General features: G+C 41.5%; 5 protein-coding genes across 11 annotated transcripts; 3 read left to right on the plus strand and 2 right to left on the minus strand.

The window, feature by feature from the left end:
• Positions 1–2,901: 2,901 nt before the first annotated feature.
• On the plus strand, positions 2,902–48,366 carry KPNA3 (karyopherin subunit alpha 3). Of its 3 annotated transcripts, none has more exons than XM_053934434.1 (17): positions 2,902–3,099; positions 20,728–20,772; positions 28,710–28,799; positions 28,993–29,022; positions 29,109–29,161; positions 29,246–29,341; positions 31,405–31,490; positions 34,450–34,536; positions 34,940–35,109; positions 36,238–36,282; positions 38,806–38,937; positions 40,071–40,199; positions 41,853–41,957; positions 42,090–42,161; positions 42,273–42,435; positions 43,338–43,432; positions 45,800–48,366. In XM_053934434.1, the coding sequence occupies exons 1-17, from the start codon at positions 3,022–3,024 to the stop codon at positions 45,896–45,898; spliced, it is 1,575 nt and encodes a 524-aa protein (XP_053790409.1). In that variant the 5' UTR covers positions 2,902–3,021; the 3' UTR covers positions 45,899–48,366. The 3 variants fall into 3 exon arrangements, with proteins under 3 accessions (XP_053790409.1, XP_053790411.1, XP_053790410.1); XM_053934436.1 differs by lacking the exon at positions 2,902–3,099 and adding an exon at positions 9,482–9,502; XM_053934435.1 differs by lacking the exon at positions 2,902–3,099 and adding an exon at positions 17,991–18,044.
• A 9,036-nt stretch (positions 48,367–57,402) lies between these two features.
• On the minus strand, positions 57,403–59,419 carry ARL11 (ADP ribosylation factor like GTPase 11). Its single transcript, XM_053936347.1, has one exon. It carries the CDS (start codon positions 59,395–59,397, stop codon positions 58,792–58,794), a length of 606 nt encoding a protein of 201 aa, XP_053792322.1. The 5' UTR covers positions 59,398–59,419; the 3' UTR covers positions 57,403–58,791.
• Positions 59,420–68,519: 9,100 nt separating this feature from the next.
• Positions 68,520–92,818, plus strand: RCBTB1 (RCC1 and BTB domain containing protein 1). 5 transcript variants are annotated; one of them, XM_053936344.1, is made up of 12 exons: positions 68,520–68,596; positions 74,635–74,805; positions 75,692–75,842; positions 76,297–76,463; positions 79,120–79,278; positions 80,304–80,411; positions 81,356–81,498; positions 84,234–84,424; positions 87,342–87,468; positions 87,939–88,090; positions 88,716–88,846; positions 91,742–92,818. In XM_053936344.1, exons 2-12 carry the CDS (start codon positions 74,662–74,664, stop codon positions 91,880–91,882), a joined length of 1,614 nt encoding a protein of 537 aa, XP_053792319.1. In that variant the 5' UTR covers positions 68,520–68,596; positions 74,635–74,661; the 3' UTR covers positions 91,883–92,818. The 5 variants fall into 5 exon arrangements, with proteins under 5 accessions (XP_053792319.1, XP_053792321.1, XP_053792318.1 ...); XM_053936346.1 differs by lacking the exon at positions 68,520–68,596 and adding an exon at positions 68,620–68,825 and having other exon boundaries at positions 74,655–74,805; XM_053936343.1 differs by lacking the exon at positions 68,520–68,596 and adding an exon at positions 68,621–68,825.
• Positions 92,819–93,466: 648 nt separating this feature from the next.
• SETDB2 (SET domain bifurcated histone lysine methyltransferase 2) lies at positions 93,467–138,818 on the minus strand. The gene is made up of 23 exons (XM_053934778.1): positions 138,562–138,818; positions 137,557–137,616; positions 135,158–135,280; positions 133,660–133,725; positions 132,981–133,083; positions 131,796–132,362; positions 130,176–130,295; positions 129,013–129,182; positions 128,053–128,275; positions 127,095–127,173; positions 126,038–126,131; positions 125,051–125,379; positions 124,345–124,433; positions 122,207–122,320; positions 111,229–111,364; positions 109,445–109,552; positions 108,563–108,696; positions 105,571–105,617; positions 101,995–102,053; positions 101,524–101,590; positions 99,575–99,697; positions 98,282–98,353; positions 93,467–94,422 (listed from the first exon to the last, which is right to left on the minus strand). Exons 1-23 carry the CDS (start codon positions 138,575–138,577, stop codon positions 94,283–94,285), a joined length of 3,039 nt encoding a protein of 1,012 aa, XP_053790753.1. The 5' UTR covers positions 138,578–138,818; the 3' UTR covers positions 93,467–94,282.
• A 278-nt stretch (positions 138,819–139,096) lies between these two features.
• CAB39L (calcium binding protein 39 like) lies at positions 139,097–200,408 on the plus strand. The gene is given in 13 exon segments (XM_053934899.1): positions 139,097–139,123; positions 140,482–140,608; positions 156,752–156,964; positions 161,118–161,182; positions 165,945–165,983; positions 165,985–166,093; positions 176,380–176,544; positions 180,685–180,803; positions 185,209–185,377; positions 188,871–188,930; positions 190,607–190,672; positions 191,348–191,491; positions 198,561–200,408. Coding segments are annotated over 10 exon segments (1,095 nt in total). The 5' UTR covers positions 139,097–139,123; positions 140,482–140,608; positions 156,752–156,964; positions 161,118–161,138; the 3' UTR covers positions 198,741–200,408.
• Positions 200,409–206,624: the final 6,216 nt, after the last annotated feature.

Here is a 206,624-nt window from a genome sequence, read left to right on the forward strand (position 1 = left end):
TGGGGAGGCTGCTCAGGGTCAGTGAATCCTTTAGATGTGCTCATGGCCCTGACACATATCTTGCAGGTCTTGGCAACATGAACACATTGATATGAAACTCATGGTGATAAGCTTCTACCCAGCAACGACCACCCAGATCCACATGGCTTGTTCTGTTTTTAAAGTAGCAAAGTAGTCATTCCTTATATTTTAGTAGTGTCTGTTAATTACAGTGCCAAAAAGTATGATTTGGTTAACTGCATCAAAATGTTTTCTCTGATGCAACTTCAATTACCAAATCAAGAGCTTCATCACAAAGCTTTATTCAGGCAGTAAAGCCATGCAAACTTCCATGTAGCTCTGTCTAAGAGGTGTTCAATTCCTGAGTGTCTACCAGGACTAATGAAATGCACTATAGAAACTCTGAAGGGCTTGTATCAAGGAAGACATGGGAAAGAAAAAAACAATGAATTTATAAATCCTATCTAGTGGAATGAGTATAGATTTATGGATTGGTAAATTGAGTTATCCCAACCTGGAGACATTTGATATTTAGTTGCAAGTTTTCCTTTTACCTCTCAGTTTACGCTGAGTGGTGCTGAACAGTAATCTTTTGTTCAGGGTAAATGTGACCAGTTCCTCCAGAGGAGAACAGATCCTGCCTAGCAGGGATCATATCAGCATTGCTCCGCTGTCCTACCAGGCCTGAGACAGCCACAGCTGGCAGCTACAGCCACCTTCCTCGGAGGGGTAAAACAAAGTTCTCAGCTGCTGAATCTGCTTTAGGAGCTCTCCTGAAGAGAGCTGGAGCCAGTTTTCATTCAAAAGTGCAAGTGACAGAGCCTAGAAGCCATCTCTGCCAAAAGCCAGCCACATTGGTTGTGCCTTTTTGGCTTTGCCTGCTTCACACTCCTTCTCTTCCACTCCTAGCAACAATGGTGCAGCACGCTCAGATAAAACTCCTGGGAAAAGGCACGGAGGAAAGTGTATTGGGAGTCGAAACTACTTGGAAACGAGAGAGATGGAAATGCTATATTGATCTGTCAGATAAGAACATTTGGCACGCAGCTCAATGACAGTGAGGAAGAGCATTCGTCCTCCAGATTTTTACTCATCTCCTTCAGGCTGCAAGCCTTGTTTTGCCAGAGCTGTGAGGTGCAAGTTACAGTCACTTGAATGATCCAAAGAGGGGTTGGGAGAAGGCAAATAAAAAGCTGAGCTGTCAATTAGAGACCTCTGAATGAGGTCTGTGAAAATTTATATATAGCTATAAGGATCTGTTGCAGAACCTGATGTGGTGTAGGATGAGCTAGATGCGAACGTTACATGTTTGCATTATTTCAGGGTTTTGGTTTTCTTGGATAATACTCTGCTTTATGAAAGGTGTTAGATATTGCTTGCCACTGTCTACAACTACATCACCCACATACGTCCTCTTTTCTACCATGAAAATTCCAGGTGTGACTTCAGGGCACTGTATTTGACCCAAACTGCTGTGCCCAGGCTACCATCAATCTGGAGGTGCTGAGTCTGACTGCAGTCTGTCCAAACTCTCCCAGAGCTGCATGTGGGGAGTCGTGCTGCAATAATTTTGACAGTTTGGGGACAATTTTTTGGGCTGGCACAATCCCCTTTGTGCTCTGCATTACAGCTGGTATGTAGCTCCAGCTGCCATGTACAAGTGTGGTATGAAGGGCATGTTGGCAAAGCGTTGGATTTGCTTTTTCCAGGCAGGGCTTGCTTTCTTGGCAGACTCACCAAAGGGGACTCAAAGCTTCCCAAAACACCTGGATTTCTTAGGTGCTTGCTGTGCAGCATTTCCCAGGCTGCATGCAGTGATGTTACTGCAGTCATGAGGAGCAGAGGGAGGTGCAGAGCAGACTCACAACACAGCCTTGGCTGGCAGAGCTGCCTGAGGCCACTGTGTGCATGAGCCGTGCCAGTGGGGTCACTCCAGAGTGCATTTGGGGGGAAAATCCCACAGCTATCAAGACCAGTGGAATCCTGGAATGCATTAGGAAAAGCGTTGCCAGCAGGTCAAAGGAGGTGATCCTGCCCATCTACTCAGCCCTGCTGAGGCCACATCTGGAGTGCTGTGTCCAGTTCTGGGCTCCTCAGCACAAGAGAGACACGGAGCTCCTGGAGCAGGTCCAGTGAAGAGCTACGGAGATGAGTAAGGGATTGGAGCATCTCTCTTGTGAGGAAAGGCTGAGGGAGCTGGCCCTGTTCAGCCTTGAGAAGAGATGACTGAGAGATCTCATCAATGCCTATGAGTAAGTGAAGAGAGGGTGCCAAGAGGATGGAGCCAGGCTCTGCTTGGTGGTGCTGAGCAATAGGAAAAGAGGAAATGGGCAGAAACTGATGCACAGTAAGTTCCACCTGAACATGAGAAAAAACTTCTTTACCGTGTGAGTGACCACACACTGGAACAGTTTGCCCAGAGAGAAGACTGTGGAGTCTCCTTTACTGGAGATACCAAGAACCATTTGGACACGATCCTGCGTCCAAACAGGGCTCGCCCTGTTTTAGCAGGGAGATCGGACCAGATGTCCCACTGTAGTGCCTTCCAACCTGACCTGTTCTGCGATTCTGTATGCACAGTATCGTTAGGCCCTCGGCTCTCCCGGAGCCCCAGAGCGCCCGGCGTCGAGCGGGAGCCCCGCGGCCGGGCCGCCGCTGCACGTGCAGAGCCGCGGCCCGCTGGAACTACACGCCCCAGAATGCCACGCGGGGCGGGGGCGGGACCGGCGCGGCGATTGGGCGTGCCCGGAGCCGCGAGCCCGCGCCGCGATTGGGCGGCGTCCGCCCGCCCTTCGCGTCACGTGCGCTCGCGCCGCCCGTTCTCCGCCCCCCCAGCCCTCTCCCAGTCACTCAGCAACGGCGCGCGCGCGCGCCAGCGGCCCCCCCCCCCCCCTTCCCCCTCCCCGCCCGTTTTCCCCCCTTCGCGCTCGTCACGGAGCGCGTCCCGCTTCCCTCCGCCCCTCGCGCGAGCCGCCGCCGGGAGCCGCCGGAGCCGCCTCGCAGGAGCCGCCGGGAGCCGCCATGGCCGAGAACGCCGCCGCCACCGGCCTGGAGAGCCACCGCATCAAGAGCTTCAAGAACAAGGGCCGCGACGCGGAGGTGCGTGTGGGGCCGGCGGGGCCCCGGCCGGGCCCGGCCTCCGCCGGTGGCCGCCAGAGGAGGGGCCGGGCCGGGCCGGGCCGCGCTCGCGGCGGGAGGAGGCGGCGGGGGGAACGCCTGAGGGGTTTTTTTCCTTCGCCGTCATGCGGGCGGGCGCGGCCGGCGGGGGGCGGAGGCGGCGGCGGGGGGAAGGGTTGGCGCGGCCGGGCCGCCCGCGGGCCCCTCCGCCGCCTGCCCGGCTCGCCGGGCCCCGGGCAGGGCCGGCGGGATGCGGCACCTTCTCTTCCCGCGGCGCTCCCCGCTCCCATCCCGGCGGCCTCCCCGTCTTGCCGCCTTCCCCCTGCCCGGGGCTAGGATGGGGCCTCGGACAATGGTGCCGGCCGCCTTTTGTGCCGCCCCCCGGGGCGGTGGCGGCCCTTCCGCCGGAGCTCGGGGCTGCCCTGCCCTCGCCCCGCGGTGCCGCTGCCGCGCACGGAGGCCTTTGCTGGTGCCGGGGACCGCTCCCACGCTCTGGTGAGCCTGGTTACAGTGTGCTGTGCTGGCCCGTTTTGTTTCTTGTCCTACCGTGTATCAGCCCCTTTTTTCCTTTCAGTTTTTATATTTTATTTTCAAATGCTGGTAGGCATATCAGTAATGGTTTTTTGGGCATCTGCGTCTAAATGGAGAAGGAGTGCGGTGCTCGGTAAGGCTAATGGGGTAGTAGCTTAATCCCCTGAATTTGAGAGTTTAAGGGTTATTGGAAGCTTATTCCCTAGAGATGTTCCAGAGGTCTTCGTATCTGCGTGTCATTATCGGACACATCTTCAGTTCTACTCGCAACTGAAAGAGGAAATCCCAAATCTCGTATTTAAGTTTCTGTAATAGGAAAGGAGGGGGGAGGGAGCTCTGAAATCAGGCTAGAATTAAAATCGGCTTAGGATTCGCTAGAGTGAAAACCTAAATATGTGTCAGAATACTTTGACTTCACCTGAGGGTGTTTTCCATGGTTCTGTTTATTTTATCACTTAACTTTTATAATCAGTAGACTGGAATTTTAGTGCTCTGAAAGCACATTCTGTGTTTTAGCAGAATTCACACTTCTGCTGCTATTGTTTGGGTGGAGACAATTTTATGCAGGTCAGGCTTAGCAGCAGCAGTGTCTTTAAGATGACATTCACAGTGTAAAGTAATCTTTAATTTTTATTTAAGTCTACATCAGTGAATCTTTCTTACAGAAAATCTTGCATGTAAAGAGTATGGTAACTTCAACACTTCGGGCTAACATTAGTAAATGTTAGAAAGTAACTAAAAATTACCCATCCTTCTGTTTAGCAGTAGCTTCTCAGGGTAAGGAGGGGGCGTGGTGCATTTCTTTTTCCTTTTCTCATCCAGTGAGGCTCTTCCTGCTGCTCCTCATTCATTTTGTCCTTGTCTCATCTCTCCGTATTGGTTACTGGCTTTGTTGCTGCTTTCTCAGTAACTGGCCTGAATCCATCAGAGCTCTAAACAGGGAAAGGTTAGGTATGTTCATGCCTAGTGTGAGCTGATCTGTCATCCACGCTTGCTTATATTATAGCATGCTCAAGACGAGGGGAATTGAATATCTGCCTGCATGGGGAGGAAGGAGGGAATGGACCGCGTAAGCTTTGCTGAGGTTACTTCTGCCAGACCAGCTAAGGTAGCTTAGCTCTCATTTTCCCCTGAAGAGGAGTAATTATTGTGGAGTAGTGTATTTGCTCTTACAGAGAAGTATATCCCTGGAGTTGTCTTCCAGTGTGCTGACTGATTTCCTTTCTGTGGCTGAGCCTAAGACTGATGCAGAGCTCCAATAATGGTAACGTAGTTAAAGCTGTCATATGTGCTTTTGAAAAAGGGTTAAAATCTAGGTAACATATTTCTTTTTATCTACTAACAAGTAGATAAAATGCAGAGGTATTTTAAAGTTGTATAGCCATGGAGATATGCTAAAATGAAATTTAGGTTCATTTAAAGGACTATTAAAGATTGGAAATGTTTCAGTGTCTTTCGAAACAGCTTAATTTGTATTAAATGTCTGAGATTTTCTACTAAACCTCCTTTTTGACTCTTTTCTGATCTGGGTATTTAAAAGTTTGTGTTAGAAGTACCCTTCTGGAGTAAACTTTATATAACTTAAGCCTCTAAAAGTAAAACAATGTAAATTAAGTTTAGAGTGGAGAATGAATGAGCACAGCAGAGCGATATAATTGCCATTAATTACTGTGCCTCTCTTGAGGAACTGGTACACAGACTGACCTGCTGATTTTGCAGATGTAGTGAAAGTTATTGGCTCTACACAAAGTATTTGTTTTCTTAATCGAATATACCTAATTCCCGACTGTCAGCAATTAAATACACTTGCTTTGCTCCCTGTACTGCAATAAAGAGTTTGACATAGAGATCCTGCCTCCAGTTTTCTGTACTCAGCTTTGGACATCAGGAGGCATCAGTGCTTTCATTGGCATTGATCTGCATCTTCTCATTTTGTCAAATTCAACCAAAGAGAAATGAAGTATTTAGAATGATGACATAATAAATCATGATCTGATATATAGATTATATCCTCTGGAAAATTTAAAATATTCAAAGCTGTACAGTCTCAGCTTCAGTTTGAAAACAGTGGCAATTGAGTCACCTTCTGCCTGGAAACAGTCATTGCCTTTGAAGACATCAGGCTTGAACACATTCTTTAGTAATCTTCCTTTGACTGCTATTAAATACTTAAGAATTACTATTGATCCCCTCTGGGTACAGACTATTCTGGCAGACCAAAATACTTACTCCTTTAATTTGTACTTAACTCATATTTTATTACTGGGTTTGCTGGGACATATAATTGTCTTTGCTTTTTCTTAATGCTACTTTAAGTGAAACAAAAGATGTGTAAGTACTTTTGGATTTTGCTATGGATCCCATACAGCTTCTCATTGTGATTTTCTAAGAGCAGAGGAACAGATCTGTTCAGCAGAAATCAAAGGTTCTGAATCTTTGACCTGTACAGGTTCATTCTCCTTTTTCTAGTTTCAAGTTTGGGTGGAAGTTCCATACCTCTTTGTTGTCTTCCTCTTTTAGGGAGGTAAAGTTGTTGATACTGAACTGGAATTTTGATTTTGGGGTACTTACATTCAAAAAAATACTTAGCCCTCAAAAGGGCAGCATCAAATGCCAAAAAGTAAGTGTTCTTCACTTAATGTGAGTTTCTGTTCTTTCTTTAATTAGTGAGATTTTTCTATTTTTATAGGTAATAATGTGATTAGCAGCAGACAGAGTTAACCTGAACCTTCAGAGCTGATCAATAAGGAGCCAAGACACTCATGGCTTCATCTGGACAAGCAACTGCCAGCTCTCTCCTCACAACCTTCTGAATTCTGTGTTCTCCTGAGATGTGAAAGAGGTTTTTTCAATTGTTACACATAAAATGAGAAGGCTTTTCCTGTGTTAATTATGGACATGAGTCTTAAGTCTCAGTGATGTTTTTTCCCTAAATATCCAGCACTAATTGTTGCAGTACAGTTGAGGCTTCACAGGACAAAATTAAACAGTTGCAATCACTTAAGTTGTGACACTCATTGTAACTGTGTTTATTTGTTTATATTGATGTCTAAGCTAGCTTAGATTTTAGAAAACCTAATTTGAACCTTCTGATTTTTGCAGTTCTTCAGCTTCATTCTTTGGTTAGTAACATCCTTCCTAGCATTATTTACTCCTTCAGTGTTTTGGATTAGAAATGTTGCTTATTCTTTATTACAGTAGCAGGCACCCATTTGTTGACTCACAGTTCTGATGTTTAAGGTGATGGATCAAACAATCAGCCCGTTTCTTTCTGTCAGGATTAGTCAGCATCCCTGACTAAAACTGAGGAAAAAGTCTTGATAAGCAGAGGTGTTATAATTTGTAGGGATGTCTGCATGACTTGTTGGTGTTTTTGTGTGTGATATAATGAGACTGTGTGGTCATGAAATAAGCGAAGCGCATACTAAATTAAAACTCTATGTGCACTCATTTAAAAGAAAATCAACCAATGAGAGAAAGAAACCCAAAACCTAGAAAGGAATTAGTGTGTTAAAAACTGAATAACTTTATGTAAAAACACTTCAGTGACTGGGGTTAAATTTTCCTTTTTGTATACTTGTCATACTCCTAGTCATAAGTCAAAAGAAGACAAGTCCTTGATCTTCTGTTGGTTAGGCTGGGGGGTTATCCTTCTGTGATTTGTTGAGGGCCATTTACCAAAAGGAAATACAGCCACTCTGTCATCTTTCACCATACTCCTGCTCTGTTTGATTTTTAGTTTCTGAACTCCTGGTCACTGATGTCTTTTTCCCACTTACAGGCAGTTGTGTGATCTTTAAGTCTGTATCACCTTTGGGATCAGGAACTTTGACAGATACATTTTTATTCTGTACCTTCAGCATTCTCACCCCAAATGAGAAAGAAAGAAAGCAGGTTTAGCCCAGATCTCAGTCATCAGCTCTGGCAGATTCAGTGTATTTACTGCTCCTGTGTTGGTAACAGTGAGGATCTAGTTTTTGAGGATGCTTGAATTCAGTCCCATTTTTCTATCATGCTGCCATCCATTTTTTGTAAGCAGAGGAACATTGTTCTGGGGAGGCCAAATCTGTGCAGTCTCTGGGCATCTGGAAAAAGGCTGGCTTAAAGCTGTGTTCCTGTCAAGTGTCAAAGGCTTTTTGCAATGGGGGTTCCATACCTGCACAGTGTTAGCGAATGAATGGACATGGCTACTGCCAGCTCAGTTCTGGGTGCTGTTCTGTGCACTAAGCGGAGTTTTTGCTGTCTCCCCATATTCCCCTCCAAGGCTTCACAAAACAAATAAGTGTTGTAGCAGTCCCAGAAATCCTGTTACTCCTAGCAACTTTGTACCAATGCAGTTTCTTTCAAAATTTCACAGTACAGGTTGGTCAGCTCCCTGCATTTCACTTTGGCACAGGAAAGGATACCAGAAGGGAGTAGGGATTTAACAGCTGGTTTTAGTGGGTTTAAGGTACTATGGACCTGCTGTAAGGTTCACTGACTTGGTGAGTTTCAGTAGGTAAAGTGAAAACACAAGTGGCAGGTAACTTCCTGTTGGGAACTAGATGTAATACAAGATCCAGTGCTCTCATGCAGAGTTGTTTTTTTTTAACTCCAGCTGCTTCTTTATTACCCTTTAAACCCAGTATATATACTCTTGGGAGAATAAAAGTGTACATGTTTGTACCTTGGAAAGAATTACATAGGTAGGAAGTAAGGTACAGATGTGAGAAGCCTCTTTGGTTGCTATTGCTGCAGAATTTTTCAAGCTTTAGTCTGCAAGTAAATAGTTCAACACTGTGAAATGTTCGTGACTCTTGGCAGAAAGCAAACACCTAATAAGTCCATTTAGATGTAGTGTAGTGTTTTCTGTGAGGTTCAAAATCACTTGAATGCATTACATTTTAAAAGATTTAAATACACAGATATATTGGGAAATCAGTGTTTATTACCAAAATACCTGTGGAAATGCAGTTTGGAGATGGTATCTTGTGATGAACATAATCTTCATAAGCTGATTGGGATCTGTGCTTGCTGTATTGAGGCCCAATTATTGCTGTTTGCTGTTGTGATATACCAAGCCTCTGGTAATCTTCCTGTAATTACAGAATTTGTTTTTCTTCATTCTTGTGTATTTCTAACACTATAGCAGTGGCACTGGTATCTCTAAAGCTTCGGTTATGAAAGGATTGATTTTTAATTTGTAGAATATTGAAGTCTGGTCACAGCTGGTAGCAGTGTAACAGTCAGACTAGTTTTAAAGGGCCCTTTAATTATTTTTTACATAAGTTTTTTGAGGCTTTTATAATTGTACAGTTCCAGCACATATCTAAGCAGAATGTTTTGTCCTTTAAAACTGCATTATATGGAAAGACAGCAATTAAGAAGATGCAGCAGCTACAAGTAACCGATCAGATTTGTGTTTGTTGTGGGATTAGAAGTGGAATGAGGCATCTAATTTATAACAGGCTAGAGGAGGTAATGAACCTAGTAGATAATGGGTTGTGTCATCAAGTAGTAAAGACAAATTATCAACTGACCTGATTTGAAAAAGAAGTCCAAAACCTGTATCTTTTCCAATAATGGAGTCTGTCAGTTGTTTCCAAAATACCTGCTGTGGGAAACTCTGATACTGAATTGACATTACTGCTTACTAATATAATAGCAGAAACTGAGCTTTGTATTCCATTTCACAAAATTTGATGTGGGTAGTCAAAAGCACTGGTATCTTCCAAAAAGTTAGTCCTGCATCAGAACTGTCTGTGCCTTGGAGTGAACTAGTTGCAAAGCTCTTCATATTTCTTTAATTTTCTGCTCCCTTAGCTTCCTGAGCCAGCCCTTCACATCTGGAGAAGACCAGTGGTGGCTCAAAGAGGTCAGTGTGAAGGGGAGAAGGTATATCTTGTCTAGTGGTATTTAACTGTTGGATTGTTATCCCTTCACAATCAGATTAACACCATTAAATCTGCTGGGGAGGCTCCTCTGGGTCACCTGACACTTGTCTCCTTTCTCAGGCTAAGCAAATGTTGCAGTCAGCTTTGAACTTGATTTTGTGTGTATTTAAAAAGTACAGCAAGTACAAAATAGGAATATATCATGTACTAGTGTCTGCAGAACAGGAGACAAATTTGTATCTTCTTCATTCAAACACCTGTTACTGAATTACTCATTTCCCTCATACTCTGTCATGTCTCATCAGCTGAGGACCTCTTCTTGAGCATTTTTAACCTTTGTTATTGTCCAGTTCAGTAACAGGTGGACTTTGGAGGTGGTGGTAGAGTAAGTGATTCTCAAAATCAGTTTGGAGACTTGTTTCAGTTTCAAGACTTGTAAGCGTAATGGAGATGTGTTTTATTGAGTGTTTAAGCCTCACTGCAAACTTGCTGGTGTGGGACATAGAGCTCACCTGTACAAGGAGAAGGTGGTCAGTCACACAGGGTACTAGTGTGGCTTGTGCCCAGGTTTTCAGACATGCAGTAGGGGATTCCTGACCAGGTACAGTGTCAGATTTCAGGTTTGCAGTTCTTGGAGTTCCAGTCCTTGCCTCCTCTTAATCAGCTACAATGTAAGTCAGAAGGCTGATGAAATGCTGCGGAGAGATGTTGTGTCTTGCTGAGGTAACTGAAGTCACCCTAACCAGCAAATACTCTTTGTATGCAGCTTTTTGGCATCAAGGCCTCTCACTTCTTTTTGTGCACATGTAATAAATGTTAGGTGCAAAGTCAGTGGTAGTGATTTCTCTGCAATAAAAATCTGACTTTCAGCCAGATACAGAAGGCTTTCCACTTCAGGAGGGAGCCCTGCTGCGATTCATCAGGATCCTGTTAACCACTGTTTGCCAAGTGTGCAAGAAGAATCTGTAGTGTTCATAGCACTCATCAAACAGCACTGAGGAGCAACCTTCCAGACAAGAAGAGGCATTAAAGGAGCACTGACATGTGCAATCAATGTGACAGCACCTTTTTTTTTTAATGGAAGGATGTATAAATTGGAATTTTAAGAAACTGAAGGAATCCTCAAGGAGAGCAGTATGATACCCAAAATGTTCAAGTAATGTAAACACATTGATTCTATGTTTCTGTCACATTAAAAGTGAGGTAGAAGCATCTAGAATTCAGGTACTGAAATGATTAAATCCAAAGGGCAGCTGACAAGGTTCATAAGATTGTGGGATGTTGCCAGAGTGCATTTTCTAATTCCTAATGCTCTATCTTCTTCCTGTGTTGTCAGCTGGGTTTGTTGTTTTCTCTTGCATCTTGAGCAGAATGATCTCTTCATAGATTTAATTAGGCAGCTAGCACATGTTTAATATTTTTTTGCCTTTTGATTATATCTTTCAAAAAACAGCAAAGAAAATCTGATTTCATTTGAACCATGTAATATTATACCAAAAAAGTCTGCTGTAGTTGAATATAGCCTAGCTCTCTAGGGACTTGATTTATTGTTTTTTTTTCATGGCACCCTGTGAATGTATGCAAATTGCAATTATTTTCCCATTTTATAGATGGAATTACAAAGCTTTTTTCCCCACTTCACAGGAAGGTGTTTATAAATATATCATTGCATTCACAGAATGATCATCTGAGGTACTTTGGTATTACAGTTGAAGACTTTTTTCCTTTAAGAAAAGGGAGTGTCTTTCTTCAAACACAGATTGCACAAGAAGGTACCTGGCTAGTATTTAGCCTTGTATGATTTTTTTTTTTCTTTCTAAGGGACACTAGTGTAAATATTTGGCATGTTTAAGAATCTCTGGTCTTCTGGTGTTTGCCCCAGAAATCTGTGAAGCCTTTCTGACCAAACTTAATTTTGTAATGAATTTCTTGAAAGTGGTTATCTACAATTTCATATAAGTTTTTACATTTGAAAGTATTTAAATCTTCATGTTGATCTGAAGATCAAAATTTTAGTCAGTTGTTTGCACCTAGTTACCATGAAAGGTCCTAATTTTGCTTTGCTGCTTTGATGTCCTGTACACAGGTGAATATGGTATTTTGTCTGTGAAATGTGGCATTAGGTGGTAGGTTTGGTTTCTGGTAACATCTATTAGTAAAAAAATTGTTGGTCTTTTAGACTCTTCTTCAGACTCTTCTAGTCTTCTGGACTGTGGAAGGGAAAAGGGCTTCCTTGTCTTTTGTGCAGGCAGTCAGGTTTTTCCGCTTGACTAGACAGGTCTGCTGCTTTCCCTGCTCAAAAGGGATGGGAGGGATTCTTGCCTAGAAACTTTGGGAGAGGATAAAAGGGGTGTAATGTCTTAGGCAAGACCAAGGAGTTGTGTAGGTATTTCATTTGTTCTCCCTCAAGGACAGGTTAATCTTCTCTTTCCAGGAAGCTCTAAAGAATTTACTATACTGCTCATGCAATAAAGCGAAATAACTAATTACCTTTTTAGAAGTTTGTGTACTGGCAAAAGCATATTCCTGTAACATAAAAGTACCAAATCTCAAATCCTTGTACCTATTTAAAGTGTCAAGAAGTCTTAATCTGTTGCCACATTATATCACAGTACAAGCTGGCTTGTTCTGGGCATTAATCCACTTATAAATAAGAAACCCAGCCCAGTTCCATAAACTGGCTTCTGGGTTGACACAGGGGCTCCACCCAATCACCATCCTTTCTAAGCTGCAAGCATATCACTAATCCAGGAGCTGGGGGGCATAAAGATGAGACCAACGAGCTGTCTATACCAGGGAGTTTTGAACTACCTATAAAAGCTCATAACAATAAAACACAATAAATGCTTGTATACAAGCATTTTGATGAGCTTTTTTTCTGCCCCAAACCAGCCTGGCTCCTGAGGCTTCTGCACTTTCATGTGCAGAATTGCAATATTTCATACTTTTGAAGAGGTGTCAGGGAAGGAATAGGGGAAAAAGGCCAGTAAAGCAATTTCTAGGAAAGATCAGTGTTTACTTCATCTATACAAACATCACCTTTTACTGTCTTGCACCCGCACCTGTGTTGTGAAGTATAAAAATTGTACTCAAGGATATTCTTGTATGCAAGAGGGAAGGCATTAGTTAAATCCAATCCAGCTGTTGGAACTGGGCCAGATTTTTCAGTTGGGCAGGTGGAAGTAGTCTAGAATTGACTTGCAAATGCTGAGCTAGTTGGGCTCCCTGTATGTTTAATCAAGCTGCTTTACTAACCCAGCTATGTGTTCAGGGTAGCTCTTTCCTCTAAGCATGTAACTTCTGATTTTTTGAGACCTGTTTCTGTGATGTTGAGAGACAAAAGCATAAATAAAGAATTTAATGTTGTTTGTAGATTCAGAGAACTTAGAATTGGTCAGTGAATTTGTTCTCTCCATTTAATAGCTGATTTTTCAAAGGCATTAAATGAACATCATACTAAAGTTCCCAGAAACATAACTTGTGTATCCACAGGATAGCCAAAGCTGACATTGGGCTGTTGTGTTTGTCTTGATGCCTTGAGAGGCTACCTAGAAGAAAGGCTAGACAGTGTTAAAGGAATAAAGTAGGTATTTATTAAAAGGCCTTCAAAGGATACACCTTGGGCAGTGCAAGAGCCCGGCCGTGGCTCCACCCAAGATGGATGACAGGTCCAATATGTACTTGGACCAAAACTTATAAAAGTGTGAAAAGAGTTTTCACACGTTTATAAGTTTTCATCCAATTACATATTGGGGTTAATTGTCCAATTACAGCTTCAGGTTATGAAGTCCCATCCTCCCAGATTGCTCTCCTCAATTCGCTGTTGTTTACACTTTTTGGGCCTGAAGCTGCAATGTTGTCCTTGGTTCTCAGGCTGGAAAAGGATTGTTTTGTCTAACTAAACTGTGAAGAGAGCTTGCTAACACTTTATATGAAGTTCGGAGTTATGTACTAATGCAGTACAGAATGTGAAAAATATGAAAGCTGAAACTTAACGGCATCAGTCTTGTCAAGATGATGCTGGCTTTCCCACTTCTGTGGGCTAGCTCGAGGCTGATATTGCTAGCTGGCCTGCAGAAGAGTGGGGGTAGGCAGCTAGCTGGTTGTGGGGCAGCTGGCAGTATTGATGTGCTGCCTGGATGAAAACATCTGTTTCCTGCCTCTTCATTTCTGATTGTGGACTTGCTTGCTCAAGTTGTAATGGAAGTGGTCTAAATGTGTTGATTAAAAGTTGACACTGCTGAGGTATCCCACTTAATGAGGTGGATGCTCAGGATGAGCACCACACTGAGCTCCCTATGTTGTTGCAATGGTGGATAGATTTTTAGTTGTTAAATGCTGGTTATGCTTTAATCTTCTTTCTGACACAACTGGTATAGCTAAAAGTAGTTAAAATTATTAAAATTCATACCACTTACTGCTGCAGCATTTGATTATTTTTTCTGTGCAGCAAATCTACATTATTAAGCACCCTGTACATGAAACTTAATTTTTAATTTTGTTTAAGGATTCTGTATCCCAGCATACAAAATGTAATGTAATGACCCGACCTTCTGACTAGTTGTATCACCCATATATTTAAATAGTTTTGGGTTGCTGATTTGTACTGAAACTGGAGATGAAGTAATCTTACCAAGTGTCCAGAATTCTGTGATTCCAAAAGTTATATACTTAAGGAACTTCAAAGTGTTTATAATCAATTAAGATTGATTTTTAGATATGATGTTGATGACTATTCTGACTGCTTTGTCTAAGGTGTGGTTTTTATCCTTTTGGATTAGCTTGATTTTTTTTCCTGCAGCCCTGTATAACTATAGTAGGGTTTGGGGATTTGGCCCTCCTCCCACTCCCCTTCCTGGTACAACACTTTACTACAGAGGATTTTGAAAATTGTTATCTTGTTCTCATGTACAAGTACAGCTGACTTGTTTTGGGGTTCCTTGAATTTTGTTTTTTTTTTTTTACTACAGAAACTATATGGGTTGCCTTTTCATGTAGTTTCATGTACTATGCTGTTATATATTTTTTATGTTAAGCAAAGGCTAGAAAAGCTTGTTAGACTTACCGCCATAGAACCTCAATGTTACTCAACACTTGAAAGCAATCCTTCTTTTCTAGAAAGGTCTGCATGGCTCGTGGTAAGGCACCAAGTGGCAGTGGGACAGGAGTGGAAGTGGCTCTTCGACACATAATGAGCATATACATCCTGTGCACCCTCATATGCAGTTTCACGAATGTTACTTGTGTGGCACGTGTGGTTTGGTGAAAGGTTTCCAAATATTTGGTCACTGAGAAGTAATTCTTTGAATTGCTGGTGGTATGGCTTATGCTGATAATTTAGAATTCCAGAGGCCACTGATTTTTGATATCAAGAGTTTGATGCAGTTTTGTGTTCTGTCATAAAAGAAGTATCAATTGAAAAATAAGGAAGACATTTCCCTTCGCCTCAGGTGGCTGAACCTGAACTTTTGAGTTTCTTGTCATCTTGTTGAGAGAGATGCCACACTTGTTGAGAGATCTGAAACACTGATCTGATGTGGACAGCCGTATTCTGTGTTCCTTCTGCCCACTGAGTGTGTCAAAGGCAGTTTTACAGGGACCATGGCAGTCTTTTCCTTTTTCTTTTCTCTAAGCTTTAGTGTCTCTTAAATCTCTTGTCTTTTGTCAGCTTAACATTTTTGTGTTTTGTATCACAGTGAAACAAAGTTCCTTTCCAGCCCTTAACACAGCAACCCTAATGTGTGCAGTGATTTTCTTCTTTGGTATATGAAATTAATTTCAGATTTGAGGGAACTAGGAATTATTTTTCCTTCAAGTGGAAGGTGATATGGAGTGATTATTCATAGGTAACTGTTTGTGTCTGACTTTGGAAGAATATTCAGAAATTCAGGATAGAAGCGAAACACTAATTTATCCAACAACATGTAGCAGATCTTTTGGGGGTTTTCATGCTTTATTTTATAAAATAACAAAATGCTGAGGAACTTGAAATTAGAAATACTGCTCAACATCTACTTTTGACTTGTAACAAAACTTAAAATACTTGGTGCATTACTGTGGTCATATCAGCCTGTCAAACATAGTGGTAAATAATTGTTCCTTACATGTGGTGAACTGGGGAGAAGAAATCTCATGTTACAAAAGCCTTATGAACTTAAGTCTGCCTTGAGTCATGTATAACAATTAAGATGTAATGTCGTAGCACAGCTTGATAAGTGTTGTGTTCTTATTTCTTAATGCTGACTGGCAGTTACTCATTTTTACGGTTTGCACTTAATGCACAGTACATTAATACCTTGTGTTTAGGAGTGTCCTCATGGTTCAGATGCTGCAGCTGTCATCGTTTTGTGATTTGTAGGATTTTGCCTGTGCTGTGTTTTCCCTGTCTGAGATTTGGAGACTGTTTTTGTTTATCCAGTGAAACAGTTCAGCCTTGGCTTGGGGGTTAGTGTTGAGATGTGCTGTTGCAGTGTTCCATCAAGTCACTTGTTGGAGCACATTATGGGGAGATGTGATCATAGTCAGAAGCTGTGGATGTCAAACCCTGTATTAGATCCATTGGTAACCTCTTGCTAGGCTTTAGCTGGTATCTATAGACTTCAGCAGATGTCCTCCCAGCCTGGAACCTGGGAATGAATCCTAGGTTAAGTTGCAGAATAATTTTGTCTCTTCTCTTTGTCTTAACTGACCTGTGTTAGCTGGGGAAAATGTTTAGCTTTTCTACTGGATTATAAATCCATCGTAAATACCTATCAGTTCCCTACATGCTGGGTCTTGCAGGTGTTGTAAAAGTGTTATTCTGCTTACAGTGGTAATGGTTCCTTGAAGGGAAGCTAGCAGTTGTACTTAGGACTGTTTCTTTTATACCCTGTTGCATTATATATGTGTCTCTTCTGAGGCTGTAGGAAGGTGCTGATGACCTGCTGTATTTCTAAAATGGTTCATCTGAAACACAAGCTTTAAGTACTGCAAAGAAATGGCAAATCAGGACAGAAGATCATCTGAATCATTTAGGTCTGTTTTTTTGGGGAGTAAAATCTGGGCTTTGTCAATCTTCCTGTCATATCCTGTCCCACTCTCCCCACCTCACCCTACCACGTAAGATTGGAAATTGTGCCTTTTGGTCTGCAAGTTTTAAAATAAATCTTCCAAAAGTCTAGCAAGAGTATGCAGAATATGGTGCTATATGTATACCTGCATTTCTTGTAATTGGATGAAGTTGAAATATGCTTTAGGTCTTTCAAGGCGAGGATGACTAAATTATGGACATTCAGAGTGTTACAATAGAGCAGTCTGTCACTAGGGTATCAGCTCCAATGGTAAAGAGGAGAAAATCAAGCTGGGCAGCAGTCTGGAGAAATCCTCAGTAAGAAGCATGAATAAAATTAGGTGGTCAAGCCAATGTAAAGTGCATTCATGTGTTTTTCATGTACAGTCTGTAATTGCCACAATTGACAAGTATGAATTAAACACATTGATATGCAGTGGTCATCTCATGTGTCAGGGACACAAAGTGTTGGGTTAGAAATAGTGTCAGCAGACTTCAAGCAAGGAGCACTGATCATGATCCAGCCATGGCAACCAAGTTTGGCTGCCAGAATGCACCACAGGATCCTTGGGAACTTCATGTGCTCCTAGCAAGCCTCTGTCCCCAACATTGTATCACTGATTCTTGGTGATCCTGATGACCCTGACAAACTGATTTTTTTAAAAACTGCTGTGCCAGTAGGAGGCTCTGTAAGACTGGGAGCCCTTAGTTTAGTGGGGGGGCACTAAACTGTTCACTAACAGTCATTGGTTCCATGGAGTTAAAACTGATATCCCAGTTATCAACCTGTACTGTTTTTAAAGGAGGATGGTAAAAAGAAAATGTACCAGAGCTGCTTTAAAAGAGAAAACACTTGTACTAAGTTTAAAATGAAATACAAAAGAACAGTTAAAAGGATAAAACCCAGGTAATATGGAGATTGCCTAAAGAGTATTAGAGCTCAAAAAATCTGTGGTACTGGACAGCAAAAATTTCTGCAGAGGTGATAACCTTTTTTATGAATATTTCTAAAGAGTGGTAGCTCTCTAAATGAGGAAAAGATGGGAGATTTTTGTACACTAAATGTGAAAACCGTAATGGAATAGTGAAATATTTTGAAGATCAGCTTGATAAAAAGCAAGAAAAAGAGTAAAAAAATATTGAGACAGATTTGTAATAGGGTACGATCAGACGGCTGAAGTAATGGAAGTATGAAACAAAGATAAAACCCTAATGGAAAATCTGAGCAAATTATTTGCCCTTAGAGAGAAGCTTGGAGTCCTCCCAGTAGAGACTTTATGAATGGCTAACTCTGAAAAACTATCTTTAGTCAAAGTATTGTTAGAGGTTTTAGAGTAAATTGATTAAATGAGTAGTAATGTCTTGCCTGGGACTTCTCTGTATTTGGGTTTTTTCCAAACCAGGAATATCAAGCTGCTGAACTGTTGAGCACAGCATATAGTGTTCCTTAAATCTGCCCTGCTTCCAGAAGAGTGGTAGGTGATAAATATTATCATTGTCTTCTAAAGAACTTCAGATTTAGTCTGATTTTTCAGTATAAGTGTTCTAGAGTATTCTTGCATAGATAAATGAGTAAATTGCCAATAGGGAGCAAATCTAAAAGTAAATTTTGCCTTGCATCAGTTAAATCACTGAGACTTCAATTTTAGCACGTACAGTATTGGATTTTGGAGAGGAAAATTCTAGTGGACACTCAAGTTGACTGATTATGATAGGGTACACCTCAAAATCTAAGATAAGTAGGAATAAAATACGAGATTTTGGAGAAGGTGGGATGGTGTTGCTAGTGAAAAGTTCAGTAAAGAGTTTTGGTGTCTAGAACACAGAATGATCAAGAAAAGAAGACTTTACAGCATTGTTTAGTTACATTTTTTTACTGAAATGCAGAGTTACAGAATCATAGAATGATGTGAGTGGAAAGGAGCCTTGGAGATCCAGTTCCAGCCCTCCTGCCATGGGCAAGGATACCTTCCACAAGACCAGGTTGTTCAAAGCCTCATTCAACTTGGTCTTAAACAATTCCAGGGCTGGAACATGCACAACTTTTCTGGGAAGCCTGTGCCAGTGCCTTACCCCCTCATAGGAAAGAATTTCTCCTAATCTCTAGTCTAAACCTGCCCTCTTTCAGTTGAAAGCCATTCCCCCTTGTCCTATGACTCCATACTCTGGTAAAAAGTCCCTTTCCAGCTCTCTTGTATCCCACTTTAGTACTGGAAGGCAGCTGTCATAGGGAAGAAGTGTTGAAAAACTTAAGACTTTATGATGTCCTTAAATTTGACACAGTTATTAAGATTATTCAAATATAAAGTTCTAATAGAACAATAAATTTGTATGACTGGTCTTGCTAGTTGCATATGATGACTTCTTGGGTTCTTCATTTGTTCAAACAAATGAACCCATCCGATACCCTCCCATTCCCCAGCTATCCAGTCCCTATCATACTGAGCTGTTGCAGCAGGCTCAGATGGTCACAAGTACAAATGATTTACCAAAATGATGGGGGGGGGGGGAAATAACATGCAGTTCTGGTGGATGCTGTAGTGCTGGTGTCCTCTTACAGTAATGAGGACTTATTTTGTTTAAAGTAGTAGAGTTCAACCCTGTAGATGTAAAAGGAGAATTTTGTCCGTGTTTACATGAGTGAGCTGGTTAATCAAGCAGTGGGCAGGAAGACAAGCCTTCCTAACTCTCAAGTGAACCCAGTGTAATGAATTTCATAATGGAGATGAGACAGCTTCAGGGAGACCTCATTGCAGCCTTCCGGTACCTTAAAGAAGCTTACAAAAAGGAGGGAGAGAGGGTGCTTATAGGGGCAGATAGTGAGAGGGCAAGGGACAATGTTTTTAAACTGAAAAAGAGTAGGTTTAGATTAGATTTCAGGAAGCAATTCTTTTCTGAGGGAGTGGTGAGGTACAGGCACAGGTTGTCCAGAGAAGTTGCCAATGCCCCATCCTTGGCAGTGTTCAAGGCCAGGCTGAATGGGGCTCTGAGCAACTTGTTTTAGTGAGTGACACCCCTGCCCATGGCACTGCTGTGCAAACTGGCTGAGAACAGTGAAGCTCTTGTAGTTGTCTTGTACATATATTCATGGTGTGAAATCTGCTCAATTTTTCTACCTGTGTTTCATCTTCAGCATGTTTGGTGTTTTCTTAGATGGCTGATGGGGATGCTGGTGTTTACTGTATATTGCTGGTCTTCACTGGTAACTTTTTTGCTCAGGGAGTTATTTGCCCTAACTCAAAAGGAACGTGATAGTGGCAGTGAAGGTCAGTAGCAAGGATAGGACATAGAAAGTATTTTAAAAGGCTAATTTTAGTTAGTGTGGGTGATCTTGCTGGACTGCCAGCAGTCATCCAGTTCTGTTCTCCTTTGAATTGCATTCTGATGGTACATGTCTTTTCCACTAATAGTTGAATGAGAGAGTTGAATGGGAGATTGCCTTCAGTAGGCTCAAATTCTTTTTCAGTCTTCTGGTCTCTCTTATCTGGGAGGTGCAGCAGTATTGTCAGGAATGCATTCTGAGTGTCCAGTATCTTTAAGGAGCTGAGATGCTTATGTGCTGGTTTTCCTTTGCAGTGTTTAGGTTGTAGATCCTAAGGAGACTCAGTACCACTGTAGTACTTTGTTTCCTTTTTCTGCAAGCCCGATTGGTCTTGTTGCATTGAGCTCAGTCATCTTCTGTCAGTCATGATTGATTTTGGCCACAGAACTGTTATAGGTTATGTGTTTCGGTTGTGAATGTAATTATATGGGAATGTGAGATTGTCTAACCTGGATTTACTGCTGCCTATGGTCTGCACATAAGACTGTGGAGAGTCATTTCAATGAAAACACCTGGAGAATCATTCTAGTGAAAGTCCATGGGGAAGTTGATATTTTGTACCTTTGGGGTACTTCTTGTGGCTTATGACAAAGCTATCTGTAAAGGTGTATGATAAATAAAAAAAGAGAAGAAACCAACCAAAAAAAAGAAACCCAGCTGAAACGAAACATCACAAAAAACACGTGCATCCTCCTAGGAAAGATTGAGTTATAAATTATGCACATTTTTACATGTCTTTTGATGAATAGATTGAATGCACTTTTTTTACCTAGAAACAGCTGATTCCAAAACAGAATACTACTTTCTTGACGTACATTTTTTTTTTTTTTTAACAGACTATGAGAAGACACAGAAATGAAGTTACAATTGAATTGCGGAAGGTGAGTCTGCTTTTGTTTATCAACTGTGTTACTTTGCTAAAAGTGCTCTGGTGTCTTAACTAAATATTTTTTCCATAAGCTTTGCTTTATAGCCCCAAATGTACATAGAAAAGGTGTAAATTTGTTAAATACTAACTGTGGATTCTAATTTATTTTCCTTCTCCAATTTGTGAAGCTCAGTACAACAGAACAATACTGCTTTACTCCAGTGTATCACTTGGAAATAATCCATATTTGGTTTCTGTACCAGTTATTACAGTGGAGGTCTCAGCTGTTCAAATGTTTGAAATCTTTGAATGGGAAAAGGGAGAGTCTTAGCATTTAGAAAGTGAGGTTGTTCATTTATCTTGTTTTCTGAAAATTATTGCTTCTGTGCTGTAAAGGGAGTTAGTTTGGGGGTCAGATTTTGGCTGTATTGGGTAAATGTCCGTATGGCTGGGAAGATCATGAGTATGAGAGTTGATCTAGTTTACTGCTCTGCCTAACTAGAGCATTCATTACACCCTCATCTTTCATAACTCTTCCAACTGCTATTTCTTGGCACCTTAAAGAGAAAGGGTAAACTTTTATTTGCTTTTGGGTACCTTCAGTGTATTTGAGGACTTCATACTGGCTCCTTTACCTTTATCCTGTTGAGGCAGCTTCAGTTCTTCACCCTTTTCTTGAACCTTCTCTTTCCTAGATTTGACTTGTTGCTGCTTCTCAGATCCAAATTGCCTGTGTTTTCCTGGAAGTGTGGAGATCTGAAAGGATGCAGGCTGCAGTTGAGTTTTAAATGGAAAAGTGAAAATCAGTTCTTGATACAGTATTCCTCTTTATTCTAAGTATGTTGTTGACAGGCACACAGTCTGTGTATGCTTTGTACACTTCTTAGAGTACAACAAAGCTAATGTAGTTGTTTGTTTTGTTTGCATAGTTGAATAAACTATGCAAGGTTTGCAAGGTTTTTTTTTTTTTTACAATTGACTTCTGTCTTCTGAATTATATCTGCTTTTTCCAGGCTTCCCCATTCTGTTCCCTAGTATGTTTCCAGGCTTCTCCAGCTTGGTATAACCTGTCTTTTCTATTATTTTCCTTAATGACCTGATAAGTCTTTGGTTTGAATATTCTCAGTATAGCCCAAGCTCTTTTTGGTCTCCCATTTGATGCTTCTCTCCAGTTTGCCACTTGAATCCTTGACAGTTTAAGTGGTGCTTGCTTAGAAGTGTATACCCACCAAATTCTGTCTTCTTTTTCATTATTTGCAAACTGAGAAGACAAAATCCTTGCTAAAATCAAAGTGAAGGGTTTGTAAATAGGAATTATGTTGATAGAAATCAGCTTGACTCGTTTTTGAGAATTTTTTTCTGCACTTACCACCTGATTGTGTAGGAGCAACCAAAAAATCTTGTACTACTATTTTCCTGGGATCCTTCTGTTCCTCTTGGAAAAAGGGACTTTGCTTTTTTCAGGTCTTACAGAAAAACTTCTCTATCTCATTACAATATAAACTGTAAATATTTCTAAGATTCATCCTGAGATTATAATAATTAGTCAAAGAAATCTAATTTGACCGAAATGACTGGAAAATGATCAGCAGTGGAAGTTTATGCTGACATGTTAGAGGCCCTCTCTAACATGTAAAAGATGCTGTGTAACTGTGAAATCTGTACTAGGAAGAGTCATTCATAGCACTTGGGCAGCATGTGCCTGCAAGCAAAGCAAACCAGTAAAAGATGGCTTAACTAATGGAGCACATCCTTATACATCTTGTTAAATTGAGATGCAATGTGAACATTCCAGTGCAATCTTTGGAGAGAACTTTGCAGTGCAAAGTGAGAATTTTAATTTTAAATTCTTATAATTGTTTTTTGTAACAGGTCACACTTTCAAGGCCAGTTTATTACAGAAGTGTGGTGGGGGGGAGCAAGTCAGACACTTAAGGCAAGATATTATCCTGTGTGGAAGGAATCCAGCATGTGCCAGTAATATGTGAGTGAAAATGAGGAAGCCTATGAGCTGCCAGTGACTTCTCACTGAAAACTGCACATGCAAAGATCAGTTACACATTTAGAGGAGAAGCCTGAGCACTGGATGTAGGTCAGACTGTAAATCAAGAGTGAACAGCAGCTGCAGCACTCTTAAATGCAGGAGTTGGTGTTCTTGAGTGTTGGTAAAACATCTTCACTGCAGAGACCAGAAAAAATCTGCTTTAATAATAAATTCAGCATGTGTCAACTCAGCTCGTCGTGGTGGGCAACTGGTTTGCAGTGGGAACTCTGTGGCAGATGAGATTCTGTATCATTGCTTCTGGTACAGAATTGAGACTGAAATGTTAAGGGATGTGTTTTATCAAGTTCCAGCAGTGGAAAGGATAAGTTATAATATCATTGCTTCAGTCTTTAGAGTTAACACTGCTGCTCTAGCATGAATATGCCAAATTCAAGAAATTTTTGGCATGACCTTAGTAATCCACTGGTGCCCCTTCAAAGGAAAGGGACGTCTTCTCTTCATACCAGCTACCGAGATGCTGCATGTACACCTGGCTTTGAAGAAAAGAGACAAATTGAGTGTGTTCTTGATCTGTACGGTTGAAGCACTATGTAGTCGTGGGTTTGTGTTTTGAATCAATGTGAATATAAATATTAAATGAATGAATCTGATGAAATTGCTCACATCTCTGTTTAGTAAGATGGAATAAATAAAAAATCATGGCTTTGAACGGTAGTAAACAATTTCTGCATGCATCAGTGTGAAGTGTTTATTCTCTTGAAATTACAGACATCAAGGTGCCATTTGCAAGACATTCTGTGTTTCAAGAATATATTATCTCTATTCACTATCTTCACACCACAGCTCTTATTCAGGAAGAAACTACTTTTTCCCTGTTTTTTATTTCTCAATCACTTATTATTTGTTTAGGAATTTAATTAACAAAGATTAACAAAGCTATCTGATACGAAAAGGTAGCAGTAGTCTGGCGGATTCCAGGTTGAGGCATGGGTCGGCATCATGAGCCAGTCAGATGACACTCCTCATGGTCAGGTGCCCTTTACTGATTCCATATTGGCTTTGTGTTCTGTGCATTTTGAGAATGGACCTACTACATTTCTGGAAAGATAGTCTTGGTCTCTGATTATATTGTTTGTACAAGAACAAGAGAGCTTAAACAATAGCCATCTCCCTTTCCTGACAGATAACAGTGTCAGTTTTGACACTGTCAGTGTCGGGTGATGGAGACTGCATCAGGATTTAGAATACAAAGCTCTTCGGTGCAATGTCTTGGTGAAGTCTGATTTGGAGTGTTTATCACTTGGTTTCAGCATCCCAGAAACCTGAAGGCTGCTCTGTTAGTAACAGGGACCCTGGAATTAATTGGCTTAGTCTGTTACTCTCAAGCTGAAGGGGCATGGTGGATGAGCAATGGTTAGGGTTCAGTTTAAGGTTCTATATCTAAATGAATCCTGTAACTCCATTGCTCTGAGACATCCTTTGATTCTGGGTGCTTGGCTTTCTCTGAAGATTAAGTTTGACTTGGGCCACTTGTGTACCTAAAGAAAGGTAGTCCTTAGCTAGGTCAGTGATATAGTCATTGAGTTAGATGTCACCCTTCAAAGGAAGCCTTAGCACTCCTAACTTCAGCAGAAACACAGGATACTGTCCCGCTAACTGGAATCCTAAGAACTTCCATGATCTCTCACAAGGTTTATTTTTGTCTTTCTGTGCAAACTCAGCTGACCCTGAGAGCTCACAGACATGTGCACATGAAAGCTCTAATTGCCAATTAAAGTTTGGTGCAAGGCAAAGCAATTATTTGCTAAATAAGTGGGGGATTAAAGAGTCATGGGCATATGTCTTTTTTTACCACTCTCCCTGGCATACTGTCCTTTTTTCTACTCTGATCTTTCTTAAATAAGATTACTTATGTCCATGATAGCTCCTAAATAAAGTAGAATACTCCTTGAAGAAAGGAGTCTGTTTTTCATGTTGCTGGGACTGCTAGGGTGGGAAAAAAAATCTGATTCTTAGTAAGTCTGAAAATCCAAAAGAAAAAGAAAATTCTTAGTTTCAAGATATTAAAACTTGTATCAGTTAAGTGTCTCTTCCAGTTCAGTGTGTATATATAGCTTTTCATTCACTGTAAAGAACATATTTTAATACATAAATCTACCAGTTTGAAGAATGGCTACAATGGCAGGGACACTGAAGCACTATTAGTATGTTCTTCTGGAGGCTTCCTTATCAAGTGTTAGTAGCACAAATTCTTGGAAAAGAATTTGCATTTACCCTGCCTCAATTGATTAATTAAAAAAAATACCCTAAGAGGAAAATTACATTCCTAATAGATTCTTTTAGAGGCTTAGTTGAAAGGGGCTAAGAAATTCTTTGGAGACTTGCTTGAATCCATTTGGGTGAGATCTTGCTGTTCCCTGACTAAAGAGATCTCAATCTTTGCAGTCCATGCTTAGGCCATACACTGATACCTACTTCTTTTTAGTCAATTTGCTCCTCTTCTGAGACACATGAGCACTGACCAAACAGGAACATTATGATTGTTCTCTGTTGTCACAAAGGTAAATTAACAGAACTCAAATGTAGGAAAGTTGCCTACGTCTTCTAACTGTGTATCTGTAGCTAAGTCTTTATCTGAAGAAGAGTCTTGGAATCAGTGGTAGCATAAAATGGATGTCCAGAAAACCTGAATCTACCTCCATCACTGGCTTGAACCCTTAGTCTTTCCTTGGGTGTAATTGTAGGGGCAAGAGATGCTTGTTGTCATCTGTGAGTGTATCTAATACTAGCTAGCATTAGGAACTCCAGTTTCTAATGTTGAAAGTTCTGCTTTTTGTCCTCAGGAGACTCAAACGTAAATATCTTAACTTCCGTGCCTCAAGAACTTCTACTGGCTACTGAGCTCCTAAACTTTCCCCTGACCTGAAGAAACATTTTGTAATGGTATTTGTTATCTGCAGGCAAAGATTTTCTTGTTAATTTCTTTCCCTTTTAATCTTGAAACCTCACAATAGCTGGCATTCTTCACAGAGCTTTCCTGTCCAGTGCTAAAAAATATGTAGAAATTCATATTTGGCATTTTTCACAGTTCCGTTAGAGCATCCCATTGGCAATGTCCCCTAGTACTAAGTGCAGTGCAGCACAGAGCTTTTAGGATGTTCCCTTCACCCACAAGGAGTCTTCTGTTAAATAATGTTTTTGAACATTTGAAACTTACTTGCATTAGTCTATATATTTTTTAATCCTGTGGCCATCTTCCAAGAAGACAAACAAAAGTACCAGGATCTGCAGGACTTGAATACTTACTGTTCATATAGCTTGACCATCCCACTGTCAGTGAAACAAATGATGGGCATCTGTCATAAAAACTGGACAAGAAAGTGCACTCCTGGTATCATGACTATTATCTATTCATTTGGCACGTTTACCAGTGCCTTTTGTTTGTAGGCTGCTGTAGTAGGACCTCTACCAGAATGCTGGCAATACTTATAACCAGCAGTCAGCACCTGTTCATGAACTTCTATACTTACTGTACATAGTACACATGGTTCAGGCACTGTTGAGGATCTTCCCTTTAGAAGGAGACCTGCTGAATTTTGTTTGTGACAAGGTTTTACCCTTCATCAGATATTCCACTTTGATGCCTCTGCCTTTGAAAGGGCTCTCTCGCTAGGCTTTGAACAGGACAGCAGTATCCAGGTATGTTCATTTGCCTTTGTTTTCACCGCAGGAGCCTCCAGAAGAGGCCAGTGCTTTGAATTAGGCAAAACCTTTTTGAGTTTGATATATATGTCAAAATACAAGCATTTTAAAGCCATGGCAGGCTGCAAATCGTCTTTGCCTTCTGGAGGAGAGTGATTAGCCTGTCAAATTACTGGAGAGAACAGTTTAGCTGTCCAGGGGTTGGACACTTTTGCAGAGGGACAATGATACTTCAAATAGCCTTAGAGACACTGTTTAGGACTGAAAGGTTTCATGAGCACTTCGACCTTATAAGAAGTGCTAATTAGAATAGAAACTTTTAGTACTTCTTAGTAATAGCTTCTCTGCCTCAGGCTGCTGTTTTGGTTCTGTTAGTTGTTTTTCAACTCAGCCACCTGCAAACAGCGAGTAGCTACAGAAACACTGTTGCTCCTTCTTTCTTTCCTTGACTGAGCTAATTTTTTCTGGAGCCCATCACACCATATGACTGATGACCTGAACACATTGCCTGCACTCACAGAAATTGCAGCATCATTCTGTGGTCAGTTATGTCTCTCTCTTAAGGGGGTGTAATATCTTGGCCTTAGAGTATGGACTGTTACTCGTACTTGTTTTGGTTAAGGTTAACAGTAGGAGGCGTTCTCGGAGGATTGGATAGTTGTGTGTGCAGGTATAGAAGGCTTACTGGTACAGGAGAGGCTCTTGTTCAGCTCAGTGTCTGGTGTGGGAAAATCAGATAAATACATTACAGGTCTTTATGGTGAATCCATCAGTTAATGCATTCTTGCCTGATGCTACTTTCTCAGTGTTTAACTGCCTGCTCCTTTCCATCTTCCTTCTCTCCAGATCCGCTTGCCAACAAACTGCCTGTGGTGCTTGTCTTTATTGATGTGCTCCATATATGCAGCCATTACTGCACGGCTCTGGAGCCAGTCTAGGTGGTCTTGTGCACTCTTTGAGGATCTAGTTTCTGTACTTAAAACTTGACTAAAATTAAACTATGCTATGTCTGTGGATTGTTTTCTGCATTAAAGGGTTATTCTTGTGTTTGTTTGTAGTTCTAGCATTGTTATATCGGAAAAAAAAAAAAAAAAAAGAGAGGATTTCAAATTTGTTTTAAGTTATTTCTAAGATGTCTGAAAGGTAAGCAAGTCCCAGAAATTTTGGACCTAGAATTGCTGTTTTTTATAATATAAAATAAAATACTGGGGACCCTTCAACACATCATTCTGTTTAGAGGCTTTTTTAGATATTACAAACCAGGTGTGGTATAATAAAATTTCTTCAAGGAGTGCTGTGGTTATCAGATAATTGGAGACTGAAGAGCCTGCCTTTCCTTGGTAGTATACTAGATTTCTTCTAGATGTTAGAGCTAGCTCTTACTCTTTTTCAACATTTTGCATCATTAAATAATTAAATCTTAATTAACTTACAAAAAAAACCAAAACCAAACATAAAAAGGTGTTCAGATATATATGTACTGCATCATCCTCCATTGCCCCTTCTGTCTTTGTACCTCCAGACATACCAAACAAAACATAAAGTCTAAAATTTAGAAGAGACCATTTCATGGTTTTGGTGTAATACTTTTAATAAATTTTAAATTTGTAAAAAAAGTGTAAACAATTGATGATTTGTTTTCTTTCTTTTTAAATTACTGTTTTATGTCTTCAAATTCATTAAATTAGGAATGTTAAAATTAAATGTTAAATGGGTATTTTACCACTGAAAAGATAATTTTATTCTTTTGTAATTCCTTAAAGGAACTAAGACGAGAAGGTGTCTTGTTTTTTGTCAGAAATTAGGCTAACAGCATGAGTAGGAAATACTGCAAGTGCCAGTGTGCATGGAGCATGCTACTTTACACAGAAAATGCAAATAGATGTGACCAGGGAGCTTCAAAACAGGTTTAGCTGAAAAATAATCTTATTTTGAAAAAGAATTTCTGTGTGGCTAAATGTTAATATCATGCAGAGCTATGAGTATTGTGGATGCCTGTTAGAAAACTGATCCCCAGACTGTGAGTTTTAATTAATTCAAATGTCATGGATTGTTGTAGATCTGTCTGATTAGCAAGCTGCCAGATTATTACAGCTAAAATACTGCAAATTCTATTTGCAGTTACAAATGCCTTTAAAAATGGCAACCTTATCTATACTTAAATGTTGAAAGGGTCCATTGTGCATCACCACCCTGTACTAATAAGCATTAAAAGTGGCTTTATTTTTGTCATTTCTTTACAGAACAAAAGAGATGAGCATCTTTTGAAAAAAAGGAATGTTCCTCAAGAGGAAAGCTTAGAAGATTCTGATGTTGATGCTGACTTCAAAGCAGTAAGTTCCTTGATTCTGGAATTATTTTTAAAACTTTGGTGATGTCTCTAAACAATATATTTTGTTATCTTGCAGTTCTTTGAAAGTAAATTTATGAACTGATACACTGTTAAAATAAGTTTTCTTGTATTAAATGTTTAAGAAGGTTATAATTTATCAGCAAAATTACTAAAACTTTTTTTTTCTTTTCAAGCAAAATGTAACACTAGAAGCTATACTGCAGGTATGTTACATTTAACTTTTTTTAACTAGAAGGGTGTGTTCTGTGCATTTTTAATTTTTACCGTGTTTTTAATTTTTTTTTTTTAGAATGCCACAAGTGACAACCCAGTGATCCAACTGAGTGCTGTCCAAGCTGCAAGGTAAAAATAAATAAAGATACAGAAACATAATGTATACACATTTTTTGTTATAAAAGTTACTTACTTTTACTTTCCATTTCACAGAAAACTCCTATCCAGTGACAGAAATCCACCTATTGATGACTTAATAAAATCTGGAATTTTACCAATTCTGGTAAAATGCCTAGAAAGGGATGATAAGTAAGTATTCTTTTAAAAATCTTCACTGTTGCTGGAAATTTGCATTAGAAAGAAAATAATTATTTGAAACAAAACTGAGGATTCCACCACCATATAATCTGACACAGTGGATCACATTCCATGATGGTAAATCACAAATTCTCCAGGAATATTTACTCTGCCACTGAAATATCATTTAATTTTTTTAGAGCATGTTTGAGCATATCCAGCTAATGGATAAAACCTTACTACATGTCTCACTGGTTTTGAATATTTCAGCCTTTTACCAGCTTTTTTTAAGAAATCTGCACAGACTTGTTGTGTATATTTCCATGAAGGCAGAGAACATTGTCGGGTTGTGAACACGGTTTTTTTTCAGAATACATTTGTCTTTTCCATTAAGATTATTAGCTGAAGTTTCTGGTTTCTTCTCACTGTAAGATGTGTTTCCTTCTGGCTCTCTCTTATGTGATGGTAGAACACGGTGAGCATGCTCTCTGAGTCTTTATTGGAAAACAAAGAGCTTCAGTAAAGAACATAGGGAACACTGAGCATATAGCTGCAAGCATTTAATGACATGTAAGAAACAAAACACACCATATTCAACAAATCTTGAGCCCCTGATTCAGATAGATAGGGATTTACACAATTGAGGTAAATATTTTAGCCTGTCTTTGATCTCAGGCAGATATTAATGTATTTCAAGTATTTCCATTTTCAATGTTATTTCTGCAGCTATGAGAGCTAGGAACTTCAAAAATATGTAGTGGTATTTTTGGTATATTGTGATAGCTGCAAAACTATGAACTGCAAGTAGGGTTTTTTCCTAGCTTGTTTAACAAAACAGTGGCTTAGAAGGCAGCTGACAATAACATTCAAATCAGGAAAGAATTTTAAAATCGGTCATGAACGCTTGTCTGCTCTAGAAGTAGATGGTTCATTGCTTTGAAAATTCTTTCAAATTTGAATCTTTTGCTAGTTTTTGTTTGATTTACCCTTGTAAATGTTTACTAAGTCTTTCAAAATTGAACTCAACGGTTTTTTTAAGCAGTCCTTTTAATTGTGATTGCTATATAATATTTAGCAGAGTTCAACTCTGAAAAGACTTTGCATAACAAATCATTAAAGCTGTTGTTCATGTTATACTTGAAAGCTTAACATGAGAGAAAGAAAAAAGGGACTAACCTAAAACTAGAGTTATAATACACTTGATCCTCAAATTTAAAGGTTCATAGGTAGCTGCTGACAGGTGTGATTTGTTTTTATCTCCTGTTTAATTATTTTGCAATCCCGTCGCCAATAAAACCTCAAATTGCTTTAGAAATTAATACACAAAAAAGTTTAAAAGAAGCAGGTACTTACAACTATGTATAAAACATGACTGATAAAGATACAAAACCCATGGAAATGAAACAGTCACCTAACAGTAAATATTCTCTGTTCTTCCTAAATCCAGACACTTATAGTGGTGTTAATGACCATGGGCTGTAAACTCTTTTGTAGCTTGTAGAACTCTTAACTTTTAGTATTTGCTTGAACAGCAGTTTTCATGCAAACTGTTTTACTAAACTGCTGTTGGCATAGACAACAGTTGAAGACATCTTGGAGATGTTCTCCCAGGTTTCATGACATTTGCAACTAATTTTATCTGTATTTAGACAGGTGTGATACTGTCTTTTCTTACTGATTCTAGATATTTCACCTGTCAGTGATGGTGCAGAAAAATGTCTGTGTCCAAGTATACCAGCTTGCACTTGATCTGGAATGTAATGTTGGAAGAATCAAGTTTAACTGGTTGTTTGGTTGGCTTTTTTTTTTGTTACTAATATTAATTCAGAGTGATGGATGGTCACAGAAGGTGACCGTCATTTACAGAAGGTCACAGAATGCAAGATCTCTTTTTTCTTACAGCTTTTCCCCTGAAAAGTGCAGGCTTAGATGTTGGAGTTTTTTAAATTTTAGCCCAGTGGTACTGCCTAAATGTAGAGTATTTCTTATGGATATGGCTAGCAATATTGAAATGAACCATAAAATAGTCTTCAGATCATGTTTCAACTTAGTAGTATAAAATTCTTTCATTACAGTCCTTCATTACAATTTGAAGCTGCATGGGCATTGACTAACATAGCATCAGGCACTTCTGCACAGACTCAAGCTGTTGTACAGTCGAGTAAGTATTACAGCTTTGGTTTTTTTTGGGGGAGGAGGCAGTGGGGGTGGATATTGTGGGAAAAAGAAAGTATTTGGATAACGACTGCCATTTCTTATCAATACCGTTAAAGTAATAAATACATGCTTGTCCTAAAGATTTAGCGAAGATTTCTGAAAGATTTCTACATTTGCTCTTAAACATAAATCTGCTTGTTACTAACAATTGATGTTAAGGATTCCAGACAGGGTTTCCCATAAAGAAGATAGAGAATGACAGATGATACAATAACTATCACAAAAATCTAAGTTCTTTCTCGTTCTTGGTTTGATTTCTGAAATCATGTACCATTAATTGCTCTGTGGCTAACACGTAAGTTAGGAATTAATTCTTTCTGCCTCAAAGGTGTGTTCATAAATCTTATTAAAGTTGTTAAATACATACAGTTATGTAAGGTTGCACATTAAATACATTGTTAAGAAAATTACCATCCTTTCCTTGTCTGTATGATTCATATCTCCTGTACACACAAGTTTGTTGAGCTGCTTTCATTTCTTGTTTAACCAGACCGTGAGAAAGGAAAGAAACTCTAAAGTCAAATGAAGCTGAATTAATCAAATAATGTTTTCATCATTATATCTGTCGCTTTTATGGATCATCATACTTATCTTAAAACAATCACCGTTATGCTAAATACAATATGTTGTCATTAAACAGTAGATTATAGATAAGCAAATATATAATAAGCTGTCTTGACTTACTCATATTCTCATTTTTATATGGGAAAATTATGACTTAGTTATTTGAATCTTTTTTTTAGTGTATGAACCTGCATTTCAAATTAAAATGCTGATTTGTATGTTTTCATGGCTAATAAAATAACTGAATAATTATTAGATTCTGTATATTTAAGATATTGGATTATGATGATGATTATTATTATTATTATCCAAAATAATATTTAGATAAAATGAGCTTTGGATAAAAATCCAAAGGCTTTAAAACAAAAAAAAAAAATTAATATCTTGACTTTGTTTCAAAAACTTCTGATGTGATTTGGGCACCTCTGTTTTTAGATTGCTTTTTTGGTGTCTAAGTACCTTTGAAAATCTACTCCCAAGTTTTTTCTTCTTTCTCAACTTGTTCATTGGTTAGTCATTGTTTTCTTTCTTTTTTGTGTCACACAATGTAGTCCTGTTTGAATGAAGTGAACAGAAAGGATGTTTATAGTATTAGCTTTGCAGGAAAAAATCTGGAAAAAATCTCAAAGTAAAAATTAAAAGTGGAATAAAAGTATGTATAGCACAACTAAAAGCATTATTGTTACCTGAACAATTACTAGAAGTTCAAGCTGGGACATGTTTCTCCCAAAATCTGTTTAGTTAATGCTTGAAAAGAAGAAAATGTGCTAAATGACTTCAGAGAATCAAAAAGCATTTTACTCATGAAGAGAAAACGGATGAAGTTTAGCCCAGTCATGCTGCTTTGACTGGGAGATGACCAAGGGAAAACAGTCTCCCTGCTCTTCTCCCTTTAGATAAGAAAGGGTTTGAGGAAACAAAGCAATAGACCCTTGCAGCTACAGAAGAGGCTGATGCAGCCTTAATACAAAAGAAGGCAGCCTCCTGCAATCAGAAGGGACAGATGGTACTTGGAAGGTCCAGCAAAAGAGAAGTACTAAATGCACAGAATAGCTCTTGGCAGGAGCCAGTTTGGAGCAGGAATAATTAATTTTTTGAGAGTGGTAGGTCAGTTAACCTCACCTCATGCTCTCTCAGGTTGTCCTCCTGCCTGAGTGCTCTTATGAAATAACTTCATTCCTGGTTTTGAAAGCATACCAGGATTGCAGTGTAATATAAACTACATAGTTGACCCTCTTCTCCAAAAAATGTTGAATGCATGTATGGCTGAATTGTAATCTCAGTAATTGCTGAGAAGGAAACTAAAATATTCCACTTGAGCTAATGGAAGTGGGATGATTTTATTACAATAGTGAGTGTTCTTAAGCAACAGTGTGTTGCTGTCCCTGCTTATCATTTATAGGCAGTGGCTGAATCACTCCTTTGGGGTGGGGAAGGAATTTTATGCTGTCTTTGTTCTTCATAGCTCTGTATTTTCCAGGACAATACATCTGAGTTTTTTTGGCTTATTATCACTTTACATTATCAACACAATATTGATTCAGAGTTGCTCACAAACTGTGTTGTACTTTTAAAAAAATTGTGAAGCTATTTCTGCAAGAAAAATACTCTTTAATAGTATATATAACAGTATATAAAAGTATATAGTTTATTCAGACTATAGGATTACTATGATCATATATAGATTTTTAAAATTGCTGCAAGAGTTACTGTCTTTCAAACAGTATGGGTTGTCTGAAGGAAAACAGTGCATGGGCATAGTAGTGGGATAGTTCCTTAGCTCTATCAAATATATTTAATTCCAGAGAGAATGATATCTAAAATAAGTACCACTTCCTTAATTTGGAATGTTGCTGGCATTATATAAGAGCAAATTAAAACGTGTCTTGGGACTGGCAGATGGATGTAAATCTTCACTGCATATGGAAACTAACTATAGCCATCTCTTGGGAGGAAGCTATTTTCTTAAAGTCAGGACATGAAGCATGTTTGCACAAGAAGGCATGTCATTCTGCTTGGTATGTGTTGTGATCTGAGATAACTGGAAAATCTGAATTACTGGGACGTGAAATCTCACGCCTGCATACTTGAGGGTCTACCTATCATTTTGAGAAATAGGGGGAAATGTTTAAATGTGGGGCACCGATGATTAATAATTCTGTTCTCAAGTCTATTTTTCCCTTCTCTAGATATATATAGAAATGTCCAACTCAGGTTTTGTGCACCCTTCATAATAGAAACATTTATAAGGCATGGTGGAGAATGTGTTTTGTGTAAATCAGTGAACATGCTGCTCATATACCAAGATCCAGCATTAAACAAATCTTTGCATTCTGCAGATGCAGTACCCCTCTTCTTGAGACTACTTCATTCACCACACCAGAATGTTTGTGAGCAAGCTGTCTGGGCTCTCGGAAATATTATAGGTAACTTGTTGTTTTAATGATTTGAATTCAGGGAACGTTTCATTTTAGAACTTGACTTTTTGAACATTGGCATTATCATAAGAGACTATGTTTCCTCTGAATTCTGTGTCTTGATACAGTTTTTTTAAAGTGTATAATATGGCCAGAATTACATATGTACCTCCTCTTTTTTTTCTAAATAATATTATCACTTGCTATGCAAAGTATTAACAGGATAAATTTTGTGTTTCCTAAAATATGCATACATAATTTTATGTATGTATATTGAATTAAATATGACCTTTTAGTAGTAGACTATTGGTGAGGAAACATAGAATTTCAGTATCCCAACATGTCATTGCATACATTTCAAGATTTTCCATTTTTAATGTAATTTCTTTTGCAACAATTTTCATTTCTGTAGGTGATGGTCCTCAGTGTAGAGATTATGTCATATCACTGGGAGTTGTCAAACCTCTTCTGTCCTTCATCAATCCCTCCATTCCCATCACCTTCCTTCGGAACGTCACATGGGTCATTGTAAATCTCTGCAGGAATAAGGACCCCCCACCGCCTATGGAGACAGTTCAGGAGGTAAATAAAGAATTATGAGACAGATAATGTTTTATTCTCTGGGCTGGAGGCCAAATGTTTTACATTGTCATACTATGAATTTTTGCATGTTTTTTGTCGCTGCACATGTGTTGTGCCACTCTATCATATGTTAGATGAAATAATTTGACCAATTTGATGGTTCTTGCTACAGCTGTAATAAAGATATTTGTAACGTCTGAAACTGAGTTAAGACTAAAGTGATGAGCTATACAACAAAATAATTAAAACACTAGAAACATTAAAATACTCAGCATTACATGTTTTCAATAAAAAAAAATAAAAGCTACAATGTGATTTTGTACGTAGAAGAATTCAGATGTGATTATTTTCAGCAAGAGGAAGTGTAAGTAAACTGTGGTATGTAGTGTGGTTTGTGTTTCGAGTCTGTGTGCACATGCAGTCAATGACAAGTCCCAGCCTGAGCAGAAATCCTGAAAATCCTTTTAAACTGGTGAACCAAGCAGTTTCATAGCATCAGCACAGTTAGTAAAATGGAGCTATTTGACTAGAATTGTAATTCTAAGTAAAGTTCTTGATTTTAAGATAAATTCAAAAGTGTAGGTACAGTTTTTGAAGCCATGTGAAGTATGTTACTGTTAACAGCTAAACCTTTATGAAATTTTAAAAATGAAGCAGAGAAACAGGGAAACTTTTGCAAGTAATGCTTTACAAAATAAAACACTCTGTTCAAAGCAGTTTTATCACAGCCCAGTTTTATATTTTCTCCATTTGTGATTATAAAAAAATTAAACTTTAATCCAAGAGGTTAATATATTGATATTAGGCTAATAATTTTTATTGTGTGTGATAATAAAGCTTTTAAAGTAGCAGCATGGTATCTTATCTCTGTTATTTGCTTGTTTTCCCTCAAAATACAGTCTACATTCTGTGTCTGGAATCTCGTACTGTCTCATATTTACACAAAATTGAAATACAGATAATACAGATATTTTTATACATACTTTGAAGGAATGACCAGCTGCTGGGAAGTGTGTGATTACAATATGCTAAAGCAGACTAAAGCTAAGTTTTGTGATTGCAATACTTGGATTCATAATTTTACCACCAATGTTGTTCTACTGTAATGACTGATTAACTTCTTTTCAGATTTTGCCGGCATTGTGTGTTCTCATTTACCATACAGATATAAACGTAAGTAATTTCTAAAGTTTTAGATATTTAGATTCTTTGTTTTCTCTAGAAAGATAATGCTGCAGGATTTTGTTAGAGTAGTAAATTTGGGTTTGTGTGTTAATTTATGTATAATTAAGTCATAAATGCATAATTAAATATGTGATTGTAGCCATTCAGAGCATGAAAAAGAAACTGCAAATACCATTTCTGAAATACCTTTTGTAGAAGATGGCATTTTTTATCCTGTACATTTGAAATAGCTTTAAAAGATCCTATCTTGAATTGAGCACTAGAAAATTAAAGTGTCAGCTTTACCATCAGCTGCACTTTAATTCTGCCCCAGTTTATAGTTTTGCATAGATATGTAATATGTGTAAAAAAATTACATGTAATTCTGTATATCAGTCCAGTAAAATATTGTGATCATAAGGGTAAACCTGGCTTCTGTAACCTGTTGGGTGCCTGACTTTGCAACGTTTAATTCAAGAAATCGCATATGAAAATATATTTAAACAAACAACAATAAACTATTGTTTTGTGGCACCTTTGACAACCTTCAATTTTTTAATACTAAACCATCAGTACTTCCCACATTCCTGAATCATGAGTTCACCTGTGTTTTTCCAAGTAATGTCTTAGGGAGTAGATTTACCTCATGAAGCCTTATACATTGGGACTTCAGAAAAAGATGTGTGTAAGTGAGGGATATTGAGCTGTTTTTCTCCTCCTTCTATCAGTACTTTGTAATCCCTGTAGTGATCCTTTAGTTTAGGGAAGAAGGAATTGAACCCTTGTGTTGGGTTTGGGGATAAAATAAAGCCTGAGATCAGTGGGACTGTCATTTGTTAGTTCAACACTGTAGTAGCAGTGTTTCTGCTGCTTTTTTAATGGTGAAGTGGGCTTGTCTCCACAAAATATTTGTACAGTTTAAGCTGGGATTTTGCCAGAGTTTTCCCAGTGTAATGTGAGTGGGAGACAGCACATGGTGACTTTTCAATGAGTAATTCGGACAAAGCTGAACGGAATTCATTGCAAAACCAAATACTCTTCTAACCTGTAGGCGCTTTTTCTCTGCAAAATTTTAAAGCTTTTTGCAAGCAATGATTGTATGAGAGCTTATTGATGTAGGTATGAGACTGTGATGCCAGGTTTTGACTGATCTCAATTAGGGTGTCTGTCATTTTGATCCTGAGAGTCAGGTGCTAGTTTGGAGGTACCAGTCTGGTCCCAGCCTCTCCATACTGGAGCAGCAAACCTATCTTTGGAGATGAGTCAGTGATGCAGGTAGGTCAGCCCACAGTCCTGTGAGCGCTTCTGGCGGCTGCTGCTCTCGTCACCAGCAGAGCTGTGGGGCAGCAAACTGGTGAGGCACCATCTCTCACTGCTTCTGCTGCCATAGTGGCTCCACTGCAGCACGTTCTGCTGTCCCTGCGGCACAGGAGGTGAGGGCAGCAGCAGGCTGTGGCAGGAAAGCCTTTGGGCTGTGCTGGCTGGCATCCGGAGCTGGGTGGCTGCAGCCTGTGGGTCAGGGCTGTAAAGTCCTTCCTGCGTTCTAGTACTGCAGTATTCAGCTGTTCTCATAACTGGAAATTTTAAATGGCTATCTGTTTTAAAAGTAGGCTAGATTTAGGTATCTCAACAGATTATGTCCTTAGTGGGGTCCAGACTTCTTTTCCTGCAGTTCCTAACATCATCTCTATGTGATGTGATATCCCTCTCTGCTGGCTTTGTTTCTGCTTCAGGTACTACCTTTCAATGACTAACTTTTGTACCTGTCTATTTTTGAAGGCTTTCTAATTATCCTTATCAAGTAATCAGTGATTTTTTTTTTTCTTTTAAGATTCTCAGATGGCCCTGCATGATAGGCATTTCTCTGTGGGTTTTGCTTTGCTTGAACACTTCAACAGTTGCCACATTACAATAGTTGCCAGTCCTTAAGTTGGTATAAGAACTCCTTTCCTTTGCTGTGTTTTTTATTCTTAATATGAAGGCAGGAAAAGGCATATAACCAGACTTGTTTGCAGTTTCACTTCAGAACTGCACTATGGATCAGAAATGCGAAGGTGTCAGATGGATTAGAGACTTAAGGGAATTTATGTATTCCATAATCATAAGATAGCACATTTAACAAATTACAGCTATGCTAAGGAAGCTGTATTGGTATTTTCTGCAGCACATCTACTTACCTGAGTTGGTTGTCTATATTGGAAATGCAAATTAAGCCCAACAGTTTACCTTTGTGAAATGATATATGCTGTCACTTTATGCACCAAATTGTGGTATTAATTGAAAAGGAAATTGAGAGGACATACAGAAATTACTCTGATGGAACAAATGGCCCTGGTTTTCATACTTGTGCATGATAATCTAACATATTACTGATTAGGTCTCATCACAATAATGTTTAAGTTTTTCCTATAACTAAATTGCATGTTTTCCCCTCTCCACCCCCAGATAAGTAGAATGTTGTTCACTAAATTAAGCCTTCATTATATGAATTTTTCTGTTCAACGTGTAAACCATGTTCTCTCCAATTTGTAGATTCTTGTGGACACTGTTTGGGCTTTGTCCTACTTAACAGATGGTGGAAATGAACAGATACAAATGGTGATTGATTCGGGAGTTGTACCTTTTCTAGTTCCCCTTTTGAGTCATCAGGAGGTTAAAGTTCAAGTAAGTCTGATTCAGTTCTGTTTGAATAGTCCTTTGTATGCTGTTTACTAAAAAAAAATGTGCCTTACAGTATTTATTAGTGGAGTTAGTGAGATGAACATTTATGGCTACGTTTTGTGCAGGTAAAACTGAAGAAAAAATATTACCCACACTGGGGAAAAACATATTAAAAAGAAAGAAAACTCAAGCAAAACAGTACTAACACAGTTTTAAGTAGTGACAGGTTAAACATTAACTTCTGTTATGTGATTACCAGGGATGCCTTCCTTTTGTAGTCCTAAAATATTTAATGACAGCAGATTTTATGTTTTCCAGAATTCAAGTAATATTCACTCTTTCTGGTGCTGCATACATGGTTGTGCATGTTCTATCTAGTTCATGGAAATCAATATTTTGGAACCTTTAGAGTATGGAAATATTTGCAAATGCTGGGTCCTTTTAGTATAGTAAATTTCTAATTAGCTGTTAATTGGGCTTACTTGATTAATTTTAAAGACAATATGAAACTAAAAGCTAGATAATGTGTACTGGGGTTTTTATGGCCCATCTGCTGTAATACGGAGCTTTTCTGTGTATCTGTGCATTTGACATGTTTGTTTAGTTTGCACGCTGGATGAGATTTGGCTGTCTTGAAATTTGTCAGACTAGTTCACTTGATGAAAGAAGTCTCTCCAGTATTCTGTCACTTGTAAAGCATTTTCTGACCAGTACATAAAGATGTAAAGTCCATTTCTGAAATCACCTGAGACTCAGTAAGTAGTTGTGAGGTTTTGAATGCCGTAGTGGGGAGCTGAATGGAGAAGTGAGCAGACATAGAGATAAAAGCAGACATAAAAGCTGTTGTTGGAATTTTAACACAGATCAGGTACATGATGAATTAATCTTCTAAGGTTTTAATATTATTGTAATTTCTAATCTTTGCGCTTTCTGAGTTGAGCTGCAGTGCATTTATTCTGTGATGTGCTGTGTTTTTTGATTCCATTTTTCTGATGTAGCTCAGAGGATGAAGTGCTAAATTGTATTTTGCAATGTGTTTTTATACAGAGATATCTTAAAATGCTCTTTGTTATAGTGTAAGTAACAGCAATGTCTTTAACATGCAATTTTTTTTCCTTCCCACTTTGGATATTCAGACAGCAGCACTGAGAGCAGTAGGCAACATAGTAACTGGTACAGATGAGCAGACACAAGTTGTTCTCAATTGTGATGTTTTGTCTTATTTCCCACATCTCCTGACGCATCCAAAAGAGAAGATAAACAAGGTATGATTTGCTTCTTCCTAACTTAGTATTTTTTAAAAAAAATATAACAGTAGCCTGTGGAATGTTACAGAAGAATTTCCTACAGCTGTTATTTCCGGCATGTGAGCAACTTTATATAAAGATACAGCCTTTGAGGCTGGTGCTTAATTAGGACTGAAACCAAACAGCCATAGTGAGTCTCCATGCATTGGTGTTGATGCCTAGTGCTTTCTGGGAGGACTGAAGGGTTTTGCTTTGGAGTGAGATACTTTTTGTTTGCAAAGTGAGTAACTGGCTAACTTCGGTTACTGTTTTTCATAATTTTAGTTGAGTCCAGTGAGTTGCATAAGACTGATCCAGCTTTCCCACTTCACCTTTTCATAATGAAGTTTCTTCACTTGTTCATCTTCACCTTCAAGGAAGAAGGATGTATCACTGTTCTTTCCTGAAAATTGTCTCTGCAATCTCCTTCCTTTTGGCAGAAATAATTTCACTGCTGCAAGGATTGGGTGGAACAGGGAGATGAAAATGATCAGTGCCTCATTTTCCAGAGCTGTATTTCATGTTATTTGGGTTTTTTTAGTCATTGTGCCATCTTCCATTGCAGAGATGGTCTGGCAGAGGAGAAGGCTTTTTTATTTAGATTATGTAATTCCCCCATATAGTGTATCATTGAGGAGAAATCTATTTGTGAGGAATCTCTGTTTCTTCAGGCCCTGTCAGCTGTAAAGATCTCTGAAGAAGTTATCTTTGACAGTCAAACTGATGTAATTTATTTTTGCCTGCCCTCTTAACTCTTACAAAAGAGTGATGAAGAGCTCTTTTGAAGGCCAAGGAATTATTTTTGTACAAAAAAAAAAAAAAAGATGTCCAGAAATGCTTTGAGTTTTGTTTCAAGTTTATATTGTGAGAGGCAAATAGTAACAAAAGCAAGATACGAGTCCCTAAAATAGGAGAAACCTATTTGTTCCTGCAGACCTTCATAATTGCCTACTTGCCACATCTTTTACTTAAGATTGGAGCTTTTTTAAGATGTTCTGAATTGTCATGACAAATATCCCCCTTTGTAACTGGGAATTTATAACTGCCATGAGATAGGTGGTAGCTATGTAGATGAACCTCCTGAAGGAGTAACTTCTGAGCAAAGTCAAAGGGCAGAATATCATGTGTGATACTTGAATGAGATTTGTGGACACCACTTCATGTTACACAAAGAAAATGGAAATGGTCTTTCTTTTATCATAGCAGAAAGGTACTACTGAGCTGTCAGTAGTAGGATTACAGGACAAGTCCTTTTTTTTCTGATGCTTTACCAGTTTTTCCTATTTTGCTCATAAAATTGATTGAAAGTTTAAAGCCTGTCTGTGACTCCAGCAGTGCAAAGTGGATATAAGGCTTACATCAGTATTACTCCTGATGTATGGAGACAATCCTTGTGTGAGAGAGAATCTGGCCCTGTGAATCAAGCATATTAATTTTACATTGATTCCCTGTTGTCTTTCGTAGTGCAATAAAAGTTTGTGTGCTAGAAGTGCTAAGGAGGAGGAGGCCTGTTTAGTAATTGCTCATCGTATGATTTTAGGTTTTGAGGTGGTCAGGTTTGGTTGAGTTCTTTTTTTCATCTGCTGACTAGTTTTTGAAAGTGCTTTGCTTTTTTGCTTTATTCCATTATAGGAAGCAGTTTGGTTCCTTTCCAATATCACAGCAGGAAACCAGCAACAAGTTCAGGCTGTAATAGATGCTGGGCTAATCCCCATGATCATACACCAGCTGGCTAAGGTCAGTCAAGCTATCAGCTATGCAAGTTGTCATCCTCTTTTTATAAATCTGACATGAGGAGTTTGTGATTTTTAATAAGTTTGACAGATGTTTCCATGCTGATTTTAATGAGCTATTAATTTTATTTTTCAGGGGGACTTCGGGACACAAAAGGAAGCTGCTTGGGCAATTAGCAATTTGACAATAAGTGGGAGAAAAGATCAGGTATGTGTAGCGGGATTTCAAGCTGTCACTAAAATGTTGCATATGCAGTCATTTATGTAAGAAGCATAATGTTGAAAGCATTTTTTTGTTTGTTTGTTTTTAATTATTTAGGTTGAATACCTTGTTCAACAAAATGTAATCCCACCGTTCTGCAATCTACTGTCAGTAAAGGATTCTCAAGTGGTGCAGGTGGTGCTGGATGGCCTGAAAAACATCCTGATAATGGCTGGTGATGAGGCTAGCACAATAGCTGAAATTATAGAAGAGTGCGGAGGTAAGAGCTTACTAGGCTTTTAAAAAATTTAATTGGCTGGATGTTATTCTGTCTTCCCCTTGCTGCTGTTGATTTTTACTGTAGTGTTATTTAACATGGGCTATTTGAGTAAACAAGGGAGACTTCTTAATGAGAGATGTTACCTTTTTTTTTCTGTTTATTTCAGTTTGGAGATGGCTGTGTAGAGGCAATTGTTGAGGGAGCTTTCTGTAGCATAGGTATTTTTTACGTTTCAATGAGAATTGTAGTTCTTTTCATTTGATAATTGCACATACTTTGTCCTGTGGTAAAACACACAATTCTTGCTCTAGTTCATTGCCTTGGAAGCAGTTATAGGATCATAATTTCATTACAGAGCAAAGCAGGATGAAGAGTCTTTTCAATATCACAATCCAAGTTGTAATGTATGCTAATTAATGTATTATAATAAAGAGATACTAGAGGACATAATGCACTGGAAGCTTTTCCCTTGTGTTATTATATATCCATTTTGGAAATGGGATTAGTTTTTAGCTGCTTTGTCACTTTGCTATTTTAAACTTACAGGCAACACACAAATGTAGCCACTTCTTTTTGGGGTTACACAGAAAGCACAACGACTAACCCAAAAATTACGTAGTAGACAGAAGTTTTAAAAAATAAAGAGTTTTATCTAAACGAAGACAAGACTCCACAATCCATTGTTCATAAAATGGCATGTTCTCTGGCATATAGAGTTCACAAACTACTTCTCTTTCCTCTTGGAGACAAAGATAACTGCTGTGTAGATCATATTTTCAAACTGAGCTACATCTTTTCTAGCATGTTTCAGTAGTAATGTTTAATTTTTTTTCTTATTTTTTTAAGTAGTCAGTAACTCTGGCTTAATCTTACAAAACTCTTTTCCATTTTCTTTTATTCAGGATTAGAGAAAATTGAAGCCTTGCAACAGCACGAGAATGAAGACATTTATAAACTAGCATTTGAAATTATAGATCAATATTTCTCTGGTGATGATGTAAGTATGCTAAAGATGGAAAAGTATATGCATTGTGCTCTTAGCTTATTAAGTACATTGTCTCTGTTCCTCAGGTCCAGTGGTCATGAACATACATTATCTCCAAAGTCAGTTTTCCTGATCCTTGTTCAGTAGAGTTTCCCTCAATTTAAAGTCTTTGAAGAGTTTCTCAATACCAGGACTTTTCTTCAGCAAAATCTAGAGGACTACTCTAGTTTTGCCTAACAAATGCTCACTTAATGTTGTCAGATTGATGTGTAATTACTTGTGATTAGAATCTGAACAGTTCTCTGGCTCTCCTTTTTATTTTCTCTCCTTTTTCTTTTGTCATACATCAGTCTTTGAAAGGGGCAGTGGATCCTTACTTTCAGATAAATTCTTGTATTTCAATTCTGTATTTGCTCACTCTGGATTCTGCAGTGAAAAGAGTCATCAAAACTATTAACACTTTCTGTAGCTGTTTGATCTAGACCATCCAATATTTTGTTGCACCCAGGTTAGGTATTTTGATGCTCTGATTCTAGCTCCTCCTGCTAGTGGCTGCTTGTGAGTTCCTGAGGAGCACTTCAACATGCAGTTCAAAGACAAATCGAAGACAAATTACCTTTTCTAGGCTTTCCAGGGTGTCTGTAGTTCTACAGCCTAGTAGAACTATGTTTTCAGTTCTTCTCTTAAATTGAACTCTCTAAATGCCAGCTCTAACTTCAGGACTCAGTAATTTTCAATTCATGGGTCCATCATGTGATTGGGAAGTTAGTTACCAGAGGTTAAGATAAGTGAAAAGTTAAGGTGAAAAGTTCCCTATGCCCGTGATTCTGTGAGCAGTGTCTTAAGAGTCTTCATAGAGACTCTAAAACTTTTCTGTCTAACTGAAGAGCACAGTCAGGTTGATGTGGTTGGAAAAATATCCCTGTTGAGGTTAGTACTTGCTTTTGTGCATTTACTTTTTACATTAACACAATTTAATCTATACCTGATGGGCTGAGTATGCCTGCTTTACTCAAGAGCAGGACTTTCTTTCAGATTATTATATTGTTACTATGTTTTCTGGAGCTTCTGAAACTCAAAATTGTAAGAATTCCATAATTGCTCCAGGGAGACAAGAGATTGGTTATGGTAGCCTGACTGGCAGTGTTATGATGGACTGTCCAGGAGTGTTCTTGCCTTCTGTCACTTCAGGATCTTCTGTATTCTCATGAGATGTTGCTGGCTGCTTGATGTCCATTCATTGCGAATCCCGTCTGTTCCGTTGCTGAACCCTGTAAAGTGCACAGCCTGTACTTTAGGACCAGCACTAACAGCTTCCTGACTTCAGTTTTTTATGTTAAAGGCAGGTGATCTTAGGTGGGGTTACTTTGTAGTATCCCTGCAGAAGGCAGAAGTGCTAATTTATCAAAACAAAAGCATTTTGCGAAACATTCTGAAACCAGACTCAGTCATCATGTGGGCATGATGTGCAGATTGTTGTGGTCACAAAAGGCCTCAGTCTCTTCCCCCTGCTTTAGATAGTGTCACCCAAAGTAAAGAGAAAGATGAGTCAGTTCTGATGTGTGCACTACTGCAAGGCCAGGTCTCAGAAAGCTGTTCAGACCCCTCACACAAGGGCTCTTTCCTGCTTCAGAATGACATATGATCTCAAATGAGGCTCAGAGAACAGTGCAGCTGGTGATTTGCAGGAGAACGGGTAGGGTTTGAAGTGGTGCATTTTGTTGTTTACTGACCATGTTATTTGCTATTCCTTGAGGCTGTAAATATCAAATTCTAAAAGCTCTGAGGAAGCTGGATGATGTTGGCTGCTGATTCCTTTCACTCTGTATCCATAGAGCAATGAAGTACTGTCGATGTAAAACCAAATTCAAATTGTGCTTATGCGACCTATATAAAACTGTGCTTAAATGAGTTCTAAATCCTTCAGATTTTGATAGGAGATACTAAGAAGTCTTTTAAGCTTTATATAAGTATTTCTATCAGCTGCTGATGAAAATATATTTTCATGTTGAAAGAAAATGGGAGAAAGTACAAAACTAATTTTGGAATCCACAACTAGTGATTAGCCAAGTCCAGAAGTACTAAAAATTGGCACTGAAAATTAAACTGCACAGCTAAAATAGCAACTGCTTTGACCAAACAGCAACACTGTCCCTAACCATAACAATTTTCTGTTTCCCTAATGGTATTAGAACAGAGTTGATGTGTTGTTCTTTTTAAATATATTTGGGGAATTTAATTGGAAAAATGGATCTAATTTTACTGCGATAATATTAAAAAAAAAAAAAAGAAAACATGAACATTTGTGAATTTCTTCTCTGTGTACCCAATCATGCAGGAAATCAGCTTCTCATGTGTTTCTGCTGTTGTGTTTTGTAGATCGATGAAGACCCCAGTCTCATTCCTGAAGCCACTCAAGGAGGTACTTACAACTTCGACCCAACGGCCAACCTTCAAACAAAAGAATTTAATTTTTAAGTTCAAAAAAAGTGCAGCTTCTCTTGTCCCACACCAGTACGAAGCACCACCAGATGGCTACCAAGTGAAGAAACAAAAGGCTCCAAGACACACATGCCTCTTCGTTTTGATGCTTCTAAAGCAAGCCATGTATTGGTCACTTTGCAGTTGCCAAACATCACTATCACATGGACTGTAAATGCATATGCATGATCTCTTAAACTGTTTCAGAATTCTTTTTAACAGTCCCATCTACCTTTTTTTGCCTTTTTCCTGGTGCCACATGCTGATGACCGCAACCTGCAGTTTTGTTAAGAATATTCCATAGTGGTGGCACACTGGCTTTCCACGGAAAAGTAGCTTCTTTGGAAAAATGGTGCACTGTGGATCAAGACACTTTGGTATGATGCATACATTTTGGAAGACTTTACAGGGGCCCAGTTTGCTCTGAGCCTTCACCATCATCCTCCACAAACATATTTTCATAAACTTTATGTGGAAGAATAGATTCAAAAATGCAAGCCAAATGAGTTTCATTGGTGAAACTGAAATAAAAGTAACTTATAGAAACACAACACTTGGCAATTGATTAAACACTTCAGTTTAAAACAAACAAAAAAAACTACTTCAGCTATCAATAATTGATGTGTGTTCATTAACTGCCTCAGAAACCAGGGTTGGAGAATGAACTGTAGATTTGGACTGGTAAAGCTTTTGCCATTATACCTAATTTTTGAGAACAGCGAGCCCTATTTGACCACTCACTTCAGCCTGTGTGTTCCTGCTGTTTTGAAGTAATCAAATGCTGTGCATGGTATTTTACCTGAGCTACAACCTGTTATGGACTTGAACTCTGTTTAAGCTGAAAGCAAGAGTCCCAGACTGTAGAAAAAAAATTCTGTCCAAAAATGTATTAGTTAAAAAGAATCTTGCTTTCAACTTTCAGTAGTCAATATCTTCTGTTTTAAATTGATAATTGGATATGGTTGATTTATATTGGGTTTAAACTGTGGAGCTTTCATGTTTACTGTAATTTAGTCTTAAACTATTTTTTACTTAGTAACCAGTGCTTATGATGATGTGGTTGGCAACAAACCAGCAACTACTTAGAAGCGTCATAAAAGCTTCATTCTTGGAGTATTGGAAGAATAATTCACAAGTTAGTCTCAAATCTTATTCATGTGATTAAAAACATACAAACTGGTTGATATGTGAGGCTGTATCGAAGCTGCCATTACTCAGCATAAACCTGATGTGCAGCGCACATTAAATAACTTTCTCTAAGGTATGTGAAGTCATTGCTTTTGGAAGATCGCCTGACCCAGTCACTTTCAAAGGGATTTTGGTATTGCTGGGGCGAAGATCGGTAATTTTGAAATTCTGTAAGCTATCACACAAACTGGTTTTGTTGCTCTTGTTTACTGGGTGTAATTTCCCAATGCATTGATGTGAAGGGATAGAAAAATCTAAACTAATTTAGTTATTGGATGTGGGTTGTATTTACTGTGATGAAGATAAGGACAGATGCCATCAGAGCTTTGTGGATCAGCTGTTTTTCCACTGATGAACAACACATAGCAGGTGTGCATTCATTAAATATATATCTGCCAAGGTGGAGCCACTTTAAAGAGTGAGTTGTCTTGTATCTCAGCTGGATACAAGTGTATGTTTAAACTGCAAGATTTTTACTTGCTAGATAATCTGTTTTAATATAGTGGTTTGGCCTCTGATTATTTATAGGTTTTATAAATTTTAGAATCAATTTCTCTTTAAGGTGGCTCAGATTTTTCAACTCTTGTGCACATAAAATTGAGTTGAAGTTCATTGTGCCTTTTTTCTTTTCCCAGAAGTTGAGTTGAAGCTTCATATGGTAACTGCATCCTATTCACACACTATAGTCTAAAATCTTGAAACTGTGTGGTGTTCGCTAAAAAACTAAACAATAAAAAGTCAAAGTTAGGTAAGGTCACAAAGTTTTTGTGAAATTAGAGTTCCAGCAGATGTTATTGTGAACAAATATTTCTCCCCTTCTAATTCAGTCTAGTCTCCTGAACGCCATATAGACTGATGTATACCCAATTCAGCCTACACTCACTGTTGTTCTAGAGATTACATTCAAATTGATGCTGAAACAACAGTTTTCCTCTACTGTCAAGATTTGATCATTTTCTTGCACTCAATGCATTACAATAAAAGTGAACATCAGAGAACTGGGTAAGGCAGGTCAAAGTGCTTGCTCAGTTCCTTCTGCTGTGACCTTATCAGCTTTTGATTGGGATTGCACCATTTCATAGTTAATAAAGGAAACAAAGTATATTGCTGCACTTTTACGTTTTCAAAACAGTGTTTTAAATTGCATTGTTTTTATTATTTTTTTAAACTATCAGTTAAAATAGACTAAAACGTTCTTTCAAAGAGGCATCTAAATGTGTTCCTAATTTTGTATATGGGCTTAGGTTTTGTAACCAATAAAAAGCTGCTATCAAATACTATAAAACATTCAAGAACTTATTTTGAAGGTTATGGAACTGCGTAGTCTTCATGGATCGATTTAGGGGTTTTTGTCTTTGACTAGATATTAGTTAGCAGAACTCCGCATCAAAGTTTGAAGTATGTTACAAGTATGAATAAAGTAAGCTAATGCAGTCATCTCTGAAACTTTGGATACGGAGTTTTATACTTTGTATGGAGATGTTTCCCAAGTGTGTACAGGGGGCTGTGGTAAGTGGGCTGCAGCTGTTCCATGTAATTATTGTAATAGTGACTTCTGTTCAAAGGCTTGAAGGTGGACCAAGAGTGTCAAGGAACTTCCACAGTCGTCTTCTACCTCCAGAAACATCCTTTGAGGCTCTTGGTGCAAGGCTGATTGCTGATTCATTGTTAATTTAAACTCAGAATGCTGCACAAGGGAGGCCAACTCCTGCCCAGTGTGGGTTGGGAGGGAGTGTGCACCAAAACTGGCCTTGGGCTGGACAGCCCTTCAGCCAGTATCCCTCCCCCTGGCACAAGTGACCCTATTGGGCTGCTACTTGGGAGCAACTTGGAAGTGTCAGAGACTTACATTGTCCAGCAGCCTCCTAATTAATACAGTCCTGCTTTAGTTACAGGACAGCACCAGTGGAAGGAGACCACTTGAACTGTTTGAAAGGTGCCTGTGACTGCAGCTGTGGCTTTACCATCTTTTCTCTGTCTCAGTTGGCTGAGCCACCTGGAGAAACCCCCATCTCCACGGGTGGGAGATAGCGATGAGCTTCCAGTGCTGCATTTAAGTCTTTACAAATGTTTGTTCATGGGGATATAAAGGACAAATATTTCATAAGGCCCTAATTCCTATTTCCAAAAGCTGTTTAATCCTTTGGTTCCTTCAGCTTTCAGTTGACAAACTGAACTGTGTTGGGTTTTTGCAACCTGATAATCATCCTCTAGATCCTACCTGAAAGACTTGAAAAACACTACATTGGAATAAGTAATCCATTATTTTAAGACATGTCTTATTTAGAAAGAGTAAAATGTAGATGATATCTTAATGATCCCCATACTTGTAGAAGTACAGACACTTCCATTTTGTTTGCTTGATCTGCTAAACAGAGAAATGAGTAAGAAGAGCCATCGACAGGCAGACATTTAATTGATTTTTTTTTAAATCTCAGTGTGCTCAGTGATAGTTGAGGCCCACTTTGTTATTTTCCTCTTCTCTAATGCCCTCTAGATTCTGAATGTCATTCAAACTAGTCCTTTCCACCAAATGCAGTGTGTTGTGTTCCTTCCTATTTTGTTGCATAAAAAGTATTCCTTTTTGTGGCATAATTATGCTTCTATTCAAACATATGTAGGACAACAAATTATGCCAAGCCATTAGGATGCCCTTTGCAGGAAGAAAAGGATAAAAACCCGATCAGTAGAAAACTGTGGGCTCCAGGAGGCAAAGCCTTGGGAGATTTTGCTGCAGGGGTTTGTTATGATTGTCACTGTCACCTTGACCGCAGCATGAGCTGGAGCTGCCTGAGATGCACAGGTCTGTTTCAGATTGGGACGTTACTTGGGGCTGCTCAGGAAAACTGCCTCGAGTCAAGATGCAGAGTTTGGAGCTAGAGCAACTTTCTGCTTCCCAGATCCTGGTTTGTGTGTGCATCATCCTGCCACAGAAATGGTAATGGGCAGGTCTGCTCCGTGCTGCTGGCTTGGCCTGGAGCTCTCCAGCTGCTGCTGCAGGCACACGAGCAGCTTTGTGTTCAAATGTACTCATGATACAGCTTTCTTGACCAGCATCCCAGTTTGTAAAGGAACCTAAAAGCTGATTTTTTTCCAACCTTAGTTGTAAGGTTTTAACGTTGGAGAGATTGCAACCTTGTGTATCACAACTAAGAATGTGAAGATGATTTCTTTGTTTTAAAATGAAGGTTGGAGCCTTTAGGCCTTTGCCTTCATCTGTAGCAGTAGAATAGGTGAATGTCACCACACACCCTCAGAGGAAGAATGGCAAGTTCTGTGAAGGATTTAGATACCCTGCAGGGAGGCTCTTCCCTGGATGCGGTGGGGGAGCTGTGGGAGGAAGTTGGTTGTCCATTTGCTCCATACACTAAATAGGCTCCAGGGACACACAAAGGTGTGGAACATGGATTAACCATCCTCTTTAATAAATAGGGTCCTGTGGAAAACTGGTGGTTGGATTTTTTTAATGTGCTGAAATGAAGTGTAAGGGAGCTCATGTCTGCACCTGCTATTTGCAGACTGATCATCTTTAGTAGCTTTATTTTCTTGTTTTTAACCCTAATTCATGGAGCCAGATGATCACCCATACAAAATTGTACATGAAGAGGGAGGATGAAATTGAAATATTTTGCCAGTGGGCTTCAGCAAGTTCAGTTCTAGGTTTGTGCAGAGAGATGCTCAAGGGAAGCTGCAGCTCTTGCCCTGAGATTAGACTCATCACTGTTCTATCTGTTTGATGCAGTTCACAGCTAGTTTCCCCTGCATTTTGTACTTTTATATCCCGGGAGAGCTCCCTGAAATCTGCATACTGCCTGCATCTTATAACATTGAAAATAAGGGATAAATTCCTTCTGTTCTTGCCATGATGATCCCAGCTTGCAGGAGGTCTGGCCCAGTAATTATAAGAGTGTTTATTTGACATTGGTTCTCTAGGGGTGGTTTGCCTGGTCATAGGTTTTGTCTTGTTAAGCACAGCAGCACATAAATCTCAGGAGGTGATGGGTGTAGAGGGAGCATCAGGACTTGTCAAATTCTAATGTTTTAAATCACATAGGTAGAAAAATATGTTGCTTTTTCAAAAGAAAAGTGCTCTTTCCGATCTCTCAGTCACTGCCTTTACCAGTTTAGAACAAATATTAAAAATTTTAGAAAAAAAGAGGCTAAAGCCCCCACCTTTTTAATGTGTGTTTGTTTCAATTGCTGCTAAAATGTTGCATCTCACATGGAAAAATTTCTGTCCAAAGGGCTCATTTGTGAACACTTACAGGGAGCTGGATGTGCTGGATACTTAGCAATAATACTTCCAGCTCTGTAATCTCAGTCTCAAATTCTCAAATTTCAGGGCTCTTGGCTGAAATATTTAACCCTTTGGTGAGAAAAGGGCCCAGTCCAAGGGGAATAATTAACAAGGTGGCACCTTGCTCCTGCAGCCAGCAGCAGTGTGTTCCTTTCTCCGTGCCATCGAACTGCTGGGGTTTTATGCAACCTCATTGTCAGCAGCATAGAGCCAAGAGTTTGAACTGAGTTTTGTGTGGTTATTGTTATCCAGGGTGGTGTTTTTATGTGAACTCAACCAGAGGTCTGTTCTTGAAATATTAATAACTGATGGAAAAGGAAAAAATCACTTCTTGTAAAGGTCACCATTTTCTCTGTATGTGATATTTTAGTCAACATCTAAACTGAATTTTTCCAGGAGTTTTACTCACCTCAGTTGTGTATTAGTTTAAATTTAATAGAAGAAAGACTTGTCCCCTAAAGATGGGAAAGGAAATTTGCAAATGTGAGTCCTGCATGCTTAGAAATGGAAGTTTACTGAGGTCCATGTTTTTTCTTGATGTAACATGGGGGCTGCTTCTCCTGCTTCCAGTTGCAAAAACATAAAATGTATTCCTCAGGGCCTTTCTTTGCTGTTACCACAGTCCCAGTCACCTACTCCAAGAGAAGCACTGCAAGCACTAAAGTGTTTCCACTGAAGACTTTGGGGCTCTCTTCTCCCCCCTTGGAAATAATCAGACAACAGGGTGCTGAACTGCTTCCATATTCCTTCCAGCCTAAGATTGTGTGAGAGCTAAAAGCGGTGGTGGAGAAGCAAAAGCTCCTTGTGAGGTGGTGTCAGTGCCAGCTGCAGGCTCCGTGCCTGGGGACTGACTGCCCAAGTCTGGCTGTCCCCCTCCATTACACCAGAGAAAGTTGGTGTGGACATAATTGGCTCCTTACTCAGTGTGTAGTTGCTCAGGGTTATAAAGGAGATGGCTGGAATTGAACCACTGACTTGAGGCTGCCTAGCTTTTGTTTTGCAGCTGAAATTTCCTGCATTGTCCCTGGTTTTTAGGGTTTGGGTATTTGTTTTGGTGTGGGTTTTCTGTTTGTTTGTTTGGGGTTTTTTTAACTGCTGTATTATTTATATTGATATTCTATCATGGGTACAACCTGCAGTCTCAAAACTCACAGCAGGCATGTCATCTAAAGCTCTTTCCTGGGGCATTACCTTCAAGAAAATGGCAAGAAGATCCATTAACTTCCAGCACCAAAGAGACTGAAATAATTCGATGAGGATGCATCTCCTGGGAGGAAGATGGCAGAGACTGAGATGCTCCTGCGTGGCCGTGGACCGGGCGGTCACATTTCCACAGGCTGCTGCTCCAAGTGACAGGCAAGAGCAGGGGGAGCCAGGGCCAGCCCTGAGGGCACAGGAAGGCACAGCCTGTCAAAAGCCATTCTGTGGCATTTTCAGCCTCTCTCTCTCTGGTCGAGGCCCTCATCTTTCCCAGAGAATTAATCCTCTAAGGATATGTTTTCAGCGATTTTTCTGCCTCCAGCAGCACATGAACTCCTATGCAGCAGTGGAGGTGGCCAATGGGGTCTTCAGCTCTGCCGGGGAGGGTACAATAAAGTCATTTGTACCTCTGCTGATGGTGCTGGGGAACAGATAGCAATGTGAGTGTTTTTGTGGTGTGGAAGAAAGGTAGGGTGCAGAAAAGAACAACAAAATTATAGAGTCTGGATTTTTTATTTAAGATAGAGTGGCATCTCATTTAAGTAAATCACGAGTGCTTCTTCTCAGGGTGCAAATACAGGAAAATAAAGGTCTCTCCAAGGGGGAAAGCCTGGGGAAACCAAGGGGTTAAATCAGCACTTTCCTGCCAGGCTAAGGTGCCTGTATCACCCGAAGGCCTGTGGTTGCCTGCAGCCATCTCCAGCAGGACATGTCCCCCACCCTCCCAGTCATTCCCAGGCATGGTCTTTGCAGAGCTACTTTTTCTCAGAAGCACGGTGAACATCATGCCCATTCTTCCCAGGGCAGTTCTGGAGACTCAGGATTATTTTCCATGTTTGCAGTCCAAAATCTGCTCTTCCTGGCTGAGCTTCCCTTGCTTTGCTAGTGATGAGTGCACCCCATCATGCAGAAATGGAGCATCCTCAGGAATGATCTATCATGTTTTGCCTCTGTAATGGCCTTCCCCAAGGAACAGGGAGAAGCTACTTCTCCATCCTTGTGCAAGCTCCACCCTGAGGCACGTTGTGCAGACACCTTACTGCTGAACCCCTGCTCCAGCCCTGTACTGGAGCAAATGGGAGCCCAAACCTCACATCTCTGAAAATACTGCCTGTATTGAAGGGTGGGCTTTTAGCACTGGTCTTCATTTACACCATTATTAAACATAAGGACTACTGTTAGGTGCTGTCAAAAGCCAGAAAATCATGAGGTGTAAATTTTGTGTCATTATAAGTAGAACAGATTGTGTCCTGATCCTCCAGGAAATGAGGGCCACAACTCTCCTCCCAGCTGGTATATTTCTTCCCCAGGAAACCCTCAGTTTAGTCTTTCCAAAGTCCTTTCCCACCATTATCAAACCTCACATGGTTTGCTAATGTGACTCTGTTGTCTCTCTGCAGAAACCAGTAGCTTTGTAACCCTACCACTGTTTGATTCAAAAGCAAATATTTCTCTTATGCCCAAAGCAAAGTGTTGCTGCAGAGCCACTGTTCACCAAGCAGGGCTTTTTTTTTTCTGCAAGTGGTTGTGGCCTGTTGGAAAAAAAAAAAAAAAAAACCCTCATTGCCACATCCAAATGTGTTTAGCCAGCACAAGCCAAAAAAAAACCTAAAAAAAATCTGAGGTGTAAGGGAGAATTAAAGAACAGTTTGTCAGCTCTAGGAGCTCCAAGGAGATTGTTTCTCACAGCAATTAGCAGACAAGACATTGATGGTGCTGGTCTGGCTTAAAGCATTAGAACTTTGGAGAACCCTGGCTGGGTTGGAGCAGAGGTCTGTACTTCTGCTCGGGCCACAGAGAGGCAGGTGGAGCACAGGCAGATGGGGACACACTTGTCAGGTCTGGGTCACAGCAGTTGGTTAAATGATCTTTTTTTTTTCCTTTTGGCAGGAATTTTATGCAAGTCACACTGTGTGAAGTATGAGATGTGGGGATGATGCACTCCTGGCTATGGATGCATTGCTGAGTTCCTAACCCAAATCCCAGCCTTCACCTGGCATTTTTAATAATATCCAGATGGCAGGCTCAGGGCTTCGACTCAAGCAAATGCATCATGAAAAAAATCCAGTGTGGGAAAGCTTAGATGAAGGCCACTTAATGAACCCTTTGAAGCCTGTGATGTACTGAACAATAGTTTGTCATTTGTCTTAATCATTATTGCATGACTGGCTTTTAATACCATTTGGCACCAGTTTTGATTTTTTTTAAGAGATGGCATCACGCGTGGTTTTGCTTCTTGTTTTTTGTTGGTAAATTACCTGTGGAGAATCTTCATAGGTGTTATTTCAGGGTTTCTTCAAGAGGAAGAAATTACTTTACAACTGTTAGGTGTATTAAGCAAAAATTAAGACATTTCACTGCATTATACAGACTGTTTCAAAACAAAAAAGGGGGATTGGAATATTTTTTTCCATATTGTATTTGAAAAAAAAGCTCATGTTAACCTTTAAAAAATTCTTATTGACCTTTCCTTCCCGAACATTTTCCAGTTCTCTGGCTGCTGCCCAAACACTTTCTTCCCTATGTTACATCCGGTCACAGATCCCTCTCATGCACTCTGTGCCTGCCTGTTCCCTCTACATACTTTTGGCAACTGTCCATGCCCTCACCCTGTGGCCCTGGGATCTCATGGTTCCCCTCGAATCTCAGGCCCTTCAGCAATACTGAAACCCATCAGGGAAGCTCCACCAGAAACTGCAGGACAAATGGCACATAGCTCCATCTGAAAAGAAAGCAACAATGCCAGCAGCAGAAATCAGCTACTGTGCAAGTAGAAACTGTTTTGTGTCATGGACTGGCTGAAAAATGGAAGTTGTGAAGAGAGCAGGGAAAAGGTGAGTCATCCTTCCTGTGCTGGTGAAAAGGGAAAGATGAATCGTCCATCCTGGTTTTAATGTTGGTTGTTTGGGGTTTTTTTGTTTGCTGCTTTTCTGCTCTCTGGAGTAGGATAGAAAACTTCTTGATAAGAATTAAAAAATAAATCTCTACTGGGTTCATATCAGGAAGTGGCTTTAAAAACCAGTCCCACAGAAAAGTTAGTAAATCAGTGAGAATAAGCGATGTCCTTTCATAAACAGTGTGAAAGAGCAATGAAGTGTCTTGGTGTCCTTGAAAAAACAGCAAGACATGGTGGTAACTCGAACTGCAGTGATCCCTGCAAAACAGAGACGGGATGGGAGGCCCAGGGGCTGGAATTGCTAATAGACCTGGGCAGGGAGGCTGCTGTGACAGCTCCAAGCAAGAGTAAATGATTGTATGGCTCATCTCGGTGGAGGGGTGGCTGGGAAGATTAATGCACAATTTTGGATTCTGGCTATGTCACTGTAAAGGTTAATACACACCAGAGTGCATCCAGCAAAGTTTCTAAAAGGGTCTTGGGCAACCAGGCTGGGCTCTGGGACAAATAACCTGAAGGATGCTTCAAATTTGTGAGGAGCCTGAAACAAAGTTCTAAGGATTTTTCTTTCACCTGCTATTCAGAGAGAAGGTGTGTTATTTTCAGAAATCAGTGAAGAGACTGTGACATTTATCACATACCTGGGAAGATGGAAACTACGTTTGAGGGTGCTCTCCTGGCTGAAATCAATAAGGATAGATGTTTTAGGGATTAACATCACTCCATGTGGCAGGGGCTCTCCTGCAGAATTGCCAGGAAAGAGGTAACAAACTTCCCTGCCTAGAGCTGACTGCTTCTTGCAGACTGCCATGCTGCTCCCTTTGAACCAGGCAGGAGTTTTGACACCGAAACATTTAAGTGCTGTTGGGTGAGCATCCTGCAAGCCTTTAATTAGAGCAGTGCAGTGCTCATTAGACTGACTTGTTTTAGCAGCTGTCTGACACGGGAGAAAAGAGAAATCATCAGAAGTAAACTCCGTGTTGCTATTTCAAATATTACGACCCATCATTGCTCTGACAGTCTCTGAACAATGGCTGAGTAATGTGGCCAAGGGTCCAGAAAAGCCTTCTTCCAGAAAACAAGGATGGTAAATCACATGATGCCCCACGAGATGGGGTGTTTTGCCAAATTACTGCTTCAGGGGAAGTGACAACAATTTCAGCAACTGGAATGTTGCTTCATCAGTTTCAGACCCTCAGGATTCCCATCGCCCTTTCTTCCCACCTCCCACCTTGCTGTTTTCATTTTTAATTCATGATGTCTGCCAAAGGCTGTTGGTTACCTCTATTTGCTGCCAGAGAAGCCTCTTTTTTATCTTTTAAAAGAGCTTAAAAAACACTCAGAGGAAATTAGGAAGGTTTCAGTGCCTCTTTTAACTACCAGCAAACAATCCTGTAGAGTCAAATGCAGGTATCAAGGGGCACTTAGGAGTAAGACATCACCACAATAGCCTTTTAGTCTCTGTTGAATTTACCTCGATGCACAATTCTCTGGTTTGTGCCATGTGAGACACAAGACCAAATTACCAGCAAACTCAACAAGGACAATTTTTTTTTTGGCAATGTAGCACAGAGCCTTTCATGTTGTGCCTCTAGAACTCGTGTCCAAAATGGCCAACAGATGTGTGGGAGCCTTGTGTACTAGAGACAAAAATGACCACCTGTAACAAGCTGGAGGTAGATCAACCAGCTAATGTCACCTGCAAAGATCTGAAGATGTGATTTTGTCCTCCTCACCATGCACACAGATCCTGGAATTAATTATATGGTTCAGTGCTGTTTAAATACACTCATAACTGTGATTTCTTAGGCCACATCAATGCTGCAGCACTGTTTTATAACACGTAGTAATTCTACATTAATGCAGCTAGAACAATTGGGAAGGATTCTTTTATTGAGACTTTCCTATAAATGTCTGAATCTGTTTCTTCATGACTGTTTGAGCTCTCTATTCCAGCTGCTGCCTTCTATTAAGTATGGCTAATAACAGCACCAGGACCAGTTGGACAATTAATTCCTTAACAATTGTAAAATGCTCTGGGTATGAACAGAGGAGGATTTTGCTGTGTATTTCTCATTGGTGTTTCTAGACTGAGCATGCCATTCCTTGAAAGCAGCTGATTTCTGAATAGAAACAGATATGGAAAATAGAAATAAAAATGTTGTATCCTATCCCTCCCCTTCCCCCATTCATTTCATAATGAAGCAGGGACTACTATGAAATATTTTAATTTTAACTCTGGATAACAGAAGCTTGGATACACATTTTATAGGTCTTTCCAGTGGTAGGTTGAGCAGGGTTGGACAAAGACCATCCCTGCCACATGGGACCTGGTCCTGTTGTGAGCTGCCAGGGGCGTTTTCATCTGCCCTGGACACAGCTGAGTGTGGAGAGACCTTTGGTCACCAACCTGCCTGTGTCCATAGGTGCCCACAGTTACCAACAAATGCATGTGGAATGGTCGCATGCAGTTTCAAAAGTTGACAGGGTTTTGTTTTGGCTGTTCAGGCCACCATGAGAATATTTAGAGGTTGACTGGCCATGGAGATGTATTTCCAAACATCTTAAAGTCACATCTGATTTCTTTATATTTAGACATAGTCCAAGGAAAATGAGGGACCATTTTCTTTAACTAATTCTTTGATAAAAATGATGGAGAAATAAAGAACCATTTCAAAAAATGCATAAATTAATATACACACATCCTCAAACTGCATTACACCATCAAATCCCAGCTTGCTTCCATGGTTTGAAGATTATTATACCTGGAGATGCCACACTAAAACCAATTAGTCTCTTGGCCATTTGATGTCCTAAGCTTACACTGCTCCCATTCAGCCATTATTTTCAGCGCTTTCCTGCGTTCCCAGACAATGAATATGCGATCTCTGCTGAGGGACAAGCAGAATGGGGAACATCCAAACTCCCCCCATGTGGGGATCATCCCATCTGGATAGATGTATCTGGGCTGAGAGCTGCAGAATGAAGAAAACTTCTATTCTTTGCACACATCTCTGTTATAATTCTTAAATGTTAAAAAGCATCCCTGCTGAACCTCTGGACACACGAGCACAGTGGATGAGTGGAACATGGTGACAGTGGGACAAGCTGCAGCCAGAGATGAGAGTCCAAGAGATGCCAAAACTGCTCCATGATGGGAGTTTGCTGAGAGATCCTCCTGGTGGGTTTTGGTGGTGAGGAGCTGGGTGTTTCACAGAGTGTGCCAGCTGCAGTTCTGCTCCTTGTAGGGGTGTCTGGAGGCTGGAATCCTCCGTGACAAACCTGCTGGCAGCCATGAGAGGGAGGGGTTCAGGTTTGCTCTGGAGCTTGTCTCCTTTCTGCCAGCCCCATGATGGGCTGCTCCTGGGATAGGGAGCTCTGCTCTGAGCCCCGCAGCAGCATTCCCAGGATGGCCAGGACTTCTTGCAGGCCCTGGCCAGTGTGGGCACTGCACCCCTGGAGCACCCAGTGGTGCCTTGCCAGCCCCCCCAGCCGCAGCATCTCCCCCAGCTCGGCTGGAGCCAGCGCTCCCGGCACGTCCTGCTTGTTGGCCAGGAGGAGCACAGGGATGCCGGCCATGCCGGGGTGGCTCAGGGCCTCCTCCAGTGCTGCCACTGCTTCAGCCAGCCGGGCCGTGTCTGTGCTGTCAAGCACGAAGATGAGGCTGTTGATATCCTCCAGGTAGTTAGGCCAGCTGGCCCGCAGGCTGTCTTGGCCGCCAACATCCCAAAGGGTGAAGGATATGCCACAGGGTGTTTTCAGAGACTCCACGTTGAATCCCACCGTGGGGCAGGTCTCCACAGCCTGGCCGCTCTTCAGTTTGTACAGAAGGGTGGATTTGCCAGCAAAGTCGAGCCCCAGCATGATAACTCGTGCATCTCTTTTCCTCCAGCCTTTGGAGATCAGCTTCCCCATCAAGATACTGCCGGTGGGGGGGGGGGGGGGGGGGGAAATGCAGCAAAAAAAAAAAAAAAAAAAAAAAATAGCCAGCAGGCGTATTTCGTCGGTGATGTCAGTCATTAACAGAGGGCTCAGCCCTGCCTCTCCGAAAGAGCACCCTCGGTTTGCTCAAGAAAGATGCGGACAGCCGGCTTTTGCTTCTCTCCGTAGCTCAAATGAGGTGAGAGCGATTATGCATGAGGTGTGCAGCAGAGCCAGGCAGTGATGTTCACAGCAGCAGTTTCTATACCCCAGCTCCGCTGCCGCTCCTTTTCATTCAGGACCCGAAGTGATTGGTGCAAAAGAGAGCTAACATTTTGCAGGAAGAGGTGGGGAAACTGTGGAGTAAGTTTCCTCCTCACCACATACATAAATAAATAAGCTTCTGTTCATTGGCTTGTCTAGGAGAAATCCACCCCCAGCAGGACAGGACAAGGAGGAACCCGGGCTTCAGACCAGGGTTACTCCAGGAATGTGCTGAATCACAGCTCAAGGGTGGGGATTTAAAGCCTCTTGAGCAACAAGACTATTTTTCTGCCAGTCTTACATTAAAAAGTACAAAACAAATCACTGTATCATCAGCTTTTACTACTTTTTGTGCAAATGGTAACAACAGCAATTTAAAAAAATGCACACAAGCATGTTTTTTTTAATGTCTCACTGAAATACAATGAGTCAAAATGCCATTCCTGGGGCAAAAATCCATAAAATTCTTTACATCAAAGTATTTACGACATTTTAACTTTTTAAAGTGAAGCAAAGTCAGTCCTCTGTGGCTGCGGGGGTACAAAAATCCCTTAAAAGAACAGAAAACTGTTTAATAAGACAGCACCCCTTGCACTTTACCTGCCAGAGGCAAAAGTGTGCTGCTGCAACAACTCCCAGACTCGCTTGTGCAAGAGCAGCTGATGACAGCCACCAGATTCCCAGCGAAGGCAGTATTTATTTCCCTTTTTTATTGGTTGGGTTTTGCTCCTAAGAGGCTGCTCAGTGGTGTGCAGAGCTCACATCACAGCAGTAAGGCAGAGCTGCTCTCTAGCCACCTTTATCTGAGAAAGAAATGGGATTCACCCCTGCTTCCCTGGGCCCACAGGTGAATTTTTAACACATCTGTGGGAGATGCAGTTTCCTCAGCAATAATCTCCACATGACAGCTCCACGTCACAAGCATTGCTGGGGATGAAGTTCAGCACAGCACGTGGAAGGGACTGTCTGGTCAGTTGGTCACTGAGAGGTATATTTCTTCCTCTGGGGGCAAGATACTTGAGTTTTCCATCTTTGACAGAAAGGAAGATGCATGAGAAAAGGATTCCAGCCCACTTAGGCTGCATGGGATTGCAAGGGGTGTAAAACAGACCACGTTTTGCAAGACACCTCTGTGATAAACGTCCCTCCCATTTTTAACCCACAGAGCTGGTTGGCACCAAGATCCTCCACAAGATTTATGCAGCTTGTGGATGTATAAGAAGGGTTTTAACAATTGTGGAATACTGGGTTGGCAGGACCTCGAGGATCATCTGGTCCAACCAACCTTTCAAGGCAAAAGCATGGTCTAAAAGAAGCTCAGCACCCTCTCTAGCCTCTCTAGTCACTGGGTGCTGGGGAATACACCACTTCCCTGGGGAGATTATTCCACTGGTGGATTGTTCTCATTGTGAAAAGTTATCCCCTTGTGCACAATCAGAATCTCCCCAGGAGTAAATTGTACCCATTAATGCTCATTTTTTTCCATAGACTCCTTGTAAAAAGGGATTCTCTATCTTCTTTGTAACCACCCTTTCAATATTGGAACACAGTGATCAGGACTTTCATAAGCCTTTTTTTCTCAAGATTCAACAATAGAATTGTGCAGCGCATGTTCACATGTGATCTTTTCTAAAACCAGTCTGTAAGCGCAAAATTGGCAGAAAGCTCCCTAGATGTGGATAAGAAAAGAGAACTGTAATGTGCAGTGGATTCTGGCCCTTCAAGGCATTGCTTGCACACCCAAAGTGTGTGTTGTTGCCTGAGGGTTATCCTTTCGTCCATCTTCTTCACTTTTTAAAATAAATCCTTGATCTGCTTGTTCACCATTTTGGAATAACCTTCCCATATTTCATTGGCCTTTAAGATCGGCATAGTCGGTATTTTTAGACATAACAGTGAGTCAAGTAAATTGTGTCTTGATCTTTTCATGTTTCTCCTGCCTTTGCTGCTGCTCATCCTCTCTGAGACTTGGCAAGCAGTGGTGACACACATCTGTTTCATCTGACCAGACATTTATAGTACCATAATTCCTTTAAAGTAAATTAAAATATAGGTACAGGAAGCAGCGATGGAGACTCCACCATTCAGTGAATAACTGAGCATTTGAAATATGATGTGATGGAGTCTTTGATTGCCACTCCCTCACATGCAACAAAAGAAGGCTGCTTCTAAAAAAAAAAAAAAAAAAAAAAAAAGAAAAAAAAAAGGGGGAAAGGGAAAAAGGAAAAGGAAGAACCAGAATAAAGGATGAAACTAAGCATAGTTTTATTGATGATTCCCTTCAGGTTTTCGATGGCACAGAATACAGTAATTCATGGCCAAATACAGGAAACTCTATGTTATTTTTCTTTTTTTACATGCTCATACCCTATGTATTGAACCAATGTTCTTTCTTCCTGACAATTATTCCAAATACAGGGTGCAAACTGTGCCTACAGAGCCTGTTCCACCCACAGCTATGTTACAAAAGCATAGTATTTCCAATAAATAATACATAGGAGCAATTACAAGTCTGTTTAAGATAGAATGAAAGAAAAGAAAGTAAAAGCAGACAAGATGAGTTCTGAGTGCATCTATTGCTGGAACAGAAATGCCAGGTACTAAATAATTCAGACATTGTGTTGAGACAAGGACAGCCCCTATTCAAGCTGCATCTTCTGTGGACAGAATAAATGTTCTTTTCTTCTGTGTCATGTCCCCGAATTCTCAGAAGCAATGCTAATTCCATTTATAGTTTCACAGAATTTCAGTCCATTTATTTGTTTGCTGTTTTTATAGGCATGCATTTTTCTGCTTCCTAGATATTCATCCCAAAAAAAGCAGTAATCAGTACTAGTAATATAGGAGAGAATCCTCCTTCCTTCTCATGCCCCAGATATTCCAATTACCGGGATTTTGTCCTGGTCACTATATTAACTCACATTTGTTCCAACCTGTGCCACCTCTTTGGAAGGCAGCTCCAGGGAGACAACCCTTCACAGAGCCAGGAATAACAGCTGTAGTTCTGGTCCTTTTTGTGAGTGTGCATCCAAATGGCATCTGCTCGGGACAACAAGCACATCTCAGTCCAGCGAAGGCAGAGTGTGCTTGTGTCCCTGAGAAAGGCCACCATAGCCACCGTGCACCCAGCCCTGCCTGTGTTTCCTGCAGGATCTCCTCACTAAATCATGCATGAAAGGACCACCCATGGAGGGCATGTTCAGGCCAGCAGCTGGTGAGAAAGCCTGCTGGGAGCTGAAGGAGGCCCTGGACACAGGCAGATGTCCTGACCTGCAGAGCCCACTTGTTCACTGCTGGCAGTCACCTTAAAGGGGACTTCTCTGTGTTAGGCCTGTGACAGTTCCTTGTGGTCATGCCGGGATCATTAGATTTGACCTAGCCGGGGCCCCAGGCTAAAATCACAGCAAAGCCACATGCAATGGTTCAGACTTAGAGAAGTTTGGCCTTTTTATTTCCTGCATCCTGCTCCATTCCTCCTGCTCTGCCCCTGATTTCTGGCGTGCCCACAGGAAACTCACTCCTGCTAACAGACTCGTGCCAGTTCACTTGGCACATGCCCAGGAAGCTGCCTGTTCCATCAGGGTCAGTTGGTAGCTGTGAGAGCTGGCAGCTGAAGGCAAGCTGCTTCCTCCAGAGACGAATTCCCAGAGGCTTGAAACATGGCTTAGCATAGTCTGAAAGTTACACAAGAGAGCCACAGGCTACCACATGCCCTAGAAAAGCCTGCCCGCAGTGACGTCTCTTGACAAGATATGATCAACACCCTAAAGTTCAGAATGACCAGAGGCACACAACAAAAGACACAGCAGATGTTAAGCACTTGTCCTTCAGGTGCCCATCAAGCACTCTGAGAGGTGTTGGTATCTCCAGGGCATTCCTAGTGGGGTTGGAAATAGGATATAATTGTCAAGGCCCAGCTCATCCTGTGGTCCTTGTTTATCCCTCATTTCCTGGGACAAACATTTGGTGAAGGAAAATGGTTTTTGGTAGCATAACTGGCAGCAGACAGGCTATCAGCTTCCTGCTTTCCAAAGTTAACTCTTTCCCATAGGAAAATGACTCTAGCTGGAAAGCACAAAAACTCACCTGCTACACCCTCGCTGTGCTGACCCTCACAGTTCCCAAGAGAGGAAACTTGGTCTTTGTCTCTTCTCAGTCCCTGCCTGTCTGGCCTGCTGGGGCCCATCCCTGTGTTGGAGGATGGCAGCCACTAGGACACAACCATGCCCACGGGTGTGAGATGCTGCTCAACACAGATGCCTGATGGCCAGGGCTGGTGGTGTCCCTGCAAGTGCCCCAAGCCTGCCTGCTCCCTGGCTGGGGACAGTGGGACAGGTCCTGACCATCAGATCCTGCCATAACTCCCTGCATTGCACCCTGACAACAAGGTGAATGTGGAGAAGTATGGCACAGAGCAAAGACTTTTTCCCTCATGTTCTCATCCCTTAGCTGGCAGGTGCTTCAACAGCAGGATGACATAGAAAGGAAAATTATTTGCCTTGCTTTGATTTCTGTTTGAATTACTATGTCCTTTGTATATGACTGTAGAATATTTTACATAAATATTATTACTCTAGTCTCTGAAATTATAATTTCTGAAGCTGTTTGGAATTTTATCAGGATGCAAGTCCTCTCTAGACATACTTATTCAAATGCTACCCAAACTGTTTTAGTTTTTCCCACATTGGCAGTGCTCTGTGTTCTTCCATGTTGCTGAAACTCTCATTCCAGGTCCTTCTTTGTATGTCTTAAATTCACAGACCTCTTCCTCCTTGACTCCTAACATCTTAGCTTTGTCTCCTCAGGACAACTTAAAACTAAGCTTCTTTGGCATCTTTACCTATCCTGACATCATCATCATTCAATTTCCTGATGCTATTCATTAACTCTTCCTCTTACAGTTGGTCTGTATCCCAGCTTAGGTCATACATTCATCTACTGCCCACAAGCCATTTTCACCTTAGAAACTAATTAAAATACAGCTCTGACTATTGTGAGAGTCCTTAAGCTCAATCCTTCATTATTGTTAATGTTTCTAGTTGGAAAAAAAAAAAGATAAAAAAATGTCTATGCTTACAAAAACATCAGTGTTATGTGTGCCAAAAAAAGGCTCCAGTATCCTAGTATTTGCTTCTCCATCTGTTGAATGTAAAAGCCATGAAACAAGGACTGGCTTTTTGGGGGCTTTTTTTAGCATTCCTTTGGTTCCTATCGAGAGGAAGCCCTAAAGAGATTATCTAATGATGCTTAACCCTACTCCCTACCTGCACTAAATATAATATAGCTAATATCTTACCTGTTACTTCTATGGGAAGTAAAAATTTATACAGTAGAGGTATGCTGATGAAATTCATCTCTCCAGATAAGTCTGGAGGAAATCCTGCTTTGCAATATAGAAATCCGGTTCCCTTTAAGGTGGCCTTCCCTTGTTCCAGTTCCAGAGGAAGAAAATGGGATTAAATGACAATGCAAGCATGGACCTGAAAATGTGCATTGTGCAACTTGGTAGGCTGCAGAGCAACAGCAGGGTCTCACTCTCAGTGCTCCTAGATTCAGGAGGTTTGGATACAAAGTTTTGTTTAATAGTTTGTTTTTAATATTTGTCTTAGCTTGCCTGTTTAGGACATTTTATACCAATAAACAAAATTCACTGAAAAGATACTGGAAATTATCAGCAAGGAAAAAAGCTACAAACTGTTCTTTACCACATTTCTGTTCGGTAAAATAGAAGAAAGTGACAAAACCCCGTGAAATTTCACAAGCTGCATTTTATCTGTCTGGCCACAGTGTGTCAATGTTTTCCCACACATTTCTCAATGGAGAGCTTACCTCTAGTGAAATCAGCTCCTGACAAACAGCAGATGTCAGCGTTCATGCTCTGATTTAGGGGGAGGCCCTCGACACCCTTTTGCAGGTGGATCACTTTGGAATAGGTTTTGCTGAACAGCAGCTGTAGGTTTGTTTTGTATGCCACAGGAAGCTGATGGTGAGCACTGCAGAACAGAACTGGAGTGAGACGTCAGCTCTGTGCAGGTCCCATTTAGCTCCAGATTGTTTTCACATCAGATTTATCTGGCATCATATCCTAGGACTCCACAGTTCGAGTAAAAACAGTTAACCTACTGATGGAAAAATATGATGCTTAATGAGGAGAAAAACAAGAAACACTTTGAAGAATTTTCTTCCTTTAATATCCTTTAACAGGTCACTAACAGTTGCCATCACAACTCTTCACTGTTTGTGGTCACTTACAGAGCTGCAGATACAGAATAAGCATTTAAATCCACAATTAACAAGATCATAAATTCCTGGAAACTTGGGTTTATCTGTGAATATGCACACCTTTGTGATCTCTGGGTTTGACAACACACCATTAGGGATGAGATTACAGAATCAGGTTGCAGTAGGGTTTGGGGTATAATTCCATGCCAAGCTATTCTCCATTTTGAATTTCTAGTGTCCCCACTTTGGTCAGTTGAGGAGTCACCTGCTACTGCTATCAAGAGATGCAAACTGAGCCTGTTGGTGTAAGAGAGAAGCATCAGCACCTGAGCTGACCCACCAAGGCCAGCAACACACATTATCTGTGTGGTGTCTTGGGAAGCAATTCCTTTTGTTCTAAAAAACTTGTCTCTGAATAGCACTGCTTTGCCTGGTTGGCCTATTTAATGCTTTCATAACACTTCCAGTCGGTCATAACTTTTCCAAGACAGATATCAGGTTTCATAACCCTTTTCCTCGTAGAAAAAGAAATGGCAGAGGAAGGTTGCTTTTTGTTATTGCTGGCTTTTACAAAAAGCCACACTGAGAGAAAAAGAACTTAAACTAGTTATTTGCAAGATAATAAAACTATTTCTGCTCCACACAGATTACTTCTGTAGCTGTTTCAGCTGCTCGTAAAGCTCAGACACAATATAAACTGCCTGCAACTACTGTTTAAGGACTTATTGCATGATAAAGTTAGTGTAAAAACTAACTAGTGATAACTAATAATAAGAAAAATAAACCCATGTGAATAAAAAAAAAAACATGACTTGGAGCTTGTGTGTTCTGGTGCTTGTTAAAACAACTGGGTTTCTGCATATGGTAACTAAGCAGGGCTGTCCTGCAGAACTGAAATCCCAGTTTTGTTTATGCAGCTCCACCTTTGCACCATTTCCCAGCAATGTCAGGAAAGGCAGCTGTTCTTGACAGACAACTCCTTTGCGAAGCCACAAACACAACCTGAAAACAAATGCTGTGTATGTTCCCTTCCTGGCTCTTTTGGACCTCCCATGGAGGCACTGATGACACTTTTCCATGTATCTTATTTATGCCTTTTTTTGCTGTTGCTCCAGAATTCCCACAATGTATTCAGCAGTACTTTCCTGATGTCGGCAGTGCAGCAAGCAGCAACTTGGCAGGAAAATTCTCTTTCTACCCTGGACCTGCCACTGCGTTTTCCTTGCTTCATATTCCAGAGCAGAATTTCTTCAGCATCACTGATTCCCTCTCAGAACAACCCATCCACATTTGATCCCTGGGTTACTAATTTCTTCTTTGAATTTAGCCTTTTCTTAAATTGACCACTCTCAAAAAGAGATTGATACCTCCAGGGGGCTTGACCTTACTGCTTTATGTTTCAGATCCATTAGCTCTCCACTCCCTGCAACCCCCAGCTGCTTTCTGACCCACTGTCAGGAAAAAAAAAAGTAAATTTTGAGAAAGAAGGAAGCTATTTCTTGGTGACAGCTTTGTGTTTACAAAAGACTTCTCTTGGGAATGCCGGTTTCCAGTCTTCCCTTTCCTGGATCCTCCCTACTTCATCTGCAGAAACGGAACAGTGAAGGGACAAGACTGTGCCAGTGCTAAGGTCTGCCGGGGTTTATAGGCTGCTTAAATACTTTTGAGTGAAGAGAAGTCGCTGACTGTGTCAGAAGACCCTTAGCCCTGCCTCTGGGATCCATCTGGACTCAGGCCTTACTGGCAGCAGCCTGCAGCAGAACCTGCAGCGATCCTGCCGCAGGCGGGCTCCTTCCCCCGCCCCAGGGCAGGAGCCTGGGCTGAGCCACCTCGCTGCGCCCTCGGCTCCGCGCCCTGAGGATGCGGGCGCTGACGGCGCCATCAGCTCAGGAAGGGCACTGAGGTGCTGGAGTGGCTCCAGAGAAGGGCAACGGAGCTGGGGAAGGGTTTGGAGCAAAGTCTTACGAAGAGCGTCTGAGGGAGATTAGTGTTAAGGGCATCGTTCAGCCTGGAGAAAAGGCGGCTACGGGGAGAACCTCGTAGATCCCCGAGGCTCCCGGACAGGAGGGTGGAGCCACGTGGGGGTGGGCCTCTTCTGGGTAATTTGGTGGCAGGAGAGCAGGACAAAGCCTCAGGCTGTGCCAGGGAACTTCTTCACAGAAAGAGTGATTGGGCATCGGAATGGGGTGCCCAGGGAGGTGGTGGAGTCACTGTCCCTGGAGGTGCGTAAGGAAGGGCTGGACGTGGCGCTCAGTGCCAGGGCCTGGTTGACACGGCGGTGCTCGGCCGGAGGTTGGGCTCTGGATGATGCCGGGCTCATTTCCCCCGCCCGTCCCCGCCGCCGGGCTGAGGGGGAATGGCGGAGGAGGGGGCGTGTCACGCGCCCGGCACACCCGCGGCGCCCAATGGGGAGCGAGGAGCCGCCCACGTGACGGAGCGCGCGCGAACGGTCAAGAGGGAGGGGGGCGCTCCCCCTCCCCCAACCCGCGTCCCTCCGGCGAGTCACGTGATGCGGCGCCGCTCCGCCGCCCCCGCTCCCTCCCCTCCCCGGTCACGTGCGCGGTCGCCGGCGGCGCGCGCGGCCCCGACGGCCGTGGCGGGGGGCAGCGCGAGCGGCGGCGCCGGGCGGGGCGCGCGGGGGCCGCGGCGGGCGGAGCGGCCGCGAGGAGCCCGCGGGGAGCCCGCCGGGAGCCGCCGCGGGCACCGGGTGAGCAGCGCCCGCCCCGCGCCGGCCCGACAGGGCGCCGCGGGCGGGCACCGCGGCCGTGCGGGGCTGCGAGGGTGGCGGTGCCCGTGCGGGGCGGGAGAGCGGGAGGGAGAGGGTCCTCGTCGCCGCAGCAGGGCTGGGGCGGGGACCCTCACCCGCGCTCTGTCTCGCCGCCGGCCAATTTCCCCCACGGCCCTCTGGAAGGCTCCTACTGCACGTACTTGACCCTGTGCGTTCTTACTGATTTTTTCTTTTTTTTGTTTTCCTGGTTTGTGCTGTTGCGGTTTATCCTTCCCTTTTGTCGCCGGCTTCTTGGAGCCTGACTGAGGTACCTGGCTGGTCGGAAAAAAAAAAGGGGGGGGGCCAGGAAAAACTCAGCGCTTTTTGTTTTTCCTCGCCCGGCTTTCTATGAACACGTAATAGCGTTTGTTTGGCTTTTTAACGCGCTTCTTCTAAGTTGAAGGGGTATTTTTATTTTTTTTTTAAAGGCACTTGCAGCGTTCCAATTTAGAAAATTCTTAAAAATTAACGCTAAAGGAATATTTACCTGTTTTTATAAGGAGCTTGCAGGGTTCTGATTTAGAAAGTTCAAGTGACCCATTTGTGCTGTCCTTCGCTGACGGAAGGTAAAATGGGCTTTAGCCGTTCCGACAAGGGTGGGATTAAGCGAAAAGGGTACAAAGCATCATAAATGGAAATGTGTTTGGGGCACAGAGTATTTTAGGAAAAACTTTAGAAACTGGAAGATGCATTCATTCTTTAGTTCCTTAATATGAATGTTTGCCCATGAATGCTTATCTCTCTATGCATCAGATTGGAAGACAGGCATTGCTTTAGAAGACGTCTTGTCCTCAGTGAATGGATTTGATAAATTGCACTAATGGCTTGGTGTAAGGAAAAAAAAAAAAAAGAAAATAAGGCAAAGTTGTGGTTGTAATTACAGTTTTGTAATTGGAGGTTTGTTCTGGTGGGTGGATGGCTGTCATCCTCATAAGGGTGGTTTCCTGTGGCTAAGCCAGTCATGATCAGTAGCGTTCACGTGCATGACCGTGCTTTTTACTTGCTTATCTTTCTCAGGTGGTTGCTCAAAGCAAAAAGGAGGTCTGGTTGAGCAGCTGTTCTTTCCTCCCTTGTATGGCACATTAAAGGCATCTGAAAATAAATTGTGTAGAGGTTTGGAACACGTGAGTTTTGACATAGAAATTTTGCTTTCTTAACCAAGGGACGTAAGTTAAGGCACATGTTTTCAGGGAGTGCAGTCTTTTCGTTGGCAAGGGAGAATGCCTCAGTAACATCCCTCGGTTCGTGTATCTACTTAATATCAGTAGTATTGTTAACATAACGAGAGTATATGGTTTCCGTATTTCTTCTTTATGCCAAAATAGGGAATCAAAAAGTGTGATTAAGTGTGCCAGTCAGTCTGTGTTGTTCTAAAGGCAGATAGCCCAGCTTTTGTGCTCTCACTGCTGTTCCTATTTCCCAAAGACAAGTAGAAGAAATGAAGGCCTGATCTTGCAGTTTTTCTGTGCAGGAGTAGGTCTGCCTAGCTGGAATAAACTGCAGCATTGGAGCCTATGGAGGGAGTGAAACAAACAAACATGCGATTGTGTTCCAACAGCCTTTGCAAATAAGGGGATAATCTTTGAGGAGTTAAATGTAGGTTTTTTTTTGCTGCGAGGACAATTGCTACTGTTTTCCTGGTAGGATGTTGTGTTAGGCTATTGTTCTATCTAGCGTGGATTTATTTAGCTGAACTATAAACTCTGTAGAACAGTATCTAAAATCATTTTAACAAAACATTTTGTAAATGCTGGCTTTTTTTTTAAGGCAGGCTTTCATGTTTGTCTTTCATGTGCCACTGTGAATCAGCTTGCAGGCTTTTTATTTAGTAAGCAAATTACTGAGGAGGTGAATGTGTAGGCAGCAGATTAACACAGAATTTTTGAGGGGCCTATGTCTCCAAAAGTGTGTGGCTTTTTAAAATTGTGAGCAGATGTAGATGTTTTTCCCCTAATGTTGGTGCCTAGCCTGAGGTCCGTTTCTTTTTCATCACAATTTGTGGCCAGTTTATTTTCCTTTCTTTTACAAGTTGCCTTTTCCTGCCTATTCTTAGCCTACGTGAAATGCAAGGAGTGATCTCTGTTTCTGTTCCAGTTTGGTTACTGAGGTTGTTGGATCACTTTGGAGATGTCAGAGCCGTGAGAAGAGGTGTTGATGTAAACTCCCTCTGTTGGTTCATTTTGCAGCAGAAATAAAGTTTTGTGTTGTAGAATTGTTTATCTCTGCATCATGCAGCAGAAATTAACAGTTGAGAGGTGGCATGCAGTGTTTCTAAAACCAACTTGAGCAACCAGTTTAAGCTCTGGGGTTTTATACTCATAAGGTTTTTAATTGCAATTAACTTAAGAGATGTGTGTTGAGGTACGACAGCTACTCCTCAGAGCCACTGCTGCCTTGTTGCACAGACAATCTGAGCAATAGCTTGAAGCTAATATATTGAGAGAGCTATTAGCATGCAGATTAAAATACCTTGACTGCTTGGGGCTCCATCTGCTACATTTGCTCTTACAAACTTCTCAGCTGAGGTGCAGCCCTTGTGCAGTGTGTGATGTAGCAGGGTCCTATCAGGTAAAGTAAATAACCTTAGGTGTGGGACTGACACGCTGCAGGAAGGGCGAGTGAAGGACACTGGGTCTCTTTGTGCTACTGCTTGCAGTGCCATGTCTGGAGTCTCTTGGATCATCAGCCTTTTGTGGCAAGGATTTGCCCAGAAGAATTTTCCCACAAGCCTGTCCCCTTCAGATTCAGGCGAATGTCAGGCAGGGATGAAGCGTGAGTGTGGTTGGTGTGAGGCGTCAGTCACAGTACCACAGAGCATCTGCTCTTTTGGGAAGTGTGCAGTGTATCTTACATGATCCTAAAATCAATTTGGTTTCAGTTTTGGTAACACTGAGTTACTTTACTGACACCTCCATTTACAGTCCTACATTTAAAAATAGATTTCTCGAATACTTTTTTTCCTCACTGTAGACTTTTATTTTTTCCTTCCTGTGGCTGCCAGAACTTTTATTGGATATCTGGGAAATTGGCTGGGGTTGTTAAGGAATGTATTTTTAGAGAGAAAAAGGTGGTGCTTCTACCTAGGTGGAGCATTTCTTTTCTGTGGAAAATGAAGAATAAATCAGCTTTATAGTTGAATCAGTTGAATTGTGCTTTCTATACACAATTACAGTTAAGAAACAGTAGTCAGTGTATAAGGCCCGGAACTTACAGGTTTGTGTTAATTTCTCTCTTGGACAAAAGGATAAAGGAAAACACCTGCTGTTGCTGCCACAGAAATGTTGAAAGCCAGTGATGATAGATACTCCAGCAAACAGCAAGAATCTAAGGACAGTAATTAATATTTCAGGAGTAGGAAAAAGTCTGTCTTTGAGGAGAAACAGTACACATTGCATAAAAGGCAAGAGAGTGTTTTTTGTTGTTAGTTGGGTTTAAGGATTTTTGTGCACCTTCACTGGTTGCTAAATCCTGGATAGAGTTTAGGATTGAGATTTATTAAAGCAACAGACTTGCCAGTGGCAGATGAGTTGTCCTTAAGAACCTTTTGAGGAAAACCCCTGAAATAAGTGTAGAATTGTAGTAACAGCTGAAGTGGCTGAAAATACACAGCATGGTTTTGGGTAAAGCAATGTTAACACCTGTTAACAATTGTAAGGATCTCCACTTGTGGATGCAGCTAATTGCTCATATCTCCAATTTGGGAAGTCTCATGTGCTTGAAAGCTTTTATCTAGTCTGTCTGACAAGATGTCAGGTGGAGCTGTGAGGTGTGTGGGAAGTGCAGCATAACTTGCATAAGTTTTGCAAGTGCTTGGAAAGGTTTTGTCAAAGAGCAGTGATTAACCGAGTCATAAAGAGCAGAAGAGAAGTCAAATGGATTAGACATGTAGTGCATAGATCAGGAAGGGAGAGAAAAGGTAGCACATATTGCACTTAGATACTTTTAGAGTAGAATGGGTTCTCTGAGTGCTGTAAAACTTGTCAATTGGCTAGGATATTCTCTAGCAAAATAACATGTTGTCTTCCTGTCTTCACAGGTTATGTTGAAAATTACTTCAGTGAAGAAAATAGTTTTCCTAATATCCAGGTTGACACGTTTGTGCTTTGGCAGTTGTATATTATATGAGGCAAGTGAAATAGGTGAAGTCAGAAGGGACACTTCCTTGGTCTGCTCAAAAGAACAAGTAATTGCTGCCTTGTTTTAATTAATTGATAGTGTCATATGTTAAAAGATTTGCCAAGGTGAGGTGACAAATCTTAGCAGCTAACTAGCCTGTGCTTGTAACTGGACTAGAAATTAAGAAGGCTTAAATGCATCCAAACCTGTTTAGCTGTGTAGAATCTGCTGTGCCTTGGCATCAGGTAGACTTAAAAAAAAAAAAAAAAAAGCCTGTTCTACAAATAAATCTATTATGAATTTGCTGTCTGGAGATTTCACGTGTTTTCAAGACCTGCTTCAAATGTGAAATGGAGAGTTAAGTCAGGCTCTTAGAGGTACCTGTAGAACAGAGCTGGGTTTATCGGATCAAATTATGAAATCTGATCAGGAAGCAACCCTGCCTAGGTTTTGTGTTAGGATTTTTTTTTTTTATGGCCATAATTCCACAGTGACCTCAGTGTTTCTCAAACTTCGCTTTTTTATTGTTGTTATTGCTACTTTTTTTAAACTCCCTTCAACCAAGAAACATCTGCACTGAATAACAGTTGACTGCTGTTGTTAAATGGCTTTCTGAAGCCAAGTCTTGGTTGTCAGCACAGTTTTGAGAGCCAAGCATCAGAAGAAGAGCAGAGAGGCTGTCTTGTATTCTCACTGTTATCCATATCTGGTACCCAGGCATCATCAAGAGGTAGCCTGACTGGAAAGCAGCACAGCAAAAAATAGGGGGATTGGGTTGCACTGAAGCAAACAAATGAAAAGGAAAGAACTGAGCATTGATGAGAGAGGAGAGGATGGCGTGTGGGTAGGGACTGTAATTCTTACCCATGAAATGATTCCCTGCCTTCTTTAGTGTTTTATAATGATTTGTCTTGTCACTGACATTCTGTGGAATTCTTCACCTAATGCTCTCCACATTTCACAGAAGTTGCTGATAGCCCTGGGCATGGATCATAGATTGTAAGTGGCAGAGTCCCTTCAGGGTGTGAGTGATGTTATGTGCAGGGTTGAATGCCTGGATAAGCTCTGGATGTTTGTGCCCTCAGCTTTGCTCCTGAGCTGCTGCAGTCCTGAGAAAATGGGGAAGAGGGAGCACTGGAGAAGAATGGGTTCTATACATTTGTGTTCACTGGCAAACATCTCTCTACCCTGTCATGTTTCCAGCTGTTAATGTGATCCACCTGGTTTCTAAGTAACAGATTATGGCAATTTTACTTAATTGCTGTTCTCTGATGTGTTTCACTGCCTAATTGCACAAGCTCATGCTTTCCTGCTCTCACAAATAGCTTTTGACCATAACAGCTTTTGATTACACAAGAGATGGCAGATTTGGGTCATGTTCACAACAGCTCCAGCCTAATTTTTATTTGCATGTTTCACATATATATCAACTGCTTGCTTACATGACATATGTAACTTGTAAGACTACAAAAAAAATTCACAAGTGAAAATTTTATAAATTGGAATTGCAGCTGAAATCCCCTTTAAAAATTCCCTCAGAATTCCACTCTGCCACCAGTGGATATTTGCTAGATCACAAATTTTTAATAAGTTTGCTTGTTAAAGAGCAGATGTTTAGCTGTATTGGATATAGTTTACTTAAATACCCTGTTAGGAAAATAATCTGTTTTGCCAGTGACTAGCTTTTTGTTCACCTAAATACATGGAAATACAATTACATATTTCATACAGAATAGAATATTTCCTTTCAGAGCTACATATCTTTTTTTCTCCACGTAAAGGAATTTACCTTACTGTCTGTTAATGAATGCACAAATAACTCTTTTTAATAAGCTTTTTGTCCTATTTTTTTTTGGTTACAGCAATGTCCTCTTGCTTGTAGAGGTGTCATGACACACAGCAGCATCATGGTGGACGTAGGCAAGTGGCCAATATTTACCTTACTTTCCCCCCAAGAAATTGCTTCCATTCGGAAAGCGTGTGTGTTCGGAACATCGGCCAATGAAGCCATTTACATCACGCACAACAATGAGGTGAGCTGGCATCGAGCTGGGCAGCTGCTCCACAATTAGCTAGTTTCAGAATGTTTATATATTCATAGCTTCTCAAAAGCATTATGTGATATTTGTGTTTTCCAAAATGTGGATATAATGTTTTGGGTTTTTTTTTTTTTTTTTTTTTTTTTTTTTTTTTTTTTTTTTTTTTTAAGTTTTGTGTGGGGACAATATAAATGGACTGTTTAGAAAAATTTCACATGGCAAAGGCCAGGATGGATTATATGCACTTTTGAAGACAGGCAGAATTTCAAAGAAGGTGTGGTAGCTTGAAGTTAAGTGCTAACAGGTATGAAGATAGAAAATGAGGTTATGGCTTGCTAAGTGAAAAATGCCATGAAAGATTATCTGTAGATTTTAATGATTCAGAAACTCATAATGAGTTAGCATAGTGCTGCTGAAAGAAAATGAGGCAGGTGTTCTGGGATATATTAATGGGAAGGTTTCCTGTAAGACTGGGTAGAGAAGGATTTTTTTTCCCCAAAGTCCTATCAATAGTGCTTGTAGGATGAATCTCCCATGGTATAGCTTTTTACATGCTTATGCTCTATTTGCTGTTTACAAATTACTTTTAAAAGAAGGTGGCGTCTTCCACTCTTCAGTTTCAGACTTTTTATGGTGCAGTTCCTGAAAATAAAAAGCCTAACTTCCAGGACTGTACGAATCTGAATAATTCAGACTCATCAGTTAATATCCAAAGTGCCCTTGTGCAGACCCTTGAGGTTGTTAATTTTCATGCAGGATGTCTCTGGCCCCTGGAGGTCCAAGATTAAACTCTGATCCCAGTTAATGAAGACCTGGGTATTACCCATCTGTGCATACCTGAGTATAAAACATTTGAAGTGAGTATTCTTTTGTTTTTCAGGTATTTGTTTTTGGACTGAATTGCAGTAATTGTTTGGGAACTGGAGATAACCAGAGCACAATAGTACCAAAGAAATTAGAAGCCTTATGTGGAAAGAAGATCTCCAGTCTCAGTTATGGAAGCGGACCCCATGTTGTTCTTTGTACTGAAGGTAGAAAATTAACATTTAGTATAGAAACATAAGTTAGAGATTTTAAGTTAAACTTGCATTTAACAGGAATGGATTATAGTGTAATTGTATTAACTTGTTAACTGGCTAACGTACACTAAGAGGTTCTCGTTGGTCTTAAGTGGAAGTAAATGGATTTTGTAATTGCTAAAGTTTCCATTTCCACTATGTTGAGGTTGTAGCGTTTTACGCTGTCACTTATGATGTACTTTGTCTTACCTGTGCACTTCCATGTATTTCCACAATCTAGTGGATATGCTGTGATAGATGAATATAAAACAAACTATATAATTTTCTAGCATACAGATGAGTCCTGTAATAGTTTCACTTTTTGTTAATATCCTTTCAATTTCCTGTTGGTATTTACTAATTTCTTAAAATTCTGTCTTAACCTCCCTGGAATTTTTAGTGTTTTTTATCACAAATCTTTTTGCAGATGGTGAAGTGTATGCTTGGGGACATAATGGTTACAGCCAACTTGGAAATGGCACAACCAATCAAGGCATTACTCCTGTTCAAGTTTGCACAAATCTGTTAATGAAGAAAGTGGTGGAAGTAGCTTGTGGCTCTCATCATTCCATGGCCCTCTCATTGGATGGGGATGTAAGCTGAAACCTGTTCAAATCTCTTAATCCCCTTGTTGAAGTGAATAGTGGAGATGACCTTGCAGTTTGAATTTCTGTCTGTTTCTACAGTGTAATTACAAATATAACCTTTTCTCTTGCTGTCTCAAAGTAGGGTGTCCTTGTCTTAGGAGCAGACTTGAAAACAACAACAACAACAAAAAACAAACCCCAAAACCTACCAAACAAACAAAAAAAAAAACCTGCAAAAAAAACCCCCAGAAATCAAATTACTAACCCCTCTGCCAAAAAAATAGCAATCCCAAAACCAAGGGAAATACAGCTTAGTAAACTTTTGTGTCTCTCCCAAGGGTGAGACTAGAAAGATGTACCACTTAGAGGTGCGGTAATGGTTTGTGAGGTGCAAAATGTAATTTATTTGCTTGCAGTTCTGTTAGAGGGCGTGTTGAATTTGAATTTACTGTGTTAGAATTTAGTCTTTTTCTTGTAGAAATGTCTTGCATTTCCACACTGGTACTGCACAAGAATGTTGCTCTGCACACCTCTGAATACCTTGTTGTGTAGCTAATGAAAGAGCACTTGGTTTATATCCAAGTCTGCTTCATGCTGTTTGTTTACGTGGCTTCAGGCTATGTGTCGTGGGAAACACATGCAATTAGTTTCCAGTTATGCAGATTTGACCAATGTATGCACAGTGGAAAATCTGGTTTCAGCTGTGCACTAACAAAAGAAAAGCTCTAATTTTAAAACCTTTTAACAATGAAAAGGGAAACTACAGCTCTTCTCATCCTGGTAATATGAGCATGTCCGTGTTGTGGTCCAGTATGGAATAATAGTGCGACAGAAATACCAAGTATTTTAAGGGTAGGAAAGAGAGATTGGGTAAAGTGATGTGTGTTTTAGCTGAAAGAAGAGACTACACTTAGGAAAGATTTTGTGCTGTCATGTTTGACTTGGTTAAGCTATAAAACTTGGTGAGCATGCAGGAAGGAGAGGACATTCAAGCATTACTTACACTAGAGGTGCCAGCTGCTGTGTGGTAGCTGCCTGTGAAGGCCATGCTGTTTCTTGTCATAAATGTGACATGCTTGAAATCTCAGTGGAAGCAGGGAAATTTCTTTGTGTTGACCATGGAGTTGGTATTTGCAGCTGGCTCACCAGTGTGGCTTGTTAATGTACTTTAAATCCATCCCTGGTGTACCTTGCAGTAACTTGGTCTGTTTGTACTCTGAGCTTTTACCAGAACTGAGTGTACTGAAAGCAGCAAAATGTGTTAGGCAGTGTTAGAGAAAGATTTGACTGCCGGCCCCCTTGTGTCCTAATGCACCTGAAGCCTCAGGGAGACATTGAAGTTGGAAGTATTTGTAGAAATACCTGGCATAATTGGTTGGTATGGTTCAGTGCAGTTTCAGTGCAGTGCAAATTTCAAAAAGAAATATTTTCATGGTAGAATTAAAGGAATGCAAACATTCATGCTTCTCTGGCACATCCTTTGGCATTTTGATCTACCTTCTGAGATTCTCTACCTTAATATTTGCTGTTATTGAAATGAAAGTATTTTATAAGGCATCTTCAAATATTCAGTAGGAATCAAAGATCTAGCAGTTAGAAGTAACAAAAAGCAACTGACTGATTCTTTTGCTCATGTTATTCATTGTAAATGTGTTGTGTGGGTGGGGGGTGTTTTGTTCTTGTCTTTGGTGGGTTGGGGCTTGTTTGGTGCTGATGGAGGTGCTCGTTTTTAATTACTTTTAATGACTCTTGGTTTGGTGTTGCAGTAAACAACACCAGCTTCTGGGACCAGAGGATGTGTAGGCTTTTCATGAGGGTACCTGTCAGTGTGCTTGTACTGCTAAGCATGTCTGTGGAAGGTATTTCCATGAGGGCAAACTTTTGAACTGGATCAAGCACCAGAGAGAGAACCATCAGAAACAGTTTTATGCCAAGCTGTGGGCATGTATACCTGTAATAAAAATTGGAGGCACCAAAACCACAGAGTTAGAATTTTTTTTTATACCAAACAACTTCCCTGTCTTCCTGACTTTCAGATAAAAGGAACTCATATTTTTGCTTGTATTAGTGCTAGTTTGCCACAAGAAACTTTAAACGGACAAAATTTGTGGATTTTTTTGTTAATGCCACTGTGTGAGAGAATTTAGCTACTGTGAAATGTGAACTGACAAAACCCTGCTCTTTCACAGCTCTTGGAAGATGTAGAAGAGGTATGATGAGTGTCCAGCAATAAACCTGGTTTAGAGTTCTTTGAAGAAAATGACATAGCTCTAAACCGGGGAGTTAGTGTGTCTGGGAAACAAATGATGTTCTGGCTTGCATTCCTTTTTCCAACATAATGAAATTATAAAGACAATCACTGTGCTCTTTGTCTTACAGTCTGACTTGTATTTAATATGGAAATATGTTCCTTTTGTTTTCTGTTTTAGTCAGATGCTATCATTCTTTTGCAATAAGCTGGAAAAAGTGCTATAGTCCTATTTGCTAAATGAGTCCTATTGCTGTTTATAGTTTTCTTCTATTGAAAATGAACTTTAAGCATTTTAGTTTAAGTAGGATAGTTTACCCAATCTGGTGCTGCCTACAGGAAGATTATCTATTGCTATCATTACTGTTATTAAGCTTTAAACTGTGTGGCTTTGTTTGTTTGCTTTTATGGACAGCTGTATGCTTGGGGCTACAATAACTGTGGTCAAGTTGGATCTGGATCTACAGCCAACCAGCCAACTCCTCGCAGAGTTTCCAACTGCTTGCAGGGTAAAATTGTAGTTGGCATCGCTTGTGGCCAGACCTCGTCCATGGCTGTAGTAAACAATGGTGAGGTAAGCGCTGCTGCTGTGTTCCCTCATTCTCTGTTCCCTGAATCTACCAAGTTGGTGTCTGAATATGCAGAAATGCTGGCAGGGAGTGCTAGGTTAGGGCTGTTATTGACAGAGTTATCCTGACAACTTCAGTGAGCCAGCTGCTGGAAAACACTGCAAGTAACTGGAGATGCAGTCTTTTTCTTATTGCAAAGACTGTATTAGAACACAATTGTTACTGAGTCTGCAACTGCAAGAATTTGAACACTTGTATTAACCATGTCTGTCTTCATGTTGCAATAGATTACTTAACATAAATTATGTTAAATTATTTTAATTCATTAAGTTAGTCTCAGCTTATTTCTTTAAAGTGTGCACAATTAAACAATTTTTCTGCAAGGATACATTGGCTGATCCTGTTTTTTAAACACATTGCTTAATTACTAGCAACAAACCCAAAGCATTCTTTTGAAAATTGCCGTTCCATTGTGCAACTGTTCCATTTGACATAAGTTTATGGTTCTGTCTTGCTTTTAGGTATGAACTGTAACCTCAGTTTTACTTCATTTCACCAAACAGAGGGTTGTATGTCCTTATGAATGGAAGGACTGCAAAGTCCCAGAGGCTGAGATGGGTTTTCATTGTACTTACATACATCATGGTGTAACAAAACTAAAGGAAGAATTAGAGATAAACTGGGGACTTCCATTTAAACTGATCAGCAGAATAACTGATTTAATGTTCTCCTTAAAAAACAAAAAGGGAAAGTAATAAGGAGAAAGGATGGCATAAAAGTCAAAGTGTTGATGCTATGGGAGAGATTTTGGTGTAGTGTAAGTTTATTCCTAGTACTTCAAAGACATGTTTTTTAGCTTCTTTAAAAGGTAAATGCAGGGTGGAGAAGTTGAGTGCAGTAAGTCATTGCAGGAATAGCACACAATTTTGTAATAATAAGTACTTTTCTTGGCTTGTGCTTGATACTAAGTCTTAAGTGCTCCGTACTACTGGTGAAGAGTGGCTTAATTTTGTTTTCCTTGTGCACTCAGGTTTATGGCTGGGGTTACAATGGCAATGGTCAGCTCGGCCTGGGGAACAACGGGAACCAGCTGACGCCGTGCAGAGTGGCAGCGCTGCACAGTGTCTGTGTGCTCCAGGTATGCCTAGCATGGAAGTGAAAGTGCATTCCTGCTGTTAGCTTCTGCTGGAAACCTCTCTTTGCAGTATTATACCTGCTTCTAGATTTCACTAGTTCCAATGCTGAATTTTTTTAGCTTACAATGAATTATATTTTGCTTATACAACATGCAAGTAAGCTGTGAAATACTTGCTTTGGTAATTGCTTGGAAAGGTTTAAAGTTAGCTACTGTAACTACTAGTAAATTATGCTGTGGATACAAATTGCATTTTTGTTACAAAGTTGAATGAAATGTGCTAGTCAAAGACAAGGCTCATCAGATGTTCAAATTTGTTCTGCGTATTCTAATTCTAGTGTTCTAATTAGTCCTTTAGAAGCAAGGGGAGAGGAAAGACAAGAGACATCGGGGTGGATTTTATTGTTTGGTGATTGGGTTTAGTTTGGTTTGTTTGGATTTGGGTTGGGTTTTTTTTCTAGCTAGAGAATCAAACTAAAATTTGGGATTTCCTGGGTTTTTGGGAAGGTTCTGTGGAGTTGACTGTGATAAGTTGGGTTGAAGGGTTGCTGGCTGTTGAACTGCAGCTCTCTTCATTACACAGTACTCATACTATATGGTATTCAAAATAATCCAGCTCTGAAGTACTTTCAGAGCATTGCAAGATGTGATGAAGAAGTTCAGTGTTCCTCACTGAAAAGAAAGTGGGTAGCATCTATGGACACGTGTCTTGTGTGCGGGGTAAGTTACTTGGGAGCAGCCAATCAAATTAGTGAAGCTGGGCCTTGAGCAGTACCTACAGCCAGCATACCTTGTGTTAACTGCAAGTACTGAGGAGCATCACATTGTGGTGCTGAGTGCAGAATGCCTGAGATACTTACCGTGAGCTAGCCGAAGGTAATGTGTGCGGTATTTTGTTTCTCATCTGTGTTTGGTTCAGGAGTAACGCTGTATACATTTACTTACAGATTGCCTGTGGCTATGCACACACTCTAGCACTAACAGATGAGGGCTTGCTCTATGCCTGGGGAGCTAACACTTACGGGCAGCTGGGGACTGGCAATAAAAGTAACCAGCTCAGCCCTGTGCAGATCATGATGGACAAAGAAAGGTAATCTTGCTCAAGCTTTTTCTGGATTGATGAAGTCTGAGCATGTGTTATGCTGACTCTGGCACTGGAAGCATGCATTTGTAGGGCTTGGTGGATTGTTTTTCTCTTCTAATGTTAAAAATATGGGAAAGGATGGTAACTTACTGTTTACAATGAGTACTGGGTGCTTTTTGCCGTCTGTTATGGTTATTGAACACAAACACACTTTGCATTTACCTGATACTGAAAGATAATGAATGAAAAAGTGTTATGCTATTCTGTATATGGTTCCATTGCTTAAAACTGGAGCTATGAAATCAATAAGCCAAGCCATAAGTTGGGGCCTACATTAAAAAAAAAAAAAGGTGGGAAGAAAGAAAACACCACCTTTGCAAGAAGTGACATGTGAAGAAAAACAATTTTTGAAAGGTTTAAAATGGTCCACCATGAAAAGAGAACTCAATTTGCAAGGTTGCTTGAGCTAAGGACAGTTAGTACCCATTTTATTACTTGTACCAGTTAGTAGTTTGTAGTTTTTTAGTTTCCTGGACTCATAAAAGAATGAAATTAACCCTTGTCAATCCTCTTTCATCACCCTTTCATCATCATCATATTTGGGGCTAGCTCTTTTGCTGTTCACTTAAAAATGTGAGCCTCGGTCTCATTCTCCGGGCCCTTGTGTATACCTACACATTAATGTGCCTCGTCTGGGTCTATAGATCTCTTAATTTGCAATCTCCTGTTAACTAGGAAACAGTCCGCTTTGTTTTTCTCCTCCATTTGGGAAGTAATTCCTATTTTTTGTTGTTTCTCCCACTTAGCATTAAGTTAAAAGCTTCACAGTATTGAGAATGTTTAAGAGCTTAAAAAATGGGGGGTGGGGAAAGATGAAAGGAACTATCACAATAAAAACCACTGAAGTGGGGCTGGTTTGTCTGCGAAGGAACTGACACTAGTGAAGGAAAATGAAATATTCTTTAAAAAGCAGTGAAAGAGAAATGTGTATGTTTGCAGATCAGCTTTGTTTTGTTAGTGATTTGTTTCCTGAGTGAACTAAGGGGAACTATTGCATTTAGAACTGTATGTGAACTCAAGCATGGGGTTATAATAAAACAGGCATTTGTTCAATGGATGAAGGAGGGGGAAATACCATAGAACTTCTGCTTGGGATCTAAGGTAGAGATAAGTCACTTGAACTTATTCATCTTGCTTGACTTGGCTCCCTTGGAAACGGTGCTAAAAGCGGGTGAGCTGTCATTTCCAATGAAGCACATTACTGCTGCTCCTGATCTTTTAGTTTATGTGATTCTTTTGTCATTTATATTTAATGCTGGCAGCAGTTACTTAGGAGGTTTCATTTGGTGCTGTCTTGAAAAATACTGTGCATACAGCTTGTAAGAAATGTTTAGACTTTATTTTGTGTTAGCTCATAGGAACAGCTGTGAGGGTCGGCTTCCTGAATTTTGGTGTTAAATGCATGTTTAACATGTTACCCTGTGCAAGTACCATATGTGTGTTATAGTACATGTTCTGCTGTACTGCTGAAGTGTAGTGTAGTCTAAAAAGAAGAATCTATTCTGCTAAGAAAAGGAGGTTTGGAGCTATCAAGTAGTTTAGCTTGATAGCTGTGATAAAAAGTTGTCCCTAAAATAAATACTCTGTGTCTTGCAGAGATGTTGCATAGAGGTTCATAAGCTGATAGTAGTGTAAAACAACCAATCAGTTTTCTATCTGCCAGAAATTATTGATGCATATACTGAAAGTGATATGGATTCTTTGAGTTTTGTCTTGAAACAATTTTTGCACTTAAAATATGAACATTGTGCTAAAACTTTTTTTTTTTGCCTAAAAATCTAACTCTTTGTGGACATTGTTCTGTAAAGGAACACACATTTTTGTGTGTATATTCTTAGATTCCTTGGAAATATATTTGTTTGTCCTGGCTGATGCATTTCTGGCACAAAACCATGAAATCCTCTGATGTGTTTTACCACAGAGAAAAAACAGGAACACGGGAACACAGTTATTTTGAACAGGGGAACCCTCCCTGTTTTGCTTATCACATGCCCAGAAACTCTGGCAATGTCTTTGTGGTGTTTTAATTGGAATTGTGTTCCTTCTCCGTTCTTGCAATGTTTCAGATGAGAATCTAGGGATTGCCTGGGCAACGGGAAAACAGGGTAGATAAGTGAGCATCAGCAGCTTTAGTATTTTAAAAAACTGTGTGAGGTGGGTGAAAGGACTATGTAGGCTTTATTTCAAAACAACCATAGCTCTTAAAGGATTCATTCCTCTCAAATGAAGCACTGTGTTTCATGTTGAATTTCAGTGTTGAGAAAAGTAAGCTTAACAGCAAAATAAGAAGTCTAAAGTACAAGCAGTGGGTCAGATCTGTCAACCTACAAAAATCAAATTAAATGGAGGTAGGGGAAATTTCTTCTTGAAAATAAGTTTCTGATGTGTGTTGGTTTTAAGGGGGAAGAACAAAACTTGTTTTTTCTTCTTCCCCTTTTCCATGGTTATGAAAAAATAGGAGGAAAGTCAGTTGATAAGAATGACATAGTTAAAGCAATATCTGATTACAATAAAATCTACAATCTGAAAATGTAATTGTGGGATTCAAGCAGTATCACATTTTGGCAGGACAAAAACCCAAGTACAGGAATGCTGCTGCCTAGTTTGATTGGCTGTTATTTTGGTGAGGCCTTTGGGAAGTCCCTCCATTCCGTGCCTCACCGTGTTTCTCGTGCCCGCAGGGTTGTGGAGATCGCCGCCTGCCACTCTGCGCACACGTCGGCGGCCAAGACGCAGAGTGGCCAGGTGTACATGTGGGGCCAGTGCCGGGGGCAGTCCGTCACCTTCCCCCACCTCACCCACTTTGCCTGCACGGACGATGTGTTCGCCTGCTTCGCCACCCCTGCTGTCATGTGGCGCCTGCTCTCCGTAGGTGAGCTCCAGCTCCCGCAGTCCCTGTGTCCCTTCGTGATTAGTACAGCACACTGCTTCCCTGGCAGGCTCCTGTTTTAAGGAGGGAAGCTTGGCAACTCAGTGGCTAGTTGTGTCTTCCTTCTGAAGGCAACAGTCTATTTCAGCAGCTGGGGACCCAGGGTAGGGTTAACAAGATTGTTTGCCAGTGCACATCCAAAGCAAACCCTGTTTTACCATTGCACAATGAATATTGTGTATTTCTTACGTTCGTGTTGTTTGAACTCCAGCTCAGGTCCAGAAAGGAATCCTGTAAGTCATTTAACAAAACTTTGGGGATTTTTTCCTCTTAAAACTATTTCTGCTTGGAAGACTACTCTTGAGGCTTGTTGTTTTGGTATCTAACAACTTTGGTTTTTAAGTGTTGTCTGTAGCTTTCCCCTCATTAGTATTTGCCCTTCTAGGAGTGAATCTCTCCCCTCTGTTTTCTTGTTTTGAAAGTTACAGAATTCGAAGTTTTCATTTCATGTGATGATTTGTCTCAAGTTTATTTAGTTTGACTTTCCTTAAAGATGGAAACTATTACATGTAATAGTCCCTGTGAAACAAGACTCTTATATAATTGCTTTTTCTGTTGGAACTCTCTTATACTGCCTTGGATTACTCTGTGGGATGCAGTCTCTGTGTCCAACAAATAAGCTCCAACTTTTTTTTTTAATTTTCTTTGATCCACATGCTGCTAATTCTTATTTGAATCCAAATAGGATATCAAGAGCTTAGCTTGCACTTCCTGGAAAACATGAAGGTGTTTTCATGTTCAAAAAAATAAGGATGCTTCATCTTACATCTGCTGCCTTAGTTCTCAAGATGTCTTAGGGCACCTGATCTATTTTCACATTGACAACAGACTCTAATTTTGTTAGTCCCTGTATGGAATTGTTTTTGGGGAGTAACCAGGTAACCTCTCTCCAGTTAAGTCTCTCAGACTTTACTGTTGCATTTGGCTTGTCCTAACCCAGCTTCTCTGTGATAACTTCTCATTTAGCATGTTACCACATTTGTAGAGGTCCAGGTAACAGCATCTCACCTGTAAGGGAGAACTGAGTAGAGTTACTAAAGAGAGATTAACTTTGAGCAGTCTGCTCCTGAGTAAATCTAAGTCTGCTTTTATCTCATTTGTTACTTTCTCCATTCTCTAATCCTCTGCAATATGTGCTGGTCTTGCTCTCTCTTGCCTTCACACTTGTGGAGGTCTGATGGTTGTCCAATCTGCTGCCTTTTGCTAATAGTGGAGCTGTTTAGATGATACCACTTCCTGGTGTCAAGTCCCTTGTTTTTATGAGGTATTCCAGACTGAGTATAGCCAGGTGTTTGACCTCTATTACCTGCATTTTAATTCCTCTTAGCCATAGGGGATTCTTCCCCACTTACTCTGGTGATCTTACGGAATATTTAAAGCAAAAAAATTAATTCTGTAAGCATTTTTAAATCTCCATTTTTCATATGCATGTTTTCCTTTCCCACCTGTTTTGATCACATAGGAGTAAACCCTTCTTTTTTTTTAAGTTTTGTTTTCTTAGGGAGAGCTAATTCTGTGTAAAGGTTATTGTTCTTCTTTCAGTTATGATGTCTCTGCCAAAAAATGAATCAGCCACTCGGGATTGGCTGTGGTGAAATACAAATTTGCAGGACTGAAAGTATTTGGAGTGAAAGTTGATCTGCATAGCTTAAGCTAAGCTCATGACCTAGCAAAAAAGATCACATGAGCAAATGGAGAGGGATTGGAGCATGGTTTAGTTAGGCCAGAGGCGATGCAGTTTCTGTGGGTGATTTGTGTCAGTCAGAGGAGTGCAAGGTCTTCTGTGGCACAGGTGTGACTTGCCAGTCCTGAGAAGTTTGTTCCAGCAGTATTTCTTCTTAAGTATGAAATAACTTAGTGTCCCTAATGGTGAAGAGTGGTGTGCAGATTGTATATGAATGAACACTATACAGTCCTGTGGGACACAGGAGACAGATTGCGTCCCATTTAGTAGCAATCCACTTCTTTTTATTTTCCATGCTTCTTAGAAGCCACATGCTTTGAAGCATGCTTTTAAGATGCATCAAAATAATGGGTTAAATTAGGTTTTCTAAAACTGCAGAGGCCTTGCTTTACCAAAAGCCTCAGACAACTTGTGCTGCAGCTCCTGTATGATTTCTAGAGACACAGAGTGGGACCTCTGTGGTATCTCTGCTTTAATCCACTTCCAGAGCTGCTGAGGTTCTGTGTCCTTGGTTGTACCTTCAACAGCACTGCTGCTGGATCTTGTGTTGTTATATCTGACTCATAAACTGAGTAATTGGTGTCAGTGATAGCTCATGTTAATGAGCCCTGGCAAAGACCTCATCAGCCTGCAGGCTGTATCCAATCTGCCAGCACAGAAAGGTGACCATGTGGTGGTGACCTGTTTTCTTTTTAGGCCCAGCCTACACCGAGTCAAGTCAGTGTGGCTGGCATACTGCAGGCCACGTCCCCAGGGAGTTCAGGGGTGTTGCAGACTCCCATTAGCAGCACTGTGCAGGTCAGAGGGCTGAGCTGAGCCAGCACAAGCACTGAGCTGCCCAGAGGCTGGGAATCTCATGGGTAGTGCCCACATGGAGACAGAGTTCTCCAGGTACTTCCCTTAGTGCTGTGCTACTTCTGTGCAATGGGATGGAATGGGAACTGCTGACTACTGCTGCCTGTAGCTGTTGTGGAGCAGCCCTTTCCAACAGGAAATGCTATTGGATTAATTAGTCCTTCCCATTTTGCTACTTAAGCCAATGGATCCCTGACACAGACCTGTTTTCCTTGATACACTCTTAGTTGAGTTGCAAGCTTTAGTTAGTGATGTGTATGTTCCATTTAAGATGCTTTTAACATCTTGTTTTGTTTGTTTATTTTGAAATTGTTTCTGTAGGGCATGAAGATTTTTTAACAGTAGCAGAGTCTCTGAAGAAAGAGTTTGACAGCCCAGAAACCTCAGACCTGAAGTTCCGTGTGGATGGAAAATACATCCATGTCCACAAAGCCGTTCTGAAAATCAGGTAGTGGTCGTGTTTCACAGCTCTTATTTGTACAGAACAAACTTAGGATGTCATCAAAGGGGCAAAAAAAAAAAAAAAAAAAAAAGAGGGAAGGAGGGACCCCTAAACCTGTAGTAGGTAGCATCTGTGTATCCATAATAGCTTTAAATGAAGTGATTGTAAAAGGGGTGGTCCACATTAATTTTTCACTGAGCCTGCTTTTCCTGGGATAATAAATTCTGTTAAGTTGGTCTGACTGCAGTGTATACACAGGTGTTTCTGTAGTATGGACAAAATAAGAGTTTTATTTAAAAGCATGATGAAGTCTACAGTGTTAGGAACCGAAATGTGGACTGCTGGCCCTGATGGGGCATGGTAAAATATTTGTGAGTATTGCGGAGTGCCCCAAATATGTGTTTCAGGGGGACTGTAATGTACATTCTTGTGTGTGTGTGTATAATAGTGTTCCAGATGATGTCTCTGTCTCCTAGGTGTGAACACTTCAGAACCATGTTCCAGTCATACTGGAATGAGGATATGAAGGAGGTGATAGAAATAGACCAGTTTTCCTACCCTGTGTATCGTGCCTTTCTTGAGTACTTGTACACGGACAGTGTTGACCTCCCGCCTGAAGATGCAATAGGTACTGCTGATGGGTCAGAAAGCAACATCCAGAAGAACTGGGGCAGGGCATGCAGTATAAGTGACTAAATACAGGCTTCTAGTCTGGCATATAATGTGTTTTACTGCTGATTAATTAAGCTGTCTTTAAAATGCTGTTGTAGCAAACTTAACTACTGCAAAAATGGCATGTATTTAGAAGTAAACTATGAGCAGTTTGGTTAAGGTTGGGAGAGAAACTCTTTCTCTGGGTGAAAATACTTGCATATTTTACTAAATTGAGTCAGTTACTGTTTGGCATGCTAGCAAAGAATTTCAGTAGATCTAACGGGGAGGAAACTTGGACAGCAGAGCAATTGTAGCAAGCTGTAATTCAAGCCCATTTCTTGATAATAGTAGTTTTTTACTCATATTGTGGTGCCTGCCACTAGGTATGCAAGTCAGTAGAACAGCATTCATATTTACAGAGATTAACAGGAGTGCAGAATGAGGTAGTAAAAAGCCTTTCTTTGCCTTTAAGCTGCATTTTCTGAATAGTAACCTGCTTCTACATTATAGAGATACATAGCTTTGCAGGAGCAGAAAGAGATGTTGAAAGAGCAGAGATCATTTTACAGCTGACTGATACGATGATGTTTTAATTGCAGGGCTTTTGGATTTGGCTACTTCGTACTGTGAGAACAGACTGAAAAAACTGTGTCAGCACATTATCAAGAGAGGAATTACTGTGGAAAATGCATTTTCATTGCTCTCTGCTGCTGTCAGATATGATGCAGAGGTAAACTTCTAAAGTTCAATCTCTTAAATGGGTGGCTGCTTCCTGACTTAAACTACAGAGAAAAGCAGCTGGTTACATTTTCATATAAGCTCTCTCTTACTTTCATTTAATACTATTTGCCATTTTCAGAATTTGAGAATCTTGGACTTGCTGCATCTCATGGCAAATACAGTTTTCATATATCATTTTTTAATTTTAGTTTTTCCTTCTAAACCAGTACTGGAAAGATGAACTAGTATGCAGATATTTCTGAGGATGGAAACACTAACTCTGAAACAAGGAGAGGGTGTAAACAGAAAAAAAGTAACAGAATGAAAAGCAGGCTTTTAAGCCTTAAGTTACTTATTTGTGCGGCTGTTTGTTGTGTGTGATGACATGGTGGTAGGTTGGTGTTTGAGTGCATTTGGGATTTCTTTTTTTGGTTGGTGGGGTGGGGTTTTTCTGGCTTTTTTTGTTTTGTTAGGTACAAATACGCTTCCATTTTTCAGCATATGCTAATGAAGTGTCAGGCTAGGAACTGCTTCATGGGCCTTAAAAACCTTGAAGACAGAGCAACAGTGTGTGAAGAGGGGAGTGAAACCTCCTCACTGTGGAATGTCTAATTTCACTACTCGATCCCTAACATGCTGCTTTAGGAACTAATCAGGAATTATTCCTGGGCTTGCTTTGGCTGTTTGTGTTCAGCAGTATCTGTGCATTGTGTTGGCAACTTTGCAATTGGTTGGTTTTGAACTTGCTAGTTATGCTTATAAAGCAATTTTTTGGTGCTCAATAAATCCATTTACTTCTTTTTCTTGTACTTAATTTCCAGCAGCTGGCATGCAGCCTGCCCTAACTTATTTCAGAACCTTGAAGCCTTGATGCTTGTTTGATAGATCTTACCCAAAGGTTGTGTTACTGTCTGTGTTGTGGCTTCTGATCTACTGTGAATAGTGATGTCTTTCATAGAAGTTCATCAAAAATAGGAAGATTGCCAAATTTGAGCCCCCAAAGATGGTTTGCAGGATGGGTCTTTGGTGTGTGATTGGTTCTGCCTGTGAGGGCTGTAAGAAATCCAGTTGCTCTGCCTCACCTGTGCCTCCCTAGCTAAGTGAAGTTATAACCACAGGCTTCAATGCTGCTTCCAGGAGAGAATGGATGATGCTGAGGGGTTGGAATTGCTTGGCTGATGTAGTTCATTCAGGGGAGTGTGTGCCTGGAAGACAACACTTAAAAAAAGCTGCTTCACTAATTTAAAATACCTCCATGACTCCTGCAGTTTCTTTTGGTGACTGACTGAAGTGGCTAAAATTAGGTCAGGGCAAACTTCTCATTGTAGCTTTTAAAATAATCCTTAGGTGTACCTTGTGCCTTTATTCACCTAAGTCTATATTAAGTGCAGTTTGCTGGGAGCTCATCCATCTGCAAATGAAATTAGCCTTTCGTTTTATACAGAACTTTAGATTTTCCAGAGTTCCTAATACTACAGTAATTCTGTTTATTGTATGCATTAACTTGGAATATGAAGTTTTTAATAAAGCAGTGCAAAATATTGTAATGTGTATGATGTAATTTTCTTTAAAATGCTAGTTAATTCTGTTATTAAAAAATACCACAACTGTCAGTGTTCAGTTCTAATAAGCTTGTCTTTTTTCGTTGCACAGATGCCACACAAGTCAAGATCTGCAGCTTCAGAATGCCTGGTTTTAGGCCAGGATATATTTTTATATTTTTGTGTCAAGAACTGTCATTGGCACACGCAGTTGCTCTAGTTTCAGTATTGACCTTAAGAGAAAACATGAATATTATTCAGTCTTTCCTACCTCATGGGGCTTGGAGAGTTTCTGCAAGTTTGTCATGCCTTCCTGCAGTGCCCAGTCTGCTGAGCAGCCAAGGAAGGGCGTGTTCTCACATACACAGACTCCTACAAACATCTACTAAAGAAATTAGAACAATGTGGACAGTTGCCCTTTTGTCAGGGCTGTGGCATCCTCCTTAGAGCAGCTTAGATCTGCACCACAGAGTAGATTTCCTCCTCAAAGGAGGAGTTGGAAGTAAACTGAGTGGGAAGTGTTCTGTGGGGAACCTTACACTGACAAGGACTGTGCCTTTTTTTTTGTGGTCTTTAAGGCATCCTCTGTGTCTGACATCACCTGGGTGCAATGAGGGTTGTGAGGCTTTTTTAATTATTACATGGGAGGCACTTCCAAGTAAACTCAAATATCCGGAGCCCACTTTCTGCAAGGATTGCTGTGCTGCACTGTGCTCCAGTACTGCATTTGAATGACATTTGAGAACCCTGTGAAGTACTTTGTAGCAGAGTCTGTTTCTAATGCACAAAGACCTTCTGCCTAATCTTTGCTGTACAAACTATCCAGTCAGGATACACCTGCACTGAGCTGGGGGACATGGAACTTGAAGGCTCTAGCTAAGCCTTTCAAGAAGCAGGAAGGAAGTCAAGCAACCTTACAAAGAGATTTGTTCATATTGTGAAAGGGAAGAGCTGAATTTTCTTTATCCATAGTCTTGGTTATACATCATTACCCCAAGATTTCCTGTTTACATTAGAGTTGCAAAGTTGTCAGAGAATGCACATGAAACTCTACAAGTGTGAGAACTTAAAATATATACGGCTCAGAACAGCTGTATTTTGTGACTGCTGCTGTATAGTGAGAAACAAACTTTGGTTACTTCCCCTTGTAACTGCATTTATGTAGTGACATATGCGGGTAGAATCATTATTTTCTGTTGCATTTACATAGTGACTGTTGGGGGGAAACACTGACAACCACTGGGTGTGTTTGTCCAATTCGCTGCAAAAATGAAACATAAAACAGGCATTTGTGCCTCAGTTATATTTTTTGTGATTGAAAGCAAAGGTAACATTTCTTCTTTTTGTTTTTCCCCCCTCTTTAGGATTTAGAGGAATTCTGCTTTAAGTTCTGTGTCAATCATTTGACAGAAGTGACACAAACTACAGCATTTTGGCAAATGGATGATCCCCTGCTAAAGGAATTTATTGCTAAAGCCAGTAAATGTGGAGCCTTTAAGAACTGAAAAAATGAGGCCATAAGTCAAGGTGTTTGTGGGGTTCTTTTTCCAGCCACAACATAACTGTGTGGGTCCAGGCAAGTGTTATGTGGTCTCTTCCACCACAGAACGTGAAAGGCCATAGTGAAAACAAATGTTTTCAGTGCTCAAGAGTGAACTGTTGTAAAAATGTCAAGCAAAATACTCCCTTGCATTTAACAAACCTTGGATGGTGGATCCAGCTCAAGATTTCAGGCAGAGCGGAGCCACTGCAGTGTGCAAAGGATTCCAGCCGGTGTTCCGGACTTGCCTTTCCAGCCTAGGAAACCTCTGTTCTAGCACCACCTACTCATATTTCCAATTTACTGTTTGGGACAGGAAAATTGTCTGACCTGAGCCACTGAATGATGTCACTTAAATCATTAACTCCCTGGGATTATAGAGAAGCAAGTGGCATGGTTACCTGTTCCTGCATTTGCATGATTGTGAATGAATTGGCCATTTGCTGTGTGTAATTAACCAAGTGTATCCAGTGCTTCAAGTGTGCAAAAATGACGTATCTTCAAAGCCTACGCAAGTGACTTCGAAGAAAGGAGTTACTAGGAAAACTAGTTTGAAGTAAATCTCTATATATGGGTATATTTTAATATAAGTTGTAATGTGTACTTTGTGTAATCTGTTCAAGCAACATATATAACACTTAATGGAAATAATTCCACTCTTCAGTGGGAGGGGGAAGGGAAAGCTGGGTGGGATTTTGCTTTTAATTGTCTAAATTTAAACTACATGTAATAAAATTCACTTTTTTGTACCTCTTTGCTAGCAAACTTTGGATTTTGAAGAAAACTGCAAGCTTTTTGTGTTACATACAGCATCTAAGTTGCTTCATTTAAAAAACTTTGTCAAAACAACAAAGGAAAATCCAAATAAACAACAAATAAAGCCAAAACCCAACTCACCCTATACAATGAATCTTGCTGATTTCACTGTGCCTGACAAAATACCTGTGATCTTGATTTCAGAAGTTCACAGATTTCTTTGTTGGCACTAATTTTAGACCTCAGTGGTTCACTCTACGGATCTGACTTTTTATACTAAGTTATCCTTAAGTGGCTGTAACCCTTCAGAAGGTATGTATGGACATCCTTAGCATTCTTACTGTGTTTAATAACAGCTTATTACTGTATTTTTGGTTTAGGTGGGTTTTTTTTAGGCTGAGTGGCACTCAAGTCCTGGCCTTGGACAGTAAACCGGTGATGTTTCTAGGCCCAGAAGGGCAGCAGACTTGAACTCTGTAAGCAATTAAAATCACTATTATTTTATTGAATTGGGCACCTTATAGTTCAAGAGCTCGTTTTGAATGCTGTTATTCTGTGCTTATCAATGCCCACCTTCCTACATAACAAGCTCAAGTGAGGAATTCCAAGTAGTCATAGAGAGAGTACAGCTGTTGTAACAGGATGTCACATGTGCCACACCAAGTGGTGTTTGCCAGTGCTCTGCTTGTCCTTCAGCCAAAGGCTGGGTAAAGCACAGCCTGACAGCATTCCCTTTTCTTGGCCATGTCCTGTGCAGCAGCTTAGGGACAGGGAGCACAAGTCCACACATAGCTCCTTTAAAAAATGTTTTATTTTATTAACTTAGCCTATTGTGGCTAAACAATGCTTTTCTGTATTCAAACAATATTTTAAAGACAAAACACATGAAAGTTGAACCCTTTCTTAATGGACAAAGGAAGATCCCATCACCGTTCTGCCACATTTGACATTGTATCTATTCTGAATATACTGCCCAACACTTTCTGGTTTGCCTGCAAACACTGCTTCACCACTGCCCTTACAGCAGAAAGCAGTACACCTTGACCAGTCAATAAAGAAGAATAATTTGGCTTTTTAAATTAAACTCCTGTTTATAATCCCAAAGGCTTCTTTAAGTGCAAGTTCTGCTCATTTATCTTTTTGGGGAAAGCCAAAGCAGCACTATGATCCTTCAAACATCACCATCTGGACACAGACAAGCGAGGCAGCTACTGCCCAGCCAGGAGAGGGCTCCCATAGTTTTAAGTGACTTCAGCAAGTGTTCTGTGGCAGCTGAACATGCCCTTGGCTTTGAAAAAAAAAACTGTTCCCTGGAGGGTTCTCTTGGGTTTTCACAAAAGCTAAATTTGGTTTATAACACTGATTTATATTCCATTGTGCAATATAAATGGAAATTTATAGTGGAATCAGGCAAAAATTTGAAGATGAAAATTTGAAAACTTGAAGGACTTTAAATTATTGCAAAAGTGAGGTATAAAAAAGAGTGCAACACCACATTCTTGCACCTATTCAGCCCTCATCTTGGGGCTAGGGAATTGGGCACTGACCAGACTGCTCTATGGTCTTTATCATTAGAAAATCCTAACAATTGCACCATCACAGAGAGGTGTTATTCAGACACTGTACTGGATGTACTGGCCATGTTCTCTGGAGTAGGAATGATGACTTCTCTTAAGTCCTGCAGTAGCTCAATCTTGTGATCCAGTCTTTTTCTGTTTTCCAAAAGTTTCTGGATTTTTTCTTCTGTTACTATTATGAAAAAGGGATAAAAAGCTTTCATTATTAAGGAATTAAAACATTTTATTATTATACGTAAGTATTACTAATATAAAATACATATTCATTAACTCTGCACAGCTACCACTGCTTGGTTTAACCTACAATAAAACCTTTGCCTTTCTGCAGCAATGCTTGTAACCCACCACCCTGCACACCTGGTGTCTTCACAAAAAACTGAACTCTGTGTCTGCTGAGAGCCTGGCTGGTGTGTCAGAGAAAGCACAGAGCAGGAGTCACGTACTCTGCCATCCATCTATAACAGAGCTAGTTTTGAGATGAAAACATCTCAGCATATGTAAAAATTACTAGCTTAGCTACTAATCCCCTGTGTTAACTGGCATATGAGCTGTAAAGGTTCTGTATTCAGAGCCTATTTGTGTGAGAACTCCCTCAACAATGATGTATTTTAAATCTTTAAAGATACCATCTCTAAATTACACTCCTAAAGCAAATTTACAAGCTGAATGAATTTTAGCCAACAACAAAATTAAACCTAAAAACAGATGGTTTGGACAACTGCATTCAATGACTCGATTCTCAAAAACACAATTAAATAGCATTTATTCTCCTGCTTCTGGCAAAATCATTATTGACAGTATCCTGATGGGATTAACCAAGTTGTTTACCTTATTTGCAAAGCCCTGCTTGTCTGCATTTCTGCTTCCCTCTGCTGTTTCCATTTCCCTAATGTTAAAGATTATTGAAGTCAGTGAGAGCTCAGTAAGGAGCCCTGCCAGTATTCAGAAGCATTACCACAACCTTACAGTGTTAATTGCAAGTTTTAAATGAAGCACCTGCTTTGTTCAGTTAACAGGACACACAGAGGTCTTGGTGACCTCTGAGCAGCAAGGCTGGTCTATGAACAACAAATGACTTCCTCAGCGTGACAATGTTGAGAGTTCAGATTCTTGTAAGAAGACATTTTGTACAAACTGAATGTATCTTTCCTCTTTTGGGGAAGAAGGTGTTGAAGGATGTCTCTGAAGTTCCAGTGAGTGGAGTGGAGAGGAGAAATCCAGAAATCCTCTCCAGATGTTTACCCTATGCCACTCAGAATTAGAGAGTCTTAACTTATTTGGAAAAAAAAAAAAAAAAAAAAAAAAAAAAAAAAAAAAAAAAAAGGAAAGCACTTTGGCCTTTTGCCTCCCTGCTGCTTCTTCCTTTCTTCCTCTGTAGTGAGAAAGCACAGCACTTGCTGCCTGTGGGTGGATGTGGAAATGTGGAAGGTGAGGGACATGGACACATTTTTAAATACATTACCCAAAACTGGGTGTGGGTGCTGAACATGGGCAGCCAGAGCACTGTTGGTACCTGCTGCCCATGGGAAAATCTGGTAGCATTCACTGAAGATGGGCCTGGTGCCCCAGCCTAGCTCTGACTGAAGAGAAGGAGATGCCACTTCCCTCTGCACTCAAGTGACACATACTTGATGAAGTGGACATGTACAAGTGGAACCAAGGGAAAAAGCCCTCTTAGAGAGCATCTGGATATGAATTAATTATCAGAAATTAACAAAGCAGCTCAGTTGGTTAGAACATGGGACTAGTAATGCCATGGTTATGGGTTCAATCCCCATACGAGCCACTTACTTCAGAGTTGGACTCAGTGATCCTTGCAGGTCCCTTCCAACTCAGAACACTCTCTGATCCTGTTGGTTCAGCATTTGGGAGAGCTACAGATGGAACACACACAGCTCAGACACACAGCTAAGTTTCTCTCCTGCCAAAAGGATGTGGCAGAAAGAGAAGTAGCCCAGATAAAGATGTCAGTGATGGGAACGACTGGCCTACAGAAATGCTTCCACAGGAAGGCAGGTAACAGATTGGGAACCTTCCACCTCATAGAGGAAATGAGCTGAAGGGAAAGAAAATGTATCTCTGTAATCAGGAATGGCCTGAGGGATGTGAACCTGGAATGACTGCCCCAAGTGCTATGGGGCTCTCATCGAAGGAGTTGTACAACAGTTTTAAAATTAAGTATCATGGCCTTTGTCTCCACAACCTTTATCTGAATTGCAGAATTTGCTGCTGCAAACCCCCTGAAAACAAAGGCTGTCAAGGAGCTCAAAAGCTTCTGCCAGACTGTTGACCAGCAGAGAGAGGGAATCTGATGGAGGCATCCTACCCAAGCAGGATGCATGACAGTACTGAAAGCAAAACTAAAATAAGTCACTTTCCCTTGGAGGAGAGGAAAAGAACCTCCACCCTAGAAATCTGAAACTGCTGCTGAGGCAACAGCATATCCTGTGTGGAAGGTTTTGCATGCAGTTGAGTATGCAGTAAAGCTGCATGCTGCAAAAGGAGTGTGGATCCCGATATATAGAAAGGGATTTTAAAAAGGCCTTTTGCCAGTTACAGTTCAGCACAGCCTTGCTGTGCTGACATATAAGGCTTCAGAACAGGTTTTGCATGATGATTTAAGAAGTGACAAAAAGATTGAATTTCAAGCATGGCATATGACCCAAAATCATCAGCTTGAGACACAGTACTTATACCAGTCCTATTTTATGTAGTCCTTGACTTAGTATGTCACCACAAAGAGCTACCTAGAGCTTATAAGAGATTATGACAACAGTAACAATAAACAAATAAAAGAAGAAAATAAAGCAGCTGGTGATTTGCTTCTCCCTCTACAGTTTCACTTGTAATTAACATGGTTTTAATTTTTTCTCACCACTTCATTTTAAGAGCTCCTCTTGGATCAGTTTTGGAAACAACCTCATTATTATTGACCTTGAAATTAAAAGGTCTCAGAAAAGAAGATTGTGTGGTACAGGAAGAATTGAGCTGCTTGAGCTGTGGGGATTTAGAGAGGGGACAACTAGAACCCATGAGAATCACATGGTTGTGTGCAGGGAGGTGCCAATATCAAGAGGTTTTCCTGTAAGCTGAGAAGAGGATGAAATAATTGATGCAGCAGTGAAAGAAACAAGTGTGATCCAAGGTTGTGTCCCTTTTAAAGAATTCTGAGCAGAGATGTTTTAATGTCCTCAGATGAGGCAGTGGTGGAACCTTGCGTTAGACAACTGCAACACTGGACACTCCAACTGCTGAAAAAGGAATTTAAATGCCAGAACAGGAGACTGAATGGAGGAGCCTGGCTTTTTCAGTCAAGTGAAGGGGAAACACCAAACATTACCTTTACATACCAAACCTCAACACTGGCTAATTAAAACCTTTTTCACCAGAATAAATTAAAGCAAAAATCAGAACAACTGTTGGAGAGGAAATGGGAAGCATGAGACTTGCCTGCCTGAAAAACAGCTTCAGCCTTGTTGCTTCAAACAGCTGAGAATCCAAGCCCCACAGTTTCCTTCCACAATGGTGCTCCCAAGTAACTGTTCCTGCCTTTGTTTGCATTTCATTCTGAGCATTCTCATCTTGTTTTTCAAAGCACAACTTCCCCCCAGTCCAGGTGAGTTCTGCTGGCCTTTGGCTGCTGTGTTTCAGTGGAAAGCATTACTCTGACCAGCACTTGTCAGCCAGCAGCAGAGCTGTAACACTGGTAAACTGCTGAAGGGAGGCTGTGGAGAAGGAACCCAAATAAGCTGCAGGAGAGGGGAGTTCCCCTGGGGTGGAGACCCTTTGGAATTTTAAAGCTGTGGAACTGTAAGTTGCTCCCTCCTTCAGGTCAGCCAGCCCTATCTGATATACTGTATTTCTAAGGATTCAGCTAGCCATGGCTTTTATTCAACTGTTTATATAACACTGAGAAAAAAAGTTCCTTTGAATTTTTATTTTAAATGATTGTTCTATCAAAATTCTCATAAGAATAACTTCAATGCCAAACCCCAGACCAACTGCTCCTCTGACAGCTTTTCCGCACATACCTGAATAAATATTTGTCAGTATATTTTCAAAAAGTCCACAGTCAAACAGTGCCATCACTGTCTCTTCATACTCTAGGAAAAGAGATAATTTGATGTAACACTACTGAGTAAAAGTTTACAGAGCCCTACATTAGAAGTACCACAAAACACTAATTACTTATTTTCCATCATACTGACTACTTGAGGTTTTGTCTTCCTTCTCATATAATCTGTATTGAGAAAAAAGGATCAAGTTATCAATTCTTTCTTTTTAGTTTCATACAGAAAATTATTCCCTTTTTGGGTCTGCACCACATGAACAGTGCATTTAAAGAAGAGCAATATACTTAAGTCATATTTCATTTCAGTGTGCCAGGACTGTGTGATGGCAGAGCTGACTGTACCAATTCCTCCTGACAGATCACATGTGGGACTGAGCCATCCCTGTTTGCTGTTAAGAAACATCCAAGAATTACACCTCAATTTCATACCTGAGGCTTCTGCTGAAGCAAAATACAAAACACTCACAGAATTCAACTGACACACAAGCTGCTCAAGAAGGAAGACTTTCCAGGAGGGGCATTTCACTTTCCATGCATGTGCTTCACTTACTTTGCATTAAATAGTCTTCTTTATGCAAAGGTATTACTCCTAGCTTTGCAAAACTGGGAGGACAATTGGAGAGCAAAGTTCAGAATTTTCTTTAACTGTGTTGTGGACAAAGCAAGATTGGATTTCTTTAAAAATAAAGTACCTCATACAAGGCGATAAACCCATGAAAACCCCAAACAGACCCTATCAGCTGACAGTACACTTGTAACAAATCATCCAAAGCCTTAAAATGTACATACTTAGGGATTTTCACTCAGAAGAGAGTGCTGACATTCACAGACAGCTGGTACCTCTGTGAAGCTGCAAGAGCAACACAGACTTATGACGTAAATAAAACCTGGTTCTCTTCAGGACCTTTCTGTCCCCCAGTGCCTGGGAGGAGAGGCTGGACTGAACCTTCCTATGCTTATGCCAACATGTAAAAGTGGCTTCTAAAATTCAAGTCAGAAGGTCTCACTAGAGATGCTGAGTTGGCAGCTCTTATATAATTTTGAGAAAGAAGTTTCTTGGGACTTTCATTGTAAGTGGTCATTCAAAAGGGGAGGTCATTCTCAACCTCCTGCACAGCTGCAGAAATAAGGACTGAGTTATTTAGCACCATGGTATTCTCAGGAAGGTGGCCCAGGGCCAAGTGCCCGGGATTCAGATCTGCACCTCTGCTCTGACAGCAGAGTCCCTGCCATGGGTCCCCCTGAAACACACCTGTTTCTGAAGTGTTGTCATCCATCAGTTTTTCCTGAGCCAGGTGAAGTGTGTCCAGCATTTCTTCAAATATGTCATCCAGAAGCCCAGCTTGTTTGCACTTCCTAACAAAGTCTATTCGAACTGTTAAAACACAAAAGCATTCTCATACAGGAGTGATCTGTAAAGTGGGCTTTGCTCCCTCTCTTCAGAAACTAAAATTTAAGCCAAAGCCCTTCCACCAGTAACAAATAGTTTTGCAGATCTCTGGCTCCTCCAGCCACTCACACAGCCCTTTTCAGTAGGGCTGAAAAAGTAGCCAGGCAAACATAAGCATTGTGCTGGGTGTAAAATTCCCTAAGCTCTCGATTTGGCTTCGTTCACCACAAGCAAACAGCTCCTCAAGCTCCACAACTCTAAATGTTCCGTTCCTAAAGCTCATGATACCCCCTAGTGATTTGTCTTGCTTGCAGTTTCACCAATCCCTAGGACCACACCATGGACTGAACAGGCTAAAGCACAGAAAACAGTGAAATAAATGAATCAATATTAGATTTGGTAAAAATTTAGGCTACTTTTACTCCAAGTGATCCAGGCAACTAAAGTTTTTTATTACAGATCATTTTATATACCTACTTTGTCAGATTTGGATTGATAGAGAAATAACCATTTTTTCTTGATGCCAGAGCAGCAGGTCAGTGACAAGATTTAGTATATCAAGGCAATGGGCTGTGCAAAAGCAAAGAGCCATTGGACGGGTCACAAAAGTCTGCCAGTCGCTGTTAAAAACAACGTTACATTTTACTGGAGACATTTGTGAGGAAAGAAATGCCATCTCACTTACATGAGATGCTCTACAAGAATTTCAGGACTCTTTATAGGTTTCCTGTTCTTTACAGTGGTAATGAAATTCAGAAAAGACCACTAGGCAGCCACTTGCAATACCACGCCCATACATTAAGCATATCCACCGTGAGGTGAATAATCACCACTAGCACATTCCAAACTTCCAAGTGCTAGCAGAATCCCAATAAGCAACTGCAGCAGGAGCTTCAGGGTAACATGAAAACTGCAGCACTGAAGGACAGGTCCTGTGATCCATCTCACTGTTGTAACACCGTATGTATGCAGTGAAAGCCTATATTGTGTTAAGCACCCTGTGTACACCCAGGCTTCCAAAGGCAAGATGTGCTACCCCCTCCTCAGAGCACCTGCCCCGTTATCGTCTTCCAGGGTTCCCATTTTAGATTTAACTGTTCTGATACGGAGAAGCAGTGTCAGGCAGAGGCACCCCTGTCTGCAGGAGACAGAGCTGAATGCAGCAGCCAGCCAGAGTGGGGCATTCCCATCTGAATCACCAACTCACATCACACAGCATGTCTCACTCAGCCAAACCACAGGCATTTGTTTGCTGCACAGTTATTAAAACATTCTGCAAATCAGACTTCTGCTGCCACGCCAGAACACAGAGAGCCACTTGTCTCAGCAGAATCATAAAGTTACATTTACAGCACAGAATTTGCTACCAGCCATCTCCAAGCTCTGCACTTCAACATAACAGATCACAGTACCTCCTAGTTGCTCCATAAAGTTGTTACCAAATGTCCAAAATATCAGGATAAGGCTCCTTAACACTGAAGTTAAAAGAGAGCATCCTTTCTTCAGGCCCAAGGTCTTGCAGGGAATACTCCTAACCATACATGGACACCGTGGTTCTACGTTAAGTGTGTTGCTTATATATATACTCCCTACATACATATTACAATTTATCCATTACCATAAATCCCACCCCAGGCTCCCAGAGAATAAGTCCTTTGTTCCATCTGTCACTGCACTCTTGAGCCACATATCTTCTTGTCTCGCCACTGTCCTTGCTGGAGGAGCAGCATTTGCATGCCTTGTTTCTCTGCTAAGTTTCACAGGCACAGTAAAAACTGAATTAACCCTTCTGGTATCAAAGTGAGTCTCACCTTTATGCCTGTTGTTTTTTCTTTTTAGTATTCGTAAATGGTTTTCTTCTGCTGTCTCTTCTGTACTCTGTAAGAAAATTAAAGCAATGTATTTTTCCATCATGCTGACATTTACTGCTGCTCTCGTTATCATTCTTCTGTCTTCGCAGAAAGATAAAAAGCAGTCCACATTTCTGTGAACACAGTCAGCTTCTCTGAATGGCTAACAATATTCCTTTGCAGACATTCTATTTTGAAAATGGAAGCAAAAACTGCTTCAAAGCAAAACATGCTTTAAGAAAAACCAACACCTGGGACACCACCCTCCTTAAGCATTGCATTTGCAAATAGCAGAGAAGTTAACAAATTCCTACTGGGAACTCCCAAGGCTCTTTCTGAACATTGTCAGAATACTTTGAAAGTCCTTTGCTGGAGCAGGTGTGGGCTCCCTGTTTTAGGGGGAAATTCAGTACTACGGAAATTCAGAATTACCATTTCTTCTGTAATGGTGGGAGATGTCAATGTACGTCTTCTTTTCTTATTAGCTGCATCTAGGAATCAATAAACAACAAAGTAATGAAAGTGACAACCTCAGACTGACCATCACACATCATTTAAATTCCTTCTTTTCCCAAAAAGCTACAGAAGTGAGGCACTTTGGGTGGCAAGGCAGAAGTATGTTTCAGCTTCCCCAAAAACCTGACATTTCAGCAGAATTCACACTGTTTCCATTAAGGAAAATTGCAAGCATGAACCAACCATTAGGAAAAAGTGCAAATCATTATAGCATTAGGATATCACTTAACCTTTTCAACTCAGTACATTTTTAATTGTGGCAGAGTGAACTTATTCCTCCTGGCAGCAGCACTACCTCTAGGTGTTAAAAAACTGTTTCGTTTCTTTTCCAAACAATTTTTACATAAATTAATACACCCTCAAAACTAAAACTACATAAAGAATTACTTAGGTGTTCTCAAAGACATACAAATGGCATTAGGGTTTTCATCAACATAAGGACCCTCCCATAAAATCTCCAAAAGCCATTTGACTTGTCAGTTTAATATTATTTATGCTACAAAGTGTTTGTAGTGATGTGGCATGAGATTTCTGAAAAATTATCTCTGCTTTCACTGCGTCCTTTCTATCAGCATGCACCAGACTCTTGCCAGCATCGTAACTGGCAGCTTTTGGAAACAGCTACAGTATCAGAAGCAGAGAAGGATAGCTCTGGCAAGGAAGACATGGCACGAGCAGAGAAAGGCAGAGAAGAGTGCAACCACCCATCAAAACCTGAATATTTAGTGTACAGTGGGGTTATATTTCCCCTTCCCTGCTTAATTCCAGAACCTCTGGGCAGCACTTAGTAAGGCCTTTCCTGTTAGAAATCATCCTATCAAGAGGAATGAGGAACCACTGTTGCATATGGAGGCTGTGGAAACAAATTTGGGCTTTGGGTACTGGTGCTGTACATTTGCATTTTTCATGGAATGAAAGGAAACTGGTCTCTCACTTCATCCAAAACAAACCTGTAAGGTCAAATCTGGGGCAGTGTGGGAGATACTGCTGTGGGTACAAAGTGTTCCTTGCTGTCCAGCATTGTATTTTTGACACATGATGGGATTTTCTGAGCTTTCCCTGATATCTGCTGTAAGGATACCTTATACAAGAGGAACGCAGTCTGAAGAGCAGCCCAACTCCTCCCTGCCCTGCACAGTGCTGGCTGCTCTCCTGCATTTGTCAGCCTTTACTCTGTCCACATCCAACTCTTCCTGTTAAACAGAGGTTGGAGCCTGTTTCCAAGTCCAAGCTGCTCTCACATCCTTGCTGCACAGAGCTGCAAGGAGAGTTCTTGGCCCATAAGGCACCTTATCCCTTTCCAATCACACAGCAAAGCCCTGTCACTCCAGCACAAGAATATTGTATGAACCAAGAATAAGGGGATCTTCCTTGACCCCATTTCTCCAAACTATGAAGCAGGAGACATTGAGCTTGGGGAACCAAATGTCTTCTACTCAAGTCTCCACTTGCTCCCCACTTCCCAGGGTACAGCTACACTCAGGAGGTGAGAGAAGCTCATTCAGGAGGCAGGGTAGACACTGCCAGCAGAATCCATTCGCCCCTCATAAACAGAAGGTCTCTAAATCAAGTGCCTCTGGAAGAACTCCTCTAGGAGAAAACTCTCTTCTCAGAGAACATTGCATATGCAGCATTTGAAGACACAAAACTCATCCAGTATCTAAAGGGGACTACAAGAAAGTCAGGAAATGACTGTACCAGAGCATGTAGCGACAGGACAAAGGGATATGGCTTCAGACTGAAAGACACCAGGCTTAGGTTAGATACAGAGAAATTCTTTACTGTGAGGGTGATGACACTCTAGTATAATTTGTCCAGAGAAGTTATGAATGCCGTGTCTCTGGAAATGTTCAAGGCCAGGCTGGATGGGGCTTTGAGAACCTGGTCTAGTGGAAGGTGTGCCTGCCCAAGGCAAGGAGGCTGGAACTAGATAATCTTCAAAGTTCCTTCCAACCTAAATAATTCTGTGATTCAACCTTGTAAGACTTAAGTACTCCTGATGAACAAGGTGGTCTAGAGGGCTGGACCTAATGCCTGAAGACATTAGGCACTGGTACTGGAAACAAAGCAATCCTGGGCCTGTCCAGTACTTGCACAGGAGATCACCTGGGACCCTGGGCAGCCCCAACAGACACTGACAACCATTAGACCACAGAAATCAAAATAATTTTGAAAAGGGAAGAAAGGTCAGGATTCAGAACTATGGATAAGTAAAAAGCAAAGCTACTAAGTAAACTAAAAAGATGCATTTGGTTAGTGAACCACACCAATATCAGATACTAAACAGACTTATGTCTGGCTAAAAAGTGAGACATGGGGGGTTAGAAATTAATTTAGGGTAGAAATTAATTTCAGAGTTAGGATAGCTGCTTTAGACAACATATGTTGCTTAACCCGCTGTAACTTGCTGTGCTTGCAAAGGCCTTTGAAGATGGACAAAGGAATGCAGGGATCCTGATAAGAAGAGCTTATTACTCCAAACAGAGTGGAAGGAATGCGAGGCCTGTTGGAGATAAGAGAGGCCCCTCAGACCCTGCAGTGAGCTTCAGAGAGACCCCGGCGTGCTGGCATGTGCCCGGCACTGAATAAATCCGTACCTACTGTACAACTTTCACAAGCTGTGGAGTCTTTCCGCGAAGCCCCAGCCCTCATGAATAAAAGCTTAAATAATAACCACCTAACCCATCTCTTAAGTGTCATCAAGGTGGAGCAAGACTGTCAAGAAGATTGGCCAAAATTTGCTAGACTTCAGTGGGAGCACAGCACTGTCAGCACAAGTGCTTACAGTTCAATTGAGTTCAAATTTGAAGTGAAGGCCAGTCTAGGAGCCACTTCACTGTGAGCAGAGTTCTATGCATTGGGCTAACAAGGTCCAGCTTTGGTTGGGATTTCCAAATACCTCTGAATCACGAAGGGCCAGGACTGCCAAATGAAGCTGCATTTCCCTTGCACAGGAAGCAATCCTTAAGCAGGGGTTGTACAACCCTTTTGTTACACTTAAAAAGCTCTTTGGGATCCTTCAGAATGAAAGGCCCTATTTTAAAAACTAGTGCAGTAAATACAAAAGATTCAAATGTGAATGTCTGCATAACCACAGATAAAATACCAAGGCGACTCTCCTGCAACAGCCTTTTCCTTGCTAATCTAGTGCAAACCTGTGTGTGGCTCTCCCGTCTCACACGGATTTTACAAGCTGCTTGGACCTACTTGCCCAAAGAAGAGTAAGAATGATTCCATTAAGGACTGGGTCCATTGTGGTTTAAGTCAGTTTTCAAGGAGATTCGGGAAGGATTAAATTTTGACTTTTCCCACTTAAAAAAAAACTTGATTTTTGTGCATACATGTGGATCTTAACCAAACCACTCTTGCAAAATTAGAAATCCACCACTCAGTATGAAGGTGGTAATATTTATCTTGTTCTTATGAATTACTGACTGTAGGATGCAAACTTCTAAAACAAATGAAATCAATGAAGTCATTAAAGAAACTCACCGTAGTGATTGGTCCTATTCCCTGGATCATGTTTTGGGCAGAACACTCTAAAATTTAAGTTCAATTTCAAGAAAAAGAGAAGAAGTATTAATAAATATGCAAACAGAGTTATGTTGACCTATTTTAACAGATATTTTCCACCGAACATAAAACTGAAAGACAGTCCAGAAAAGTCAGGATTTTTGTTCAGCATTACCCACCTCAAAAACCAGCTACTTTAAAGTTTCATGCATGCAGATGTATGAATCTTACTCCAGAGCCACAGTGGACTCTCAGCACTGAGGCTCTGAATAATCAGCTCCATCAGGCCACCCTGTCTGGGCCTGCCCACTGTTCAGGCCCTGAGTCAGACACATTTCATGCATGTGGCAATCACTGTGTCAGAGACACTGAAATGAGATTAACGCTCCCAAGGTGAAACACCACAGTCCTGACACTGCTCCATCACAGCAGCTGTGCCCCCTGGCCCTGCCCCACACAGGCCAAGAGCCTCCTCAGACACATCTGCCCAGGGTCACCCTCCATTCCTCAGCCCTGCAGGACGCTGGCAGCGCCACAGGGCACCACCACGCACAGCATCAGGCGCTCACCTGCCTGAAGATCTCTGTGCCCCTCCCTCCCCTGCTCACGGAATGGTCCCCAAATCCTGACTATGTGGGGCAACCCTGTGCAAGGTCCAGTAGCTTAAAGCTGCTCAGTCCATTTGTTACTTAAAGACTTCAGTAATATGTGAAATGGGAATATTTTCAGTGGTTCTAGGAGAGCAATGTGAATTCCTTGGAAGAGGCAAAATGAAACAAATTTATATGAAAATATTCCTTATCTTTTGGATACAATAATGTGCAGAGAACATGAACCAACTTTTACAATATGCCTTTCTTACAGAAGGATCCCAAGTCACTTTTTAAGCAAAAATGCTTTGTCAGGAGCATGGCTTAGTTTATCTCTTCCTTACAAATCTACTTGCCAAGACTGCTGCAATTTTAAAGGGAACTGCATTTACTAGGTCATTTTCTAATTATTGTCATTCTTTTAACAAAAACAGAAGCACTGCCCTTAGAAATGCAGACCGTTGGCTTGATGAGGAACTTCTTTTACCTGAAATGCATCTTGAAGCACAAAAAATCAGATTTAGGTATTCCTAACAATGCAATCAGAAAGCTATAAACTGGAGACACCTTATTTACATCCCTGTAAATAACATGCCCTCTGGAGAATGTTTTTTAGTCTTCCCCTCCCTTTACTTCTAGTCTTTCAGGGTTAAAAACAACCCATCCTAAGCACAAGAACATCTTACAAAGTACAGACAATATATTTTACTCCTCAGGCCACTTTATTTGGAAGCACTTCCCTACTATCATTTTTGCAAGAGAGCAGTACAGATTGCACTTATTTCTCCACCTCTACTCTTATTGTCCACTTCCACAGCACTATATGCTTTCTCTCTTTATTCTGCTCTGTTTGTTTTAATGATCACTACCCATCATCACAATGATGGCAACTCAGAATTTAAAGCCACCAGCTCTGCCTCTCTCAAAGGAATTCTCTCTTTTCAGTATGTTATACTTCACCATGAAAATGTGCAGGGGCTGTCAATCCACATCCACTGTTTTTCAAGTCTACTCTCCAATAATTTCAGCTAGCTCTACAATTTTTGTGCTTTATTTATGCCACTGATACTGTGCTAAAATCTTTAGGTTCAGATCCTTGGAAGTTGTCTTAGTACCCTTCTCTAATACAGTCCTTTCCCAGCTCTTCAATATAGGTTGCTATAGCCCAGTTTCCTAGGCTATCAGTGTCACACAGAGATTTAAAGCATTTTTAAGGGTCCCTCTTCCAAACCTCCAAGGTCACCAGCTCAAAAATGCCACCAAACCAAACTGTATATGCAAGCACTTCTTTACCAGTTTGTATCTAGACTGACGCTAGTCCCACTTGTTTTTCAACATCTTGAGTTCTGTCTTCTTGAGCCTGAGTTATTCTTTCTAAAGCTATAAGATGAAAGTCATTTATACTGTGATCATACAAAGTTTCCACCTTCCCAGTTACACTCTTTCATGAGCTTTGCAGATTCACAAAGATTTTACAGCTCCCGTCCTCCCTGCACAGATGCATTCATTTTAGAGAGAGAGTGGTGTGAACCCCACAGGAGTGCAAGTATCTTGCCACAAGAGGACCCATCTTCCACTGCTACTAAGGACTGCACTAGTCCACCCCTTTCTGAAACAAGTAGTGATTAGATGATCCCCAAATTAATCTAAGTCTAATGTGACCTGCGACCTCTCTGGCCTTGCCCAGAAATGCACCTCAGACTTTACTATAACTTCAGCATTTCAAAAGGTCCCCAAAGCCCCAATTTTTCAACCCCTTCATCTGCATCCTCCAAACAATTTGTTTCACCTGTCAATGGCAATGCAGGCAGCCCAAGGGCAGTGGACACCAGGACTAGCATGATCAAGATAGAAAATTTACTTAAAATCCATTCAATCATGTTATTGCTAGCAACATACTTGACATACAAGGCCTTTGGTGGGAACCAAAGTTCTTTGATAGCATGGGGGGGGAAAATTACCTGAATTTGACTAATGTGAGCAGATCTAGAAGGGCAATAACCTGCTCTGTGCTCAGACCATGTTTACTGGAGCTTCTGAACCAACAAAAAATTTAGAATCTGAGTGACATTAATAAAAGTCTTGGTTCTTGAAGATTGGCTAGAGAGTCAGTAAAGACTGACTTTCTCAGTTTTTGCCTTGTTATCTTTCAGTGATGTTACAGGCTCAAGCACTAAACAGATTCCCTCCCACTGCAGTAAAATTATCCTGTGAAATGAAAACATTTCTCCCACAGTTCGCAAACAGAGGACCAAGCATCACTTTAGGAGAGGGGAACTTATTTCCTTCCCTAAAAACCCTTTAAACCCTACCCAATGAAGCCCCTCTTGCTGACACCCCCAGAGGCTGGCAGTGACAGTCAGAGGACACTCGGTGAGTACCTGTAGACGCCCTTGACCTCGTCGGTCTCCACGGCTGCGTCGTCGCAGAGCGCGCAGAAGAAGTGGTAGCTCCTGCGGCATGCGCGCTCCTCGCAGCCCACCGTGGCCCCCTTCTTGCGGCAGAAGTTGCACACCTACAATGGGAGGGGGTTCACCAGGTAAATGTCACAGGCAGCTACTCCAAATCCTGCCAGACAGGGCAAATGCCGTTCTCTGTGGGAAAATCCAGTATTCCGTTGCAAGTCACTTCTGTGTAATTCATCAGGCAAATTCACTCCTGCAAACACCTACCCTGGTCATTATTTCAGCCACCTTTTTGCTATCTTACCTCTATTTCATACTGATAATTTTGTAAAATGAGGCAAAGAGCCATGTGAGGGCACTGAGCAGCTTTCCCAAGTTATTTAAACATTAATTGGTGTTAATGTTGGTATTTATGTTTTCTAGGCTAACTTCATAATGAAAAGAGTTCCACCCAGGTTTTAGGGGAGGAGGGCAGCTGAAGACAAAGGCAAATTAAAAAACCCCTAATTTAAATGATCATATTTCTGCAAAACTCAGAAGGTGTTCCCTTTACAATTGTGGATAGCGTTCTTTTGTTTCAGGAACTGGCTTAGTTCTTTACCAAAGTCTCAGGAAACTTCAACTAAGGACATAAAGACCAGAAAAAAACCCACCTGCATTTTAATACAAAATGAACTAAATTTCACCACACCAAATGTTAAATCAATGACTCCAACACTAAACCTGTAATTTCCCTAATCTTATTAGATCAGAAGGACCAGCTACTTGAATGGGTTTTTTTTTAAAGTACAAAACAGGCCAGACAACCTTCAATAATATGAGATAGGACTAACTGCATATTCAGAAGCATCTCCTTACCAGCCGCTTTCCTCTCTTGAGCTCCTTTAACACTGATGACACATCAAACCTTATTTCCAGATTTTCTGGGTTATGATCTTCAGATTCCACAAATCCTGAGGAAAATAACTAAAGACAAAAGAGACAGTTTTAAGAAATAAGAATGACTCAGTCACCAGTGCTGAAAAGAGACAAGGAATACATCTTTTCTTCTTGCACTTGCCCTACCTAAGAAGGCTGATTTTTCTCTGTGTTAACAGAGGTTTCACCTATACTGAACAAGGAGCTAAACTTAAACATTTCTGCAGTCAAAATAAGTTTCTCCTTCCACACAGGAGATTTCACATAACCTGAAGGCAAACTAAGAAAAGATAATAAGATGAGAAAGTTAACTTATTAAAAACATGAACAAAGAAAATGTGAAATTCCAGGGTGCTCAGAGTAGGGATGAAAATATCTTCAGGCAACAGACCTCCACACCTTGGACATCTTATTATGTGCTCAGTTGTTCAGACCTACAGCTGGATGCAACATTTCTCTGTAATAAGATTTCCATACAGCCCAATGCTGACAACAGCTGACTGCAGGAAAAAAACAAACATTGTACACATACTGGGAGAAACGCGCTAAAAATGCACACATGCACACTCAGGCCACTTTAATTCCCACAGAATGGCTGAGCCATGACAGTAAATGAGGAAGGGGAAGTTCTTGGCAAATATTTCCTAAGCATTACATGTAGATAATTCCAAACAAAAGGGAGCTACCCTTTCATCAATTAGCAGGCACAGTCTGTCTGCTCAGAAGGTGATAGCTGACTGCAAAAAAACCCAAACAGCGCAAACAAGTCTAAGGCAGAGAAATGAGTAAAGGTGCTGGGAGGAGAAAGAAAGGAGAAAGAACAAAAAACAGAGAGAGAGAGAAAAGTTTTAACATTGGAAAAACATTAAAGCCATAATAAACCTGTTTCAAATAAAACATTCAAGTGCCATAAAATAACACTGTTGTGAAACATTCTGATAAAAAATAACTAACCAAAAAGTTATCAGAAAAATAAAGATGTAGACATAACAATTGTGAGAATAAGAAGGCTGGGACAGTGACAGCCAGAAAGCTGCTCTAGCAGCAATCTCCTGCACTAAACAGCCCTCAGCTATATTCTCCCTCTGCTGAAGGGAGAATACAGCAGCTGTAATTGATTCTGCACTCCAAGAACCAGCTCTACCAACATTCTAGAATAAAGGGGAGGCAAGAAGAGGCAAGAAGACTAGAAGACTAGAAGGATCACACACACTTAAGAGCTTCACAGATATTTTTATATCATCAACTTCTGATATTTTTATTCCTTATTTTAAATAAGGGATACACTGGAAAGGTTTTTAACCATCAAGTGATATGGATATTTTCCTGCAAAAGTTTAAGTATACAACTTTCTGTGGTCTGAGAATCCTCATCCAAGAGGATGAGTCTCAATAGTCAAGAAGACCTATTCCTGTTGCTATACCATATGTGGTCTTTGTGGTGTTTTCATGTGTGTCTGGGACCACTGCTCAGCAACAGACAGACATGAAAACACCGCAAATCAACAGCTCCAGCTGTGCAGATACATCCTCTCCCACTCCAAAATCCCTGCCAAGCCCTGTTGCTTTTTACAGCTTTTCAATCTAATATAAACTTTCTGGTTTGAGTAACCAGCCTTTCAATCCAGACATCATTGCAAAACCAAAAACAGATAAGCAGTGGAAACTTCCCCCTTTTATCCCTTCCCCACTGCTCTTCGATACTGACCAGCTAAAGGCACTCACCAGACAATCCTGATGAGCTGCAATATTTCTCTCTGTGGCAATATACATCACAGAGCCAGCCTCCCCTTCTGAACAAAATGCACATGTTGTTCTCACCATCTTCGCCATTATCCAGAAAGCACCTAGAGCAGGAAAACTGGGACAAAACACAAAACAATAAACAACTTCCACAGGCCAAGCAGGACAAAGGAAAGCAGAGCCTGCCAACACCTGCACTCTAACTGCTCCTTCACCTACATCCCCTGACCCTTGGTGCTTTGCTCCTCCAGGAACAACTACCAGTAGAACTGGCAAAGCCTGCACTTGGCACAGCAGTGGGATGGAAACCAGACCCCAGGAGCTCCAGCAATTAGAGCAGGAGAAAGAGTGGTTTATCTCCTCTTGGAAAGTCACTAACAAGTTATAAGGGGTAATACAAGAGTTTTCAAGCTTGCTTGAAATATCTGCTCCAAAAACAAATCCAAGAGCAGCCTGGCAAGTCATGCTCTGAGGTGCGAAACTCCTTTTATTTAGAGGAGGGCAATCACTCACAGTGTTTTCTTAACCTACTGCTGCCATGTGTGGGTCTGCAAGTCAACAAAGGACAGAAAAACAGCTGACCCCAAGCTTCACCAGTGCCTTCCAGGAGTTCACAGAAAACAAGAAACTAATTTCTTACTGTAAGAAGGATGTAGCAAAGTAGCGTGGAGAGGTCTGCAAGTAAATTGGGGCACAAGAAAAAATTGTAAATGAGAGATTCAAACATTCTCTCTTAACAGGGCAAAATGCTAACAGGAGTGACAGAATTTTCTCTGAGCCCTGGGAATTGCCCCAGGGACACACGTTATCTTTTCCTGGCCATATCCACTCAAGTCTTAATTGTTCTTCTTCACATAGTCTTTCTCCAGCAGATGCAAAATTCTGAGGCCAGCTATTTACTTCACAAAAGCAGTCTAAGTGTTTCTGGTCAAGCCTTTACACACATCCCCCACCAGCAGGTTAGAGCATCACCCCACAACATTTGTAGCAGAAATTTTACTTTGTCTGTGTTTTTTGTGCAAGTCCACCACAGAAATCTTCAACAACTTCCCACTCCTACAAGGTGTGATACTCCAAACTATCCTCTGCTGGAGACGTCACCTCTGACAGCACAAACTCCTGTATGACAAGGGAGAAGAAAAATCTGTGTTTACTTTCAAGAAATAGGAAGATCTGAAGTTAAATTATTCTTGTGAGAGGTAGTAAGGCCCAAGTACAAAATAGGCAGAAAATCTCATAGTCCAACAAATCCTGCAACCTTTTTCTGTGTTTCCACAGACAAACTTTTTTTGTTACTTCCCATTCCCCTTGCATAAAACAGACTGGGTAGACCCAAGTGAAAACACCACCAGAGTAGAGGAGGACTTTTATGTTTTTTCCCCTCTGGCTTACACTACTGACAATTTACTTGTAATCACAAGTCACTTAGCCTTTGCACACAGCTGGAGTTTCACTCCTTCTGTCCTTCTATGTCTTTTGTAAGCAAGGCAGGGTAGAAACCGATTTCCAACACCCATCTATACACTATAGTTTCAGAACCTGAGCAATAAATAAATACAATAGAAACAAACAGAAACACAAAGACATATTAGAACTAGAATAGAAAAGAAAGAAATTCAAAAGAATAATGAGCTAGAGTTTGAATGGCCTAGAATACAGGAAAAGCTCTCAGCACCAAACCAATATCTGGAATCAATGCAGACACATAGGCCCTGCTCAGGCCCAGTCAGAGGATCCAGCTCTAGGAAATTTTTAAGGAAGGGGCTAAACATGGAGTCTACAGTCCCCGGTGTTCTTACAGGCTCCCAAGAAATCCTGGTGCTTATGGAGGGCAGAAGACACTTAGCCATGGTCAACCTTGGGGTCACTCCAGCACCTTTCTAGGAATCCTGAAGCAGTGTAAGTCCAGCTCTTGGCCATTCCTCTGTGCAGAAGCAGCCAGCCTGCATCTATGTCCCTGTTTAGCCCTGTATCCTGTCCCGCTGTGGTGGGTCAGCCCTGGCTGGATGCCAGGAACTCCCCTGAGCCACTTCATCACTCCCCTCCACAGCTGGATGGGGAGAGAAAATATAACAAAGGGTTCATGGGTTAAGGAGGGGGAGAGATCCCTCACCAAACACCATCACAGGCAAAGCAGACTCAGCTTGGGGATAATGAACTGAATTTATTACTAACAAAATCAGAGCAGGATAATGGATTTTAAAACCACCTTGCCCTCATCCCTCCCTTCTTTCCAAACTCTACCTCCTTCCCACAAGAGGCACAAGGAGATGGAGAATGCAGGTTATGGTCAGTCCATCACTCATTGTTCCTACCACACTCAAGGAGAGTCCTTCCCCTGCTTCAGTGTGGGGTCCCTCCCAATAGAAATAGTCCTCCACAAACTTCTCAGTGAGTCCATTCCCTGAACAACAGTTCTCCATTAACTGTTCCAACATAGATCACTCTCCCATGGAGTGAAGTCCTTCAGGCACAACCTGCTCCAGGGTGAGCTCCCTCTCCATGGGTCTGCAAGTCCCTGCCAGGACCCTGCTCCAGCATGGGCCTCCCATGGAGTCACAGCCTCCTCTCAGGCACCCACCTCCTCCACAGGCTGTGGGTGGATCTCTGAATCCCGTGGACCTCCCTGGGCTGCAGGGACACATCCTGCATCACCATGGTCTGCACCAGGGGCTGCAGAGAAATCCCAGCTCTGGCACCTGAAGCACCTCCTGCCCCTCTCCTTCTCCACTGACCTCAGTGTCTGCAGAGTTGCTCCTCTCATATATTCCCACCCCATTCTTCTCTGCCCACAATTAAATCTGCCCAATAACTTTTTTTCTTTTCTTCTTAAATATGTTACCACAGAGGCATTACTATCATTCCTGCTGGGCTCAGCCTTGGCCAGCAGAGGGTCAGTCCTGGAGCTGGCTGGCATTGGCTCTGCTGGACATGGGGGAAACTTCCAGCAGCTTCTCACTGAAGCCACCCCTGTAGGCCTCCACCACCCAAACCTGGCCATGCAAACCTGACGTACCCCCACAGGAGCCTGTGCTCTTCCTGAGCTCTCTGCTACAGAGTACTACCAGGAAGAGGATATGGAGCTAAACGGGGCAGTGGAGCTGGCTGGCTGCTCCTACGCAGGAAGGGATAGGCTAAGGGCAGGTTTCCAGTTCCACAGTTCAGTTACGTCTCATCTGAACAATGCCTTGCTTTTGCAGGGCTTAAGCTTGCCACTCAGGGATTCCATCTGAAACACTTGGATCTGTCTGAAAAGGCAAGAAATCCTTGCTCCATTCTTTCAGTAGCACTCATGACAGCATTGCTCTGTTACAGTTTCTCCTGCTGTCTCTTTGTAAAGTCGAGGAATCTGAAACTATTTAGCTCTTCTTTGTACAGAAGCTGGTCTGCAGTTTTTTTTCACCTCTGTCATTTCTCCATCCCTTCTCTATAGTCTTCTGGCTAAACTCAAAGAGGAGCATACCACCTCCAAAAGGATGGGTTACCATTTACACTACAAAGTCCCAACATCACTCTGTATTTTCCTTCTTTCCTTAATAATTCTCACTATTTCAATCACATTTTAGCTTGCTTCTGAGCACAGAGCTGACACTTCCAGAGAACTACTGTTGGAAGCATAAAGCAGTAAAAAAAACCACAAAGCTCAACAAGCAGTGGGGCCCACGGTGATTGGAGCAAACAAAATTGGGTGGAGGGCTGGTGGTTTGTGCTGCCATGCATCTGGAGAGGAATGTGAGGCAGCGTGAGAGCCGTGTGGCCTTGTTCTTTCCCTTGCTTACCAGGAAATATTTTGCACCAACTGCACCTCTGGGGTATTCTGTGCAATGTGACTACAAACAATGGAAGGTACAAAAGTACCCTGATTTGTACCTAACTGCAGGGAGAGAATTCAAGACAGAAATCATAGGGACAGATCCACAGGTTTGTCCTCCTGGCCCTCCCAGAAGGGATGCCTTTCAGTGAGAGTCACATACTTGTCACAGAATCAATTAGAATGGGAAAGACCTCTGAGATCATCAAGACCAAACAATGACCCAATACCACCCTGTCAACCAGACCAGTATTACAGTTCACCAGATCTCTTTCTTAAGTGGCATCAGATTAAGTAGGGAGGGCATCAGTGTCATGGTTGTTTCTCTGTCACATACATAATCTTCCACTTATCAATGCTGGATTTTCACCTGCTTTTTTACAGTCAATCCCTTGCTGTCCCAAAGTCCTTCTGCAACCCTTCGCGTCCACTGTCACCACCACAGGGAATGCAGGGGGCCTAATTCAGCTGTAAGATTTGAGGGCCCTTCTGCTGCCCTCCGCTCATGACAGGACAAATGACGCTGCAAAACGGAAGGCAGAGCAGCAGCTGAGAGAGCAGTCACACCTGGCTGCTCCTCCTGAACCTGCGCCATTTCCTAGAAGGAGGGCTGCTGGTTTCGCTTCTGTCTTTTTACACAACAGCGACTAAAGGGAAGAAAACCAGAGAGGAAACAGAAAGTAAAAAGGAAGAACAGTGCTGGCAAGAGCGCAGGGCTTGTATCACTTTCAGATTCAACAATCCTGCTGAAACGTTACCAGTTTGTCTAAGTACTTGCTCTCCAGACCCAGTTCTGAAAGCATTCTTGTATGTAAATATCCTTTTACACAGGAGGAGGCTAAGGCACAGAATCTCTTAGTATATCCATAGGGAGTAAGGAAAAGAACCCAAGTCCCCTGAATTCCAGCGTGCTATTGAAACCCACTGGCCCAGCTCCTGCTCTGCTCTCCTCTTCCTTTCAGCACAGTGCAGGATTGGATCTATGGAAGTAGGAAGAAAGAAATCACACACCTGTTAGCCCACACTCACTGTGTCCCTCATTTGTGCTTTGTGGGGAAAGAAGCACGACTGGACATTTCATAGCTAGACACGACCAACACTCACCTCCCCATTTTCATCCGTATGTTATTACAGAACAAACACATCCAGATTTCGTAAGGAAGAAGAACGAACAAATAAAGCTGTCTTTCTGATCACCTCACTTGACAGCATCTCGTTCCAAGCCCCCGCCGTGGGCAGGGCACCTTTCGCTAGACTGGGCTGCTCAGAGCCCCAACCAACCCGGCCCTGAACACCGCCAGAGACCAGATACCCACAGCTTTTCTGGGGAGCTCGCCACTCTCACGAGCAAATAACTTCTTCCTAACACTCTCGGGCCCGCGGTGCCGCCTCACGGCCCCCCCGCCCCCTCCGCTCAGCCCGAGCCCCGGCCGGCTCCACTCACTGGCACTGCGGGGGGAGCGGGGGTGCGGGGCCGGCGCTGAGGAGGCTCCGCGCTCCCCCCGCCCCGCGTGCCCGCGGTGGCACTTACCGCCCGCTCGCGGCACGGCGCGGCCCGCGCGAGCCGTCACTCCCGCCGCCCCCTCCCCCGCCCTCAACTCTCCCGCGCGGAAGTGAGCGCGCCCGGCCGGGGCACGGAGCATGCGCGGTGGCGCCGGCCGCTGCTCCGCCCCGCACACCCGCGCGGCGCTGATTGGCCGCGGCCCTGGCGTGGCTGGCGGGAAGGCGCGCCCCTGAGGCGCCCGTCACGTGTAAGGGAGGCGTGGCCGGACCACCGCGGGCGGGCCGGGGTCACGGATGCGATGCCCGGGTTCCAGACCCGTGCCAGGCAGTGCCGCGGGCCGCCGGCGAGCAGCCATTTCCCGAGGGCTTTCACCATGGGAAAGGCGATATCCTGCATCCCCCCCAGCCCCGCGCTCACTTTTCAAAGAATCACAGAACTACCGTCCAAGCTAAGCCTCCCCGGCTGGAGCTTCCTGTCACTTGTTGCTAGGGGGAAGATGCCGACCCCGCGCTGGCTACGCCTTCCTTTCAGGCAGTTCTATAGAGGGGTAGGGTCACCCGGGAGCCTCCTTTTCTCCAGAATAAGCACCCCCAGCTTCCTCAGCAGCTCCGCACAGGACGCGTGCTCCTGACCTTTCCCCAGCTCTGCTGCCCTTCTCTGGACACGCTCCAGCCCCTCCACGTCCTTCCTGATTTTAGGGGCCCAAAACTGAAGACAGGATTTGAGGTGTGGCCTCACCAGGGTCAAGTACAGGGGTACAATCACTGCTCTGGTCCTGCTGGCCACACTATTGCTGATACAGGTGTGAGAAATGAACCCCACTTTCCAAAATGTTTAGAATTTTAATACGGGATAAAAGGGAAAAATCAATAACAGCACTGGGTGCTTGGCTACGGCCCGAGGCACATCAGCTGACCATAGTAACTCTTCTTATATACTTTTTCTATTGCATTGGTCAAATACATATTCTTAAAGATTATACATGTTCGAACATTTCTTTGAACTCGTTTACATGTTCTGGGAATTCTTTAGCTTGGTTTGACCACTAGCCCGCCTTTTTAGAGTACATGCAGTAATCGTGGATGTGGTTTTGTGGGTCAGTTCCCCACAACTCCCTCTGTTCCGTGGTTTCAGCAGGTGAGAGTTATTGATAGTCGAAGGGTCAGTAGCAGGGGTCCTCATCCCATCTGTTCCTTAAATGTTATCTGACCATGCAGATGGTTTTAGCTATTTACACAAGTACTTCATATCTGAGTTATTCTCATTATTGTCAGTTAGTTACAAAAATAAAAGTATTCGTTATTATTTCACAACTACAGCTACTTCTGCAAAAGTTAACATTGTAATGCACAACACAGCATCCACTTTAGTAATTTGCAAAAGCCAATATATAATTAGTGAAAGCCAACAACTACATGGTTACTTATAACACCAAGATAGCAAAGGAAGAGAACAAAATACCATAAAAGGAGAATACCAAGTCTAGAGTGGCATCAGAAGACCACCCTGGACTGCTTCCCTGATGGACTGCAGCTGTGGACTTAGGCAATGCTGTGACAACCTGAGGCAGAGTTGTGGTAAACAGGCTGTGAGAAATGTGCAAAGTCATTTGGCGAAGTTATGCAACTGCAACAGTATAAAGGACTGCTTGCTACAGAATTGGGTGTGCTTTTGGCCCTTGCCATGCACAAAGCGCTGTTACTTTTGCTTTGTTGATCTGTCCCTTATTATCCCTTATTAAACTCTTACCATATGGAGGAGTGGGCTTCGTTTCTCACATAGGCCAGGATGCCATTGCCTTCTTGGCCACCTGGGCACACTCAGGTTCAGCTGGTGTCAACCAACACCCCCAGGTCCTTTTCTGCTGGGCATCCTTCCAGACACTCTTCCCCCAGCTTGTAGGGTTGTTGTGACCCAAGTACAGGACCTGGCATTTGGTCTTGTTGAACCTCCTCCAGTGAGCTCATCAGCCACAATAACAGGCATATTCTGGCTCGTCAGGAGGCCACACCAAACACAACATGGAGCTTTTAAGATCAGTTCTCTTTACCAGCTAGATCAGCTTTGGCTTTTCAGCACTGCTGGCATCATTCCAGCTGGTTTCCCCAATTCCTTTGCACCTGCCCAGATGCAGCATATTGGAGCTAAAATCAACCCATGTCCAGGCTTGCAATTAGATTATATCTATTAGCCAAATACTGCTACACAATTCCAATTCCCAGATCTATTACCTAGATTATACTCAAATGAGTCAACATGATGCAAGCACCCACAGGTACATAAATCTTAAACTAGTAAAATCTTCCTAACAGAAGTCTGTTCAACACAAGAAAAATTCTCTGTGGAGGAAAATCAAGTCCAAAACTTTTGTGAACTCTTCCTCCAAACTGTTGTGCTATCAAGCCATGTTGTTCCATGAAAGAGATGGAAATTAATGCTCAGTGCTTTTTTGGCAAAAAAAAAGAAGTCAGTTAACAAGCTCCAGTACAGTTTCTTTTATACTTATGCTGTAAGTGATCTTCAACTGTCTTTGCATTTGTATGCTTATCTTGGGTGCTAATACTTATTACCATGGAGCCCTTATACATCCTCACATCCCTACTGTCCCTCCATAGGAACTGTCTTGCTCACTGTAAGAGCTGCAATTCACATCTCAATGCAACTAATTCCCATCAGACACTCTTCATTTATGATGCCCCTGACAGGCTGATGAGTCCCATATGTGTCATTCCACAGGTGCTTTTGAGTACTTGGAATATTTCACCTGTTTTTCCATCAGTGCTTGCACTTGGTGCTTCTACACACTGCTCTAATAAAGCATGGGTGACACGAGGGGCTGTGCTCAGAAATATCCCCATCTGTGAGCTGTGACAAGCAGAGGAACAGTCAGCAGAGCAGACAGAGAGCTCAGGTGAGCATTCCTGTGGTAATCACCGGCAGAGGATACTTGCAGGACACCCTCAGCAGAACATGTTCTAGTAATACTACAAAAGCAGGCAGAAATCACACCTCGTAAGGTGATTTTGCTCATGGATAGTTATGATATCTGGTCTGGAGAAGGACAATGAAGAAGCACCAGCCTGGAGACAGACCTGATAAACCCAGCTAGCCAAAAAGCCCTGTCTCATACACATGCCTTCTGTGACATCTACACTCACAGCAGACTCTCCAATAGTTTCAGACCACATGGAGCAAGTAAATGCTGCCTCTTTTGAATCAGGTCTGTTTTCCTGCATTAAGAAACAGGGCTCTTCCTCACCAGCCCAGTACCATTAATTCCTACCACTGATCTGGAATATATAATCAACAGCAGTAAAATTTACCTTCTTTCTCCCCCCACCCTGATGCTTTAAAAACATTCCCATATTCTTTTCCACGTTCAAGTCAAGCACATACACAATTGTTTTCTGCATTTTCATCTGTTTAAAAGGCTAATACTACTCCTGGGTTACCTGTGGGTTTTGTCATAGACTTTGCCATGTCTCTGGTTAATACTGAAAGATGATACCCCAAGGCACATTCCTTCTGAGTAGAGACAGATCTTCAATGAAGACAAATGCTTTGCTTCATCTACAATGAAGCAAAAAGTAATCCAGCTGAGTGCTGTCTTCAGCTCACACAGGGGCTGCGGTGACAGAGGGGCTGATCAGGGCAAGAGTGAGTGGCTCTGACCTTCTGAAGAAGTACTGCACCAACACTGGGGTAACCCTGCTCTTCTGCATTTATCCCAGAAGATGGGTGGTGAAAGTCCACACAAACCCGAAGTGCAATGAAAGGGACCGAAGCTGAGGAGAGGTTTCCTTGCTGGATGTGTCAAACTCTCAAACAGAGCTGAGGGAGAGAAGATCTGAGGTTTCACTGTAAGCAGAATGGTTCACAGGCCTGTTATCTCTGTGAAAGGTCCACTTTTAACAGGCTGAAACTCCTTGTGCATAATGAAACTTAAAAAATCCAACAACATCCTGTGTTGCAATACAACTCCATGATTTTTAAGCTTGAAGCATCCAAAACAAACTAAAAAAAAAACCCACTTAGGGCCACAGATACCATGTTTGTAGACAGTTACACAGCACAGATGCAACCCAATTAAAACAGAACCCTAAGCCATGTGTGCATAGGACATCCACTGCCTCTTGGCCTCAGGGCTGAGAACTAGTAGTTCCTGCTTCTCTTTAATTTTGCAGTATAGGCTTGGACATAACCAGGCCAAGACCTCCATTTGTTCAAACTATTTCTCTGAAAATCCCTACAGGAGCAGAGTGACACAGTGAGCACTGAGGCATATGGACTTGGAATCTAGGATACCAACCATGCAAATAACACATGAATAGTGGGGTGGCTCTTCCAAGACTCATTTATCAAGGAACAAAGAAAGGTGCAGGTACAAGACTCTCATGTTTACCTTCTCCAACAAGGGTAGTTTGACTTCAAGCCAACTGCTTTATTCCATAAATGACAGCCTGAGTGAGCCTTTTTTTAGCTCTCATGCTAATCAGCTGGTTGTATGGCAGTGATTTCCCTGTGAGCTGGGATGCTCTCAGTGTTACTCCTCAAGGCTGAGACACACCTGATCAACTGCAGGTTTCTGGTAAGTGACTGATGTCACACACAGTCTTGTACTACAGTGCCACTAGATTTTGAATTAGTAACTTTAAATCATTATCATATCCTCTGCAGTAACAAAGTAAACTTCACTATCAAACTATGTTAAGTCTTACTTTTACAACATTTTTAATAAAACCACTTTTTTTGAAACCTTTGGCAGTGGTTCTTCAAGCATCTAAATTGCTCACCTTGCTTGCTCAAGGCTCCAACACATTCAAAAGCCACACACTTGCACACCCATCCCTTGCTCCATTTCAGAGCCACCTCCTGCATCTGCACTCTGTGTCTCCTAATGTAGCTTGTTTCTCTCTTACCCACAAACCATGTGCTAAGGAATTCTGTGGCCAATCTGTCCCATACACAATATGGCACTGAGATGAGGTACATTGGATTTCTCAAGGATTTCTCTGTGTCACAAATGTGGAGAGGCGTGCAATCCAACAAAACCCAGTCATTTCTCTCCTGCTGCAGCAGGACTTGTCCAGCTCATTTTCTAGCACAAGCACAGCTCTGCAGAACTGTTCTGTTTAATTCTGTCTCTGTCCAGGACTATTTGTCCCACTGGATGCAACAGGCTTAGGTGTATTTAAACAATTCCAAGTGCCCAGACAGGCAGTCTTGCATCCATAATGAATTTCAGAAACCTGAGTTTTGCTAACTCTGTGCTGTGGAGGGGTACAGAAAGCACCAAGGAACTGTTGCTCTCATCAGTGATGTCTCTGCTGCAGATGGCATGGAGCACGAATTTTTCCAGTGCAATATGAACTTTGCTTGTGGATTAGAAGCAGGGAGGAAGAAGACCAGAAGAACAGAAATTACCTAGGAAAAGTCTGATGCCTGTTCGTAGGACAAACAGTTCTAATTCTGTAAACTACAAAAGTGACATTTAAATGTAAATTTTAAAAAATCATCATGTAAAAGGCATTTTAGTTGAATGCAATTAGCACCACAGACTTGAGGGTTGTTTGCTGAGTAGTCATCCCTTCCAGCACATAAATCCCAGGTACAAGATGTGTTGACAGTAGGAAAGCTTTGCCTATAAGGTTTTTTTCCTGCACTTCTGAACTCCACAGTGACAGGAAATCTCTGTCTCTGGCATGCTTCCAGCTTCATAACCATAATCCCATGTGAGTTCAGTTCCAGCTTTCACATGTCTAAGAAATAAAATAGTTAATTTGCTTGAACTAAGTGAAACAGTACTGTGCTAACAGTTTGTCACCACTGACACACATGCAAACCCAAAAACTGTAGGGAGCAGGGAGCAGGGAGCATCACACAGCCAGCTTGTTGGGAAGGAAACAAGGCATACAAGGAGTTGTTGGCACACTCCTGCTCCTTTGGCTACGGAAATTCCTATGGAATTGCCAATAGGGCTGGAGTCTAAGCAATGTGCTCTAACTTAGAGGGAAATTCTGGGAAACAAAAATCAAACAAAAAAAAAAAACACAACAAAACCAAAACCAAAGCCAACAAAACAAAAAACCCAAAACAAAACAACAATCAAACAAAAAACACCAAAACAAAAACCCAACCCCCCCCCCCCAAAAAAAGGGGAAAACCACATAAGTGATATATCTAAATGAATACAAATAACAAAACACAGTTTTGTTATTTTTCCTATGTACAGTGTATCACTGAACTTTGAACAGATGTCTAGATATGTTGTTGCAGAATGTCATCTTTGGTCTGACAGGCCACCTTTTAATGCAATTGCACTACATGCACAAAGCCCAAAACTCAGAATTAAACACATGCTCTTCAGGAACCAGCTGCTCTGGTAGTAAAATAGAAGAAATGTCTAAGGTAGGAAATTCATTGTCCAAAATTAATGCCAAACTAAATACCTGAGACTATGATGCTGAGGGACAACTGATGGAAAATATAATAAAATATGAATATTGTGAAGAAGGGAGTAATTCTCTGATGTTTCTCACTGGATATGGTATAGGGGACATCCAGCTGACTGACAACCAACAATGAGGACTTTCCATACAGCATGTAATTGCAGCCTGGGACTTGCTGACTTGAGATGGTTTAGAGGCCAGACATGTAAAACAAATAAAAAGGTGACTGGGCACGTTGATGGAAGGCACACAATCAAGCTCAATGATCCAGATGAAGTCCTTAATTTAGAAAAGTTGTAAAAGGGTGATGCCCAGAAAATGGAAGAGCCAGCGAAGGGAACTCTCCTTCAACAATCTTCTTCCCTAAGTGTCTGCTGGTCACTATTATCTCTCTCCAGTGGCTTCAGTCCTCACTACACTTCTCTACCAAGTACCTCAGCAAGAAAGACTCTAGCTAAAACAAAATCCTTTTTTGGATGTATTTCAAAGCATTGTCTTCACAGTTCTTGGACACTTCCCAGTGCAATCCACAGCATCTATGTCAGTATGGAGCAGAGTTGCAAGACTCCACAGAAGATCAGTGTTCCGTGGAACTGGTTTGTCAGCACAAAGTCTCTCCTCTCTGTTCTGTTCTCACCTAGTACTACTGCTGGCATGCATGTCAGCCAACTTCATTCATACAATTCACCTTTCCTCTCCTGGGTTGAGCTGCTGCCATACTGTGTCTTGCTGGCACCAGCTCTCTGTACCTCTCTTTCTGTTAGACACTAAGGAAATACCTGCATCTCTTACTCTCAGAACAAATTTTCACCTCTGAGTATCCTATTGTCACGTCCCCTACACATACTGGGCTACACAAAGTCCTGCTTGTCTTGACAGCTCTGAGGACAAGGACTGAAGCCAGCTTGTTTGGCCCACAAAGAGAATCAACCTTAATATCCTGTGGGGCTCAATCCTGCCCTATGCAATGCAGATCTGGTGGCCATTCCTTGAGACACAACAGTGGGATGAGTGGATCTTGGCTTTCTGAATGACCATGCTGAGTTAAACCTATTTTTCCACTGAAAAAGATTATCACTGAAGTGGACACATCAAAATTAACCTTCCCTACTTTACTTCAGTGCAAAACTGAAACAAAACTCATTAGTGATAACCAATCACTATATTTCTTCTGCCTTTAGTGCACAATAAGAAGTCACCTATAAGACAGTTTTGTGCTTTTATGATCTGAGCATCTGCCCCACTCCTCAGTGCAATTATGCTCTAATAAGCGAGCAGTGTTTTTTTTCCTTCTAGTGCTTTGAATGAACAACATTTAACTTCCAGAAATTCACCTGTTTGTGAAGAATGCCACCCATGGAAAACTTCTGTTGTGAGTTTCTACAAACACACTTTGTGCAAAGAGATTTGGGCAGCAGCTGTGCTGTAAAACAGAAAATCTGAATTAGAAACAGTCCAACACCACATTGTTGGCTGAAAAAACTATTTTGTGTCAGATATCTGTCACCAATAAAGGTAGTTTCTTCCTTCCCTTCTCAAGCCCACATGGAAAGTTTATCACCCAATGCCATTGCCAGGGCAGCAGTGCTAGGGAGCAAGCAATGGATTACATCCAAATACAGGATGTGAGAGGTCACTCAGGTGCATGTAGGAACATGTGTACGCTCATGGGAACAGAAGGAGGCTTTCTGCAAGATGCACTACTAATATTAACACTACAATACCTCTGCAAGGAAGAACAGTTTAAACATATGCAAGGGCTTTGCTGTAAGACATATTTATGCCAATGAAGAGAAATAAATTATTTGCAGCGTACCTGCAGATGTGTCTATGAACTATTTGTCTTAGCTGGAGGTACTTGGCAATTGAACAGCCAGTGTGACCCAACCTACTGCCCTGAGACCTGTGATGGCAGGGAGCACCACATGTGCCTCTCTTGTCATGCGCCCACCACCCACACTGTTTATGTAAAAAAGCTTAAATAAGTAAATTATGTATTTGCAAAGGCAACAAAGAGAACCCATGCAACTTAGTACTTACATTTAGAAAACGACCCACATTTCCTTCTTTTGTGGCATCCAGTATGTAAATATTTTCTTCATTAGCATTCTTGGGAAGCATCCCATCACCATCAGACTCCTCACAAAGTGCATCTTGTTTTGGCTGCCTACTATTTTTTTTGCAGTCAGCTTTTAGGGGTGCATTGCTGGATGGCCTCACAACACATGTGTCATCCAGCACACTGGACTTGACACAATCAACACCCTGCAGTAACAGACTCTTTTTTCTGCATCCTGCACTCTCTACACCAGCAGAGTCAGTCTGTCCAATTTCCATCGGATGTTCTTCCTTCTGCTGCTGGGTGGATTCTGTCAATGGACATGTATGTTATTTCTCAACACCAATTTAAGGCCAAACCCTCTCCCTTGTTTGGCCCCAAACTCTTAGCCACACACTTTTCCCACATCCTCCAAAATCTAAGGAGCTTCCTTGCTATCAAAAAGTCTATAACACAATTTTTCCAAGTCTCTCATCAATCCTCCCACAAATGACTGTTTACTGCTGTGATGCCTAAAGCACTTGCTCAAGGTGCCTCTGAGTGACCTAGTGTCTCACTCTTCTCAAATCCCATTCCAGACTGACTTTTCCCACATAGCATTTTTTATCATTCTCCACCTTAATTCCTAAGAGAATCACTGATAGAAGCAAGATGCATGTGCAAATAGTGTCAGTTTCACACTGTCTCTCCAGCTTGAGGTCCCTCCACCCCAGTATTATATCCTGTTCAATTTTTGTTGGCTAGAACAAGTACTGGGTGTGACACAGCAAGATCTGCAAGGCTGACTTTCCCACAAATGCACAGTATTTGAGAAGCTGCTGTCTGGACAGTTCAATGTGTCTCAACATCTACAGACAACATTGTTCTACTCTAAGAACTGGCCTGCCCACACTGTCTATATTAAAGTCTATCACCTGATGGGACACAACTGTACAAAGCATGCAGTATATAGAGCTCTGCAAACCTACTTTCTTTTCCTTTCTTTGTTCCACTGGTGAGTTTTGTTTTGCTTGACTGATGAATCTGAGAACTATCATCTTCATCTGAGCTGGCACTGTGCACCTGGGTATCAAATGAAAAGGCTGTGACGTGCTGCATGCAACTCTGGGCCAAGAGGGCACAGTAAGTGGCTTTTAGAACTCCAAGGCTGAAGTTTCAAAGCTACAGTAATGCAAATTCAGCTGTGGCTGAATTTGAAAAGTTAATTCATTTACTGCAATGCAACATTTATCTTAATTTCAAATTCTCCTTCATAATAACCAGGAAAGAGTCCCCCAGTCAATAAGACATGTAAATAAGTACTTAAGTTGCAACAATTTCAACATAACTGTAAGTTGCTGAGCCAAATTCCAAACATGCTTTTTACACAGTTTCAATGAAACGACCAGATGTGGCACAATTTCTCCTCTCCTATCACAAAAAGGCAATTAGTTACGGGACCTCTAGAATGGACAGCACTACAAAACATTTGTATGAAAATTCCATGTGCATTTCTTAAGGGCAATGAATCCAGTAAAAACCTACAGCATAAGTTTATACCAGTTTTCCTCCTTTGCACATGTTTGCAGGCAACACTTCACACTCATGAAAGGTCAGGAGTCACATTCAGGTCAGTTCTCCCAACTCTGCCACTGTATGAGAAAACTGACAGTGAAATTTCCTTCTCTCCCTGCTGTGCCATTCTTAGGGGAGATATCACAAAAAATATTATCACTCTGACCCCCTCCGCTGTACACAAGGGGTGCAGGGGGAGAATAATTACTTCAGGCTCTTGAGGAGTGTAAGTGAAGGGTGGAGAGGGGAAGGCCATGAGAGTAGATAGTGCTGGTCTGGGGGAACATGCTGAAGGACTGATAATGGAGAAGGGATGGGATACAGCTTCCAGCATGACAGCCTAGCTCACAGTGTGACACAATCTCATGAAGGAAGGTCATTAGAACTATCTAACCATACAAGATGAAAATGTCAAAGTTAACATACATATTCAACACAGTGAAAAATGAATCTGTTAAAGCCACTTATTACCATTTTTAGCTTGCGAAAAACAAGTGTTTTGGTTCCAGGCCTTCTCATAGTTGCATTACTTGAGTTCTTTAGATGAACCCTGCACAGAAAGGTCAAAAGGAAATGAAAAAGACAAACAGACCCATAAGTAACTCTCACAACATATATTTCTCTAACAGTCTCTAGTTCCAGTCTCTTCTCTAGAGGAACTACAGCAGAGCCTGCAGTCTGGCCTCACCCCATGTTCTGTAAGTATTTTGTCTTTAAGAATTGAGAACCTAGGCCAGGTTCTCTATTGCATTTGTAAGAAAGCTCAAACTTTGTAGAGATATCAGCAGCTGCTTTTACATCCTTTTCCAGTTGTCATGCTGAGAGCCAAACTGTCTGTTGCTTTACTATTATTATATCAGATGATCTCAAAATAGAGCACGTACAGAGCTTTGCCTTTTCCTGCTACTACTTTCAACAGTTTTGACAGTACAGCTTTCAACTAGGAAAACATATTCACTGCAAAAGTGAGGTGTTGTCAGACTCTTAACAGGAGAGGTTAAGGTTTCTGGCAGGAAAGGTTATTTTACAAATAACAAAAGGTTTAGAGACTGGGAGCAAAGGGCAGAACAGCTAGTGGCTGATGTACTATAAAACCCTTCAGTGTCTTCAAGTATCTTTAAACAATTTATTTCAAGTATATTTTATTAATTCTTTCAAATGAGCATTACCATTAATGCCCTGAACAGGTCAAGTACAGCCAAGAGATGAACTGAATTTCTAGAAAATGCCAAGTGGTACACATAAGTAAAATTATTATAGAGGGAAAACTCTGTCCCACTAGAAGAAATAATTGGGAATTTAAAAAGAAGTTCAGAAGGAAAAAAAACCACCACCCTCATATGATGACATACTCTAAGTTATACAACAGAACTTCGAGATTAGCAGAGTATTAGTTTTGTTATGCTTAAGCTTACTTTGCTGAACTTACAGGGTTGATTTATTTTCATTATCCACAGTCTGAGACAAAGATTCCTGATTCTCAAGAATGTCATTTTTGTCAGTCTGCACTAGTTCAATCACTGAGTCTGAACGATCAAGGTCAAGTTTTCTTTTTTTGGAAGAAAAGTCATGGCCTCTATCATTCATTGCACTTTTCCCCTTCAGCTTTTGTTCAGCATCTCCCAATACTTCAGCTCTGCTCATTAATCTGCCTGGAAGAAAAAGAAAAGTTTTCTTGGTTTTTTTTTTTTTAATCCTTGTTTGCCGAGACACTCTCACTATCACAGGTCAAACTTACATTAACAAATACAAGAGCATTACTTGGGAAAGCAAATTATGAATGCTGTCTATAATTCTATGATGTCAATATAGGCTGAAGTACAAAATGAATTAGACAAGGGCATGTAGTGATAAGACAAAGGACAATGGCTTTAAACTGAAAGAGAGCATATCTAGATTAGATATTAGTAAGAACTTCTTCACAGTGAATGTGGGAGGCACTGGCACAAGTTGCCCAGAGAAGCTGTGAGAGCCCCATCTGTGGAAGTGTTCAAGATCACTTTGGGTGGGGCTCTCAGTCCCCTGCTCTAGTGAAAAGTGTTCCTGCCCATGGCAGGAATGCAACTCGATGTTTTTTAAGGTCCCTTCCAACCCAAACAATTCTATTATTTTAACTGAAGGAAAATTAGCCCTAGCATAGGATGCACAGATTTGTGAGGGAAAAAATCAGCAGTCTGAGATAGCTTTTGCTCCATTTGTTTGTCTGTCACCATCTCATAACAGAGCTTTTCAAAGTTCTTCTTAATATCAATCATATTGCAAGTTAAGATTACACTGACACACTTCTCTTCCAACCCTGTATTTCCCTGTTCTCAAAAAAAAATCCAGGGCACACACCATGGGAGAGGAAGAATTATGCTACATGTCTTCACAGTTCCCCTCCTGCTACCTGAGTAAGTACAAATAAATGTCCCCTTGTCAATGTCATCCAGGCAGCGGACACCCCAGCCCTTCTTCTCCGTGTTGAACACTTGCAGCCTGACTTGAATGCCATGCTGTACAACTCTGTTCTGACACATCAGCTTGTCACACCTGCACAACACACTACACTCATAAATCCTGTCAAGAGAAGAAAAACAAAGCACAATATAAATGGATGCATTAGCATAACAAAGTTCCTATTATTAATTCCCCTCCTAAGCATCAACAAGGCAGTGGACTGAAATATAAAGACTCAGGCTAAAACTGGTTGTGCAGCAATGTTCTGAAGTGTGTGACTTTCTTGACTGCTGGTTCATTAATTTTAAGAGTCTGTCTGCCAGATTTTGGCATAAGTATACACAAGATTACATACATTTTGGCATAACAAATGCTATATTTTTGTTTTATAGGAGTAAATCACACAGAAACAGAAATCCCTAAGACGTACCTAATTCTATACTGGAACTGATTTTAGCAAGACAACATATGCCTGGACTTCATTGTAGCTGTCCATGCTAATGAAGCATTTCCAAAAGGACTCATAATTGTGGGGTTTTTTTGCATCTGTTTCTGGGTTCTCTGACAACTTTAATTCTGCATGTCAGCCAAAAACTAACATCACACAGAGGACCGAAAGGGGCTCCTCAAGCCTGTAGATTCAAGCCTTTGGCTACTGCAGAAAGCTACCTTGCATAATTCCTCTCCTAGACACCTGAAGTAACTGGCATCTTCTCCAGGCCACCTATTAATCCACAGGAGCTGAATAAGAGAAAGGGCAAACACTTGAAGCATTGGATGGCTTTGGAGATTCTTGGAAGAGTCACCCATAACCAGGTCTGGCAAAAGCAGCTGGCTGATGTGTCTTTAGGATTCTGATCACTCTTCACACTTCTCCTGGACCTTGACCTAAGCTGTGAAAACTGTAGGATCTGCAATACAAAAGTTTTTTTCCTCCTTTTATTCAAGTCACATTAATTTTTATCATCCTGATCCGCCACTAAAATTGTGACAAAAATAGAAGGTTTCAGTAATCCAAAAACTCCAGTTATTTTAATCCTGTGGCACTTAGACTGAACTATTAACTGCTGTTTTACTTGTATGCTCTTATTTTACTCCTATCGTCTTTCTTACCCACTAGGAACAGGTCCCTCCAGTCTTTTGTAATGGTATCCACAAGATCTTTTACTACTTGGAGACAGAGAAATTTTACTACAGCCCCTTGCTGTCAGCTGTAGGCATGCACATTTTGACCTAAAAATAAGAGTAAAACATCTCAGAATGGATGTGAAGCAGTATAAAACAATCATAAATCTAGGTAATTTGAAATGCAGTTGACTAAACACACACACACACTGTACACAGTGTACACATATACACCTGTACTCCCCCTCGCTGCTCCATTTACTCCACAAGGCTGTTGCAGGCACCTTTTTCCTTAGTCTCTTGGCTGGTTACCTGTGCTTTACAATAACCATGTTCTCTCCACCCCAGCCCCATTCTTCTGCCAAGCTCCTTAAATGGCACATGCAAACAGCTGAAGTACAACAGAAACTTATTATAAGCAGGACACTGTCAAATGGATTAAATTAATAAAAATCACCTCTTCTGGCACAGCATCCCAGCCTGTTTGCCACTAGTCTGTTATCTTCCTCCCTCCTTAGCCCCCAAGAAGTGAAGAATTTTACACTGTGGAAAATTCAAGCAACAGTGCTTGTCTTCACCATTGTATGTCATGACAACTTTAAAGAGTCACAGTGATTGTGCAAATCCTAAACCCCAAAACTGCACATCAAAAGCATCACATCAAAAGTTCTTATGGGACTTTAGTGCAAAGAAGTGGCAGGCTGTGTGCTTGCTGTTTCTCACCACTCAGCTGAAACTAAATTACTAAAATTAAGCTTCATTATACCAGGCTGTGATTTCAAGCTTTTGTTGGGTCATGAGCAACTATGTTGCACAGCAGCATGTGCAACTGCCCTAGCAGTAAATAATACAAAATGGATGTAACACCAAATAATGCCTATAGAGAGAGATCAGACAAATATCCTTCAAGAAAGTAGACAAAAATACCACCAAACTTGCATATAGTAACTGTGGCAGGTTTCCACAGTTGTGTTTGTAGCTCAGAGTTACTGGGATTTAGAAAAAGATGACAATGAGCAAGAGTATTGGAACTGCTCAGACCACAAATGTATTCTGTAACCACCGAGTTTTGTAGTTTCTGTTTAGACAAGGGGAAGGATGGCATGTAGAGGTTGGGAATGGGGATGTTTCTTCATCTGCCCTCAGTAATCCTCTAAGTTCCTAATGATCTGATCTCTCAAGGCTATCCACCCTATCTACAGGATGCCATTTAACAGTAGGAACTGCAGCAGAATTTGTCAGGCAGGATCCTGCCATGAAAACAAGCCTGCCTCTGTTGGCACAAGACTCCCTTCCCTACTCTTTTTACAAAGCCAAGATATCTGCTTGTCAGCTCCACCTGGAGAAGAAGCACTGCCAGTTTGGAAGAAAGGAAAAGGAACACAATAATCTGCCTGTTGATGGCTTCCTTCCCTACAACACAGGGTGGACCAGTTGGAGCACCCAAGCTCTGGAGAAGAGAAAGACACAATGGTGTCAGTCAACACAAAGCATGGCACGAGATATTCCAGCAGCGCTGGTCCTGTTTGGTACCGTGCCTTCACACCCCACCACCCTGCTATTGAGGCATCATGTGTCACTGGCCCAAGATGGGATCCTTCTACCTACCTATCGATGCAGCCATCTGTGCAGTCACAGGAATCAACAAACAGGCTGGAGAGATTGTTGAGATAATATCCACGTGGCCATGACGACTTCCGATATTTGAAGTAAGGCAATCTTGCGTGGTCGAGATTGTTACAGAAGGAGATGGGTACAGACTCGGCTCCGTTGCTAATATCGAACTCAAACACGAGGGGCTCGGGATGCATGGTGTTCCTGCCCAACAGCACATACGTGTTGAAGGAGAAGTGATCAACAAATAAGAAATTGCACTCTGTTTCAAACAAGTAATTTCGCACATCTCGAAAGCTTCTCAGGCTCCGACCACAAGGAGCTTTGTAATTCACATCCAGTGGCTTTGAAAGGCAGTCTGCTTTTGCATGGCGTCTTTGAAAGTCAAACAGGATTGGGATTTTCAGAGGATTTTCACCCTTGTAGGAATCCAATGCCCTCTTGGCAAGACATGCACTAGAGCACTTGTGGTCCTGATACTGCACATTTAAAGGTAAACCTTCAATTTTGCTAGGTGCTTCTTTACTCCCTGAGCAGGTTCTTTCCATATCCTCTTTTTCACTATTTGAAAAAAAAAAAAAAAAAAAAAAGAAAGAAGAGCAGCATCTTAGACAACCAGTGATGTGTTCAGTTTTTTTAGCAGTTCAATATTTTTAGCCCCATTGCTAGAAGGCCCAAGGTTTCACATGGTGAAATTGTCCTAAGAACATATAAAGACATATTCAGTTGCATAAAACAAAGCTTCTTCCCAGAACCTATATGCTAAAATACAGCAAGGAAATAAAAAAAAAAAACAACAAAGGAATCATGTATTTACCCCCATCTTTCTAATCAGTACCTGAGGCTAAATACTAAACACAGAGAGACTAAGTTACACACCTGATGATCTGCACAGTAAGGAAAGCCTGAGAACTGATGCTTAAGTCCTAACCCTGATAACACTCATAAACCTTTATTCACAACCATGCCCTATTCTGCAACGTTCTAATGTGGGAAATTAGACAAGTCTACCCAAAACCTCAGGTTTTCCACATAGGTCAAGTTAAAAACATTTTCACGTTGAAAACTTGCAGGATTCAAATTGGGCTTAAAACACTGACTTGAGAAATACAAATTTTAGAACTCTCTCAACTGCAGTAGAGAATATGTCAAATAAGGAACTGAAATGAAGGCACTGACCTGTCAGAAGCTTCTACAGTGTCTGCAGTATTGTCATCTGGAAGAAAAGGCTGCAGTTTGGGTTTGGTTTCCTGTGCACCATCTCCATTCAACTCATCGCTAACTGAAAAAAATTGAATGTAAGCAAAATCTTCATCAAACCAGATTTCAATTTATGATTGAATTTACTTTAGTTACTAAAGAGATAATTAACAAAACACATTACAAACAAGGCATTGCTACGAACTACAGCTAACAAAAAAGCTTGTTAGCAAGTGTCCTACTGAAAAATCTTCCACGTGGTTTTCAAAGTGACCAGAAAGAACACGCACATTAAACACTTTTACAGATCTCCCTTCATTGTTAGAGATAAAAGGATGCCAAGCTATTACAGCCAGTGGAGCCATGCACAGGATAACTGCTCACAGACAGCTTGGGTTCATAAGGGCTTACTAGTTCCAATTCTCTTTCCGTGGTACAAGTATTAGACACATACACACAAACCACAAAAATACAAACCCAGGTGACAGTTCACAGTTCATTACTTGAGGAAATTATTAATTAGGTTTTCCTCATTGTAATGCTAATGGCCTTTTCAGATCTGTTTTATTGATTTCAGAGAAAGGAATTGAGCTTCTGGTGAGTAAAACAAGACAAATTAAATCCACATAGCAAACAAACACAATGGAAATGCACGTACCATTTGCCAAGGTTAAGAGATCACCTAGATTAGCTTCATTCACCAGTGCCCAAGCCTGCCAGCATTCTATGCAAAAAAAACCAAACCAAAACAGATACTAAGTTGAATTTAAGTAATGATAATAGGTAAAACGAAGTGTTAAATCCTCCATAGACACTTGTTTCTCCTCACTTGCTCACCTAGAGCATCGCAAGACTGATACTACCAGAAATGTGCTGCACCACAGACCTGAGCAGACACATCTGAGAATTACAGAATTGTTACAGCTCACAGTAGTAGTTGTGAATTGGCACTGAAAATCTGTCAGCTTTTGGAAAACTGCTGGAATGTTTCCAAACACACAAGCTGGTGACCTACAGTGGCAACAATATATATAAAGACAATTTAGTGTAAGCTTCTACCTTGGTCATCAGATTGATCATCTTCAGGTTAGGAAGGGCTAGAACTTGACAGACCAAATTAATGCTACTTCTAAATTGGTGGAAATGGCCTTCAGATAGAAGAATACAAGAGACCTGTTCTGTCTCAACCTCTTACCCCATGCAATAAATATTACAAGCTGGCAGACATCTCTCGGCAAAATCCACCTTAATATTTTAGCTTGAAACCTTTACAGAACAAAGCACAGAAAAATTCAAACTGAACTTCATCACAGATTCATTGATCATCTGGGGATTCAAGTTCAACTTTTATCTCTGCACTGCTTTGATATTTTGTCCTAACAGTCAAGATGTGGGAGCTCAAGAACACAAGAAGCTGCACTTCCAGTTTAGAGGAAGTTTTACATATATAATGCAGAGTGTGTGGCTATATTAGTTTAAAAGCATCTTACACCACTGCACATTTTCTTGCACAAAAAAAACCCCAGTAAGATCCATAGATTACATTCCTATGGGTGACTTAACAAAAAGAAGCAATTTTACTCAATCAAATAAACCAGTAAAAAGGAATCTGTGCATTGCTCCAAGCTTATCAGAATTATGATTTTAATGTCTTTTGATGTAGATAGAGGAAGCTTATTTCCTTGAAAATCAGGAACAATCTGAAATGCATTAGTGTCACATTTTTCTACTATTGTTTCATGTTATAGTGGTGTCTCTGATAAAAAATAATACTGAGGTGATTATTATCCTACCCCAAAACCACTCAATTCACTGACAACAGCTTGAAAGGCTAAAATTTCTGATGATAAATGAAACACAAGGCACTACAGATATTTCATTACTTCTCTAAAATGAATATTACAGTTACATGTGCTTAAGAGCCATTCATTGTTGAAAAAGTATACAGCCAAAACAAGAAAACAGCCAATTGTACCTGAAATTGCTTTTCTTTTTTTTAAAAAAGAAAAGACATTTTTAAAAAGTGCTTAAACCCACCAACAGCTAAGTTATTAAAATTCAGAGATATCTGGATTATGGCAGATATCACACGGAACTACACAATGCAGGCCACAGCTACTCTGCAGTCCAGTTTAACCACTACAAGGATTTCAAACCTTGGTTTGTTGCAGTTCCATTCTTGATCTTTTCCTTCAGCAATGACAGCACATTTTGCAGCTGCTCAAATATGACATCCACTCTTCTTCCTCCCAGTTGTGTCCAAAATGTCTTCACATCACCTGAAATGCAAATTACCATTTACAGCTCCTGAGAAGTCTAAAAACATGTCTAACTCCTAGTGGACTATTCAAAGGCTCCCATTCATTTAATTTGCAGGCACTTCTGAAAAAACAATCAGTACAGAAGGATTGATTAAACCTCCAGAAGCCTATTCCTAAACCTAATTAAGAAAGCGAAACAGAAGTCAAGTGATGAACTGGAGTGGCTTCCAATGGTGCACAAGGCTCCCTCAAGCAACTTTTTAAGCAGGTCACAAAGGGAGCTGTGGAAGCCTTTCTTCAAAGACCAGCAAGTGAGTCCCGCTAAAAATTAATCACTGAAACTCACAAAAGCGACATAGGAGAATATTTTCAACTGAATTAAGTGAGTATTTTACTTGACAAAAGACACTGGGATTTTTTTTTTTTAATAGCTATAACCTCTCTTAGCTGCATAGTCTGCCTATCATGTCCCATCACTAGTTTTGGTATGTTTTGTTGGGGAAAAAACTTTCAAAATATTTTCAGATAAAAGCAGTTTGAAGAATTTTGTTCAACAAGGGGTATCAGTTGAAATAATTAACACACCCCATATATCATGCCTTCTTCCTCTACTAGAAATATTTATAAAGAATATTTTGTTTAAATAAATGTTTTTTTAAACTACTGGTTTAGAACCTTTGAGGTGCTAAGCCCATTCATGAAGGCTCTTATTAAAACTTTAGCTGTGCATCTTTGTCAAGGACTGTGAAAAGGAAATATGTTTCAGTGTGTCAAAAGATGATGGCAGAAGAAAGAACCAGATCTTTCTCAGTTAATACTGCTCTTCTTCAATGACCAAGCACAAAAGCATAAGCAAATCTGTTCTCCTGTTCAATTTCTAGAGGTGGAGTCACACTGTCACCATACTAGGTTTTACATTCCACTTTCAGACAGCAAAACTCTGTTGGCAAATATGCTGGGATGACACCTTCCCAGCAGTCAAGAAATACTGCATTCTTGTCAGGCTCATAAAAAAATATTCCTCCATTTTTTGACTTCGTAGAGAATGACTTCTGTCGCCCAGGGTACCAGAAGCCCAGTGATGCTATGGCAGTGTGGTTACTCTCAAAAGCACCATGACAGCAGTGGAAGAAGTGACAATCTTTTGTCACCACAATCCCTGCTGCTTGTGTCACCAGCACCTAAAGGCATAATACTTAATATCAACAGGCAATGACGAAAGAACTTTGTCTTGTGAAATAGTCTGACTTGGCATAAACTCTTGACAAAATTGAATTATCTAATATATTAACAGAACTTTTTTAAAACATACGGAAAGGTTAAAGTCCAATTACAGAAACAGCCACAATTTTTGGAAACCTACAATACTGATCCAAGGGACACCACCTGCCCTGTGCCATTCCCACCCTTTTGCTGTGCATGACAGTATTACAAATTGAAAAATAACAAAAACTATATTTAATATTTGTGTTTAAAACAAAATTTAAAAAATACATTCAATTAAAAATAAATATTTAGAACTTCTAGTAATAAGTTTCTCCGTTGCAGATTAAAACTGCTGTCCTTATCCATTACATGCTTTCAAATACTTCCATACATCGACTAAATCTGGATAGCATTGGTGGATGGATTACTTCAGAGGATGGGTGACAGAACAGCTTCTTGTTTCTGGGTCCTCAGCTATAACAATGTGAAGGCCATAGGGAAATAAAACACTCACCTTGGAAATGCCTCCCCAGTTCTCATGCTGGAGTGCCCCAAAACTCTGGCAGCAACAGCTTTGTTTTGCACGGAGAAGCAAAGATTGCATTTGAAGATGACAGTATAATTTTCACGTCAAAAAAACCAGATGTCCACACCACTAATCTCTCCAGTGCTAATGCTGCTGTCACCAATCACAGCCAGAAGGACAGGGAATGAGCAGCCACCAGATACATCTACCTTGCCAGCATTCAGAACCACCTCTCCAGCTGATGGATCAAGGGTGTGCACTGTCATCTGACTGGAGGGATTTTCTTTTCCCTTTATAGAATCCTTGTGACCACATATCGCTTTTCTTTCCCAGCATTGTGCAGGGGATGATGCTAGAGCAAGCAACAAGCAGCCAAGGTCAGGGCTACTTACTCCAGCCACCAGATAAACAACCTGGGTGCGTGTTTCCTGTAGTGCTGCTGACAAACCTCTTACACCATAAAAGGCAAAACTATTGTCTTCCAGTAGTAATTTTCATATCAGAATCAGTGCCAAATATACACTCCTTTTCTCTTTCCTTCCATAAATCCAGATTATACTACCTTCAGTGCTCTCCTCCCTGGAACTGTTAAGGTTCTCCCCTTCAAAGAAGTCACACAGCACTGCAAGAGGTACAGAATGGACAAGTAAGAGATCAGGTGAGAAATCAAAAATAGTTGTAGCTACTCAGCTTTTCAAAATTTATACAAGTAAATACTACAGTGGGTATCAGGAGGAGCACAGTGTAAGAATATGTTGTCATTCCCCTTTCAAACAGTCATCCCACACCTTGTCAAGATCTAGCTGAGGAACACTCAAACAAGCAATGCAAGGAAATTTTTTTACTTAGGTCATTTCTTACTTGAGGCATGAAGCTGTCACAAGATGACCCAAACTTTCCAGCACATTCAGATGAGCTTACACAACCCCCTTGCCCATTAACTCACAGTTGGTTTTTTTTTTTTTTTTTTCCTAAATTGATGTGCTCAGTACAGCAATACTAAAACTAAATCAATTTATTTAGGGGGAAAAAATAAAACCTTTTTAAAGCTAAATAAATTACTGAATCTGTTTCTTGACAAATGCAAGATACCCTGCACTGCAAGAATACTAAGAAGTAAGACAGCACTCTTCAACCACATTGAAGATTCCAAATTTTTATCTCCATGAATCACGGAACCAAATAGGTTGTTAAAGTCCTCTGAGATCGTCCAGTCCAACCTTTGACCGATCTGCAGGATGCCAACTAGACCATGGCAGTGAGTGCCACATCCAGTCTTCCCTTAAACACTTGCAGGGACGGTGACTCCACCACCTCCGTGGGCAGCCCATAATGACAAAGACAGCGTAAAACATGCCTTATTTACGTTAGCTACTCCATCTTTTCTGTGCTGTAACTGAAAAAAGAAATCAACCCCAAACCTTGCCATTCATTCTGGATAATTAATTTAGTTGAACGGGAAAGTAGGTTAAGACAGTTGACTCCTCAAAATGTTTCTTGCAAGACTAATGGCTGCCCAAAACATGCATATATATACATACATATATATAATTTTTTAAAGGCTTACTGCTTTTCTCTTCCATCCTCCGGGGATCCTGCTCGGAGAGCTGTCACCCGCGCTGGGGCAGCGCCGAGCCCGGCTCAGGTCGGGGTCTCGCTGCGCTCCGCCTCGGCTGCAGGGCCCGCGCCGAGGGCCGGCGGGCAGGGGCCGGGCTGCCTGTCGGGCTGGGAGGCTGGCATGGGGCGTGCCTGAGGCCAGGGGTCAGGCCCCAGGTCACTCCCGCACCCCTCGGGGCCTCGTCCCGGCTCCCGCTACTTCTTCCCTTCTCCTTCTCTTCCCCCTTCTCCCCCTTCTCCTCCTCCTCCTCCTTCTCCAACGCCGCACCCGCGCTGCCGACCGACAGGGGGCGCAACCGCGCCGGGGAGCGCGAGAGCCTGGGTGTGGGCGGCCGCACAAGAGGCGGGGCCGCGCGCGCGCCCCGCCTTTTCCTGTCTTTCCATTGGTTACGGCGTCAGGAGGGGCGGCGGCACCGGCCAATGGAGGAGCGGGGAGGGCGGGGCGGGGGCGGGGCCGCGCGGCGGCGGAGAGGCGGTGCAGGCGGGGCGGGGGCACGGCGGAGGGAGCGGAGGTGCGTCCGCCATCTTGGAGGGGCGGGCCGGGGGGCCGGGCCGGGCCGTCCCCGGGGCTGGGGGCGCCGGCGCCGCCGTGGGGCCGGGAGGAGAGCGGGGCAACGGGAGGGGTGGGCCCGCTGTGCTGCGCTCTGTTCATTAATGTAGCGTAAATTAAAGCGTTTGGTACGTGAGCGAGTTGCGTAAGCTCGTTGCTGGTCTCTGCTCTTCTGCCTTGCTGGCTGCGCTGCTGCCGTGTGAAGCGTTAAGTTGTGGCTGCCCTTTTCTGTTCGAAATGCGAAAATAAAGTTTTGTATCTCTCTTTAAAATTTTCAGCTGCGTTGCCTTTGCGAGTGTTGTTGTTGTGGCTGCGTAAAGATGTTTTCCACAGGGGCAAAAATACAACGTACTCTTCAAAAGCAGGGAGGGTGCTTTTTTGCCTTTTTGTCGCTTCATTTTTTCCACCACTTTAAAACTGTAGAGATAAACATGATGTGCTTAAATAATTGTGAAAATACTTCCAATCTTCTAGATATTGCCAATCTTGTGGCGGGGGGGGGGTGTGTGTGTGTGTAGAAATGTGATTATTCTGGGGATGGGAATGCTGTGTTTACATGACTTAGAGCTCTCATCTGACCCAAGATCTTCCAGAAGATTTTGATGTCCAGCATCTGCTTTGTACTTCTATAAAACCTTTTAAATGTTTACACAGACGTGCCTACATCTGTGGCTGAAGTTCAGCCCATGAGAACTGCCGAGCTCCCCAGACAGGAATGAGACAACTCACAGCAACATTCCTGGGAAAAGGGTGGCTCAGCACTCCTGATCTGCTGGCAAATCTCTCAATAAAATAGCACTGTATTGTGTTTTCTAAAAGAGACTTCTCCCTTGTAATCGTTCATTTTAAAATTAAGCACGAGCTTTTCTTGCGCTTGGAATATTCTGCATTATGAGATGATGCTTGCAGATTAATATTGCTTTGCTGAGTTATTAATACATGTGCTCGTGAATACTGAATGCTAGGGAACGTTTGTGGCTTTACAATTGTATGTATGGAATAAACTAAATACAGAGAAGATGGTGGCCAGTGCTGGAAGAATCTGAAAGAACATGACTGCCTGCCTTGGACAAATTTTGAATTTTATGAATATATTAGAAAGTACTAATAGATTTTGCTTGCTGTTTGAAGCAAAAAGAATGGGAAATACATATTTCTTAAAATTAAAGACTTGGGACAAAAATTAATGAGGCATTTTTGAAATGTGCCTGAGTTTCCTTCATTTTGCTTTTAGCCTGGAACTGTAATATAGGCTTTCTGCAACACAGCAGCAAATTCTGCCAGTGAACCAGTAAGCTCAGTTCTTCCCAAACTTGTTAGGTGGCAGAAGCTCACAAGCAATGCTGATCTGACATCCCAGCAACCTGCCTGCAGCTCTCCTCCAGCAGCAGTGTGAGCTTCCTGGGGCTCTGCAGTCTGGACCTGGACTGACTACCTGTACCCAGAGGTGAGAGCAGCGCTCCCATGGGGTGACAGAGAAAGGACTGACTGTCCTGGTGAATGGTGCTGTTGACTGAGTTGCTGAATTAAGCTTTCTTTACATAGTTCTGGTCATATGTTGAGAGTTAAAATGAACAATTGCATAGACAGGCAGAGTGCGGTAGCTCCTTGAAGTGGGAGGAGGCGAACCTGGTCCCAAAGGAATTAATCTAGTTCTCTTCTCCAGGGATGGCTTTTTCACCTTGAATGCAGTGGGGATTTGGGGTGTTCCTCATATGACCATATAGACTTGGGTGAGGTAGAGACACACCAGTCAAACTCTAGCAAACAGCAAAGCAGTCAAAGCCATAGACTTTGGAAAGTCATGGGCATTCAGAAAATGGTTTTTAAAAATTCTGGTAGAGCTTTTTGTTCTTTTCTGATGGGCTTGGCTCTTTGTTTTATTGACTCTTCTTAAAGTGTCATCATATCCATTGAATACTTCTGCCAGCTCCTGCTCTGTCACATTCTCCCTGTTACCCTTGGTGATTTAACTTGCCCCCTTACAGATGAGTGTCTGCACTTCATCCTTTCAAAATGCAGCTCTAATATAATCTTCTCTTTTATTACATTGATTCGTTTGTGTGGTTTATATGTAGTCTCTTGTTATCCACATCTATCTTCAGTAAGGTAACAGAACAGAGAACAGGCAATTCAGTGCAAATCATCGATCATTCCTGCTTTACAAACTGATTACCAACAAAATGGTCTTAGTGAGGCAGCCTTTGGTTTATCTTAGAAATTCTCCTGTAACACATCATTGTCTGTGAAGACACAGGCTAATATTCCCCTTAGGTATATTGCTCACTAATTGGACTCAGACTATTTACAGGTCCTCAGTATTGTTTTGTTGCTATGTTTTGTAATTCTTTTGCTATTATAGATATGGTAGAAGGTTATTTGGATTTTTTTCCCCAGGTATTAAATGAAAGAAAGAGGAGATTATGGGTCTCTGAAAAATCTGTAATTTAATTTTGTTCTACCTCTGGTGTAAGCATGTTTGCATTCTTGGCAACTAAAAGTCTAACAAATGGTCTGTTTGAGAAGCGGAGGTTCTAAAATCATAGGCTGTTCTAGTCCTAAGGGAATCTTAAAACACAGGCAGAGACTGGCTAGGAAAAGGAAAGGAAAAATTTGTGTCACTGTTTTAACAATAGACTTCTTTCATGTGGAGGACCTAGATGTCTGTTAATTACTAACTGGCTTGAGAGTTTTGGAATCTGGCCCAATATGCTGAAATTCTTAACCATCCATTGGCTGGCATTTTCTTCAAGGTCTGCATTTGGAAACTGGTAATGCAATGGGTTTCATCTTTACTGACTGTTTATGTAGTAGAGGTGTTTTCAGTTTCAGCCATGTTCCTGTCTTACAGTCTCGGTGTTCATTGCCAGCAAAGATTTCAGGCAGCTGCGTGAGCGCCGAGAGCAAGGACTGGTTTGGATGTTAGATTATGTTGGACCAAGCTGAGCAGCATGTGTTGCCTTTGCTGTGCCACAGCCCCACCACACTGATCAAGACCTAAAACTCTGCCCTCTAATTTTGGATGATGTGAATGAATTAACAAGGTCTGAAAACCTATGATTATAAGTGCACTTGAAAGGGCGTGAGATTTCTGGAAACCAGGCAGTAGATGTATATGATGAAAGGAATCCAAAATAAATAGATGCCTAAAGCACTTTTTATCTTCATTTTTCCATGTGAACACAGCAATTTATTTATCTGAAATAAATTTTCACTGGTACTTTCTTAAGTAAGGCTCGTGGCTGTAAAGTATTCTGGCCTTTTTGATGGCTCTTTGTGGGTTTGCCTGCAGGGTAAAGTATGCACACAAACTATTTTCATTACATGAGCACGTAGAAGACATTAAGCAATCTGCAAGAATTAATGAATTTGTGGTGTTCCCACTCTGAAGAGATGATCTCTGGGGACCCCTACAACTTCATTCTGATTTGCCTTTTGACTGTTAAATCCAAGTGTGGAGGCCACTGCCCTTGTGGTGCCAGCTGATAGAAGGTTGATGGGCTGGTGCTGATCTTGGTAGCTGCTGTACAAAGGCTAGAGAGTGCCTGGTGTAGAATTGGACTTGAACTAATAAAAGTCATCAAAAGGAGGCGTAGGGTAACAACCTGAAGTCATTATTGTGTGTGGTGAAATAACAACTTTCAAATAAAACTGAAACATGTAAGGTTTCAAATGTACTAAAGGGAATTTGACTAAAACCTCAGAAAACAGGGTAGATATGTATTGTGGTGTGGAGGCTCAACAATAGAGCTCTTCATAAGAATATTCTGGGTCAAACGGTCCTTAGTCACAGCTTCCTGTGTGGAAATTAATTTAGTTGAAGAAAATTCTAAATTTTTAGTTGATTTTTTTTCCTTAATCCAGTTCAATGTGCTGCATCAGCACTTGGTTTGGCATAACTTTGTAGAGGTGTGAAACCAGCAGTAAGGTGTGAGGAACAGGAGCAGCAAGAATGGGAGGGAGTATTGTCCTATTAATATTTATTTCATTTGGGTTTGTTTATAAGCGTTTTGAAGGGTCAGGGAAGCCACAGTCCCTGGAATGTTTAAAATTGATACTGTCAAAGAAAGAAACAGTCCAGATGTTCCTGTGCTTCTTGGACTGCCCTGTTCCTTTGTGTCATTACTCATGGGACTGCTTGGGATTTAACCCCCCCCCCCAACCCAAACAAACAAAACACAAACAAACAAAACAAAACCCAAACCAAACCAAACAACAACAAAAAGAACAAAAACCACAAAAAACCCAAAACAAACAGCCCCCCCCCCCAACCAAACAAAGAAAAACCCCAAATAAAACAAAACAAAAAAACCCACAAAGACTTATTTGGCTCAACTATACTTACCTGAATAACTTTTCCCATCTCATTTTCTCATTTGCTGTGCAGCCACTTGGTATTTGTGCTTTTCTCAGGGAATTGGAGGTGGCTTAGGTGCAAAATGACCATCTGGAAATTAATGGATTGCTTTCTGATTTTATTGTTGGTATCATTTATCTCTGTTTAAAATATTTGAGACAACTATTTCTATAGTATGAGCAAAGTAGTGGTATGGGCAGAATACTTACTGTGTCTAGGTTATTTTGGATACAGCAGCGCCTTCACCTCTCTGTGTTCTCAGTTCAGCTGGATCAAAATCCCATCCTGCTTTTTACAGACAGTGGAGACACCTGGGTTTTTCTTGTGAGTGCTTGCATTTAAGTTTGTTATTACCTTTTTCCCCTGTAAAATTCTTGAATTACTGGAACCAAAGAAGCTGTGTTGAAAATATATTTGACATTCTTTCACTAAGTGAACTGTGGGCCCAAATCTTGTAGTGTGTAAATTTGACATTCCTCTCACAGAAGTGGATACATATGCTATTTGTTACAAAGAAATCACAATTTAGATTACATTCAGGCTGGCATTAAAAAAAAAAAAAAGAGAGCTTTAATAAGATTAAATAAGATTTGCGACACATAAATTTAATGTGCATTTTAAAAAAATAAGCCCAGCAAACACTTCTGTTTATCATAGTGAAGTGTCTGGAATTGGTTTCTGTCCAGTTTGTGATGAACCAGTTACTTGAGAAGTTGTTTGGTAGCATAATTTGCCTTCACTTAAAGTGAAGGATTGTTTTTAAGAATGAAATTATTTTGTTAGCAAATTCATAGCAAGGTGTTACAGCCCTTGCATTAACAGATCAAGATGTGTAGTTGTAACCTGGGTGTAGAAATCAGCAGAAAGGGATGGGATTTTTTTAAACCGTTTTTGCTGCCACATATTGTAGAAATATTTTTAAATTGAACACCCCTCCTCCAAGAAAATGTTAATGATTGGATGAATTATTTTTTCCTTTTAATATTTAATATTTCTTTTTATTCTTTTAATATTGTCTGTATTGATAGAGGTAGTTCCAAAAATTTCTTGCAATTTATATTTAGTAAGTCCTCCACACTTTTTCTCACTTCTCCAAAAGCTGGCTGTTAAGTTTTCATGGTGCCCAGCAGGCAGATCCACCTCCCTCTGCAGTCATGTCATTCCTACAACTGATGCAAGGGAGGTGATGGCAGTAAAGGCTAGAATTCTCATTTTGACAGCAATGTCAAAGTCCTTAGAGCAACTTGATAAATTGTGAAACAACATTTTAAAATTATTTTACAGCATGAGTTAAAAGCACCCTCTCTGATATCATAGTAATGTTTGTGCCTTGCTTTTCCTGCTGCAAGAGACAATAATTAAGATGCAAGAAAGTGCTGCGGCATAACTGGGTTTTGAAATGTGGGGACAGTTGTGTGACAGCCATTGGATCTTTGGGTGATCTTTCTTAAAGATCCTGTGTCAAGGTAGCACAAAGGCACTTGTACAAATTTATACATACAAATTTATTGCAGCAAAAACCCAGTTTGTTTGCTCTTAAGTGTGGGAAGGAAGTTGTGTGCAGCTTTGTAAGTCAAGGCACTGGAGCCTGCTGAATACAGAGAGATTAATATTATGTGGGAAGGGTTCACATCCAGCAGCTGTAGTGTCCTGAGCATTCAGCTCTTTGTTTTGCCTATTTTCATATGTCAGCAGGGAGGCATGGCTGTATCAGCTTTCCCTCTTCAGGTGTACCTTTTAATTGTGTACTCTCTGCAGTTCACTGGCAGGCAGACAGCTCGCTTTCACTGCTGCAAATAAGCAAAACTTATTTTGGACTACCAGTTCGTGGTGGTCATTCACTCCCTGTTGCTTTTGGCTACAAGAGAAGCTGTCTGCAATATATGATTTATTTGTTGTTAGAAGTAAGCAGCAAATTGAACCTTATAGAGTTGTGTGCAGGACTGCATGCTGGTTGTAGTTCTCTGTTAGGGCAAATATTGTGTATATCATATAGTTCCTGGGAAAAGTCTGTGGGGGGTGGGGGGAGGCATAAGTTTTTATTTTTTTACAAATTAGTTTAAGTAAGAGAGCCAAATAAGGCTGAACCTTCTAAATAAAAGCTTATTACTTAGAAATTGTGTTGACCTTTGGTCCTACTTCTTATCTGCAGACCATTTATAGGTCTTTTCTTTTACATTATAATCCATGTTTAGGTCTGTAGTTGCTTGCAACATCTATACTGCTCTGTTGGCAAGCAACACACACAGCCCTGGGCAAAATATGGAAGTAAAAGATAAAGTGCTTTAGGCTGAAGGCAGTTTGAATGAGGACAGGTTTGAATGTACTCTGAGGTCAAGCTGGCTTGGTGGTCTTCAGGTTGTGTGTTGTTTGGAAAAGCTTTTCCCTTCAAGAAAGCAGCATTAATGTGAGGAGATATACTCCCCTACAATTCTTCAGTGTTCCACTCTTTTGTCAGGGAAGGGAAGATGCTAGCAGAGAATTTGCTGAGATATTCTTGTACTATTCTGGTTGCTTGGGCAGCGGTTAAGTGCTAGTTAAAAATGCACAGAGATGTTATCCATTGTTTTTCCTCCCTGGCTGAACTCCCTCCATGCTATAAACTGTCTCCTCACCAGGGTTCCTAAGGTCTCAGCACAGGTCATCAGGCCATGGGAGAAGACTGCTGCAAAAGCTTGAGGGACTCAGCAAATCTCCTCTGTGCAATGTGATGTGCTGCTGCATCACTGGTACACTTCTAGCTGTGCCTACAAGAGGGTCTCCCAAAGCTGGGGATTGGCTGAGGATGTGGGAACACGTGGCTGTCTGGAATAGATACAAATACAAAAAGAGGGGTTCAGCAAAGGGAGAATTATGTCTTGATTTAGAAATGGTTCCAAGGCAGCAGCCAATATATAGGAATAAGTGCAAGTAAGTTTTATAAAGATGTTTACAGAAAACTGACTGGATTTTCTATAGGATTTAAGGCTAATAAGAAGTTAAAAAATACCAGAAGCAAAAAGAACAGTGACATTTGTCTGATGGCTGTGCTGAAGTTGTCAACAATGATGCTGAAAATACAGAACTGTTCCATAGTTCCGTAGTGAGAACAAAGATTAATATTACAGATAATCATGTAACTGTGAACAAATCGTATTCCAGCAGTAAATAAAGACTTAAAGAACACTTTTGAAAATCTATGAAGACTGAGAATTTTTTTTAATGCCTAATGTAATACTCTAAAAATTTAAGGATTGTCATGAAGCAAAATATCCAACATTATTAATAGGAAACATATTATAAAATGTCTAGTGTTTCAGTTAGATTATGTAGATTATTGATGTATTCTGGCTAAGAAACTCAATCTTGAAAATATTACTGTCAATAAGAATATTTTAATTGATATATAATTTTTTTAGTAATTGGATGTTTGTTTGCACAAAAATAAAATCCCCAAATGAACACACAGTAGAAAGAAAATGCACAATCCTTTCTGACAGTTTTATCTAGGCCACGCAGAGTAGAAAGATGACAAATAATGGCATAGCCTCATGTATTTGATTGAATCAAAGAGCATGTTGGCTCTTCTGAAAGATGGACTCAAAGCTTTGTGATGTTAATAACCATGGGAAGAAGCTGGATATGCCTTAAAAGATGAGGAACAGTATTTGAAAATACTTAAAGGTGTCAAGACTCGTGCAACAGGCAGTGGACAAGACATTCCTTGTAGATAAGTGGTAGCCAAGAGCTGACAGGAGTTGAATACACTGAATGCAGAGTGGGAGATTTCTTTTGCAGTATTAATGATCTCACTTCCATAATAGAATCAGGTTTGTTTTTAAGACATTTTTTAATTGAAGTCAGTACTGGTTGTAGGTGTCAGAAAACTGTATATGTACACTTCATGTAGGTGGTGATGAAGAAGGAAATTCTGAATTTGTTGAAGTGATTTGATTACATACCTATGCATGAATAAAATGAGAGAGGAGAGCCTTCAAAAAGCACATGCTTGTGAACACAGAAATCATGGCTTCAGGGAGCAGAAAGCAAAACAGAATATGAATTTTCAGAAAAGGAAAAAAACCCAAAACATTGAAAGTGGTAACCAATTAACTGCTGCACTTTGTTATTAATGGACTTCGCAGATTCTCCAGCACTTGAAATTAGTGTCAAGATACAAAATCTTTTAAAAAGCTGCTCTTGTTCAAGAAGCTGTTAAGCTTCAGGGAACCAGAGTAAATATTTGAATTTTTAAAACTCCTTTGCTGGTAGTAACATTAGTAGCAGCATTCATTTATTGTCTTGAGAAGAACAGAAAAATCTATTTCAAACTTATTTTAAATCCAAATAAGGTCTTATTTCATAAGTGTAGGAATCATATAGAACCTGTCTTTAGTTTTGAAAGAAAAGCCAGTTTGTGTAAACTGTCACAGAGTCATACTACTTGTTACTTTTAAACTTCTGTGTAATCTGTTTTTAGTTTTTTTTTTTTTTTTTTTTTTTAATGGAAAAACATAAAAATAAATAACGTTGTTGTTGGGTTAAATGACAAGGTATTAAATAGCTTATGTTCACATCTTTGGTTACCTGGCTGCCATGCAGCTCTCTGGGTACAGGCCTTTGTGTGCTGAAATATTTCAATGGAAGTTCTTATGCTTGTGAAAGTAATTTCATCCCATGATGACAGCTAGGAGAGACTGTCTTGCTGTGGTCATGGAAAGTTGAACCGATACGACTCTTGCTAGGTGACCTTCTCACGGGGTTCTGCCTGCTCTCAGAAAACAAGCTATTTCTTTTCAGTGGTACTTGGGTGGAAACTCCAAAATTTGCAACAATGCCAGACATAATTTTATGTCCTTATGAGCACTGCAGTTCTGAAAGAAACAGTTTTGAGACATTTCTGTCTGAATTCTGCTATTGGGCCTACAGCTCTCATAAATACAAGGTGCTGCATGCAAATATATTAGAAAATATGTTCTGCAGGTGACCAGGCTCAGATACCATCTAGCTAAAAATATTATTTTTTGCAAAGATAGTAGATTACTTCTCATGTCTGGGTTGATTCAGCTTGAGGCTCTTTTTTCATTTGAGAGACGTACACCTTACTTATTTTCAATGCTAAACATTGAAGCTTTTATAAGTGGACAGTAGCAGTCTTTTACCCTTCAGAGGTGTAGATTTTGATGGCAGATAAATTTATTTTGCGAATGCACACTGCCAAAACACACACAGAGAAGAAAATTATCAATTGCTTCTGTGGGAAGGGAACAGGTATGTGAGCGACCATTACATGAGAAAACTGATTTCTTAAACTATTTTCAGAGGGTGTGACAAAGTTTATGAGTATAGATCTGTGTGCTGTGTGATTTTGAAGCTGTCAGATTTCACTAGGAGATGTCTCAAGGAATGATGATTGCCAAGAGGATTTCCGTGAGTATCTTTGACCTGTTACAACCTATACATCCAGGGCTTGCTATTTATGTCATGTGGTGAGTGGTTTTCTTCCAGGTGTCCAGAGCCTGTCAGGGATCTCCAGTGTTGAGGCTACACAGAAATGGAGTTGAATCAAAGCACACCCAGGTGCCAGAGCTGCTCTCCCTCCAAAACAGAAATTGTCCAGAAGATGAACACACTGCTCATGTTGGTCCTTGTTCAGGACAAACTCGGCTAAAAAATGCCAGTCTGCAGCATGCCTGCTGCCATTTAAGGACTTCAAGGCATGACCCTGGTTTATTAATTAAAACAAAAGTGTTGTGATGCAGTAAATAGTTATTTAGTTGTTGTTTTTAAAAAGGGAATTCCTACACAAAAGGAACTCAGTCCTTAATTGGACACTTTGTAGTTGTATGTGTCTGACATAATAATTAATTTGTAATGTCAGTTGTTGGGCAACACGGATGGGGGGAACAGCAGATGGCTTTTTAGTAGTGTGGGAATGTGGATGGACAGGTTTTCCCCACTGAGGAATAACAATATTGGACTTCAAAGAATACCCTATGGGTTAATTTGCTCAATATAGTCAACTTTTGGCCAGAATGGACTACAGGAGTCTTTAAGAAGGCACTAGAGGCTCCTTCCTGGGACCAGAAAAATATGTTACTAAAATCTGAGACAGGACTTCGTGACAACAGGGACTGTTCACCACCTAACAGGAAAATAACATTAAAGTGATGGGAAAATACTGACTGTGGGACAGAGAAGTGCAAGCACCCTGTGTTTCATCAACTGGCCATGTATCTGTCACATGAAGGCAAATATGTTTGCAATCTGACAAGTGATGAGTATACTTAATTGTTTGTCAGGAGGAATGACTTTGGGGTACTTGTGAAGATAATCTCTCCTTGTGCAACTTGAGCTTGATGAGTTCTCAAGGTTCCCTGTCCTTTTCCAATGTGTAAAGTAATGTCGTTGCTGGACAAAACTGGTTAAGAGCAAAATGTGAGAAGATGTGGGTGTAAGAAGACAGATTTTTGTGTGACTTTAGGCAAGTCAATTTAGGGCAACACTTGCTTAAGTATAACAGCTGTTTTTCAAGGATTATAGTAATGCTTGGGTTTCATTATTTGACACTGGGAAAAAACTGTAATTCTTCATCTAAGAGTAGCACTTTAGACTTTTAGCCTAATATTATTCTGGTTTTGTTTCAACTGTTCTGCTTTAGTAGGATTCTTAACCTGTATGAGAAGAGACTCAGAAGTTTGTTGTGTCTGTGGGCATGGGTTCTGGAGACCTGCATCACACAAACTGCAGGACTGTTACCCCAGTCTGCAGGACAAGGACACAAGTAAGCTGGGTACTGCCTGCTGCGTTTGTTTGGGTTCCATCACTGTAGAGTCAAAGCACCTTATGGTTTTGAATGCATAAATTTTCCAGTGGGGAGACTAAGTGGCTTTTCCAAGATCACATAGTGTGACATAAATAGGAACTGACTCTTCCTAGGTCTGAACTCATCTTCTCCATGGGTATAACACCATGCCTTTATATGGGACTTTCTGGAAGTACTTTTTCCCTTGTCTGGGGGTGACCACTTGAAAAATACAATGGTTCTGCAGGTAAATCCTGGCTTTGCTGCCCTGAAGAAGGAACTAACTGGAATGCAATAAATTGATGCTGGAACTTGTCTTGTTTGGTCCCTCATCTACAAGAAATAACAGTCTCTGAGCTGTCTTGGCTGCTCAGTCTTGACAGTCAGAAGCAATCTTGAACAATCTGTTGTATTCTGAGTATTGCAGAAGTGATTTAAGAGTCCCCCTAGATGGGGAATAGTGCTTCTTTGGGATCTTTAAAGTGAAAGGTGTGTAACTTTTCATCATGGTGATTTTGGATGATGTTTAAGGAAACCTCAAAGGTGCTGATTGCCAGAAGCAGAAGAATAGTTCCTATGGTATATGTTTCTTTTTCTACTTTGTTCTTGGTGTCAGCCCCTCTTAGAGATGGGCTTTAATGCACCTTTGTCTCATCCAGAATGATGATTCCTATTTCCTGATATCCTTTAGCAGTACATTTTGGAGTGCACACCCTTGGGTGTTTGCTTGGTGCCACCTCAGTTTCCTCATACTAAATTGGGTATTACAGTGAGTGCCTCACAGGAGCATTTAACTTAATTTCGTTTGTCTGCAAGTCATCTGGAAAGCATCTGATGAAAAATGCTTTAGCCTTCTGTAGCAATGGTCAGTAGAGGAAAAGTCTTAAATCCCGAACTGCCTTCCAGCTTGTCAGAAACATTCACACACTTCAAGAAATTATAGGCATCAAAGGGCAGTTGATCTGCCCGACATTTTCACAGCATATCACCATTTCTAAGGTGAATATGCACTAACTTTCAACTTTCAGCTTCAAGCACTCTTAGGAAATTTAAAGTTCTGATTAGGAGTGCTCTGTTGTCTTTGACCAGCAAGGAAGTTGTAGGAACATCTATAGGGTTTTTTGCATTAGTGAGCCTGGTGGAAGGGGATGTCTTAACCTGCAGTACTCTGTGCTGCCTAATATAAAGGAAACTGCTTGGTGAAGTTACATGGAGACCAGTAACTAAATTCAGTACTTTCAAGAAGACAAAACACTATTAATATTGTTTGACTGTTTCAGAAATGAGAGATCACAGATAAATGCTTTTATACACTTAAAAGGATTTTTCAATTCCACAAAGAAAAATGGTTTTTAGTGTGCTGCTACAGAAACTGAAAGATTGACACACATGTGATGGGTGGTTTTAGGTCTTCAGCAAAGCTCTTTTTGTTGCACCTCTTGAAATGGTCTTTCCTCTTCCCATTTTTAATTCTGTGAATGGACCTTAACAAAACAAACAAACAAACATGGCCACTAAGCTGATTGACTGTACAGAGCAGGGATAGAAGCAGTTTGGAGACGTGAAAGCTTTAATTATTTTAAAAACACCTGCTTGGCTCTTCAGGCAGTCACTGGTTTTGGGGGGCTAGTTTCTGTTTGCATGAGTCTGCAGGTAAAAAGCCTGATGTTCTCATCAGTTCACTATTCCTCCTCTCCTAAAAAGTGGGAGTGCAGGTATGGTTCTTATTTGTGTTTTATGTTGGGACACAGTAGATAAGGGGCACAATTAACATTTTATAAGTGACTTTAGGGCAGACATAAAAATTTAATATGTTATATTTTCAGCTGTTGGGCTGTAGTAACCTTCTGTTTAGACACAATTCACTTGGGAGTGGGAATGCTCAAGGAAAGGGATTAATTTTAGTTGACTTTCTCTAATGATGAAGCTGGATGCCTTTAAAATGAGTAAACTTTTAAATACACTGGCCTGTACATAAAGTATTAATACACAAAAGTTTCTGGTAGAAAGGCCAGTGTCAGTGCTTAGTTTCTGGAGTGATTGTACATATGAATAACACATTCAGTAAAATCTCATGATCAGTTTATAAGAGCTATTGCAGATCTTAAAAACCCCCAAAACCCCAACTAAACCAAACATCATCTTAGTAACTGTTTTTGCATTAAATAAATCAGGAGGGAAAAGGCCGTATGTCCTTCAAAGCACTAGAGGGAGCTAGGAGGAAGAAGAGGGGAACATAATCGTTGAAGACATGTCTGCATTCTTAGGAGTAGCTTATATAAAGCATCCATTTAAATCCTTCCACTCACTTCAGCTAAAATGCAACTACAGGTCAGCCACTGCATCTTGCTGCTCTCTGTTTTCCACCCTTCACTGAAGAAATACCAATTTTCTAGTCCCAAGAGAGGCCAGAAGCTTTGCTGCTTTTTACATGGCTGTAGGGAAAACCACCTGCCCTTCTGTAGACTATACCCCCCTTTTTTGCCTTATTTTGTATTTGGATGAGCAGCCAAATGTTAATTTGCTTTTAGGTGCTGGTAGCTGTTTTGGGGGATTGGTATACAGGCTCAGTTCCAAGCTTGTCTCCCTCCGAGATTACACGGAGAGAAAGCGTGTGTGTTCTATGTCTGTATTTGGGATCTCCTCCATGAAGAAGAATTAATTTGCATTAATCTGAAGTGGCCACATTGCTCTTGCAGAGATCTGAAGAAATTGAGTTCTGTGAACTTGCAGAATAACACAGAAGTATGAAGTTACTGTAAAGCATCTTATTTTATGAGGTTTTAGAAGTGTTGTTGGGCACTTTTTATATTGCTCTGCCGTAAAGCTAAATGCTTTGAGTTAAAGTGTAACAGCTTTATGATGTAGATTATATAAATTACTTGTTTTTAGTTCCCCTCCACCCCAATAAGCTGCCAAAATGTTGATATCTTGTGACTTTTAAGAATAGGATGAAATCCTGTGGGGGATGTTATTTCCTTTTCAGGTTTTGGAGGGTGGAGAAATCTTTGTAGTATGCTAAAGCTTCTCCTCTTGATAGTCAGCATTACACAACTAAACCTGTTGCTGTGGAGAACTGAATTTTGATGGCCTGGGGCATTGAGCAATTTGGGGGGAAGGAAGGATGTTGTTGTTATTATTATTATTAGAGGCTGCTTAGGGGTTTGGAATGCTGGAAATAATCTCAGAGGAGGTAGACAGACTGGAAATGGATGATTAAATAAGCAGAATTAATATATATACGCCGTGTGTTTATCATCTGCTGCTGTAACTTATTGCAATTTCACTCATTGTTGAAGTTCCCTGATTTCTCTTTTCCTCATTAGAAACTAAATGGTAAGGGCAGGAAAAATCTATGGGGGTTTTCTTCCTTTGGTCTTTATTAGATGGGATGATTTTAAGTTATGAAAGCAAGGACAAAGATTTCTCAAAAGTACTTTAACCGTACCTTAGCCTGAGGACTCTGCCCTCTTTAATGGAAACAAATATAATGAAATTTAAATACATGGAAGCTGGAGTACTTTAGCAGTGCAGAGATTTTTTTTTTTTTTCCTTGTACTTTAAGACTGTAAAGCTTTTTTTGTCTATTTATAATTGCATCTTTCTAGATTTTAGATGGCTACAAATTAAGATTTGAAGAAAACATATTTTGGAAATATTTAATAACCTCTTGGCAACAAAAAATCCCAACAAACAGATAAGAGCACCAAGTAATTATGGCTTAATTCCTGTTGAATGGTTGAGGGCCTTTTCCTGTCATCTGAGAATTAACTCTACTTAAGATGAAACAGATTATTGGAATAGCAGAGAATCTGTTTTTCCCCTGCCCCTTTAGCTACCTTGTTTTGCACATTTTCTTCTGCTGCAATGCAGGGATGGAGGCAGGTGGGTTTCTTGCTCTCCAGCTGTGTAGAGGGCTCCTATGAAAGCCCTAAAATATTTCCTCAGGTAGAAGATGGGAAAAGTTGAACTGTAATTGAGTGCAAATTCAAATTATTGCTCTGAATCAGGAAAACAGGCATATTTAGTCCAAAACAAAGGATAGTTACTTTGTAGATAAATTTCTTATACTTCCAAAGAGCCAGGATACTCAGAATGGTCTGTCAATATTTTATGGAGTTCAGTGATACACAGATTATCCCCACTGGGGCTCCTTATGTGCAACTAAAACACATTTGTTCTGATATTTCAATCTTTTTTTTGTGATAGTTTGGTTTCAGGGTGACACTTACCACTGTTGAACTCCACAGTACAACAAAAAGTTGAGGTTTTACCTGTTGAAGGGATGGTGGATTTACAACAGAAAAGATAAAATTTTTCATGGAACAGGTAGAGGAAAAAAGGTTCTTTTTTCTTAAAAACACACAGTGGAAGCAGTGATGCACTTGGATTGTTGTGTTGCTTTAGGAAAAGCGAGGACTGTCAGAAGTAGCCCAAGGGCAGAGTGTTTATCATTTGACTTTCACTGCTTACCCAAAGGCCGAGGTATCCGATAAAATAGAAAGGGCCAATGCCAGAGTGGTTGTAAGATACCACAAGGCCCAGCACCCCTTCCCTCTCCCCACCCAGCTGGGACACAGCAGGGCACCCACGAAAAGGTGCCCAGTGCCAGTTCTTCTCCCCAAGTCCTTCATGTTCGTGTGCCTCCTGCGCTTCAGGGCTCACCCTGTTCAGAGCTTGGCGCCCACAGTGTCCCTTGCTGAGCTCTCGGTGGAGACAGCCTGGAGAGGAAACCTGGTCAGTGGTGGCTAATGTGAAGCCTTTAATTCAGTGCTGGAAGAATATTTCACAAGGGGATTGTAGCAGAAATTGCCACTTGGTGTCACTTGTTGCAGCACTAATTAATGCCTGTTCCCAGCGCTGTTCAGGGCAGTCCAAACACGCAGGGCTGCAGTATCTTGATGATCTGTTAGGCAAAGTGTGAGCAGAAATGGTGACGTGCTTTACTGATAAGTTGAGAGTACAAATCTGCTGATCTAAGGCTGGCTTGGTGCCTCCTGTGCAGAGGCAGGGAGGTTAAGGGAGCAGGGGTGGCTTCTGCCTCTCTGAGCCCAGGAGAGACAGGCTAGTGGCTCTTCAAAGTGAGGATCTGGGATACTCCTGTGTGCTTCAGTTCAGAGTTGGCATGGCAAGCAAAGGCTCATAGCCCTTTAAAAGGTGTCTGTTTTATCTGTATTCCTCAGAAATTAGGTTTCTCATGCACTTTTGGCTGCCTGTAATGTAGAGCTGTGAATAGCTACTGCAGGTGAGCCTTAAATCAAGATCTGATGCAACTGTAGCGCTACTAACTCTGAGAGCAGCTCCCCAAGCAAACGTAGCATACCAAATTATTTTTAATAATGTAGGACTTTGGCTAGGCTATGCCCTGAGGAAGAAGTGATGGGAGGTAAAGTTTTCCCCCCAAGCTGGAGAGCTTGGCTGAAAGACATGCTGGCACACATCCGAGCTGGGACTCGGCCAAGATCCAGATGAAGATACATTTTAAATCCCACCTTGAAGTGCCTATAGTGAGGCATCCTTCTTCCCCTGCTCTCAACAGCTGGCAGCAGAGTGGACAGCACTTGCCATTTCCTTTGGGAATGTGTGGCACTTGCCACCAAGAGAAAAAAATGAAGCACTAAAAATTCCTTTAATTACATTTTGCTGTATTTGGATGCTTGATAATAGCTGGTAGTACTTGTTTCAGAATACTTTATGATTTTTCCCCATCACATTAGCCTTTGAAAAAATACTTTGAGCTAATGTTCTTCTTCATCACGATTTAAATTTTGCTCAGAGTATACTGCAGGTGGGTGGTTTTTTTAATCCCCTCAAGTATTATTGTGGAAAAGTATTTGGATCTTTGAGTAATAATATATAGTCAGGCAGGAAGCAGCTTAACTAAAGATTTTCTGGACAGGACTTTGCTGAAAGATGTGGTGCGTGAGCATGTTGATTTTTTTTATTATCTTGTAACAACAACCCGCTGTTGGGCTCCTTTATTTGCATTCCTAGCAGGACGGCAAGGTGAATAATTTAATTCCAGCAGCCTACGCCACGTGATGGTGCGAGGACCCGCCAGCGATGCCTCCCCCTGCACCGACAGACTTTGGAGAGGAATGGAAACTTACAGAAGTGATGCGAAATTGTCGCATGTCCTCCCTTAACCCTGGGGAAATCTCTCGGCGGAGTGATCACTTCATCCTTGGCTTTTCCACGCGTTCCTCTGACGTGGAGTTTTGGGGGTGTGTGTGTGTGTGTGTGTGAGTGAGCCTGTGAGCAAGACGAGTGAGGGAGTGGGAAGCGGGGAGGGCAGTGGGGGAAAAGCGCACACCCAGGCACAGAGCTCGTCGGAGCAGGAGCAGCGAGGAGCCGGGAGCCCAGCCGCAGGCAGCGGGGAGTGGAAATTTACAGCTGCTTGTGAGCGCCTGTGCATGTCCAAGTGATCCTTTCTGCTCACGCTTTTCCAGAGGCTGACGGCCGCTCGGCAGGAGAAGAGCGGGAGGCCGAATCGCGGGATCCCTGGGCTCTGCCACTTGTCGGGGGAATAAAGAGAATTAAATGGAAGATCACTGAAGGCGGCTGCTGGCGGCGCGGGCTGCAGGGAGGCGGCAGAGCTGTCTTCAGCACCTGGCCATGGGGCTGCGCTGGGCTGCATAGGAGCCCCCACCTTTCCACTCACGGTAAGTGTCAGCCGAGGTGATGTCCTCCGAGCGACGGAAAGTTGAGTGATTGAATGAAACTTTCTTTTTCTTCCAGTTAGCATCGGCCTTTCGGTAATAAACCGCTTGCCCGCTTGCTCTCGATAGTTAGGCTGGTAGCTTTTTATAGCTTTGTAAACTGTGTTACCAGGAGTGGCTCTTTAATGCAGGCAACCCTAAACAATGCTCCTCCTGTTACATAAGGCGCTGGCTCTGCGACCAAGCACTCCGTGTCCATGGAATATCTCTGGAAATGGCTTTATTTACAGTGTGGTTTCCAAAAATAAAATATCTGCAATATATCATTTCTCCTGCTCCTCTCCGCGGGCTGCCTGCAGCTGCGGACTGGCTCTTGAGATGCAGAGGAATGAGAGCGTGGCCACTTGCATAAGCCACGGGGAAGGAGATGAAGAGAAGATGAGCGTGCGTGTGAACTGCCACAAGGAACAGCGTATGGAAATGACCCGGCTCCTCCTTTGCAGCCCATAGGTCTTGTCCACTTGAAATGCTGATTCTGTGCCACGGGCGATTCATGAAGTCTTCATCCGGCAGAACTTTAATGGAGCTTAAGGGAAGTTGGGGTCTTTCTTAAAAACAAAGGCTCTTTCTTGGGCTAATATGAGTGAAATTACTGCTATAGAAAATTATTTTTATCCATTACGAAGCTATTGAAATAACACAGTGGACTTGCCACGAATTTGATCAAGTGAATGCTGTGTAGAGAGGTAAGTTTAGTAATATTGGACCAAATACAAAGATAGTATCCACGTTCCTCACGAATGAATTTAGAGGAAGTCCTATTCCCTCTTGGCTGCTGCCTGTGTTATTTAAATTATGTTGCCAGTTTCCATTATTTCTACAGTTACTATTCCTACTAGAAATGGATATTTAACTTGGTTTTCCTTTTACTTAAGTAAATGAAAAGCTGTAAAGGGCTCTTCTGTTAGAATTGTGTGTACTTCAGAGACATTAGTTAAGAGAGCTCTTTCTGCATGACTGAGTTTGTGGGAGTTTTGCTATGGACTACAGTTAGGCATGGAATTGAATTCTTAATCTTTTAGGTTTTAAAGATCTCTGTGGTAGCCAATGCAAATTGAGATTCCATTTATTCTTGACTTCTCAATTCTGCTAATTTGGTGGCTGTAAAACCTCTGGTTTCGTATATTTCTAGTTTATTTGAACGTGAAGTAATAACCTACCACTTCTAGCTAGTTCATTAGCATGACTGGGAGAGCCTATGTGATCCTGTGATACAGATAAATGATGCTGGTGTGAGTGTGGTGCCACAGGATGCCACTTCTGCATGGGTGAGAATCTGAATGTTACCTGGCATTGCAGTGTGCAAATGCTGTTTTGTAATAATATAATAATAATAATAATAATAATAGTTGATGTGAAAACACAGGACTTCTAATAGAAGGACAGAAGGTAGCAAAATGTCTTTAACTTCAGTTCTGTTCTCTGTACCCTACTCATGATAGATTTAGATTAGGTATTCAAAAGGAATTTTTTATGGTGAGGGTGGTGAGACTGGCACAGGATGCCCAGAGAAGTTGTGAATGCCTCATCCCCGGAAATGTTCAAGGTCAGGTTGGATGGGGCTCTGTGCAACCTGGTCTAGTGGAAGGTGTCTTTGCCCATGGCAGGGGGCTTGGAACCCTGATGATCTTTACGGTTCCTTCCAACCCAAACTATTCTATGATTAGTATTTTGTTTGTATTGCCACACATTTATACCTCCTTTATGATCATCACTGCCTCATTCTGGGTATGGTTGGTGAATATCTGAGCTGTAGCATCTGCTCCAGCAGCCCTGTCTCTACCCTCCTTCCATTCCCTTCTTTCCCTCTTGTGCTGGTACAGCCCTGGACTGTACCTGGGCAGAAGCAGACTGGAGACCTGTGTGACCTTTTTTCCCCCAGCAGGCTATTTCTTGTTAACCTGGGTCACTTCCCTGACCTGGCTCTCCATGTGGCCCTGCAAAGCTGGATGGCTCCCACAGAGGGGGTATAGGGATGTGAATACATGTGGAGCAGGGTGTCACCATCATAGAACAAAGCATCTATCAAAATAGATTGCCTCAGTGACCAGATTGCTTTTTGGTGTTTCATTTTATCCCCCGTGTTTGCTGAAAGACTATACATGCAGGGTTTTTTTTTTTTTCTTGTTTTTTACTAAAGTGGCATGCAAGCACTCAGTTAAAAAGAGTTAATAATTTTTTTTAAGCGCTTCCATAGAGCTGCACCACAGCACTTGAGTGGAGCATCACCATGAGTGCCTTCAGTTTCATAACAGTATTGAACAATTGTGGGATATTATTATTCTCATCCTGTAGAGGTGATCAGATTAAGGGCAGAGCTGCCTACTTCTTTTCCATGTCTGATCTACAGGATGCTTGCCATCTGCTATACAAGTGATATTTGTGGTGATGGTAGGCATTACTGTGCTTTTTTTTGTGTTCAGGTGAAGTTTCAGCTAATATCCATCTTCATTTCAGGTAATGCAACAAGTAGGCAACATCAAAGCTTATGATGACTAAATTCTTGAGTTTTTGGAAAAATCAAGTTGCCCAGCAGAGATGACATTCATTCACCCTAACCATAAATCTGTCCCATCTTCTGTTAATCTTTTGTCTCATTAGCAGTGCACCTTCCAAACTCTGCAACTCATTGAGAATTTGCAGAGTAGTTGCTCGTTCCACAGCCTTGATTCCTCTGCATATTAAGTAAAACATGGCTTGTGTGAGGGGACTGCACTGGGGAGGGCAAAAGGACAAGCTTGGCTTCTCAGGGTGCTCACCACACGTGGGGGCTTCCATCTCCTGGTTTGAGTACATTGCTCTGTCATTGCAACAGCTTTCCCAAATATGGCAGGAGGGAGAAATGAGGACCTCTTCCATTATGTGGAGACTGAATTAGACAAAATGATGAAGAAAGTGTGCTAACTTGGGATCAGGACCTATGTGGGTCATAGGCACACTGCAGTGAATGGGAAATGAAGGTCTTTTTATTCCATTCCAGAAACTCTCACAGGATATGAGTTATTGAAGTGTTTTGATTCTGTTCAATAACTAGATGAAGGTTGGGAGCTAAGGCAAGACAAATGTCTGATACTCCTTGGGAAGGAAATTTTTCTTCTCATTTAGTTTTGAAGACCAAATGTTTTGTCCAGAGGAGCATTTGCAAAGAGTGCATGGATGGGCTCACGTGCTCTCTTCCATTCTTGCTTTTGTGGGCAAGAAGAAGCCTTTGTTATTGAGCTGCTTCACTGAGTCACTTCATAGTGGGATGGGCTGCTGAGCAGAGTGGTGTTGCTGTGTGCATTTTTCTTTCATTGTGCTTACAAGTTCAGTTGCACTATAATATTTTGAGGAAGTATGACTTAAAAGCAGAGAAACTGTGGAGAGTGCCTACAATCAGAACTAGATATCTTTCTGTACTTTATAGCTGTGCTGAATTTTTAAAGTACATTCTCTTTATGAGCAGATAAACTGGCAGAAGAGATATTTTGAAGCCTGATAAAGTGTCGGCTTTGTTGTCACATGATCTAGGTTGCATTCCTGACACAGCCACTGTTTTTTTTCTGTGGCCTTGGGTAAGTCTTGTCATCTCTGTGTTTCAGCTTCTCCCTTTGCAGAGGAGACAGAATAAAAGTAGGTAGATAGGTTTTATGCAATTGTGTTTTCCATCTTGGTTAAATGTGTGTAGAGCTGGAGACAGTGAGAGACTCTATGCCCTGAATATGAGGGGATGTTAACTTTGACAGGCTACTGAATACCCTAAAAGTCATGTAAACCACATGTCTAAAAGTCATGTACACCACATCCAGCTCTGGATTCAATTCACTGCTTTAGTCCGTGTGGTTTTTTTCCTTTTTTTTTCCCTAACTTGAACAGAAACAGGCTGACATTTAGAAAGTGGTTCATTATTGTTTCCTTTTGGTGTTTCTATGGATTATCTAATATAAAATCAGTGCCATTTTTTTCTTCCAAATAAAGATGGAATGATATTCCATGAAAGTATTTTTGTAAAAGTAGTGTTTCTAAAGTGTGCTGGACACTCCAACTCTGGTGTCTGAAATGTCATGTTCATGCTGATAGAAACAGCAGGCTTAGGAAACTTCATTTCCTCCTGCAGCACTGCTGAGGCATTTTCCTCATGACTGGGAGAGAACAATCTCTGAGACTGGGAGAGTTGGTCTGGTAAGATAGAGCTGTTTCTTTCCTTGGTCTCATAAGCTCCTCTCAAGAACACCAGTGAAATAACATCACCAAAACTAAATGTTTCACAAGTTGGCTGGTTCTCCGTTATGAATTCAGGAGTGTCCACAATCCATTTTTGATGTTATGAAAACATATGCTGAATAACCATTAGATGGAAAAATTTTTCCTAGAAAGTAGGAAAGAAAGGGGTTCATTCAGTCCTGTCCCTTGCTGCCAGACAGCAGTGTCAAAAATTTATGAACAGATGCTCTGTAGTGTGCCTGGTAGATTAGGTCATTTCAAAACCTCAAAGCTCCAATGGGTGGAAACCTTTACATTTCCAGCTGAAATTTATACATCAGCAGTTTTTAGCCACTTGGTTCTGCATAAATAAAGTGTTATTGTTATTTAAGCTGAAATAGCTGTTATTTCAGCTTTCCTGTATTTTTATTTTAACTTATGAAGGTGGGCACTATTAGCCTCCAAGACATGCTGGTCTTCCCATTTTTCTGGCCATCCAGTGTGCTTCTCTCCATCCACTCTAACCTCTGTTCATTCTAGTTGACTCTGGGTGTTCAGGGCTGTGTACAGTGTTCTGTATGAAGGCCTATCAACACTGTGTACAAAGGCATAAACACCTTTGGATTTCTACTGACCGTTATTTTTGTGATTCATCACAGATTTCCATCTGTCTTTCTCACATCTGTAAAATACTTGTGTGTTTGTATATGTTACCAGCTGCTTGCTTTCATCATTTCTCATGGTAAGTCCTCAGCTTATCCAGATATCCATAGAATGGTTTGGGTTGGAAGGAACCTTTAAAGGTCATCTGGTCTAATTCCCTCTATCATGAATGTCTTCAACTAGATTGGGTTGCTCAGAGTCCTGTCCAATCTGATCTTGAACATTTCCAGGGATCTGGAACATCTACAAACTGTGTCTCGTCTACCATTCAGCATTATCCAATATTTTTTACTCTTAACTTTTATCCCATTTTTATTACCTTTGCTCTTGACTCCATCCAGTTTCCCAGGTAATGACATTCCAGTCCTGTTATGTGTTGATATCTTTCTATTGTCAGTCACCACAATTTTTGGATAGGTTCTTAACTCCTATGCCTCTCTGAATATGATCCCATCCACAGATTGCTCTTGCCTTCTCAGTCAGGTGATATGATAATTTTATTCTTCAACTAAGTTTTTGGTACTATATTCAAATCAGTGCATTTCCATGTTAGATACATGGATTCTACTCTCTTTTCTCTGTTTAAAATATTTTTATTAGGGATTGTAGTATGAGCTACCTTTGGTGAGCCTGTGTTACATTTTTTTTTTTTCAGTTGTCATTCATCTTAGTTTTTCAGTTATTTTTAGACTGGTTTCTTGAGAGAATGAAGCTTATATGGTCACACTGTCCATTTCTCATCCTAATTGTCTTCTCATGGTAACTTTTGAACTGTGAAATTTCAAACAATCTTGACAGAGGACTAGATGCCTGGAAAAAAGTTCCAAAAAACTGAAATATATTTCCAAATACTGAAAATAAGTGATGTAAATAATAGGGCATCTAAACCAAAGTAGTGCCTATACTGAACAGAAAACTTTTCAAGAAAAAGCTTAGAGAGCAGAGAGCTGATACAAAGAGGAGGCCAGGACAGAAATGCCCAGCTGTGATAAAAGCTTCTTTAATAAGAGCTTGTGCTTTCTTTGATTCTGGAAACTCCAATCATGGGAGCAAAGCTGGAGGAGAGGAGTCCTTGTTTTGCCAGCCATAAGACTAAGGAATACAACTCCCAAATCTCAGCAGAGTAACTTTACCCCCATGTGCTTCTGCCTGTAGTTGTGAACAGCACGTGTCCCCCTAGAAGATTCCTGCATGGGGAACCAAAAGGTTCTGCAGCTGCCAGTATGTATTTTCTGAAGTGATGGATCATCTTTTGGCAGGTTAAAAACCATATCCTGAGAAGGGATAAGTCAGAAAATGTTGTTTAATGCATATCTGTGGCTCTTCCCCCTTTTCTTTCTGCCCCCCTCCACTTGCATATAGCAGAGGCTTTGCTTTGTATCCAAGACTTTGTATCTAAGACTTTGTATCTAATGAAGTAATGCAGAGACTTGGCTCTGTTCAACAGAGCAATGAATTAAACAGTTTCTTGAGTCCCTTCCTGCCCTATTATTGGTGGTTTTGCTGTTGTGATTAAAATGCTGTTAGGGTATGTAGTGGGAAAAAATGGTATTTTATCACTGAGCAATGCTCTGGTGACTTGATGGTGATACTGGAACTATGCAGTGGAAAAGTGCTGGTTCTATGGTAAAATTAGTGATTATTTTAAATACAGACACATTGCTCTAGGCAGCCATGTAAGTTACTTTTTGAGAAAAAATAATCATTTATTGTCAGCATTTCACTTAGAAATGTGAAGTTCATTTTTTAAAAATCTCAAAACCTCCAGCTCATGAGTACTTCATTTAAAAAAATCAATTTATCTCCCCCTTTGCTTTTCTTTGTGTGAAGACTTCTGAGAAGAAAAGATGAAGGGTTGACTTTAGCAATCTGAATATACCTACCCCACCCTGGATGAAAATAATTCTTTTCTGAAATGCAACTTGCCTGTTAAGCTCCTGATTTCAGACTCTCTCTCTCTTGCATCATCACATCCTCATGCCATGTTCAGGATAACAGAAACATGCAGAATCAGGTCCTTCTCAAAGTGTGTTGTGAATTATTAATCTTCTATTTGCACCACATTTGGGATTGCAGAGTGCTTGGCGCTTGCTAGCAGCATCTAAACAACTTTATTGTGTAATACTGGCTTCACAGTCTTTTCCAGTGCTGTGTGTAGCTGAGTGTGCCCCAAAGGATGACTTGCTAGTACACCCAGGCTTTAACCATGCACCTTGTCAGGCTGAGGTGGGACTCTGCTCTGGTGACTGGTGCTGCCAAAACTTGCACCTCTGAGCTGCATGGGAGCAGGACTCTGCAGCTGAGAGCTCAGCTGAGGAGTGAAGGTCATGTAGCCAAAACTAGAGAAATAAAAATGAGTTTGAACAGGACTGTGAGGAGATTGAAAATGGGAACTTGAAAGTGGTGAAGTTTCAGACACTGATTGTGAAAATATCCCTGTAAAACTGACCTAGCAACAAATGAGAAGCTGTATACAAACTCACCTATTTTGGGCACTGTAAAAGAACGTTTAGTTTAAATAAGACATTCAAAAATATTTCCTGTGTGTCATAGAAACTCTTCCTGTAAAGATATTCTGCAAAAGTGTTTTGAAGTATTTTTTAAATAAGATATTAGAACAAAGTCTGTATAGATTTTGCTTTTAAAGTCTGAATTTTGTACTTGGCTGTTTTGGTACTTGGCTGTTAATGGTGTTTGCAGGATAACAAATGAGGTTGCTATTTATAGTTGTGATAGAATGTATGCCTAATCTGGGTATTAATTCCATAGGTTATTTGGGGATTAGTAACATATGGATGTATGGCTTAAATGGGATCATATTTCCTGATGGACTCTGTAGTGTGCCCATAGTAACAACAAAGCACGAGAGGAATTGGTTCTTTGGGACCACTGGGTTTTCTTTACGCTGTGTGTATTGTGCTTCTTTAGTTCTCTCATTTGAAACCTCTCATATAAAGCTTTTTTAAATTGCAAATGTTGAAGAATAATGGGATTGAAGTGGTATGTGTGTGTATTTATGTTTTCACAACTGATTGTACAAATGTGTGTGTGGAGGAATTGTGATGTTTTTCTTTTGCTGCGGAAGGAGATGAAAGTTTGAGATTATTTTTTGCTTTTTGGCTTGTTTTTTTTTTCCCTTTTACCTTTTTTTTATTGTACAGATGGGAATGCAGTCCAGAACAGTGCTGAACTTCTAAACAGAACATATTCCCATCTGTAGTCAGCCATTGACTTCAATAGATCTTTGTATTGGACCCTCAGCAAAACCCATAAGAATTCACAGCCTAAGCAGAAACTGGGCTGCTTGGTTTCTTTCATATATAAATACAGTGATGTAGTATTTGCCTTTCTAACCATACAGAAGAAGAATGTTTTAAATTTAACAAACAGAATTTTCATTAAAATGCTCAGTCTGTGATTTAAATGTCATTAATTAGTTTGTGATTATATTTGGGCCTGATCCTCTGTTCTTTATTTATGTCAGGTAATGTTCTACACAAGTGAGATCTGACCCACAGATTCTTGAAGTCTGTCAGACTTAGGGCATATAACTTAAACTGTTTCCTCTCAAGGTACCCCAGGCTGACAAAACAAAGCAATTGAAGGAGAGATGGCAAAGAAGCTGGGACTCCAATTTGCAATGCTTTCTTTAAACAAAGGGTTCTTTTGGTGTGCTGGCACATACAATTGGTTTTCTGCACCGTGATGGAGCTGGTGAAGTCTGACAGAACCCATACGTGAAATCTAGTGGAGCTTGCCAGATGTGCATTGTCCAAAATACATTGGACATAGGCATGGACTTGCTGGTGTGCTGACCTGTAGGTCAGAGCTTCCTACAGGGAGCATCCAGCTCCTGTGCAGGTGCTGAGTAGTTGCTTTTCGTGTTCTAATGTTGCCTTGATAATCCTCAATAAACTTGCAAGACCTACATATGAGAATTTTCACTGCTCCACTGTGTGGCTGAAGCAAAGTGTAGTGCCTGAGGTGCAACCTTTTCTTGTTCATAGTGTCTTTGTGTGTTTTTGTTGCATTTCTGTATAAACCTTAAAAGCTGTTTTTGCTTGTTGTTTGATTTAAGGCAGTCCTCTTCTATCCTGAAGGAAGAAATCCAGGTGAAGGAAGACCATGCCTTTGTTCAGTAAATCACACAAAAATCCTGCTGAGATTGTGAAAGTTCTGAAAGAAAACATGGCCATATTGGAAAAACAAGAAAAAAAGACAGACAAGGTATGAGGTAACACTGTAGAACACCAATAAGGTTTTTATGCTGGGAGAACAGCAGAATAAAGGGAATAACATTGTGTTTGGTCACTGCCCTAATTCTGCAAATGCTTGCTTGCCTGTGGATGTAGCTGTGTGTTCGAATGGTTCTGCTGAAATCAGGGGGCTTTTGCATAAATAAAATACATAAAATCTGGGGGCCAGACAGAAAATGCTGACATCCAGGAGCCTCAGCCAAAACAAAGAGTAATCTCCCACTACTTCAAACACTAATGAATCTAGCAAAACAGCTTGGAAAGCTGTGTGAAAGCTATTGTACTGTTAATGGTGTTTGCAGGATAACAAATGAGGTTGCTAATTAATGTGTAGGTACCTACAGAGAAAAACTCTACTTCTGATGCACACTGTTTGCAGAAGCCAGGAAAGCTGTATGTGTCCAGATGTGTATAAAAGAGATCTCACTCTGTTCATCCTTTCTAATATTCTGCGTGCCAGTGCTTCCTAAAAGAGATGTGCTACTCATTTTCTATTTATAGTGCTAGGCTTTTGCTAATATTACTGCTCTCTTCTAATTCCATGACACAGACTCGAGTTACTTTTGCTGCTTTTCCAGTCACCACTTGATGGGTACTTCCCAACACACAAAATGCTCCCAGTTAGGAATTCGAGCTTCCATAATTTTTTTTTTTTAATTTTTTTTTTTTCCATCTGAGACTCTGGCCCTCTACGCTCTTGCTGTAGTAGAAGTATATGGTTTTAGTTAACAACAGACTAACTTTAAGTTAAAAGTGATTTTCAGTGGAAGCAGAAATAGCTGATAAGGGATACTAATACATTTTCTGTGGAGCCGATGTTTGCATGCATGCATGTTGTGCAGGAAGTTGTATGAAAACAATCCCAACCCAAAAAGTAGGCATGGAGCCCTTTGCGCCTGTAGCGAAATCCTCTTGAAACTTTTGGTTCAAAGCAAGTAGTTCAGAGTGTGTTAATTACGTAAGGTAAGTCACATGGATTTCTGGGAGGTCTCTAGTATTTGATGTTTCATTCTGAAATACCTTCAGTAATCTGAGAAGGGAGAGAATCTGACTCTGAACTAAAACATAAAATAAGTAACTAAATAAATCAACAGAATCTGTTCTGCCCTGCTGAATTCATCCTTTGGAGCCTGATTAAAGAAGACTTTCAAAGCAGAAGCTCCATACTTGGGTTTCTTTTTGATCTGCTTTGCAGAGTGACTCCTCAGGGTTGTGGTTTTGAGAATTTTTGGCTTTGAGCTGGTTTGTATATTTGGGTGTCAGTGACAAGGAGAAATTCAGACTTCTTAGAAAATTGAGTGCTCAATGTAAATTTTTCATAAAAGTCAGAACAGCTGGTGTGTGTTTTCCTCACAGAGCAAAAGATACGGAATGTTTCCCTGGCGTATTAGAATGGAAACAGCTCGTGAACTTAATGGTGCCTATTTTACAGGAAGAGGCTGATTTTCACTTAGTTTTTGTGTACTTCATTGCTATGGGGTAGAGGCTGTTCCTGGGGTGAACGTGGGTGATCGGGGGAGAGGAGAGAGGGGGACAAGGCAGTCCCTTCAACAGCAAGGCAGAAGGTGAGGAAAGCCTTTTTTTGCATTGGTTTAAGCTTATGTGGCCTGTTGACTCAGGGCTTTGTACTGTAATGTCAAGGAAGCACATAGTGTCCTTTTCCTTGCAGAAGGAAAGGTTAGAGATTCCTTGGCAGTTCTGCCTTTCATTTAAAGTGTTCCACTGAACTGTCCTGAAATAAATACCTGCTAAAGAAAATAGCTAAATTTATTCTCCTGAATTTATGGAAGTAAATCATTAGGACTATCTTTACTACTGAGATGATGATAAACTTTAAAAACTGGCAGGAAAAACAGCTCTTGCAAAACCACCGAGCCCAATCACACCTGCTGCTATCCATTCAGGTTTGTGAACTTAGTAATGCCATTTCTAAGTGTTGTTTGCAGTTTGAGTTGGAGAAGAAAAGACAATGGGAAGATTTTCATTTGCCCAAAGATTTTCAAAATATACTCAGTAATGCTAATGAGTAATGTCTTTTCATGAGAAAGATTGGAGAAATGCAACTGAGAACAAAAGCAAAGAGAAACAAAGCACATTGCTGTACTCTGTGCTCTTGAAAACCTTGCAAGGCTTTTAACTTTACCTCCAATTTGATTTCTGGAGGGAGAAGAAATTTGCCAAACTTTCATTAAAGGGCCTAGAGGTTTAGTTACTGCAAGAGCCAGAAACCCTGGATGTCTCAGAGCTGGGTTTGGACCCTGTAGCCCTGTGACCTGAGAAGTTTGCAACTCAGGGCTGTCCAATTTTTCAGATTTCTAGCTCTTAGTCTGCTGTAAGAACTAAAAGGGTACTGTTATGCCTCACCATAAAGCCAAGGTTCCCAGCATTTCCAGGGTAGACCTCCAGAGCATCCCTGATTTTGTGTGCAAAGTAGTTTCCAACTAGGACTTGCTTCAGATGCTTAAACAAGAAGATTTATCCTGTGACAATTAAGCTGTTATTGTAGTACAGCCAATGTGGTATGTGGGTTGAGGCAGCTAAAAGCTGCTAATACAGGCAGAATTGGCAGAGAAGTGGGGCAAAGCCTGAATTAACTGCAGGGCTGGCAGAGAACCTCCTTTCCTTTTCCAGCTGAGAAATCATGAGTATGAGATGAAGATGAGCAGCCAGGAGGGCACAAGGTCAGGCAGAGAGGGTCTTGATGCTTCTAATACAACTTCGTGCAACTTGCAGCAGGAGCCATTTGTGTCTTAGAGGGGATGTTTTTAAATAATGCAGAAAGGATCATTCCTGCCAAGCTATGCAGTGCACAGGTAGAGCAGCAGAGCAGTTAGGACTTTGCAGCAGAGCAGTTAAGACTTCTCAGGTAATGGGAAGAGGGTGGAGGATATAACTTGATAGACAGGATGCAGAGAAGCCAGTTGTAAGTGTAAAAGAAATGATACATATTTTCTGAGGCATTTAATCATGCACACATGATATACAGAGGTTTGCACTCTTTCTACATGATGCTTTTTGTTACTCACAGAGTAGTACCCATTCAAGCTTTAACTAAACTCCATGGACTGCACTAGCATCTGTCTCCTTAGATAAGGATTGAGTTTGACCCACTTTCCCCACATGTCTAATTTTTTTTTAAACTATTAATGTGTGTTGTGTTGCCATAGTGCTTTCTGATGCTTTTTAAACACTCCCAGCTGAAAAACAGGCTAAATTTTGATGTTTGGTTCTTACTTTTATATGTGGGATTTCTTGTTATTTGCTTGCATGGATATATGTGTGCTTAAAGGTTTGCTATTTTTTCAGCTACATTTTGATGCTTGATAGACCACAGGTTGAGAAGTGCCAGCACATCTGGCTCCTTTTCCTCTGAAGTGCTCTTTCTAATACCTTGTTTCTACAATTTTTAAAAAATAATATATATTTTAAAGAAGGGATTGCAGCCCTGGCAAATTTAATGCAATAATTGGGAGATTATGTAGGGTAAGACAGGGCTCAAAAAGTGGACTAAAATGTCTTTATCAACAATCTTCCTCTCTTCCAACATCTCAAATAAAATAAGGTGTTCTTGGAACATATACAATTGCTGATATCCTGTTTGGGCTTTGATGTGGTGAAGAACAATTAATTAAGTTTTATTTCAGTATTGTATAACTGTAATTACAATTTAATCTCAGTCATGTAGAACCAATCAGTCCTTGAATTTAATGAGAAATGCCTGCTCTGGAACTACCTAGAAAAGCAGGAAAGTATTTAAATACATAGGAAAGAAAGCCTTCAGCACTTAGGCTCTCTTCCTTCTTTCTGGCACAAACTCCTTTAGCATTTGGAGGATGCATGTAAATAGGGGTGAAGAGAAGAGGAGCCACGATACCAAGAGATGATATCTGTTGAACCTGAGGAAGAATGGACAGCGTGTGCCACTCTGGTCACACTGCTCCATTTATTACTGGTGTGTCGCCCTGTCTTTGTTGATGGCTATTGTAAAGGAGCGTTGATAGAAAGGGTGCCTGACCAACCTCACAAAAAAAGGGGTGTGACATCCTGACTTCTCAAAGCCTTCTGTTCAGCTGCTGAGCCCAGTCAGCACAAAGAAGTGCGGGTGGCATCCAGTTTGTCACTGAAGGACGTCCTTGAACACATCACCCTCCCGCTGCTAATCAAACACCTTCGGGTGCGGCAGCCTGACTCAGTGCCATCTGTGGTGCCTACAGGTTTGGTAACATTTTCTGAACCTGCCCTGCAGCAAAAGTCTTCCAAGTGTCACAGGCTTTTAATTTAGTGCAGCAAACCGATCTGAGGTTGGTTGAAACTTGGTCTAATCTTTGCATGTGGTCTAGATGGGCTGAAAGATTTGTAATTTCTGGTATAGCTGATCCAAGACAAAGGTTTATTGTGGAAAATGAACCCAAATGTGTTAGAGTAGGTTCAGAGCACTGTGCTGAGTGCTTTCCTGTCAGGCAAAACTTCAGGCTGTGGTGACTTTAGTCAGTGCTCAGAAGCATAGTGAAGCAAGATGTAAAAATAACCTGCAGTGTCGCGCTTCTGCCCCTTTCACTTAAATCTCTCTAACAAGACTGCTCGTTCGGGTAGGTCACTGCAGTCTGTCCTCTCTTTCATCTCCACATTGCTGTAACAAATTTGGTGCTGTTCAGAAGGGTCAGGAGAGCAACATTTGATTAAGGCTACAATTAAAAGACTTCAAGATATCTGGAACAAATACTTCTATCAATAAATCCTGCTTTTTTACATAGCAACAAGGAAGCCATTCCTGGCTGCTGTTCACCTTGCTGGCTGCTGTGTTGGTAAAGCTCTGGGGCCTGGTGTGTGAGATGAGGTGAAAGGTGCATGTGGAGGGCTCTGTGTGCATTTGCATGGAAGAACAGTTGTGTGACTGCCGGGAACGTGAATACCCATGGATGTGATTCTGCAGCTGCCAGAGCCAGTTGCAAAATTGCTTTCCATTTCATTGCTGCACACTGAAACCAAGGGAATGAGATAAGAAGGGTTTGGCACCCCTTCCCCCTAGCTCTGGGTGTCCTAGGGTTTTGTGGAGCGTTTCATGTTTCAGCTTCCTTGTTCTGCTAAGGCCTGTTACTGCACTAGAGGTGGGAGAAACTCCAGATGTTATCAGGTTCTGGTGCCAAGAGTTTAAACCTGTCTATTCTGGTTGCTTTTATTTTTTAAGGACTTTCAGAACCTTTAGTTCTGTCTTAAGTGCAGGCTTAACAGTGAGAAAGGAATTTATGTCCAGGTGGGGCAAACCTGTCTTCTCCATTTGATCATACATCCTTCTAAGAGGCGTTTCCCTGCTGTGCTTGCTTGCCCAAATTGTCTTTGCCAGCTCCCTTGAGTACTAGACCATAATGTTTTGCTAAATAACAGACGTCAGGCCTCCTGATCCAAAATATCCACAATTTGGCCCTGTAGATCCAGTCAGCATGAAATTGCATCAAGAATAAGTCATTTGGGGTGATCCTGAAGTTACGTGATTGTTTGATTCAGATTCTGCTAATGGCTTTTCTTGGGAATCCTTACAGTTGCATGCAAAGAGAGCTGCATTGGCACTGCTTTTTAGGAGAAAAATTGGTTTGAATCACACAGTGAGAATATTTTTAAACCAGATAAGACCAAATCAAGGAGCTTTATGCTTTTAGCTGCAATATATAGCACGGAGTACTGGCAGATCACTGAATCACACATTGGAGTATTTAACATCACACTGGCAGACATCTCTGTGTGTTACTGTCTGCTGCTGTGCAAGAGAGAAACAGTTTATAGGCAGATTTTGGACCTGGAAATGTGCTAGGTACACAAACACAACCAGTATGTGCCTATTTGCCATATTCCTATGGCTCTCCTCTCCACAGCCTATCCCACACTTGAAGATCAATCAGTCTTTCAGGGAAGATTTTTTTCCTAAAGAATTTCAGGGAATCATTTTTCCATAAGCTCATTTCTTTGTGCTATGTTCCCGTTAAGTCAACAGTGACAAAACTTTGATTTGTGAGGAAAATAAACTGAGACAACAATCTTCAGCTAATAAAATTTCCAGCTCTGGTTGAAGCTATTGGTAGGTGTAGAAAGACACATAAATACTGACCAAAAATCAGCTTTATGAGGAGGGGATGTTGAACATATTTATAATTTAACATAGAGAAATTGTGCAGGCTTATCTGTATTGACTGTTTTCCATCTCCAAGGCTGCTGTAGATAATCTAGTCCAGTAGGGTTGGCAGCATAACCCAAGGATTGTTAGATTTCAACATTTACACAAAATCTTGTCTTTCAAAATGGACCCAAAAACCTCTTCTGGGTTGATGGTCATTACAAACTATACTCTGTGGATGCAGAGTTAGTTCTTATTGGAAGGAGACTTGTTGGAAAGACCAGAAACCTGGCTTAGGAGGTTGAGATCCTGACATCTGTGCAGGAACAGCAGTGCAAACACTAAACTTGTGCGTGTGCTGGGAATCAGCTTGCATGTCATTCTCACTTTTTGTCCCTACCTGCAACTTTGGACTGTCCAAAGTTCAGCATATCCCACTTTTGACATTAGTATGTCTATGTATAAGCTGTTCTGTTGAGGATTGTGTGTTTAGTTTTCTCCTTTCCTCCCTTTTTTCCTCTCTGTTCACAAGAGCCTGTCTAAATATAATGGCAAAAATTCAGTCATGATGGAAAGGACTTGTACCTAGGCGACAAAAGGAAAATCTGCTGGAAATAAGATTATGCCTAATTGCAAGAGTGAGGCAAATGGCTGAAATGCTTTGATATGTCATGAAATTATTTCTTTTACATTGTAACTTCTGCCGGAGTGATGGTTGCAGCACTTTGCTATTGTTGCTCTTGCCACTGATGGAAAAAAAAAGTAGCATGGAAGTCATAATAGACTTAGGGGTTTCTAGTGAATCCTTTTTATTTTTTGTCACTGAAATTCTGTTTGTGGCACTGCTGGGGGGAGGATGTCTTGCTGAGGCTTTTTGTTGGTTTTTGCAATTTTTCCTAAAGAGGCTCAGGACTGGTCTGACTTCTTATGCAGATATATTTTTATGTATTTTCCATGTATTTGAGTGAATGAATGTGCTTTGTTGTTTGTTTTGGAGTGATGTTGGGTCTTTGGATCTTGGAATGTCTTTTTTCTCTGAGTATTAAGAAAGTTTCCATCCTAGAAACAGTGCTTATGTACTTAAAGTATTATTCTAAAATTGCTGTGAGATTAAGTGGAAATGTCAAAATGGAGGCTGTTAATTTAAGAATGTGTGTTTGGGATTGTGGTTTTCCTCCAGATATATTGTGAGGGATATCCAGTGAGGAGCGGTCCTTAGATTTGACTGTGAATAACTTTTGGTGGAGAGTTGCACATCAAAACACAGACCATGGAGAGGCTATGAAGGGGGAGAAAATGGCACATGAAATCTAAATTGCATGTGGAAAAGCTGAAGAGACAAGTGGATGGGATGGCAGGTGATTAGAGAAATGCAGCTCTGGTGGCCACTTCTGCCTACCAGCATAAGTGTTCTATGTTTCATTTACTCACACAGCACTTTTTGGCCTCCTTTTTGAGAATTAAACCTGAAGCTGAGTCCTGCAGACCTTTTTTTCTACATATCAGAAAGGACTACTTTTACTTGAAAGCAAAGTTGTTAACATTTTTTTTAACTACAGAATGCCAGAGATATTCACACCCAGCCCAGCAGAAAGGGTGGAAAGCCAAGAATGTATTGGCTTTGCCTTTGAAATAAAAATATTACCCTAGCTCTTATAAAGATTTAGAGCTTTAGTTTCTAAGATAGAGCCCCTGTTGTTAATCCCATCTGTACTCTGTGGGATATCTCAAGTGACACACGACTAACATTTGAGGTAAAAATAGGCTCTTTTGCTGAGTGATGGTGAGGAACATCAAGACTTCTGCTGTTAGAAGCTATCACACAGTCATGCTCATTTACACTCTGCTCATGCTGACATATCTCAACCAGCAGAAAACTGCCAGTAGGTACAAAGAGATAGGAGGAGAGCAGTTCTTTATGCTGTGCAAAATCAATGCTTAAATCTTACAGGTAGTTGCAATGTAAAAGTAGCTGTTTACTGTGGTTGGTTTTGTTTTTGGTTTTTCTTAGGACTTTTAGGTTTTTTGTATCATTTTTATTCACTAATGTGAATAAAATCTGTGATTGAAAATGTTGGGAGATCAGCAGCAGGTGAGAGATGCCTCTTCAGAGCACTGTGGGGTTATGTTATGCAGATTGATGGGGTGGTATTTGAAAGCATGATGATTTTCTTTTCAATATATGTGAGCGATATATAGAAATTATTGATGTGGCTTTGAACATCCATTAATTTCCAGTTAGCTTTTACAAATCACTATTGCGCTTTCTGTGTTTGTCTTGATTTTTTTTTCACCTGCTATGCTAACAAAAGGCTAACTTCAAGTTAAGGTTTTTCAAAGATGTGAAATGCTGTCCTGTCTTCAGCATCCTGCCTGTCAGTTTGCTGTCATTCTCAGCTTTGCTTTCAAACCTGTTCCTTACTTCCTTCCCACTCCCTGCCAAACAATCCAGTTGGCCTTGCTGCAGGTCATGTGTGTATTAAATATAACCCGACCCAGAAGGAGCCGTTGCCTCCGTAGCCCCATGACTGGAGGAGGTGGGATTTACAGCACACACATCCACATGAAAAAAAATTACTCCTGTCCTCCACAGAGTCTTTATTTGTTCAAAGTGGAGCAAAGGTGTGAGGAGAGCATGAGCCAGGGCTGCCATGCTGCAGCCAGTGGTCCTTTTCCTTGGGAATGGGTATTATCACTCATATCTGATTTTGACCAGCTGCCTGCATCAATGCTGAGCTGTTACCTGTTTACAGGCGTGTTTCTTTCCTTTCCATGTTGTAATTCTGCTGGTCAAGATACTTTGTAAGGTAATTCTGATTCTTCCTCTACATTAGGTACCTGAAACATTGCACAGTATTATTATACTCTAGGTGGGAGCGAAAGATGTGAAAGATCTATTTTACTTCACTTGGTGGCAGCTGTGGAGCTTTACTAAAGCAAATTGTTTCATTTAAATTTCTCAACCTGAGGCTGAAGTGCCTGTGCGCTCAGTGAGCAAATCCCTTATGGAAGATGCTGGCTCAAACCACACCTGATGAGGAGAAATAGGGGGTGGCAGTGCAAAGCTGTGAAGCTTTGGCTGGGATAAAGTGATTTTTTTCCCTAGTAGCTGGTAAAGTGCTGTGTTTGGAATTTAGGATAAGAATGAAGTTGATAACACCCTGATGTTTTAGTTGCTGCTGAGCAGGGCTTACCCTAAGTCAAGGCCTTTTCTGCTCTTCAGCCCACCCCACCAGTGAGTGGGCTGGGGGCACAAGAAGCTGGGAGGAGACACAGCTGGGACAGCTGACCCCAGTGGGCCAGAGGGATATTCCATATCACATGGCATTATGCTCAGAACATAATGCTGGGGGGAAAGCTGGCCCAGGGCTGCTGCTCAGGAACTGGCTGGACACTGGGTGCTGAGCAATTGCATTGTGCATCACTTGGTGTTTATTATTGTTATTGTTGTTGTTATTGCTGCTATTTCTTCCTTCCTTTTCTATCCTATTAAGCTATCTTTATCTCAACCTAAAAATTTAATTCCTCCCCCCAGTTCCTTATCCCATCCTACTGAGGGAGAGTGAGCAAGTGTGGTGTTCAGCTGCCTGCTGGGTTGAGCAGTGCCACAGGGCTGCAAGGATTTATTTGGGTTCCCAGCAGAGGAGCTGGGACAGCCCATCAGGAAGCAGTGGATGGGCAGGCAGCCCAGCAGCCACCCCTCTGGTGGGAGCAGCCACCTGGTTTGGTACCTTCATCTGGCACCTCTTGCCCCACGTGTGCCATGGAGCCCACTGGGGAGGACAGGGGGAGCAACAGTGAAATTGCTGCTGCCTCTGCACAGCTGTGCTTGCCTCCAAACCTCTTAAAGGACCTTGCTGGCACTGGTTGGTAATTGCTCTCTTGGCCCTATTTTATGCCCATGGTCTGTAAATGATGGTATGTCATGTATAAATTGAATTTATCTTGTGTACGGCCTGCAGGGTGCAGTATGGATGCTCCAGCCTCCATGATTACCTAAAATTATGGTATCATTTTGCAATAGATAATGATCATTGTAAGTACATTTAGAAATATTTGTTTTGAAATGCATGTCTTTTAAAAGAACACCCTTTTTTTTTTTCCTGTTTCATTTTTTAAAATGAACCCCATCATCTGCTGGCGAAAAGGCATCGGAGGAAGTGTCAAAATCTCTGCAAGCAATGAAAGAAATTCTGTGTGGGACCACAGACAAAGAGCCACCCACAGAAATAGTGGCCCAGCTGGCACAAGAGCTCTACAACAGTGGCCTTCTAGTGACACTTATTGCCAACCTGCAGCTAATAGATTTTGAGGTAGGTCAGCATCCATAAACTTTTTTCATCTCTGTGATCTTGGTGTTGTCAGTGACTAGAGCCATATTTTTCTGAAGTCTGAGTAATTTCATTGCATTCAAAACTGTTTTCCACAGGCTGAAGAAAGCTGCTGCTCTAGATTGGTTGGTGTCCTGAAAAACATGCTCGTACACTGGCAGTAAATCTGATTTTTTAAAAATTAAAACAAAAACAATAAAGAAATATTTCCATATGTATCCAAACAAGATAGGACATGGTGCTGGGAATACTGTCTAGGACTAACCTTGTAAACTGCAGGGATGATCTTTGGGATACTGCAACTAGAGCTACCTGCTGTCTCTGAAGAGGGTTCAATTTAGAAAGGGTTCAGGGACATGGAATAAAAATAATTGGAAGCATGGAGAATTTCATGTGACAAAGACAGAAAGAATTAAAATGATTTAGTTGAGAGGAAAGGAACTGAAAAACAGACAGCAGGTCGCAAGGTAATTTGGGTGTCCCCCACTTAATTGTTTGGATTAAAAGAATAAAGGAGTATAACATTTTCTTCACGGTAGAAGGATTAATATGAATGTATATGTATACATATTATTTAATTTTATATATTTCAAAACTTGCTTGTAAGTAAGGAGAAGAGTTATAGTAGCAAAGATGGCAGTAATTCAGGATAAACATCAACCGCGTTAATTTACTGTTGACTGGTAGGGATGGGAATAAAGTCTGTCACTGTTAGGTCGTTGTCATTCTTGTGGTTTGCAGTCAGCTGGGATAGTGCCCCCCAGGGACTGCTGTTAGGAGATTTCTGTGGCTCCTGGGTGCTGGTGATTCCTCACAAGTGTCTGACCACCAGTGGGAAATCCCCAGCGACCAGGAGCCAAACCTCCACCACTGAGGTCTGGAGCAGGAGCAGTACCCAATGTACAGGCAGCTGCTGGAGAGAAAAACCAGTTTCTCAAAGAGATCTGATGCTCTCAGAGACACCTTTTGTGGGAGTCATGTGTAGAAGTTATTCTCTTTCCATTTTATAAATGAATGAAAGGGAGGAAAATGGGTGATTTCACCCCATACCAGCAGTAAATCCAAGATCAAGGACTGATTTATTTACTTTGTATTAATTTTTGAAAATGGAATTTATCAATTATTGAATTTTTTTAGTGGCATTCTCTCACTTTTGGCTCAGGTCTTAAGTTCAGGATTTTTTTTTGTTAATGTGTTGTCTTCTCTGTGCCTCCTCTGGTTGCTGTTAAATGTCTAATTACAAAAATACTCAAAACCCAACAGCCCAAGCTCTTAAAAAACCCTTTAAGAAAAATGGAGAAGGGGGGAGGAGAAGATACTCTAAGCACAAAAGGGACACTTCTGAATTTTTTTAGTTACATGACAGTCTGTACTGCTTGTGCCAGAAAAAAATTCTGTATCAACATATTGAACATACAGTCTTTAAAAGCAAGCACTGGATGAAATACCTAATCTGTTGTTGAATTGCTGTTATTACAAACAAATCTCATAATTATTATTGCAAAATATATTTTTTTATTAATTGCAAAAGCTTTCCAATCATTTAGCCAAGCTGTTATACATGTTCTTTGGACAAAACACTAGAAACCAAATGTCACTGAACAAGAGGACATTTGTGACTTTGGCTTCATGTCTTCCCACTGATTTTCCAGTTTATCAGTTTTTCTGTTTCCATTTTGTTATATTGGTGGCCACAGCTGGTATTTAAGTTGCTTCATCAAACAAGCAATTTCATCGCACTATAACACGCGAGTTAATTTTTTGATCCGTATGTAATGGTAAAAAAGCAAATCATAAACTACTGAAAATCTGATTTCTGAAGGCAATAATGTTGCTTTGCTTTGTCCTGACTCCCTGTGTCCTCCTCACCAACCCTGCTGCCCACTTTGATCCCAGTTTTTCACAACTAAACTTCCCTTTGAAAGATGTATTTTCAAAAATGGTGTAGGGGAGACTTCCATCACACATCCATCACACATCCATAGAAGACACAGGTTTATTGCTTCTGCCACTCAACAAACAACATATAATTTCAGTGATGATATTGTTATGAAGCATTAAAGTCAGGTTTCGGCAGGAGCCCAGAATCAAGATCAGACTGGATTTTCAGAAATTTAAAATATGAAATTTATTTTTGAACTTTAAAGAATTGAGGCAAATGTCCAAACAGCAGAATTCAACTAAAAATGTAGGTGTTACTGTGTGTAAGCCTAAAGGTTTACAAACTGTAAAGCCCCTAAAATAGGCAGTAAGTAACCACAAGCCCAGGACTGGTGATTTTACAATCTTTCCCCTACTTTGCCTTGAAACAAGGGCTAAATTATGGTATAAGTATTATACATTTTTTTATTTATATAATGCATCCTTGGCAGGTTTTTTTCATTCTTGTCTAGCCACTTTCTCTTCATGCTGCCTTATCTTGTGCTTCAGTGGCCTTATGTATTTCATTATAAGGCAAAATTCAATTTCAGATCCAAGTAAGGAGTGTTTCAAAACACTCCTACAATTTTAATGTATGTCAGGTGGTGAGGGAAATCTGTTACGGTTCCCTCCTATTTGCCTCCATTCCCTCCTGGAGAACTCATGGAGATCAACTCTGGCTTTCACTATCATTGATCTCTAGAAAATTAGCTATAATTGAATACATATATCTATATATCTATATCTATCTCCTCTGTGCTCATGGATATTTTGCTGCAATGCACACAGTATTAAGTAACTAATAAAAAATTTGGCATAGCAGAGAGGATCACTTAATTTCTGGCCATCTTTACCTCACCCTTTCAACAGCTCTTCTTTGTCTGAATTGTTTTCATCTTGCAGTAACTGCTGAAGCCCGTGGGGATCACAGGATTCCAGGCATATGATACGGGTGTTGTAAAGATGGGGGAGAATGGGATGACTTTATACAGAATTAGCCTATTTGAAATTATGTCCAAGGGTCAAAATAGTGTTGCAGACAAAGGCAGATGGACTGGCCTGCACTGATTTGGTTCTCCTGTTTAATTCCCAGAGTCTCCAGTCTCCAGGCCAGCTGGGCTGGAACAAGTAGGAAAGCAGAATATTTTGTGTTCCTCAGCACTGATTTATTTGTAGAGGTGAAACCAGGGAATTTTCCTCCGTGTGAAACTATCTGCTCTTTGGCTTCAAACATTCAATAATTTCTCTGCCAAGGAATGTTTGTCCTCCCAAGACAGATCAATCAGCATGTACAGATTAAAAGTGACCTTTTGCTTCAGCTTGCCCTGTGCATAGTGACCTGCTGTTGACTCAGTGCCTTGGTTACAGGTCCTTAGTGCAGCCATCTCTCACCTCCCTTAACTTCACATCAATTTCTCTGCTGTGCCAGGGGAGAAGGTGGTGGGGAGGAAGAGGATTTCTAATGCAAGATGTATTGGTGAACCCTCTGACTGAACAGAACATGATTTGGAAAGACCTTCTGGAAAGCTGTTTGCACAGGGAAGCATTTGAAGACAAACTGTGATTGTGTAGATAGGTGCATACAGCACAGCATCAGGACAAAGAGAAGGACTTTAGTTTTGATTAAAGCAGAGACACGTACGTGATGCAGGCATTTTATTGGTAGTAGTTCTTCCATTTTTCATGGTAAATAATGGGCACAGTTTAAATTTAACACTGATTTTCAGAAATGTAATCACACTTGGAGTTGTTTGCACTGGACTGATAAAAAGCTTTAGCTTTTTAAGTGTAGGCAGTGTGGCAGTGGTTTGGTACCAGCTCGATTGCTCACATTTGGAGGCTACAGGAGTAACAACACACGCGGCAACAGCACGCTTGGCTCAGGGTAGTGGCTTGCTTTTATGGTGCTTTAGTGTTGCTATTTGAAATAGCCAAAGACTTGGGTGGCAGTGTAAGAGGAATGCACATCTTCATTTAGGAAAAAAAAGATGCAAATGAAGTTGGGAGCCTTCAGAGCCACCTGAAGGAGGAAACCTTCTTGTGGCATTGGAGAAACAGCAAATATGAGGCAGAGACTGGAGAAGAAAAAAAAAGGCTGACCTGTTCTGACTTCAGTTTCATTTGTACTTTAAATTGATGTTATAGTAAATGGTTGTTTGCTCATGTTTTTCTAAACAAAGATATATTTTGCTTCTTTAACAGGGCAAAAAGGATGTTTCCCAGATATTCAACAACATTTTGAGAAGACAGATTGGCACACGCAGCCCTACTGTGGAATACATTAGTGCCCATCCACATATCCTATTCATGCTTCTAAAAGGGTAGGTGCTTTGAGTTTCATTAAAGAGCATTGCCTGCAACTTGCTAGCATTGCAATTGATCTACTTTCTCACTTTTAGTTTAAAAAAAAAAAAAGGATTTTCAGATTTTGTTCCAGCTTTCTTACTTTATTTTTTTCATATTGACTTTCCTTCTATGGAACTCTATACTTTTTAATGATGGGATTATTTCATTTGGCTGTTATTTCTTCACCAAACTTCATGTTGAAATAATTATGTGCTGGTTGTTTTTGTCTGCACCCCATATGATGTGTACTTCATTTCTCACCATGAGCTCTTGTGTAGCATTGTTGGTGACTGCTCAGGTTCATTTAGACCTTTTTGCATTGCAGGAGTGACCAACAGTGGTGTCTGTAAATAACTGGAGTCAAACTGGAACACTGAGTGGTAGAACAGAGAGAAGCAAAAATGCATTAAAAGAGTAGTTGTGTCTGTGGGACAGACTTCTCCAACCCTTGTGGCCACAAGTGAACTTCAACTTTAAATTCTTTCTGCAGTTAACTCCACAACTTTCAGCATTCAATGGTTTTTTTTTTTGTCTTTTAAACCTCAGGACAGTGATGATAATTCTCTCCATTATTATTACAAACTGTTTTTAATTTCATATGTATATATAATAATTTTCTTCTCTTTTCTCTGTCTTTGCTTTTTCAGTTTTTTACTCATTTTGATCTTGCACATTGAGCATGCATCACTACCATATGTCTGGGCTTCATTTAAAGATAAAAAATATTTTTGGATTATGTCCCAGATTTTCTTTGGCATCTGTAGCAACCAAGAATATTAAGATGATAGTGAAGTTTTTATGCATATTTGCTTCAGACAGACGTTTTACAGTAAGTGACCTGAGCTGGTGCATGAATTTAAATAGCATCACTTAGATGCTTTTTTTTTGAGAATCTTGCTGCATGCAGCAGCGTGTCTGTGGTCCTCGGGCTCCTTGTTCATGATGTCTTGGCTAGCCCTCTGCAGCATTGCACTGGCTCAGAATTGCCATTTCTGGAATGTCTTGCTAAAAAGTGCAGTGGAATCCATCAGTAGAAGTCCAGAGTCAGTCATGCTCAGCCTGAGCAGCTGCTGCAGAACAGTGTAATGATATCAGACATGATGATGCTTTTCCTGCCTGTGTCCTGCTGCTGGGAATGTCTAAAAATGAGACCTAAAATCTGTGCCTGCAGCCAGGGCAAGTCCCTGAACACACAGATTGCTGTGTGCCCACAGTGTGGGGTGTGTGTGGGGCTGCAGAATTGGGAAACAAGCATCTCCTGTTAGACACCACCACGTGAAAATGTGACCTGAGGACATGTTTTCTTATTTATTCAATGCTGAATGAATTATGTTATTTATACTATATAGATATATATTTATATCATGCTATAGGAAATACAGGAAATCAAACTCTGCTAAAGGAAAGTGGGTTTGGCTGACTTGTGCCATTCTGTGTTTGTTACATGACATCACAACATTACCTGGAGAGAAAAAAAAAAATCACCTCTACCATGACTATAAAAGAAATGGCCCAAGACTGTTGTGACTGCTGTACTTCCATTGGATGCAAAATTTCCTCTGGCCCCTGTCAGTCCCCAAAAGCAAAAGGTTGCTTTTTTGTGGTTTAATGTGAGCTCTGCTGGGTGGGAAGGATCTTCAATCAGAGCTCCCACCCAGTGTTTCCTGTCTCATACTCCAGTGGAACTGCCAACTTGAGATAACAGTTCCTACCTTTTAGGCTTCATTTTACTTGTTGCCTGCTTCCTTCCAGCTTCTCAGCTTCAGAAAACACACAGCACATAGTTCACTTTTTTTTTCCTTTCTTTCATTTCTGTAGGTTGTTTGCTGCTGCACAAGGACTTGCTTTAATAGCATCTTATTTTCTGTGTGTGAGCTTCGTGTATAGGATTTCAGATGAGTACAGTGTTTGGTGTACATAGAGAAACAGTTGTATTTGGGCCAATTTTTTGCTCTGGTGTCAGCCTATTGCATTAGCCCAGAAAAAACTTTGGTCCTTTGTAATTTAAAATATCTTTCCTCTAGGACAGTGACTGTTGAGGACTTAGTTAATGGCACTTGCATTGTTTCTCTCAAGTGACAAATTTAGAAGCTTCTTTATGAATATATATCTCTATATCTGTGCCTCATGCCACGTGCTATCTCTACCCTAGACACTGCCCCCAGCCTGTGTTGTGATGGTCTCTTCATATCACAGCTCAGTTAAAGCTTTAATGGTATATTGGCTGAGGTTGTAGAATTCCCCTTGAGTTTATCCGAGGATAAACTCAGGCTATACAGGTAATATAAAGTCAGATCAGAATACATCTGTTTGAGACCTTGTGTCTCCCAGGCTTGATGCCTTCCAAGTCTCTTGCCTGTGCTCCTCACCTTGTACCATTTTGTGCACTAACCATGGAAGAATGATTCCCTTTACGCAGAAATGCATTTCTGCTCTCAGTCTTGCCTCTTTCAAACTCCACAACAAGTGTTTTGAAATACTTCAAGTCCATTGTTTCATTTTCTAGTTCTCTCTAGTATTCACTGCGTGGGGGTTTCTTTAGGTTCTAAGTTCATCCAAACAGAGAAGAACTCAGTATTTTTTTCTGCTGTGGAAATACATCAGCATAGAGCACTAATTGCTCATTAGAAGTGATTTTGAATCACATTTCTATCATTCCTGCCTGGTGGCTTTGCATGTAAGTGTGGGTGCAAAGGACATGCTAGCTATGACTGGGCAGCCTGTAAACTTCTTCCAGGCTTATTCCAGGCACCAAACCCAACTTTCCTCGCTTGTGTGAACAGCCAAAGGCCCATAACCCACTTCCAGATAATGGAGCATTTGACTGAGAATGATTCTGTTGATACTTAATGTTTTTAAAAGTTATTGTGCTGGAAACAATGTAATTTGCTTTTATTCCAACCAAAATACTCATTAGCCAACTATTAAATATTTTCCTGGCTGCACTCCTAGGAGCAGCTCTGCCTCATTTTCCTTAAAAATTAGTATTCCTGTTAATGGAGTTGATGCCTCAATGGGAAACATCAGTGAATTTGTGCTGTCTGAAGAGTTAGAAATTCAAGTTTGCAAATGCTTCCACAAACCAAAACAAACAGGGGCTTGAGTGCCTGCATTTCCTTGAGGGTGGGAAGCTTCATTTGCCTGTTTGGAATAGCAATCCATTTTCATTAAGCCAACTATTGTTGACAGCAGGTTGAAGTATGCAGCTCTGGTATGCTTGCAGAACACAACTGTTCTTTTAAATTGCATGCTAGGGGTAAATGCTAGGCCCACTCACTTACAGCACAGATGGCATTTTGTGTTTTTCTTCCTTTTTTTTAAAAAAAATTGTATTTCTTTTGGCCTAGTGATAGGAATTAATTGTGCAAAGGAAAAACGATGCTGATAAATTCTGGCTGATAATACACAGTTCTGATATAGTATAACCAGTTTATTGAAACAGAGAGTGCTTTCTGTCCCCTTGGACTTCACCACTTTCACATGATTTCTGGCAGACTGCTGAAAAAAATTCATTTTAAATCCTTCTTGACTGTTTGATTTCATCCTTTCTTGTTTTTTAATGTGTTTCTAACAGTTTTGTTTCAGAATAATTTCAGCTTTAAAGAAATCAAGACTTCATAGAAATTTAAGATGATCTGAATTTCCTCCCCCTCCCTCCCTTCCTTCCTCTCCAAGGGCGAGATGTGTGCTGGCTCCTGGCTGTTGCAGTGCCTCATGTGCCATACCAGGATTGTAACTTGAGGAATGGGTGCCTGTGTCCTGAGCACAGCCAGAGCCTCTGCAGAAGAGGCATTGAGCAGAACTTCTCCTAAACTGAAGGAAAAAAAAAAATCAGAGCTACAGAAAGCTTAATCCTGTGTAGACTGCTTGGAGAGACTCTTCCTACCTTCCTCATTAATACTCCAGAGTGATGTCCTCTAGAAGAGGAGTGGGAGGTGATGGGTGCTCATGAGGTGTTGCAGTTTTCTTGGATAAACTGAGGAGCTCAGAATTAAATCTGAAAAGGGAGGTTATTATATTGTACTGGCTGTGCTTTCTCACAAATCCAAAAGGGTGAAGGATCTCTGTTGATATGTTGCACAGTCCCTGAGGTCTTTCCACAGAGAGGGGGTGTAGTGCAAATTTACACCAAAATGTGTTTTGGCTTGGTAAGAGAGAGGTTTGCAGTGATTCTGGCAGCATTGCCTGTGTCTGCTCCTGAGCTTTGGGATGAGGTCCTGCAGCTGGGTACAGCACTGTGGCTGGGAGCTGCCCTCCATGTGTGGTGTCCCTTCTGGCACATGTGTTCCCTGTGCTACAAAATTCCCTGTTGCTAAAAAGGTGCCTGTTTATCTTTGTTCTTCTATGTTTTGATGCTTTCTGTTTCTCTTTATTCTCCAGATATGAATCCCCAAATATTGCCTTACGTTGTGGAATTATGCTGAGAGAGTGTATCCGCCATGAACCCTTGGCCAAAATCATACTATTTTCAGAACAGTTCAGAGACTTTTTTAAATATGTGGAAATGTCAACATTTGATATTGCTTCTGATGCCTTTGCTACATTCAAGGTAAATAATTCAGTACATGCATCATAGTTTGTGTCAAAAGCAGCCCTCCATCAGAAGTCATCGCTGAGCATTGCTGCTTTGAACTGGGTGGCTTTTTTTGTTGTTCAGTAAAGGATATAATTAATTAACCCTTGGTCTGATTGTAGCAGGATTCACAACAGCGACCACGTCTGCAAAAAATCTTTAGAGAAATGTAAATCTGTATTTAATTAACATTCTTCACCTTGATAACTCAGTCTTTTATGCTACCATTTAAAACTCAAATTAATCATGTATTACCTAGAGTTCTTGTAAAATGCATAACCTTCTTCTCTCCCTACCTTCCCCCACGACAAACCCACTGCCCATCATGACCACACGAGTGAACAGAAGGCATCATTTAAAACTAATATTTGAAATAATTGTAATTTTTGCTGTCCCTTCTGAGTTCAGCAGTCAAGTAGAGATTAATGCCAAACCTGCTGATTATTTTACAGTGTGTTCATAGTCTTATTTTTGTGACCCATGGTTCAGTGTAAGGACTGTAGTGCTAAATGCTACGTAGCAGGAAGCACTGCATAAAGTCTATAGAGTGTACCATGTAGAGTTTGTGTTGTATTAAAAATGAGTTTGGGTGAAGATGTCAAATTTCTTGGAGGTTGTATGTGACTATCATCCTTCCCACCAGATGCTAGTACAGTCTTTGAGCAAAAAAACCAAAGTAAATTCGATGCCTGTGAACTTCACATACAGGGAAGATTAATTTGTTTCTGAAAAACAGTTTAAGAAAGCTGAAGGAAAATCTTTTTAGTTAAAGACTCTTCTAAATATAGATCTAACTCCTTTTTTTTTCTTCTATTACTGAGCTCCATGCTGTCATAGAAACACATTGTTTATTCTTTCCTTTCAAAGCTAATTAGAAACATGATTAGCTAGACCTCAGTAGTAAAGGAATGTTAGAGCTCAGCTCAGTGATTCTACATACACTGAAACCTGGCTTTTTACTGGTGTTTACTAATCTACTGAATGGGATAAAGATTTGCATAATGGAGATAATGTTGCATTCTTCAGTAATGACTTGAGCAGGATTAGCAATTCAAATCACCCCTTAATCAGTTACAGCATCTTTCCCTTATTTTAAGTTTCACTGTTGTGGTGTCCATTAAGTAAAGGTTATGAAATTCAAAGTAGCACAGATACACGGACAAGGTATAAAAATGCAACATAACTGAGGTATTTAAATCTTCTGTTTCTGGCATTTTACCCTCTGCTCAGAAGAATATTTGTCTCTGATCAGAAAAAATGCTCCTGGACTCAGTTCCCAGCTCGACAGAGATTTTCATCTTCTCCCCAGGTCCTGCTTTGAGCAGGACAGCAGAGTGTTGGTGTTGGTGGTGGTGGACAGTCTTCACCCCAACCAGGAGGCAGAATGGGGATAAGGGTCAATTAAGCAGTGGCAGGGACTGTAGACCGCTACAACCTTCCCAAAAAGAAGAGAGATTGATGTTGTTCATAGATCTACAGCTGTAGAATGTACTTCTATCCCCTGTGAACAGAGTGTATTTTTAGCAGGATTTAAAAATAGGATTCTACATCCTCACATGCACTGGAAAGAGAGGAGTATGAGGGCAGTTCATCCTCAGACAAAGGACAGAATTCACCTTTGAAAATGCTTGGGGGAAATGTATAACGGCATTTTTAGGATTTTTTGAAATTGCCTCTTAGCACCTGATACACGGTCAGTTCTGGAAAAAAACCAGCTGCTCATTTCATCTCCTGTTTGTCTGTTACTCTGAATAGCTGGAACAGCAAGAAGTGATGTGGAAGCGATTGAAACATGGAGCTACCTCATTTCTAGTACTGGAAAAATAAATGCTGTGATTGTTTGCTGGCTGGATTACTGAACTCACTTTTTCGTTTCTGGTGTCCCCATGTTGGGTTTGCAGTTGCCACTGGGGTGTCTGGTTCAGAGCTGAAAGCCTTGGATAGTCTATGCACCAGAGGAGGGCTTAATTAAACATTCATGAAAGTCTGAAGATATTTATAGTAGGGAAGCACTGGAATTATGATCTGGAGATGTACTTCTTAATTAAAGTTATCCAGGTGCACTGCAGAGAGCAAACAGAGCTGCTAAAAATGCAGAGGAAAAGGGCTTGTATTTCAAGGCATAAGCTGTCTGTGGAGGGTGCAAGCAGCAGTTGGAACGTGCTGGTTGGAATGCTGCTGCTCCACACTTCCTTGTCTTTTCCTATGAAAAACTCATTTTGGATTATATTTCATTTGTGCCCCTATTGAAGGACTTGTACTTGCCTCTAAGTGCCCTGCATAAAAGCTCCTGAATCATGTGTTTCACTCAGCCTTTAAAACTGCTGTCACTGCAGTCCTGCTAAATGAAAGGATGCATTTAAAACAGGCACTGGATTTTGTAGTGCTCCGCTTTCCTCTTATAATTGATGGTAAAAATAAATTAAAGGATTAGTATGTAAAGGATTTCTTTTATTTGTGAGGATGTGTCTGTGCATCTGCTTGAGCTCCTCATCAGCTTCTGCCTCTGCCTGGGTAGGGAAACCAAGAAAAAGATTATAAAAAAAAGCAGAAAAATGCCAACTTGGTTCGCTGAAAAATACCAACTCGAGTGGACTTCATCAGGCAATTATTGCAATCAATGTTGTATTTTAAAAGGAGCAGTAAGAGAAAAGTCTTACTTAAATGCCTTACACTGGCCACTCATTTCATAGCTATTCATCCAGTACAAAGACACAGTTTCTTCTGGAGCTGAACATTTGCATCTCTGTCACTGGGCACCAGCATCACCATTCTGTGGGAGAGGTTCTTTTAATTTAAATTTGAATTGGTTAGCCTTCTGGAATGGGAGACAGTCTGTCCAGCTGTCTGGAAGGTCTGCTATTGCTTTGTGTCAGAAAGCCAACCCTGGGCAGAAAAAGTTCTACAGAAGGGACTCATCCCACTTACCTAAGACTCCTTCCAGGAAAGGGAGTGGAGGTGGAGGGAGCCTGGATGGCTTAGCTTAAGTTGGTGCCTAGCTTTCATTATTAAATAGCTACGTGTATATACAGTGGTTGAATTCCAGTTTTCCTTGTATTCTTGGAGATGAGCAGGCTTAGCATCATTCCCAGCTCTGAGGTAGCATGTAGGCCACTTTTGGCTTGGAGACCACAGCTCATCCTCCATAAAGGGTTAATTTTCTTTCTTCCTTTTCCCCATCCCTGTTTAATGTGAATACTCTGCACTATGACCTATCAACAACAAGAAAAGGTGGGAGGGAAACAGCAATAAAAACAAAGAATATTAGAATAGTTCTGTCTTGATTCTGTTAGCATTACATTAACTGAGTTCTCCCTAAAGTCCTACTAACCACTTAATGAATGCAGTGTTGTCTATAGAAATCATCCTGTAAATGCTTTCTGGTCAAAACTGCTGAAATACATTTGAGAATCAAGGGACAATCAGAGGCACTCACTCTCTCAGATAACCTTTCTCTGTTCTTCCCCAGGACCTGCTAACACGACACAAATTGTTGGTGGCAGAATTTCTGGAACAAAATTACGATGTAGTAAGTATCGATGCTGAAAGACTTAAAAAAAAATCTGTTTATGCTTGGCTGCAAAAAAAAAAAAGAAATGCACAGGGGGTTTCATGCTCTGCATAAATTCCTCATGTAGAACTGCAAAACCAAGCACTGCTTTATACTGGAGCAGGATCCACGCCTGGCATGTGAAATGCAGATACCTCTGCACACACCTGGGCATACACACCAAGGTCTCAGGAGAACTCAGAGGTTAACAGCAACTTTTATTCCTCGCCATGTGCATCGCATCTCCTCAAGTGCGACTGGAACTGAAACTTCACATGCAAACAGATCATGGCAGAAAACCTGTGCATGGTTTTAAACAGTTTTGTGATACCCCAGCACTGACAGGGTCATAGTGGTGTTATTTACTGTACTTTGGGACAGAAGAGAAGAGTTACTGAAACAAGTTTTAGCATTACTGGAATTACATGTACCTGAAGGAGAGGCTGAGGTCTGAATATTCCTACTTTCTTCCTAAGGCAATAAGTCCCTTGGTTAGCTGCTATTTTTCACTTTGATTTTTTTGGCTCCCTTTTGGACTAAATGTGGGTCAGAAAAATTCCATTGGATTCAACTAAAATTGGATTGATACAGATCACAGAATTAGACTGTGGGTCATGTTTTTGTGTTACCTGAGGTATTCTTTATTTCACTGCCAAAATGAAAAGACAAATTTCTTTCATTCTGGTTACCAGGAAGGCTAAATGAAGAGTAGGCTTATTATTGCTGAGTCACTAATGCAGCTTAGTTGGAGAAAAATAAGTGTCTCTGCTAATCTTTTCTCTTGATACTGGAGCACTGCATTGGAACAGTCCCCATTCTACATTTATATGATGTTTTCAATTTTTAAGTATCAATTGCCTAAGTGACTTGTTTGGTTGGTGTTTTTTTTTTGTTGTTGTTGTTGTTTTGTTTTTGTTTTGGTGGGCTTTTTTTGTTTTTGTTTTTGTTTCTGTTTTTGTTTGTTTTTTGTTTGTTTGGTTTTTTGTTTGTTTGTTTTTTTTTTTTTTTTGGTGACTATTGGACAGCAGTGTTGATTTTCCCTGCCTGTTTGGTAGACAGTTTGAACATATTACAGCCTTGTCTCTCAGTCTTCCTGACCACAAGATCCTCTTGATCCATCCCTGCAAAATCCAGCACACGCTTTGCCGCTAGTGACCCTTGCCGGGCAAAGAGCTTTAACGAGCAAGGACACTGAAGGCAGGCAAGGTGGCACCTCACAAAAGGAGCATTTGGGATACCCCATCACCATTTTGGGGTGTTGCATTGAGTCACACAGCCAGGCATGACCACGATATGAGTGAGTGGACATGATGTGCTGGACCCACATGTCCTGGCAGCAGCGTCACCCTTCTGTAAGAGAAGGCTGCCCAGGCTTACTTCTGTCCCAGTTGGCTCACACCAGTCCCTGTTCCATCCATGCCATATGTGGTATTCCCCCTCTGCAGCGCTTGGAAGAGGAGTGTTCCTGGGCATTAGTTAATTCACTGTGTGATAACCAGCCAAGAGAAAAGGCCACAAGAGCTGGGCCTGGCATCGCAGTGAAGTGTTAGAGGGTGGCACTGCTGCAGCCTCTGCTGCTCCTCTAGGGTGAGAGGGACCAAGAGAAGGAAGGATGGACACGAATCTGATACATTTGTGTTTTCTTGTTACTCTAGATCTTTGAGGACTACGAAAAACTCCTTCATTCTGAGAATTATGTAACAAAGAGACAATCTTTGAAGGTAAAGTCTCTCAACACTTTCCTCCTAAATTTGTACTCTGTGTTATACGGAATGTCGAGGTGCATGTACGGCAATGGAACAGCCATTTTTCTATCAACAGAAGAACTAAGGGCTTGTGATGCTCTTCCTGAAAAGCACAGGAGCTCACTGGGTCTTTTCTTCCCTGGACCTCTGGGGAAGCACTGGGCCATTTCTATGGAACGAGTGCTGTCACTTCTCCTCCGAGCTCAGATCTGTGCTTTGGTTCAGAACGTGGTTACAGTGAGCTTGGCAGTACCGTGGCAGTCTCTGCCTGGGGCACCAAGTGTGACATGGCCTGCACATGGAAGCAGAGTGGGGTGTGAATGTAACATGGGAATGAAACAAGGATGTCTTGTGGAACAGCTGCACTACACTTGCTTTTGTCCCAGCTATTCACACCAGCTCCTATCACACCCAGCCCATATGCAGGATCCCTCTCTGTCGTATTTAGAAAATGAGCATTACTGGGCATTAAGTAACCCACTGCGTGATAAAAAGTCTAGATCCTTTTTTCCTTTTTTTTTTTTTTTAAGGTAGTGACATTGAAACCTCTTAAGCAAACATTGAAATAGGCTGCTGCTTTCTTTGCATTCAAAAATAATGTAGTAAACTGGGGAAAAAAAAAGTGGTTTTTTTTTCTAATTTTGCTTACAGCTTCTGGGTGAACTGATTCTGGACCGACACAACTTTGCCATCATGACTAAATACATCAGCAAACCAGAAAACCTGAAGCTGATGATGAACTTGCTGCGAGATAAAAGCCCCAACATTCAGTTTGAAGCATTCCATGTGTTCAAGGTGAGCCAGTATGAGTTGTAGAGGTGGCAGAATTTCTCTTCTCCTCATAAAAGTGCCTTTCAAGCTGGACCAGAAGTCCAGAAAATTATGGCAAAGATTGGGGTTTCCAGTCACTTGCAATATTTGAGAATGTCATAATTGAGAAGGTTTTTATCACCCAACCTCTGCTTTCTGTTTGCCTGCCTTCAGGTGAGACCTAAAGCAGCATCATTTGGGTTTGAGCTGGGGGGTAGTCAGTCAAGTAGCCATGAACTACAGGTAACAAAATACACAACTTCTAGGTAGCACCCAGAGGACCTTCTCCCCACTCCTGGATCATTTTACCATGTGATTCTAGATAAAGATAAAAAAAGGTCTTAAAACTCTACCTTAGATTAAAAGTAGGTGGTGCTGGTGCTGGGCATCAGTGCAAAGGCAATATGCTTTTAAAGGTATTAAAAAGGTTTGGTAAATCTGGGCTTGAAATGAGTTTCATCCTTCCATCATTTTGCAGTGACATTAATGCAGTGTTGAACAATTACCAGACCCAACCAGTGTCTCTTTTTTCATGATGATCAATGTTAATATGTTAGAAGTTTACCATTTTCCTATCAAAAGAGTTCTCTGCTCTGGAACAGAGAGTGAGTCAAACTAAGTCTAATTTGGAATGAACATGTTAATTTCAAACTATAAATAGAGTTGTTAATGATTATCAGAAGAGGAATTTTGGGCCTCTAAGGATACCCCTTCCCTAAGTTGGCTAAGAAAGATACCAGATAACACCAAATGACTGTGGAAAGGCATTACAACACCCTTCACAAATTCAGGGTGACTTGTTAAGTTTTGTACTTATGCCATTTCTGATTTGGAAAAAAAACTTTCAGATCTTCAGTGTGGAGACTTAGAGAATGTGCAGCTTCTCCAAAAAGTTTTTAGTTTTGTAAAAGAACAAAAAAAAAAATCTTCAAGGAGGATTAAAAGAAAATTCCTTTTGTGAAATAAGCGGCTTGGTAAGCTGTTCCCTTGCTGACTTCCTCCAGTCAAGTGAACCACTGTGAGTAACTTGTACTCCTCCTCCTTATCAGGAGGTGTGTGGCTCCAAGATAAGCAAGCAGTCTGGCTCCAGACACTTGCAGCCTTTGAGATGCCAGTGGGGAGAAGGTATCAGAGGATTTGCATTTCTTAGCCACTCTGTGAATAAATGCAATATTTTTATTTGTGAAAGACATGAGTTGCTGTTCCTGAATAGGAATGATAGGCATGGACCGAGCCTTGAGAATGGCTGATTTCACTTATTTTAGGAGACATTTAAAAGGACTTGGAATAATGCAAAAGGGTTCCAGTGTGCAACCATGTCACACATTGCTGTTCCTCCCATTCTGCCTTCCCACTCCTAGTTAGAGTGGGGATATTGCAGGCTCATCCTTGCTTGACCACTTGCAGTTGCTGCCACGTGGACCTTGGAGTGCCAGCAAAACAAACCATGAGCAACATTGGTGTTGTGTCTCTCCAGTTCAAAGGGCCAGACTCTGTCCTCAGACACCTCCATGGCATGTTGTTGGTGTTTTCCAGAGGTGGCAGTCAGCAGCATTTCAGCAGGGCCGAGGCATTCCCATGGCATTCCTCACACTGCCTCACATGCACAGTGCTCGTGGTGTGGGAGCTGCAGACTCAGAGCAGTACCTGATCAGCTGGAAATTGCTTGTTCACAACCACCAGCTGCACACTACAGAGTGACTGTAGAGGTGCAGCAGCTCCCCTTTTAGGATCCTCCTCACCGAGGATCTGGGTTGCTTGGATGTAGCAGCATCCAGGTCCTCTCCAGGGGGCAGGGTTATTACAGGAAATTGCATGGTGAATTAGCTTTGTAGAGAGCTCTTTTACCTCTGATTTAACATCTTAAATTGAGTTCTAACTTCTTGAGAGCTAATGAAATCCTTACGTGTTTAAGAGACTGGCTGTTTGTGCCCAGTTCTGCAGTGTCCCTGCCTCCCGTGTCTGGGTTTGTATCCCTCAGCCCAGTTCTCTTATCAACTATAATATTCCATGTTCATGTAACTGGGAGAGGAATCTTGTCCTCAGCTTCTAATCTCATAAATTTTGAACTGTGCCTGCATTTTTAAATTATGCTTGCAAAATACCTATGCAGTCCTGGCTGAAATTACAGTAGACTAACCGCAGTGATTTGGAATCAAAGGTCTGCTGAGAAGTGGATACTTGCTGCTCTGTCTGAGCTGCCAAAAGATTTGGGTTTAAATTACCTGATTTAGATGTTTCACCAGTTAGACACAGTTGAAATGAAATGAAATGAAAAAGTGTTTGTTTTGTAAGCATCCAGATTCCAACACTCCTGTGCCCTAGCTGACCCCAAAAAAGGCTTATGAGTCGTACTGCCTGAGGCAATTTCTAATTATTGGAGATTTGAAACTGTAAAATAGAGATGAAAGTGATGAGCACTTCTAGTGCAAACTTATTTTGGAGGAACATTTTGTGGTTGAAAATGCCAATGCCCCCAAGCTCTGAGAATATTTACTGTGAGTGGGAAAATGAAGACAAGAGTGCCCACTTGCAGTGCCTCTTTCCATTTTCCATTTAGAAGATGGTTGATCTTCTTCCTCAATCCAGCCCCTTCTCTTCTTTTGTCTGAAAAAACCAGACCTTCTGCCTTGCAGCACCATCCTAAAGGTCTGCAGCTGCTTTGTAAAACTGGATGTCCCAGGCAACATGTGCATAAGGATTACCCAGTATTTAATCATGAGGAAAAGCTAACAGACCTCACTCCTTCCCTCCTCCTTCATAAATAATCCAAGGGGATCACTTAGAATTGTGGGCTTTGAGAGTCACTGGCTCTCTGCAGAGATTTTAGTGGAGAGACATTGGTCTCAAGCGCACACACTTTGGGGATCTAATACTGGGAAGGGCTCTCCAGCTCCTGTTGTGGGTTTGTGATGTGTTCTATTGTGGAGCCTACTTTGAGTTTGCCTGTCTGTAGGGAAGGCTGTATCTTTCAGACCTATGTGAATGTGGTGCAGGGATTCCTCTGACCTTACATATCCAAAAACAAAGGATAGGAAGAGCTCTCTTGGATTTCACATAAACAATTTGCTGATTTTGAGGAAAACCCCTTGTAGCAGTGAGCTGGGATTATGTGACGTTCTTGCTCTTAAGGAGACATTTAGCAAGGTATATTTTACTGTTTAAATCTAAAAATAGAATGGGTAAGCTGTGTTTTGTGACCTCAGTTTCATTTTTCCATTCTCTTTCATGCACATTACAAGCTACCTCCTGCAGCTTGCTCTGCAAATGGCCTCACATAATTTGACCATACTGACAGTTTGCTCTTGGTACAAAGCTGAGGCTGTGTTTGTGGGGAAGTGTCCTCTCTGTTTCTCAGCTGGATAATCTAAAGGGCAAGGATTATTATGCGAAGCATTGTGCTATAAGCAGCATGAACCATATGTGTTCTGTGTGTGCAGTGTCCTGACAGTGACATTGTGCGTGACCCCAGAGCAAGTATTAAAATACTCGGTCCAGGGCATCCTGTAATTGCTCTCACTCTGCTCTTGCCCCAGGAGGTAGTAATGCCTGGTTATTAATTGTAAGGAAATAAAGTCAAATTTTCTAATCAAATAATGTTGATGTTTATTTGAAGAAATACATTAATACTTTTAATAGAGAAGGTAGCAACTATTGCACTTCGGACAACTTTTTAAGTTTCAGAGTTGATTTTAATTCCAGGCCTTTTACAAATACTCATGCAATGGAGCTTTCTCTGTTTTGAGACAGCTATATTTAGAGCTGGAATTTTTATATGGGTACTGTCTTTATTTTGGGTCTCCGTCTCTCTCGTCTATCAGAATTTAGTGCTCTAGAACATATATCCTTTCATAATAAAACCACAGGCGAAACCAAGTTCTCTGTGGTTTGATCCAGCTTCATTTTTGTTGAAATGTTCCAGATAGCATTAATAATGTTTCTGTTTTTAGGGACTGATCTATGCCAATACAGAGTTCTGAATGAGGGGCACCCTTTCTAGTGGTAGTCCTGCTCCTGGGCTCTGTGAAACTGGTCAGTTGATACTGACAGAATTGATTTTGTTTGCTTAGCCAAAGTATTGAATAACATTTCAGGAATTTTCTGGTTCTTGAACATTCTCTCTTTACGAGTTCCTGTTGATGCTGAGCAAGACTGGCAGTTCAGATGATCTTTGTTTGATTGTTCACTTTGCCAGTTTTGCATGGGGAAGACTGTAATCTATAAATAATTGAGCAGGAAGATAAACAGGATGTGATGGCTTCTATGAAACTAAGTTCTTTATTATTTGCTATGGTAATACCAGGGGTAGGTCCAATATGAAATGCTATTTACTAGGTTTACCACCAACCTTCCAGTTCTGTTTGCAGAGCAGAGAGCTTTTACAACAAAAATAATTTAGATTTCTTCATTTTGAGAATCACCCTTCAGATAAATATTAGGGAGGCCTAATATTCATTGAAGGAAGATGTTCAGCACTTCAAGGTCAGGCCTTCTTTGATGGCTTCCATTTGCATTGTCATCGGATGATTTCTGAACATGTGGGTCTTGCCAGTGTATTTGATGCTTTCTTCTCCTCAGCACCAAGGGTGAACTGAACTCCAAAATAAAAGCTTATTATGAAGATCTGTAAATCCCTACCTGTAGGCTTACATCCTGCTTTTCCCCATGGCAGCTCATCCAGATGACTGGGGGCTTATCATAGTCCATGTCCTGGAAGTATCCAGCTTCCATCAGCATGATCACCTGCTGTAGGTCAGCACACAGGGAGCTGCATCCTGGTGAGAGCATGAAGTCCTGCAGCCTCATCCAGAGCCAAATGTCCATACTCAGGAGATCTCAAGATTCATGTAGATAAAGTACAGACTGGAAAGCTGTAAAGTACATTCATATTTACATCCCCAAACCCTTTTTCTCCGGTCTAAGGGGAACCAATGCATCAATAGCAGTGTATCAAAGTTATTTGCAAAGGAGGAGATGCTGCTTTCAGATGCTGCAGCTGTTGAGAGTGCCTCAGGTGTAGTGAGAGCTGTGAACTGGCCATCCCACTCACAGGCAGACGTGTCCCTGGTACGAGGCTGCCCGTGAGGACCTCGGGCATCGTGCAGGAAAGTGGCTGCTCAGAAAGGATCCTTGGAGGCTGTTAGTGCTGCACTTGAGAAGCTCTAGGTGGCAAGTGGGAATAAAAAGGAATCATTTAAGATGATAGCTCAGGGTAATTAGAGAAGGGCAAGGTGGAGGCCTTTGTGAATAACTGTAGATAGTGTACTGTCACTGGGACCATGGCCTGGACACTAGATCAAGGAAAACTTTGTAATACACTTGGGGAGTGTTCACCCAGCATGGCAGAAGTTGCAGCTCTTTCTACAGAGCAGAGAAGAAAATACCTTGCACGAGGGACTTCTAGGAGAAGCCTGAGGAGGAGGGATCCAGAGGAGACAAAGGCATAGACAGGGATTAAGACTATTCTAGCATCAGGATGCCAGGGTTTAAGAGGAGATGCTTTGCCTCACCTTTGTGAAATGAAAAAGTACTTCTAGCTTCCTGTTTGGGCAGAAGTGATCAGTAGGGTACTGATGGTGTGTGTTGAGCCCCACTCCTTCCACATGTTCCCTTGATGTGGCACTTTCCCCACCACTTGTATAACATTATCTGATTTTGGAGTATGAAGCCTAATGGTGGGTGCAGTCTGAACCCTGTCCCAGCCTTTACCAGGTGTTGTCTCAGGGACAAGAGGCTGTAGCACAGCTCCCAGGACAGAGTGTGCATGATTCTCATCAGGTAGCACAGCTCCTCCCTGAGCAACTGAACGCGGCCCAGGTTTTCCTGTGGGCAAAACCTCAGGGGAGACAAAAAGACCTGCAGAAGAGCCCCAGACTGGGAGCCAGCGGTGGTGCTGCCTGTGCTCAGCAGGACAACATGCCATTCTGTACCGTCAGCAGATGTTTGTTTTCATTCTGGTTTGGACAGGCTTGGAGGGAAACTGGACGCTCTCCAGTTCTGTCCATCCCTAATTTCTTCTCATCGAGTAGAGAATAACTGGGGTTATTTCTGTCGTTGCACAAGCACTCGGGCGGTGTTTGTTGACCAGCCATGGTAACCTTGGTGCGAGCCAGATGTGGGAGCTGCTCCCGGGGTGGCCGGGGTGCACTGCACGTGTGTTCCCATCTGCCCCTCCTGACCAACATCCCAGAAAAGAGAGCCCCATCTCTGTGGCATCCCGAGGTCCCTGAAAGAGCCTTTCACCACTGGCCTTTGCAACCAGCCTTAGGTTTGCACTTAACCCAGAGAAAATGTTCATGTTTATGTCATGAACAGCATTGTGGCATGAGGGGTCATGTTCAGAGCTGGAAAACTGCAGCTTTAGCAATTACAGGAGGAAAAATCAGCATTGAAGAAGGCCAATAAGCCCACAGTGCTGGGCTGGCTGTGCCAGGTGAGTATGTGTGTCTCACGTCACCTTCCTGCATTGCCACCCTCCTCAGGTCAGCAAGGGCTGCAAAGGTGCTGGGCACACCACAATCCTCCTGCTCCTGCTGCTTTAAGTTTCCATGCTCGATGAATGGATTAGGCAGAGGGAAGTGAGGCCTCTGACATATTTTTCCAAACCAAAACAAAGCTGGCAAGCCTAATATTAGGCCTGGTTTAATACGGAAATGATATCAATACTGACACAAAGCTTTTCCGTTCTCCTGATAATTAATTTCTGTGTATTTGTCTTGTGGGTGGGAAGGGGCTGAGAATTGATAGCTCCCTCTCAACAGCTGGGTTTACAGTCAAAAGTTTTTATCACCAAAGAGCAAAATGAAAGGGAAGCGATACCACACGTGGGCATAGTTTTGCTTCAGTTTGCTGTTGAACCAACATGTTTGAACTCCTGTCTGACTGCCTTGGGACAAGGTGTGTAGCAGTAGAGTATCTGCCTGCCCGCCTTCAGCTGACTTGTTAGAAAGTAACTTGTTACAGGGATGTCTGACTGATGTTTCTCTATCTCTCTCTCTCTCTGTGTCCCCACCCCCTTGCTGTCTCTCTGTGCCTGATTTTGTTTGCATGTTAGGTTTTTGTGGCCAGTCCAAACAAAACACAGCCTATTGTGGAGATCCTGTTGAAAAACCAACCCAAGCTAATTGAGTTTCTGAGCAATTTCCAGAAAGAAAGGACGGACGACGAACAATTCACTGATGAGAAGAACTACCTGATTAAGCAAATCCGAGACTTGAAAAAGCCAACGGCATGAAGAACACCTCTTGTTTTCCACTGTAGGCATTAATCTCAGTTGTTAAGCTCCTCTGTGTCCTTTAAACACCACAATAGTGCTTGAGAAGGCACAGCAAGTGCCTGGTTTTTATTTTGTCTTTGTTCCTAGATGTCAAGAGTATAGGGGTTTTACATGAGAACTAAAAAAACCAAAAATCTAGAATAATATATTATTTTTAATCAAGATTATAATTATTTATGTCAGTTTAGAATCTCTCTGTAATAGAAGCTGGTTTGACAGATTTTTTTTGTGCTCAAGAAGAATGAACCTCTTTGCTTAACTTTATCAGCAAACTCAAGCACTGGCAAGTGCACAGAGCAGGTCTTCTGAGGACTGTGACATTGTTCCTTCACACCTGTAGTTGTGACTTGGTTCTAGCGCTGCACACACACAAGACTGTGAAAGAGTACATTGGTCTCTGGAGTTAGCTGTGCTTATAGGTCAGGGTCTTTAGTCAAAACTATGCAAGATGAAAAAGCAGTAAAGGTCACATTTTTGCTTCATTTTGCATTCTTTCATCCTTTTCCCCCTCCTAGATCAGAGGTTTTCTATTCAGTGCTAGGGAACGGATGGATATATCAGTCATCTGAGCTGTTTCTGCCCAACTCCCATTTCCCTGTGCGTGATCTATCTTGTGCTAGAGCACAGACTTTTTCTACCAGCTCCCAGCAGTCTCATGAAGAGCAGCCCCATGGACACGGTGCTCACGTGCCCCATAATGGGAAAAGGCAAGGGCAACGCTCCTCCATCAAAGGCCGTGCTGTATTGCTGATAAAGTGAACTCTCACCTACAGAAACCATCCATAGTCAAGAATACTGGGCGCTAGCCAGAGCTACTTGGCTGAGTTGTGACAAGGGCTGAGCCTCAGCACCAGAGTGAGAGGAGAATCCTTAACGTCTTTCCATATGAATTCCAGTCCTGGCTGTGCGAGGTGTGGTTGAGCTAAGTTCAGCAAGGGAATCATGAAAAGGCCTCAGCCAGATCTGCTGCATGGGCTGAGGTCCCTGAGCCTGCAGGTGCTGTCACAGCTGAGAGCATTTACTGGATACCGAGCCGGGAGGCCAATGAGAAGCAGCAGGCACCAAAGGCCACCTGTAGTTTGGCATTTTCTGCCCTTGTCCATCCTGACCTGAATTCAGGTTCTGTGTTAAAGTTGTGGAAGAGGAGGTTGCTGCACCTTTAGTGTTTTGAGTTTAATAAGCTCTATGGTACAGACAGCGTTTCCCTGGTGTGTTTGAAGAGCTTTTGTTTTCTAACAGGAAAATTATTATCCTGATACTTTAGTAGGAAGTGGAGTTTGAGAGCAGGGAGTAGAAATTTCTTGAATTTTTCTGGACAGCCTAAGTTCTGAGTTTTCCTATTTGCTGTAAGAAAGTTCTCTAGCTAAAACTCTATCTAATGCTTCAGGTAACAGGTGACACTGAATTGTAAAAACAGAACAAGCCCTTTTCTTTCATAAAACTGTTGTATATTGAGGTGACTGATATTTTAATTTATGTGCATTAGAAAAGGGAAGAAACAGAACTGATTGTGGTCTCGTTTTTTTTCAGATGTCAGATACACACAACAAATGTACATCTTAGTTGCCTGGAATTTAAAAAAAAAATATTTACAAGCTATTAAAGGCATGATTACTGATCACTCTATTTCTGTCTCTGGGTTTTTTTCCCTCTTGCCTTTCTGTATATCCAGATTCCATACAGTGCTAAGTTCCTTCTCTCCTTTGCCAGCTTGTTTCAGCAGATGGAGAGGGATGAGCACTGCCTTCAAAGCCAATGCTCTCTGAAGCATCACGTCTGCAGCCCTGCCTGGCAGGGGTCTGGCAAGCCCAGCCCCAGCCCAGCTTAGCCTGGCCATGAGCCTCACCCCCACCCCACGGGTGGTGTTTGCTGGCAGTGGTCACTTGCAGGTCGATAAGGGAGCGTCTCCAGGATTGCAGTCCTCGGAGACAGTCATTTAAGTCTGATTCTCTGAGATTTGGAGCCTGAATCCGAAGGGTGCTTGGCTGTGTTCTGAGCTCCTGGGGTGGGGCTGGTCTCCAGCGCTGGATTAACCCAGAGACACGTGTCCATTGCCTCAGCCTTTGGAGTCACATGAGAACACTGGGCTTCCAGCCCGTGCTAGGAAAAAGTATCTCATGGCATGTTGCTGGGGAATGCCTGCCCTTGACAAAGGGAGTGTGAGCCACACAGAGGTGCCCAGAGAGTCCATGAGGGGTCACACTGTGAGCGCTTTGTCTGCGTGGTCTGCACACAGAGGAGCACTTGACGAGATCCAAACCTGGCGGTAACACGAGGAGCGAGGTTCCACCCTGGTGTCTGCATAGGCAGAGGTGTGTCAGGCCAACAGGGAACAGTGATGGGCCTCGGCCCCACAAAGGAAGCCTTTTCCAGGGCAAGGAGTCTTTGGACCACATGAGAAAGTAAGTGGTAAGGAGGGCTTGTGAAAAAGAGGATCTATGTGTGTGTCTGCAACAGCGGGAGGAAGAAGTGGTCTTACAGGTAAAATGACACATGCCAGGGCCCTTGCAGCTTGTCTTACAGAAGCTGGTCCTGCACAGCTCAAAGTAGAGTCTTGCCCAAGCTCAACTTGCTTAGATCTTTGAAAGAATAAAAAGCATAAAAATTGGTGAAGATGAAATTAAGCAATATAATAATATTTCACAGCAGGTGGGGATACATCCCTAAGTAAATGAAAATGAGGCCTTTCCTAATGTGACTTTGAAATAATGACAGAACTCCCAATTTCCTTTGGTGAATTCAGTCAAGATGGTTCTTCTGCCTAAGGGAGTGCTCCCACCAGGAGTTCACAATTTATCTGAAATTACTATCTGAGGGGGCTGTGTGATTGCAGGTTGTGGTTCATCAGAGTGAAGGCAGGAAAGAAAATTGTAAACTGGAAAGATAAAGAAGCTGGAGGAAGCCTCTTCATTCCATTCTGTAGACAGCATTCAGGGGGTTTGGATCACATGAATAAATCTCTGCCAACATACGATGTAGGATGCTGCAATGTCAAACCTTATTTGTTACAGCAGAATGCCAGGAATCTTTGAACCATAAGCTTCTGTCATGGGATTTGGGCAGCTTGTGCTGAAATCAGGAAAATCTGATTAGAAGCAGCCACAGGCTCCCCAGAGTGTCCTAGTGTGTACAGCAGCAGGTGTGAACCCGGGAGAGGCCAAGGACTCTGGACTTCCACAAATGTGGGAGTTAAGATTGCTTGAGCCTCTTAATCTGCATGCTCCAGAGACAAGATCAGATGAGAAGGAAAGAATGACTTGGGCCTCTGCTGTTATCTAATGATAACAGCACTCACAAGAGGGAGAGGAGATCCGGATCCCATTTGCTCTATAGCATGTGCTTTGCTCTTGTTTGTGAAATTGGAGCAGGACTAAGAGAACTCAGGCCTCTTTCCAAGGGGTACAGTGGTCAGTAGAGAAGCTTTTTCTCTGGGCCAACAAATGCATAATTTCTCTTTCTGAAGCAGAAGCACTTCAATATTTTGGCAGAAAGCACCTTCCTGCAGAACATCTTATGTCTGGCAGTGGAAGTTGAGGCAGAGAACATACAGGTTTTGGTCCTTATGACATAAAAGGGAATTGTATGTAACTCTCCCACTCCTTGACTAAGAGTTCTTGCATAAAGATGCAGGTTTCCATGGACTGAGTATGAGGTGTCCCAGAGCCTCCAGTGGGAGGTTCAGCCCCATGGTGAGAGGCAATCCTGCGAGCAAGAGCTGCTGTGGCCTGGGGAAGAGAAGGAGCTGAAGTCCCTACTATCCCAGCCCACACTGAAGGGAAGCCTTGCCTTCAGCAAAGGCTCCAATCCCTCAGGGTCTAATGTGTAAGGCCACAAGGCACCAGCAGCCCAAGCCAGCTCTGAGCACAGTTGGTGCTGGGCAGGTAACATGGGATCAGGCTAAGGGGAAACCCAAAACAAGGTTAGCAGTTTTGTCCATGTGGTTCAGCTCTAAGACAAGCATCTCACAGGGCTGTGAGTTGGCCCAGCTCCCCCAAGAACCCCAGGGAGAGGCAGGCAGTGAGCCCAACCCTCCTGACTCATGGTCCTGCTCCACAGTGCCTGCCTTGAGCTGGCCTCTCTTTCCAGGAATGTGAGAGGAGGAAAAACAATCAAACAACCCACCCCCTTCCTATGGTATTGGTTGAGAGGAGCTTTCCAAAGCCACGGTAAAAATGACCTTTCCCACCTCAGGCTGTGTCACACTGAGCGGCAGCACGGGGACAGCCTGTGTCAGGGCTGTAGTGCCAGCTACAGCCCAGCCATGGCCAGCAGCTCCCCCCACCTGGCTCAGTAATGGTGGCACACTGGGGACAGGGACAGGTGGGGTGCCAGCACATCCTGTGAGACAGCGGCGTGCCTTGCACCATCACCACTACTACAAGTGGCTGTTTCCATTGCCCTATGGGCACTGGCAGCTGCTGGGAGGGCTTTGCTGCTGAACATTGGCCCAGGAGAGCCCCGAATTGCCCTCGCTGTCTGTGAGACTGCAGAGCCCTGCTGTGGCGCAGCACATCAGGTATGGCCAAGTGTCCCACACCATCTCAACCTCCTCCCTCCCTCAGTGTACCAATTTTGCACATTGGTAGTGATGCCCACAGGGCCATGGGATAGTGTGTGCTTTTCTTCAGAGCCTCTCTCTCCCTCAAGCACAGATTTGGGAATGAAATTTCCAAATGTCATTGTCCCATGGCCAAAAATGTAACCTGTATGTTTTAACTGCCACACTGTGCCAGCAGACACCTCCAGCAGGTTGAGCTTTGACAAGTAGTTGGACACGACCAGCACCTGACTACCAAGGTGACAGGTAGGAACAGTTTTTTGGTTGCACAACAGACACCAGCCCAGTCATGGCATCATAGCCCAGCTCCTCACAGTTAAAGAAACAAAACCCACCCAAATCCCCAAAGCAGCTCTCCTGGGAAGAGCAACCAGTATGCCAATGAATAGAGTTATTTCTTCTGAGTGCATGGAGAAGACAGCACCTTGTCTTTGGGACCATGAAGTGCCTTACTCAACTCTTATGAATAGAGGCCCTTTATTTCCAAATTGCTGGGTACGTTGTCTCTACTGGCGCTCAGCTTTGGCAATGCCCTTCAACTCCCTTGTAGAACAGCTGGCTTGACAAGCGTTTGGAGCGGATTTAAAAATACCGTTGTCAAAGCAGAGCCCGCTGCATCTGTTTGTGCAAACATGCAGTCAGGGTTGGCTTTTCGGCACACCCCAGCACAGCCCTGCCCCGGCAGCCAGCAGGGAGCAAACAAACCCGGCCTTTGCTCAGGCAGATGGTCAGATGCCCAACAGGGTCTGTGTGCCTGGGACAAGCGGGAGCCTGCAAGGAGCAGAGCTCTCGAAATCCCATGGGGGAAGTGGAGAAAGGCATCTCCTCCCCATTTTAAAGCTGGGTGTGGGGGAAAATTTATATTCACAGATGAACTTGCCTTGTGCCCCAAGGAACGTCAAGGGCAGAGCCACAATTAGCTCATAGCACAGAGCAGGTTCTTGCTGTGGGCTGACAGCCTTCCTGTCAAAGGCTTAAAGGAAAGTGACACTGGGGACTAGCAGGCAAGAAAGCAGGATGTCCCAGGGGACAGCAGGCATTGCAGAGGGAGGAGAGACATGTGTTCATTCCAACAAAAGACCCAGCTCTCCTGCTAATACATACCACTTCTTGCCATGCAGTTAAGCTCCTCTGCTTCCTGCTGGCTTTTGTTTTCTCTAGCTAAATCTGTCTTTCCCCACAACAGGAATGAAAGACTAAGTGAAGGTGAATGCACTGGCATTCACACTATCTTACATACGTCTTTCAGGTAGTTCTGAAATAACATTGGGGAGGAGGAAATGTGTCTGTGCTGGCATTTGTGTGACATGTCCCTAAGGCCTGGCTCTTGTTGAAGTTATTGTTCAAGTGCTTCATGGTTTCCCCACATTTCTTCAACCCCTTGTTTTTCCTCCAAGTTACAAATTTAGCTGCCCTGGTGGAAAATTTACTGGCAAAGCAGTGAGGTGACCTCACTGAAGCCAAAGTACAGATAGTTGAGCAACGAGGGCAAAGAAGGAGGAAAAAGTCAGGCTTAGTTGTTAGTATACCTGTCTTGTGCCACTGAGGAAAGTGGTGAAGCTGGAACAGACCCCATCCCTCCAACAATGATCCTGTAGCTACAGGAAGCCACCCAGTCCTGAGGCAGAGCCTGGCTTCCCAGGAAATCAAAGTGGAAAATTTCTTGTACAAACAGCTGATACTTGGGGTGCAGAAGATAAACGTCACACTGCAAAATACCCCAGGGGAAAAAAAAAACATGCTCAGCATTTTGCTCTGCATGTCTGTTCCCAGCCCAAGCATGGTAAAGCCTGTGCTGCTGCACACCAAGTGAGAAGGCCCTTTATCTACACAGCAGATGTGCCAGCCATGATTTTTCCTCTTCCCATTTATGAATTTTGAGCTGCCTTGAGTATTCTGACATTTATAATGAGCATCAGCACACCTTTGTCTTGTTCTGTCAGCAGCAGCAGGACTCTCTGGGTACCGGTCACAATCACAGAATCATGGAGTGGTTAGGGTTGGAAGGGCTCTCTGGAGACCACCATGTCCAAACCCTCTGCTAAAGCAGAAACAGGTTGTAAAGGATTACACCAAGGTGGGTTTTGAGTGTCTCCAGGGAAGCAGACTCCACAGCCTATCTGGGCAGTCTGTTCCAGTGCTCTGTTACCCATGCAATATAGAATTTTTCCCTCATATTCAGATGGAACTCCCTGTGCTTCGTGTGTACCCGTTGCTCCATGCTCCTTCCACTGGGATCCACTGGACTGTGGCCTCACTATCTTTACAGATCCAACCCTAAGACATTTGTTTCACTAATATATGTAAATAATACAATATAAATTTCATGTGGCAGACGAGAGCTGGAATTGCTCCTGGGCGGGAGCTCAGCACGCCGCGAGTCCCGGCATCCCCGTGGAGCCCGGCACTCCCTGGGTCCCGCTCCCCGGGCATTTCCCTGCCAACAGCGCCCTCTCCCGGCCTCCCTTTGCCGCCTGGCGGGGGCGGCCGCGCTGGGGAAGTTAATTTAATTTATTGCGAATCGAATTTGAGCAGGATAATGAGAAATAAACACCTCTTAGAACAACTTCCCTTTACTCCTCTCTTCTTCCCGGGCTCAACTTCACTCCCGAATTGTCTAACTTCTCCCCTCCAGCAGCACAGGGGGAAAAGGAATGGGAACTGCGGTCGGTCATCACACTTTTGTCTCTGCCGCTCCTTCGTCCTCAGGGCGAGGTCTCCTCACATTCTTCCCCTGTTCCACCGTGGGGTCCCTCCCACGGGCGAGAGTCCTCCAGGAATTTCAACATGCATCCTTCCCTCGGGCTGCAGTTCTTCATGAACTGCTCCATTGTGGGTCACAAGTCCTGCCAGCAAACCTGCTCCGGAGGGGCTCCTCTCTCCACCGACTTCCCACAGGTGCTGCCAGGAGCCCGCTCCAGCACGGGCTTCCCACGGGGTCACAGCCTCCTTTGGCATGCACCTGCTCCGGTGTGGAGCTCTCCACGGGCTGCAGGGGGATACAGGCTCCCCTATGGACCTCCCTGGGCTGCAGGGGGATACAGGCTCCCCTATGGACCTCCCTGGGCTGCAGGGGGATACAGGCTCCCCTATGGACCTCTCTGGGCTGCAGGGGGATACAGGCTCCCCTATGGACCTCCCTGGGCTGCAGGGGCTCAGCTGCCTCCCCGTGGTCTGCACCAAGGGCTGCAGGGGAATCTCTGCTCCAGCACCCGGAGCAGCTCCTGCCCCTCCTTCTCCACTGACCTTGGTGTCTGCAGAGCTGCTCCTCTCACATATTCTCA

This window comes from Vidua chalybeata, chromosome 2 (assembly GCF_026979565.1).
Source record: "Vidua chalybeata isolate OUT-0048 chromosome 2, bVidCha1 merged haplotype, whole genome shotgun sequence".
Classification (NCBI taxonomy): domain Eukaryota; kingdom Metazoa; phylum Chordata; class Aves; order Passeriformes; family Viduidae; genus Vidua; species Vidua chalybeata.

Excerpts from the sequence above, each read along its gene's own strand:
- KPNA3 (XM_053934434.1), top strand. The coding sequence starts at position 3,022 with ATGGCCGAGAACGCCGCCGCCACCGGCCTGGAGAGCCACCGCATCAAG. Across the intron at positions 29,162-29,245 it reads AGTGCTGTCCAAGCTGCAAG|AAAACTCCTATCCAGTGACA; the intron begins GTAAAAATAAAT and ends TCCATTTCACAG. Across the intron at positions 40,200-41,852 it reads CAAAAGAGAAGATAAACAAG|GAAGCAGTTTGGTTCCTTTC; the intron begins GTATGATTTGCT and ends ATTCCATTATAG.
- ARL11 (XM_053936347.1), bottom strand. The coding sequence starts at position 59,397 with ATGGGGAAGCTGATCTCCAAAGGCTGGAGGAAAAGAGATGCACGAGTT.
- RCBTB1 (XM_053936344.1), top strand. The coding sequence starts at position 74,662 with ATGACACACAGCAGCATCATGGTGGACGTAGGCAAGTGGCCAATATTT. Across the intron at positions 75,843-76,296 it reads TGTTGTTCTTTGTACTGAAG|ATGGTGAAGTGTATGCTTGG; the intron begins GTAGAAAATTAA and ends ATCTTTTTGCAG. Across the intron at positions 84,425-87,341 it reads GTGGCGCCTGCTCTCCGTAG|GGCATGAAGATTTTTTAACA; the intron begins GTGAGCTCCAGC and ends TTGTTTCTGTAG.
- SETDB2 (XM_053934778.1), bottom strand. Across the intron at positions 135,281-137,556 it reads CAGGGAGGAGAGCACTGAAG|GTGATGTGAAGACATTTTGG; the intron begins GTAGTATAATCT and ends TTTGCATTTCAG. Across the intron at positions 128,276-129,012 it reads ATTTATTTGTACTTACTCAG|GCAGATTAATGAGCAGAGCT; the intron begins GTAGCAGGAGGG and ends TTTTTCTTCCAG.